Source organism: Saccostrea echinata, unplaced genomic scaffold, assembly GCF_033153115.1.
Source record: "Saccostrea echinata isolate AGI-Se365-2 ecotype Australia unplaced genomic scaffold, CSIRO_AGI_Sech_v1 ptg000054l, whole genome shotgun sequence".
Lineage (NCBI taxonomy): Eukaryota > Metazoa > Mollusca > Bivalvia > Ostreida > Ostreidae > Saccostrea > Saccostrea echinata.
This window is the reverse complement of record NW_026889803.1, coordinates 28,250,888-28,539,245: the sequence shown is the minus strand read 5'-3', so window position 1 is coordinate 28,539,245 and position 288,358 is coordinate 28,250,888. Positions and strand designations below refer to the sequence as shown.

Below are 288,358 nucleotides of genomic sequence, written 5' to 3'. Positions count from 1 at the left end.
TTTAAAAAAAAACGTGAACGTGGGATTCACGAGAGGCTATTAAGAACATGTATTATTAGCAAATTCACGAAGATGGATTATGCATTAAAAATGGATCTTGTAACAGCAGTAAAATTCGGTTATAATTAATCCTCCTGTGATGTCATAGGTTTTTGCAAAAACTGTTATTAATTTAAATTCATACCCCATAGAAACATTATTTTAAGAAGAATGTTCCAATGGGTGTAATAACAAATATTTTTTTTTAGTTAAAGAATTTAAAAATTGAATATTTTCTTTATTTAGTCAATATTATTCAATATTAAAAAAATGTTGCTAAGGGCAATAACTCCTTCTCATGTATCTATATTCAGGCATTTTCCTTATTGTACTAATGTTAAATGGCTTCCCTGGTATTCACAATTCAAACATATTTCAGCATCACAATTATATATTTGAACCAGTTTTTACATTACTTTTATAATACTGTATACTAAAAAAATGTACGATTTTTTAATGCTGACATATGCTTCTGTTTATTTATGTCTTACATCTTAAAAAATATGGCAACTATATATTTTTGCGATTCTTCATTAATTAAACTATATTCAGTGAAAAAATACAGTTTTTCTACTTTGATTCTATAAAATTGCTAGGATGGAAATAACTTAGGTCACTCGGACTTCGCATTTTGCTTCCTTAAATTTGATTGAGATTCTTTATATCAACATGGTACTCATAATAGACATTCTCAGTTAAATAAGATCGATGTTTATATATATATATATATATATATATATATATATATATATATATATATATATATATATATATATATATATATATATATATATATATATATATATATATATATATATATATATATATATATATATATATATATATATATATATATATATATATTTCATAAGATAGTTTCAGAAATGTGGTGTGTGAAAATGTATAATAGGGAATATGCATATCTTATTTTTTTTATGAATTATCCTTTTTTATCAAATTGTTTTCATTATCATTGGTTTCATATACAAATTAAATTAATTATAACTCCCACCTATCCAGATAAAAATTCAAAATTGAAAATATAGTCAACTATTCACCCCCAGAACGCAACCAGTTTAAGGTTAAAAATAAAAATAAAAATTAATATTAAAATAATGCAAAAAAAGATTTAATTTAAACAAAATTTGATTTCTGCGTTTATTCATGCAGGCGTAACGGATATGACCTTGCAGAAAAAATACATAGCCTTCGTAAACCGGATATATATAATATTATTTTCTTTTCTGCAATGTGTCACTGTTTTTGAATGACAATGCTTTTTTCGTTTTTTTAAAGGTTAAATATATTTACTCATAAACTAGCAGATTATGACCGTGCAAAATGTATATTTTGCAGATTCTTAAATATTGTTTATTTTCTACTTGTTTATGATTAAATATATTTAACATGAAAAGAGAAAATTATTGTCACTCAAAAACCTGTTCATTTTCACACGTTGACAAATTTATGTTTGCCTCCTTTATCGATTCCAGTTTTGAAAGACATTTTCACATCCTATTTGCATAAAGTAGGTGAATGTGCGTAAAATGTTGTTTTATTCGTCCATGGAAGGATGGAAGAGCCCATTTTTTATCCCCCCGTATCGAAGATTCGGGGGGTATATAGTTTTTGCCCTGTCCGTCCGTCTGTCTGTCTGTTTCTCTGTTTGTCCGCAAAAACTTTAACATTGCCAATAACTTTTGATTGGTTGGGGCCATGACTTTCATATGTGTATTCCTTGTGAAATACCTTTCTTTGGGTACCAACATATTTGACCTTGACTGGAGTTTGATCCAGTTTTGCAAAATTTTACCGAACTTTAACCTTGGTAATAATAACTACTTTGACCCTTGACCTTGGAGTTTGACCTGCTTTTGACAAACTTTTACCTTGGTCATGACTTTTAAACGGTTTGTGCTACAGCTTTTTTATATTTCATGTGTATTTCTTGTGAGAAGGCCTTTCCTTGGCCACCATTAATTTTGACCATTTGACCCACTTTTGAAAAACGTTAACCTTTTTTATATATATTCAGCGGTTGCTGCTAGGGCTTTCATATTTCACAGGTATATTCCTCGAGACAAGACCTTACCTTGGGACGAACATATTTGATTTGTATTTGAGAACGTTTAATCTTTGCTATAAGTTGCCATAGGGGGCATCAGTGTTTCACAAACACATCTTTTTTTCCGAAGTCTTTCAAACAGATGGCTTTAAAACCGGTTCCAACTAGTTTAATGTTAATGGATTGATAACAGCAATGAATCTTCTTAAGAAATCAAAAGGAAAATATTAAGTGGATGAAAATAATTTATTTTCTTTCTGTGTCACTGATTTAAAATATACAGAAAATTGCAAGTTTAACTTCGGTCACAACCAATTTCAGCCATCGTGAATCCTAGTTCAAACTCCTCCTCAGGGGATTTTGCGGTTTCTTAAATCTGCGTTCAGCATAGAAAAACCCCTGTTTACTTATACATCACGGATTCGGTTGGTTGTACATGTAATCAATTGCATTATTGTGAACGTAAAACGAACAAGTATTTTCCCAATTCTGTTTAATTAAGAACAAAATAAATCTCATATATATATATATATATATATATATATATATATATATATATATATATATATATATATATATATATATATGCACTGGTTACCCAAAACAAAGTCAAAAGAGAAACATAAACCTATAAGGATTCTGTAAACATTGCCTTTATAATGATGCATATTTTGGACATTTCTACACATTTGCTTTAATTTCCCCTCAAAAATCTGACCCCAGGCTAGGAATTCCTTTCCAGTAAAAATGAGGAATTTCTCCAAAGAGCCATTGATCTTTATTTTAATTCAGAAACTCCCTCTTTCCAATTTAATGCATTAAATTTCATTTTATTACCATTACTTGTTTTGTTTACTTTTTGTTAGATTTTATATTTTAATATACACAAATTCGAAGAGCAAGCCTCGTTTAATTTATTAAATATAATGTAAATGCTCTGTGATGATAAATATCATATTAAGATGGTACAATCACCCTATGACTCTTTTTTTTATTTGGATATTATCACAAACATAAAATGTCTTAATATTTAATAGTCATGCTAATATTAATGTATTCATACTCAAGCAAAAAATATTTCCCTGAGTATATGAGATTGTTCGTATGTCTGTAACGTACACGTAGTTGCATTTAATTATCTTATAGCTGAAAAAAAAACTATTTTCAATGTATCTAATAATATAGAGCCCCACGATGTATATTCCTTTACATCCAGGTGATATTTGTGGTGAGAAACATACACCCTTTTTCATGTCCACTCTGTTCAATATTCATAAATTTCCATTTACACTTGATACATGTACATCCGTGCAATATGTCAATTTTTTAAATAGTCTTTCACTTCATATTTAATTTATGCATATAAAATTGAAAAATATTAATTTGAATTTGTTTATCGTTTAAAGTTTTACTACATAGTTTGAATAGGGTATTAAGCATTTAAACACCATACTTACCTTTATCAGCCCCCTGCTGTATACAAGTATATCAATTGGTGTTAAATGGAAACTTTACCGGTATAACGTATTTGACACACTACGTGAATTAATTGTAAACGGATGTCTCCTTTCCGAACCACTTCATGAACTGATGCTGAACTTAATTGTCGTAATTTAAACTACCGACATCATCTAGCATACCCGTGAATTTAAGATGTACACTTCAGATTTCTGGTAAATTTTCATGAAAGCAGCATTCCCTTGCGCGGAACAGAAACAGTTATTTGATTTTAAGATACTGTGTAGCCTTTCTAATTTCAACGTTCGACGAGTATAGCAAATATCAATCACTCAAATCAATAATATTTACATTAATTAATATTTTCTTCAAGTAAAGAAGCACATCTTTGCTAGAAAAAAAGATGCATTTTTTTTTTTACCAACAATGTGTATACCATATGATTTAAATCTGCTCCAACATAGGTTTTTTTCCATAGCATTTCAACTTTTGACCCCGACTCCTGCATTTCATGCAGAGTGCATGTGTTAGCGATAATGTTGTAATGTGTGTAAATCTACAACCTACTATCTACCACCCATCTCCTTCTCTGTCTGTAACTTGCATTTTTACTATCTAGAGCAATTCCCCAAAAAATGGAGTTTTGCATCTGACCTCTGAACCCTAAGCGACCGACATTTTCTACACGATTCACTTGTAAATGTCTAGCTAGCATTATTTTGTTATTCTTTAAAACTCTTTGGTAATTTTCAAGATCTACTCTGCCCTTCAAATCCTATTATGTTTATGTTCATAAAACAAAACTAGAGGTCCAATCTCACAAAATGATACCCCCATCCCCACCCGCTCCCATATGAGTATATTGGCAATGTCCATTTCATGTAAATGAGATTCTTTGAAAATTCCATTGAATTTCATTAAGGAGTACCGTTTAGGAGGAGTTGCGTTAAGAAAAGCCTTCACTTATACCAACTCCTCTTATAATCACTAATATACTAGAAGTGCCACTGTGCACCTCTTATTCTAAGTTTCGCTATATGTGGGGTTTCCCTCAGCAAAAACGTGGGTTTTGCCAGTCATTTATCTTATTAATCTCTATAACATAGTGATATTGTGCACCTCCTACTTTTTGAAATTCCCACAGCATATCATGGACTTTGCCATTTTTTATTTAACATTGGGGTACCATACTCTTGTCCGCAAAACCTCCTATACCACTAAATAATATTGATTGAGATTTTCACAAAATCTTCATTACAAATTATTATTTTTACCTCCTATTTTACGCTTTTAATCAGAGTGATATTTGAAGTTTCCCATAGCAAAACATGGACTTTACCATTATACTTGATAAAGACATTTCAACTAGGCAAATTATAAAGGAATATTATAGACATATATGTTATCAAGAGTTACCTCTCTTATAAGAGTATCAATGAACCTTAACGCAACTCCTCCTGAATGGCAATCTCTACCCAGATTTATCCCGCTTCGCTCCACTAATAGTGTAGCGTAATACGCCCTCTGGTGAGAGACTGCCTGAATGGAACCTTTATATACTGCCAAAAACTGCACTTTGCCATTATACTCAAATGGGGCGAGGGTATCACTTTGTGAGCTCAGTCCCTTTAGTTTCTTTCCTGGTGTGCAAGACATCAATTTCCATCGATATACTGGGAATCATTTCATTCAAGCTACAGAAAACTTTCCCCCAATATTTTTTGCAAATATCTTTAAAAATATCCAGTTGTCCATGTTTTTTTTATTCTTACAATAGTATAAGATTATGATATCATTTTCCATCAAACACAGGTAATAAAGAAAATTTTAATCCATCTGTATTTTCAAAGATAGAAAAATATATTATGTAAAGTTTCTATAAATAAACTATTTAGAAATATCTATGCTGAGGCCTGTTCAACAGAGCGAACGTTCGCGAGCGCTCGCCAGAATTCCTTAAACCTCCAACAGAAATGTTCGCGAGCACTCGCGAACGTTCGCCCTGTTGAACAGGCCTCAGGTGCATATAAAGATATTTTTTTCATCTACGAACTTCTGAAAACATGTCTATTTCAATGGATAACGGCTTACAGGGACTGAATATCATTCACGCTTATTGAGTTGATATTAAGATTTTATCACCGCAAGAAGACTGTACTGAATGTACTTCTCATATGCCTAGTGACATTCCCCTTTAAAATGACCTTCAAGCTGTGTCAAAATTATGACATAACATATGGTCATCAGCAACAACAACCAATCCGGTCAAGGCTTTCGGAGTTGTAGCTTGGGCACAATTTACTTCCTTCGAGCAAAGTATCTTAAATGTTTTCAATTTAGAGTGAAAAAAACGACTTGCTGATGGCATTTAGTAATAAATATGATATTTTTCGGTCGATTAAGGCATCACATGAAGAAATGGATGATTAAACTGCATTTATGGGAGTAGCACATTGATGCAAAAGCTAAATTTCTGAATTATTTTCTGTCGCTGATACTGTGCCTACGAAGTCTGAAAATCAAATACTAGTTAGCAATTTTTTTCAGAATGCATATGTAATGATTATTTTGTGATTTCTGCAAATGTGCTATAAGATGTATGTCTTTCGCAGTAGACAATTGAATTGATTTATTTAAATTAATGTTACTGCTTAATCTTATATGTCACTTTAAGGCACATTAAGATTCTTGACCTACAACGGAATGCTTTGGGCAATGTAACCTAGATATAAAGTACTACACTGTTTGTATACTAGTAGGTCTTAAATGTCACAATGACCCCATTGTGATACTTCATATGTTTCTAAATGTCTATTTCGTTGATTTTATGTATATAAAAAATTAATTAAATATTCGTAAAAGTGTATAGATGCATGGTAAAGATATTTGTATAATTTATGTCTATTGTATAATATACTGGTTTTAAGCTTCCCTCGTATGTTTTGTTATGAAATAAATATAAATGTCTTAATTATACAAGTAATTCATTATTTGAAATAAAACATGGGGAATACTGAATGATATTGGAGGGATACGCAAGGGGGGGGGGGTGTCTGTCTTAATCTACCTATGATGTGATGATGTCAACTATTGAACTATATACTATATATTCAATTAAAGATAACATCTAATAGAAAGTTGTGAAAACCAACATGCATATAAACATCTGATACCGGATGACACTTTTGTGGCAATTGGAAGCCTTAATACCATTTCCTGTATTACAAAATCCTCAACTAATTAGCCTCTATTACAAAATCTTTTGTCCCCCCCCCCTTTAACAGAAAATTGGGGAAAAGCTGTGACCATCTGTCTCTCATTTAATTCTGTCTGTGTAACACTTCCGTTTTCGGACGATATCTGAAGAAGACTTTTAGCTTTTGAAATGAAATTTTATATCACAACTATCTTTAGTCTAAAGAAGACCCCATTCGATTTTAATGTCAAAAGTCAAAGACAGAAATTTGTATATATTGTCTGTGTGTAACACTTTCGTTTCCGGACAATATCTCCAAAGGCAATTGAACTTTTGCAATGAATTTTTTTTTACCACAACTCCCTATGGCGTTAAGAAGAACCCTATTGATTTTGATGTCAAAGGTCAAGGTCAGAAATTTATACATTGCATGAAATTCAACAAGATAATTCTAGCTTTCTTTGAGCTTTTTCAATGAATTTTTATAAAATAATTATCAATGTCTTAGACCCCTAATGATTTTGCGGTCAAAATGTCAACGGTAAGGTAAGAAATTCTTATACTGCAAAAAATAGTTTCGAGATCATAACTTTAGTTCTCTTTCAGCCTTTTCAATGAAATTTCATATCATAACTCCCAGTGACGTTAAAAAGAACCCTATTGATTTTAAGATTAAAAGGTCAAAGGCCCAAGTCAGAAAATCATACATTGAAAAAATGGTTTCCAGATTAAAACTTTAGTTTTCCTTGAGCTTTTTCAATTAAATCTTTTATCATTTTCCCAATGACTTCGAGAAGACGCCTTTTGACTTTAAGACAAAAGGTCAAAGTCAAAAATCATATCTTGCATTCAATGGTTCCCTGGTGACAACTTTATTTCTTTCTTCTTTTTTTTCCTTTTTTTTGCACTGAGATTTTACATCTTTAGTCAACATGATTAAAAATAAGACCCCTATTGATTTTGAGGACAAAAGTCTAAAGATCAAGGTCAAAATCCATATATTGCATACACAATTTTCATATGATAACTTTAGATCTCTCTCTTTGCATTGAAACATAAGGTCATGAATTTCTTTAATAGCGAGCGCAGCGAGCGGCTCGAAGCGCCGCTCGTCACTGCGAGCTCTAACGACAACGCCTGGGCGAAGAGAAAATTCGGACTATTGCACATTCATTCAATAGAATTTTTTCCGCAGTAATTCTGGACCCACAATGCATCGCTTCTTGTTCTCGCTGCTAACTTCGTTCGCGCGGTAACAACAACTAAAAATTCACACAAAATAAACTCATCTTAATTTAATGGATATTGCATACAGATAGTAGATTAAACGTTCTTTGTTAAAATCATTGCACTTTTTAAACTTTGTTTATGGAAATGCAGTTAACATACGACGTCATGTGACGTTACAGTCAAGACGTTCCAAATGTCTCGTGCGGGTTGAAGAGGCGGATCTTAATGAATTAATGAAGTGAACAATGCGCTCGCCCCAACGGTAGCACCGTCAACATATTACGTTTTATTTCCATTAGTGAACTCTTCAAAATTGGAGGCGCGTTTGGTCATCTGACTGGGACAGCATGGCGTTGTGGATAATACAAAACATGCCAATCTCAATCCAATTTTAAATGTTAAATGTATTTGTCATTCCAATTAAGAGTAGAAGAACTAAAAGACATATGTAAGAGAGCGAGGACCCTAAATTTATCATCCATTAATAAAAAATACGACATTTCCGAGGCATGTATATTGTATTTAGATGTACCATACGATAAATAGATACATACGATCAACAATTATAGATATAAATTGATATCGTTGTCATTCCTACTCTTGATGTATATAAAGTCCACAACAATAAAATATTTCATTTGCATTTTCTTAGGTTCATCGACATTCAACATAATGTTTACATGTTTATGTTATGTTTGTCCCTGTAATCCCGCGAGATTTGTACATTTTCCGACTTTTTCACAAAAGAGCGCACTAAGAAGTATAACTCTTCCATAGTGGAAATACAACGTATTTAAAAAAGACCCATATATATTTTAAGGCCAAAAGCTGAAAGGTCAAGATAACATTTTCTTTCTCCGTCTGCATTTTTTCTGGTCTCACACACATTTTTCTTCTCCTTAAGCGGGGAACATAAATTCCCAGAATTAGCTTGTCGGTCATGTTTTGGTTTGGTGTATCAGTAAATAGTATGCATCATAAGAATTGAACTGCGATAGCTATATCTAAATCCCACTGATCTCCATGTAGCATACATGATATATAATTTTAAGTACTCAAATGACAAAAGAATTAAATTACTGTCAGAGAGTAAGACTATAAAACTATATTCTATATATTCTGAATTAAATACAGTTATTGTATATGATAAAGTTAGTCCCACGTGCTGAAAAATATGATAAAACTATGATTTGATATGATAAATATGATAAAACTAAATACTTTTTCTTAGTAAACACGTATGTAAACATATAAAATACATATAAACATCATAATTTCAGTTTTGAAAATTATGATGCATATTGATAATTAAACGAAGTATATATTTGCAACTATGTTCTTCAGCTGCACAAAAGAAAAAAAAAGATCAAAGACATTTTTTATTTAAAGCATTTTAATAAATTTAGAAAAAAATGCGATATCTAAAAATAAACCTAGCAGTATTTCATATTTATTCATTTTTTAGTTTATAATACAAAGCATGGATTCAACAGGCAGCTGAAGAAATATTACTAATATTGTAATTGTTAGAGTTTAATGGATATCCATGCATTTTATTCACATGTATGTACCGTATCTTCCACTTCTGGCTAATTATCCGAGGAACTTGCAACCCTGTGATCTGCCGACCTCAACAAAGGGGAAAACTACAAACTGGTTCTCTTCTCTGTCATTAATTATGGAATCTATAGTATAGGTAACCACCAACCATCTTGATACGTCATATATCTAATTTTAAACCAGTTGTGAAGAGAAGAAATGTTCAATATTAAACATTCCAGCAAGTGCATCATTGAATTAACATATATTTATTTTAATCCGAATGCATTCCAGGGAATTTATACTAGAATTTGAATTTATTTATTTATTTTTTGTGTTTTTGTTATTATTCTAAGAAGTCAAGGTCATTTAGAAGAGTGGTTGTTCTTACGAACATTATCGGAGCGGATGCGGCGAGAATCCTGGGCAGTGAACCAGTCTATGGAAAAGTACTGCAATCCATCAACAATGTGATTGGTTGAGAATCCTGAAACATATATCCGTCAAATTAGAAGAGGTCAAACATGTGCATTATAATTTCTCTTATTTTACCATCAGGAAACTTTGAACGTCTCTTTGTGCATCTCGCATACATGTATAACTGAAAATTAGACATCTTGCATTGAATGAATTGGTGACCAAAATAAAATCTTTGTTACCCTTTTTTATATTAGCTTTAGACGCCATTTTCATATAACTCTTTTTTTCTGATTCGAACAATTAACCTAGAGAAAATTTCATATTAAACTTTTAATTTAAGACTTAATTATGAAAATTATACATACATGTATATTTGAAAATTTTTCGAGTACAATACTTTTTAAATTGTACACTTAGTATATACTTTTTAGTGACTTTTTTGATGGCTTAATTTTCAGAGGATGTGTTAAATACATTTTTGTACATGATTTATTAACCAAAATCAATTAAACAATGGATATGAAGAATGTAGATAAAGGGAGGAATGTATTATTAGAAAATTATTTGAACAAGATGAAGACAAATGTAACATGTACATGTATCTAGAATTAATAATCAATTATCAATCATCAAATTAATAATCATGAATGTCAATCTCTGATAAAAAAATTAAAAAAAAAAGAAAAAAAAGATAATCTTAGTCAGGTTATGATGCCGATGTTTTTCAGCAGATATGTCCGTGATGTCAGGGGAAAAAAAATCACTGTGTCATTTGCAGCTATCTCGTATTCAAAACAAAAGTTACTACTTCTTAATTTTCAATATCTATGCATCATTAATCATCACGATTGGCGTTTAGATCTTAAGGTGTACACTTCTTGTAACAACTTCTTATAAAAATCATTAAATAAATATCTTATGAGATATGAACAAATATTGAAACGATAAAGACTTACATTGTATTTGCCATTTAAAAAAGCTTAATATTCAAAACTTATACATACATACATGTATATATATATATATATATATATATATATATATATATATATATATATATATATATATATATATATATATATATATATATATATATATATATATATATATATAATCATTTAGAAATTCTTCTATCGAGCCAATCCAAAAAAAAATTTTTTTTCAAACAGGACTTAATTAACAATTGCATATTTAAAAATCAAATTAATTACAAAGCCCATCTCTGCTGCTCAGTTTGGAATGTACCTGCTAAACAAACTTATAATTGTCTTTTTTTTTTTTTTTAAAGGAAATCAATTGGAATTCGACCTAAGCGACCAACTTACTAGTATTTATTAACTACAAAATGCTCACTCATTGTACTAGACGTATAGTTCGCAGAGATTCTGAAGCAATCAGAGTTTCGGATAGATATATAATGAGCTCCAAATTGGACTATAAAACAGCATTTCAAATCAGAGTTCAAGGAGGCATTTTTTGTTACGGGAAGCAACTGTTTGAGGCTACAGATATTTATTTTGTATTAGCTGAAACTCGCCTGAAGTTTGTAGATAACATAAATAGAAATTCGAACTTAAACCTTAGAAATCCAATATGCCGAGTGTTATCTCTTGTGTACACAGTAATTCTAATTTTGAAATTGTATGAACATTTAATAAGCTATTGTTTCTGATTAATTATCAGAAAGTGACGTTTTGAAACACTGGCTTTTTATTAAAATGGCAACTGAGCCCCCGTGATCTAAACAGGATTGCTGAAAACTCGTGCATTTTGAATCAAGTTAACTTAATTCAACACGACTGAGATAATAGCTTAGAAATTAAGAATTAATTCTGCTGCTCTTTTTATAATACAAAACGCGATTTTTTTTTGTTTCTCACATTGGTCGCTTAAATAAAAATCAAAATTGTAAATATATTCAATGTTCTTGATTTAATATCTACAACAAGGCAATTTCACAACTATATCAATGACAAGGAATTTGAAAGTCTACACTGGTTGATTCGCTTCAAGAAGTTTTTACTTCAAAGTATTTTTTTTTACATATACCTATACTTGTATATACATGTACACCATACTAACTTACTGCCCTTCAAATTAAAGATATTGTTTTCGTAAAAAAAATTAATTTGCATATTTCACTCATTAAAATTATGTAATTTCAAATTCAATTTGGAGGAAACAAAATTCGGAAAATAGAACAATGAGAATTTTGACGTCACAATAGCAATTATGACGTCACGGTGCTATAGTTTATTGGAAACGAATGTCGGAATAGTGTTGTCATCTAATCTGCAAAACTTTGTGCTTGAATGAATAATGAATATCTACAATCAGGTGAGTAGCAACTTTGAACAAACATTAATTAGGAACATATGTGCATATAATTATATATATATATATATATATATATATATATATATATATATATATATATATATATATATATATATATATATATATATATATATATATATATATACGTAATGCTTTTCTCTCTCTCCCAATTTTGAAAATAAATAATCTGCTTATGTATGGTATATATTAGTAGTGCCTAGTAACAACTTAACATGATAGGCAAATTATTTAATTATTTAACTACTAAACTTTTAGAGAAACAGCTATTTGTTGTTGTCGGATTTAAAGTGTGTTATGAAGTAAAAAAAAATGTTATATGTAAACATCTAACTAGAATCCATGCAGTTAATTATCAAAAGTACATAAAATGTAAGCCATAAAGGATTTTTATATCCGCCAAAGTCATTAGAATTAGTTGCTGCGGTTAAAAGTGGGATTTTTACGATGTTTTACAACTATAAAAGTCTATTTACACAGGAACAAACTTAAACAACGTCTAAGTGATATAAATGTGCTACTTCTTTTGTCAATAATTATGTTTTCAAAAAAGAAAATACTTTTGCAACGTCACAATGACAACTGTGACGTCAATAAGATCGACATTGGGAAGGAATAACTGATTCCGTTAATGGTCAGCGTTTGAAACAATATAAACCCTGTACAACCATGTTTAAGCTTTTTAGTTATTTGTGGAAGATCAGTTTAATTTGACATTTGTATTATATTATGTACGATAAAGATGTACGTATGAAATATATGTGTCAGTAGTAGATATAAGGATCTTGTTTTTTTTTAATTAATGCAACAATTCTTTGGATTATTCTATTCACTATAAACGCGCGATTGATTGATTGATTGATTGATTGTTGTTTAACGTCCCTCTCGAGAATTTTTCTCTCATTTGGAGTCGCCACCACTTGCCGGTGGAGAGCTGCAAATTTTGTCCTATATTCGGCACTTACGGCCATTGAGCAGTGAAGGATCTTTTTCGTGCCAGCACCTACTGCGACAAGGGACCTCTGTTTATACGGTCTCATCCGAAGGACCGGTCTCCACGTCCCACAGTGGGATTCGAACCCGCGACGTAAGGATTAACTCCTTACTTCGCGACTCTATAGCAGACGCTCTAACCACTGCGCCACGCGGGCGACTATAAACGCGCGATTCAAATCTTTAACCCCATATGGATTCTGTACAGTTTATAACACGAAGTTGAAAATCTTGCTTCGTATATTTCAAAAAATGACATCAACCAAAATATCTTCAAGATACTAAAATGTCGGCTAATTTACGTCTGAGTGATTGAAATTTTAAATTTCAAAATTCTTTAACAAATCCTCATTAAACTTACTTTGTTAGAAAAAAATGTTTTCATTTAATGGTTCAAACTGTAACTGATCAGTCTTGATTTTATAGAGTGAGGTCTTGGATTTTGGAGAGGACCCCGTGACCAGTGTGGTAGGTGTACTTTAAGCTTCTTACGAAGGGTGATCAAAAAGTTCGCGAACTAATTGAATTACTTCCATAAAAGAAATTAAATTAGGTTTTAGTGTTCATTATTTTTTAAAGTAGTCCTCTCCGATTTAAATGCACATCTGCCAACGTTCTGCCCATTCGCGAATCACGTGATACAAGCGGTCATGTGACATGCTCCGAAGCGTTCCGTTCACAGAGGGTAAAAGATTTTTCTGAGCCTTATATTTCTTACCATACAAGTTATTTTTTATAACAAGAACAGTCAACTTGTCAAAAATGACCAAATCTCGGCAATAGGATGGGTGGATAAGGATATCCTTTCCCAGAATGAGCATGATGACCATCACAACCCGAGTATTCTGTCTCGGGAGCTTCGTGTATCCAATGCGGATAAAGTACAGGCGCCTTCTTTTTTATCATATTTGATATGTTTAAAGTCTAAAGTAAACGATATTTTAGGGATGTAATAGCTATATTATTGTTAAGATATTCAACTTTTTTTTCTAACCGTAACTTGGCGGTCTTTCATTAACAAATTGCTCAACTAAGGACACATATCTTTCCCAGCTTGCTTTCACTGGGCAACAAAACAAACATCATTTTTAACCATCTCCCTTCTTTCACTAAAAAAATCAATCGAATTAATGATTGAACTCCTGGCAAGTCTTTTGTCTTCATTAACTTTGTACAAATTATTATATGTTACTGCAAAGGAATTTCCAAGATACACATTAAACTTTACAGCCGTTCGTTGCTCGAGTACGACTGAGTCAATCATTTTTGTCACAAGTAACCTATTTATTGACATCATTTTCACATTGTGACGTCACAAACATGGAGCAAAACATTACATAACATCTGCTCTTTATAGAACACATATATGACTATATGTGTGCCAAATTTCATTCTGATCTGAATTGTGGTTTTGTAAATATAGAGATAGTTCTCGAACTTTTTGATCACCCCTCGTATAATTAATGAAATTTCAATTTCTTTTTGATTCCACACAGTATATTATGCATCATAGCCAATATCATATAGATTGTACGGTAAATTTTTAGGAGGCCAAATTGGCAATATTGGCATTCAACTATAACTGGGCGGGTGTGGTGGAACAAGAAGAGAAGATAAAGGTAGACTTGTACATCATTAATAAACATATTTTATTTGATTGAGTAAATATTATTTAAATTCTGCTCAATTAATGAGATATGACATAGATTCCTGGCAAAAAAAATCATGTGCATATTAAAAGCTTTCTTATGCAATATGCAATTAAACTAAATAAAAAATAACAAATAAGATATAAAAATGCAATAATATTGTATGTATATATTCTCTCCCCCCCCCCCCCCCCTCTCATTAAATCATAGATATGTTCGTGAATTTCAGAACAATAAAGACATCTCTGGACCCCATGAGCGTCTACCTCAGACAAAGGTCAAAGATACTGCCGATATAGCAGTAGATTCCTCAACATCGGAACTGGACAATTCTAAGTGTAAACTTTAGAAATAATACTTATTTTGACATTTTAAGTCTTCAATAAACATTCTTATCATAGTATAACCGTTTATGCTAATCGGTTCTTTGTTTCAACTTGTCTTTATATACCCACATTTCCTTTAAAGGAAGAAAGTAAAAGCTTGTATGACCCCAACATATCAAATGAAGCCAACGACTTCAAGGACACAGTAAACACCAACATCTGTCCAAAACAAAGAGATTGTCACTTACTGCAGTTGGCAGAAAAAGAAATTCAAAATGCTGAAACCTACCAAAGCTGTAATGCATCCCCCGAGAAATCGGATGAATCGCCCCAAATGGACAATTCTGTGATAAAGAGCATGCAGAGACTAGTACATATTGTTGAAGCTAAATCTGGAATTGTAATAGGAGAGATCCACGCGCAGTACATGTATCTTCCTCCTGAATCGGACGCAGACGATAGACCACCAACAATAAAATCAACTGAAACAAAAAGTGGTACCACCATATCGCAAGAGTCACAGGTTAGATAATGCTAGAAATTGATTTGAATCTTTGGAACATGTAAAATGATTTAGCAGGATAAAATGTGTTTCTTAATTAACCTCTCTGTGTTTAATTACAGAGCCTAGATGTCTTGGAAAATTCGAAAATATCGGATGGAAAAACTGCTAAATGCAGCAACGGTAATCGAACAATGTAAGGATATGAACTTTACGATGTGGCATGCAGTTTTTATTTCATACATCTCAACTGTTTGTATTGTTGAATTTCAAATGAATACGGTTGATTTATGTTACAGGAAAAAACTTAATAATGGAATGGAGATAATGGATACAGAGATAACCCTTCTGTCAACGGAGGTAAAATTTAAAAAAGCTACGTGTAATTTAGGCAATCTTTCGTTTCTTCGTTGTCCATAGGGGGCAATACTTTCCCATTGGATACTTTAAAATATGAGAGCAGACACATATAATTGGGGCAATTTTTTGGTTGTTTTTGTGCCGTTTTATTTATTTATTTAATTATTTACATGTATTTATTTATTTATTTACACTGTATTTATTTATCTTTGTTTTGTTTTGTTTAATATTTTGTGTGTGTTTTGATAAATTTATTTAAGCCACAACAAAAACATTTCTTTCCAATAAATAACATCAGCATTATTATTGTATTATATATAAGATTTTCTTGACATGTATGTTTTTTTTTTGTATCAGATGATTCAGGGATCAAGGTCTGAAAGTGACGCAGCGAACGATTATTTCACGAGACACCCTCTCATGCGCCTTTTTCTTTGTGGAACATGTTGTTGCTCAGTGAGTACAAGTTTCCAAAAACTTAAAATATCATTTGTTTAAGAATGGCCTATCTATAAATGAATATTACTTTTGAAATGTTTCATTAATGTATTTTTTTTTTTTCAGAAAAAGTCAAAAACGAAGGATACTGAGAAAGTTGGACTGTTGCAGAGAATTCGGAAATTTTTTTGCAGTAATTACATGTAGATGGATTTATACCTGACTGTTTCATGTTTCTGAAAATAAGAAGCTAATCTGTGATTTATTCATTACAGTTCTGTGAATTAAACCTTATTTTTATATCTGCATTTTGTTGTTCATTTAGCTGGTTCAATTGACTGGATGTACGGAAAGTTGAATGATTACACGCGTTTATTGTCATGACTTTTAGTAGAGAATTTAAAAACGTTGTCGATTTAATATATTATAATATGAACTATTTTAATTCTTTTAAAATGAAAAAGAGAACTCAGTGGTACACAGAATAATACCCTCTGCTCCCATATCAGTATAAAATGCATTTCTTAATTAGGAAGTAAGTAAATAAGATTCTCTCAAAGTTCCGTTGGTTTAGGAAGAGATGCGTTAACAAAATGGATACCCCCTTTATCGAGTATAAAGGCAAAGTCCACGTTTTGCTATGAGAAACCATAAAAATCTTTCCAAACGAAGCGTAAAGTAGGAGGTGCAAAATTGTTACCACTTAATAAAGAGTCCGTGAAATTCCTTAAATGGCATTCAGTGAGACAACTACCCTAAAATGTATCAAGAAAGGCAAAGTCCATATTTTGGTATGGGAAACCCCAAATATCTGTCTGATCAAAACGTAAAACAGAAGATGCACAATGCTGCCGTGTAATAAAGATTCTGTGAAAGTTTCACTAAATTTGCTTTCAATGGTGTAAAAGGAGTTGCGGATAATAGATGGCTACCATGAAGAACGGACGTAGTACTGACGGAGATCTCCATCACTATATACATGTACCTACAACTTTTCAAGTGAGTGTATAAATATATCCCTAAATAAAGTGGATATTGTGCAGCAAACAATACAAATATACACTGAACAAAACTTCGAACTAGTCAGTTACAGTGTGTATATCCTTTGCAAAACAAAATATGAGAACAATTTGATTTTTTTAAAATGGTTTACTAAAACGAGCTTTCAAGACCATCTACTTCTAAAGAAGTTCATTGATAATTTTGTAGTAATATTAAGGGTTTGGTTAAATTGTGTTCATCCAAGTGAAACTCGTACGAAATGAAAATCTCAATATCTTAATAAATACTTCTTGCTTACTCTTGAAAACTGACCTATGACACCTTCCATGGGAAAGCTGTCTTGATATGTATGCGGTTTGATTGTCACTTGCAGTGTCATGCAGCAATAATGTGCATATTACACTTGCAGGACTGCACAGCTACAGGTCTAACAAGACAATAACATGACATTTGTTGTATATGTGCAGATAGTTGAACATCATGGGTACAACTATTTGTTTCGTTCCTAGCAATTCTGTACGTACTTTTTTCATAACTGTCTGTTTTTCATCAACTAGACATGTCCGCCATGCGAAATCTGCGGGCTGCCATTCCGGTATTGAAACCAACAGAATATTTTTGTAATCTGATGTCGCCAGTACCCCAGTTACACAAAGCAATTAGAGAGATATCTCGTAAAACATCTCCAGCTATTACAATGTTTCGATCTAAATGTTTAATATTGTTTATTATAAAAGTAACATCGATGTTTACGTCATATCAAGAGAATGCTCCGTCTTTGATTTTACAATGACCAGATAAATTAATACGCGCTCAGTTTTTGCTGTTCCGACTGAAGTTAACTTCTGTTATTTCTTTTGCAGGTAAGGCTATTAATTACCTTTTATCAAATTAGCATATTAATCCTACAAATGTAGGACAATGTCATATAATATTGAAAAATATTGCACGAAAATTAAGAACTATATTCACTCAGCGTAGTTTATTTCTGAGGTCTGTCATGCGATATTCGGCTAAAGTGAAAGTAGGAGCTGGTAAGTCGATATTTTGTGTTTATTGTGAATTATGAGCCTTATCTCAGATATACGATATAACTCCTAGTATCAGTAATACAACGCCTGCGATCTGATGCACATCAATTTTAAAAAGGTTAAACCTTATACAAAGGATCTGAGAATTTCCACGTGTGTGTTGCAGACCACAATTTGGTAGCGGGCAATATTTAAGGTTCCTCTGATAAATGTTACTATGTTTCAAAATACTAAAAGTATTCGTCATTGTATCAAAATATAGTTCAGTCAAAAACAGGGTTTCAAATATTATGAGTAGAGTAAATAACTAAATTTTGTTTTCATTAATGAGCGATTTTTGTGCAAGATCCTTCATTGAGCCTCAGACACACCAAGTTAAATGTCCAATGACGGCTAAGTGAAGTGGCTCTACGTAGTACACATATATGGTAAATCAGTTCAGTAATTTGTAAATCAGAATTTTGATTTTCAAATTTTATTGCTTTTTTGTTTTCCTTTTAGTAAAAGAGATGCAGGTATTATTAATTATTTATATAAATAATATTCACATAAGTTTTTACTATGTATACAAACCATCATTTTGGACTTGGTCCTTCTAATTTGCAGATTATTGCAGTGTATGTAGTTCTCATGGGGAAAAGTAAATTAAACGATAAAAATTTTCAAGGATGTCAACTTAATTAATTTGCTTAATGCTTGATATATGTAAATTGTTCGTCAAATGAAGAGTGCAGCAAAATTGAAAAAAAATCTTTTTTTTTTTGCACGAAGTGTTAATAATTAATATTCTCTAGTTGAAATGGTTACGATTAAAAACTTGAATTTCTGCAACTGCATTGGTTTCATCAAAAAGGGCTGGAGTATAATAAGGGGGTCTTACCTGATCTTAAGTTACCATTGAGCATGCTGAATCAAATGCTACCAAGCATGTTTATTTTTTATTGAATTTTCATTTTATGAAAGTTTTTCATATGCTCAATCAGACTTAGGTTGTTGGTTGCACTTGTAAGGAAGAGATAAGGTGCTGGGGGTGGGGGGTAAATCTTGGTATTGATCCATAAATACCATAATATTCTTGTAAAAACTTCTAACTTAAAGAATTTTCAATAAAATTGAAAAAAAATGAATGTACACGTAGCCACCACTTTATCTCAAAGGTTATTATTTTTTATTTGAGGACCTGCATTTTAATGGTACAGGCAAACCTTGTATTTCTATCCTGATGGGACCAATAAAAAAAATTGAGAAATCTGGTATAGATTGACACATTGAGGTTAAAATGCTTAAGGAAAATATGGAAGAGACTTTCATTGAAATATAAAGATAACAAACAATAATCAAATTCACATTTATTGATGTTTGAGAGATTGAAGCAAAACTCTATTGTTATAATGTCTCAGAGAAAAAAAGTTTTATTGGACACAGTTTCAGGAAATAAATACCATTCAGTTAAAACACTGACACCCTTCAACAGTTCAACAAAGATTAATATTAATATCTAGATTTAAAAGAATTGTTTTTGAACTTTTTCCCTAAAATTTATTATAACTATGTTTACCACGTTTACAGAATGCCTTGTTTCACATAAAAGAACACTGCTCAGATATTTTCTCTTGACTGCCAATTTCTGCATTTCATGTGATACCTGTGTTGGAACCCTCCCAAAAACCTCCCCTTTAAGGTAAGTTTTATTTCACAATGAAATGATTCTGTAAATTTAATAGACATGTGTATAAGGTAGGTGTTATAATCACAGTGAGCTGACTAGTCATTTTCATTTTGTATGATTGGATTCAGATGTTATTCTCTGTGTAGACAGAATGAAAGAATGTACAAGTTTTAGGATGAGAAATATATATGTGGTTGGATGAAAAGAAAGATCTTGTTAGTGAATGTTGTGTATGTCTCAAGCCATGGTTGGAGTCCGCCTATAGCTCTCTCCTACCCGAGGCTGCTTGAGCGAATAAAGTATCGTTATCATGAATAATCAAACCTTATGTGTGATGTCATGGTATAAACCAATAAAAGTAATTGTTTATATTGCAGTTGACTTAAACTATAAAAAAACAAATGTTAGGTAAACAGTGACTGAAAAAAGAAAAGTCACATCAGAGGTTACTTTTTAAAAAATTGAAAACTTCAATCTCTTTTGGAAGGAAATGTTTCTGATCATCTTCTTGTAGCTTACTAACACACATGTCATCATATCAGGTTTTTAAAATTCTTCCATCAAATCCTTACCTTGTCATTTAACCTTCAGATGTTGTACCGATACTTGTTCTTTATTTAATTATCATCTTATGTGCTTGTCTCATCTATTTCCTAAGGCAAGATGACATGACCATCACTTGGGTTTACCTTGATCTTATTTATGGTTGACCTTTTTGTATACAGATTAAACTCATTTATCTCTATATGGATTAAACTACTATATGGATTAAACTACTCTGATCTACACTAATTGTAAATTAAAATAAGATATATTCAATGCAACAATCAGTGTTAACCAACATTTACAATGTGACCATCATTGCTGAGGAATGTGTAGCCTTTGACCCTGAAGTTTACATTACATACTTTTTACTTAGTCATGATGTAAAGATTTAACTTTCAATTCAAGTTCCTCCTTTGAGAGTGATCGACAGTATTGGTTTTCTAGTGGTATGTTATAAATTATTTATATATAATATTTTACAGATTTCAAAGTTAAGGAGATCATTCAAATGACAGAGGTTTTGGTCCATGTTGATTTGTTTCAACAGTTAATCTTTTGGAAAGCAGTGTTGGAGAAAATATCAGCAACATGTGAAGACTGTGATTTAGTTTCATATGATATGACTAGAGAAAGTTAATATTTTTGATTTCATGGTTGTATGAACAAATGCATTGATCTTTCCAAACATCATTGAAAAAGAACATATGATGACGAAACAAAAATACATATTTGAACTTTCCATGAGTTTACAACGAAGAACATTTTGGGATCTAGATACACGATATTATAATAATGTTTTATCTAATTTAATGTTTAGTGCATTAAATGCAAAAAAATGTTTTAAAGTCACTCTTGTGAAACCCATGCTAAGAACACAGGTCTCAAATATTTTAGAGAGTTATATTAGAGTTATATTGTTAGAATTGAAGCTTATTTATAAAATTATACTTAATATCTTTAAAGAAACTTTCACAAAAATCAGTCAAACTTGCATATACTGGTTAACATGTTAAAAGAAATATAATATCCTGGAAGTGATTAAGAATTTAAAAAAAATCATTTATCATCCTTTTCTTTTGTTCTTCTTGGTGACTTTTTTACAATAATCAAAGACATTTTACATTTTAGCTCATCTGAACAGAGGCTCTATTGAACTTTTCTGATCAAAGAGTCTCTAGAGTCTGTCCATCTGTCATCCATAAAAATTAAACCCTAAAATAGAGTTATCAAAGTTTGACATGGGAATAGATAGGTAAAAATCATCCTTTAATGAACAACAAGGTAATGATCTACTCGTCAGGGGTTGAATTTTTCCTGGAAAACCCACTAGCCCAGGGGCTACTGATCAGTAAAATATTACTAGCCCAAACCTCAAACTAACTAGCCCCAAAATTTTTTTATGCAAATGAAAACATAACAAGTTAAATTAAAGTTTCAAATGCTGTGGTGACAGAAGCAAATTAAACTACAATGTAGTTCTTATTCAAAAGAAACCAGTCTACATCGATAAGCAAAAGTAAACTGACGAGAATTTTTTTTCGTTCTGCTAGTCAGACGGACTATCATTACATTTAAATTAGCTAGCCCGGATCTCGTTTTACAAAAGAACTTACGACTAAGACCAGAAACTTTAGTTCATTGTAAAATTTTGCAAAATTAATGATTCTGTTCAAATTTGCTAGCGTAAAATTATCTTTCAACATTCCCTTTAAAAAGATTAAAACCGTTTTAAATTTCTTGTAAATTAGAAAGTTATCAGCAGAATAAAATTTTGGTCTTAGTCGTAAGTTCTTTTGTAAAACGGGCCCCTGAGTCTTAAATTGACTAGCCCCGGGCGTCGGGCTACCGTATATTTCAACCCCTGCTCATAATGTATGCAAGCATCCTCAAGTAGTGAAGATTCAAATTGGTCTAAATCATGGGCCAGACTTGATATTATAATAATATTAAAATATTCCCTATTTGTATTTTTTCAATTTTTTTTAAAATAAATCTGAGATCAGATTTTATATATAAATTGGTAAATGCATGTATACATGTGAAAAAAAAAAACTTTAGAAAACATATACATGTAAGCCATGTTAGCCATATTGATAATGAAATATCCTAATGTTGTGGAATCAGTTTTTGATTAGACATGACCTTATGACCCCAGGGTGGGGCCACAATATTAGCTCAAATTTGTTTTTATGTAAATTAAGGGGGATAAGAATGTCTTAGAAATCTGAAGAACATCGAGGTGACTCAAGTGAATGTTGTGGGCCAGGCCTCTTATTCAATTTGCACACTTTCATTCCCCCTGCAGATTTTTAACATCTTATTTGGCATATTTTTTAAGGAGAAAGTTATGTTTCTGACATTAATTTCCCTGTGTTTTGTACATACCATAGAGTAATACTTAAGATACATCTGGGCTTTCATATAAAATACTATTTTTAGATCAACAGTGAGTCTCTTTAATTCTATTTTTAACACATTGCCATGTGGTTGGGACTACTTTCATGGCTAACATTTTATTGTTGAACTAACAAGTATGCATTTAAAGAAATGTACCTATTGTAGTGAGTTTACATTTAAAACAAAGGTTCTTCACAAATAGTTGTAGCCACTTAATTGGTTTAACTATTTCATATTTTTTTGGATTTTTTGGTGCACTACTAAAACCTGTAGCTGCGCAGTCCTGCAGGTGTATTGTGCACTTCATAGCTGCAAACTGCTGCAAGTTTCAGTTAAGCTGCATATACCCAGAGATTGTTTTCAATATGAAGATGAAATGGACCAGTTTTCAAGTGTTAGCGAGGCTTAATTTTTGAGATATTTAGGTTTTTATTTTTAGTGAGTCTAACTTGGCTGCACACAAAACCAAACCCTTAAGCCAACTGATTTTTCCAAGAAACCTAAATATTGATAAAAATAACAACGTTCAATAGTGACAAAAGGGGATCATCTTGAAAAAAAAAAGTTGGGGTTACTTGACGTTTTTGGCAGGCAGTTGTAAAAATTCTGAATTTTATTCTTTTTTATTAAAATTTCAAGACAAAAAATTACCTATTCTAAGAAATAGAAATCGTTTAATTTTATATAAAATCAGATTATCCCTGAAATAAAATGAAATGTTCTTCCGTCAGATCAAGATGTTTGAAAACGCAGATCCATTTTTTTAAAAAATATATGAAATCCATTGATCAAAACGTAAAACAGAAGATGCTGTTGTTTATTTTTATAAGGATATTTTTTTGTATTTTTTAGCACAAATTACTTCAGAAGTAAATATCAATCATTTTCTTTAATAATAATCGTAGAATTTATCACAAATTTTATAGTGACAACTTGGAAGTTTTATTGAGTATTGTAAAAAAAAAAATTAAAAAAAAATTTTTTTATCCTCATTCGTTTCCTTATAGGAATTTCTAGCATTAGAGTCCTGTTATATTTACTATATATACATGTAGTACCAGTTTGCAAAAAAAAATAATGTATTACACAAGTACATGTATAGCTTTTTCAAAAAGCTTTTCCGTCTTTAGTAATAACCCTAAACAGTAAACTGACATACACCTATCAGGCCGTGTTAGTTTTGAGCAGTTCTTTTTATTTCTCCATCAGCTTCTTACAGACATAAGTCCAGCCATCGATTGCAACTTCTTGGGCCTTTCCGACAAGCGGAAAAACACATTTTTTCCGAGCTTGCTTTAAGGAGGATCTCTACACCTATGAAGTATAAATGATTTTTGTTTCATGCATTTGTTTGTAATAATAGACTCAATATCCAATGAAATAAAGCTCCAAAGTTTTTAACTTTATTTTTTGGAAATATTTAAAATATTTAATTTATTTTGTAGAAAACCCTTGATTCTTAATTTTTAAAAGCCTTATGCTTTAATTTTCTATTCGAAGTTTAATTTTTTAAAATCTTGAAATGAAAACCAGCAAAGTTATAAATGAAATCTACATGATTTTTTTTTTAATTTACAGTAATAGACAAAAGAAAAACTAAAACAGCATTTTCATGAGAAGAACTGGTCGGATTTCCTGCAAAATCGGAAAATAAATATATCAAAGGGCTAAAAGGATGAAAAAAAGAAATTGAATGAAATTGAAAAATTGACGAAAATTTTAACCATCACAAAAATTTAGGTGTCAAAGATCCGTTTAGAGAGTGGGCTCAAATATCTTGGGCTCAAATATATTTAATCTAATTCTTTTAAAACTTGCACAGGTATTGAAAAAAGGAATTAATAGGTACATGCCAAACTAGGACCTCGAAAGAAGTTCGTATTGTATTGTTTTTGAATGAATTTAAGCGAAGACCCACACGTTTCTAGTCAAAACATGTAAAGGGAATTCATAGTATTGAGAAAGGTATATCTACTTACCGTTTTCATCCTGTATTATCCTGTGCTACGGATGACATGACACGTAAATGGTCAAAAGCGGGTTAAAGAAATTTGTATAACGAAATTCCTTTTTTGTTTAAAATCTGCACGTTTTCGATACAAAACAACTGATAATCGATGTTGATCAAACGTTTGAGTTAATATAATATTATCGAAGCGTTTTGGTGATTTCACGAAAAGGTTTCAATTTCACCGGGTATAACCACACATGCGGGGTGTATACTTCTTGGGAACAGGGTGTCTCCTCTAGGCGATGGGAAGGTGATACATATGCTTTATCTGTTTAAATTTTCATTTTTGGATATATTTCGCTGGAAAGCATATGCTTTTAGTGAGAAGCATCAATTTTGGACTTTATGGAAACATATGAGTGGGTTTGACACGCAATTATCAAATATCATGGTGACAAGGCTTTGGTTTATCATATTAACCTTTTTTTTTTTTACTTATAATCATATTTTATTTTAATAAATTATATTGTTTATGAATAAAAAAGTTGAAACTGAATATATTGACAAACAATTCATGTTTAATGAAAGGCTGTATTAGCCACTCTCGTCGCCTCGATGGGATAGTCTTAGATTCCATTCAAAATAAAGCTAGTATACATCTCGCAAGTTGAGTTATACCCGTTGATTTTTCGGTGTTCTGTGAATTTGTTTAGGACAGAATCAGTTCATTTCGGACCAAAATGGCGTTTCAAACGAAAGTACGCCATGTTGTGACGTTGTAGAGATCCCCCTTAGGCTCGAGAAGATGCGATTTACCCAACCATGTGGACCCGGACCACTATTAGTTTACATATAGACTTACGTAGTAAAAAAACACGTGGTTTATTTAGTTTGTAATATTTTATAAAGGAGTATTCAATAAAAAACAAGTCGGCATGTGCTTAAACAATCTGTCCAGTACACATACATAACAAGAAAGGGGGGTGTTCATAGGCATTTTTCTTCTGTATTAATAAATTTGTGATGTCATGCTCTTTAAATAACTATGGGCGATGAAAAGAAGTGTACACAAGCCAAATCACTACCCAATTCAATACTCATCTAAGTGCATAGTTTATGCTTTAAACCATGTTATTGCATATCATTGTAAACTTAAATCAATAAACAACCATTCTATGTTCATTAAATTTCATGTATTTTCCATTTGTCCTTCCTGTAGTCAATGAAAGTAAGACATGTTAATTTCCTACATGCACTATATTTAAAGTGGTTGACCTTCACCCTTTTATTGTGGACCGGGTCCTATGTGGCAACGTAAAAAAAAACAACACAAATTTTAATGTTTGAATGCAAAAAAAAAAAAGCATTCATATTTACCATGAATAGAAAGATAGACTTTTAATTAATTGCTATGAAAATTTCAAAAGTGTCATTTTCATTTACTGCAATTTTCTTTTGTTCGTTTTGTCGATTTTTTCAAGAATGCATTTTCTACCAATCACAAAAGAGAGGAAGTGCACAGTCCGAAGACTATAAAAAAAAACTTCAAATCTGTATACCGTTTTCCAAGAAGACGGCAATGAGTTCCCCGAATTAAAGTTTGGTATTCATTAATTAATCAAATGTTTAACTCTTATTCCTGATTCTTTATTTATCGGTACCTTTCATCAATGTTAACAGTTCCAAACAGCCCTATATGACATTGGACTAACAGTTTAAAGAAATCGCATCCCGACTTGACCTTGATGTTAATAGCATCGAAGGTAACAAGATTTTGTCCCTATATTCAAAATAAGAATTTTGAAATAAAGATTTTTAAAGAAATATATATAGGCCCATAAATCATACAGTTTTTTGAATTATATTATATTGAGAATTCTCCTACGCTCCCTTGTTTAAGTGTAAAATATAAAGAAAAACTTTGATTGACCTTTCCGACAGACTGGAAACAAATGGCTCGTCACAATTTAAAAAAAAAAAAAATTAAACCTCCAAAAAACGTGTTTTTTTTAAAAAATTCATTTTGAATTTTTTTCATCTAGAGTCGGGAAAGGGCAAAGAAACATTTTTAAGGATGGTCTGGAATTATTTATTATATTCATGTATTTCCAACATTCCATTAACATTAAATCGTGCTAGGTTTCTTTCTTACAGAGTTACTCCCCTTTTGAAAATTAAAAATAACTGCACACTTAGAGAATGGGACTTTTAAATAGGATTTATACTATGCGTCGTAAGATTAGTAATGCAGAGATTAACTGCCACCTTTCTTAATGCATTATTTATAATTAAATGATCACTGTTAATATTGGATGAATAGACAAAAAACACCTGTGATTTGTGAAGATGACGACCTCTGAAAGTGGTAAATAACATATTTTCTTTAATTTTCTGGTTTATAAAATATTGTGTATAGTTTAAAGGGAGATTAAGTGTATGCCTGTTTCATGGTAAAGCATTTATATGAATTATTATGAAAATTCTATTTCTTTTAATAGTATATGAAAATGAAAATTATATACGAATTAAATTGCCTGATTATAACTTTTCCATTAAAGATCATTTTTTGAGAAAACCATTCACCTACTGTTAAATAAAACTTTGTTTATTATTGCCGTATATCGTATAAATTGACTAACATGTAACACTAAATCTGTTACACAGACAAAGCAGATTAGGTGCTAAAAACCTTTATAATCTTCAAAACACCACTTTTTTTATTACTTGCCATTTAAACTCGAACGACATCTTAAGTGCATTTACCTTGTTCACACTTACATACATGTACTCTTTTCCTTATGTTCTCCAAAATAGTTTTTTTTTCAACTTTTGCAACTCCTTTGAGGAATTGATGCGAACAGCATTATACTTAACCTTATATTTGCCTAATTTACTAAAACTAGAAAGAACGTAGTATCAAGCTTACGCCAACAAAGAAATACTGCTAAATTTTTTAAAAATTTTCTGTAATTCTATTCATAATTTTAAAAAAAATGCAATTTCGTGACATATGATAGAGTTGAGTATCTTTTCACCGATTTTATTTTTTAGAAAATCTATTAAATGAAAAAGAAAATTTCGTTTTGAGCATACATATTTATCTACATGTACAATCAATTCTAACTACCACCACACAAAAGAAATCGAACCAGAAACCAGTTTGAAATTCCCAAGCTCTGAAAAATTATAAAATTCATTTTAAAATATTTTAAATATTTTCAAAAAGAAATTCCTTTTCAATACCTTTATCACAATAGAAAATTAACAAAATATTAAATAAAACTTACAAGAGAACTTGAACCTAAAAAAAAAAGTTCATGGAAAGTGGTTCAATTAAGTGCCTAGTAAATAACATGTGAACAGTAAATAACATCATTGTATTGCTTTCCTTTTTCAAAGGTTTAGACAAGTACATCTTAGTTGGAATTATTGTTGGATCAACAATGTTGGTGATTTGCACATGGCTGATTACCGATTTCTGTTTATATCATCGGGAAAAAGCGAAGCACAAGGAAAAGAAATCCGCAAAATTCTACACAAAGAAACCGAAACGATTACAAATGCACCATGTCTCAATGCAAGTACCATTACCTGTCCCCAATACTGCTGCCCCTGAAGCATCAACAGACAAAGATTACTCAACAGCGAAATCACCCAGAACAACGTCACCAGTTCAAGCGCCATTATCTCCAACAGGCAATACCCTCTCTCCGATACAAAACAAGTTGAAGAAGAAGCTCAAAAAAGAAAAGGCAATGGGCAGTTCCCCCAGAAACGTGCATAAAAAATCTTCCAATGAAAAGGGTTCATTCAAACTTTCTGAGGATGAAGAGTCAGATTTTTACTCAGTGATTAACGATGAAAAGGCTACAGATGACTGAAGACTTCCAACAGAAATCAAATCAGAGCAGCAAAACTCTTAAAATCCTTAATTCTTTGTTTATCTGTTCCTTTTTTTGATTTCGAAGATAGAGTGTATTCTGCTGATCTGCTATGGCGATTGTTACGTGTTATTGTTGCAAAGGGATGTGTGTTATTGTTGTAAAAGGATACGTGTTATTGTTGCAAAAGGATAATTATGTTATGGTCCAAAACTTAGTTCTCATCCTGTCCTACACACACACACACACACCCTCTCTCTCTCTCTCTCTCACACACACACACCCTCACACGAAAGAGAGAGAGAGGAGGGTGTTCACAGATGTGATAGTAAAGAAATTTATGTGCAAGATTTGTCCAAGATCTGTGCACAAGACAGTTTTAAAACTATTTTCAGAAAACACGTGACAGTAAAAATAACTTAATAAATAATAACAATCAACAATATTGTCTTGGTCCTATGTCTATTGCTATGAACTTTAATAACGTATACTTAATCTCGTATTTTTCAATGATATATCCCAGTAACAGTAAATTCTGTTCATAAAGGTATAATTGATTAAATGTCGTTCAATTATGTCATTATGTTAATCGACTTATAATGTTGTATTGAATATTTTTAGTCTGTGATATAGTTTTCGTTCCCCTGATTTGACAAATGTGTTTCTTGTGTATAATTGTACGCTATCTCTGTTTTGGTCACGATGACTAATAATTATAGTGGGGAGACGACTTATAAGATGCCAGTTAATTTAGGTAAGCATGGCCATCCGTTCATCCTATATTACAAGAGTTTAACTTATAACTACATGGAACTAAAGCTTAACTTAAGGGAAAACTGTATCTTGTAAATATACCTAGTCTAGCATTAATTTAAAAAAGTTCACTGTCAGAATTTGAAATGGTTAAATGCTGTAAAATCAACGCAAAAATATGTCTTAGAACCCATATGAATTAGATGCATTCAGAAAAATGACTTTGGCATGCAAAATGTGCAAACATATGGTAAAAAAGAATGAAAATTCTCAGAAAAATCATGACTGATATGCATAGTGAGAATTAATTTTATTACGTTAATTTTATCAACTAACAAAAAATACTGCATTTTTAAATGGAAAATAGTAAATTTTGAAAGATAGTAGATCGATTGGTTGTACATTTATATTATTTAAAGTTCTTTTTGAGAAATTTTCCCTCATGTAGAGACGTCACCGTATGCTCGTATGCCTGTGAAGGACTTCAAATTTAGACCTTTACTCGGCACACAAGGCCAATGAGCAGTGAGAGTTCTTATTAATAATCGTACCAACGCCTACTGTAACACGGGACCTCGGGATTTACGGTCTCAAACGAAAGACCCGAGGGGTCATTTCTCATGCCGGGCGCTTATCAATGGAACGATCACTACCTATATTTACGTCTTAGGGGTTTGAACGGCAAACGAGAATCGAACCCTGGCCTCCTGATTGATAGTAGATTGATAAATAAAACTTATATTCAAATACTTTTTCTTGTGTATGATTTGCAATATTTTATGTGCTAGACTAGGCTTTTCCAAAAATGTTTGGGGACCTGAACATATACTGAGGACATGAATTTAAAAAAATGTTAAAGGGCTAAGTGTTAATTATAATAATGCATATAGTTTTCTGTAGACAGGACCCTAATTTTTACATGTATAATTTCTGTAAAGGGTTTAGTGCTCATTGTAATCATATAATCATTTTTCTAAAGAGAAGGAGGTGTAATGTGTTTATATAACCAACTTAGTCCCACCTTTGAGTTTCAATACAAAGTCTTGGGGAGGTGGTTAACTGCTCACTGAAACTAAAACTTTTTGCTAGATGTCAAAGGGTAAAAACTAGTATTTCAAATTTTATTATATTACCAACTTAGTCCTACCCTGAAATCAGGACATAGACTGTGAGTATATTAAGTAAAATGAAAATATTCTTGCAATGATTTAACCATAAAAACCAATTAAGAGAATAACTATTTACAATATAAAGCACATTTGCAGGGTCACCATGATAATACTTCTATGAGTATACAACGAGATAGTAACAGTCTAAACGTGAAGTTGTATGAAACTTTTTCAACAAATTTTATATTTACCATTTTTTAAAAAGCAAACTATAGGACTTGTTGATACCTTAGACTAAGAAATGTATTTTTGACAACTTCTTCCAATAAAATCTACAATAACAACCTGTACATACAATATTAGGATTTGGGGGGTAAATGTTAAGTGTTACACGGACCCTTAATGTCTGTTGAAAGGATTGGCAAAATATTGCCATGTTTCAGAGGTTTCAGTTGCCAGGTTATAAATAATACAGTATGTTTTTCTCACTGAAAAGCAGATCGGTTTTTAAAAATAGATAACTCTCCATCACCGTGGCATGGTGTTAAAAATGTTTTTATATCACGTTTACAGACATGAGCTCTAGAACCACTTCCATAGTGTATTTCTTAGTTCCATTTTATAATGATCCATTTCCATACTTAATGACTCGATCTAATGTATTTTTTTTCTATTATTAGTTAATATTTAATACATCTACATTCATAAATCCATAAACAAAGATTATCGTAATATGTAGTAAGTGTTCCGGGGCCCATTCATTTTTCATTTATTGACGGAATGCAATTAACATGGTTTTCTCTATGAAGACATTGCTATGGCCATCAATAATAAATGTTCTTACTTCGTGTGAAATTTTCTTTTGGTAAATCTGGCCTAACTTGAGAATGGACGGCATTAGTTTTCTTCACGTTGGTGTGACTGTAAAAGATAAATGGATTTTATATTCATAATTCAGATGCAAGGTAAAAATCATATTTGAAACTACATGTACATGTGTCTCACAATTGCTAGAGTTTTGTAAGATTTTTTTTTAAGTGTGGTATATTTTAATGCTTATCTAATTCGGTATATATAGTACTCTCTTAAAATTAAATTAATTAATATTTTTAAAGTCTGTATTGTATACACCAGAATTGACAGAATTTAAGTAACGTAATAAAAAAAAAGGTAAAATGTATAATCATTCAGATTTACCCGAATTAAAAAAAATTAAATCTAATTATATCCATTTACTTAAATACTTAATCCATGAAATGTGAAGAAAACGACCAGCAATCATGCTAAAACTTCCAATTAAACAAAACAAATTGAGAGCAGAGCAAATATGGACACCTGAAAACATCGGAGGTGGAATCAGATGCCATGGAGAAGGAAGTAACCCCTGTCGATCGGTCACACCGGCAGTGAGCCCTTTTTTCTTTATCGGGTAAACGTATCAATCCATAAACAATTCATCATGAAAATAATGACCTTACACTTTGTTTTAAAAAGTTCAGCCAACATTCGACCTAACGACAGGTTTTATTTGCAAAGAAGGTCATTCTATCGACCATAGAATTTGCAGAATGTTGACTTTTTGATACCTTTGTATTATCAACTTACTTGTCAGTAGCCTGCCTTGGTTTATTGCATATCGAATGAACTGGGAGACATAAACCCCATATTCAGGTAATAATCGTATATTGTTGTATATAAAATAGGGAAAGTTAACGATAGAAAAGTTGAAGTCATCATAAAGTTTAGTTGTGAGTTTGCCATCAATGTCCTTCTCTAGTAAAAGTCCAAATACGAAACAAATTTATAAGACTCTTTTGTGTCTTTAATTCTTAGTTCAGTGGGATAAATCGAATCAACGTATGAATGAAAATAAATATTGTTCATTGATAAAACGTCGTCTGTATATCTACTCGTAAATGTCGAAATGAAGGTCACGCAAGATACGTCTTTTCCTGTAGCAATTGTAAATAAATTTTGCTTCATAACAAAGGAGTAGAAAAGCATGTCTGCTAATATGGGGGCACAATTAGTACTCATGGAAATTCTAACAGATTATTTGAAGACCTGGTCGCCAAAGACCGTGGATGGATATAAACAATGAGGAACTCACGCATTTTTTTATATCAACTTCTCAGTACTTTTGCACATAATCTTTTAGAAAGTAGGTTTGCAGATGACCAATCACAAGATATCGTAAGTCCCAATCTTTTATAAGAGAAGCAGTTGTTAAAAATGTTAAAAATTCTAGTCTTAAACTAATCACGGAGAAGGGATGTATAAAATGTTGACAAGTATTATGTTTCGATCTGTTGATTTAAGTAAAATTTGGTGATTTCAAATCTTATAAAAGTTCTTTGGAGCTTTTAGTATTCACATTTGATTAAACACCATTATCGAATATATTGTCGCACATCAATTGTCAAAAATTGTGAAAAGAATCAAAGCAAAAATTGTACTTAACAACGATTATGTAAAGATGTATACATTACCTTTTAGGTCTAGAGAAGTATCAGCTTGTTCTTCTGATCGTGGGGTCCACTGTTTGTGTGGTAGCTACATGGCTGATAGTGGACTTCTGTTTATATCACCGTGAAAGAAAAGCAAGAAGAGATAAAAACAAGAAAGACACTTGGCATCAACACCAAACTAAAACACGCCTGCTAATTCCTTTTACTAAGAAATCAACACTGAGCACATCTTCCATTCCTGCAGCTGAACCTCAAACTAATGGTCAAACAAGTTTCCAGAAGTTTCTTAGTTTCTTCAACATTAAAAAGAATGAAGAAAACCAGAATAACGCAAAACAATTAGAGAAAAGATCGCAAAGCTTTAACGACGCTAATCTAAAAGAGAAAAAATTTATTTCGCCGAAGAGTCGACGCTTTACCGAAATGTTTTCCAATAAAGTTTCTAATCTGAACATTGAATCCGATTCCAAAACAACGACAAACAAGGAAGAAAATAGGAAAATACCAAAAGATACAGAATGGAAGCAAGGTTCGCCTGACAGAGAAAATCTTCAAAGTGCTGATAGTGGGCATTTTTCTGAAGGTAGAAGAGGAGGCGAAACAAAATGGAAGACTGAATTTTCTGAAACAGATGAAGCGGTGAAAGATGACATTGGGTTTAGTGATGTTGAAGAAGTGGGCATATCAAGATCAAAGAAGAAATCAAAAAAGAAGAAAGAGGGGAACTCCAAAAAGACATTTTCTCTTTTACATCACAGATACATTTAAAAAAGAAATGATGCTTATTTTGATATTGTTGATGGTAGATTGATTTGACAGCAAAAGTCATCTTTGATGATTTTCAACTACTTCTGAATTAGATTTTTTTTTACTGGTGATATTTGCAGTTAATCACTCATTGAAAATCTAAATGTATGAAATAAGATGTGAATTATTGTCAAAATTTATTTCTAAAACATTTATTTGTAATTCAGATGAAAGTAGTTGATTTTCTGTAAGGTTCTTTTCGCCTGATTGTCAGAAAATTGCACCTAACAATTCTCCATTTTACAGGTACATGTAAGAGGGTGATTGTCGGATTAAGATGCGTCTACATACTATATAATCTTCTGTTTAACTATAATGAACTTTTTTTTACTTATCACTGCATTTTAGTTGGTAGTTTTTTTACTCCAATTAAATGACATCTCTTGCATTTTTTGTTACCAACAATCAAAAAATTAACGTACAATTTCATTGAAGTACTGTTTCAGCGGAATTGTTTACTTCAAACGTTGGAAATTGTCTCTTTTATAACCATAGTCAACTTTAAGTGCCAAAATGGAAATGGCAAAACAAAAGCAGAATTCTTTGTCACATTACAAACTATATCTAATACAGAATATTATGGTATACAACACAAGGAAGAAGCTTAATTTCAAGGCAGCTTATGTTTATTGCATTAAGTTTAATCACAATAATCATATATAATTTTATTATTTCTTGAAAGCCGATGTGTTTTATGATTATTTGCGTTCAGCCATGTTCAAACATGATGATGATGGTGGTGATTGTTATTGGTAATTTAATTTGCATTGTATATCATCTTATTTTAGTTTTATCATATAAACTAGATCATACAAAATGTGAATTTTAGATTTTACGAATTAGAATGAAAATCTATCTTATTTTTTTTATTTATCAGTTTCTTTGATTTGACATATTATCTGAAAATTTTGTAAATGTTGCACCTTGACAAATGGTCAGAAACCACACGTTTGGCAAAATTCTTGTAGCAGAGGTTAATATTTAAGAAATAAATTTCAACTGACACTGTGTCTTAAAGAAGTTTTAACAATTGGTATTGGGTATTTATTATTGTACGATCGTACAGTGCTACTTAAAGCGAAAGATATTGACCTATACACTTTGACATAATTGGTTTCTTTTATTGTTTCTCTTCTTACGTGTGTGGCATGAAAAATGCAGGATATTTATTGATGGCTAGAGTAACAATCATGTTATTGGCCTTGTTTGTACCCATGGGAATGCAATGCACCAATTTTCTCAGTTTTTCAGTATTATCTAATAGTTTAAATGAAGCTTATTCAAAGAAGTATGAAAATTTAATTTGAACAGTGATGTTTTTAGAATAACAGTTACGTACATGTATTTATTGTGTTTATCATGATAAGACACATTTTAAAGCAAGTTTTGCTCTTAAATGTTAACAAAGAAGTATGTTTACACCTTCTCAACATTTTAATAAAAGAAGTAGCGCAGAAAATGTACATTAAAGTCAAAAATCATGAAGAAAGAAAAAAAAACTTTTCACTTAATATTGCTTTTTCCCAAAAATATTCTATTTAACAAATTATTATTTTACAATAAAAATTAATAAAATTATAGATACTTTTGCTCAAGTAGAATAGATTGCACATACTTATAAACTTTTATATTCCATAAACCTTTGGAACAATAATTTGTCTATGGTCTCAAAGTAAATTATTTTAAAGAAATTATCTTAAGTTCATTAAATACTGAACATGACATGAAAATGACAGGAATTTAAATAGAGATCATGCATTTTCGCCACATCATATCCGTGCAAAAATGGTTACATTTGCTAAATGACCCAGTTGAATTTGCAGTCAATCACAATAAATGGATAGAAATGACCAAGAATCTATTTTTTCAGTTTTAATAAGTCACTAATTCAAAGTTATTTATATTAGCTAATTAGCAATTTTTTTTTCTTGAAAAAACGTACGTGGATGTAGTTTCAGTTTCACATATTGTACATGCATGCAATCTAAAAGTTTTGATATTCATAGTAATAAACATATTGTATAAAACCTTTTTGTTTTAACAATAAAATACCTATCAATGTTTAGTCAAAAGAAAAAGGAACGTTTCCCTTTGTTTTTCTTTGCAAAGATGGGTCAATTTAAACAGTTAAATTTTGTCAAACTTTAAAATCTGTAGAAAAAAATGTTATGCATCTTTTCCGTTCTTTGATAACAGAGAGCAACAATTATGTATGATAATTAAAGTTAATTTTGACAAAACCTGATTAAAATTAAAGACATATATAATAATAAATATACCTTGTATGTTTACAGAGATGGTCATTGAAGACATGTGATCTCACAGTCTTTTCTGCTAATAAAAAAGTAGAATTCAAATTCATAAATGGAAGACCCCTGTACATTTCCCGAAACTTAAAACTAAAGAATAAAGTATGTATGAAGATATTGAAGAATGATAAAGTTCAAATTCCAATTAAACAGTGAAAAATGAGAGCAGGGCAAACAATCCCCTGAAAACACAAGAGGTGGGATCAGATGCCATGGAGGTGTAAGTATCCCCTGTTCACCGAAATCGATGGAATAACGATTTGTATTAAAACAGCATTAAACAGGGTCATTAAACACCACTAAATTTGCCAAATGACTTTTAAACGAGATTGTAGATACCCTTGTAAAATTAATTTAGAAATTAATCGTACGGATGAATCGTGCTCTTTATGGAAGACAAGCAACACAGGAAGGTGATAATGGTAATATTTCTACATTAATAAGGAAAGCTGACGACGGAGATGTTTTAAATTAACCCGTTTATCAAAAATGCAAAAGATAAGTTGTTAGTTTGCTATCGATGTCTATCTCTTACAAAATATGTATGTGTCAAACTTTGTAGTGCCTTTTATTTCTAGTCCAGTGGGATATATCAAATCAACTTATGAATAAAAAAGACTATTTATTGTTGACAAATTAGTTGATAAATCTTAATGTCGAATTGAAGGCCACAGCTTCTTTCACATAGAATCATTGTGCTTAAATGATTTGATTTTTTTATTACTTATTACAAAATTTGTATCTTTTCACGCACTAAATCTATTGAATGAAATATGAAGACATCGAACAGTAATCGTGCTTAAAAGTCTAATGAAACGATATAAACAGTGAGATGAGCAAACCCGAACCTCTGAAAACATCAGAACAGATAGGGATCAGGTGCCATGGAGAAGTAAGCATCCTCTGTCGACTAAAAGTCCCGACATGAGCCATTTTTATGCCCCCGTAATCGAAGATTCGGGGGCATATAGTTTTTGCCCTGTCCGTCCGTCTGTCAGTCTGTCTGTCTGTCTGTTTGTCCGCAAAAACTTTAACATTGCCCATAGCTTTTGATTGGTTGAAGCTATGGCTTTCATATTTCTCATGTGAATTTCTTGTGACAAAATCTGTCTTTGGCTACCATCATATTTGACATTTTGACCTTGACCTTGGAGTTTGACCCACTTTTGCAAACTTTTTTGAGACTTTGACCTTGGTCATAACTTTTAAACAGTTGGAGCTTGGGCTTTCAAACTTCACATGTGTATTTCTTATGACTAGACCTTTCTTTGGATACGAACATCTTTGACCCTATGACCTTGACCTTGGAGTTTGACCTACTGTTGAAAAAACTCTAACCTTGGCCATAACTTTTATATACTTTGTGCTAGGTCTTTTATACTTCGCATGTGTATTCCTTGTGACAAGACCTTTCTTTGGATACCAACAACTTTGACCTTTTGACCTAGACCTTGAAGTTTGACCTGCTTCAATTTTGAAAAATTTTAATCTTGGTCATAACTTTTGAACAGTAAGTGATAGAGCTATCATACTTCATATCTGTGATTCTTGTGACAAGACCTTTCTTTGGATACCATGAATTTTGACCCTTTGACCTTGACTTTGGAGTTTGACCTACTTTTGAAAAACTTTAACCCTGGCCATTACTTTTGAACAGTTGGTGTTAGGTCTTTCATACTTCACATATGCCTTCCTTGTGACAAGACCTTTCTTTGGATACCATCAACTTTGACCCTTTGACCTTGACCTTGGAGTTTGACCTACTTTTGAAAAACCTTAATCTTGGCCATAACTTTTGAACTGTTGTTGTTAGGGCTTTCATACTTCATATGTATATTCCTTGTGACAAGACCTTCTTTTGGATAGCAGCAATTTTGGTATTGACCTTGACCTTGGAGTTTGACCTAATTTTAAAAAATTAAACCTTGGCCATTACATTTTCACAAACGTTTGGTACTAGGGCTTTCTTATTTCACGATCATGTGTATCACTTGTGACAAGACCTTCCCTTGGGCCCCATTTGACCTTGATATTGCCGTTTTACCTACTTTGAAAAAAACTTTAACCTTCGCCATAACTTTTCAATGGTTTGTACTATGGCTTCCATATTTCACAGGTGTATTCCTCGAGACAAAACTTTTCTTTGGGTACCAACATTTTTGATTTCTTGACCTGGAGTTTGACTTGCATTTGAGAAACTTTACTCTTCGCTATAAGCTGCCATACGGGGACATCAGTGTTTCACAAACACATCTTGTTTCATGATAGGATTAAAAGTAGAAATCTGTAGTCAATTCAGTATGAAAATAATGACCTGACAATTTGTATGTCAGTCAACATTCGACGTAACAACAGATTGTATTGCGAACAAGGTCATTATATTGACCATAGAATTTGCAAATTCAGACTTAAAGTGAGATTGCAGAAAACCTTGTATCCTATATTTGTTTGTCAGTATCCTGCCTAGCTTTAGAAATTGTTTGCACGAAGAACATACTTTTGCATACCGAATTAATTTGGAGATATAAACCCCATAAACAGGTGATAATGGTATATTGCTACAAACAGAAAGGAAGTTGACGATAGAAGAGTTGAAGTCATCATGTTTATCATAAAGTTAAGTCGCTACTTTGCCATAAACAACTTTCTCTAGTAATATATCTAAATATGAAGCAGGGGTGTCGGACTGTGATGTATCTTATTTCAAGTTCAATGGGATATATCGAATCAATCTATGAATGAAAATTATGATGTAGCGATTCTAAATGAACATAATTGCTTACGATTTGATTTTTATTGAATGAACATTGAAATTAAATGCAGAAACATTCATGTCTTTTTCTCTTTTTGAGGGGAAAGAAGTTTGCTTTTGATCCCAATAGTATTTCGATTTGTAAAAAGAGTATTCATTTGTCATTAATTTTGGGCTAGAAAAGCCTTCTAGATGATATTTGATTGAAGCCATTTTTTCAAATAAAAATAAATTTTCTGAATTATTAACAAAACAGAAATGCAAGTGTGTCCATGCCCCTTTAACACCGCTTTTTCGAAAACTGTAAGTGAATTATTCCGCTGGGTCATAATTTAGCAGATTCACAATATATTACCAGTCCACGCTAAGAAAATTACGCAGAATGGCGGAAGAGAGTATGTTTAAAGTATATTGCAGCACAGTAATACTAAAGTTTCTTCTTAAGTGCAGGATACATGCAAAAGACTTGGTAAAATGTAAAATTTTAATGAAATTTTTGAATCCGTCATAATAATGATAATTCAATTTCCAATTTGCTTGTGGCTATTTATTAAAAAAAAAAAGGTACAACTGAAAAAAGAGTTTTCAAAGAACCTCTTCCATAGAAAGGGAACTGCAAGAATAAAGCTGAGTTCCTTTAAAATACATTTGTAATAACGAGCCTTACAAAGAAAGATGGTGTTGTTGCATGCTTTTAAAACATCTAGATCCAGTACATGCTAACCATTTTATCTATATAATATTTTTTCTCTCTTCTGAATAACTGTAGACAGAAGGATAAATGGTACGTACTTTCACAATCAACAGAAGGTGGTTTCAATATCCGTTTTTTTTTTTTTCGTTTATTCAATTTGAAAAAGTTTCAAGGATTTCATATTTGGTCCACCGTCTAGTATAATCTTCGACAGAATAATATAATACTAGTAGTTATGAAATGTAGAAAATTTTTGAACGGGGTCCCTAGCTTTTGAACCCTTTAAAATGAGTGATTTTTTTCCTCATCATATGATTATTACCTGTACAGGATAGAAATGTAGGAGTTGTCAAGCTTTTATCAGATTGCCTGATAATGTCAAAATTCATTTAAAGGTGCATAGACACAGATTTGAAGTTTATATTTTCTCAAATTTTCTGTATAATATATATCACAACTTATATGTTGCTATAGAATTTCACACGAATATAAAATTAAAAACTTATTTAATCTGGAAATTATTGAAAATACGAATTTCGGGAGGAGTTTGATTAACACATCCTTGCACTTTCACAATTTTTAACTTTATCCTTAATACTTAAGAAAATTAGCAATTTTGTTGTGTATTAATGAATAATATTACATCTATAATCCAGAAAATTCAGAGTAAAAATGTGCGAAAGCAAAACCCACTCACTTAAGTATTGTCAGTCCGTGCTCAGTGTTGTGTAGTTGTGTACAGAGTTTAACAAATTGAATACACCCGTGTAACTTAAACTGTTTTTGTAAACAGGGCACGAGCTCTGTTGTTGTTAATGTTTAGGTTTCACCGGGTGTGTTCAATTGTTAAACTCTGCACACATCACTGAGCACGGACTGACAATACTGGTGAGAGGATTTTGCTTTCTACATTTCTACTCTGAAATCTCTGCATTATAGTTTTAAAATTTTTCATTAATAAACAACAAAATTGCTACTTTTCTAAAGTAATAAGGATAAAGTTAAAATTTGTGAAAGTGCAAAGGTTTGTCTATCAAACGCGTCCAGAAATTCGAAGTTTCAATAACTTCCAGATAAAATAAGATTTCTATCAAATTTTTGTATGAAATGCTATAGCAACATATAAGTCATGAAATTTTACAGAAAATTTGAGTAAATATTAACTTCAAATCTGTGTCTAAGCACCTTTAATATCAAGATAGACATTAAAATATAAGAGTTGTCGAACTTCCTTCATGCCTGATATATACAAGTAAAACATCAATCACTATTGATGAAAAAACAGGAACTGCAGTACAGAGATATATTTTTATATGATTCTAATAGTTCAGTATAATATAATTCAAACTTCAGTTCTTTTAAATATGATGAATAATTACAAAGTGAAGGTTACATCTCAAGCGTAGATGTATCTTTGTGTTGGGAATTTGATTATTTGGGGTTTTGTTTGTTTGTTTTGGATCAAATCTTAAGTTTTGGATCATATCTTAAGCTTAAATGGTTGCAAATATTTTTAAAAATCTCTTGTATGCACGTGATATGGATGAAATCAGAAGCTATTTGAAGGTTAGCTGTAACTAGATTCTACTCATGATGTGATATGTCTTTCCTGGTCAGATGCATCGAAAACTTTGAAATTTAAATGTCCTCCGAGGATGAAAACATCCATAGAATCCTTCTAGTGTTTCGCTGAAAGGTATCAAATTGTTGGTATGTAGACCGTTACATCATAATTACATCAGCTTTTAATTATTCACGACTTTTGATTATTTCATAGTCACATTGTGTATTTTGTGTAATTTCCATTGCAGAAACCATGCAGGGGACGTGATATATTTCAGAATGCTGAGACAGAACAGCTTCAGGGGATATTGCGCTGTAATGATTTATATATCATCAGTAAGCAATTGAAGAAATAAGCAGCTGATGAAATTTTGAAAAAAAAAAAATTATGAAGACAATGCACATACATGTACATGTAGACATAAACCAAAAAAGAAAAAGGCCTCAGCTCCTTCAGTGTTTCTCCAGTTAAAATTTTAAAGCAGATTTTTCACTTTTCTTTTCGGTAGTTCGGTCGGTAGAGCACTTGCTCCATGATCGGAAGGTCGTGAGTTCGAATCTCGGCCTCGACTGACCAAAGTTAATAGAAAATAGGTAACAACTGTTCCTTCACCAAGCGCTCGGCACGTTGAAGTAAGTTGAGGGTCCTTTGGAAGAGACCTTAAACCGAGGCCCCGTGTCACGGCATGCGTTGGCACGATAAAGATCCCTCAATACTCAATGGCCCTGAGTGTCAAGTAAAGGTCTAAATTTGAAACCCTTCGCCGGTATATGGTGACGTCTCTATATGAGTGAAAAATTCTCAAATGGGACGGTAAAACAATATACAATCAATCAATTTTTTCTTCATTCTTTTGAAATTAGAAACAGACTTTCATAAAAAAAAAAATGCCGTCATGAATTTGCAAATCGTTCAGTGTTTATTTACATATGTAAGTTTACATATATTGTACTTAGAATATATAATAGATCTCTACTTCTCACCAAGATTTTGGTTCCTGGAAAAAGAAGTAATTCTTTTTAATTTAAATATTATTTGAAATATTTCATGAGATCTGTTTTTGAACCTTTAGTTCATAATTGGTTTACAAGAAACACAAATTGAATAAATTGTAATTGATTGGATATGTATAAATATACTTTACAGGGCTGAGTTGCACATTTTCATTAAATAAAAATTATAATTGGAAGAAAATTTGTCGAAGCACCGAAGAAACACAATAAAGACTGTGCGTAGAGCAGTGGAAAAAATGACAATGATTTGATATCTAAATTGTGGTTGAAGATTATTGGTGCATTCAGAAAACTCTAAATAAAGATATCTTCCTATTTCTTATACATCATTATTTAACTGTCACAGTATTTCTTGAAAATAATATATCATAGAAAGAAAACCAAAGGAGGGCCCGGATTTTGACCGAAAAAAAAACTATTAAAATTTATTGCAGAGCTAGAATACATTTAACACTAATTGTAAACATTAGCAAACAATAAATCACTTTTGTCTCAAATGTTACGAAAAAAGTGAGCAAAATAACGCAAAGTTTGATGAACACAAATGTAAAGCAGCGAAACGTGACAGACAGCGACAAGGGCGATAGATTGTTGATTAATCAATAAAGTTTTATGACTTCATTTGCTCATTTATAGTCTCTTAGTAGAACCCTCTGTTAGAAAGAATATTGAGAATTTTTCACCCAATGAAGAGCCCTTATTGAAGAAAGAAAGAAACATAGCAACATTGGTGTCAGAGAGAGAGAGGAAAAATACTGCCATTATACATGATCGTACTCTCTAAAAAAAGCAATTGCAATTTGATGAATAAAAGTATGTTAATGGATTACCATAACTCTTAATTAGGATTTAGTGGAGCATTATATATGCATCTAGGAAGACTTGAAGTTTTTTTTTTGGTTAAGTTCCGTTTCTTGAATATCAGCCATAAAACCTAAGCATGCATTCCAGAATATAAAATAACACATCTATCGTTACTTAATTATGGGGTTGCATGTAATTTGCCACCATAAATCAATTATGCATTAGTATGCCCTGGTCCATTGCAGAAGCCACAATCAAAGATTGACCGCACTAGCTTTTGCCTCTGTCAATTATTAGCGATAAATTTCATTAGCTTGGTATCAGGTAGAATTCCAGTTCACGGGAATTTCCTATAGCTCGTGATTGTTTCCCGATCCTCAAGTTACTTTCATAGGAAACTTTTGCTTGATTAAGTGAATAAATGGATTACACCAGTGGAACTAAATATGTTCAAGGCAGTAAAGTGGAATAAAGACCCTTTTACATCGCGTAGGCTCGATCAGAATCTATAAATTTGCAAGAGTCTAATCGTATTCTTTCAAAAGGAGGAAATACAACAGTTACATAAATGGTGAGTAAAATTTTAACTTTGAAGTATTCATTTTTAGAACAAGAATTTGGATTTTAAACGTGATTATTTTGTTTTGTCTCCTTTAACTCACTTTTATTGAGATTGGATTGTAATTTGATTTGTTTCAAATATTCTAGTGTATAAATAACAAACTATGAGGCTATTTATACATTATCCATGTACAGGAGAAGTAAATGCTCGATTTATGAATTTATGATTTCTTATAATTGGAGTATTAATAAAATTAAGATGTGTTGTGAAACACTAATGTCCCCGTATAGCAGGTCTTCGCCAAGGTTATTCAAGGTTAAAGTCTCACAAAAGTAGGCCAAAGTCCAAGGTCAATGTTATGAGGTAAAAAATGTTGGTACCCAAATAACGGAATAACGGACTTGTCACGAGAAATACAGATGTGAAATTTTAAAAAAGTATAGCACAAACAGTTCAAAAGTGATGACCATGGTTAACGCGTTTCAAAAGAAAGTCAAACTCCAATGTCAAGGTCATGGGGTAAACAATGTTGGTACCCAAATAACGGACTTGTAACAAGAAAAAAGCATGTAAAATATGAAAACTCTAGTTCCAAGAGTTCAGAAGTGATTATTATGGTTATAGTCTTTCAAAAGAAGGTCAAACTTCCGAGTTCATGAGTCATAAATGTTGGTACCCAAAGAAAGGTCTTGTCACAAAAAATACATTTGCGAAATATGAAATCATAGCACCAAACGTTTGAAGTTATAGCCAAGGTAAATGTTTTTCAAAGGTAGGTCAAACTCAAAGGTCAAGGTCATAATGTCAAAAATGTTGCCCCCCCCCCCCCTTCGGTTCTTGACACAATAATAAATATTTAAAATACATACATAAAAGCCCTTGCACCAAACCTTCAAAAGGTGACAGGTGACAGTTTTTGCGGACAAACAGATAGACCAAAAATTACATGTATATACCCTCGAATATCCGATTATGAGGGCATAAAAATGCATGTTAAGAAGAGGAATAAGAAATGAAGTTTCCAAATGACCTCTTTATTAAAATTGTTTCCCTTGGAAGGCGACTTTGATACCTTCATGAACCTTACTGTATGACTGTACACAGTACTCGTATCATTGCATTTCCCTTTCAATATATTTCCGACTAAGGTCGTGGAACGAGACTAGAAATCTGTTGAGACTTACCCTACGAAGCGCTTAGCATCTTAATTATTGTATTCTGAAAGACGCGGTCTTCTGTCTTTCGTAGATTTCATGGTAATATACACTCTTTACGCAGACGAAGCTTTAATTGAGAAACGTAATCACTTGTTTTTGTTAAGATGATTGACATCTGAAATCAGTAAATTTTTTTAACCTGTAGTAAAGAGACAATTTTCATAACATCTGTGAAACAATTTATTCGAGAAATTCGAATATGATAAAATAAGGATAATTTAAAAACTCCAAAAGCTCTTTTAGAAATCACAAATTTTTTTTACTAAATTCAATAGCATAAAAAACCTGTGTGACTTTTAACACTTTACACAACCATTCCTCAAAATAAATTTAAGACCAGCAGGCTTTTGAGATCATAGATAATTTGATTTTTTTTAATTAAGGAGAGAACTTGTAAATTTTCCTGTTTTGTTAATGTCATCAACAAAATTACAATTTACTTTGTTAAAAATCATTCTAATTCTACACACAGATACTCTGGAGTTGATATTAAAAAGATGTTTGAGTTCCTCATTGACAATATTTATGAAGACTTTGGAGACCACGTCTTCCAACAATTTGTTGTAATTCCCATGGGTAATAATTATGTCCAGTTATTAGAAGACATGTGTTTGTATTCCTATGAAGCAGAATTTATTCAAAAACTTCTACATGAATAGAAAAATTGTCTTGCGATGGCCTTCAATTCGACATTGAGATACATTGATGGACGTTTTATTAATTAACAGTATTTATTTTCTTTTTTTCATTCATACGTTGATTCGAAATATCTCATTGAACTCGAAATAAAATACACTACGGAGACTGACCATTTTGTTTCAAATTTGGATATTTTACAAGAGAAAGATAATACTAGTAATGGAAAACTAACAACTTAAAGAAAAACGAAATAGCTTTCATTATTTAACTTTATATCGTCACCTCCCTTATTTATGGAGCAATACACTATTATTACCTTCCTATTGGGATTATGTCTCCGAGTTTATTCGATATGTTCTTCGTACATACAATTTCTCAAGCGAGGCAGACTACTGACAAACAAGTTGATGAAGCAAGGGCATCTACAATCTCTTTTAAAGTCAACATTTTGCAAATTCTATGTTCAAAACAATGATCTTGTTTGCAAATATGCCGTCAGGTTAAATGTTGACAGAAGTCTTTCCTACAAATTATTAGCCATTATTCCACTTTCGAAGGATGAAAGTCTACAAAATCTCATTTCTGTCTTTAAAACTGTAAAAATTCGAGTCAACGACCGTGAGGTCGATCTACTCTAACTATACTGGATTCCTAAACTTACAAACAAAGATACATTGCCGATTCCAGCAAATGCTCTACCGATCCCCTTTCTTTACTCCCCACAAAAATACAGTCAATTGCAGTATAGGAGAATTTCAGACTTACTGTGCTACAGCATATATTAGAAGTGGTGTGAATCAAATGTGAATTCTCAAGAACTTTTGAAAATTTAGAATCATATTTTTTTCAAAAGTTAGTAACATCAAAACGTAAAACTTTTCTACATTGAATACAGCCATTACTCGCGATAAATTGAAAACTTGTTATATATATATATATATATATATATATATATATATATATATATATATATATACATGTATATATATATATATATATATATATATATATATATATATATATATATATATATATATATATATATATATATATATATATATGTATGTCTCCGTTTATTTTCAGTCATGAGAAAGAGCACGCGGCGGATATAACCTCCCTGTCCCTGCTCACAATTAGTATCGTTTCATTGGACTTTTGAGCATGATTTATTTAATGTTCGGTATCTGCATATTTCATTTAAGTAATTTTCTTCTAATGGACAAAAATTTGAAATGTAGGTGGTGTGTGGTATTATTGAGAATTGCTTTAAATTTTGGAATAACGAAGTTTATAAATCAAAATGATCAACCTTAATAAAAGATCTTTTCGCCTTCAACTGATTTTTAAAAAAAAAAATCAAAACGTATAGTCGTAAAAAAATGTATTTTCCGTCTATAAAAATCGATATTTTAACTATGTTTTAGACAGCAGTTGTGTGAGGTGTATTAAATCATGCTGATGTGTTTTGCAAACTGTCAACATGCACGCAAGATTGTTGGCATGTGCTAGAGTACTATTTTTCTTCTCTTCTTTCATTCCGTTTCGTTAATGTTCCAGGTCAATTGCACTCCATAGTACAATATTATGAATAATTAATGCAAAGGTTTTTTTGCGCTAGATGTCTGGAGTGTTGTCCATCAAATAAACTCTGTTCAGTTTGCTGGATAAAGAATACTGTCTCCACCTATTAAAATAAGTTGCAGCCAAGTAGTAATAATTAATTGCTTAACATTATTATTGTACATTCAGAGAAATTATCTCTCTCGAAAACAAAATAACTCTCTGTTAAATAAAGTAACATAAAAATTGAATAATCACTATTTATCATATATACACTGATTGTACATTTAAATATGATGGTATGATGATGATATAAAAATGATTTAAATATCGTTCACTACATCATTAATTGTTAAACTTAAAAAAAAAGGAATCTCACCTTAACTCAGCCAGTTCAAAGATCACTTCCTTGTGTGGCGCTTTTCGGTCATTTTTTTTTTTTAAATTTGTCTGAAACTGCTGAAATAATTGGATCTTAATTTCAGATACAGAGCATCATGAGGGTGGGGTAATTTTGAAGTCCACAGTGAACAGGATACAAAATGAGGAAAATTGGGAAAACCTTCAAAATTCATGATCTCATCAAATGTCTTCCTTTCTTACTTCTGGAAATCTAGCAGACAACCCATCTGCACAATTAACATAAGTCATAGGCCCACTTTGCAAAATTTGAATACCACATTTCCTCTGTTCAGTTTTCAGATTCCGGGAAGAGAGCGAGGTTAATCATGCATTGAAAATGCATTGCATATATGTTTGTAGGCAGCCAAACAAGTTGACGTATGGTGATGCGAAGGTCGTTCAACAAGTAAAGCAAAAGATCATCAAAAGATACGAAAAGCACAAAAAACAGTTTCTTTATATATTTAATCCTTCAAAGTATTCCCTGTTAATCTTTATTAACGTCTTAAGTGTCTTTAATCACACCATAACACCTCAGCATATTCCTTTTCTGTAACCCAAAAGAGACACTGATGGAAAGCACTCCCATGACAGATCTAAAATACATGTATTAGCATTTTCCTTTGATGGTTTTCTTATGCATTTGGAATTTTAAAAAAAAAAGGCAAAATAAATGAGATTTACCAAGTTCGGTGGATTACTAAGCTCTGTAAACGTTCCTTTCTTCAAAACTTCCTTTTCATCTCTACATGTATGTCTGGTTGTATAGCAGCGTTGTCAGCTACAAGAAAATCACCCTGGGTTGTAGAGTAGGATTTTCCCCATAGCCAGTTTCCCCCCCGGAATCTGTTCTTTAGAATAGGATTTTTCCCGGAGGGGAAATCTCACACTAGAGCCAATTTCCCCCTCTTTCTTTCTCAGGGTAGGATTTTCCCCCTTTAATCAATGCTTAAATTATTGACAGTTTATATGGCAAAAAGTTTCTATGAAAGTCAACTGATTTTTTAATGAAAATATGGATGTTTTCGACTCAAGAATTTTTTAATTTAGTATGAAATCTTAAAATAAAGAGTTCAAATCACTGGGTCTCAACCCAATATTTTAACTCGTAGGAAATTATAAATAAGTCACTTAAAAATCTAAGACTCAGTGTTTCAATACCCTCTCTCGGTGCAGTGGTACGTATATAATTTGCTCTCAAATTTCAATATTATATCAGGACACTTTTAGTTATTTGACAATTTTTTGCCCTCTAAAGGCTCAGTATTTCATCTATAGATCCATCTATTTTACAAAGAATGTGCAAGAAAATTCTAAAATTTATGTTATTGTTGGGTTTTATGCACATGCCATTTTGTGAGTATTTAAATCTTGTAGTTCTTCAAAGAAAAAAAATCCAAAAACATTACAATACAAGAAACTCTGCTTTTGCAAACAGAAGGATAAGTATGTCCCCTCGACCCTAGCGATGTAATATTGGATTTGAAAGCATATAGCAAATACTCTCTAAAAGTTTTGCAAAATTTTTAATTTTTAGAATTAAATGACCCATTTTTAGTTCCATGGCAATAGTTAAACACCAGAGTTTTGGAGACACACATGTAGTTTGAAATACGATTGATTGATTGATTGATTGATTGTTGTTTAACGTCCCTCTCGAGAATTTTTCACTCATGTGGAGACGCCACCACTTGCCGGTGGAAGGCTTCAAATTTTGACCTATACTCGACACTAAGGACCATTGAGCAGCGAGGAATCTTTTTCGTGCCAGCACCCACTGCGACACGGGATCTCGATTTACATGTATATGGTCTGTTCCGAAGGATCGGTCTCCACGTCCCGCCGTGGGATTCGAACCCGCGACGCGACGTAAGGATCAACTCCTTATTCCGCGACACTAGAGCAGACGCTCTAACCACTGCGCCACGCGGAAATACGATTGAAAAAAAAATCAATTAAAAAAAAAATTCCTTTTTGTTTTTATGGAAAAAAAGTAAAATTTTGTCCATCGATTACATTGTACTAACTTTTTTTCAGAAGCCAGTTTGACCAGATGAACAGAATAAAATTTTAATTCTAAAAAAAAAAATAATTTTTGGGACGGTTACTGAGAAAAATATTTAAATTTTCATTTTTCATACTTCGTATGTTTCAATAAAACTGGTCGCTATTTCGAAGAAGGGACATTTGTAACAATATGTCGCTCCTCATACATAATGCTCTGGGGGAAATCGCTCTCTATAACTATTACACAGAATAGGAAAATTGAAACTGGTGAGGAATTTTCGTAGGGGAAATCCTACTCTAGATTCATTTTTCCGGGGGGGGGGTCCTCCTCCAGAGTCTATTTTCGGGGGGAAATCCTACTCTAGAACCAGTTTTCCGGGGGAAAGATTTTAGAGGGGAAAGCCTAATCTATAAGACCGGCATTTGAACTTCCCATATAGAAAACCTGCTTTTCTTCTCTCAATACAATTTTAAGTTTTAAACATAAAAGCTACCATTGATGTCTCTTCCTTTGGGTATAGGTACATTTATCACTTGGCCTTTCTAGTAAATAGAAAAACCCAAATTAGATCTGATTGGAGCTATGGCAGTTGGACGACAGCTTCATGTCTGATTCCACATTTTATTATTGACCTTCCATTTGGGATATAAACAGTGCACCCATGTTTTGGCACCCATTTCGCTGGTTTACCATATATTCTTTTGTTAAAATGTTTATATTTTAATACATCCTTGGCACATTAAATGGGTGTTTTCTTGCAAGCATTTGTAAGGAAATAAAGCATTCCGTTGTCAAAAATATTTTTTAGATCATTTCCTTCGTCAGATTGAATCAACTATTGTGATGATCAAATGTTTGATATCTTAGCAACGTCTCTCACTGTAAAATTTTCAGATATCATATTGGTGTCACTACAGATTTTGATCGACCAGTTTCCTCAATTCCCCCTTTCCTTTTTTGAATTTTTTTTTTGAATTCCCCCTTTCCTTTTTGAATTTTTCAATTCCTCAAGTCCCCCTTTCCATTTTTGAATTTAATTTTCAAATCCACCTGAACACCAAACTGCTTGAAAGACTAGTTTTTTCCAAATATCAAAACCCTATCTTTTATTAGATTCTTCAGCGATATATGTAATGAACTGCAGTTTTCACACAAGTCCTCATTTTTATCTTTTTCACAGAGACCTTTTTTGAACAGTTTTCAGCCCAGTGAAGGGACCATGCTTACTTTAAAAAATGAATTTCTTTGAGAAAACAGTAGGAAAACTCAGCGGTTTTCGGTGATTAGTTCTCAAATAGAATTTTTCTAGTGTGAAAAAATGAAATTAACTGCTTCAACATTTATTATGATATACATATTTCATTAGTTATTGGTAGCTCAGTCGGTAACGCATTTTCTGGCCAAAAACCATCTCAAATGAAGAGCTGTTTAAAAGGACGAACACCACTCCTCTATCCCAAGTTATATAGAAAAGAAAATGGCTGTGGATAAGACACATATGTCGAATGCACCCAACTTCCATCCCAAGGGTTGCATTGAGATGGAAAACCGGTAAGAGAAAGAGAGGAGGACTAAAAGAGACCTGGAGAAGATCAGTGGAGAAAAAAATAAAAGAAAACAACTGGACATGGGGGCAGGTCCAGAGATGGACACAAGATAGACCAACATAGAAGTCTCTGGTGACGGCCTTATGTGCTGACCAGTACGAAGAGGACTAAGTAAGTTCAGTTGGTAAAGTGCTCGCTCCGTGATCGGAAGGTCGTGTATTCGAATCACGGCCGCGACTGACCTAAGTCGATAAAAAAAAAACAGGTAGCAAGTAGCAACTGTTCCTTCGCCAAGCGCTCGGCACTTTGAAGTGAAAGTTGCAGGTTCTTCGGTAGAGACCTTGAAAACCGAGGTCCCATGTCGCAGTAGGCGTTGGCACGATAAAGAACCGTTACTGCTCGATAGCCCTGAGTGCCGAGCAAAGGTCAAAATTTGAAGCCCTTCACCGGTATATGGTTAACTCTCTATATGAGTGAAAAATTCTTAAACGGGGCCTAAAACAAAATACAAATCAATCAATAAATCATAACTTATTGAACGACCCTCGTATAGAGCAAATATGAGTTCTTAAGTTTCAGTGTTTAGCATAGACATATGGTTTCTAAAAAAAAAAAAATTAAAGAATATAGGTAAACAGTTGAATAGGCTTTATTGTTGACTTGCTAAAATATAAACTTCCTTAAAGCCATCAATATCTATATTGAAATTTAATGCAAAAACATGGGAAAAATTGTGAAATCCAGTGTATTCACGGAAAAAGCCCAAGTTTATCTAATTCCTCGAGTAATCTTAAACATAGAAGTTATGTTTGTTTGTTTTAGCAACGAAAAAGCTTTTTAAAACTATTTTACAAAATCTAAAACATTTTCTTCTCAGTATCGTATGTCCTTAACACTGCATGACGTTTTGCGTTCTCTTTTGTCTTTGTAAAACATAATATAGTAACATAAAGAGCTCATGAATCTCTTCGCCCACTTCTAAAGATTAATATTTAATGAAAGGATTTGTAATTTCCTGGTCGTGTAATGATTGTTCGTTATTTGGCCTTACGTCTTTATTAATAATGTATATGAAACATCCAAAATACTGATGCTGTTGTAGAACTCCATGGTTTCTTTTGTTTTTCTCTACAGAAAAAAACAAAAGGAACATGGACCATCTGTACTTTAAAAGAGACACCGTGTTTTCTCATGTATCGAATTTCTTAATTAAAGTTTTTGTTAACCATCATGTCTGGCTGATGACAATGAATCTTCTCATTCTCTTTGTTATCATGCATACGTTTATCATTCCTTTTTAATTTTAATTATTTCATAACTTAAAAAAACTATTCATGCTATTCATACAAGGTCCATGTAAATTAATGCATGCGTGGAAATATAATGGACACGCGCTTCATACGTCTATATTTCTATCCCTCACATAGGCGTCGGAACCGGGGAGGGGGGCTAGGGAGGAGGCTTAGCCCCCCCCCCACTTTTTTGCAAAAATAGACACAATATAATTTAAATTGGGGCTTACCTTTTTTACTGGTTTAGCCCCCCCACTTGCAATTACCCCCCCCCCCCCACTTTCATTCAGTTTGCTTCCGAGGCCTATCCCTCAAACAATCGTTGGACTTTTCTCAGTATGTCAAGCTCCGAATTCCCGCCATGGTTCTGAAGATTTATATATCTAATAAGACAGAAAAAATACAATACATTTATCGAAAGTTGACAAAGCTAGCAGGTAGTAAGGAACGGCCATCACCACGACTGCTTTGTTATCTTTCTCATTAGAAGATGAACTTTTAGCTGTTTCTCTTAAATCCATTAATGAGGGCAATTTATCAGTATGTCTGAGCTAGCAGTTTCGGAAGTTACCCCAAATATAGTTCAAAAAATACTACATTAAAACAGTAAATGTCAATGCGTGGATTGGTCCAAGTTACCACAGAATAAGCCCACGATTCTTCCTGTTTCAGTTTTGAGCTTCAATGAAGAAGATACAGGGATATGCATTTTAATCAAGACATTTTTTTATGTATCTCAATATCCTCCCTAAATTTCAAGAGTTTAACCTTAGTTTTGTACTATAATTGATAGATATTTCATAAGAGTCAAGTTCCGAGATTTACGTTTCTCTTTTAACGTAAAAATTCCTTCTCTATTATCACTTCATTATGATACACGACTAAAGCACAGGAAATATATCAATTACCTCTCATCATTAGCAGGCGATAGATATTGTAAACATCGGTCTTATACAAACAATATGGAATCGTCACAAATTACTGACCAGTCTGCTTCTTGTGCCGTTGGAATGTTTTTCATGATACTCGACGGAAATCCATGTTTTCTCAAACAGTTTGGTACGTTTCTTTTTGTTTTTGTTTATTCTGGAAATTGAAAGAAATATGTTGGTCGTGTAAACAGTTGTTTTTGTCAGATGAGCGAGCGAATCTTTAATTATGATAGAGTCAGTAGCAGATATTGGAAAATTTTTCAGTAAAATGATTCAATACTTTTTAAGGTCTTCCGCTCCAGGCGGAAGACCTTCTACTGATTCTGATGGTTAAGATTATTAAGGTCTTCCGTTTCCAACGGAAGACCTTCTACTGATTGTGACGATTAAGATTATTCTTATTATTCTTTTTTTTTTTTTTTCCTAGACGCCAACTTTGACGCTTCATATCTTCCTCATTTTTAAACAGATTTTGTTCAAATTTTCAGAGCTTTTAGACTTTACAAAACACTGTCAGAATACCGTAATACAATTCGGAAATTACCTTCTGTTCACGAGTTATTCCCCTTTGATTGAATTTTGCATGCCTCCGATTTCCAGACAAAGACTCAGAAATGGTTATAATTGGAGCACAAAACCCTTTGAAATTGAAAAGAGGAAGCATTGAAGTTGTGCACATCGGTTTTTGTTTTTTGATTTTTGCATTAAAAATGGCGCTAGAGAGGGGTCAAAAGTTAGAACGCGGAAAACAGCAAAAAATTTGACATATTTTCCTTTATATCTTGAAAACTAGAAATATTTTGTTAAGACATGTAGAACAAAAGTTGTGCATAATTGCAAGGGCTTTCATATTATACTATTTAAAAGGGGCTGGCCCCTATGATTAGGGATCTTGGGCCCTTAAAAGTTTTTGCTTTATAACTCAAAAACGGTAAATATTTCGATCTGGATCTTGGGAACAAAATTGTTCTTTTACACCTTTTTGATCTAATGAAAATGTTGTTTTGTTCGAGTATACCATGGGTATTGCGTAATACGTATTTGAAAGCAGGCCAGGTAAACAGGTAACTTTTTTCATTCGGCAAGGAAATCAGACCTCTTCATGTTTATAACTTAAACAGACTTGCTATCAATAATATACCTTGCGGTATTTAATGTTAATTTTCTTTTTAATTTTCTTTTTAATAAGGTTTAAAACGTGGTTTATGGTTCACTATTAAATTATTTATTACAACTCGTCTTTCTTTTCTTCTTTTTTAAATTAGATTAATAGTGTTCAAAAGCGGAGAATATTTAATCTATCTTTCTACGTATACGTTTATTATTACAACAAACTTTGTAAGTGATTTTAAACTGTGTGCATTGAATAATTCACGATCATTAGCTGTATGCATATTACGGTCTCCATGTTCAGCTCGATGTTTAGTTATGTAACCCAACGCGCGAATCCCACGCCTTTGATCGAGGTCACCAGTGTACTAGCCATTTGTGGCCATAAACAAAGCTAGTATTTGTGATCGCGTATAATGTCAATTTTGTACAAAGAGCTATTAATTAATGGAAAGTTATGTTTTTGATTATATCGAATCAGTAAGATTACTTTACCGATCTTTTATAATCTTAATTCCAAACACTGGTGCATAAAAATCATTTTGAATTTTAATCGCTGTTTTTGTCTGTTCACGCAACAATACATTTAAAAAAAGTATTGCTCTATCCCGTGTTGTTGTATTTTAATTCATCTGCAATTGTAATTGAATGGGGGCTTCGGTAAATAATTGTAATTACTACGCATGCTACGCACATATTATTTTTACCATCACTCTTGTGAATGTCCATTTATTATTTATAGAATTAAATAAACATTAACATAAATAAAAAATCCTTCATATATACATGTAGTATAATTCAAGTCTTTGTAATATAGCAAACAGTTTCATCCATCTCTGCTGCTTTGTGTCGTAAATGTTGTAGTCCAGTCCTCGTTTACATACACGTGGCCACAGAGAGCCGCGGGCACCTCGATGTTGAACAAATTATTTTTTCTACTTAACTTGTTACTGTATGCGAACAAAATGATAAACGTGTAATTATTTATAGGTTCCCGTTATTTTTTCTGAAAATCAGAACACATTTATCAGCTCTCTTAAGGTTTTACGGACACATACACGCATGCAAGTACAGAACATGCACGTTTTATAAATGCATATGCAAGAGCGCCCCATATATATGCATATCGAGAGTTTGAAATACAGAAAAATTCTAAATCCCGTATTTTTTTTTCATTATTTTTGCAATAAAATATCGACTACACTGAAATGATTTTATTGATTTACAGCATATATTAAAGTGAATTATAGGTCCGCTGAGTTGATCATGAGTTGTTTTTATAACGGGTAGTCCTCCTGGCCAGTCATCGTCACGGTTTGTAACATCGAAATTACACAGGTAAATGCTAAGATGTCAATCCATATATTTTCCATAAGAAATGAATTACCGGGAGATGTCTCGTTTTCTCTGATCATATATTAATTGACAGCGTTTATGAACAGCTGTTAAAACACAGACCTTTGTAAACCGGCAAATCACAAAAAAGAAAAATCCGAGACATAAAAAAACAGAAAATATAAATGTCTCTGGAAATAACATTGCCTTTAGATAACTAAAATAAATTATTGTCCGCCGATTTTTGAATTAATCCGAACATTCATTGATGTGTACCGGTATAGTGTACCTGTACAGGCAGTGTGTATATTTTTATGAAGCCTTCGTCCAAACGAACAATATAATAAATCTTGAATGAATTAACTAACCCCTTCAGTACACACACATTCGCCTTTACCTGAGATCTAATCAAAATCAGATCTTTTTTACGGCCCGGAATTCTGATAGTCGCTGTATTTCTAATCTGATTGACTATACACGTACCTTTAACAAATATTCTTTAATTTTCTTCGGGACCCCTGCATCATTAGTCAGGTGCTGTACCGACTGAGCTACCCAGGCCGATATCCACGACCCAAACCATTACAGTTTAAATAATAAATAATTAATAAAACTTTTATTAACTAATATCTTCATTTTTTTTAAAAATAAATTTTTAACTTAATTATAAGAAATCAATGCAGGTGCTCCACATGTCAATTATTGTGATAGAGGTACTTACCACGTGACCTGATCATAATGCATTCATATTGGTCAACTCTGTGATGCATGTGTGTATTTATCAAACCTTTCAAACTCTTTCCTCTTGACACCATCTTTAAGTGTATTAAAAAGTCAAGCGACTTCCTGTCAATTTTGAATATCGCCACCGCACGTGTATTTTGAACTTTGATTACCAATTTCATTATTTTCATCAATAATAAATATCCTTTTAGCCTGTCATTTTCGGAATTTTAAAAACTAAACTTCACACAAAAAATCACGGACTTCTTGTTAAGTTATAATGCAAACAAACGACTGAAACATCTTGAACACAAGAAGGGTTGGTGAGGTGCATAACTACATGTATAAAATAAAAAAAAGCAAAGGCGGATCCAGGGCCGGCGCGCCGGGCGCACGCCCCCCCTCCCCCCTTCCGTTTTCGATTTTTTTGTATGTAGAACTTATATGTCCATTATCCTTAAATCAAGGAAAAAACATCTCTTATTTGTAAGAATTTGTCAATTTCTGGGGGCTTCGCCCCTGGATCCCCACCAGGGCTTTGTTATAGACCCTCTGGGGGCTTCATTGCAGCCCCCCAGACCCCTCCCCTGCCTTCTACTTTGCCTCCCCCCCCGTTATGAAATTCCTGGATCTGCCACTGCAAGGGGCGTAATAAACAAGAATAATATAACTTTGAAGGGATGTGATCATCGGTATTGGTACTTTTACCTATTATATATACACAAAGACCTCTAGATCTACACGACAGAAATAAAGCTTGAGCGGCAGCTCTGCTTTAAAACATGTATCTACTTTTCGGTACAATCATAGAAAATTATAAGTATTTAGCAAATCCTTGCTACAAAGCACAAACACCATAATATTAAACTTGACATGTAACTAAGATTATTCCATCAATAATCCACGAACATACATTGAAAGGATTATAAATATCTGTAGAAATTAAAAAGCAATTTGGAATTTAAAAAAAAAAAACTGTCGGCGAGTTTCTTATTGCTGCTATTGCGTTGAACATGTCATTTGATTGACAATCTCTCTATATATGTAATATAGAATTCTTTGTATTATTTTCAATTTTTATCTTAATAATTAAATATTACTGATTATTTCTATTTTTATCATTATTTTGTACTTCACGTATGTGTTTGTGGTTTAAGTGCAAAGTTAGGCTGTAGATTATAAAACTATAACATATGCCAGGACAGACATTTCTACATGTTACTTTTCAAGGACATAGCATCGTTTTTGAAAAAGGGGGGGGGGGCAGCCAGAGAAAAAAATTAACTTACCTGAAAAGACTTCACAAGCAAAACCAAATTAGGAAAATAGCCCAGAATCCTATTTCCTGGCGGAAAGGGGTGGGGACAACGGGACTATACTGCAACAAAAAGTGGGGGCCAACGGGACTTTCAATGAACATTACTAAAGTAAAAAATTAGGTCTGAAAAAAGGGGGAGGCTGATGCTACGTGCCGGCTCTTATAGCTCATGCTTTATTTGATCTGCAATATCATAAGTTTACTTGATTGAATATCTCGGAGTCTCTCTTATCCTTTCTACAGCCTTTTAGTTTGACCAACTATGCAAAATTTAGCCTTTTGAACAGTTGGCGTTAGGGCTTTCATACTTCACATCCGAAATTCTTTGTGACAAGACCTTTTCTTTGGAATAAATATTTTTGACCTTGTGACGTTCACCTTGGAGTTTGACCCACTTTTTAGCTCACCTGAGCTGAAAGCTCAAGTGAGCTTTTCTGATCACATTTTGTCTGTAGTCCGTCTGTCTGTAAACTTTTCACATTTTCGACTTCTTCTCCAGAACCACTGGGCCAATTTCAACCAAACTTGCCACAAAGCATCCTTGGGTGAAGGGGATTCAAGTTTGTTCAAATGAAGGGCCACGCCCTCTTTCAAGGGGAGATAATTAAGAATTAGTGAAAAATGAATAGCATCTTTAAAAAATCTTCTTCTCAAGAACCACAGGGCCAGGAAAGATGAAACTCATATGGAAGCATCCCCAGGTAGTGTAGATTCAAGTTTGTTCAAATCATGACCCCCAGGGGTAGGGCGGGGCCACAATGGAGGATCAAATTTTTACATAGAAATATATAGGAAAAATCTTTAAAAATCTTCTTCTCAAGAACAGTAAAGCCATGATGAGTCATATTTATATGGAAGCATCCCCAGGTAGTGTAGATTCAATTTTGTTCAAATCATGACCCCCGGGGGTAGGGCGGGGCCACAATGGAGGATCAAAGTTTTACATAGAAATATATAGGAAAAATCTTTAAAAATCTTCTTCTCAAGAACAATAAAGCCATGAAGAGTCATATTTATATGGAAGCATCCTCAGGTAGTGTAGATTCACGTTTGTTCATATCATGACCCCCAGGGGTAGGGCGGGGCCACAATGGAGGATCAAAGTTTTACATAGAAATATATAGGAAAAATCTTTAAAAATCTTCTTCTCAAGAACAGTAAAGCCATGATGAGTCATATTTATATGGAAGCATCCCCAGGTAGTGTAGATTCAAGTTTGTTCAAATCATGACCCCCGGGGGTAGGGCGGGGCCACAATGGAGGATCAAAGTTTTACATAGAAATATATAGGAAAAATCTTTAAAAATCTTCTTCTCAAGAACAATAAAGCCATGAAGAGTCATATTTATATGGAAGCATCCCCAGGTAGTGTAGATTCAAGTTTGTTCAAATCATGACCCCCGAGGGTAGGACGGGGCCACAATGGAGGATCAAAGTTTTACATAGAAATATATAGGAAAAATCTTTAAAAATCTTCTTCTCAAGAACAGTAAAGCCATGAAGAGTCATATTTATATGGAAGCATCCTCAGGAAGTGTAGATTCAATTTTGTTCAAATCATGACCCCCGGGGGTAGGGCGGGGCCACAATGGAGGATCAAAATTTTACATAAAAATAAAGAGGAAAAATCTTTAAAAATCTTCTACTCAAGAACAGTAAAGCCATGAAGAGTCATATTAACAGGAAGCATCCTCAGGTAGTTTAGATTCAAGTTTGTTCAAATCATGACCCCCGGGGTAAGGGCGGGGCCACAATGGAGGATCAAAGTTTTACGTAGAAATATACAGGAAAAATCTTTAAAAATCTTCTTTTCAAGAACAGTAAAGCCATGAAGAGTCATATTTATACGGAAGCATCCTCAGGTAGTGTAGATTCAAATTTGTTCAAATCATGACCCCCGGGGGTAGGGCGGGGCCACAATGGAGGATCCAAATTTTACTTAGAAATATATAGGAAAAATCTTTAAAAAGCTTCTTTTCAAGAACAGTTAAGCAATGAAGAGTTATATTTATATGGAAGCATCCTCAGGAAGTGTAGATTCAATTTTGTTCAAATCATGGCTCCCGGGGGTAGGGCGGGGCTACAATGGAGGATCAAATTTTTACATAGAAATATACAGGAAAAATCTTCTTCTCAAGAACAGCAAAGCCATGAAGAGTCAAATTTATATGGAAGCATCCTCAGGTCGTGTAGATTCAATTTTGTTCAAATGATGACCCCCGGGGGTGGGATGGGGCCCAATGGGGGATCGAAATTTTTACATAAGAACATATAGAAAAAAAATTCTTCTCAAGAACAGAAAAGCTATGTTAGTCTTATTGATATGGAAGCATCCTCGGGTAATGTAGATTCAAGTTTGTTCAAATGATGACCCCTGAGATAGGGAGGAGCTACAATGGGGGATCAAATTTTTACAAAGGTATAAATGGGAAAATTCTTTTAAAATCGTCTCAAGTACAACAAATTCATTTGTTATATTGACATGAAAGCATCATCAGCTAGGTAGTTTAAAATTCAAGCCCCCCCCCCCCCCGTTCATTACTGAACTGATTTGTGCCTTAGTCTAGCCAGTGTGCTCAGGTGAGCGATGTGGCCCATGGGCCTCTTGTTAAAAAATCTAACTTTGGCAATACCTTTTGAACGGTTGGGACTAGTGTTTTCACATTCACAGGTGTATTCCTTGTGAAAACGCTGTTCATTGGATATCAACAATTTTTACTATTTGACCTTGACCTTGGAGTTTGACGTACTTTAAAAAAAAAAATAAAAGTTTTGACTTTTCACCTTTGAAACATTTTAATCTCATTCATAACTTTTCAACGGTTGATGTTAGGGTTTTCGTGTTTTTACATGTGTGTTTCTTGTGACTAGACCCTCCCTTGAGTACCGATAGTTTTGACTTTTGTCCTTGATCTTGGGGTTTGACCTACTTTTGAAAAAAAAACGTTGACCTTTGTCATAACTTTTGAATAATTAATGCTAGGGCTAGGGCTTTCATATTTCAATGTCTATTTCTTATGACAAGGCATTCCTTTGGACACCGTTAATCTATCCTTGACCTTAACATTTGACTGTGAGTATAAAAAAAAAATTAACCTTTGCCATGCTTTTCAATAGTTAGTCTTATAGCGGTTTCATATTTCAGTTATATTCACTGAGACGAGATCTTTCTTTGGGTAACATAATTTCTTATCTCTTGACTTTGACCTTGGAGTTGGATACGGATTTGAGAAACTTAAACCTTTGCCATAAGCTGCAATACCGGGGCATCAGTGTTTCACAAACACGTCTTGTTCAATATCCAAACTAGACAAAAACATTCACAATGAATCCTTAAATCATTGTGTGGAACCTGATAAATTATTTGACTCGACCTATGGTCTGAAAGAACATGGCTAACCTTATCCAGTCAATAACTCACAGATTGGGATTTTTCTTAACCAGTGTGTGTTATGATCTTGATGAAAGGTCATTTGGATGAGTTTGGATGAGAAGCTTTAAATTCGTTACCGTCTTTTTCTAGTGAAACATTGTTGCTATCATGCAGAGTGTGACATGGCCTAAACTCAAGTTCAAGGTCACTAAGGATAAGATATTTTGACTGGATGTATGGACTGTATGAACATGAGTGAATTTGAGAAGTTAGTAATACACAGATGGGGTTTGCTCATAACCAGAGTGTGTCATGGCTTTCGCAAGGTCATTTGGACAAGTTCAAGGTCACATAAATTCCTTTATCGTCTTTATACTACAGAGTGAAACATTGTTAGTTGATACCTCTTACAAGATTGCTTATAACCTTATGATATGGCATGACCTTGTTTCAAGGTCACTTCTTCCTGGCTGCAGCTCCAACGGAAGACCTACTCGTTGCTTTGCAACGAGCTCGGCTCTAGTTCTTATTATTCTTTTTTTTTTTTCCTAGACGCCAACTTTGAGACCTCATATCTCGCTCATTTTTCAACGTATTTTGCTCAAATTTGCAGGGTTTATAGACGTTACAAAACTCTATCAGAATGTTGTCAAACATTTCAAAAATCCACTTCCGCTTTTGGGTTATTTCCCTTTAAATGAAAATTTAGGGGGCTTCATTTCCAAACAAAGGCTCAGAGACTACAAGAGCTGAAGTAGAAATTTTACCGAATTTAAATAATAGAAGCATTGAAGTTGTGCACATCGGTTTTTGTTTTTCAATTTCTGTATTCAAAATGGCGCTAGAGAGGGGTCAAAAATTAGAACGCCTAAAAGACCGAAAATTTACACATATTTTCTTTTTTATCTTATAAACTAAAAATATTTTGATAAGACATGTAGAATAAAAGTTGTGCACAATTTTAAGGCCTTTCATTTGACACCACTAAAAAGGGTCTGGCCCCTAAAATTAGGGATCTGGGGTCCTTTAAAGTTTTTGCTTTATAACTCAAAAACGGTAAATATTTCGAAATAGCTGCCGCAAATAAAGTTGTTCTTTAACATCTTATTAATCTCATGAAAACAATTACAAGAAAGTTGCATATTTATTCTTATAAACATTGCATTGTTGAGATAATTGCGCTTTGTGGAAAATTACTTTAAAATAATTTCGAATCTTTCATATGATTTCGTCTTACTGTTTAATTATCACTCGCTCGTTTTAATCAGCTAGTCTTAACTGCCTTTCACTTATTCACTTCAAATTCAATGCATTTTGAATGCCGAGAAGACCACTTTGTTTGCGTATTAAAGAAACAGTTTATTTATCTCTCTTTGTTATTATTTAACGAGTTGCTATTTCTTTCATGAACATTAAACAGGATATATATAATTATCACAATAATTGTATGTTGAGGTCACATTTTTAATTGTCAGGAAAATCGAAAATAAAATTAAGTACTTTTGAGTTTGTATTATTTTCTTCCTAACTTACAATATTATTGCATACAAAATACTAGGTCGGACGCAAGTAACCTAAATCTTTCACTTGTATTTGAAAATTCTATCGAGCGTCGAATGAATTTTACCCGTTCAAAAGCCCTTCCTATGCAGTTTTCTTTGGGAATCAATTGGCTTAGATAGTCTACTCCGACATGTGTTGACAAAACTCACGCAATGAGAAGCCATACATTTCAAACTTGTGACCTCTTGGTCAGTGCATGTGAAGATTACGCATGACAATTAGTGTCTGGAAAACGAAGTATGTTTTATAAGTGATTTGACAGGTTAAGATTTGTTCTCATTCCAAAATAAATACAAACACAAACCCGTTATTTTCTTTGTTATTTTATACCGTCAGTTATATCAGATAGATTGTGTTTTAAAAACGTGCTGTTTAGGAAGATTAATCTTATGCATTTGTTTTATTTCATCTAATAAAATGAATTTACCCATGACACGAATTACTTGTACATGCATGTAAGTACGCGTAAATGCGGTTTAATTTGTTTATGTGGAAGAGCGCCCAGAATAAATACACTTTGAACTCTGGAATTTCCCTATTTTACTGTTTAAATCATAGGTCTGCTCAGCTGACGAGTTGTTTTAATAACGGTAATAAATTATATTCAAGTCCTGGCCAGCGATCGTTACGGTTGGTGACATTGCAATTAAACAGGTCGGTACTAAGGTACTAAGATACTAACAGGTATATATATTTTCACCTAATATGTTTTCATTAAGTGTTTTCATAAGAAGTAAATTTCTGGAGGATATCATGTTCTCCCCGATCACATCGATAGCGTGTAGAAACAGCGGTATATGAACACACGCTTTTGTGTACAAAGCAAACCTGTAAACCAAGAGGATGAGAGAAAAACGACGAAATAAAAACATTTCTCTATTTACTGAAATTATTGTCTTTAGACAGATAAAAATAAATGATTATCCGCCTGAGAACATGTGAAAATTATACCCAAATACAATGTAACGAAGGATTTTGGGTTTAATCCCGAGTACGCAATTATAGCAATGAAGTGTACATGGACATGCAGAATACCGCTTTTTTTTATCCTTCGTCAGTGTGTTCCTCCTTAATGGAAAAAATTATCAGTAAATTATATTATACCGAACGAGGTTGAAAAATGCAGAACTTTATTTCTTAAAATTAACAGCAATTATCCGACTTTTCTCATATCACTGTAAAAATGCCCTAAAAACTAAAACCGTCTGGTTTGACTTTGTCAACGCGTTTTAGATCGGGTTTGAGATTTTTATTAAATGTCTGGAGTATTTCGCTTATTCTACAAGTCCTTATAATGAAAGAAAACACTGGCAGATTTAGAGGAGGTTCAGGGGGCCTGCCCCTACTGGCAGATTTAAGGGGGGCGTGGGGGCGCACGCCCCCCCCTAAAATTTTCAAAATATGACATGACTAATATTAATAATGCCATACTTTGGTTTTATAATTAATGGTCAATTAAAAAATGGTAATTTTATTTTACGACCAAGTATCGGTTTTCTTAAAAATCAAGTCTGAAAACCTTGCATTCCCTAGGCTATGAATATTATCTCATAATTATTCAAACCGGAAAACGTCTCCCGATTTCGTTTGAAGGGTAAACAGCACTTGTCAATTTCCTATCATGATGCAAGGAAAAATTCTGCGATATTTAAGATATCCGACCCATAATAGCCTCAGATTCAGTGAATTTGAATGTATAACAGATATATATTGGCTGAATACTCAGTATAAGTAGACATTATCTTCATGTTTTAGTATCAATATGTAAGAGCGGAATGTGTCCTAATTTTTGACCTTGTCCTGTCCTAGAAGAGTTATCCCCCTTTGCTTTTAATTAATAAAAATCAATTCGAAAGAAATCTATCTCGTAAAACTTTAGTTTTCAATCGCTTTTCTATTCCTTGTAATTGAATACATCTTTCCACTACAGCATTTTTGGATATGCTTAGTATTTAAATTTTTATTTTCAAAAATTTGCGTGTCCCCATAAACATCAATGCAATCTTCATTAATTAATTACTGCTTAGGTAATTATATTTTTGAAAATTTCTCTGGGTAAATCCTTTACTACTCTAAAATGCTTTGAATTAATAAAGTATTTAATACAGGATGGATATTTAAGGTTAGAAAATTAGGTCCTAATAAGGGTCGGATACCTTAAAGGCTGGTCGAAGGTAAATAACATTCGGCAAACCTCGGCTGATTCCGTCACCTTCATCCAGATAAGGTACGAATCGGCCGAGGTGTGCCGAGTGAGGTAAATAAATGAATTTAAAATCAGACGGTCTACGTTACAAACCTATCCACTGATTGATGTATTTATTTATCAAATGGTGTAACTATGCAGTAATTTACTTACATAGATACAAGACTTTTTTTTAACGTCAGGATATAGGTTAGGATGGTCACAGTGTAACTTCGACCACCTGGTTAATTTCGACCGTTCATAAATACCTTAAAATAATTTGTTTGTAACCCTTTATGGTGTACACACATCTATTTTATGCAGAAAGAAAATGCATTTTTCATATACAAATCAATGTCGATAATAATAGGCGAAATTTATTTCTTCACTGGAAAATTATATCCAAGAAGAAACTTTATCGCCCGAAAATTACGGACGAGTCTTTTTAAACCATTGCGGGGAATTATCAGTTTATCACCTCTGAAAATATCTTGTATATACAGAAAGACACAGTGGATATTCCTGGCATGAAATTTATCAACTATGTTTAAATTTGCACTTAAATTCATACCTTTTAAATTTATAGTATTTAGTTTTTACAAATAAAATGCAAATCAGCTGAACAGAAATCGGCCGAAGTTACCCTTTGCATGAATACGGCGTCAGCAGGTAACTCAGTTCGACCAATGAAAATGACGCAATGCTATTTGTTACCAGAAAAAAATCATGACCACCGTCCGTATAAAAAAGTATTAGGATAAGTATTATGTACAAGAATACTCCGTAGAAACTAGTTCTATAACTGTGAAAAAATCATCTGTTTTGTTTACATGCGGTTTAGATGCCTGCGCATATATATACATGTACATTTGTAGCATGCCTTGACAAATCGGTAAATCAGTCTCTAGGCAGCTGGTGGACTTAATGTCTTCAAATTAGGTACATTTTGAAAATTACTTTTTTCTTTTTGTCAGCATTTTTTCACAAACTTTTATGTTTTACAACAGAATAATTTAAATTAATATATATATATATTTAAATTAGAGACGACGCGAATAATTTCATTTATATTTGCACATCGATCGAAAATACCCCGTGTGCGGTCGAAGTTACCCAACAGACATATCTTGTAAATCGAACACATTTATTTTATATCATGACGAATAATACATATAATACAATTTAATCTGAACAGTAAAAGGTATTCCGAGGGAAAAAGGATCCAGTAAAAGTTGAGCGTAATACATGTAATAGGCAGTGACATACTTGAACAAATCTAAATATAAAAAAAATAATCGGTCGAAATCACACCACCCTACCCTACAGTGTATCTGTCATATATGTATAATACTTATAAAAACAAACGTTGCAATATTTAATTTTTCAATATTCAGATATTCTTTGTGTATCATTGTGCTTCGTTTATTTCATACTGCTATAAAGGGAACTGCACGTTACAGCGAGTTTGTTTATTTTGTTTCGTTGGCTGCGGTGGAGATACATGTGACGTAGGTCAGTGAATGGAATATAAAAAAAAACCCACTTTTTGGAATAACATTAGAGTTACATACAAATATCAGGTTGACTAGCATCCTTGCTGAAATAACAATGAATCAGAACGACTTCTAAGATACACGAAGTTCGGAGATTCACGAAGTTTGGAGATACACAGAGTTTCTGCTTTCTCAAGAGTAAATTTGAAATAAAAATTATCGAATGATTAATAAATTTGTACATTATTCTTAAGCAGACGTGAAATTCCTACAAAGACTTAAGAGTGTTGTAAGTTACAAACTAAATTCATATCTTATAGGCTTTTGTGTAAAGGAAGTAATCAGTACCACTATTTTTGTGTCTGGTTTTACTGACTCTTAAAATTCACGTAAACCCAGGAGCTTCCGGGGGCTTCGCGCCCTAGGTCACCACCAGGGCTTCGCCCTGGACCCACTGGGGGCCTTAAGGCGGTCCCCAGACTCCCTGCCTGAACGAAGTTATCCACGCCCCCCCCCCCCCCAATCATAAATCCTGTATCCGCCCATGGCGCCCTTTTGTATCCAAAATATACACAAGATTTAATAAATCAATTTATTATGTGGCTTTGGGCCCCTACCCCGACACAAAACTGGTCGGGCTCCCTTTTCAAGATTCCTGTATCCGCCACTGAAAAAGAATGTGTTGTTCTCTTGGATGTCGATATCTGAATTATATTTTATTTAAACACCTAGTCTAATATATCATGGGCGCCCATAATAGGACGATTATTTGTTTTTAGCTCACCTGAGCCAAAGGCTCAAGTGAGCTTTTCTGATCAAAATTTGTCCGTTGTCTGTCGTCGTTGGCGTTGTCGTCGTCATTGGCGTAAACTTTTCACAATTTCAACTTCTTCTCCATAACATAGAAATATATAGGAAAAACCTTCAAAAATCTTCTTTTCAACAACAGCAGAGCCATGATAAGTCATATTTATATGGAAGCATCCTCAGGTAGTGTAGATTCAAGTTTGTTCAAATCATGACCCCCGGGGGTAGGGCGGGGCCACAATGGAGGATCAAAGTTTTACATAGAAATATAAAGGAAAAACCTTTAAATATCTTCTTCTCAAGAACAGGAAAGCCCTAATTGGTCATATTTATATGAAAGCATCCTCAGGTAGTGGAGATTCAAATTTGTCCAAATCATGACCCTAGGGGGGTAGGGATGGGCCACAATGGAGGATCAAACTTTTACATAGAAATATATAGGAAAAACCTTCAAAAATCTTCTTTTCAACAACAGCAGAGCCATGATAAGTCATATTTATATGGAAGCATCCTCAGGTAGTGTAGATTCAAGTTTGTTCAAATCATGACCCCCGGGGGTAGGGCGGGGCCACAATGGAGGATCAAACTTTTGCATAGAAATATACAGGAAAAACTTTTAAAAATCTTCTTCTCAGGAACAGCAAAGCCCCAATTGGTCATATTTATATGGAAGCATCCTCAGGTAGTGTAGATTCAAGTTTGTTCAAATCATGACCCCCGGGGGTAGGGCGGGGCCACAATGGAGGATCAAACTTTTGCATAGAAATATACAGGAAAAACTTTTAAAAATCTTCTTCTCAGGAACAGCAAAGCCCCAATTGGTCATATTTATATGAAAGCATCCTCAGGTAGTGTAGATCCAAGTTTGTTCAAATCATGACCCTCGGGGGTAGGGCGGGGCCACAATGGAGGATCTAAGTTTAACATAGAAATATATAGGAAAAACCTTTAAAAATCTTCTTCTCAAGAACAGCAAAGCCATGATGAGTCATATTTATGTGGAAGTATCCTCGGGTAGTGTAGATTCAAGTTTGTTCAAATGATGACCTCTGGGATAGGGAGGAGCCACAATGGGGGATCAAAATTTTACAAAGGAATATATGGGAAAATTTTTTTTAAAATCTTCTCAAGTACAACAAAGCCATTTGTTATATTGACATGGAAGCATCATCAGGTAGTTTAAAATGCACCCCCCCCCCCCCAACCCCCAGTAATCTTTTCAATACTGAACTGATTTGTGTCTAGCTAATGTGCTCAGGTGAGCGATGTGGCCCATGGGCCTCTTGTTTAAAATAAAGTGGTTCTTACGGATGTTATAAAAAACCTTATAAACGGCTAAATAATTACATGTATTTAATTCATCTACTACTGTAACAAATGTTAGTTTAGTTCTTTGCTTTCATAATCTAACTTTTATAAATTAACACGAAAGTCGTGCGATCGTATACAAATACTCAGAAGCAATCTTTCACATTTAATGAACGTATAGGTGAATATATTTCCTCTCATCACTATACATAAACCCCCATCCTCGAAATAAATAGAATGTTTTCCTTCGCAGTCGGTTGGTTTAAACAGGTACATGTAAGTACAGGTGAGGATGGAGCTTTACAGAAGCAGGTGATGAATTCCGAGAGAAAGGCACTGCCTATTTTATATACATGTACATTCCTAGGGACCTGGTTTTCTGAACCGATCTCACTGTTATTCAAAGACCTAGTTAGAAACTCTCTCTCTCTCTCTCTCTCTCTCTCTCTCTCTCTCTCTCTCTCTCTCTGAAATGCAGGCCCGTCGATTGTAAAAAAAAAAAAAATAACAAAATAATTTCAATTTTTAATAAGTATCTCATCTCCCAAGCCAAAGACACAAGTAAGCTTTTGCTGTTCATAATTGTTCATCTTTGTTTGCTATCTTGGTGTATATAAACATTATCGTCATTGTTGTTCTAAAGCTACTCGTAAATTTTTCTCATTTTTATCTTATCAAGAACCACTGGACCATAACAACGAAAATTAACACAGAATATTTTTGGTAAAGTTTTGTTCAAATGAAGGGTCACATCCTCTTTTAACGGATACATGTAGTAAAAATTAGATGGGGTCCAGGCGCAGATCAAGGAATTTTTTTCCACGGAGGGGGGGGGGTATGCCAATAAAAAAAATATTTCAACCCAGAAATTCCTTGACGAGCCAAAAAAAAAAAAAAAAGAAACTCTTTTCCAAAACGTGAAAAACCTATTTCGTGTGTGTGTTTGTGTGTGTGTAGGGGGGGGGGGGGGGGTCGTTGACTTTTAAATCTTCATACCTAAGACTTTTCATACCATTTTAACACAGATCCGCGTTTTCGAGGAAGGGTCCGCGTTTTCTGGGGGGGGGGGGGCATGGTCACTTTTACTTGTTTAGTATATACATTTAACTGCCCCCCCAGCCCCCTCTAGATCCGCACATTGAAAATAGTATTCTCAAGAATCCCTGGACTAGAAAGAAAATTTCCAACATAGCATACATTCATTTTTTTTTCTTCAAATATTGATTCCAGGGAGAAAGTTTGGGCCGGAAAGAATGTCCATAATTTTACACAGGAATTTATATATCCCCCCAAACGAAGTGTGTGGGTTTGGGGTGGGGTGTTTTGAGTCTTTTGGAATCACACTGTCCGTCTGCCTAGCTGTCCGTCTGTACGTGATTGTTTGCCAAGGATATTATAACTTTGTTAATAAGAAACTGGAAGGTCATACTTGGTACAAAGATTACTAATGATCCGAAGGTGTGTCATAGTTTTGATCCAACATTATTCCGGCAAGTTCAAGGTCACTGGAAAAAAATAACAAGTATCATACTTGATACAGAAATTACTTATGACAAAATTAAAGAGTTTGACACGACCTTCATCCAAGGTCATTCCTGTAAGTTCAAGGTCACTGACAGAAAAGTGTAAGATTACTGTATGTGCTATAATTTTGGAAGCTCATACTTGGAACAAAGATTGCTTATGATCCACCGGTTTGAGATAACATAGTACTAGACTGGCAGAAGAAGTGGCAAAATTCGTGCCTGGATTATAAATTTATAAGGGTCAAGGTCACTGGCAGATAAATATTAATTTTTTCCATGCTATAACTTTGTAATATAAAATCACTGGAAGCTTTTACTTGATACAGAGATTGCTTATGATCCAAAAATGTGTTTTGACCTTGATCCAAGGTCTTTCTGGCAAGTTCAAGGTCACTGACAGAAAAGTGCAATATTCTTTTTCAGGTATATCTTTGTCATTGAGTATCACTGGAAGCTTATAATTTGTTCAAAGGTTGTTTTTGACCTTAACATAGGTCATTTAGGCAAGTTCAAGGTCACTGATATAATAAGTGTAAAATTCAAAAAGGTCTAGTCGCCCAAGTGGCGCAGGGGTAAGAGTGTCTGCTCTAGAGTCGTGGATTAAGGAGTTGATCCTTACATCACAGGTTCGAATCCCACTGTGGGACGCAGAGACTGGTCCTTTGGATGAGACCGTACAAACTGAGGTCCCGTCAGGCAGTAGGTGCTGGCACGAAAAATGGCCATGTGTGCCAAGTATAGGTCAAAATTTGCAGATCTCCATCGGCAAATGGTGGCGTCTCCATATGATTGAAAAATTCTCGAAAGGGACGTTAAACAACATACGAACAAATAAACAAAAAGGTCTATAATTTTGTAATAGAAAAAATTGCATGCATTTGCATTTCACTGAAAAGATGATAAATATATCATCCAGAGTGTGTAATGGCCTTGGCTTAAATTCGAGGTCACTTAGAATATGATGTTTTGGATGAATAGTCTGAAAGAATACGTGACTGTGAATTTTTTTTTATGTCGGTGACATAAAGATGGTGTTTGCTCTTAACAAGCTGCAGAATGTGTTATGGCTTGACGCAAGGTTATTTGGACAAGTTCAAGTTCACTGACAGGGGAATTTTACATTCCTTTACTGTCTTTCTACTGTTGAAACATTGAAAGTTGATGCCCCTTACAGGATTGTTTATAACCTTAAAATGTTGCATGACCTTGACTCAAGGTCACTCTGTCCTGTCTGGAGCTCCGACGGAAGACCTATTCGTTGCATTGCAACGAGCTCGGCTCTAGTTATTTATATATTTACGCGTCACATCCACAGGTGGAAATTTGATATACTACAGCTATACTATACCTCCAGTAAAAAATTTTTAATTTTTTTTCCCTGAATGTCAGTCGCATCAAACAAGGAAAAGGATACAACACAATGACAATGCGTGATCTAAAAAATCGGGAAATAGTAAAACCTTCAAGTATCTAATCCCGTAAATAAGATCCAGCCTTAAATTGGTAGCTTGGATCTCTAAGGAAATCGAGCCGTGTCCAAAAGGGTATTATTGCCCTGCTTTTCCAATAAGTTACGTGCTGTTTGAGTGTATACTTTTGTTTCATCAATAGAGTCCTGGTGGTAGTTTCTTATAGAACCCCGTCCATATTTGCTCGCATGGGTGTTCATGGACAACATAAAAACCTATTGATTTGCTTTATATTTATTAGCACGCGCAGGTGATAATATTTTTAACTCGCCATCTGCTTAAAAATCTCAATCAATTTGCAGTCTTGTCATAATGCTTACTTTTCTATTAATTAAAACCTGCGTGGATTTTTAAAATATCTCGATAAACGTTAAGCTATATTTTATATGCACACTGAGTGTGTCGTTTAAAACGCTGATTGTAGGACATTTTAAATGGAGAAAACGATCAAAGTTCAAAATGTGTACATTTTCTGAGTTGCTCGCTGACGTAACAGGTGAGGAAAGACTACACTTAGATTAGTACATGTATATACAGCAGGATTCTGCTTTACACCGAACTCGGGGTAAGCATTGATTATTTAAGAAAGATGTAAGGAGACTAATCGGTCTTTTGCATTTTCAGGAACTGGGCACGTAAGGTCACCAATGTCTATACACGTGATTCCATCTTGAGGAATTAATGTCAACTCTTTTTGTAGAGTAAGTTAAACATATTTCCTTTCTATAAACATGTAATAATATAAGCAATCCTTTAAAAAAGGATAATTCTTTTTTTAAAGACAATATTTGTGAGCATCTCGTTAATTATTTAATACATGAAAGTAAAGCTAATTTGTTTAAATAATTTTAATTTTAAAATCCTCCTCATTTGATCATGTTGATCTGGACAGTTCATTAGAGATTTTGCATGACTTTGAAAAATAATCCCTAAATGAAACTTATTTGTAGAACTTGTGATGCCATGCAGATTCTACATGTCATTTTCCAAATAATAGCTTTTTGTTATTTTATTTATCAAACTAAGTGAACTTTTATTAGAACATTTCGTAGCATCGATGCAACATTTTTCCATGGGTATGGTTTTAAATATATTTTAATGGCAGCTAAAAATTAACAACATTTTTTTTATTTTTAAATGAACATTTTAAATGTCAAACGCATTTTCATGTTACATATATCTGGCATTGATAGGGTTGTCATAGCAGCGCTATTTCTATGTTACTTGTATTTCAAAGGTTGGTATTTTGATAAACAAGTCAGTATCATATTCTTATAATAGATCACAGCAAGACAGAGCCAATACTACATCGGCGACCAGTCATTCCACGCTCTGTGATCTCTGATGTTACGTATTAGGTCTATCGGGTTAGAGTAATCAGTCCCGTTAACTCGACATCCGTTTTGTAATTAGTCTCGAGATTTAGCCTGAAAAGGAGATAACAATTTTGCAATAATCCTGAATAATTCCACTTTTGCCGTCCATATACAATCACTGCGCTTAACATCATGATTTACCAAATATAGGCCTTAAGTATATGTATTAATTGCAAAGTAAATACAAAGGAAGGCACACTCTATGTAATAACTGCAATCATATAAGCCGAAAGGTAAGTTTCTACAAATTATTTTTTTTTATAATCACAATTCTCTTCGATTTGTTAAATGACATGGACATAATGTGAGTAATGTTTCGTGTTTTTACAAAAATCGGATGTGAAGCGTAAAATTTCGCAAAGATCATGTACGTTATATATATATATTTCTTTTTTGGTAAATAGTTTACATTTCGATCAAATTTCCATATTAACGCTTGTCCATATATATATATATATATATATATATATATATATATATATATATATATATATATATATATATATATATATATATATATATATATATATATAGTATATATAATACAAATATTGCATGTAGTTGAGTGTAACATTAAATAATTTTCACCCCAAGAAAACCATTGTCAAACGTGGCGCAGCCGAGGTTGACAATGGTTTTCGATGGGGGAAATTTTTCAATGTTACACTCAACTACATGCAATATTTATTATATTATACTGAATGTTTTATACGAAAACATATAACAGTGAACCTTGTGCGCATTAATTCTACGCTGTCACTATTTTTCGGAATATCACCCGTCGTCAAGCAATGTTGACTGTTGCTATGCTGGAGGGCGTGGCTTCATTATTCAGCGTGTAATAGTGTTTTTTAACAAATGTTTCTCAACGAATCAGATTCAACTAATTTACATGAAAGTAATATATATATATATATATATATATATATATATATATATATATATATATATATATATATATATATATATATATATATATATATTTGAGCATTTTTAATGCCTCATGGGAACGGTTTCTATTGGCTAAAGTAAAATTTTCATCGCCCAAAATTCTCATTGTTGTCGATTTACCAGAAGTTTGTAAATATAGTTTACAGCCAATAATGTCAATCATAGTGTCCTCTTCTGTAGATGAAGGTTTTGTTTTTCAGGGGAAAAATATCAGAGAGGAAGTTTGACCAAAACGTCTCACTCTCCTACTCAATTGAAATAGCTTTCCATGAGAATGAAAATTTAGTTCTTTTTACTCGAGAATTATTTTACGAACAAATGCTTCATTTTTCTATCGACCTTGATACCGGTATTTAAACCAGATTCAATTCTTTTAAAGAATGAAATTCCTTAAAAGGCCAGGTCGGTATGTAGATATAACTTTAGTCACTAAAAAGCAGCGGTATAAGTAAATGAGCTAATGGTACATTATTCCTGTATTAATTATAGAGATTATACATAGAATAAGACCAGCGTATTGATTTAACACAACCCCATAGCAAAAGGTTAGCATTTATTTTAGTTCCTAAACTCTTCGCTTTACAACTTCAGTATCACAATAAGGTCTAACAATGAGGGCAATGAAAAAAAGAGTTTTGGTCGATATTATCAGAACACAAGTTGACAAAAGCATGAAACACATAGGGTAGATGGTTCATTCATCGGAGCAAAAACTAGTTAAATGCAGACTTCATTCATTGAAAATCCATGATAATTACACCATTTAAAAGATTGTGACAAGAAATATGAGGAATAACTTAATCCAAACCCGTTTGTCAAGTGCAAAGTGTCGTCAGGCGAACAGAGTCAAATAAGATTTCATTGTCCGACTATCTGACGCGCCACGCAGTTGTACAGAATTCTGATTAGCCTATCTAATGCAGACGAATATTCCGAGTACCTTCAATCCAATGTCTTAATTGCGCCAAAAAGCATAGCCATGGGTTTTGGTTTTTGTATCCATGGTTTTAGCGATTGTATTGACGTGTTACTTATTTTTTACCTTCGGGCTTGACTGGGACGCGACACGTTTATCAAATGAAGGCAATATTCATTTCGAGGATTAATTAGAGGTTGTATGATGAGTTGTTAGATAAGTATTTATTGACTTGAAGCGTAATTAAAGAGAAAATACAACATGCAATCGCATCCACAAAAAGAAGAAAGAAAACATGATTAAAATGAAGGTGAAGGATGCAATATCACTATATAACATTGAATATGTTTATAACATTCGTGGTTTGAAACAGAACAAAATGAATACTTTTTACCGAAACTCTATTACGTTCCTTGACAATTTTTTTTTTGACAAAAATTGAAGTGAAAGCCAAGATTTTATTAATTAACTTGAAGTTTGCTTGGGATTTTTTTTTTTTAAATATTTTCCTTGGACCTTCACATACTATATTGACAGTTAAAGAACAGAAAGTAGCTTTATTTTTGAAAACCAATACAATTTCTTTTGAGATTTCTAATAAATATATATCTGTTTTATTAGATATACAAATCAATGACAGTTTCCTAGCATGTATTTCTGATTTGAGTGAGATAAAAGCACTGCCTCAAAGCAATGCAGAATATAAAAACGAATGTGATAAAGAACATTAACGATGTTTAGGTTATTACAGAAATAAATCCAAAACATAATTAAGATATTGACATCAATACAATGTTTTATTATGAACATAATTTCTTGGTTAGTGAATCTTAAGATGTGAGTACAATAGAAATATTCATCACGTAATCATTCAATTTAATTCCGTGTAGAATTTTGTTTCAGAGTGATATGATGCTGCTTGTTTGGGGCATCGTATGGATGACATTCAAGTCTGTTGTTGTTGCGGGGACTTGCTTCTTTCCGGACCACCTTAAAAACAGCGACTGGCACTACCAAATATCATCTGGAAATGGTGAAAAGCAAACTCTGCAGTTTAGTGGTGAAGTTTTATCAGTGAAAGATGTGCTCGTACCTAGTGATTCCTACCAGCTCTACTGTGTTGAAAGGCGTGGGGAGCATGCTTTCTTGTTTGAGTCCCCTTCTGCACAGTCGAAAAAGTACAAATGTATTGAATTTTTAGAAAGAGGCCGGTCCATTTTGCAGATGAGAACGTCTTCCTTTTCAGAGAGTCCTAATGTATGTAATGATGGTAACTTAGTATTGGATGAATGGTTATTGGTCTCGAATGAAGAGATGGCCAAAGAGACTGGAAGATGCCCATTCAGTGGTGGCTTCAATTTAAAGGTGAGGGATTCAAATGGAAATGCCCATGGTTGTAATCATATGGAACTTCCAATGAGACTGGAAAGCGAATGTATTGCAGGAGAAGGGATGACATTTGACTTCAGAAGAAGCGAATGCACCTATTTTGTTCCCATGAATATCTATCAGAAAACGTATTGTGTAACAAATTGGAACACGAGAAATTTCATATTCGTGATCCTCAAGGCGGTCAATGGAGACGGAATATGGGTTATGAGGGTACCAAAACGTGATTTAGGTTATTATAATAGTCGGATTGTTGTGGAATTATTTACAGATTTGATTGCAAGTGAATCAAATACAAACAGTGTCATAGAAAAATCTTATTCTCTTACATTAGAGAAGGAAGTGCAACGAAGTTTTTGTGCGGATGAGTACGAGTCCTGTTCGAAAAGACTATGTTCCCCCGTAGATATTCGCCAGTGTCCCAAATCATGTGGAACTTGTGACCCTAACACTGTTCTTCCGATATGCTCGTTTCCTCGCAGATTTTTGGGAGAATGGTATTCACAAGACATTGTTGGCACAAGGAGAATCAACATCAGCGATTCCACTCTTTCAATAGGCAATGTTGGACAGTTTTCATGCGTACAATTCGACGACTCTCCGTCTCGCTCTACCCGAATGTTTACAACGGAATCTGTATACTACAATGGTTGCAGACCTCGATATACCTGTGTAGCATTTAAGCGACTGGGTAAGTCTGTTCTGGGGTACAGTATAAGTCAGAGTTTTGTATGGCCAATCACTTTAGATAGTCCTGGAAGGACTATTTGTGATGAATCTCGTTTTCGGCCTGACGAGGAGCCAGTAAGTGATCTGTACCACTCATACGATAATTCATACAAACCAATATTGCCAATTTCAAGAACATTCATACCAACATCGTGCGATTTGCCTTCCTTATTTTCATTTACTGCCCATTTTGATAGAAATAGAAGTTGTGTAGGTGAATTTTATGAAGATTGTGCGAACCCTAGGGTATTCCGACTGGATTATCACAACTGCAGATATACATCAGTGACGTCATATACGTATTATTGCGCAGCAACATTTAGAGAGAATTACTGGGAGAAACTTGTGATTTTACAAAGTGCTACTGTAGCTAAAGAGTCCAAGTGCTTATCTTTTTCTACAGTTTACCCAGATCGTGCTTTTCTTCTTCCCACTAGTCATTGTGACGTGTACGCATGGCAATACGTTGATGCCAATATTCGCCAGTCACTTGTTGAGTTCACGATACGTTCTACCGGTGAAAAATGTAAGTTTATACCCACAACAACGACGGTCACTGTGCCGACAACAACGTCCACTAGTCAGGGACTTTCGACTTCCAGACTTCCGGATAGCCCTCGAACAGGAAAACGGAAACTAGACGTCGCTGTGAATTCAGCTATTCAGAGTGATTCTTATGAAGCAAAAGACAAATATCAAGAAATGATAAAAACGACATTGTCAGCAATTCAGACTGAAAAATCCCAAGATAATAATCATCGCCTCAAAACTGTGGATGAGAGAATGCGTGAAACAAGTCATTCTGAAATATGTCGATCCTCTTTTATGAATATCATTTTTATTGGAGTAGTATTCTTTAAAGGTGTGTTAGAGCTTTTATAATTATCGGATTGCATTGTCAAATAACAAATCTGTTATTTTCCGGTTCGTGAATCTGATTTTTGATTTTTTTTAAAAAGGAAATTTGTCAGATATATGTGCCAAGGATTATGTTTATAGATAATGTATTTTAGTTTCGAAAGTTTATGAAGGTATGACCAAACTGATTCTTTTCACCCTGGCATCAATTTGTACCTTCTTATAAAGCACGTGAACGCTTTATGAAAAGTATACCCATGTGAAAGGTATCAGGTCATATCCTCAGTGAACTTTTAAAACTGAAATAAATTTCTTGTATTTACATTCCAATTACAAGCTAAGTATTCATTGATGTTATTCAGACACACAGAAATTGACGAACTGTCTTGTTTACTATTTTCTTATTTTAGCTGTGAACTTTTTTTCAAAGAAATCTTGTGACATCTTATGACATTGTAAATATATAACAGTTAAATTTAAATAACACTGTATAACAATGTTCCATTAATCACTTGCAGGAAGAGGGAAGGTTTTATTTTCTTTTTAAGTTATATCATCATTTTGAATATCACTATTGTCGACAATCTGGAATTTTTTTTTTAATTCTCATACATTTTCGTTACATTCTCCAGAAGGTTAAATTTCTAATTTACGCCAACTGTAGAAAAACAAAACTTTCACTTTTTGTATAAAGTTTTTTAAAAAAAAATGATACTGATAGTAAAATTTCTCTACCACAAACTAAATGTCAGAGAAAAAGCAATTTATACGTATTATTAATGAGCATTGATTTTTTTTGTCTCGATGGCTGTGGAAATTAAATTTTTCAAAGTCCTGTGCTGGTAATTAGCTAGATCATGTTTCATGTCGTAATATCAATCAGGCCTACACAAAAAGGATACTCAGAAAGTGAGATAAATTCAACTTGGTACACATCTGCAGTAACTTGTTCATAATCTTTACTAATCATTCTACAAACTAAATTAAATCAACGTATAAAGCATAATATGGTTTTACAAAGAAAGTACAATTTGTCTCACTGAGTGTTGTTTTATGTGATAATACCCAAAGAACGAAATTATTATAGCTCCAACGTCAAAGTTACTGCCGCTAATCATACAAAAGACAGACGAGTTGGACAACGACATATACATAGACTCGTAAATTACGTATAAAGCATAATGGTTTTACAAAGAAAGTACAATTTGTCTCATTGAGTGTTGTTTTATATGTGAAAATACGTAAAGAACGAAATTATTATAATAGCTCCAACGTTATAGATACATCTGCTTGTCATACAAAAGACAGACGAGTTGGACAACAACATATGCACAGACTCATAAATTATTTATCAGGATTTTGTTCCTCTTTGTGCTTCAAAATAAAAACGACAGGAAAAGTGCAATTATTTTAAATTCTGCTAAATCAGTCCGTGAATATCTAAAGAATAGGAAGAGCATAATTATGATGCGTCTCTCTCTTTCTCTCTGTGAGGGTGTGTGAGTGTGTGATGTTCCATGTTGTGCAAATAAATAAACTAAAAAAAATAAGGACCAACCAGAGAAATTACTTTTTCCCAATAAATTTTCTAAATGCTTAGAAATATCCTTTTATATGTAACTTTGACAAGTGTAAAAAGCAACGAGTCAGTTAAATTTTCTAATAGTAAAAAAATGAACAATATTCAGTTGGAAAAAACAATGAGGAAATCAATCAGCACTGGATTTGAAAGGGAAAAACAACGAGGATTTGGAAGGTTTTAATGAACATGAACAGTCCAAAACCCTTTATTTTTGTCATGATCAGTATCTGGTATCATTTCTATCCCTTTTCACTTCCCTGCATCAATTAGGGAAACCGTTAATTCCGGAAGTTATCCTCGGGAATCCTGAACCATCTCTCAACAAGAGCAATTTAAGGTTCAAGGAGTGTGTTGGGTTGGTTTTACCTTTGTGAAATTTGTTTCTGAAGCATGTCCCATGAATGTTATATTGGATTGAGGTCAGGTGAGTTTGCTGACCAATCCACTCTGACGATTGTTTCCTCTTCGAAATACCGATTGACCACTCTCGCACGGTGTGGCCTGGCATTAGCATCCATCAAATTGAAATTGCCACCAATGGCGCCAGCATAAGGCCTAACAATAGCTAGATGTAAGGATTCATCACTGTATCAAACACCGGTAAGAGATGCGTTCCTTATGATGAAGAGGTTTGTGGAACCGTCGTAACTGATGCTTGCCCAACCATGACTGCCCCACTACCGAACCAGTGATGTTTAGCAACGCAATAGTCCTTGAATCGCTTGTTTTTCTTCCTCCATACACACCTACGATGGTCATTGAAATCCAGACAAAATCTGGATATATCAGTTCACAACACTCCCTGGATATGATGTTCATCCCAGTTGATATGCATAGTCTTGAGCAAACTGGAAGCGACGGTTGCAATACATGTTAAACGATCAAAAGTGGGCGCACTGCATGTCGTCTTGCATGAAGTCCCGCATCATATAAAGTCTGCTTCACAAGATCTGCATGGAGATCCGTATGTCTGCTGCTACTATTAGTTCTCTGCTGAAGGCAACTGTTGGTGACATTCGATGTTTCTTGAAAAGCAGTGTCATTTGTCAACGGTTGTCCAACAGTTGTGCTTTTCGACGGACCACTTTCAGGTTTCTGTTTGACGCTTTTAATCTGTTCAAATTGTCCAAACAAACGTCCGATAACAATGGCTGACGCCAAATTTTGCACCAATTTGAACATCCAGACTCAAGCATTCCAATGGCCTTTGCGGCTTCTTCTACTGTCAGATGTCTTCTGCGAGACATATTAACTTGTTAAAAGGCAAAAAGCGACTAATTTTACACAAATTATCGAGTTTTGTTCTTTTTTAAGCTTGTCAGAGGGTAGGAGTATTAAAGATAACCAATACCAATTTAATACAGATAATTCAAAACTTTCAATAATCAATACTTAGAGGAAATGAGCATGTATGGAAACCGTGAAATGGAAATTAAAAAAATAAAATATACATGTAGTTATATTCAAGTTTGAAAAAAAAAAAGGAAGTGGCCCTTAACTTTTTTTATTGGTTGAGTATATATATTATATATAATATATATATATATATATATATATATATATATATATATATATATATATATATATATACACCAGTTATTTCACTAGGTTAGACAGATTGATTGATTGAATGTTGTTTTACGTCCCGTTGGAGAATTTTTACTCATATAGAGACGTCATCATTTACCGGTGAAGGGCCTTTACTCGGCACTCAGGGCCCTTGAGCAGGAAGGGTTCTTTATCCTGCCAACGCCTACCGTGACACGGGACCTCGGTTTTTAAGGTCTCATCCGAAGGACCTGCAACTTTCATTTCAAAGTGCCGAGAGCTTGGCGAAGGAACAGTTGCTACCTATTTTTTATCGGCTTAGGTCAGTCGCGGTCGTGATTTGAACACACGACCTTCCGATTACGAAGCGAGCGCTTTACCGACTGAGCTACCGTCACGGTAGGTTAGAGAGATGTCTCTGAAGCATATAAGAGGGTTTTTTATGAATGAATTGTAAAACGGCTTGCCATATAATTACAACCACAGCCTCCTGGAAATTGAGTACATACATACAATGTAATTTATTTCTAAGCATGTACTATCAGTATTTATATTTCGAGCATATTTTATACAGTTTGTCAAAGATGAAAAGAAGCATGTGTTTGTCACAAAAATTTGATCATAATTGGCTGTCAGAATTTTCTTTTCACCTTTGATATGAATTTAACAAAAATCGATTCGAATACTCTTTTTAATATAAGCTTCAACGTTTTGTAAAAGAGGAGGGGGGGGGGGGGCTTGCATCGGTCTCATTAATAAGTAATAAACGATTCTCTCTGTAGATTTTTGTTCTAGAAAAGTGTGAACACAGACTAAATATCAGATCCGTTTACAAATGAACCAAAATCTTCGACTGTAGGAATACATTGCGTCGCAAGTACAATGAGAAAGATGATTATTTGATTAGACACAAATGATTGGGAAATCTTTTCTCTGACATCTCTTATTTGATAATGTCACTGTTAAACAGGAAATTTATTTCGGAAGTTATCAATCTTTTAGTGCCATTGTCGGGTGATGCAGAATTTTTATGATTATGCACATTAGATTAAAGTCATTAGGAGAGTAAATAAAAGTGTTAATTGCTCTCCAGATCACAGGTACTTGTGAACAGGACCCCCCCCCCCCCTCTAATATGCCCCACAGGTCAAAAAATATTTTTATGTATTTTTTTCATAAATTATTCTTCTAGTACACATTTACAATGTATTCCATAAGAAAAATCCAAAAAATAACGCAGAATTAACGTTTTACTAAAAAATCATACCCGAGGTATCTATTTTATAATACCGCGGGTATGATTTTTTAGTAAAACGTTAATTCTGCGTTATTTTTTGGATTTTTCTTATGGAATACATTGTAAATGTGCACTAGAAGAATAATTTATGAAAAAAATACATAAAAATATTTTTTGACCTGTGGGGCATATTGGAAGGGGGGGGGGGGGGGTCCTGTCCACAAGTACCTGTGCTCCAGATGTGACAAATGATGACATTTTTTTTTCAATCAATTTAGATACAGTGTATTAGTCAATTTAGATATTCGGCTTGTATATCAGAAACATACACTGTCATTGCATGTATTTTCTTCCTTGATCAGTCTCCAAAAATTCTAATTTTGCAAATATAAATGGTACACTTGGGTCAGTTCCTTCCTGTTCAATAATTTATTCATCATCTTCAGTGCATAAAAAATGTACATCTGGAATAATATTCAGTCTAATGTACATGGATATATTTCAAAAATGAACACTATCATATTCTGCTTATTTGCTTTAACTGGTAAGTTTATGAGTACATACAAAAATTGAAATAATAATAATACTCTATTGTAAATGATTGGATTTTTTTCCCCTACAACCTATCAATAACCATTCTTATATTAGATATTTTATAACGATATTTTAACGATATCTAAAAAATTACATCATAGACCCCACTTTTGATTTTCTTTAAAAAAAACTTTTATATTAGAAAACTTTTACCATTCTGCTTAAATTCAGTAAAAGCTTAAAACTTTAACACAACTGGTAAAATGAATTTTTAATTAGAGAAAAATGACATTTTGTGAGTGCATAAAGGTCAAATAAATGATAATGTGAAGTAATTTGAAACTTTTTCTTTTTTACAATTTTTGATGTGTCTATTCAAGAAAGAATAAGACCCTGTTTGGTCCGAAAATATTTATTTGGATGAAAGATATTGGAGGAAAAAACTTCTAGATCTAAAAAGTGATGTATGTGCAAATCGCAATTACAGTACAAAAAGGTCATAGTAAAATGCACCATAACGCAAAAAGATGCGTATCCACCCCCCTTTTTTTTGTTTTGATTTTTAATTAAGCTATGTGTATAGATACTAAAAATATACTTGACATATAATTCTAAAGACTTTTCATAGCAAGATCCAAACTCTTTTTATAAAATCATTCAGATATCATCTTACGTATAAATATTTGGTAAATTACTTTGAAAAAAAAGTCTTATTTTATATCAGTTGTTTCTAATTCCTTATATGACAATATTCTACACTCTACACTAATAATGAGGTTGTATCAAAATAAAATATGGTTTATGCTAACGTTAAATCGGTTAGGGTGTTCCAAAAACAAAAACTACAAATTTAAAACGGGGATATCTTTTTCATGAGAAAAAAATTTTGCATTAAGAAAAAAAATCATTGCAAATAGCAAGTCTTCTTTTAACGAGTAATATTTTATAGTGTTTAAAATTTTATAGTGTTTTAGTATTATTAGTGGAAAGTTTATAAATCAAATGACCAGCATTTCTGTCAAAATATATTTAGCTATAATAATATCTTTATATGCATGAGCGGAAACTTGTACTTAATATGTGTGACAATAGACCTATGTGAAAGTACATACATGTAGTGGGAATTTTGTACTTAAACTTGGCTCGGATGTGTATACTTTGGAGTTCATCCAGAATTGCGATATGTATCTACTAAAGTCAGGATCTGAATGCATCCATTGGTGCTTGGGAAAAATCACCCCTATACAAGTTTAATCATAATCATTTTCTTTCATAGTAAAACTTTTTTACAGATTTAAGTTATATTATCATACTAAAATATAAATCTTTTTATCTGAGATTTTTGTACATCAAGTATAATTGCAAGCAGTGTAATTAAACTACATTAAACTAGTAGATGTGTATCAAAACTGTTACCCTCTGTGGGGAAAAAAACCTAAGTAAGAAAAAGAAATCGTCTTTGAAAATTAAATCATTATATTTCATAATTAAAAGAAGTTTCAAATTGAATTATTCACAAATACATGCATTTGCGAAAACAAACGATTAAACAAAAACAAAAATATTAAATAAAAATCCAAGTTTTAATCAAATAATTCAAAGCCTACTTGTTTGCTATTATAAGTACGATATATATATATGCCCGGTATAATATCTCAAATAATTTACAAAATACAACGGTATACTTTTCTTTGAATTAGGATTTCAGAATAACGGCATCCTCTCATACACTCAGCATTTCATCTCAGATAATATAATGTCATGGTATGCTGCAGACAAGGCCTGTCCTAGTTTGTTTAATCCTGGTAACGGCACCATTCACATGGCGGTGAATTTATCGGCAAATCCTCAACAAATACAGGTGTTGAGAACCCTCAACAATCACGAAAGTGTCTGGTTGGACGGGTTCCGATTTCATCTTGGTTGCAATGGTATAATTTTGTATTTCTAAAGAAGGCAACAAGTTATAATCTTATAATTTAATTCTGATTGTAACGCTGTATTTGATTGGATAAAAAATTTACTTTATATTGTATAAAATACGTTGCCTACGTCACAATGACTTGCGTCAAAAACGTATCGATCCGCCTGACGTTACATTCAAATTTTGTACAAATTGAAGTCATCTTTTAAGGACAATCATTTTTTCTTACACCAAATGAATGAAAATTAAATTATAAGGAATGAATTTGACAGCTACCCATTTTATACGGTATAAACTGGGTTGGGGCAGTTTACGCTTTATAAACCGCGTAACTGTATACGAATTCTTTTGAAATCCAACGATGGTGTAAATACAATTTTAGGTGCATATATTACCTATTAGTCATAGGATGACAAATCCACATCGAGTATAAGCTAGCACTATATTAAACAGGTCCGGACGGAAAATTGGTTTGTTTTATTTGAAGATTCTTACAACAATACCTGTAAGTAACGTGATCAAATTAAAGGATGTGACGCTGAACACCTGTCTACATAAAATTAAATTCTTCTTAACTTAAATATGGCATCTTGTATTTTTAGAATGTTTTTAGCACTTAATATATATATACGTTTCCTCCTTTAACATAAAAGAGTTCTTTAAAGGACTTTTCCATGCATATGACTATAATATGAGCATAAGTAAATAAATGTCAGCGAAGTGATATTCTTATATGATCGTGCCAAATTTATAGCAAAGTTAGTGGTTTCGGAAAGGTTGTACTTTCTCGTCTATCATTTGTCGAAGGGGCAAACATTTAAAGAGCTTAAGCGTTATGAACTCATAATTGTTCAAATATCCCGAGTATTAAGGTCAAGATCTATTAAATGAAAGGTGCCTTCAGATTTCTGAAATCTGAGAAACAAGTTCTTTCAATGATCCTTTACAAATATAGCTTGGCGAAAGTAGGTGTATCGGGGCATAATTTTTAGGTAAACTCAACGAAAAATGATACTTTAAACTGTTATTTTCAATGAAAAATGAAGGAAATCAGGTATAAATATGGGAGTTTTTTCCTCCTCAGAAAAAGAAAATGTATCAATATTGCCTAGAGTCTCTCAGAAAACAGTTTTTCATATCTTCTTGACCTCTTCTTTAAAATATTAATTTGAATATAGGTATCGGGGTTAATTTTGACATGATTTCAAACTGAATTCCATGAAAATGTTTTATTTTCTACGTAATACTATAATAGCCGTAAAGTACGGGAAAAATTAAGTTTAAATCAATTATGACGTCATAATGGATCTAGCACCAAAAAGACAGTCTAAACTCATTTACTAGATCTTGACCTTAAGGTCAAGATCTAGTAAATGACTTTAGACTTACTTTTTGGTGCTAGATCCATTATGACGTCATAATCAATTACAACTTTCTTTCTCCCGTAGTTTACAGCTGTAGTAGAATTTTGTAGAAAATAAAGTACTTTCACGGAACTCAATTTGAAATCATGTGAAAAGTAATCCCGATACCTATATTCAATTTGATATTATTTTAAAGAAGAGGCCAAGAACATACAAATTATCGTTTTCTGAGAGACTGTAGGCAATCTGGATGCATTTCTTTGTCTGATATGGAAAAAAAACTCCCATATTCATGACTGATTTTCTTAATTTTTCACTGAAAATGACAATTTGAAATATGATTTTTCGTCTTGTTCATCTACAAATTATGCCCCGAAACACCTTATTTGACCAAGCTAAAGTTATAAAGCACCATTAGAGGAATTTATTTCTCAAATTTGAGAAATCTGTAGGCACCTTTCGTTTACTAGATCTTGACCTTAAAGCCATTTTTTTAAAATTTCAAATGCGTAAATTAAGCGACGGTCCTAAAAAAAGCACTCCGCAATTAAGTCTATATTTGCAGTAAAATACGATACCCTCTCCCCTTTCCTCTCGAATAAACAAAGTGATGAAATAAAGCTTTGTTCAGCGTACAGTGTGTTCATTTTATAGAAATAAAGCGATAATATTAATGTGAGTTACTGCAATTTAGTTATAACTTGTAATGTAGGTCAAGTCTACGACTTATTTGCAATTCAGTGACTTTCTTTGAAAGATTTATATGTGAGGGTTTTGATCTATATTTAAGCCAATTCTTGTGAATACTTGACTATACAACATCTCGTCACATCTGAAAAGTTGAAATCTATATGCATCAAAGGTAAGTTGAATAAAATAATTTACTTGCTAATTAATTGTTACTTGACAATGACTACCCCTCTACGGTTCTTTTAAACATTAATTCATAGTAGCTCTAGATAGAATGGGACACGCAGGAAAACGGAGTTAAATAAACTCTGCTACTGTATACAGGGGTATTTTCGCCCCGTGTTATTTTACCCTTTAATACTTACAAACAATTTTGCCCCATTTTAGATTCGCATAAACACAGTTGTGTTAAGAGTTAAAGCTGACTTCCTCGAATTCACCCTGTTTACAATTTGCCCACTTGCAACAAGGGTGAAAGGGGCGAAAATAAAGCGGAGGAGGGGGTCCCTTTATACAGTATTATACGGTTTGTCCTCTTATGCCTCTTGTGAAACCTCGAATGATATGAAAATTTCTGAATTTCATATTCTAGTTTATGCATTTTTTTCAGATGGTAATCGAACAGCACAGTTTGACTGCAGCAAAGGGGATACCTACAATTTTACCAGTGTCCATGACCAATCAATGCTCCACCGTTTAACAGAATATGTCAGCGGCGAACCGCTGAAAATAAATCGGGCAGACATAGATGGTATTAGTTTCTTTGGTCTGTCAATACGTTTTCTTACAGGGGCGTAGATAAGAAATACAAAAAACAAATTTCTATCATTTATCTCGAAATGAAATGAAAACAGGAGATTTTTTCATGAAATGAAATGAAAACAGGGATTTTAATGTTTCATGCATGTTAACACAGAATTACACATACTACAGTATATTTTATTACTGTTAATTTTAAATTGCTCTTTGTATACCCATTCAAAAACAAATTTAAGAGGGGATAGAGGTTTACAGAAAGAATTATGATAATTTTGTCTGACTTACGGCACATTTGCATATTCAGCTGTGGTGTCGCAACTATATTTTGTCAAGGTAAATGTGTCTGAGATTTTATTCCATAAGATAAACCAAAAGTATACAGTAGATCTCATTCTTTCATTATGATTATGTTTTAGAGAATATACATCAATGAGAATTCACATAATACGCGATTTTCCAAAACACATCTACTATTATATTTTAGTTTGAATCATTCATTCATACTTGTACATGTTGTAGGCATACTGAAGCAGTGTCGACTGGCCACAAGAACCTCGACTGGATTCATAATAAATTATCAGAATTGCGCTGATAAACACAAAGTTCTGTGTCAGAGACGTAAGTCTACCTCTACGTCAGTATGCTCATACCTAAAATACCAAATTAAGATTATCAAAGTATTTTTGTTGGAAACGCTCCTACGTGTATGTACTATGTTTTTCCTGGACGTTTACATGTTATTATATGCTGTTGTCTGTTGGATTACACTGAGTTGACGGGAAAGAACTTCGATTTTTAATGCATAAACCTCCTTGCTTATAGAGTAGACAAAGGGTATTAAGTGGCTTTTGACTATCTATTTGTGCAAGCTACCTCAAAAGTTGTATTTAAATAATACACAAATTATTAATATTTAACAAAAGATTATCAATAACATATGTTCAAGGAAAAGACTGCATGATTTAAAACCTTATATTTTTATTTATTTATTTTTTTTTGTATTTTAATTTGAGCATTTTGTGTGTGTGTGTGTGCTGTGTGTGTTGGGGGGGGGGGGGGGGAGAAGGGAAGGAAGGACATGCCACATTACAGAACAAAGGAAGATAATTCAAGTATAATAATTGATTAAGCTTGCCCTTAGATCAAAAATAAAATTAAATAAATTGAAATCTTCAGTTGTATTATAAATTGATTGTACACATTAATTATTTGCATATGTTTCCCCAAAATTACATCATGACAACTTTTGCATTTACTGCCAAATGTAAATTCTCAATTTACAACATGACACTTTGATGATTTTTTTCTTTTTGTATTTCCAAAGTTTAGCTTGTAAACATGTAGTTTAAATCTATTTTAGATTCCAATTCCACCCCAATTGTTACAACCCTCGTCTACAAGCGGTCTGGTGTGGGCGATGACGCGGAAGCCATCTTCATCTCTCCAAGCAATTCAAAGGAGGCTGGGTTGACAAGTTCCAGTACGTACAACATTCTTCTAAAAGCGGTTTCTTAGGTGAAATTTTCATACTCCGTTGTAGGGTGGATTTTAGAGGTATACCGTGTAAGTGGAATTTTTAGCGAGACACATATTTAGGGATTTTGCCTAAAAGGTCTGTGTTTAATTTTAGCAAGAAGTAAATTTAGCGATTTTGTAATGCCTTGGAAGGTTACAGTTACCTAAGATGTGGGAACAAATTGTAAGCGAATTTAATTTTAGCGATCTCAAATGCCAAAATTGAATCCTCGCAAAAATTTCTGCTTTATTCATTATATTTTCGGAATTTTATATAAAATAGTCTTGATATATTTAGTAAAGCGACTATTAGATTTTTGATTTTGGTCAGATCTAGACCACATGATTAATGTTAAATAATGTTAACTCCCTAGTGTAAGACTTTATTTGTCTCTATATTTAATTACTTCATCAAAAATTTAGAAATGTCTATAGAATTCTTGTCCTGGGGATTATGAAACCGAGTTCCAATCCTTGCATAAAAATCTTATTTTTCCCTGTCCTTAGATGTTCCCATTCTGCATACATGTATGTTACTGGGCGTTGATACTTAGATCTATGTTTTTTTATTCTTTGAAAATTAAAATACAAGATGTGTTTGTGAAACACTGATGCCCCCGTATGCAGCTTATCGCCATGATTAAGTCTTTCAAAAGTAGGTAAAATTCCAAGGCCAAGTCAAGAGGTCAAAAATGTTGGTACACAAAGAAAGGTCTTGTTACAAGGTGTACACAGCATAATATGAAATCCTGAATTTGAAAGCCCTAACATTAACCATTAAAAATTATGGCCAAGGTTAAAGTTTGGTTACAGTTTTTCAAATGTAGGTTAAACTCCAAGGTCATGAGGTTCTTGTTTATCTCGACTTCTAAATATACAGAGGAAGAGAAGAAGATTCTTAAAGAATTTATGCATTTTCACTATATCATCATTAGAGCCCCGCCTTAACACTAGAACCCCTGACCCTTGAGCCACAAATTTCACAATTCTGGAAGGTGCACCCTTGCTCATCATAACCATGCATCTAGTTTAACTGCTTTATATACAGAGGGAGAGAAGATTTTTAAAGAATTTATTCATTTTCACTATATGATCGTTAGAGGCCCGCCCTTACTCCAGAACCCCTAATCCTAGGGCCATGAATTTCACAAGTTTGGTAGAGGGCTCAGTGCTTATTACAATCATGCCAACAGTTTGACTGCTTGATGTCCAGGAGTAATGTAGAAGATATTTTAAAAAAGTGCTATTTTTAATGGTTTTAGCCCCACCCTTGGGAAGAGGAGGACAGGGACCCTAAAATTCACAATTTTGTACCCCTTTACCAACTGATACTATATGCCTTTTTTTTTGAAATTGGTTCAGCGGTTCAAGACATAAAGCTGAAAATGTTCCAAAGTTTACGACTGACGGACGATGACGGACAAAAACAGATAGCAATAGGTCACCTTAGTGACTCAGGTGACCTAAAAAGCCTTAATTAGCACCAACCGTTCATAGGTTATGGCAAAGGTTAATTTGTTTAAAATTAAACATACGGCCAGACAGAGACGGACAGACCCAAACCAAAAACTTCATGCCCGAAATACATGTATCTATTATTCATCAATACAATGCATATATCAACATTTGTTTAATATTAAAGTTTTCACGACAAATTATAATAGATTTCCTGGACGCTAAATGGCTCATTACCACCGGTCTGTCAGCAATGGCATGTTTTTTCAGCGTCTTCATCTGTATATACCTGTGTTCCAGGTAAAAATCAATTGCAAAGTCATCTTTATTGGTAATGAATTTACTTTTTTTCAATTAATTTCATTTGAATGAATGATTAATTGATTGTATGTTGTTAAACGTCCCATTCGAGAATTTTTCACTCTTATAGAAACGTCAACGTTTGCCCTTCAATTTTAAACCTATACTCGGCACTCAGGGCATTGAGCAGAGAGGGTTCTTTATCGTGCCACCGCCTACCATGATAGGGACCTCGTTTTTTAAGGTTTCATTCGATAGACCCGTGACTTTCACTTCTTATGCCAGGCTTTTGGCGAAGGAATAGCCACTAGCTATGCTTACGTCCTAGGTTTGACACGGCGCGGCGAACGAGAATCGAGCCCGGGCCTCCCGACTACGAAGCGCTAGGCTATAGTGACAGTGAATAGCTTAAATATGGAACTTAAACAAACTTGGATATTTTGCAAAAAAAAAAGAGGGAAGACAAAAAAAGAAAAAAAAAGGACAATTAAAGAAATCAAAGCAAAGCAAAAACTAAGAAAAGATAGCATACAAGCAATATGTCAAGGAAAAAAAACTATTAATTCTGTTCTATTTTAGAATAGAATATCTTCACTCCACAGAAATAACTAGCTTAGATACACACTTCCTGTGTATTCATGGATCTTGCAAATAGGGAATTCTGTTTGACAGAACAACAAACATATCAATCCCGTTAGTTAAGAATTAAAACAAAACACACACAAGAGAAACAAGGAAGTAGGAAAAAAGAAAAAAAAAGGTGTTATTGTAATCAAAATGGAAAATATAAAACTATGTAGTTTGTCGAGAAAAAACATAAGCTCTTAAATGTGTTCTTACTATTATATTATTCAACAATTTTCCAACATTATGCTTGGTTATTTTATTTCTAAGTGAAAATTTAGTTAATTGTGAGTAGCAATAGCCAGTATTATAATATTGTAACTAAATTCAAACATCTTTACTCCACAGGAAACACCTACCTTTAAATTCCAGCATCAATTCAAGTCGGCGACGGCGTAATTTCCAAGAAAGCTTCATCCTGCCAAATTCTGAAGACTGAAGTCAAGAGTCAACAGACATATAGATCTATTGAATGTGTAGAACATAATATATTTTAAAACTAGTATAAGCTTCTACTTATATAAACATTTGTCAATAATTGGTTTTCTACAATGTATAGCTTATGTTTTTTTAAAAAATATAATATGAGTGTACATAAATTTTCAGATGGTTTTGTAATTCTCTTTCGCACCTGTATGCTAGATTTTTTTAAAATAACATGTAAATGCACTTCTTTTACCAAAAGAGATAATTCCATACCACAGCATCAAAAATGAAGGTTGAAACTTCACTCTAGCAATATTGTATCTGACTTGCAAAGAGTTATGCACTTCCTGGAGGAAATTAACAGATGAAGCCAACATAGTATAAATTAATTACAAAGTCTTTCTTTAACTCCAATGCCGCGTGCTTGTCCGCGGTTTCCCACTAGGCTACGGGGCTCCTCCTAAATTATTCATCCGGTCCATTGGTAATCGATATTGAATTTCTAAATGAACCTAAACAGCCATGATGGAAGGACCTAGGGTCCCGCACTCATTTCTTTTAATCATCCGTGCAAAAAAGAAATTAACTTGAATAACAATTTCCACATGTTCATCTTTGGAAAGACTATGTATGAAAATTAAATGCATGTGCTTTCTCTCCCATCTTAAAAAAGTTTCCTTCTGTTTTGCATGCCTCCATATATCTTTCGTCGCTTTCATTGATGCCTATTAGATGAATGTGGGAAATATAGGGTTGTCTTGAGTCAGTTAATACTCCAAGAGAGAGAGAGAGACGAAACGATGGTTATACATGTACATTTTGGAGTCATCAGTATTAATTATAGAAAAAAAATAACTTAAGTATGCATGTTCTCCAATTCATTTTATTGGCTACAGTGTCGCGTTTGAAAAAAAAAAAAACATAGAAAGTTTATCCGTCTTTTCCAACTATGAATCTTTAAACCCTTAATCTTACTACATGTAGTCCTGCGGCAAAGCGTTATGATTTGGATAAGTTGATTCTACATGTACACGACGAATTTAACATACTTAAATTCATCCCTCTGTACACTCGTATATAAAATATCGCTCCAATTATTTTAATTCCTAAAGAAATCTACTTTTTAATCAAAAAGAATATTATAAATATACATTAGCACCGCGGGGCAAAATTTGACAGAAATGAGCTTTAAACATCATAATTTTATAAAATTATCCCAGGGAGAGTTATCTCTCTTATCAGAGGGTCGATAAACCTTATCTTTGAGTTAAGAACTCTTCCTTTCAGGGTGTTATTTTCTTGATATGCTTAAAATGAAACTTATTCTGTTGAACAACACTTTTAATTTTATAACCATAAAACAATATGATACGTATGTGACTTGTGATATTTTTTCAACTGTTAAAAGCATATTGGTAAATATATGACACAGGCACTTGTTTCTGTAATAAATTTTTGACCCATAGTATAATAATAACTTATTATACTAGGGTCAAAAATTTATTACAGAAACAAGTGCCTGTGATATATGATATTACAACCGTGTAAAAAAAAATCACGTTTTAAAATAAACCAGATTTTCTTCCAAAGCTTCTTATGGACTGTCACCAGGTTTCTGGAAAGAAAGGTGATGGGAAAGTCTGGAAGGATAGTTCCTCTTGACTTCTAAACGAGTTCTTTGGGGGGGGGGGGGGGGGGCGAGGGGGTTACTATTTTTGTGCGTTAGGTTCAATAAGTTGTTACGTATACGTAAAAGCTCATCAAATCTTAAAACTGGAACTAATAGCACCAAAAGAGAAATTAAAGTTAAATATTCAGAGGTGGAGTTGCAATGCCATGGCGCTAACACACTCAGATGATGCACCCCTTGAAATCCAAGATGGCAACTGTCGTACCTTCACTCTTTTTATATACAGTAATATACTTTTAAAACGTACTAATTTCAACGATTTTTTTTAAATTTTAATGCGTGTTTTCAGACACACCTAGAAAAACACATAATACCAGTGGCGTATATTCCGATGTGTAGGCTAGTGTGAAGTCACAGATTTAATCTGAGGCGCAGCGTGGGTAGGCAATATCATGATATGAAGACCACTTAACAAAACTGAGAACTTTTAACTATTTTTACTCTGCTTAAAAAATATGGAAACTTCCCTCTGAAAAATCGAAATACGTTCAATACGTTTAACTTCCTACTAACCAAAAATATTTCCAGTTATCAATTTCACTTCCTGCACTGATCCTGTTGCTGTCAATGGTTTTGAAATTGTCTGATAAGACTTAATATAACACTTGAATTTCGGCTTAAAAAAGCAAAACTGAAAACATTTACATGGGATAGGTATAAAAGTGCGGATTGCTAAGAATTTTTTTTAGGGAGGGGGGGGGGGGATTTGCAACAAAATAATATTAATAGGCAAGATTTATTATCAACTCCCCTTTCCCATTTCTTCAACTAAATTTTTATCCCTGACAAAATGATGTGTAGGCTACAGCCTTTTTGCCTATATGGAATATACGCCACTGAATACACAGAATACATTTATTATCAACTCCCCTTCCCATTTCTTCAACTAAATTTTTATCCCTGACAAAATGATGTGTAGGCTACAGCCTTTTTGCCTATATGGAATATACGCCACTGAATACACAAAATACATCATCCCAAAACCAAGCACCCATGACTATATCCCCTCCGCTACTACATTGCGAGGGGATAGTAAGTAAACTGTATTTACTGCCACCTAGTCCCAATGACAACACACAACATCAACCAAAAAAAAAAACACTTTAATGGCTATCTTCCCAGGAAAATGGTCATTGCAATAGGAAGTTTGAATTTATTCACGTGCATGACCAGAATTTTTCATCTTAAATGTGCATGCACTAAGCAAGCTTAGTCTTGTCTCATGTCATTGTCATATTATAATAATTTAAAGTAAACTTAGTAACGAAATACATGTTCATATACAGTAGACAAATCAACAAAACAGTCATATATTTCCTTTTTATTTCTTTTTTACATTGCTTCCTTTTTCTGAGGTGCTGGCAGTAGATGCAGTAGGTTTGACAAGTTTGAACTGTTTGGGTTCTACAGACTGTGCTTTCATTGCTGCTTCATGTTCTATACTGGTTTTAATAGATCTCTCCAACCCCTGCAATTCAAAGGAATTCACATTCATTTAAAACACCAGAAGCAACATTATTCCATACTTGGTGACAATCCATATTGCATACCACCAACTCATTAAGAGATATTATATCAGAGGACTCTGTACATTTTAAGTACTTAAGAAGTTACATTGATACAATGAATTTTCACCAGTCTGAAGTGATCATTCATAAACTCTAGACAAGATGGGGCCAGTATTACATTTCCACAAATTTTGAGATATAGGATTTCCTTGCTCACTTGATTTTCTATTTTTATCATGAATTTGTATATTCTGCACACACACTATCATGTGGTAGCACATTATCAATGACATAATTACATGCATGTATGTATATTGAATTATTCTGCCAATAACTAACATTTATTCACAGATAATACCTACATTATTTACTTAAGTAATTCACACACTGTTATCCCTGCCAGGTGTAAACAAGAACAAGAGGCCCATGGGCCACATCGCTCACCTGAGCTCATTGGCTGGGAAAAAAAGCAAAAATCAATTCAGTATTGAAAAGTTTAGGGGGACTTGAATTTTAAACTACCTGATGATGCTTCCATATCAATATAACAAATGGCTTTGCTGTTCTTGTGTAGAAGATTTTTTTTCTAAATATTTGTTTGTAAAAATTTGATCCTCCATTGTGGCCCCACCCTACCCCTGGGGGTCATCATTTGAACAAACTTGAATCTACATTACTTGAGTATGCTTCCATATCAAAATAACTAATCATGGCTTTGCTGTTCTTGAGAAGAAGATTTTTAAAGTTTTTTCCTATATATTCCTATGAAAAACTTTGATCGCCCATTGTGGCCCCACCCTACCCAAGGGGGGTCATGATTTGAACAAACTTGAATCTACACTACCTCAGAATGTATATAATATACATATGTGTGTTACAAAACAAAATTAAAGCTGGAGACCAACACCTTGAGGTTGAAATTACGGAAGATTCTAATCAAGTAGACTAAACATGGCTTTCCTTTTCTTGAGAGAAAGATTTTTTTCCTATATATTCCTATGTAAAACTTTGATCCTCCATTGTGGTCCTACCCTACCCCTGGGGGTCATGAGTTGAACAAACTTGAATTTACACTACCTGAGGATGCTTCCATTAAAATATGACCAATCATGGCTTTGCTGTTCTTGAAAAGAAGAGTTTTAAAGAATTTTCCTATGTATTCCTACGTTAAACTTTAATCATCCATTGTAGCCCCACCCTACCCACGGGGGGTCATGATTTGAACAAACTTGAATCTACACTACCTTAGAATGTATATATACATAGTGTGTTACAAAACAAAATTAAAGCTGGAGACCAACACCTTGAGGTTGAAATTACTGAAGATTCTAACGAGTGGATACCACGCGGTATTCAATAAGGTCTGGATCAAAAGTAGTAAACTTAAGTTTACATATGTGTGTTGATCACTCGTGTTTAATTACCTCAACATCAAGAATAAATTTGAATCTGTTGCACTAAATTAAGCTCAAATCTTATGGAGATCTAATCTTGAAATGTTTGCCAAGTTATTTATTCTGCAACAGGGATATTAAATCAGCAGTAAACATGAACAAGAGGTCCATGGGCCACAATGCTCATCTGAGTAACTTTGGCTCTGCTGTTCTGTGTAAAAAAATTTCCCAAGCATACATTTATTCCTCAGGAAGCTTCCATATAAGTTTCAGCTTTACTGGTCCAATGGTTCTTGAGAAGAAGATTTTTAAACATTTTTCCTTTATATTCTAATGTAAAACTTTGATTCCCTTTTGTGGCCCCACCCTATCCCCGGGGGCCATGATTTGATTACTTTAATAACTACACTACCTCAGGAAGTTTTCGCATAAGTTTCAGCTTTCCTTGTCTAGTGGTTTTTAAGAAGAAGATTTTAAAACATTTTTCCTATATATTTCAATGTAAAACTTTGATTCTTTATATGGCCCCACCCTACCCCAGGGGCCATGATTTGAACAATATAGAATCTACACTATCTCAGGAAGTTTCCACATAAGTTTCTGCTTTTCTGGCACAGTGGTTTTTGAGAGGATGATTTTTAAAGAATTTTCCTGTATATATATTTCAATGAAAAAGTTTGATTCACTGTTGTGGCTCCATCTAACCTTCGGGGGCCATGATTTGAACAATTTAGAATATACACTACATCAGGAAGTTTCCACATATATTTCAGCTTTTCTGGTCCAGTGGCTCTTGAGAACAAGATTTTTTGAGGACCCCAACCCATTTTTGCCTTTTCTTGATTATCTCCCCTTGGAAGAGGGATTGGCCCTTCATTTTAAAAAATTAGAATTGCCTCCACCCAGGGATGCTTTGTACCAATTCTGGTTAACACTGGCCCATTGGTTCTCAAGAAGAAGTTGAAAATGTGAAGTTTATAGATGGACAGATAGACAGACGGACGGCCACCGGACACCAGGTGATCAGAGAAGCTCAATTAGCTTTCAGCTCAGGTGAGCTAAAAATATGATACATGAATTACTCTAACTCATAACAGACAGCAACTCAAGTAAATTAATAGTTACCTTAATTAACATCCAGAATAAATTTTAATCCCTTGCAGAAAATAAACTTCAAATCTATTGCGCCCCATTTCTGGTGTTTGCTTAAGTGAAGCCTATAAAAAATTATTTTTACTTCCTGTAACCCAACCTATCCATTCAAATTATAGCTGGGTGGAATTTTTTTTGTTTTTTGGTTCAAATCTGTTTGATTAACCAGAAAAAGCAATTTTAATAAAAAACGTTTTAAAAAAATAATTGTATAGCTTTACTTGACATATGAAATATGTCAACTAATTCAACATTCACCTTTTATGAAGACTATAAAAATGGACACCAGGTGATCAGAGAAGCTCTGCATTTTTATAATGAGTGATTATTAATAATATAGGGTTTATTCACAGAAGTCGGCAGTTTTATAATTATCCCTAAAACAATGTAAACACTAACCAGTGAGCTTCGCAAGCCCAGTGCTCGCTACTCTCGCGAAGCTCACTGGTTAGTGTTCACATTGTTTTAGGGATAAAACTGCCGACTCCTGTGATTTAATTAACTTATATTTAGTGAACATTGGCACGAGTTCTGTTGGCTGTACAAATGCACAACATACATAGTGATTCCTATGCGTCTGTCATGCTACATGGGTGATAAATACATGTATTGTTATTCTCTTGAAAGAAGTGAACGGGCAAAGTCTTTATCCATATGGATGTAGGCTATGACCAGGTCCAGTACAATCAATACATTTAGCTACATAGCTAAAATTACCTACGGTAGCTTTATTTACCTACCTCAGGTAGCTTTATTTAGCTATTTCAAGGCAACTTTTCACAATTTTGCTTTTTATCTTAAAAAGAAAAAAAAGTCGCAAGTAAATCACTGTCTACTAATATTTATTCTAGGTACTATTTAAAAAGCAATCTAAAGCAGAGATAGTTTTAGCATTGCTGCGTTTGAACACTTTTAAGGAAAATATGTATTTCCATTGTTTGAGTAACTGAACATCACCATGTGTGCGATGAGGCGTGGATAAGTATGACTACTTCAACATGTTCACATTGTGCTCATGTTAACCAAAACTGGTTTTCTTTGTTATTTCACTCAAGAAGTAACTGTTAGGTCACAAATTAACTGTTGTATATAGCCCCAAAACTTTTAGAACTTTGATTGCAATTGCGCAGAAAAAGACATCTCCAGGAGTGATTTTTTCATGAATTGTTTTCAGATGAGTTATCACTGCATCAAAGTGCAATTTTCTGCACTTTCTGAGAAAAATGCTAATTTAAGAAATAAGTTTGATTTAGTAGCTAAATAAAGCTACTTCAAGTAGGTAAATAAAGTTATGTAAGTAATTCAAGCCACGTAGCTAAATCTAGTGATTGTACCAGACCTGATGACTGCATGTCCACTTCGAATGTCAGACACCTCGGCCCAACGACACCTCGGCCCATTGACATTTCGGCCCAATGACATCTCGGCTCAGATGGGTCGGCCCAAGATTTAAGACAGGTCGGCCCATGCATAAGACACCTCGGCCCAAGCAAAATTAAACTATGAAATACATGTATATATTTCCAATTTTGGGACTTGAATTAAAATGTTGATTGAAAAAAGTACATGAATAAACTATCAAGATTTATAAAAAAAAAAAATAAGATCTTCCACGTGCACATTGACGATATTCAAGGAATGAGAAGACAATTTAATGCTATTAAGTAAGTGCTAATTGATAAACAAACAAAATACCGCAGCGCATCCTTTGGGGGGTCAAGTGCTTGTTATATTGGTGACAACAGGGGGTTACGGTAATTACGAGCAGACCTAATTGGGAGACAGTAATTGAATAATTTCCTAAGAAAAACATTTCCCTTCATAAATATATTATCTTCGCTTATAACTCGTTCGAGTCCATTTTTTCCCAGGCTACTTGTATCAAAGCATTTTTTTTACTTGCTAATACAAGATTAACGCACGCAACCGTGATACTGCAGGAAAAATTTACATTTTCCACAAGAAATAGATGTAAATGAAAGCCTGATCTAATTAAGTTGGAAAAATAAAACGATTATATCTATCAAAGACCCCCATTTTTTATTTTTAAAAAATCATTTAATTGTCAGAAAGAATAATAACACCAATGATAATATCATTTCAAATGCTGTGTTAATCTGTTAATTTTTTTTCCATCGTAAAATTTTGCTTGGGCCGAGGTGTCTTTTATATGGGCCGACGTGTCAACAATCTTGGGCCGACCTGTCAGGGCCGAGATGTCAAGCGTGACGGGCCGAGGTGTCGTTGGGCCGAGATCTCTGTCTACCTCCACTTCTCTCACGAAAACATTGCCACCATCTGAATAACTAGTGCATTTGGAACATATTTCAATGAATGAAACTCACCTTTTTAATTTTATTCGCCTCTATTTGCTTTGTCTTTTTTGGAGCAATAACTCGAGCTGTCAAAAAAAGTTAAAACATAAACATGGCACATGGCAAAACAAAACAAAAAAAGGGTCGGGTTAGGAATGCTCAAGATAGGCAACACCATTATTAAATTATTTTATATTGAGGGTTTATCAAGTTTTACTAAATGATGTTTGCCCAATTCTTAAAGCTTAACCTCCTCTTTTCGGTCCTGAGCTTTTCTGTCTATGACTTTGTCTCCCTTTAACTCCTTTCGGAAGACTTCCTTTCGACTTAAACTTTCCCTGCGCCATATTCATCGGGTGATTCTAAATATTGAAGGGGTGCAATTCATTAATAAATCTTTCCAATCCTTTTTGATACCACTTTGAATAAAAAATTTGGAGATTATTTTTAAAAGTATACATATCTGAATTTATTTCATATAAACTTAACTCAACAGTCTTTGTTTATAATTAAATAGATATTTTATGGATCCTAAACCCCCCTTCATGAAAAATGAATCGATCCAAAATTAGTGAATAAAAAAATTGGAATCAAGTACAGCTGACTTATGACAGATGCTGATGTAAGTATTTTCCAGATTCATCTTTTTCTGACAAGCTTTATATGTTTATTCTCCTTGCATTCGTTTTAATTTATTTTAAGGTAAATGAAGTTTTTAAATATTTTCCCTCCCGTTATCCCAGTTATCCAGGAATGTAAAATCCAAGGACTCGACACTCCCCTTAAAATGTTGGTAAATAAACATGATAAAATGAAGAATGATTCCATTCCAAATTTATATTTTTACTGTTTCAAATTTAGATCTATGGGGTAAGCATGAGAACCATTTTATTATATGCAGGCAAACATTCAATAAAGCTGCGAATTTATGATGTTGCAGTTATTTTTATCAATATTGACGTTTTTATCATTTATCAATTTTATGGTTCTTGCATTCGAGAACAATACCATGCTATTTCATAATTTATTTGTCAGCTTGAATAGATGATCAGGAGAGTACCACTCAAAACAACTGTCATAATTTCAATGTAAACTATCCTAATGACTCTGAAGTTGAACCCCCTAGCAAATGAGGACCATATAATGATAATTTAAAAAAATAATCAGATAAGGAGAATTAATAAAAATAATAATAATTTTTTTTATGCCTGCTGTATGAAGATTTTTTTTTATTAGACTTGGCACTTGAATTCAATGAATAATTAAAGTCATGGGTATGTGCTGTTAAGTTGGATCAAAATCTTGATTGATATTTTATAATCCTTGCCTTAGTGATTCATCTTTTCAAATTTCTTTCAGGCTGGCAAAATGTTTCTATAACTGCTAGCATAACACAAAGTAAGAAATGGCTGAGACGAAAGAAACACTGCTTGTTAACGGATCAGCAGAGCAGAAGTCTCCAGTCAGACGCATGCATTCAGCAACAGCTTTCACTGTGAGCGTGTCTAAGTCTGACGCTCCACATTTTGATCCTTACAAAACATTGGAAAGATCCCAGTCTGAAGCTGCTCTTCTGAAAAATCCACACAGTGCTGTTAAAACTGAAGATGGAGTTGCAGAAACATTTTCAGAGCAAGAAATGGGAACTGATGGAATGGACTTTGGGGCCCATAATGTATCTGAATGTTCAAAAGTGTACCTAGATTTGTCCACTGCTGAGGCATATGAAAATATTAATGAGCAAATTCCCTATCCAACTTCTTTGTTTCGAACTGGATCAGGTAGATTATTGGAAACAATCCCACAGGATGAAGAATTGCAAACAGATGATGTTCGATTTAGCCTCATGGGAGAAAGATCCATTTCCACTGAAAGTAATTCCAGTGCGAGTAGCCTTGATGAAAGGGCATCCAAGACCCACATGAAATCCCTAACTATAAAAGAGGAGTCTTCGAGGTACACAGTCTCCAGTTCATACTCTAAGGTTGGCAAGAGGTCTCCAGACTACACAACTAAAGCAAAAACCAACATGAAATCCACCTTCCAGACTTTCTCCTTAAACATTAAGCAGAAAATTAAACAACTTCAGATGGGATCCGTTCAAGAGCAGATCCAAGCCATGAGGGAGATCAGTGTTATCATAGATCAAGCATGGGCCATACCAAGTTTTGGCAGAGACTTAGCATATGGATTGTGTGATATTTTGAGGAATGAAAAAGCACTTGATATTATTGTTAAGAACTGTGCATCACCCTCTAATGATCTGATGAAGGCTTCAGCAAAGTTGCTTGATAAAATCCTGACCACTGGAAACAGGAAGAGGGTATCGGAAATAGGCCTGGACATTGTGGTCAAAATGGCTGTTTCCTCTAAAGGGGAAACAGAAATGGCCCGAGTTGTCACTGGTATATTAGAGAGTCTCTTTAAGATATCAGAAGATGTATGTGCAAAGCTGATATCCTTGGGAGGATTAGATGTTATTGTGTTTTGGTGTAGAAGTAATGACCGTTCCACCCTCAGGCATTGCTCCATGGCCGTAGCCAACATGGCCTTGTATGGAGGAAGGGAGAACCAGGAAGAAATGACCAAACACAAAGTTCCAGAGTGGTTGTTCCCCTTGGCTTTCAATGATGATGATGGCGTCCGATATTACGCATGTCTGGCTATAGCCATCTTAGTGGCCAACAAGGAGATTGAGACAGTGGTGCAGAACTCAGGGACTTTGGAAGTGGTTCTACCATTCTTAACAAGCCACACCCCAAGTCAGTTTGCTCGCATGGAATTATCTCACCAGCAGGGTCGCTCCAAGGACTGGCTGAAACGTCTTGTGGGTCTTCTATCCAGTAAGAGGGAAGAAGCCCAGGCTTTGGCTGCATTCCACTTTGCTATGGAGGCTGGAATTAAAATGGAGCAGGGTAAAAAAGATGTAAGTCTACTTGTAATTTGTAAATTCAATTACAGCATGCATTAATTTCTTTTATCAACTTAAAATGTTAGTCTACTGAAATTTGTAACTTCCATTTAATATGTGTTAACTTTTTAGATAAATAAACTTATTATATATATGATATTAGTCAACTGAAATTTATAAATTCCATTGTATATTAATTTCTTTTAATTTGAACCTTTTTTCCATATTGACCTTAATTAACTGCAATTGGATGTACACTGTACATGCACTTTATGAATTTGATCCTTGTATAAATTCATTGAATTTTTAAACTGTCTGGTACATATGTGAAAAATTGTTTTTTGAAAATTTTCATGCTTTTGTAGGTATTCTATGAAATTGGAGCCATTGAACCATTGAAATGTTTGGCAAGTAGTCCCAACCCCACTACCTCAAAACTGGCATCAGAGGCCCTGAGGACCATTGGTGAGGAGCTTCCTCATAAGTTATCACAGCAGGTGCCCATTTGGAATGTCGAGGATGTAGTCTTCTGGGTCAATAGAGTAAGTTAATGGAGGATGTGTTTGTTACATGTGTAGATAGAAACTTTTTTTTTATAAAATGATGTTATACGTACAGTAGTATATAAATACTAATTTTGCTGTGTGTTTTTGTATATATGTACTTGTGACAAGAACAGAAGCATGATGATTTATTAGGTCACTTGGGACGAATGCTTAAGTGAGCTTTTCTGATCAAAATTTGCATGCTGTCTGTTGTTGTTATCTGATGTGTTTGTCAAGGCAAGTGACATTGTACATTTTTATATTTTTCTTGTAGACTGGCTATGATGAGTATACAGACCGTTTTGCCAGATGTAAGGTAGATGGAGACCTACTGCTGACATTGACTGAAGCAGATCTTGCCTGTAGCTTAGGGATGGATTGCAGAATCACTCAGAAGAGGTTTGGATATGATTTTGATACTGATCAGAAGGGAATGCCTTTCATGTAAATTCAAAGCATTTATCAGATTCCATCATAGGCTGATGCTGGAATGAAATTTTCCTCAAACAGCTTTTGTTTATTGAATATTTTTCCAACAGGTTTCTGAGGGATGTCAAAGATTTGAAAATTAAAGCAGACTACACATCATGTGACCCAACAGGGCTCAGTGATTGGCTGCAAGAACTTGGTTCTGAGTATAGGCAGTATACTTACACCCTTGTAAATAATGACATTGATAAGAACTACCTGATGCAAATGACTGATGAGGACCTCAAGGACTGTGGCATTACTAACAGCATCCACAGAAAAAAGATTTCTCAAAAAATTGCAGGTACTCATTTATGTATCTTAATTTTATTTGTTTCAGCTTGTAAATCACCACATATTTCAAAACAACAAAATAGTACTGCATGTCAAAGCTTAACTATTTTCCCATTTATATATATTGATTTTAAAATGATTATGTAATGCGACATGAGAGATATGAGATTTATTAATTTTTATTGTTGATTAAATTACAGGTACATTTTACATGTGACTTTTTTGATATCTTATGTGTATCTAATTGCTGCATGTATTTAATTTTTTTAATTTAGTTTTCCTCACATGGTGAATTTGAGTTTTGTTTCATTTGCTTAAATTAATTTTATCTAGGGCCTAACTGCAAACATCTCTTTGAAGCTGAGGTATTAAAAGTGTCTTTAAAAATCTGGTGCTAGTGGGTGAAGGATTTGTTATAAGTAAAGGAAAGGCAATCAAATCTAGAGGATAGACAAAGAATATCTGTTTTGTGATTCTCAAACTTTTCATAGAGCCAGGTTTTCTGATAGAGGCTTTGGTAAATGATGACAAATTCCTGAAAATTCATCCTGAAGCAAAACTGATATAAAGTTTTAAAATAAAAATCATGATTTATTTAGTCTTCAAAGAGCAATGTACCAGTAGATATTTGTCGTGGATTTGGTTGCCTTTTGTTGAACTTGATAACACTGTAACGGACGGTGTAGTTTTTTTTTCTCTTTTTTTCCTATGCTTTCTCACAGAAGATTCCTTGTACAATATCCAACCTAAAACACAAGGTAACTCGGTGAATGCTGAATGTTTTCCCTCAAATCACCTCACCAGGAATAGAGCAATGATTTATAGATTAAATGAATTCGTTTTTGTTTTATCTCCCTTAATGTCCAGGGAATGCTTTATTGGGCTTGACCTACTTTAGGATACTTTTCAGATTTACATTAATAGGCTTTTTGAATTTTATGAATGACTTTTTTTATTTTTGGTTGTCAGACAATTATTTTCATTTATCTGATAATTTCAGAATATTTAATTATCTGTGTTGTGTGAACATGCAGATTGAATATGCTCTTTTTTTTTAAATTTGTCTAAACAATTTTATTTTTAGAATGTACTAAAGATTTACTTTCTGTCAACAATCTATTAATGAATATCCTTGATGAATGCATTTCTGGAAGAAAAAATGTTGATATTCAATTAGATTATTGTAGCATGCACAATGAACTTAATATTGATATGAGGTCAAAAAAGGGGGAAAGGGGGGGGGTGATGAGCATTTTCTCCCTTTCCTGTACATACCCAATGCTCTGAATACCCAAAGTGCACTTGATACCTGGTGATTTAGATTGTACATTGTGTCAGGATTTTGTTGTGTTTGTTTTTGTCTTCTTCTGCACTGTAATCCCAACTTATTATCCTAGAAAAATACTTCAGGTTATTTAAATTAGTTACATGTATTAAAGTCTATATAATATGTTTATATATATAATCCAGTACTGTAGATTCCTTATTTTTTGCAAGTACTTATTTTCTTGAAATAGTTCTTTAACGTCAAATCGCGAGAACAATAATTCGCGAGTGGACGGTTGATCAAGAGATTTTACATTGATTTCAGTATCATAAAAATAAAAGCGAGTAATTTTATTTTGCAAGTGGTGCTTTTGTCATAATTATGCAATAATTAATTTCTTGCATATATTTAGGAATCTACAGTATATGAATATACATGTATGCACTCTCTGAGTGCAGATATGACCAACATTACTCATACATACACATATTCCTCTTACAGATATTGTATTTAATGAATACATGTAGTTCATTCAAAAATTAAATCAAATTTTGTATAATTTATTATTATTTTTAAATCAACTAAAAGTATTACTCCATACTATACATATTACATTTAGTGATTTTTTTGTACCACTAGAGGTATATACGTACATTTATAATACACAATTATTGCAGTTTTTGAGGTCAATATTTAGCTACCTAAGGAGTATAGAATTCAGAATATTGTACTTCAAGGGTTGCTCAGTCATTGTTTTGACTGAAAAATCAGCAATAATTGTTTTATTATATTATGATTCAAATGTTAAATGATGCAAAGTTTTTTTACCAAATCTATCTTGCCTTCTTTCTTGAAAGTCCTAGCTAGTCAACTCTGAAAGAGGAGTGGGATTAAAATATTAAACATAACCAGTTGTATTGATTTGGAATTTCCTGATCTATTTTTGGTCTGATGTAGAAAAAAAATAAATGTTTATATATTTACCTGGATGTTGGGCACAGTTCTTAATCTATTATTTTTGTTCTAGTTTACTAGAAAAAAAATTCCATGTTATAAGCTCAATTGGAAGGTTTTGTGCAGGTGAACATAGCTTAGTATGACTTCTTCAACTTTCAGAGGGCTAGGAATTATTCAGTCATATAATAAATAATTCTTATTTAGAATGTATTCATATGCATATATGTATTTTTAATAGGATATTCTATATTAAGATAATACAAATGAATAAAAAAATAATTGAGGTACATTGTACTGTTATGTGACAGTTCAGAATGTACCTGTGGGTAAAAAATTGTAAAATGTTGGGGAGGAGCAAACACTTCTGCATGTAATTGATTTATTGCTCACAGAACCTTTGATACTAAATTCAATAATGTTAATACATGTGCATTTTTTTTCTAATGTTTATTTTATCTTTAACATAAATTATTTGTGATACAAATTGAAGTAACATTTACAAATATATTTTTTTGCTTAGTTATTATGTTTGCTTTACTGTTTTTTGAATTTTAGTCACGAGAAGTACAGAAAGCAGTATGGAGAGTGTGGACGCTATGGATGGATCAACAAACACAATCTCCAGACCCATCGATGTCTTCATCAGTTACCGAAGGGTCAACGGGTCACAGCTCGCCAGGTAATGTGGGACATTTGTCATCACAAAGTATGAAAGTGGGCTGTCTGATAAATAGTTCTGTGGCAGCCTAGGGCAAAAAAGTAAAAATTATGAATTTTTCAATTAGTCCAGTACAATATTTATTCAGTAACTTTTTGTAAGTGAGATGTGCCAAAAAAAAAAAAATATGGGAGGTGAATTTATATACATCAGTAATATGGAGTTGAGCAATTTAATTTACTAAAGCTATATTTATTAATATTCAAGTAAATGTACTTTCTTTCATTAGAAAAATACATTGGTAAGTGATGTACCTCAGGGATATAGAGGATATGAGGCACCCATAGTCTTTTCAGATTTAAGAAAGTGACAAGCCAGGGTGACTACTTTGTAACCATGTGATGAATGATGGGATGCATAACCATAATTTTTTTTTACATAGTCTTGAGTTTGCTCTTTTCCAGTTTACTAAAGGTTCACCTCCAGCTGAGAGGATTCTCTGTATTTCTGGACATTGAGAAGCTGAAGGCAGGAAAGTTTGATGAAAATCTCCTTAACAGTGTTAGGCTGGCCAAAAACTTCATTCTAGTTCTGACCCCTAATGCGTTAGATAGATGTATGGAGGATGATGAACAAAATGACTGGGTACACAAGGTAAATTTAGCTGAAGATGTTTATCATTGTAGTCAAAATACAGAAAATTTAGTACATAAATAAGTATTCAACTTCAACTTTTTTTGTTTTCACGAAGTTTATATTTTGCAATTTTTTTAACCTCTTTTTTTGTCACACAGAACTATTTATTCACTCACCAATGATCTTTACCTGTATACAATTTTAAGGAAATTAAATCATACTGGTATTTATCAAATATCATAATTGCAAATTAGAAACTTTTTAAAAATTCATCTCTATATTACCGGTATAAGCACACATGTACTTTTGGGCAATAGTGGAAAAAAATCCTTTAAGCCAGTTAATTGTATTTGTTTAGGAGATTGTAGCAGCCATGGAAAATGGCTGCAACATTATTCCCCTGTTGGATAATTTTCACTGGCCTCCATCTGAGAAGCTCCCACAGGACATGAGACAGATAACATTCTTCAATGGAATAAGGCAAGTTTCTTTCCTGAACTTTGTAATTTTTCATTTGTATGATGCAACACAATGTTGAATTTTTTGCAACATTTTTTATCTCTTCTGCGCCAAAGGCTCAAAGAGCTAATGCTATGGCCATTTGTGTGGTGTGCGTAAACTTTTTAGAATATGGACCATAACTCAAGAACCCCTTGGCCAATTATTGTCAAATTTGTCACAGGGTATCCTTGGCCCAAGGGCTCCCTTTTATACTAAAACTGGGGTTGTGACCCTTTAACAAGGGGAGATAATTAGGAAAATAGAAACAAAAGTACTGGTTGCTTAAAAATCTTCTTCTCAAGAACCACTGGGCAGATTATCACCAAACTTACACAAAAGGATGAGGATATGTTGTAGATTAAAATTTGCACGGGGATTTACCCTGGGGCAAAGGGCGTGGTCTCAAGGTCACTTCAAAGTTGACCAAAAATTACATTTTATTAAAATGTTGATATTTTGCTTACTATAAGGACTAGGATCATCAAATCTTGTCAGTTGGTGCATCTAAGGACCTCATATCATGTTGACTCAAAAGTAGGTCACAGTGACCTACTTTTTAAATTTTGCGGCCATTCTTTTTCAAAATGATTTAGAGGCATATTTTGAACAATTTAAGGCCTATGATCATCAAACTTTGTCAGTTGATGCATCTTGGGTCCTCAAAGTACGTCAACTAAAAAGTAGGTCACCTTGACCTACTTTTTGAATTTTATGGCTAATCTTTTTTAAAACAATTAAGGTCAATAATTCGAATACGGGGAGGCTTAGAATCATTAAATCTTGTAAGATGATGCATCTTGGGGCCATAAAACATAGTTATTAAAAAGTAGGTCACAGTGACCTACTTTTTGAACTTTGCAGGCATTCGATTTCAAAGCGTTTTAGAGGCATAATTTGGACATTTTAAGTCCTATAATCATAAAACTTTGTAAGTTGATGCATCTTGGGTCCTCAAAAAAGGTCAACTGGAAAGTAGGTCACCGTGACCTACTTTTCAATCTATATGACTATAATTAAATATTTCAGGTACTAATTGGCTTAGAATCATCAAACTTTGTCAGTTGATGCATCATGGGTCTTCGGAGTAGGTCGACTAAAAAGTAGGTCACAGTGACCTACTTTTGAAAATTTATGGCGTTAATTAAATATTTCGGGTACTAATTGGCTTAGAATCATCAAACTTTGTCAGTTGATGCATCTTGGGTCTTCGGAGTAGGTCGACTAAAAAGTAGGTCACAGTGACCTACTTTTGAAAATTTATGGCGATAATTGATTATTTCGGGTGCTAATTGACTTAGAATCATCAAACTTTGTCAGTTGATGCGTCATGGGTCTTCGGAGTAGGTCAACTAAAAAGTAGGTCACCGTGACCTACTTTCGGAAAATTTATGGCTTTAATAAAATATTTCGGGTACTAATTGGCTTAGAATCATAAAACTTTGTCAGTTTAGGCGTCATGGGTCCTCGGAGTACAACAACTGAAAAGTAGGTCACGGTGACCTACTTTTGAAAATTTATGGCTTTAATCAAATATTTCAGGTACTAATTGGCTTAGAATCATTAAACTTTGTCAGTTGATGCATCTTGGGTCCTTGGAGTAAAACAATTGAAAAGTAGGTCACTTTGACCTACTTATAAAATTTTATGATTATAATTTTAAAAAATATTTTAGGTATTAATTGGCTTAGAATCATCAAACTTAGTTGATGGGTCCTTAGAGAATGACAAGTGATAAGTAGGTCACCATGACCAACACTCAGGTACTAATTGGCTTAGAATCATCTTGGGTTCTCAGAGTGTGAATTGGAATTTCAAGGGTTTATGTAAATATACAGGATACTTCGAGGCTTCAAATAGAAGTGATAGGTTGTACAGTTTATCAGAAGAGCGATTCAAGGCCCATGGGCCTCTTGTTTAGTCTTGGTATGGAAAAAATTTGTTTGCCTTGCATATCTTATTTAAATGATGCAACTAGCAACAAATGAATTTTTGCAACATTTTTCTAGCCTTGGTGTGGAGAAATTTTGTTTACTGTGCATATCTTAAGATAATTATGTATTGAAATTCCAGATTTTGATGTTGAAAGCTGGTTATACAACCGTTTTTGACAATTTTTTGTAAATTAATATACTGGATTACAGAAAGGTGACAGTGATAAAACTTTTTTCGTAGATGGATCCATGACTACCAGGATGCGTGTGTAGACAAACTGGAGAAATTTCTTCGTGGGGAAATAAATATGACACACAAACGGGCTGCACTCTTCCAGATGGGCTCCTCCTCTGAGGGTGTGGTAGATGGAGGAAAATACAGCTCCAGTGAAGAAAGTAGTCCCAGCATTGATGTGTCACCCAATCGGGATGTCTCTTACAGCAGTTGATGGGTCGCAATTAAACAATTATACACCTCTCGATGCATGATTTTTTTGTCTACAAGAACTTCTGCAAATGAGCATAAATTGAATTGTTAAAGTACAATTTATGTAAATGGCAATTGGAAGTTCTACTTTTCATTTTTTTTTTTCACAGTTTAAATACAAAATAACATGTAAATGCCAAAAGTTTACTTTATCAACAAGTAGAGGAAATTTTTAGGGTGCTTTCTTTAAATCATGTATGCCTCTAGAGTATGATGATTTCAACTGATTAAAATTCATTCAAAATTAGATGTCTTTACATTTACAGTGGAGCCTTGTTAATCAGGATGCCAATAATCCAGATGATTCACCTTCTGGACGAAATTTGTGAGAAACAATTTATGTTTAGATATACCAAGGATGTTTCATTACTTTGGTCTTTAATCCGGATGATTTATTCTGGAACACAAGCGTCCAGATTAACTAGGCTTGACTGTATTGATTTAAAAAAAAACAGTTTTTTTATATTTACAGTGTATAATACATATGAATAGACAATCCATTCAATTTTTATGTCCCATCATAAAATGGCCGAGGGCATATGGTAATACCCTGTTCCGACATTCAGTCATTCTGTCATCATTGACTTTCCATTCATTATCTCGGCAACAGTTGTACGCATTCAACTCAAATTTGACAAGAATATGACATAGGAATAGGCAGGTCAAGTTCGAATTTCATTGGTCCGATGATTTTTGACAGTTAATCCTTCTTGAACTTTGAAAAAAATAAATTTTCAGTTTCGGCTCTCTTACTTTTGTAGGGATGTATGTATAAGGTTGAAATTACATATGCAGGTATTTTACCAGAAAATGTACAGGTCAAGTTCGAATTTGGTAATGGTCCGATGACTTTTGACAGAGTTATCCCTCTTGACTTAGAAAAATTAAGAAATTTTCAGTTTCCACTCTCTTACTCTTGTAGGGATCTATGATAAGGTTTGAATTGCATATGCAGATACTTTAACAAATTTAAAACTAAATATGGTATTTGAAATTTTGGCTGCCTGTGGGGGCATTCGTGGATTTACGACACATCTAGTTCTTTTCTTAAATCTCTTTATATATGTACACCTTGAGACATGGTATGGCACTGTATGTCTGTCATTCCATCTGTCTGTTCAGCAATCTATGAACTTCAGTTTTCCTAAGTTAGTCATGCTTTGAGGTAGGCTCATGCTCTCTCTCTCTCTCTCTTTCGATTAATCAGAATATTTGATACTTGATGTCATATTGATTTGTAGAGTAGGTTTAAGATTTATAAATTCTGCCCAATTCTTACCTAGTCATAGCCTTGGAATCAAATTTACTATATATTTATGAGTATTGCAAAGGGAGGTAAATCCGAGATAATGCTTACAGGTTATGGAAAAAACTTGGTGTTCATTGTTTGGGGGAAAATCAGTTCAACAAGTTGATCTGCATGGATAATTTAAATTAAGTCATTTTTAATAAATTTTGAAGTCTTTTAGATCATTGAAGACATACTTTTTTGATTTTAATTTAAAGTTATGGCCCTAGAAAACTAGAAATATCTTTGGAAAGGATGTAGGTATGTTAAATGGATGTATATTGAACGCTTGGTGGTATTTTGTTCAGTATATGTATTTCATGAATTTTTGCCCACCTTTTTACCCCATTTTACACTTTGTTTGTTTCATATGCTTATTGATTGTGATATTAATGGCTTAAGGGTTATATACATGTAACAAAATTGAGGTTTGCCGACGATGCATTTGTCATGGATAAGTACCATCTTAAAACTAAGAATTTGAATCTTGTTATCTTTTACACAATATGATATATGTATATGTATAGTTATCCATTTATCTTTTTATTAATCATCCTCATCAGATGTTTTTCCAGGTTTTGAAATCCTTGCTGCACTCTTAAAAAGTATTATGTGAATATTTTCTTTAAAGTCCGTAAATGTATAAAATTTTGAATGTGTTTGGTAAGACACTTATCATTACAATCCATACACAATAAACATATGATTAACAAACATAGATACTTTTTGGTCTAATAACAAAATACGAAACAGGTTTGATGACTTTGAATACTTAAAACTCATTTAGTTTTTCATATCTGAGTGACCCACATAAATTAAAATTTGAAGCTCATGGAAAGAAATGTCTAACACTTAAATTCATGGAATTTTATAACAACATGTGTGATCATATGTGTCATTTTTTGGGGTTTTGTTTTGCACATTCTGTACCCTAGAGGTATGAATGGTAATATTCCAGTCATGACTGTAAAAATAATAATGAATGTTTCATAGTTCTTTGGTATAGAAATGTTGCTTGACCTTGACATCATATAATTTTAATAAATGTAACAAGAAGTGACTTGCACATGATCACTATTTTCATGATTTTGCTGAGCACGATGTCCATTTTGAGCAAGATCAAATGTACATATATTTGTTGATATGCATCTTTAGTGTAAATATTTGTGAATATTAAGGGGGACAAACTTCTACTCACTAAGTGGAATTTTCCTGTAAGATGATTTTCTAACAGAAATTGGAGATTAAAGGGAATTTCAAGCAAATTTACTTTACCATTGCATGGGGCTAAATTGTGGGAGATACATGATATGGGCTAAATTTTGGGAGATATACCATTTTGGGCCAAATTTTGGAAGTTACACAATTTGGGGCAAAATTTTGGAAGATATATTATTGAGGACAAAATTTTGAAAGATATACCATTTTTGGTAAAATTTGAAGATGAAAATGGGAGATATAAATGTGAAGGTGGAAGTACAAGTCCTCTGAAATTTTTGAGTACAAAATCCCAATTTGATTTTTGCATGGTCTTTGTCATGTCATGTAAATCTGTAAGTATGACCCATTCACAATGTGTTTATATGTATGGTTTGTTTCACAATGTGTTCATCTTTATTGTCATTTTGTGTGACATCTGCCAACAGATCCTGTTAAGATCTGGAAATCGGACCAAAATTTTTCCCTCAAACAAGGTAGTCAGATTTGTCAACTGCATAATGATGAATTTTTGAGCAACTTCATAATACAATTGTACATGTAGCTTGAAATCCTACACCCTTAATGTTGTTACATTATTACATTGAATGTAATCACCTGTGTTCTGTTGTTGTTGGTTGAAGCATTATGGGTTGCTGTGATACTGAGAGTCTTAACATGATGTGATATTTATTTATAGCTTTGTAATCATAGTGATTATAAACATTTTTATGAGGCTATGTCATTTTTTGGTTTCTTTCCAAATATATTGAATTTCACTGTAGACCCAGTACATTAATGATAGATGCATATGATTTAGTCACATGACTAACCATTATAAACTGTTTGGAAAAATGCTTTGATTAGTAGATTTTTTATTGCACAAATCAGATTTTTTTTATTTTGGGGGGGGGGGGGGGGGACTAATCTTTTATGTCAGTTGGTGCATGTGTCTTGATTTGTTTGATGGTTATGGTAACTGTCTAACTACAAAATTATGAGAAAAAGATTTCTATTCTTAAATAAAAGACAAGATCACAATTTCATGTTAAGGTAAGATTTAAAGGTGTTTATACTGCTGGAACACTTAACTGTGTTTCCCTAATTTTTTGTTAGAGAGGAGGGTTTGTTCAAAAACAAATGGTTTATCTTTACATGTACAATAGAGGATTAACATATATAAGACATCACAGCTATAGTCACATTTATAGGATTATCTGCTTTTTATTTGTTTTTACAATGTACTTGGTAATTTATCTCATACTTGCATACCAGTCTATTTATTAAAAACTGCATTATCTCAGGAACTAAACTGATTAAGAATAAACAATACAAACAAAAAAAAATAATACATAGATTGCTATTAATATATGTTTTGACTGATTTAGAATAGAAATGACACAATAAATTCCCAAAACACAAAGAAATTGTAAGTATTCTTTGGTGTTCAAATTTAAGACTGGGTGCCATTTTCTGTATAAACCTATACAAATTTTATGACATTATTACAAAATCTTACAAAATTTTTACATTTACTTGGTCAAACATGCATTATTCAAGTTATCTATAAGAACATTGCTGATTTCTGAAAAAAAATGTTTATTTTACATTGTATTTATCCTCAAGTTAAACAAATTATATATTGATGAAAAAAAAGTGTACGAGTACATGTTTCCTAGTTTTGCTCATTATCTTTTGTTGACTTTATTTATGCAAATGTTTAGCATTTGTTGCATGAAGATTATTGATTGCAGATCTAGAAATCCCTATGAAAATGTTAATTCCACTTCAGTATGTTTATGTATTGTTTTATTGATTTGCTTTTTAGCTTGATTTTTATTTATTTATTCATTTGACTTTTTTTCTTTTGTTGGTGGATATCTTTCTCATAAAAATATAATAATATATTGAACAGTTGTCCAGGTATTTATAGTAAAATGTTACAGGTAACTTACAAGATAGATGCTTTTGATAAATTAAAAAAAAAAGTGATTACACAATTAATCAAAGTACTGAATCAAGGTAATGGCTTCCTGTAAAATGTGATTTCTATCCCCAGTAGGCAAAAGTAAAAGCTTAAATTGATGAGAAAACAATGAAAATCTTTGAAAACAAAAAAGGTGAGTTACATAACAAAATTTAAATATAGGTAATTAAAGATTACGAAGCTCACCTCAACAATGTTATCTATAAGTAAGGCAAATTTCACAATAAATTTTTTTGGTTGAAAATTTTGGTAAGTTCCAACATCCAAAGAAATAAGTCTGGAAGTTTTCATCCTTAGATGCACCATCTATGCAAGTTTAATCATAACAGGCCATAAAATTATATAGCTACTCCAAAAAATTGCCCTGGTCTCTCATCTGGAAAATGTAGGTCAGATTCAGAATCCAAAGCAGGTCTGGAAGTGTCCATCCCTAGATATAACATCCATGCTAATTTGGTTAAAATATGGCTAAAATTCACTCAAGTGGAAAATCTAGGTCGGATCCAGCATCCAAAGCAGGTTGGTTAGTGTACATCCCTAGATGCATCACACATGAAAGATTGGTCCAGGTAGGGCTTATAGTTACTTGGGAATGGACCTGCTCCAAACATTGCCAAAACCTTAACCTGGTTGCTCATGTGAAAAATCTAGCTCAGATCCAGCATCCGAAGCGTGTGCATCCCTGGATGCATCATCCATGCAAATTTGGTCAAGGTAGGGCTCATGGTTACCTGGGAACAGATCTGCTCAAAAAAATTTAACCTGGTCATTCATCTGGAAAATCTAGGTCAGATTCAGCATCCGAAGCAAGTGTGGTAGTGTCCATCCCTAGATGCATCATCCATGCAAGTTTGGTCCAGGTATGGCTTATAGTTATTTGGGTATGGACCTGCTCCAAAAACTTTAACCTGGTTGCTCATCTGGATAATCTAGGTCAGATCCAGCATTCGAACCTAGTGTCCATCCCTGGATGCATCATCCATGCAAGTTAAATTTGGTCCAGGTAGGGCTTATAGTTACTTGGAAGTGGACCTGCTCCAAAAACTTTAACCGGGACGCCGACGCCGGGAGTATAGCATAAGCTCATCTCGACTTCGTCGAAGTGAGCTAAAAATACATTTTGAAACTTATATGATAGGTAAACTGACTAGTTACTTTTGTACAAACACGAATTAAGGAATCTTGGCATTAAAGTAAACGTATGTGTAAAGAAACCTCAAATATCTTAATATATCTTTGAAATTCTAGGAGACATTTATCACTGAAGGAGCTAGCACTTAATATATACCACTCTCTCCTTGTATGTTATAAATATGCCAAAAGCATGCGCATTTAGACATTTTTAAAACTAAATTGATCATATGAAGCATTACTGAAACAAAATACATGTACATGAACCCTCAGGTCTGTAGCGCATTTCGGAAAAAGGATGGACGACCAGAAAGAGTAATATCCAACTGTAGATGATCCCTGAGCACCTTAAGCGAATTCTTCTTTAGATACTGATCTGGGCTTTTCCCTACTCCTACAAGTAACTAACGTCCCTACGCTCCTACCTCTCTAGCATGCTGGAGTAGGCTTTTCCTCCAAAAAAGTCTACTCGTGTGAAGAAATGAAAATTTAGCTGTATTTTAAGTGAGATCCATTCAGGTCCAGGAATCATGCATTATATAAATATTTGATCACAACGATCTTAAGTACATTTAGCACTTGTGTATTTAACATTTAGTTTAGTGAGGCACACCTGTTTCATAATTAAACACCATTATTATGAATCTAAGAAAAATTGATTTCCTGCATCCGGCAAGTATTAAAGTACCAGGAATGACATATGATTTATGTTTTAATAAAACAAGTGATTTCAAAATCGCTTTCTTGTAGATCTAAGCTATATCAATACTCGCGTTTAAATACATATTTTCACTTGTACTTCAATTTAAACATCCACAAATCAAAATAAATCATTAAAATACAGAACTAAAAATCAGTTTTTAGTACTTTTTTCTATTTTCTGCTTAATTATTGAAATATTTTGCGCTTGCAAAAATTACATTAACAGACTGATTTCAAATCACCTCAAATCCATGTACATCATCCCTCGTTCAAACATTATATTGAAGGGGCCTGGACACAGATTTGAAGTTCATATTTTCTCAAATGTTCTGTATAATATCATGACTTTATGTTGCTATAGCGTTTCACACGGAAATAAATTTTTTTTAAAACTTATCTTAGCCTATCTGGAAATTATTGAAACTACGAATCTCGGGACGCGTTTGATTGGCACATCCTTGCACTTTCACAAAGTAAACTTTATCCTTTAAATACTTAAGAAAAGTAGAAATTTTGTTGTGTAATGAAAAATATTAAAATCATAATCCAGAAAATTCAGAGTAGAAATGTGAGAAAGCAACTGTTAGGTCATTTTTCACAATGATCCATTTTTTCCGCTCAGTTTTCTATTACATATAATAAAATCGCGGATTTTATTACAGGCCTATGGTTATGTCTGGGAGAAAATCCTATCCGTTCTGCTTTTTTATTAGCTCACCTGAGCTGAAAGTTCAATCACGTTTTGTGTCCGTCCGTCTATAAACTTTTCACATTTTTGACTTCTGCAGAACCACTGGGCAAATTTCAACCAAACTTGCTACAAAGCACCCTTGGGTGAAGGGGATTCAAATTTGTTCAAATAAAGTCCACGCTCTCATTCAACGGGATATAATGCAAAAATAGTGAACATTTGGTGGCATGATTTAAAAATCTTCTTAAGAACCAAAGGGCTAAAATAATTGAAACTGATAGGAAACTTTCTTTACATATAGTGTTTGTTTGTTTGTGTATTGTTTAACGTCCCTCTCGAAAATTTTTCACTCATATGGAGAGGCCACCACTTGCCGGTGGATAGCTGCAAATTTTGACCTATACTCGGCACTCAGGGCCATTAGGCAGTGAGGGATCTTTTTCGTGCCAGCATCTACTGTGATACGGGACTTCGGTTCATACGGTCTCATCCGAAGGACCGGTCTCCACGTCCCACAGTGGGATTCGAACCCGCGACGTCAGAATCAATTCCTTACTCTGCGACTCTAGAGCAGCCATGATTAGTCATACTGATAAGGAAGCATCCTCAGGTAGTTTAGATTCAAATTTGTTCAAATCATGACCCCCGGGGGTAAGGTGGGGTCACAATAGGGGATCAAAGTTTTACTTAGGAAAATGTAGAAAAAAAACTAAAAACCTTCTTTTCAAGAACAGCAAAGCCTTGTTTAGTCATATTGATATGGGAGCATTCTCAGGTAGTGTAGATTCAAGTTTGTTCGAATGATGACCCCCGTGGGTAGGGTGGGGCCACAATGGAGGATCAAAATTTTACATAGAAATATAAAGGAGAAAATCTTTAAAAATCTTCTTCTCAAGAACAGCAAAGCCTTGTTTAATCATATTGATATGGAAGCATTCTCAGGTAGTGTAGATTTCTGTTTGTTCAAATGATGACCTCTTGGATAAGGGTGGGGCCACAATGGGAGATCAACGTTTTACAGGAATAAATAGGAAAAAAATCTTCTTCTCAAGAACAGAAAAGTCATGTTTAGTCATGTTGATATGGAAGCATCCCCAGGTAGTGTTGATTTAAGTTTGTTCAAATGAAGACCCCCGGGGGTAGGGTGTGGTCTCAATGGGAGATCAAATTTTTACAAAGGAATATATAAAGGAGAAAATCTTTAAAAATCTTCTGCTCAAGAACAGCAAAGCAATTTGTTATATTGATATGGAAACATCCTCAGGTAGTTTAAATTTGAAGCCCCCCCCCCCCCCATGTAAACTTTTCAATACTGAACTGATTTGTGCTTTTTCCTAGCCAAAGTGCTCAGGTGAACGATGTGGCCCTTGGGCCTCTTGTTACTTATTTAACACAATCATGAATTTATTATTTGTGTAATTTAAGCCCCTGTGGATTATATGTATTAAAGATACATGTATTTTACCTTTCATAATAATAAGAGATATCTTGTGACACAAGATTGTAAGGCTTATTGCCTTGGATTGGTTGAAACAATTATTAATGGTAAGAAATTAAATATTTCTTGGGTAAGGTGATGTTTTAGAACGTGTTCATCATTCAGGGAAGTTGCAATGGTTTCATTTACTCGGCTTCTTTAGAGCATACAGAATTAAACCGTAGAGGATTTCTAACCGTTTGTTTCTCAAGATAATCTTTAAAAACTTTACCTTCTGACAAAAATACAATTTTCTATATATATATATATATATATATATATAATCATTATGTTGTATTGTTAAAGAAGTAAAAAACTTGACTTTGCTTAGCTGCAGAATTGTATCTCTATATAAAGAGATATAATAATTCGGACAGACGTACATGTACCATATATATTCATCATCCTCTCCTGAGTTTATACGCATTTATAGGCGCTTGGTTTTAGGATGGTGTATTTTGTGTATAATGTGTTTTTCTATGTGTATCTGAATATACTCAATAAAATAAATTTTAAAAATCGTTGAAATTGGCACGTTTTAAAAAAAATTATATTACTGTATATAAAAAGCCTTAAAATATCATATTACTGTATATAAAAGACAAGTCCTTTTGGTTTATGCGTGGTCGTGGGAATCAGCGTGGGGACTCAAGACTCCTGATGTTGTGAGGATGACCATTCAGAAGAATATCTGTCCAAATTATCTTTCCTAGATCTACAGTACATATGTATAGAGAGGTAAGTACCTCATTCCTTGAAGTCCCCTAGGCCTCTATCGAATCAAAATGATGTGATCTCCTAATAGTCAAATTGCATATGTGAATCCGTTCAAGCTGCCATTGGTTACGTTTATAATGTGTTCAGATTTTTTTAAATAGAAATAGAAGGAAGAGCAAAGTTGACATTCCTCTGGGGAGCCCTCACTAGCGGACTCAATAAAATGGGTATCCAATAACATAGGAGGCTTTTCATGCACAGGGACTCGCGGTTTAAGAATGGTGTATTCAATGTATTGTGTTCTTTTATGTCTTAATCTGAAAAATACAGAAAACTGCTGGTATTAGCAGTTTTTGAAAGTAAGTCTATATACATTAAAAAAAATTAATGTACATAGATTTATAAAATATGCGTACGTGGTTTAATTAAAGTAAACATGTCAGACAGAAAAAAAATACCCGGATGCCCCTTCCCCCCTTCCCCGTACATGCTTTCATGCACAACGGATGACCTGCTTCAATCCACCCAACCAGACTACAATGTGATTTAAAACTAGGAAGTATCGCTCTTCCTGTGGCTCTAAAAAGACAGAATTACCCACCATGCAGTATCTTAATTGGGGAAACATTTTTTTTATATATAAACACACTTCTTAATTGACGTTTAGCAAACGATAACTTGAACAGGAAGTAATACGATATCGTTAGTGCCGGGATAATCATTTCATTACGGAAAGTACATGAATAAAAGACAACAGAATTCTAGTGAAGAATTGATTTTATCTTTTTTTATGGTAACTTAGCTTTCACAGACATTCAATATAATATAAGAGTCTCTAAGCAGTGCAGGTAAGTTTATTCCTTTTTCTTATGAAATATCTCGGGTGAAATTAAAGGGAATACAATGTTGGAACGAACTTCAGAGGTAGAGAAAATTGAAAATATGAGGAAATAAAGAGTGTGCATACATGTTCATGTTCCTTAAAATGGTTTATTTCAATAAGATGTAGAAGGAAAAAATCCAGGAAATCCATTTTCTATAGCCAGTTAATGCATAAAAATGTTTTGCTTTAAGAACCCACTATACACTGCATGCTAGAGAGTTCTGATTCTGTGGTATTTTTCTGTAGTTAGAGTGATCTGCCCTTAGATCTAAATTACAGCATATTACTCAATTTGTAATCAATTCAAGCATTCTAAGCATTTTAAAAGCCAAAATAAATTAATTGAACACTTTATTTATAAAAAATAATTTTCTCTGACAGTGTCCAAAAAACATTTTGCACTGGTGGGTCCTTAAGCTTTGCGTGAAGTTTCCTTAACGTTTTTTTTGGGAGGATCGATAAGTCTGTCCGTTGTGCCGATAAGAAAAATTAGGTTCAGTTTATAAGACAAGGAACAAAGCTAAAAAGTAAAATAAAAAAAAACAGGATAAAAAATTGTTTAGAAGTATTTACTTGTATCTGTAACACTCTCTTGCCATTGATTTTCATTATTCACTTGTATTTGCTCTAAGAATTTTTGCTATATCATCGCTTTCATTGCCGGACATACACGTAATATGTAAAATATTGAACACATATTAGTAACCCCCATATAATATTGTTGGTTATATGCAGATACCAGATGGGGTGTGGTCATAATGACACGAGAGAGCGTAGCTCCACGAGTTGTCATTTTGACCGCGTCCATGCATTGTGTATCTTCACATTATCAACAATATTATATGGGGTGAGTGACTTGTACCAAGGTTTACTAAAATTGATAAAATCTTATTTTTGTAATATAAACGACTGACTTATGTCATTGAAATATTTTGATTTAACAGTATTTTTGAAGCTTATTTAAAAACTGTCAAACTTAATAATCAAACTTTTTTTCAACATAATTTCAATTTTTTTTACAATAAATAATGTACAGAAATTGTGCACTTAGAATAGATGCAATACAAAACTATCTTTTTTATTTTCCAGTTTTCTTTGCTTTGTTATAAATACATGTATAGCGATATTGGAATCATTTCAGAGATACCAACGACGTCATTACCCGACATTATTCTCAATAAATAAGTTGTGTCTTCAACGATGAACAAGCTATGAGGAGAGCTTAATTTAAAAGAATGAAAATAAAACCAAATTGTTTTTTCTGCAGACTAATATTCCATAAATAACACCAAATATTGTATATTGGAAATTTAAGCGTTTTCCAATAGAGTAACCTGTATATAGGAAAATCATCCTCTGGTATCTTACACAAATGCCTGGTAATATATACCCTTATTTTTGTGACGACGCTTTGTAAAGTAGCAATATTTCAATCAAAATTCGTGTCATATATATATATATACGTATTACGGATTAACGTACTTGTCGTCTGTCCTCAATATGTAAACACATCCATGTGTATCTGTAAGACTCCAAAGCCCGATGGTCGCACCAAAGTCCGATGGTTCTTCGCCAATCCCCGCGAGGGTTTGGTGTCGGTATGGACGCTAAAAGTCTGATGGTCTCGCCGAAGTCCGATGGCTCGTCTGCTATGAGACGCGATGCACTATTTAAAGTGCAATGGTCTGAAACGCCAAAGTCCGATGGTGCAGAGAAAACAATCAACGTTTATGACGTCAAAATGATCCGACATCAATCCTACACTTGTCTGTAATCTAAACGCCAATATTTTAGGATTAGTCCTCGCATACAAATTTGACTGATTTTGCTTATTGCTTGCACCCACCTGACATATTTAAGGGTTAGTCCTCGCGCACCACTCGACTGATATATAGTTAAGAAACCATCCTAACAGACCTTTTTCAATTTATTCTTTTCAGATATGAAGTTATACCAGGAAATTTTGTATTCCTTATTCGTAGTCCCATTCACAGCTGGAAATGGAATGAGAACAAATGAAGGCCTTCGCATCCACGACGGAAGTATCTCCACCCTCGCCATTGCTGTGTACCTCATCGGTATAGCGTTTGTGACAATCTTCGTTTCTTCCACGCCTTTGCACGTAGATCCCGATAACTTTATTCGTTTCGTCCTGATAACAGTAGTTCTCATTGGTGTTGGTGCCCTGGTATTTCTCTGGGTGAAGTTTAGAAGACAGATGCGTGAAAATGAGATAATAGTTAACTATACAACCAATACCAAACCAACAGGACTGAGGCTTAAATTTCTGTGGCTGTTCTGCTTGGGATTGATAGTTCGAGCAGCGCTCAGTATGGCTAGGAGATTTCACAATATAAGCACGTCCTACCATTTGGCGAGGTCCTACGTCAGTATTATATGGAATATTTTGCTTTTCGTCTTTGCTTGTCTACAGACGGCGTTCATAAGTTACTTCCGAAATACAGAAATCGTAGGGTCCCTTCTTGTCCACTATGGGATGATCTTTATCGTTGTCGCAAATTTGTCCGTCTGGTTTGACTCAATTTTGGCACAGGAAAGACATTTTTTCCACCTTAACTTTAATGAAACAAAAATCAATAACTTTGGAGTGGAATCTTTCAACTGCACTAATGAATCTTCTATCGTCTGCTTCGCAGAGAATGCATTTCCGTACGTCTTGCCTATAGTGGCCGAATTCTGCTTAGTTTCCATCGGATTTCTCTTTCAAATTTGGTCCTCAGCAAAAAGAACAATGATTAAAAATTTCCTCATGACCTCTTCTGATATACAGGGGGAAAGCACTTCTCTGCTGAATAGTGAATACGTCGAAATAGACCAACAATCATCCTACAATTATGGAGCGCGCAGAAAGTCAGCACTTTTGTACCTTAGTGCTGCTGTTGGGGCCGTTTTTGTCGTTGTCCTTCTTATTATCGTCCTGGCCATCCTGACTGAGAAAAAAGAGGAAGAGTTACGCAGTTTGTACATATCTCTTGAAATATACCGTCTTATGTACGCCATTATCATGATTGGCCTTGTGTTCCTCGGTTTTGGCCTTTTATATGGTCAGTGCGTACCCACTAGTAACCCACGTCACATTTCTGGAAGTGAGTACATTCTGCTGTTTAGTTCCTTGGGAATGGTGATGTATCTTGTCTTTGGAGTAGTGGCAGGTTTCAATTTCAAATCGCAAGGGTCGTGGAACATTGCTGAAAACATTTTAAGTCTGATTCTTGTATATTTCCAGACTGTTCTAATGCTGCAGTCCTACCGATATCGAAGATACCGAAAACTAGAATGTTTGTCAATCAAGAATGTTTTTATGCTCCTAGCAGTGATGAATCTTGGACTTTGGTTCAATGACAGCTTTCTGCAAAATCGAGTACCTTACATTAATGAGGTTAATTATAAGATGTATAAACAAGAAATATGGGATTTTGTGAACGGAACACTCTTTCCAATCACCGTTTTCTTCCGGTTCCAATGTTCAATGATATTATATGAACTTCATCATCTTTTCCGTACCCATAACTAATTAAATTTGTACATTGACTCAAGAACACATGAAAATACCGTGAGAAGTGGAAAACACAACCAATTTTGCAATTTGCATTAGAAATTCAAAGACACTGTTGAGATATGATCTAGTTGAACTTCGGTATCTCGAACACGGATATCTCAAATACTATGGATATGTCGAAGTGTTTTGAAGTCCCAAATGGTTTTTCTTGAAGTATTTTACCCTTAATATCTCGAACCCTTGGATATCTCGAAGTTTTTTCTCTGTCCCATCGAGTTCGAAATAACGAGTGTTGGCTGTAATTGATATACATGTATAGAAAGTCAGTTTTCAGATAGAAAAAATGTTATGAAATTCAACACTTACATTTATTTTTAAGTAACGCTAAATCTACATTGTAAATACAGAAGCATCAAAATATAAATCATAATGAATTTTCTTTTATTTAGAAAACCCACGAAAAACTCGATCTAGATTGTTGGATTTTTGCCAAACTGCCCAAAGTTTCTCGAATTCCTCTGATTGTCCCATGAACTATGAGTATATTCAAAGCGACCAAGTTCAAATAATACCTACATTGTACCCTGACCCTTGCATATCTAATACTGGAACAGTCTACGCTTACATGTGTATTTCATGACTACGAGGAAAATAGTCAAACTTGTACCAAGACAGCTGGAAAAACATGGGAAACTGTTGCTTTCCAGGCATTCCTCACTATCGAGGGGCAACAATATGATTGTTCCCTGAGTATAGTTATGAAATAAGTGTTTTTTATTTATTAGTCATTACCTAACCTCGTAAATGATTTCTCCAAGTAATAATATAGGCCTAACAATCAATGGATACATTTTTGCCTTGAGATACATCAAAAGCGTTTATCAATTAACAATAGTTATTACTTCATTCATATATCTCAGTGAACTCGAAATAAAAGACAATACAGAGCCTGCAACATACTTTATATTTGGATGTTTTGCTGACTATAGACATATAACGGCCAACGTATAGCTAAACTATGTGATTAAGAGGATGACTTCAGCTTTTCTATCGTCAATTATTGCCCTTAATTATGTAGCAATATTCCCACATCACCTGCATATGGTGTTTATGTCTCCCAACTGAATCAATACGCAAGCACATGATCTGAATACGATTAATTTTTGAATCGAGGCTAGCTACTCTCAAATAAGTTGTCTTTACAAGGATTTCAACAACCCCGGGTAAAGTCAAATTTTCCTACAATCTACGGTCGCTATAAAAGAAAAACTTGTTTGTAAATTCAACCTATTGTTGGGTCGTATTTTGTCTGAAATGTTTCATACCATTTGTTAGGTCACTACTTTTTAGCTAACCTGAGCCAAAGGCTCAAGTGAGCTTTTCTGATCAAAATTTGTCCGTTGTCTGTCGTCGTCGTCGTTGTTGTAAACTTTTCACATTTTCATCTTCTTCTCCAGAACTATTGGGCCAATTTCAACCAAACTTGCCACAAAGTATCCTTGGGTAAAGGGGATTCAAGTTTGTTCAAATGAAGGGCCACGCCTTCTTCCAAGGGGAGATAATTAAGAATTCGTGAAAAATTAATGGCATCATTAAAAAATCTTCTTCTCAAGAACCACTGTGCTTGAAAATATGAAACTTATGTGGAAGCATCCTCAGGTAGTGTAGATTCAAGTTTGTTCAAATCATGACCCCCGGGGGTCGGGTGGGGCCACAATGGGCGATCAAAGTTTTACATAGGAATATATAGGAAAAATCTTTAAAAAATCTTCTTCTCAAGAACAGCAAAGCCATGATTAGTCATATTTATATGGTAGCATCCTCAGATAGTATAGATTCAAGTTTATTCAAATCATGACCCCCGGGGGTCGGGTGGGGCCACAATGGACGATCAAAGTTTTACATCGGAATATATAGGAAAAATCTTTTAAAATCTTCTTTTCAAGAACAGCAAAGCCATGATTGGTCATATTTACTTGGAAGCATCCTCAGATAGTGTAGATTCAAGTTTGTTCAAATCATGACCCCCGGGGGTCGGGTGGGGCCACAATGGGCGATCAAAGTTTTACATAGGAATACATAGGTTAAATCTTTAAAAATCTTCTACTCAAGAACAGCAAAGCCATGATTGGTCATATTTAAATGGAAGCATCCTTAGATAATGTAGATTCAAATTTGTTCAATTTATGACCCCCCCTCCCCCCGAACCACTTTTTTATTCAAACTTTTCAACCTTTCAAGACTGAACTGATTTCTGCTTTTTCCTAGCCATAGTGCTCAGGTGAGCGATGTGGCCCCTGGGCCTCTTGTTATACTTAATTTGACTACGGAATACTCCTTCTACCTAATATATAGCACTCACAGCGGGTCGACAGGGGATGCTTACGCATCCTGGGCACCTGATCCCACTTCTGGTGTTTCCATAGGTCCGTGTTTTTGTCCTGTTTACGATTCGTTTTGTTTGCTGTATTTATAAGATTGATCACTGCGTGTTTATCATCTTTACCTTTTACATTTACAAGTATCTTCTGTTAGAACATCAACAACAACATTTCTTGTAAACTTCATCCGGTCACGGAATCCTAGTGGTAGGGTGTTCAATTCATGATCGGGAGGCCCGGGTTCGATTGTCATCAAACCTAAGACGTAAATTTAAGCAGTGATTGTTCCTTAGCCAAGAAGTGAAAGTCGTGTGCCTTTTGGATGAGACCTTAAAAATCGAGACCCCTTGTCTTGGTAGGCGTTGATACGAAAAATTAAGACATCTCCACTGCATAATGTCCCCGAGTGTCGATTATAGTTTTAAATTTTAGAAACCCTTCACTGGTATATGGTGACATCTCTATAGGAGTGAAAAATTCTCGAATGCGACGTACAACATACAGTCAATCTTGTAAAATTCAAACAAAGTTTACTTAGGCTCTAAATTGAATTTAATTCTCACAACTCATGGTCTTAAATCAGAAAAATTAAATGATGTGATTTTTATTAAGCAACGTCATGATGATTTGAACACTTTAATATCACGCTGACGTCTAAACCATGCAAAAGTTCACTCTATGATACATGTACAAGTTTGACTGTGTTAGAGTATACAAAAAAATTTTAAAAACATGAAACCGTTCAAATTACAATTTATATAGTAGTTTAGGTAATGAATTCCTTATTCTCATTAAAAGCATGCAAAACTACCTAAATGAGATCTAAAATTGCTAAACGATTAATGTTTCCTCCTAATTTTTAGGGGGCGAAAAAAGTTTCCTTTAGAATTGATTAACTGAGAGGAGATTAACCTTCGGAGTGACAGCATGTCATAATGACTCTTCTGTTCCTTCTATTAGGATCTGCTTCTTCGGTATTAAGATCGTGGACACTACTCAGCCATTTATGATAATTATACATTTGTTGCAGCTCTAAGCGTTTACAGTGTTGGCTAAAAGAATTATGGTAGGTTTTAGTAGCACTGTTCTTGGAGCATCGTCGGAAACCCACAGTCGGCCTCGCTTCTCAGAAAGGCGAGACTGGCCGTGGGTTTCCGACTGTGTTCTTGAAGGTATATTATCATAAATGTTTTTATCATTTTCATCAAATATGGCGGAATTTAGTTTAATAATGACATTTGCAAAGTGTTATTGGTTATCTTAGCCTGGATATATATACCAAGGAGCAAAAATCGACTGCTTAAATTTATTGCAGAGATCCACGAGGAAGTAGGAACGTATTTATTACCTGTTTGAATTTCAAAGTTACCAAGGTTTAGTGTAGAAAGAGGTGTATTGCACTGCGTTGTTTGATTGTTGTGAGAAGCTGAAAGAACTTGTCGTGGGCTTAACCAAATAAAGTCTTTATCAGATTACCCTAGACCCCTTGCCACAGTTTGTGCGGCATATATCATTGAGGCACAAACGTCTAATTTACTGAAAATAATAAAACAGTTAAAGGATGACTGCACTTAAAGCATGGGTTTGGGTCTTTTTCGGTTCTCTCTGTTGCTTTTATATCTTAACCTTATTTCACTTTTGTATACTTAGTATTTATGAAAGAATCCTGTCAATATTTAACGATCAGCATCATCATAATAACAGAAATACTACATATATTGATGAATATACTTTATATAATGTGAGAGGTACATAATATATTGTTGTGTTCACTGCATATAATGTTAGATCTGCCGCATATAATGTTAAAAGCACTTCATATAATGATAAAAACACCTCATATAATGATAGATTTACATAATATAACGACATATCTACATCATATAATGAAAGAAGTACTGTATATACTGGAAGTTGCACACGATATACTGTAAAAACTACTTCATATAATTAAAATAGTACCACATATAATGAAGAAAACACTGCATATAATGTTTAATCCTCATATAAGACAGTCCCGGCTTTCCATATGAACATTAGGTATGCATGAGAGATGGAGCTAATATTGTAAGAATGGATCTAAAATTAGACTTGATAAATACTAGTAACAATGACATGTTTGAAAAAAGTGATCACTCTTTCCCATCTTCCTCTGTATTATGTTTGGCACTAATACAGACAGGTTTCAAAACGAAATTAACAATATGGACACGTCCATATAATTGAAGGAGAATTTATATCAATGCCAGATGACTTAACGTGTTCGAACACAAAAACAATGTCCTAGTTAGCACAAAACATGCTGCCTTACAAGTCACGTGACGGAATTTAGTATTCACAAAGTTACATGAGGTAAGAAATCACGTGGTTGATTATAATATTCAATATGTCATAACCCTTGGTTACAACAGAGAGAGAGAGCGAATGTAAGAAGAAGCAGCTGAGCGCATGTTAGCAAACATGACGATGTATGAAGTTATAAAAGTGGGTGTCCTCATTATCGAAACGAGATTCAATAAATTGTGATGACCCTTGCTTTTGAAAACAGATACGAACTTCGTAAATACAAACTTTTATTAAATGTAATTACATAAAGTTGTAGATTGGATGTTGACCATTCTTGCAATTAAAAGGAAAATGCTTGTTTTGATAGTTTATTTTGTCGAAAATTTCGAATGTCTTTAAGTGCAGTCATCCTTTTTATTGAAAACTATATGGTATAAATAAAACATTTATCTTGAAGCATTCTACTTGAATCACTATATCTTAGATTACCAGATTTTCTCAGCAACTTATTTTCACAAGTAATTGTTTGGTTTTATCTATATTAATTTCATAACCGAGAAAAATACTTTTTTGGATATCGTTGTACATGTATATGTATACAATTTCTTAAAGTACAAATATAGGCCAGCATTAATTTTGGCGAGCATATACACTCTCGTATAATTTAAATATAAAATATTGGAAATAATATTCTCGAGTTAAAAGGTTATTCACAGTATTGTCTTGCACAAAAATATTAACAATTTTCAACCCATAACTATAATTATCAATTAGTATTTCGTGAAGAGTATCAGAATTTGAGGTTTAACAAATGTTCAGAATTAGCGGAAAGATTGTACCTTTTGATTGGCCATAAGGAAATCACTTAGAAATATTCTCTATGATAAGCACTCTACTTTCTGTACTAATTTTACAAGGAAATATTTAATTACTTTCACACACGATCGTTGAAATACTAAGGTTGATAGGAGATATTCAGGATTGAAATAACAGGGAGATTTAATTTTTTTATTATAATAAGGGCACTTTAAAAAAAAAACCTATGTTATGAAGTTCGACAAGGACTTGATGTAGCACTGTGAAAAACTGAAAAAGGTCTATCATTAGATAATCGCTCTAGACTATCCATATGAGGACATTGATAAGAAAGGTGAGTAAATACTTATTAAAACGAATTTCAATTGGTAAAATATTTATTCTCATATTAAAAAAATTAATTTTTTTAACAAACTGCAAATCTGTCCAGGAAATTTGAAATTTATCAAGGAAACTTGAAAATAGTGACCGGTTTTTAAATGATTTTGTACCTGAAAACAGGCAACTCAAGCAGGTGCAGGTACACTTGTGTTTATGTTGCCTCAGATTTTACTCTTTTATAAGTCAGCAATATTTTTTCACAGATTGAGAAACTACTAGACATTGCCAAATCATTAATCATATTCCCTTTTGTGGCGGGAAATCACCCCCTGGTTAACTACCAGACAGTCCCAGGATGGACTTCACCGGATGGAAGCATCTCTACCACCGTCCTCGCAGCATTTCTGATCGGGGTCGTTTTTGTGTCTATTTCCATTACTACATCACAATACAGCATACACGAGGACCCCGATAATGCAATCCGATATGTCCTCATTACTTTCGTTTTGGGAGGAATCATAGGACTCACAGTTCTTACGTTTGCAATCAGGAAACAGGGATATGAAAATATGTTGCCGGCAGAACATAATAAAATCTGCGCAAAAGGACTGAAATTAAAATTCTTGATATTATTTTATTTGGGTGTTTTTACAATGGCTATATTTAGTATCATTTTACGGGTCGAGCGAATTTTCTCAGGATTTCACATCGAACGCTCCATAGTAAGCATAATTTGGAATGTTTTATTAATAGTATTTGCCAGTGGTCAGATATTCTTCATCTCCCTCTTCTACAAACTGCCTAGCATTGTTGGCAACATGCGCATTTATTACGGTATAAACTTTGTTGTTTTGTCAAATGTCTGTATCTGGTTTGATTCCATTGTTGCCGAAGAAGTACACTTATTTCACATTAGAAATGACAGTGCAAGCAACGAAAACAATGAAATGGAAACTTTCAATTGCACAGGTGCTACACGGGTCAGGTGTGTGTTTGAGAATGTCTTTCCGTATCTGTTACCAATCACAGCTCAGTACGCTCTCGTATCAATTAGCTTTGTACTAAATATATTTTCGAAAACAAAACAGGGAAAATCCGTTACCATCGAACCCTGTCTTACAGTAAATGAATCTAGTCCTCTTTTAGCATGTAATGATGAATTGGTTAAACCGGAAGCAACTTCACAAATGAAATCGCACATGTGGTACATTTGTGTTGTGTTTGGTGTAACTTTAGTCTTTGTGCTCATGGTTCTAGTAGCAGTGCTCATGGCGCAACCTTTCAACGAAGAAAAAGTCTTTCGAGCGCTAGAGAAATATCGCCTGTGTTATGACATTTTGCTTCTGCTGTTTGCATTTCTTTGCTTTCGTATGTTATGGAGCCAATGTGTACCATTATCTACAAGCACGAGTTTTTCAACCGAAGAAGTTATTCTGGTTTTCAGTTCTACAGCAATGACAATGTATTTGCTCTTTCAGATTCATGCTGTAATGAATCAAAGAAAAGTCGTCGATGTCACCATGGTTGAAAACATAATAAGCCTGCTAATTGTGTATTATCAAACAGTCTTGGTTCTACAAAGTCGTCGTTATCGAAATTTCAAAAAGGAAAGACATTTCAGAATCAGTCATGTCATTTTGCTGATGTTCATCATGAATCTGGGATTATGGTTCAATGACGGTTTTCTCCAGAAACATGTGCCCTATATCATGAAGGAAAAATATCGGATCTTTGATAGGAGGGCTCTAGATTTTATGAACGGGACATTGTTTCCTATATCCGAATTTTATATGTTCCATTTGTCCTTAGCTTTGTTTGATGTTTATTGTCGATTTCGAACTCAATAACCCCCCCCCCCCCAATTTTCTTTTCACCTTTGATATACATGTATATGCACATACATGTGTATACTTTTCTGATTTAAAATGATTATGTCACTTTCTGTTGATATACATTATTAGATGTGCGCAACAATTCAAAATATTAAATACGTACATGTAGTTTATTGTTGTGTTTGTGGCTTAGTTCCTATGCTCCAAGAGACGATGTTTGAAACTTGAATCATTTCACCACCATTTACTATATTTTTGTTGTTTTTTAATAAATAGAGTGGAATTAGAATTTTTATAAAATGTTTGTTTTGGCATTTTTTTTTTCCGAATTAATAGTATGGATTATAATTAGATCACAAATATGTCCAAATTCTATTTAAAAAGTAGAAAAAGGTCTGGGTATATATTGGAGGGAGGGGGTTCCTGTCTCCAAGCATCTATGCAAAAATAAGCGTATTAGGTCTCCTCCACCTGATCCGAGTATATACAGTGACTAGAGATGAGGAGTTCCATGGATTATGAAGAATAAGCTTATTATTCGTTAAAAAATGTATTTGAACAATAGAAAGATCATGCAAGACAAGTACTATATACAAAGATACACAAAGTGTACAATATAACGAAGATAAATTAATCTAAATTAATTAATTTCTAAGAACCCAGCATTCCCTCGTCAATAAACTTGATATATACAAAGTAGACTTCATTCTAAAGGAGCAAAGCATATAAATAAAAGCCAACAAACGTTGGTAGTTTTCATTGTAGATTATGACTACTCCTTCACAATATAAAATCAAAGTGTTTTCAGTAATTTTTTTTTTCATGCTGTTTTGAGCAAACAAGCAATCAATCTAAATATTTTTTTTCAAGAAATTTAACTTATGCATGGAAGAAATGGCCGGTGATCAAAAAATAATTTGTAAAATTCAAGTTGTTTTTATTGTCAATATCATCATCAAAAAGGATATTGTGTCCAGCCAAAGGTTAGCAAATTAAAACTTACCAGCTAAAACCCCCTCCCCACTCCACCCCCAATAGAAATGGAGGTAGCAATTTTTTTTTGTATATGTCCATATGTACAGGACTTCACGCACATACATGTAGCGCTATATACGGAAAGAAGTATCAACACAATAGCTAAGCAATCAGTGCATGACCCTGCGATGGTTATAAAAATGTTGCCAAAAAAAGATTAATTTTTGTCACCCAAATGTGTCGTTTCTTTCCATTGTGATTACATGTATAAAACGGCAACACGAGTCCAGCTACAAAGTATCTGAATATAAAGGCGTGCAAAAATGGAAAAAGCAAGATTAAGGTTTGAATTACCAACTTTAAAGATGGAATTACATTTACCAACTTTAAAGTTGGAAAAGCCGAGACTAAAGTTGAAATTTCCAACTTTTATGGAATTGCCAATTAAAAAAAAAATATTACGTGGCACTATATATATATCGGCAAAATTATTGGGGAGAAGGAACACGGCCCCCGCCCCCGGTTCCCATGGCCATAGACAGTAAGCAGCTGACAGTGGTAGTATATGGTTGATACATATTATCTATAAACGTAAGCAGTTGAACCGGGTGCTATACAAGAGGCAGCTGGCATGGTTGTCAGTAAGCAGTTGACCTGACTGTCGTTTACGGAATTCCATAATAATTATCAGGCTCGTAGCAAGGGATTCAAAAGTGTGAGGGGGGGGGGGGGGGGTAACTTCCAAAAAAAACCTGACAAGCAAAAAGAACATAAACAAAACAAAACAAAAAACAAACAAAAAAGGAAAGAAAACAAAACGAAAAAAAAAATCCGAAAACAACAAAAGCCTCAACTGACTAAAGGGGGGGGGGGCTTTCCAAAATTATCTGACAAGCAAAAACAAACAAAAACAAAACAAAACAAAAAAGCTAATTTGCTGTACAGATCCTAGATTACTATAGCAAAATACTATACTCAGAAAAACCCCACGTTCTATGGGCCTGATTATTATATAATACTTAGAAGTAAACATTAAAAAAAAAAAAAACAAAAGTAATAATTTTTAACAACTCGGGTAGATTACTAAAGGAAGCATTCCATCTTGGTAATGATATTATAGAATGTGTAAAACAATATAAATATCTGGGGATAACCCTTGAAAACAACGGAAACTTTATTGAAGCAAAAAAAAAAAAAAAAAAATAATAATAATAAAAAAAAATAAATAAAAATACAAAAAACAATTGTTTCAAAAAAGCTTGTTAAAGGCATGCTTTAAATTTTATAGAGATATAAAAAATGCTAATCCCTCTATAAAAACATTTTTACATATATTTGATCACTGTATTAAACCTATAGCTTTGTATGGCTGTGAGAACTGGAGCATTATTAATGTTACATGTACTCCAAAAAGGAAAATTGTCCCTCTTTTTGATATATTAAAAGATTGCCCAGGAAGTTGAAAAACTCAATGTGAAATTCTGCAAATATATTATGGGGGTATCTAAAACTTGTACAAACGTAGGAATCTATTCTGAACTGGGAAGGTATCCATTATATATACATGTAGATATGTTTTAGCAAATTTTTCATGTACTGGTATAGACTAGAACATACATCATCTAATTTACTGGAGGCAGCTTTCCATGAGTGCATGTCAAACACCATCAATAGTGATTGGTACTCCAGTATATTATTCTACAGTGAAAAACTACATATTGATTTGTCCCTTTGCAAAAAATTAAGTGAAAACAAATTTAAACCGTACATTAAAAAGCAATTACATAATATTTTTTTAGACTCCTGGAAAGATATCAGTACCAAATACTTAGAAGGATTTGGTAAATTAAGTAGAGTGTACATATTTTGAAGGACATTCAATTTTGAAAAATACTTCTTTCCATATATAGCACTACATGTATGTGCGTGAAGTCCTGTACATATGAACATATACAAAAATTTATTAGAAAATATGTTGATTTACACCTTATTTACAATACCATAATGTAAAACAAAAATGGACTTCTTTTATTGATTGACATTGCATTGCAGTGCAGTGCAATAAAATGCAGTTAAATTCTTATTATGGTAAACAGTATAAATTCTTTAGCAAACAAAAAAATCCACTCATCAGTCAAAAAGGAGTGTTCATTTCTTTTGGATCTTTTGTGCATATCCAAACAAATCATTCGATAAAAAAAAAAAAAAAAAAAAAAAAAAAAAAAACAGCAACACGTAACTTTGCGAAGGTCCTTCGACTTAATTACTGATTGTTAATTTTGATTCATATCAAAGAAAACAAATATTTAAGAATATGAGAATAAAAGAAATGTTCTCTAGTCTATTTTTGAAACCGTTTTTTTTTTCAAAGCATAAGATGAAAAAAAGTGTGTGTATTCAATCAGTTTTTAAATTCAATTAAGAAAAAAAATTGACTAAGTTAATTTTAATTGCACAATTTGGCAGGCATCACAATGTATTGCTTTGTATTGCAGCAGAGTGCAGTGCGATGCAATTCTACTTGAATTTAAACAAGCACAATTATTCTACTTGTCAATGAGAAATATTCCCCACCATTCACCCTCCAAAGAGAGGTTTTATATACAATTTGTCCTTGTGATTGAATGTTTCTTTGGAAATTTGCATAATGTAAGTTTTGTTTCAAAGTTCGATAACTCAAATTATGTCCCTTTGAACAACGTAGACAAAACGATCATTAATTTCTGCTTTATCTTATGTAAATGTTTAAGCAATGCTAACGAGTAACAGGCTTGTATACTATATATAAGACGTTAGGCAGACGTTCACTCTATGACCATGTGTTAAAGTCTGAGTAAATAACGGTAATCAGTTGGTAATGTCGCGTGTAAAGAACTTAGTGTGAGCTTATCTCACTAAACAAGTACTGCTAAGCAGTATTGAAAAGCGTCTTTGATTGTTCTACAAAGTCATCGGCGCTTTGTTTGAGTCTCAAAATATTCACTCATCAGTCAAACAGGAAAGTTTATATTTTTTCACTGTTTTGCCTAATAATAAAAATTGACCAAGTATGTTTTAATTAGACAGTACATCAAGCATTACAATGCAATGTATTGTAGGACAGTTATATTTTTATTTAAAAGCAAAATGAATTAGCTTGCAATTAAAGAACTTCACTCGACACTCCAATTTTCCTCGGGATGTTTCGCATATATCCATATCAGTCTTTCAATAAAAAAAAAACAATCAGCAAAAGTAACTGTTCTTTGATGAGAACTTAGTTCTAAGTACTGTTATCAGAATATATTCTGTTTATCCTTCCTGGTGCTTATCTGCAATACTCTCAAAATTTACACTCATCAGTCAAACATGAGATTTCTCTCATTTTCAATCTTTCATATACCCAAACTAGGCGTTGCATAAAATAATAAACAGCAATGAAAAAATTTGTCCAACAATCCTTCGACATTATTACTGCATTGTTCATTTAGATTCATATGAAAGAGAAGAATCATATAAGAAAATGGGAATGAAAATATTCCATCCAATCCTTTTTTCAAAACTTTTTTTAAAAATAAAAATTTATTAGAAAATATGTTGATTTACACCTTATTTACAATACCATAATGTAAAACAAAAATGGACTTCATTTAATTGATTGACATTGCATTGCAGTGCAGTGCAATAAAATGCAGTTAAATTCTTATTATGGTAAACAGTATAAATTCTCTTGCAAACAAAAAATCCACTCATCAGTCAAAAAGGAGTGTTCATTTCTTTTGGATCTTTTGTGCATATCCAAACTAATCATTCGATAAAAAAAAGAAACAGCAACACGTAACTTTGCGAAAGTCCTTCGACTTAGTTACTGACTGTTAATTTTGATTCATATCAAAGAAAACAAAATATTTAAGAATATGAGAATATAAGAAATGCACTCTAGTCTAGCTCTTTTTTTTGAAACTTTTTTTTTTCAAAGCATGAAATGAAAAAAAAAATTTGTGTATTTAATCAGTTTTCAATTCAATTAAAAAAAAAATTGACAAAGTTAATTTTGATTTCGCAATTTCGCAGGCATCGCAATGTATCACAATGTATTGCAGCAGTGTGCAGTATGGTGCAGTTCTACTTGCGCATACCCAAACTAGTCATTCGATAAAAAAAAAAACAGGAACACGTAACTTTGCGAAAGTCCTTCGACTTAATTACTGATTGTTAATTTTGATTCATATCAAAGAAAACAAATATTTAAGAATGTGAGAATAAAAGAAATGCTCTCTAGTCTAGCTCTTTTTTTGAAACTTTTTTTTTTCAAAGCATGAAATGAAAATAAGTGTGTGCATTCAATCAGTTTTTAAATTCAATTAAGAAAAAAAATGACTAAGTTAATTTTGATTGGACAATTTGGCAGGCATAACAATGTATAGTATCGCATTGCATCGCAGCAGAGTGCAGTATGGTGCAATTCTACTTGCGCATACCCAAACTAGTCATTCGATAAAAAAAACAGCAACACGTAACTTTGCGAAAGTCCTTCGACTTAATTACTGATTGTTAATTTTGATTCATATCAAAGAAAACAAATATTTAAGAATATGAGAATAAAAGAAATGTTCTCTAGTCTATTTTTGAAACCGTTTTTTTTTTTCAAAGCATAAGATGAAAAAAAGTGTGTGTATTCAATCAGTTTTTAAATTCAATTAAGAAAAAAAATTGACTAAGTTAATTTTGATTGCACAATTTGGCAGGCATCACAATGTATTGCTTTGTATTGCAGCAGAGTGCAGTGCGATGCAATTCTACTTGAATTTAAACAAGCACAATTATTCTACTTGTCAATGAGAAATATTCCCCACCATCCACCCTCCAAAGAGAGGTTTTATATACAATTTGTCCTTGTGATTGAATGTTTCTTTGGAAATTTGCATAATGTAAGTTTTGTTTCAAAGTTCGATAACTCAAATTATGTCCCTTTGAACAACGTAGACAAAACGATCATTAATTTCTGCTTTATCTTATGTAAATGTTTAAGCAATGCTAACGAGTAACAGGCTTGTATACTATATATAAGACGTTAGGCAGACGTTCACTCTATGACCATGTGTTAAAGTCTGAGTAAATAACGGTAATGTCGCGTGTAAAGAACTTAGTGTGAGCTTATCTCACTAAACAAGTACTGATAAGCAGTATTGAAAAGCGTCTTTGATTGTTCTACAAAGTCATCGGCGCTTTGTTTGAGTCTCAAAATATTCACTCATCAGTCAAACAGGAAAGTTTATATTTTTTCACTGTTTTGCCTAATAATAAAAATTGACCAAGTATGTTTTAATTAGACAGTACATCAAGCATTACAATGCAATGTATTGTAGGACAGTTATATTTTTATTTAAAAGCAAAATGAATTAGCTTGCAATTAAAGAACTTCACTCGACACTCCAATTTTCCTCGGGATGTTTCGCATATATCCATATCAGTCTTTCAAATAAAAACAATCAGCAAAAGTAACTGTTCTTTGATGAGAACTTAGCTCTAAGTACTGATATCAGAATATATTCTGTTTATCCTTCCTGGTGCTTATCTGCAATACTCTCAAAATTTACACTCATCAGTCAAACATGAGATTTCTCTCATTTTCAATCTTTCATATACCCAAACTAGGCGTTGCATAAAATAATAAACAGCAATGAAAAAATTTGTCCAACAATCCTTCGACATTATTACTGCATTGTTCATTTAGATTCATATGAAAGAGAAGAATCATATAAGAAAATGGGAATGAAAATATTCCATCCAGTCCTTTTTTCAAAACTTTTTTTTAAAAATAAAAATTTATTAGAAAATATGTTGATTTACACCTTATTTTCAATACCATAATGTAAAACAAAAATGGACTTCATTTAATTGATTGACATTGCATTGCAGTGCAGTGCAATAAAATGCAGTTAAATTCTTCTATGGTAAACAGTATAAATTCTCTTGCAAACAAAAAAATCCTCTCATCAGTCAAAAAGGAGTGTACATTTCTTTTGGATCTTTTGCGCATACCCAAACTAGTCTTTCGATAAAAAAAAAAAAAAAAAAAAAAAAAAAAAAAAAAAAAAAAAAAAAAAACAGCAACACGTAACTTTGCGAAAGTCCTTCGACTTAGTTACTGATTGTTAATTTTGATTCATATCAAAGAAAACAAATATTTAAGAATGTGAGAATAAAAGAAATGTTCTCTAGTCTATTTTTGAAACCTTTTTTTTTTTTTTTTTTCAAAGCAAAAAATGAAAAAAGTGTGTGTATTCAATCAGTTTTTAAATTTAATTAAAAAAAATTGACTAAGTTAATTTTGATTGCACAATTTGGCAGGCATCACAATGTATCGCATTGTATTGCAGCAGAGTGCAGTATGGTACAATTATACTTGTATTTAAACAAGCATAGTTATTTTACTTGTCAATGTATTAGAAATATTCCCCACCATCCACCCTCCAAAGACAGTTTTTATATACAATTTGTCCTTGATTGAATGTTTCTTTGGAAATTTGCATAATGGAAGTTTTGTTTCAGAGACGGGTAGATAAGTAAAGATACTTAATAAATGTGGTAAAAATGAAATTCTTCCCAAGAGTGAAAGCTTCTGTCGTTACTGTACTTCAAGTCCAACTGAGGATGAAATACATTTTTTGCTAGAATGTCCACTGTATAATGATTCTAGAGGAGAATTTTAAAACAAAATCTTTTAAACTTTTCGAAATTTAATACTGCTTAATAATGTGGACCTGTTTACATGGATTATGTCAAATGAAGATTCTGAGTTTGTTGTTTTATTATGCCAACATTTAAATGAAAATTTTAATATGAGAAAACAACATAGTATAATATAGGTATATTACAGTCATTATACATATACCATTTTATACATTTTATGCATCCTAAAAGTTGACAGCTAACTCTCTGTTCAATGTACAGTTGTTTGTTTTGTTTTGTTTATTGCTATTTATGACTATGATTTCGGACATTGTTCATCTTTATGCTCCACTGTCGGCCCAAATAATAAATTGGTTGAATAAATATTCCATTCTATTCAATACTTTTTATCAAAATATGCATCAGTATCATTTTAATTTTTTTTAATATTTTAGAAAGTAGGCTAAAGTATGAACCAAGTCCACATATAGGATATAATTCAATATCATATTGAAGCAATTGATACATTTTCATCACTCTGCTCTCTTAGTCTCTAATGAAACCGTTACGAGATCGGGTTTGGTATTCCATAAATATCTTGTGAATCGCAGTTGGTTGTTGTTTTCCCCGATTTTGACAGGGTGGTCACCGTGGAGTATTTAAACAAATTTAACAGCAATGATTGGTTTACTATATAATGGCTGAGAGCGGAGGTAAATTGAGGACGGTGAAAATTACACATTGTTTTTAATGAGCATTTGTTGAGAATCTATTTCATTTTTATGACCTTTTCAGTTGTTGTGTTCTTCATCTCTATAAACCACTGCTGAAGAAAATGTGCAATAATATGGTCAAGAGTGATATTATGAAAAGTGCTAGGATAATGATGTTTTGAAAAAAACAAACTGTGATTGAACCATGTTTTCATGATTATGTTCAAATATTCAGAAAGTCATTATGAGGTCCAGTACAATCAGTACATTCAGCTACGTAGCTAAAATTACCTACCGTAGCGTTATTTACCTACCTCATGTAGCTTTATTTAGCTATTTCAAGGCAACTTTTCACAAATTTGCTTCTTATTTCAAAAAGACAAAAAGTCGCAAGTAAATGTCTACAAATATTTATTCTAGGTATTATTTAAAAAGCAATCTAAAGCAGAGATAGTTTTAACATTGCTGCGTTTGTACACTTTTAAGGAAAATATCATTAGATATATATTTCCGTTGTTTGAGTAACTGTACACCACCTTGTGTGTGATAAGGCATGAATAAATAGAGGATATTCAATGTTTTGTAGATGAATATGGAATTTATTTCACGAGTGGGACAGGATTTTTTTATATTTTCACGAGTGCGAAGCACGAGTGAAAATATAAAAAAATCCTGTCTCACGAGAGAAATAAATACCATATTCATCTACAAATCATTGAATTTTCTGTTTATTACATTTTCTTTGATGTTCCCTTTGCTTCTGTCTTTTCTTAACACAGTGTCATAGGCTTGACGTCATAGTTGAGCGGTTGAGACGTCATAGCTTAGCAGTTGTGAGATTGAAAACACTACATAGCATGGATTTTAGCAACATATTTGGGAAGGAATTTGCAGTTTTAGCACTATCAAGATGGTGAATTACTATATCTTATGACAGGCCAGAAATTATTTTTTACGTAACAATGGTGTCATTATGATTTCTCTGTACTTTTCAGCATTAATATTATCATTGACAATTGTTAGAATACCTACTCCATTCCAGCAGATTCACCCCCAAACCATTAGACTAACCCTTGCGCCACGGCCGGGACTAATGCATTGCGGCATCCACTCCTCTCTGGGTCTCTGCCACACATATACGGGGTTGTTTTTTCCAATAATCACTTTTCATTCATCAGAAAAAATATAACACGATTCCAGTCACCATCAACTTTCCAATGCCTTTTCCCCCTGGACCATTCTACTCATTTTTTAAAATTCACATCTCGGATTCATGTTTTTTCTAACAACTCATCTGTGGTATTTATTTCGAAACAAGCATCTTTTCACAGTTACTTCTGAAACAGTATTTCTCCGAAAATGGTTGAATCTAGCAGTAATTTCCTTCAGAGGTTCAACACGATGTGTTTTTACTAACCTCAAAATTGATCGTTTGTCTTGCACACTTAGTTTTTTTCTATACTTAGTAACATTGTTAAAAAATATTTTTTGTAGATCAAAATCAGGATGTCTTTCAGGAGGAAAGACTGCTGCTGAAACTGGAGACATGTATGCAGATTTACAGCTGGGACTGTGGACTTGCCTGCTGCTGTATGGTGCTAAGGTCCATATATTTTTTTCTTCTTTCTTTTTTAAATCAAGAATGTGGTATGCATAGAGAAAATTAAAGTAAACTAACTATTTTTAGCTCTACTGGTCAGAGACCAGAAGAGCTTATGCGATAGTGAGGTGTCCGTCGTCCATCCGTCTGTCTGTCTGTCTGTCCGTCTGTCTGTAAACAATTTTTCAAAACGCTACTCCTCCTACAGTTTTGGTCCGATTTCAATATAACTTGGCACACAAGTAGACTACACTAAGATACATAATTTAGTGCATCGGTTTTTGATTTCGATGGACGGTGTTGCCATGGTTACTAAAAATAGAAATTTCTGTGAAATTCCTTTAAAACGCTACTCCTCCTACAGTTTTGGTCCGATTTCAATATAACTTGGCACACAAGTAGACTACACTAAGATACATAATTTAGTGCATCGGTTTTTGATTTCAATGGACGGTGTTGCCATGGTTACTAAAAATAGAAATTTCTGTGAAATTCCTTTAAAACGCTACTCCTCCTACAGTTTTGGTCCGATTTCAATATAACTTGGCACACAAGTAGACTACACTAAGATACATAATTTAGTGCATCGGTTTTTGATTTCGATGGACGGTGTTGCCATGGTTACTAAAAATAGAAATTTCTGTTAAATTTCTTTAAAACGCTACTCCTCCTACAGTTTTGGTCCGATTTCAATATATCTTGGCACACAAGTAGACTACACTAAGATACATAATTTAGTGCATCGGTTTTTGATTTCGATGGACGGTGTTGCCATGGTTACTAAAAATAGAAATTTCTGTGAAATTCCCTTTAAACACTACTCCTGCTACAGGTTTAGTCTGCTTCTAATATAATTAGGCATACAAGAAGACTATACTAAGATACATAATTTATTGCATTGGTTTTTGAATTCGATGAACAGTGTTGCCATGGTTACTTAAAATAGAAATTTCTGTGAAATTCCTTTAAAACGTTACTCCTCCTACAATTTTGGTCTGATTTCAATCTAGTTAAACAGTTAGAATACACTACGATACATAATATGTATTTCTGTTTTTTTTTTATTTGGGTGAGTGGTGTTGTCATGGTTACCGGTACTAAAAATAGAAATTTCCGTGAAATACTTTCAAAACGCTACTACTCCTAGTTTTCATTTGATTTCAATATAACTTGTCACAAAAGTAGACTACATTAAGATACATAATTCTATTTATTGTGGCATGTTGCAATGTTTCAAATCCAAGTGCTACTTTTCTTTTGTTATACAAACAGACCAGTAGAGCTACAGTCTCATCAGAGACTTCTGGTTTGATGGTAGTATTCAGGCGCGGATCCAGAAATTGAAGTTAGAGGGGGCGCCGAAAGTAGGCAGGGGGTCTGGGGGCCGCCCTGAGGCCCCCAAGTGGGTCATGGGTGAAGCCCTGTTGGGGGCCAAGGGGGCGAAGCCCCCGGAAGCTCCTGAATTCTAGAAATTTTGCAGGGTAAAAATGAGGTCTACCGAGTAGACATTTTTACATTTTCTCGACAAAGCTATGATTTTCGCTAACTTTGACAATTTTAGGGGGGTGCACCAGGTGCGTTCCCCCCCCTTAAATCCACCACTGGTATTATCAATCAGGGGTGAGACTGAAATACGTCATTCTGAAAAATGATGGCTAGTCGTCATGTTTATTAACTGCAGTAATTACATTTTTTTATCATTTTTGTCAATCTGACTTACTTGTCATATTTTTATTTTTTACTTTTTTCTTTGTATACCCCAATTATGTACATAGAATGACTAATATTTAAATAAATATGTTGATGAATTCATGCATGAGCTAAACAAATTTAGTATGAACTTTTCACATGTTTTATAATATAGAGAGATAATTTTGTATTACAAACAGTAATAAAAGATATAAGTTAGAATAATGTATTTCTTTAATAATTTCAATTTTTATAAATATTGATTGCTTTTGTCTGTTTATCAAAATAGTTTAGGATTCAAGGAACAGAAAATTGCCAACTTTGACAGACAAAATCCCAATTTGTTCAATAAAGTAATATTTTTTTAAAATACAAAGTCTTCAAACACTTTTAATCTATCATTTAAGAGTGATTTTACATCTTCAAAATGATCCATTACTTTGCACATGCATTTTTTGTAAACCTCTACTTTTTGTGTGAAATAAGTACATTTTAAAGCATCGTCACATGCTCATACATGTACTCCCGTTTGGGGGTATAATTTTCTTATTTCCATTTACTCCATTTTGGGGGTTCAACCAGACGGGTACCTCTATCTTAAATTTTCTTTCATTGTCACAACTTTGAATAGTATGTGAGGTACTGCATGTTATACCATATTTTATTGCATTTGCACAAATGATAATATGTACATTTAACTTTTTATCAATGTAGATATTTGGGAAAAGATGATTCCTGTGTTTACACTAGTGATCTTGATGAACTTCAATGTGGTCAAAGGTATGGTCAGATAAATGCTTTTTACGTCATGTTCTCCTTGCAGTTTTTGGATCACCTGAGCCTTAGGCTTAAAAGAGCTTTTCTGATCGAAATTTGTCCATTGTCATTGTTGTAAACTTTTCACATTTTCATCTTCTCCATAACCACTGGGCCATTTTCAACCAAATTTAGCGCAGAGTATCCTTGTGTAAAGGGGATTCAAGTTTTTCAAATGAAGTGTCACACCCTTTTCCAAGGGGAGATAATTAAGAAATAGTGAAAATTGGGTGGGGCAATTTAAAAATCTTCTTAACAAGAACCAGTGGGAAATAAAAGATGAAACTTATGTGAAAGCTTTTTTGGGGTAGGTTAGATTCAAATTTGTTCAAATCTCAATCATTTAGGGTAGGGTGGGGCCACTATGGGCAATTAAAGTTTTACATAGGAATGCATAGGGAAATACTGGTACTTTAAAATTCATTTCTGAAGAACAGCAAGGTCTGTATTAGTCATATTTAGAAGGAAGCATCCTCAACTAGTTTAGATTCAGTTTTATTCAAATCATGATCCCCGGATGCTAGTATGGGGCCAACCGAAGTTTTGCATAGGAATACATAGGGAAAATCTCTAAAATACATCTCAAGAACAGAATAGTCATGATTAGTCATACTGTTTACAGGATTATTTTCGCCCTTTCACAATTGAAAACAATTTTGCTCCATTTTAAATTTGCCTAGTCATAGTTCTGTTTAAGAAATTTTACTGTTTTCTTTGAATTCACAGTCTTAAATTTTCCCACTTGTGCCAAGGTCGAAAGGGGCAAAAATAAATTGGTGGCAAAAATCCCCTGTATACAGTATTTATATAGAAGCATTCTCAAGTAGTGTAGATTCAAGTTTGTTCAAATCATGACTCAGGGAGGTAGGATGGGACCACTATGGGTAATTAAAGTTTTACATAGGAATGCATATGGAAAATCTAGTAAATTCTTCTGAAGAACAGAAGGTTATTATTAGTCAATATTTAGAAAAAAGCAATCTTGTAGATTCAAATTTTTTCAAAATCATAACCCCCTGGGGTAGGGTGTGGCCTATATGGGTGATCAGAATTTTACATAGGAATGCATAGGAAAAATCTTTAAAATTCTTCTTTTTAAAATCAACAATGTCATGATTAATCTTTTATATGAAAGCATCTTCAGGTAATGTAGCTTCAGTTATGTGAACTTTAGAAACTATTATTTGATTGCATTTGATTATGCAAGAATTAGCCCAATACCAAAGACAGATTAACTTGTGATTTATTAAATAATTTAACTTTTTTGTGCGCATTAATTATACACTTTTTTCAATGGATGGCACTGTAGCTCTCCGGTCCCAGTTTTTTTCAGACCAGCAAGCTACATATTTGCAGCAAATTTTACATAGATATATATAAGGGATAAATCTGCTGATAAAGGGCCATAGTTTATTAGTTACTCAGGTGAGCATTGTGGCCCATGGGTCTCTTGTTAATATTGTTTTTATCAATACATGTATATCATATAACACCTATATAATCTTAAAAGCTTATTATTTATAATTGATTTCCCTTTCAAACTTAATATTGTACAATTCAGTGTGATTGTTTGACACACTTCACTGAAGACCTAATATATGTCAGAAATGTATTGTAATGCTAACATGCAGCAGCATAAAATAAATATTGGCAGACAATGCTTTTTCTTGGACAGTAGTGATAGGTGAAAGGTTGATTCTCACACCTGAGTAAGAACACCTGTAAAACATATATCAACTTGTGGCTTACACACCTGTACATATACTACATACATGTATAGAAGATTAACAAAAAACCTGATACAGAAATGATATTCAAATTTTATTTAAGGAATAACTGTCTAGTTTTTTTGTTTTATGATGTGATCAATCAATTTGCTCGCGTGATAATTTGCATAAATGCCGAAGGTGTTTATGCGTAAAAGTATCACACAAGCAAATTGATTGATCATCATCATAAAGCCAAAAAACCAGACAGTTATTCCTTATATTTTTATTTTTACCTGATCCTTGATTCAATAAAAAAAATCAATAAGAAATCTCAGCATCCCTGCCGGGTGTATTTCTAAGCAACACGCAGCAAAAAAGCATGCAGTTCTGTCACATGCTGAGCAAATCGCTTTATGGGGTTATAAAGCCATTACTTATTTGTAGTTTTATCTCGGAGAAAGACATTGGAAAATGTAAATATTAAAGTTGGATTGTTTTAACTAAAGTATGATTTTGTTGTTATTGTTTCAGTATATGGACAATTGATTTGGGATACCTTTTACTTAAGTACAAAGTCAGGGTAGAGTTCTCCACAGTTACCTTGGGTGTGGATGACCAGTATGCCAGAAAGGTGATGATGCATGCATACAATAATGATCATTACTAAGTTGTTATTTAACATCTCACTAAAACTTTCATGAGCAACCTTTATCATTGATAGAATTTGTTTTTGCAAAATGATGGATTTACTAGGTAAATAAGAACATCTTATTTAGATGTACCTTAAATTGTTATGAATTATTATAGTAGAAGTGTTGTTCTTGATATCGTAATAAATAGATAATTGGTAATGTGATTTTACTAGTACCAGTAAAAATTCTGGTTAAAATTACTTGCCTCAGATTCTCCAGAAAACAAAATGTTTTGTGTATGAAATAAATATTTATGTTCTCAATATTTTTCAAGAGGCTTAAAAATCCAGGGGTAGATTTTATTTACAAAATTTTACCTCATGTGAGATTAAGCAAAATATTTATAAAAAAAATGGCATAGTGATATAAATAACTTATCAAAAGGTCAAACTTAAAAACTTTGAATAGTGATTTTGGATGTGAACTTATCAAGTAAACTTTGAAAAATACTGATAAAATTTAGAACTTAAAATCACCACCTTCTAATTGAGACTTGTGATGGTCAAATATTCCAATCCAATGGATGAAAGACTGTGCGCATTTAGTAAATCAGGTCAAATAGCAGACAAATTCCATAATTTCATTTTAGAAAATAAATCACTGAGTAGTATAAGGAAGAACCTTTTACATCTCAGATTGTAAAATGCCAAATACACTTAAATTTACTGAAATTTTGTCAACCACAAATTTTAAATCCTTAAAAAATCACTGTATATTCATATCTAAAATAAAAAATGCAGTGTGACCTCCATAATTTATATATCTTCATTTCTTTTCTTTCTGTTTTCTTTGTGTTTGTTCCTGTATTTTGTACACGTACTGTATACAGGGTTATTTTCGTCCCATGTATTTTTTTTGCCCTTTCACACTTGCAAACAATTTTGCCCCATTTTAATTTTGCCTAGTTACAATTTTGTTAAAGAAATTATACTGTGTTTTTTGAATTTGTCCCATTTTAAATTCGCCCACCTGTGAGTAGGGAGAAAGGGGCAAAAAATTAAATGGGGGCTAAAATTTCCCTGTATACAGTGTATGTGTCATTTATGTATTGTATCATACATTTAGTTTTTCTTTCACAATTGAACGAGGACGACATAATACACTGTATCTCATGTACCACTGATTGTTTGTTTAAGTGTAATAAATGAACTTGAACTTGTTTTTTAGCCATTCTATATGCGCAATTTTGACAAAGATGCTGAAAGGGTTAGCAAAAAGTTTGCAGAGGCTTCCCAATCAGGACTTGATGTTTCCAAAAGGTCATGATTATTTTATTCTTAAGCAACATAAATGAATTTTTTAAAACAAATCTAGATAATTATGTCTCTCTCCAGTAATAAAAGTCCAGTTTTGGCATCATAGGATATAAATGTAAGATAGTAAACATTACTACATGTATGTAAAATTTTGTCGCATAAGTGAAAAAGAACACACATTTAGAACAATGATTTTGGATTTTGTAATAACCATTTTGTAATGCATGGTGTGTATGAAAAAATTTAACATTTGTGTCTGTCATCAGGTCTTTAAGCATAAAAGACATTGTGAATCATCTATCAGGGGGGAACCTGCTCATCTGCCTGGTTGATTGGAGCTCACTGGAGTGTATCTGGTGTGACAGGGTGGTGTGTATATTCATCACAATGGCTTTTTTCATTCTGTATAATAAACTTCTATGGATTTTTCATACTTGTACCTTTCAATGAATGAAATAGCTACTATTGGTAGTAAAGTGTTAAACATCAAGATGTTTCTTTGATTGTAAAGAACCAGTAGTATTTATCTCTTAAATTCCTTCTTACATGTGTGTACTTGAGGAACTCTGTACAGACTAACAGCTTATTTCAGAGCAAATTATATAGATTAGAATAGGTTATATTATATTATTATTGATAAATATTATCAGTTTTTTAGCTCACCTCAACGAAGTTGGGGGAGCTTACGTAATACCCTCGGCGTCGGCGTCCCAGGTTAAGGTTTTTGGAGCAGTTTTCTTTTCAAGTACTTCTATGGTCTATATTAGTCAGAGATGCATGGAGGATGCTTCTAGTGTGTTTTATTGTACCAGTCAAGGTTTCAGATGCTGCAATTTCAGCTAAAGAATGACCAGGTTAATGTTTTTGGAGCAGGTTAAAGTTTTTGGAGCAGGTCTCATTTCCAAGTAACAATAAGCCCAATATTGACCAAACTTGCATGGATGATACATCTGAGGATGCACACTACTGAACTTGCTTCGGATGCTGGATCTGACCTAGATTTTCCGGATGAGTGACTAGGTTAAAGTTTTTGGAGTAGATCTCATTTCCAAGTAACTATAAACCCTATATTGACCAAACTTGCATGGATGATACATCTAAGGATGCACACTACTGGACTTGCTTCGGATGCTGGATCTGACCTATATTTTTCGGATGAGTGACCAGGTTAAGGATTTTGGAGCAGATCTCATTTCCAAGTAACTATAGGCCCTATATTGACCAAACTTGCATGGATGATACATCTAAGGATGCACACTACTGGACTTGCTTTGGATGCTGAATCTGACCTATATTTTTCGGATGAGTGACCAGGTTTAAGTTTTTGGAGCAGATGTCATCTCCAAGTACTTTAAACCCTATATTGACCAAACTTACATGGATGATCCATCAAGGGACAAACAATCTCAAAACTTGCTTCGGATGCTGGATTTGACTTACATTTTCTGGATGAGTGACTAGTTTTCAGTTTTCAGGTAAGTCTATTCCCAAGTAACTGCAAGCCCTATCAGACCAAAATTGCATAAATGTTGTATCTAGGGATGCACACTCCTAGATTATTAGTGTAGTGTGGGACTTTGCCTTACTTAAAGACAACATTCGTTGAGGTGAGCTCTGTAATCTGTGATTACCTATGTTTTATATATGTATTTACAGAAGCAACACTGTTTAAACTGGTGTGGACATTGTTGCAGAACATATCAGGGTAAAAGCAATAAAAAATACTCTCTTGAATAAATAGCTTAAAAATTAAAGCTCATTTAAAATAGACCTGACGTATTAAAAATATTAAAAACATAAAAAAAGTATTAAAAACATTAGACTATCTCACTGTAAAAGAAAGTTATTAATTTTTTGTAGGTCACTATGTTGTGGTGTGTGGATTTGACTTGAAAAAGAAATATATATTTTACAAAAATCCTTCCTATGATGAAGGTAGGTTTTTCTCAACAATAAACAGTTTATAAGAAAAGCAGATATACTGTAAACCAACTATTATTCATGTCATCTTTTATTCTGGGGTAGTCCGTTTAAAATCAATCCGCAACGATTAATTTTCGCAACTGAGGAAACATTCACTGCATTGAAATACAAAGCAAAATAAATGGTTCGCGGCGATTAATATTCGTGAGTTAAATAGGTTGCGAAACTCGCTGATATTTCTCACAAGCGAATAAAGTTGGTTTACAGTAGCTTAAGGAAAGCCAACATTGCTCATTATTACATGTTTTGCAAATGCAATTTCTTTATCATTGTAATGAGACTGTGAAATTATTTTGTATTCTTTGGAGAAATGTCTATGTCATTTCGGCTTGTTGTAAGTCTGGTACATCAAATTTTCATGACTTCTTATTTTCCTGATAAGTTATTTTGATATTCATGAGCGAGACAAAATTTGTATGTCTTTTAGTTATTGCTGTATTTTCAGATAATCTTTAATAACATAAATACGGTATATCTGAGAATGAAATTTTTGTGAGTAGATGGTCTCGTGTTTTTACATGAAAATAAAGTTCTCTTGAATTAAAACAGATTTTACAGTATACATATCACAAACATGTAGTTACTTCCTGTTTTATGTACAGTAAAGGGATTTATAAAGTCGTTAGCAATCCATCCAGCCACATGAATGTGAATGCATGTATTACTCAATACAGGGAAATCTTTGTGCCACATTAATTTTAATCCTTTGTGCTGTTGTAATTGAACAAATTTAAATCGGGGCAAATTCAAAGAAGACAAGAATTATGGCATCTCTTTTGCACAACTTTAAATTAGGGCAAAATCACAAGTATGATAGGGTGAAAAAATATGGGACAAAGAGAACCCTAAATATAGTATTTACAGATACATGTATATACTTGTATGTATATGTATTTATCAATGCAACAACAAATATTTTGTGTTGATGCAACATTTACTTGAAAATGTTTATTTCTTGAGTCATCATTTATTTCTCAACCATTTTTAAGCTGTCTGTAAAATGAACAAGAAAAATTACAGCAAAGTTAAACAAAATAAACCTTTCTATAATGGCATCAAATAACATTTTGTTTACTGGGTGATGTGAGGAAGCGCACATTTGCCAGTATATTATTTGTCATGAGATTTATCTAATACTGTAAAGTGTTATCTTTTAGAGGTGTAAGTAACGTAAAGAGAGAAAAAAATGCTTTTAAATGTATATACAGAACTATTTTAAAGCTGTCTGACATTTACATTGGTAGATGTGTGCTGTTCCCGGATGGACAAGTTTGACAAAGCTCGCAAGAGCCATGGTACAGATGAAGACATTCTGCTCATATATAAACAACAAAGTAAGGGGGATCACACCTTCAGATCCTAGGTCTCTGAATGGACTTCAGTGTTGTTTTTTCCCAGCTAGTATGGACATTCTTTTCCCCTTATTTATGTAGTTAAATATGTGTCTAATTCATTTTTTTTTTCAAAACCATTAAAATTAGGAGGAAGTTTTTAGCTCACTTGAGCCGAAGGCTTAAGTGAGCTTTTTTGATCAAAATTTGTCCGTTGTCTTTGGTGTCGTTGTTGTTGTAAACTTTTTACAATTTCATCTTCTTCTGCAGAACCACTAGGCTAATTTCAATCCTACTTTGCAGAGTATCCTTGGGTAAAGGGGATTCAAGTTTGTTCAAATGAAGGGCCCACACCTTCTTCCAAGGGGAGATACCTGTAATTAAGAAAAAGTGAAAAATTGGGTGGGGTCATTTTAAAATCTTCTTTTCAAGAAACACTTGGCCAAAAAAGATGAAACTTATGTGAATGCTTTCTGACATTGTGTAGATTCAAGTTTGTGCAAATCATGACCCCCTGGACTAGGGAGGGGTCACAATGGGCAAACAAAGTTTTACAAAGGAATATATAGGAAAAGTTTCTAAAATTCTTCTTCTCAAGAGCAGCAGATGGTTAGTCATATTAATATGGAAGCATCCTCAGATAGTGTATATTCAGGTTTGTTCAAATCATGACCCCAGGGAATAAGGTTGGGCCACAGTGGGCAATAAAAGTTTTACATACATGTAGGTATACATAGGAAAAAATCTTTATAAATCTTTTTCTGAAGAACAGCAAAGCCATGACTAATCATATTTATATGAAAGCATCCTCAGGTAGCATAAATTCAAGTTCTTCAAATCATGATCCCTGGGGGTAGGGTTGGGCCCCAATGGGCAATAAAAGTTTTACCTAGGTATACATAGGAAATATCTTTAAAAATCCTCTTCCTAAGAACAGCAAATCCATGACTAGTCATATTAATTCAGAAACATTCTTTGGTAGTGTAGATTCATGTTTGTTCAAATTATGTTCCCCGGGGTTAGGGGAGAGCCACAATAGAAGATCAAACATATAGAATAAAATCTTCTAAAGCCTTGATTATTCAAAGAAATATTGAAGCATCCTCAGTTAATGTAGATTCAAAAGTGAACAAATCATACCCCTCCCCTTTCCACAGGGAGTGGGATGGGGTGGGGGGATATTTGTAATCACTTATATATTTAATCTTTTCAATACTGCTGCTTTTTCCTAGCCAATGTGCTCGGGTGAGTGATGTGGCCTATGGGCCTCTTCTTTTTTTTTCTTTTAATTGTGGTATATGGTATTATTATGGAAATGTGCTCAAAATGTATTTGAAACAAGAAAAATAATTGAAAATATTTAACTTTACATCTTTGACTTGAAGTTGTAGAGGTCTTCTTTTTTCAACAACTTCAGGTACATGTACTTACCTGAAAATAAATTAAACTAGTAGATTTATTTGAAATTTTTTTTAATTTGTAAAATATGGTATTATTTTGTAAATGTGCTCAAAATGTATTTGAAACATGAGAAATAATTTAAAATATATAATTTTACTCCTTGAACTTGAAATGATATTGTAGAGGTCTTGTTTGTCTACAACTTCATGTTCTGTCATGAAAATTAAACCTGCAGATTTAGATGAAGTGTAGCAGTATTTGTTGATGGGTTACATATTTATTATTTATCATCAAAATTGCTTGTATGTCAGATTGATATTTTCATGATTATTTTACTATGCATTATTATAAAAGCATAATTATGCTAGTCTTCAAGTGTCTTATTTAACAGAATTTTAACAATTGTGTTCACAAACAGTTGTATGTAGAAATGATTTTGTGATTTCAATGATATATAGTATATTGTCTGTACTTAAAGTCAACATGCAACCAATTGATACCTCAATTGCTTTATGCGAATTGTACCAACTTACAATAGACAAAAATTGATTCAGTTTACACTTGAGAAGGAATAAATGGAATATGTACATGTACACGTATTTCACTTGAGTTGCTGATTGAAAGAAAAAGTGTTTTTGTTCCCAGTGACTTAACTTTTCATATATTTTCACCTCCTTTTACTTTTACAGTAATTTTGCAAAGTAAGAAATGATAAAAAAGGGCATATGTTAAAAGTAATTTTTGTGAGATACTTCATCTGCGTTCATCAAAGCTGATTTGAAAAATCAAGTTCAAAAATGCTTAGAACTTTCCAATTATTATAATAGTTATACATGCAAGTCTTGATGGCGAGTTATTAATAAGATCCCACAACTGTTTTCCCTAAGTTTACTACACAGACACTTGATGTTTTAAACCTTTCTCTTTATTGATAAAAATATTATTATAGTATGGGAATATTTTTATCAATAAAGAAAAAGGTTTAAAGTGTCAAGTTCCTGTGGTTTAGTATTAGGTAAATGATTCTCATAGTTTGTACAGTGTAGTATCATCACCGTAATTATTTTATATATTCTTTTTACATAATTTAAACAAAAACGTATGCAAAATACATGTACATGTAGTACTTGTTGAATTCAGTAAATTGTTTTGCCAAACTTGAAAAGGAGGAAAAGAGCTGGAGAAGTCGGGTTGTGATGATTTCAAAATTATATTTTTGTATAAAGCAGATGTCTATATTTGTTGCTTCTGTATGATATGTACTTTTATTGCTAATAAATATATGGCCGAGTTCAACATAACTTTTTGATTGATTATTTTATTATTTGGCATATCAAATCTTTAAGATCAACCTTTAGATTGTTTCTTGACAATACCGTATAAATAATATTACCCGCTTATATGGGCTAGGTATTTTTTCTGCAACAGCTGCAACATTAATTCCCGTACTACGAACCAAAGAGAGCATTTTTATGCCCCCATATCAAAGATTCGGGGGTATATAGTTTTTGCCCTGTCCATCCGTCTATCTGTCTGTTTGTCTGCAAAAACTTTAACATTGCTCATAACTTTTGATTGGTTGAAGCTATGGCTTTCATATTTCACATGTGTATTCCTTGTGACAAGACCTTTCTTTGGGTACCATCATTTTTGACCTTGACCTTGGAGTTTGACCCAGTTATACAAAATTTTTCCCAACTTTATCCTTGGCCATAACTTTTCAATGGTTGGTGCTAGGGCTTTAATACTTCACATGTGTAATCCTTGTGACAAGACCTTCCTTTGGATACTAACAACTTTGACCCTTTGACCTTGACCTTGGAGTTCGACCTATTTTGAAAAACTTTAACATTGGCTATAACTTTTGAACGGTTGATGCTAGGGCTCTCATATTTCATATGTGTAATCCTTGTGACAAGACCCTCCTTTGGATACCAACAATTTTGACCTTTGACTTTGGAGTTTGACCTTCTTTTGAAGAACTTTAACATTGGCCATATCTTTTGAACGGTTGACACCAGGGCTCTCATATTTCACATGTGTAATCCTTGTGACAAGACCTTCCTCTGGATACCAACAACTTTGACCCTTTGACCTTGACCTTGGGGTTTGACCTACTTTTGAAAAACTTTAACATTGGCCAAATCTTTTGAACGGTTGGTGCTAGGGCTTTCATTCTTCACATATGTTATCCTTGTGACAAGACCTTCCTTTGGATACCTACAATTATAGCCCATTGACCTTGACCTTGGAGTTTTACCTACTTTTGAAAAACTTTAACCTTGGCCATATCTTTTAAATGGTTGGTGTTAGGGCTTTCACATTTCACGTGTATTTCTTGTGAAAAGGACTTTCCTTGGGCACCATTAATTTTTACTTGACCTTGATGTTTGACTTACTTTTGAAAAATTTTAACCTTTTCCATATCTTTTCAATGGTTGCTGCTAGGGCTTTCATATTTTACAAGTAGTCAAGTATATTCCTCGGTACAAGACCTTACTTTGGGTACCAACATATTTGATTTGCATTTGAGAAAGTTTAATCTTCGCTATAAGTTGCCATACGGGGGCATCAGTGCTTCACAAACACATCTTGTATTTTTTAAGTAATACAAATGCAATATAGGCTCATTTTGAGAAGGTAAATAAATAAAAATATTTTACTCGTTATAACGAGTTAATATCTCATGAAACAAAATCTCATTACAAGTTACCTCGTTGTAATGAATAAAAATCTCTTTATAACGAATAAATATCTTGTTATAACGAGTAAACATCCCGTTATAACGAGTAAACATCTTGTGATAACCATATAACTAACTCGGTATAACAATATAGCTCACTTGTAATAAGGAGTTAATAATCTCCCTATAACGAAATAATGTTTACTTCATTTTACTATTTTAACAAGCTAATTCAGAGAATTTGTGTCCTCGCTTAGGGAAAAAAGAAGATCATGCGTAGTTCGGGGGAGGGGGGTGTCGGACCCCCCCCCCCGGATTTGTAAAATTATTAAATGTATACATGTATATTTAAGCATATAAAAATGCCAATATGGATATAAAGATTTGATTGCTTATTCTTTAACATGTGTATTGAAGATTCTTTTTATATAGAATATTTACCACACTGTAATAATGATTTACATATGAGAAGTTTGTACACACCAGACCGTCCAGACGTCATAACTTTTTTCATTTCATATGTTGAATGCTATCATTTAGTAAATTAGGGGGGTGGGGGGTCGTGCGGGATTTGAACCCGGGACCTCTCATTTGCCAAGCAAGAATCATACCTCTAGACCAAAGAGGAGGAATAACAAAATCTTCTTTACACATATTAAAGAATAAACAATCAAATCTATATATCCATATTGGCATTTTTAATTTGCTTTAGTATACATGTATACATTTAATAATTCTGCAAATCTGAGTGATCTTAATTAAGCAACCAATACAGATTTTAAACCTCGATATTTGATTAAATGCTAGATTTATTACCTAGACAGCTGGTAGCGCACTATTCCTAAGTAGAAAGTACATTGTAGCATCCACGTTATAAATAATTCTCGAATTTCTTGAAACCATTCTATTAGATTGTACTTAGGAGAGATCCCATATTGTAATATTGTTAACTTGCCTGGGATACAAAACGGTTTTATGCCTTATGATTGATCTGTCTGTTAACCTCAATCAAAAGGTCATACTAGTTCATGTCCTTACTGCAAGCATAGATACTTTCACGAAAATATATGCATCTTTTAAATTACTGAAATACTTGAAATACAAATCTTTTTAAACTTGGTTCTCAAAATATTTGCCAAGCTCCTTGCAAAAGAATTTAATATCTGATTGGTGCTAGATCAAATCATTTTACATCGGGTCTCCCTGTCAATATGTGTCCGGTTTTTAGCTCACCTGAGCTGAAAGCTCAAGTGAGCTTTTCTCATCACATTTTGTCTGTAGTCCGTCCGTCTGTCTGTCCGTCTGTCCGTCCGTCTGTCTGTAAACTTTTCACATTTTCGACTTCTTCTCCAGAACAACTGGGGGGGGGGGGGGGGGGATCTGTGCATCCTTAAGCGGGGTACACAAATTCTCTGAATTTGAATCGTATCATTTCTAAAAGTTAAAATTCAAATATTCCAAGAAATTAGAAAGTTGACAATAGTCATAACCAACGTACAAAAGGATACTACTAGTATATACAATGCACTTTTTACTAAAATAGGAATATGCCGCTACTGGGTAAAGCCAAATTGAATTTAATCAAAGATGGAGAAGTTCCAGATCTGTAACAGTTGCTTAAGACACTGAGTAGATATACATGTGCTTTCCGGTATGAAAATTTCATGAAAAGAATTTTTTTTATCAAAAGCATGAAAAGTTACGGTAACAATACGAAAGATTTATAAGCATGATCATAATTGATACTACATGTATAGCAAATCTGGCTCATCAGGAGGACATATTTTCGAGATATGTAAAGTTAGCTACTAGTAACCGGCTACTAGTAACTGACTTAAAATGAGAATAAAGCTAGCTACTAGTAACTAGCTACGACAAGTGGGTAAAGCTAGCTACTAGAAACTGGCTAAAACATGTCAATAAAGCTAGCTTCTAGTAGCTGGCTACTAGAAACTGAATTTAAACGTAGTTCTAGTATCTGGTTACATTACAAATATTAATTTAAAGAAAAAAAATAATGTATTGAATGCCTTTAAAAAAAATAAATAACAATCGTGTATTTTTGTTTCGCTAGTCAAAATATCTTATATTAAAATATGCTACTTTTGATCTATACTTGCAGTTTAATACTATATTGTTGCGTACGCATTTTCAGTTAGTCATATCTTTGAAAAATCGTAAGTGTTCAATTTCTTTTATATATTACGAAGACCTAACTTCCGTCAGAACAGCCTTCTACTTCTTTTTTTGATTTCACAAACGTTAATTATTTTGTCTCAAGTTGTTTAAAAAGTTTATTGATCAAAATAAAATTATATTCTGATCAAAACATATAAAATTTGGTATAACATAGTCAATAAATACAATGGATTTAAAAACGTGAATTTCTTTAGTACAGTTTCATAATATACATAAATGTGCTTTGCAGAGTAAATTTGTACATAAAGTTAACATCCCCCAAGCAGGTAGATATTTAGACAGCAGATATATACTGATACAGCTGATAAAAGAATTCTTCAAGGTTCTCAACATGACATATTACTAACGATTTATATTTATCTTTTAATATAACTTCAGCTACTAGAGAATTTTTGTGAGACATACGTAAAGTTTGCGATACAAATATTAACATCATTGAAGTAACTGGTTCTTAATTGATTCACATTTCACAAAACGCGCTAGTAGCTGAAGATATCACTACAGATATCTTGGCAACTTCAGTGCAAGATCATGTGGAGAACCAAACAGGAAGTTTATATCAGCAATATAAGATATTAGATATTAGCTAAATAAGAATCCTGTTACTTCAATGATATCAACATTTGTATCCCAAACTTGCATTATATTACATAAAAAGTACGAGTAGCTGAGTATATCACTACAAATATCTTGGTAACTTCAGTTCCAGATCATCGGACAGAATAGATGTCTTCGAAATTTATAAAAGAAACGGCACACTAACAGTTTTTCTAAGATATGACTAATGCAAAATGCATACGCAATGATAGTATTAATCTGCAAGTAGAGATTAAAAGTAGCATATTTTAATATAAGATTATTTGACTAGCGAAACAAAAATACGAGATTGTATTTATTTTTTTTTAAATGCATTCAATACATTACTTTCATTTTCTTCAAATTAATATTTGTAATTTTAAGCCAGTTACTAGAAGCTGCGTACCTTTAGTTACTCACATTGCAAGCCAGTTACTAGTAGCTAGCTTTACTCACATGTCGTAGCCAGTTACTAATAGCTAGCTTCATTCACATTTTAAGTCAGATACATGTACTAGTAGCTAACTTTACCCACTTATCGTAGCCAATTACTAGTAGCCAACTTTACCAACTTGTCGTAACTAGCTACTAGTAGCCAGTTACTAGTAGCCAACTTTACCCACTTGTCGTAGCCAGTTACTAGTAGCTAACTTTACATATCTATATTTTCGTAGCGCTTGGAGTTTTGTTTACGATAGGTATCCTCTTCTTCGTCTTCCTCGCTGCGTTTGGCAAAAATAAAACAAAATCGACAGCAGCAGCCTAGGAATCCAATTATAACCAGAGCGACGAGAGCAAGAACGGAGATTTCTAGGTATTCTATCCAATGTATAAGGTTCTTTAGGTAAACAGCTGGCGCCTTCTGTTCGAGATACCAAAAGTTCAACTGTATCTACTCTTTAATTCTATTTCTTATTACGTTTCACTATCTCTGTAGTTATATTTACAATGAACTAATATGAACCTTAAAAATTCAATTTTATACATTTGTAAATTTATAACATCAGAAAGTAAAGAATCCTATCTCTCACGTAAATCAGGTACATTTATCATGATTTGTAATATGCTCAGGTAATATGCTCATCTATTTTTGAAAGGTCCCTAACAACTGCTCCAAAAGTGACCATTTTGTATTTGTTTAATAATTTTCATAAAGGTTCTCTGTATTTTAAATTGTTATTTATTATTTTCTTATCATGCGCCAGGTCGTTCTATCAAATCTACATAAATATATAAGTAAACAAAGCCAATTTGAAGAGATTTGTTTCACAGCATAAGGCTACTGTTTTAAGAATTAGACAAACGTTGAATAAAAGCAGGAATCATAAAAGATCTAGACATGAAGCTGAAAATTATTTTCTTGTAAATTACTCAATAAACATGCATTTTTAGGAGTTTTTAAGTATTTTCTTCATTGTTATCCTTCCATTTATTTCCTCTTTCAAAGGTAAGGATAACCTAGGGACAATTAGTAGATTAACCAGAGAAAAAAAAAGATGCAGATACTTACCTTTACAAGTCATTTTCAAAATTTCAAATTCTAGTGTATTCAATGCTTTAAAGTTAGAAACTTTGAAGAACTTTTTGGGGTCAGAAGCAATAAGCTTAAGTTCAGCTTGATTAATTCCACTGCCAATACCAATAACAAATGTTGTTATATTCATTTGACGGAGTTTTTGGGCCTGCAAGGTCGTAGCTCTTGCGTTATTGGGCATACCATCGGTCATTACAACAAGAATATCAACCACATGATCTTTGACCCCGGAACTCGGTTTAAAATCATGCTCCATAACATTTGCCAAAGCTAAATCAGTATGGGTGTTGCCCACTTGGTATGGTACTTGGCCAATGGCTTGAAGCAATGTTTTTTTAGTGGAATGTTTATTCATGAAAAATTGATGATGAAAAGTAGTCGAAAACGTCTCAACTCCAATCTGGACATTGCTAGGTCCTATGACAAACAAGTTGGCTAGTTTTGTCACAAAGTCTAGCTGCTTTAGAAAGTTTGTTGATCCAACAGATTCTAAAGAGTCAAGTAAAAATACAATATCTGCTGGTCTTGTAGAACATGCTACAACATCTAAGAGAGAAAAGATTAGCAGAAAAATCTATCAAGAAGCTTTGCTATTTTTTACGTTGCAAAAGTAATTTAAATAAATTACCTACATTTATTATCAAAACACAATTTTTTTTCTAATTCAGGATTTAAATGCTTATTAATTTTTACCCCCTTCCATGCCCCATATTATTTTTTGAAAATTTATCTGTACTAGAAAATATTAGATGAAAATATCCTTTGGAACTCAAGAATTATATACATTTATTATTTGAAGGAAATCATATATCATTATACATCGTACTCGCGGTGGATTGAATCTTAATAAGAGATTAGAATTCAGAGAAATAAGTTGTTAAAACAAATTGAAATCAAAACTAAATTTGAAAAACTTGATAAATTATCGAACATATATCATTACAAAAACCATATTCACCATTCACTTTAGACGTTGGAGTGACAGCGGCGAACCCCGAGCTCACAACAGCCAGGGAAATAAAGAAGACAAGAGGCCCATGGGCCACATCGCTCACCTGAGCACATTGGCTAGGAAAAAGCACAAATCAGTTCAGTATTGAAAAGTTTACATGGGGGGGGGGGGGGGGGGCTTGAATTTTAAACTACCTGAGGATGCTTCCATATCAATGTAACAAATGGCTTTGCTGTTCTTGAGCAGAAGATTTTTAAAATTTTTCCCTATATATTACTTTGTAAAAATTTGATACCCCATTGTGGCCCCTCCCTACCCACGTATCTCCTGGGGTCATGAATTGAAAAAACCTGAATCTACACTACCCGAGGATGTTTACATATCAATATGACTAATCATGACCTTGCTGTTCTTGAGAAGAAGATTTTTAAAGTTTTTTCCTATATATTCCTATGTAAAACTTTGATCCGCCATTGTGGCCCCACTCTACCCCCAGGGGTCATGGTTTGAACAAACTTGAATCTACACTATGTAATGATAATTTCCTATAAGTTTCAAATTTTTTGGCCAGTGGTTCTTGAGAAGAAGATTTTTAAAATATGCCAACAAATTTTCACTATTTCTGAATTATCTCCCCTTGAATGAGGGCGTGGCCCTTCATTTGAATAAACTTGAATCCCCTTCAGCCAAGGATGCTTTGTGGCAAGTTTGGTTGAAATTGGCCCAGTTGTTCTGGAGAAGAAGTCGAAAATGTGAAAAGTTTACAGACAGACCGACGGACTACAGACAAAATGTGATGAGAAAAGCTCACTTGAGCTTTCAGCTCAGGTGAGCTAAAAACCGGACACATATTGACAGGGAGACCCGATGTAAAATGATTTGATCTAGCACCATTCAAATATTAAATTCTTTTGCGAGGAGCTTGGGAAATATTTTGAGAACCAAGTTTAAAAAGATTTGTATTTCAAATATTTCAGTAATTTAAAAGATGCATATATTTTCGTGAAAGTATCTATGCTTGCAGTAAGGACATGTACATGTACTAGTATGACCTTTTGATTGAGGTTAACAAACGGATCAATCATAAGGCATAAAACCGTTTTGTATCCCAGGCAAGTTAACAATATTATAATATGGGATCTCTCCTAAGTACAATCTAATAGAATGGTTTCAAGAAATTCGAAAAATTTTTATAATGTGGATGCTACAATGTACTTTCTACTTAGGAATAGTGCGCCACCAGCTGTCTAGGTAATAAATCTAATAGAATTTAATCAAATATAGAGGTTTCAAATCTGTATTGGTTGCTTAATTAAGATCACTCAGAGATACACTTGGCTTTCAGGCGTTAGTTATATTCTAGTACATATTGGAGTACATATGTATTTGAAAACTCAAAACACTTTGTTCAGACTTAATTTCTATCAAAGTCACTCTATTTACAACAAAGCAAAGAGTTAATTGTAAACATGATCAAAGTAAATCTCGCTCAGAAGGAGGACAGTTTTCCGGAGAGCTTGGAGTTTTGTTTACGATAGGTATCCTCTTCTTCGTCTTCCTCGCTGCGTTTTGCGAAAAGAAAACAAAATCGACAGCAGCAGCCTAGGAATCCAATAATAACCAGAGCGACGAGAGCAAGAACGGAGATTTCTAGGTATTCTATCCAATGTATAAGGTTCTTAAGATAAACAGCTGGCGCCTTCTTATTGTCCAACACTGCAAAATAAAAAAAAAATGTTTTAAAATATTTTTTAACATTTAACATTATAATATGTAAAATCACTTTTTTTGCATTTAGAAAAAAACCCGGTGATTTTGAAATTGAAGAAGACAGGTGTGATAATTTGAAATTTAAGATTTTCTTTGGAGGAAAGGAATTCCTACCATAAAATCAACAAAAATTAAATTTCCAAGAAAATAATTAAACGAAATAAAATTCATGCACCATGGAAACGTGTGATTGTATATAGGGCCACTGAGGTACAAGTGAAACACACATAAACCATTTGTGTTTGTGTGCTGGTATTATGTTATAGTTATTGATTAGTGTCTCGATTTTATGGAGGTTGATATTTATTGTCCCCCGCTTTTGCGAAAGTCAGTCTGTCCGTCATTCTGTCACAAAATATTAACCTTGGTCATAACTTGAATGAGAAGAGATAGGACTTTCATATTTCACATGTACATAACCTGTGTCAAGATCTTTCCAATTATAGTATGGTTTTTTACTGCCTGACCTTGAAGTATAACCTACTTTTCAAAGTTTTTTTTTACATTACTTAAAATTGGTCATAATTTTTAAATGAGAAAAGATAACGCTTTCATATTACTGTGACAAGACCTTTGTTAGCATCCTATGACTCTGATCCCTTGACCTTGAAATTTGACCTACTTTTCAAAAATTTATCTTTATTTATAACTTTTGATTAAGAAAAGATAAGGCTTTTATATTTGACATGTACATTACCTGTGGCAATACTTTCTAAATATACTATGATTTTTTGATCCCTTGACCTTGAAGTTTAACCTATTTTCAAAAATTTTATCTTTGCTTATAACTTTTGATTGAAAAAAAGATAGAGCTTTCATATTTGACATGTGAATAACCTCTGACAAAACCTTTCCGAGCATGCTATGCTTTTTGACCACTTGACCGTGACCTTCATAGATTGACCTAATTTTCAAAAAAAAATTAACTTTGGTGATTACTTTTGATTGATTGTATGTTGTTTTACGTCCCATTCGAGAATTTTTCACTCATACCGAGGTACAGAGACCATATACCGGTGAAGGGCTTCAAATTTTGACCTTTACTCGGCACTTAGGGCCATTGAGCAGTGAAGGATCTTTATCGTGCCAACGCCTGCCGTAACAAGGGGCCTCGGTTTGTAAGGTCTCATCCGAAGGACCCGCAACTTTCACTTCAAAGTGCCGAGCGCATGGCGAAAGAACAGTTGCTACCCATTTTTTATCGACTTAGGTCGTGCATTACCTGTGATAAGCGGTTCCAAATGTACTATGATTTTAACCTCATGACCTTGATCTTGAAGCTTGACCTAATTTTCTAAAATTTTAACATTGCTGATAACTTTTGATTGAGAGAAGATATGGCATTTAACATTTTACATTTGCATTACCTCTTTTAAGACCTATCCGATTGTATACTCTGGTTTTGATATTTTTGTTCACATGTGCATTACTATTTGACCTAATGACCCCGATCTTGAAGTTTGATATAGTTTTGAGAAGCTGTAATATTTGCCATTACTGTTATTAATTCAATAATTCATGTCTTTTTGTGTGATGTACAGACAAAACAGGACACACAAACAAGACAGTTACAATATGCCATAAATAATGGATTCCCATGCACTAAGACACCGAAAGCGGGGGACCACAATTCTGTGAAATTCTGGACTTATTAACACTGTCTCTACAGTTACATTTACACTGGCCAAATATGAACTCCTTAGCAAATTCAATTTTATAGATTTTATAATTCATAGAGACACAAATTAAAGAATTAGCTCTCACATAAATCACATAAGTTTGTCATGATTTTTAACATACTCGTTTATTTTAATAAGCTTCCAAGATAACAATTGACTCCTGTGACCATTTCGTATTTACTTAATTTCATAAATTGTCCTTCAGTATTTTAATTTTTTTTTAATCATTTCATATTTATACGTTCGGCTGTTTAGTAAAGCCACTTAAATATAAAAGTAAACAAAGACACTGAAACAAGATTTGTATCACGGCAATAGCTACTGTTATTGAAAAGGTTGAGCCGAAGGTTGAATAAAATCTAGAGCAGTTTTCAAAAATCTAGGCGTATCGTTTAAAATCTAAATTTGAAACTATTTTATTAAATTATCCTTGATATGTTCCTATATATATATTATGGTTCAATACGTGCAGTTTCTAAGTTTTTTCTTCGTTTTTTATTTTATTTTTTTTTTTTTATTATTGAAAGTTATTGACATGAGAAAAAGAAACCTCTTGCTATGGCCTTCAACTCGACATTTAGATATATCGACGACGTATTATCAATTAACAATAGTTATTTCCATTCATATGTCGACACGATATATCCCAGTGAGCTTGAAATAAAAGATACCACAGAGTCTGACACATCTGTTTCATATTTGGATATTTTACTAGAAAATGACGTTAATGGTAATCTAACAACAAAGTTTTATGATAAATGTGATGACTTCAACTTTTCAATCGTCAACTTTCCTTACATATGCAGCAATAAACCCTTATTACCTGCATATGGGGTGTATATCTCTTATTTGATTCGATACGCAAGAGCCTGCTCTACGTATGAACATTTTCTAAAACGAGGTAAGTTATTGACAAACAAGTTGATGAAACAAGACTATCAACAGTCTAGTTTAAAGTCATCATTTCGTGTAAGTCCTATGGTCGATACAATGACCTTGTCAGGAAATACAATCTTTCATTTAGTCATATGCTGACTGACAGTTTTTTTTTTCATAATAATTGTAAGACCATTATTTACGCACTGAATTGTCGACGGATTTTTCCGTTATTTCCCGATCATGACAAGGAGCACACGGCGGGTGTGACCGCTCTTCAGAAGATTCTCACTCCTCCATGGCACCTGATCCCATCTCTGATGTTTTGATGCTCTGATCCCGATTTGTATTCTTTTAATGGACATTGAGCTTGGATATTGTTCGCTATTTCCATATTCCATATTTCAACCAATTTCTTTTTTTCAACCAAGATAAGATGGAGATTGATCAGAAAAAGCAAAGTCGTAGATACTTACCTTCACAAGTTGTTTTCAAAATTTCAAATTCAAGTGTATTCAAAGCATCAAAGTTAGAAACTTTGAAGACCTTTTCGGGGTCAGAAGCAATGAGCTTTAGTTCAGCTTGATTAATTCCACTGCCAATACCAATGGCAAATGTTGTAATATTCATTTGATGAAGTTTTTGGGCCTGCAATTTAGTAGCCTTTGCGTTATTGGACATACCATCAGTCATTACAATAAGAATGTTAATCACGTGGTCCCTGTCCCCGGAAGTCGGTTTAAAATCATGGTCCATGACGTTTGCCAAAGCTAAATCAGTACGCGTGCTTCCCGCTTGGTATGGTACTTGGCCAATGGCGTGAAGCAATGTTATTTTAGTGGAATATTTATTCATAAAAAAATGATGATGATAAGTCGTGGAAAACGTCTCAACTCCGATCTGGACATTCCTGGGTCCTATGACAAACATGTTGGAAAGTTTTTTCACAAAGTCCAGCTGCTTTAAAAAGTTTGTGGAACCCACAGATCCCGAAGCGTCAAGTAAAAACACAATGTCTGCGGGTTTTGTAGAACATACTGAAATATTGGGGGGAAAAATAACAGCAAATAAACAAATGAAACTAAACAGAAACCGTCTAATTTAATACTAATTTTTAAACCCCCCTTCAATATTTCCTGTATTTTTAAAAAACTTTTTTAGATACTTTACTTTCAAGGATTAAATAAAATATGCTTTGCTTTTCTAATATATGTTTTTTTATGGCAATCATATATATATTTGGAAAAAGAAAATAATGTCGTAATGAATTGATTAATAGTTTTTCATTGAATAAAAAGATAAGAATTCAGAAAAGTTGTTGATACAAGTTTGAATCAAATTTAAATGTCATTTTGACAAATTATTGAATATATATGATAACAAAAACCATATTCACCATTCACTGTAAACGTTGGAGTGATAGCAGAGAGCCCCGACCTCACAAGAGTCCAGAAAATGAAAAAGAACACCGGAGTCATATTGACAGATCCAGAGACCCGTGTAAAATGATTTGTTTTAGCGCCGATAAGTTCTTTTAATTTCCTCTGTGGGTAACATTGGAAATTTTTAGATAACCAAGTATAAGACGATTTATTTTCTGTCATTATTATTTAGGAAATTTAAAAAATACCTATATGATCATAAAAGTATCTATGAGGTACGTACATGTATTAGAGATAATATTTTGTTTGATTTCAACTATCAGATCAATCGTAGCGAATATAACCGTTTCCTTATAATCAAGGATTTATCTTAAGTACTGTAGACCACTAAATTTTCGCGGCACCTTATTTTCGCGAGATATTCATTAACTCGATCTTTATAAGCGAGGCAAAATTTTCACGAATTGTGATTATTGTTCTATATACTAGTAATCTTAAGGAATACTTGTATATGCTAGAATGAAATTTTTGCGAGCACATCGTCTCGCCTAATTACGCGAAAATAAAGTTCTCGTGAATAAAAAGTGAATTACAATATACAAATTGAATTTTTTTTTTCCTCCTCTTTGTATAAACAATTTCTTGCTATCTTGAATAAAATTTAATTAAGCTTAATTATCTAAAATATGTGTCATTTTCTGCCTCCAATAATAAAAGTACAATAAACTGATCATGCATCACTACATGTGAAGATTTTCAAAGTGTAAAAGAAGGTCTATATTTAAACATTGAAATGTTTAAAGGAGAATCTTCCTTTTGATAAAAAAAAACTTTTAAAATGTATCTTCAAACAAGTCATAAATCATTCTTCGTAAAATATTTCAAAAAAGAAGTTGTATAGAAGAAACTTCATCAAAACAGTTTCAAAAATAATTTTGTCTTCCCAATATTCGATTTAAACCTGAGGCTATCTGAAACACCGATCTGTTCTCTAGATTCATACCGAAATATCAACGTGATTTTTTTTATACAAGCTTAAGTTAAACTGTATAGTATTCAGGGATAGAAAAAAACGTCCTACAAATCTAAAAATGAAGATCAAATTGAAGATTCAACTTTTGGCCCAAGTTGAGTATTGCAGAATTGAGCAAGAAGGTGAACAACGAAAGATATATTTTTCTATATGTTGCTAATTCTACACGTATAAAGGATTGCTGTGGGGGTCAATATTCGTTCTTATATCGTCATTGATAGTAATTCAGTGTCATTTTCTAGGCGGATTGGTTATTGCATTTCATTTTAACTTCGCAGCATTGTATTTCTCAAACAAGATATTCTCAAAAGTCAATATTGATAATTCAGTATGATTCGTGTCAACAATCAAGTTGTTATTCGGGTACTCTTCTCTACTCTTCATATTAGACATTTTAAATAAAAGATTTTTTTTCATGAGACCGTCGTTGTCTAACTTGGCAACTCAGAGAAGGGTCAAATTGATGCAGAGATTCTTATAAGTTATACATTTAACCTGAGTGAAAAGGTTCTTAAAAGTTATACATATTAACCTGAGTGAAAGGGTTTCTATAAGTTTCTATATACATTTAACCTGAATGAAAGGCTCAAATGAGCTTTCTTGAGCAAAATTTGATTGTCGTCAAACGTTTAACTTTTTACAGAATTTTCAGCATCTTCGTCGTTATTTGTAGGCCAGTTTGAATTTGAACAAAACTGAGGTGATAATTTATATATGATAAATAGGATATGTGTATTGATGAGTAAGTTTCCTATTATACATATTTGACTGACGTCTGACTGACGTTTTCATACTAATTGTGAGGCCATAATTTACACACTGAATTGTAGACGGATTTTTCCGTTATTTCTCGATTATGACAAGGAGCACACGGCGGGTGTGACCGGTCAGCAGGGGATGCTCACTCCTCCATGGCACCTGATCCCACCTCTGATGTTTTGGTGGTCCGTGTTTGCTCTGCTCCTATTTTTTATTGTTTAATGGACTTTTGAGCTTGAATACTGTTCGTTATCTCCATATATTTCATTTAAATGTATAATTTATCGACTCTTGTTCAAATCATGTCTTCTGCTGCTAAGACTGGGCAACAACATACAATCAACATACATGTATGTACATACATTTGAATTACCATATTTATATTGGATTCCGAAACTTCATAAAAATCCTTACAAACAAAGATACATAGCGGGTTCCAGTAAATGTTCAACCAAGCCTCTATCTTTACTCCTCACTAAGATATTAACAGTGGTGAAGGAGAAACTTCAAGAGTACTGTGCAACAATATATTCGAGAAGTGGTGTAAATCAGATGTGGATACTTAAAAATTCCAAGGAACTTTTGGAAAATTTGAAATCACAAGATTTTACCAAAATCAACAGCTTAAAAACTTACGACTTTTCAACTTTGTACACAACCATTCCCCACGATAAATTAAAGTCCAGGCTTTTTGATATCATTGACAGCTGCTTTTTCAATAAAAATGGAACTCGTAAATATACTTACCTTGTCATTGGTCATTTGCAAAATTATTTTGTCAAAAAACATTCTGATTGTTCACACAAGTATTCTGAAGTTGACATTAAAAAGATGCTTGAGTTTCTGATTGACAATATCTATGTGGTTTTTGGAGACCAGGTCTTCCAACAATCTATTGGAATTCCCATATGTACCAATTGCGCCCCGTTATTAGCAGACCTTTTTTTGTATTCATATGAAGCAGAATTTGTCCAAAATCTTGTACATGAAAAGATGAAAACACTCGCTGTGGCCTTCAACTCGACATTTAGATATATCGACGACGTATTGTCAATTAACAATGGCTATTTCCATTCTCATGTCGATACGATATATCCTTGTGAACTTGAGATAAAACATACCACAGAGTCTGACACATCTGTTTCATATTTGGATATTTTACTTGAAAAAGACGTTAATGGTAATCTAACAACCAAGCTTTATGATAAACGTGATGACTTTAACTTTTCAATCGTCAACTTTCCTTACTTATGCAGCAATATACCTTCATCACCTGCATACGGGGTATATATCTCTCAGTTGATTCGATACGCAAGAGCATGCTCTACGTATGTACAATTTCTAAAACGAGGTAAATTATTGACAAATAAGTTGATGAAACAAGAATATCAGCTGTCTCGTTTAAAGTCATCATTTCGTAAGTTCTATGGTCGATACAGTCCCTGAAACGTTCTACTTTCCCATTTTTCCGTTCGCTCACCGTTCGTTCACCGTTCGTTCAGCGTGCGTTCACCGTTCGTTCACCGTGCGTTCACCGTTCGCTCTCCGTTCACAGTTTTGCGTTCACCGTGCGCTCGCGTTCACCGTTCACAAAGCGTTCAGCATTCGCTCTTCGTTCCGTTCACTTTGCGTTCACCTTGCGTTCAGCGTTCACATATCGTTCAGTTGTCATTGCCATTCGGAACTCCCAAGTGAAAGGACTTATCTTTTTGTAGGTAAGGAGTTACAGATTTTTTAATTTTATACTAACATATCGTGTTTGAAGAATCATTATTTCATGGGGGGAAAATCTAAGATATATATTTTTATTATTCTAACTTAGCTATTAGGTTATTTATTAAATTACTCTGGAAAAAAAATGTTATAAGCACATCCTGTACCTATGTAGAACGATGCTGAAATATTAAATTTAACTAAGGCCAATGTGCAAATACTTCAAGCACTGCAACATTTTGTTGTTTTGTTAAAGACGACAAATCTTTAATGGAGATATAATTATCCAAGTCAAATAATTACGCAGCAAAATTACGAAAATATTTATTTCTAACGCGTTTTTTTTTATTCAATTACTACAGAAAATATGATACAACTAGTTCTGAGAGTTATACATAGTACTGCGGATATCCTGTTAATTTATTATCTTTGGAGCGAATTAAATTGATAGTGTGTTTAAAGGAAATATTTATTTAAAATGTAATGCACTACAGAATATTCGCTACTATAATACATGTATGTAAAGTCTATAGTTATAGAGAAAAGATCTTTCTTCACCGTAACTTTATATGTTTGCTATTCGATATAATTAATACCCCCCCTTTTCCCCTAAATCGGTTACTTAGTCAGTACTGTATTTCCAGAAAATTTTAATTAACCTGTTAAAAAAAAGTTAAGGTCTTTTTTAGAACAAAAATTTCAGTCTCAAAACAAACATGCATCTAAAAAAGTCACAAAACAATAGTAGTTCAAAATGTACACGTGTCGGCGGTGGTATTTGAAATTGGCAGAGAGCATGTTTCAAATTCAAGTGTTAATGCCCAATATATTTTATTCACTAATTATTCAAATGTTGGTATCAAATCTAGAAATGATAAAAATAAATGTTATAACTTGTTGGAAATACTCGCACTTCGTCTTCGATGTGACGAAACTTTCACACTGGACTTCGTGTGAACTTGAAGCAGGAAAATAAAAACGAGTAACACTGTCAAACAGATGGATATGATTTGTTGATAAAAAAAAGTTACTTTCACTGTCTAATATATTTAGAAAAAAATATATGAGAGTTATTGTTTGATATAGGTGCAAACATTTAGTGAAGCCTGAAAGGAAGGGGGGGGGCTGAAACGGAATCTCCTCTCTCTCTCTCTCTCTCTCTCTCTCTCTCTCTCTCTCATTTGTCTGTTTGATAAAAATTATAACAGCATATTACTTAAATATCAAGTTCTGAAAATTGAATTTATAACAAATGATATGAATATGTATCTTTGTATTATCTTGTCTGAGTATAATCACGGCCATCTACAGATACATGTAGAAGTCTGCTCAATGAATCATCATGAAAAATAGAAATGACACATAATATATTATTGTATTAAACATTTAAAATACGAGCGTATAAATGCAAAACGTCCACTGACCTTTGTAATTAATTTTTTTTTATTACTTTACATGAAATCGCCTTGACACGGAGATACATATATGAATGGATGTTACAATCGCTTTAATTCATTCTATAAGTCAGAAGTTTTCTCTGATTTGTTATCAAATAAGAATAAACATTTTTATTTTCCAACTAAAAAAATATCTTTTATACTTCAGCGTTCGGCAACAATTGCAATGTTTTACTGCGTTAAAAATCGTGTGATTAAAAACTTAATGTGCATGAATCGTCTTTCTTAGGACAATTTTGGAGAATTTATTTTATTTACTTATTTATTCATTCATTTATTGGTTTACTTATTTATTTATTTATTTATTTTTTTGGCACCTGACATTATAATACAATAAAATAGTTTCAATGCAAGGAAAAGATCAGAGGCATTCCGAATATATCGTTCATCTTGCGTTCACCGTTCGTTCACCGTTCACTTTGCGTTCGCGTTTGCGCTCCGTTCGCGTTCTGCGTTCGCTCACCGTTCAGCGTTCACACATCGTTCACCAAGTTGCGTTCAGCGTTCACACATCGTTCACTCACCGTTCGCTCTGCGTTCGTTCAGCGTTCGTTCAGCGTTCGCTCACCGTTCAAGTGGGAAAGTAGAACGTTTCAGGGACTGTACAATGACCTTGTCAGCAAATACAATTTATCATTGAATCAAATGCTGACTGACGTTTTTCACACTAATTGTTAGGCCATTATTTACACACTGAATTGTCGACGGATTTTTCCGTTATTTCCCGATCATGACAAGGAGCACACGGCGGGTGTGACCGGTCGGCAGGGGATGCTCACTCCTCCATGGCACCTGATCCCACCTCTGATGTTTTGGTGGTCCGTGTTTGCTCTGCTCCTATTTTGTATTGATTAATGGACTTTTGAGCTTGAATACTGTTCATTATCTCCATATATTTCATGTACGAATGAATATTGTTTCCCCCTTCAAAATCTCCTCAAGAAGTAGGGCCATGCGTACTCAATATGGGATCCTGGAGTAGGGTTGAAGCACATTAGGATGCAGACGTACATCCTGAATCTATCCTAGATTTATGAAATTAAAAAAAGATATATAATTATAAGTTCAATATATATATATATATATATATATATATATATATATATATATATATATATATATATATATATATATATATATATATATATATATATATATATATATATATATATATATATATATATATATATATATATATATATTATATATATATATATATATATATATATATATATATATATATATATATATATATATATATATATATATATATATATATATATATATATATATATATATATATATATATATATATATATATATATATATATATATATATATATATATATATATATATATATATATATATATATATATATATATATATATATATATATATATATATATATATATATATATATATATATATATATATATATATATATATATATATATATATATATATATATATATATATATATATATATATATATATATATATATATATATATATATATATATATATATATATATATATATATATATATATATATATATATATATATTTTATTACATAAGTTATTTAATTTGAATTGACAATTCAATAACGCATGTGGATACGTACTTTGGAAACTAAGTGTATGAGGTATAGATCTATAAATACGTGTGAACTTTTGCGTATGTACACCCAGAGTTTCATACTCTAATCCCAGAGGCTGCCCATATTTTAACTTTTAGATCGCTATAGCTCTTTATTGTTAACTCAGTTTTGTGATTGTTGTTTTTGATTGTTCTTATTAAAAAACAGATCTGTATAAATATTTGATATAAAATAACATGTCCTTATTTAAAAGGACATGAAATTGACTTTTTTTAAATAGAAAAAATCTATAATTCTTTTCAATTCACTGTGCTATCCTGAAATTATATTGGAACTGATCTGTGACGTCTTGCCATGGTATCAAATGATATTTTTTTTTTTTTTTAAAAATCATAAGTATCAAATAAGTATCAAAAATATGCAATGTTTTTCATAGCCAGGACAACCTAAATTTTATTTGTAGATATTTTCAATTAAAAAAAAAATATTTTTTTCATTGAATATTTTAATTTTGACAGCTAGGGTCGTCGCAAGGAGTGTCCCCTCCCAGAAGCCAGATAAAAAAAAAATGGATACCATTTTGGGTGGTTCCTGTGCATTCAGTTGTCATTTTTCAAGCATTAATTAAAAAAAAATTGATATACAGATGTGGTTTTAAGTCCTTTGCTATTATGTCACCTTATTTTTTTGAAATGCTTTTACTCGACACTCGCGGGGTCTCTTTTTCCGAAAAAGGTGGTGAGATAGCATCCCCTCCCTCCCCCCTCTTAGCGATTATCTTGTATATTCTCCACATATATAATTAACACTGTGATAATGAAGTTTGAAGGAAATTCTATGGAAATTCAGAACCTTAGGACGGGTTACCATTGATTTGAGAGTTACTTCCCGTCCACTAAGTAACAATGACAAAGAGAGTCGGCATTTTAACGGAGTTCAATTATGAAGACCTTGAAGTAAGTATCTAATAAATTTCAATATTCTGTTATTCCTTGTAACTATATAATTATTGTGAGAATTAACACGCAACAATACAACGTCTCGCTGCAAATGTTGATTTTAGATCACCTATTTGTACTTTCATTTCAACAAGTATGGTGTGCAGTTTTCTACGATAGCTTGAAGAGGACATACCTAATAAAAATTTGTCATTCATTTGTTAATATTATGATTATTTTAATTATTTTTTTCATTGTAAATTTCACTCATAGTTTTGGAGAGCATTGTTAGAAATTCTGCCAATAAATCACAACATTTATGAGAGTTTCAATAACTTTAAACATTACTTTTGAATAATTATGAATACTCTGAGTTATCTCTCTTTGTTCATGCCGGTATGTACCAGGTATGATTCCATTTAAAACACGTAGAATGCAATGTAAATTAAAAGCCTTTTTAAAAATATGTAACCTTAATTGACTGAACAGGTTGTTATTTGACGAGTTTGTTAATTTAATTTTTAAATTGTGTAAGTTGAAACTCTTTCATATTGTATAGGCACATGTATGAACAAATATCATTGTTATACCTTTAAAAATTTGTAATTCAGTAGTGAAAAAAGTCTAACATTTCAAATGTTTTACTGAGCAGGCATAAAAAAATCGATTTTTGACCGCAGAGTGAGATATTGGACGTGTTGATGAGATGTTGGACCGCTTACGTCACATAATGGACAGGGTCAGCTAACTCTCATTTGCATTCGTTGGTGTTCGACATACATGTATGTCAAAAAAAACAATAACGTTAAAATAAAAAATAAAAGGTATAACTAAACATTTATTGACTGCGTTCTCTGGCAAAATGCGTTTTGTCGCCTCCTCAAACCAAACTGTTTGCCTTCGACCTAACGGCCTCAGGCAAACAGTTTGATTCTTGGGTCCGACAAATCGCATGTTGCCCTCAAACCCAGTCAATAAATGTATATTCTACCTTGCGAAATTTAGGTGTCATTTCTGATGTGTTTGGTTATAAACTGGATACTGGAATTAAAAACTCCTTATAATTTATTAACATCCTTATAAGTGAAGAAAGCGCAGGAAAATGAGTTATTACATGGCGACTTGCAAGTCGATTACATGAAAATAGGTAGAATTTACATGAAATGTACATTCATGCCAAAATCAAAGGATTTTAAATATTGCAAAAAGTCAAGAAAGATCTTTTTGTTGTTTTGAAAAAATTAAAACAGCTCAACTCACGATTAAAAAAGCAACTTAATGATTTAGAAAAAAAAATTACATGTGTATTATCTTGACAATTATTACATACTAATACACCAAGATTAGTTATGATTTGCAGTGCTTCTCTTTATTCTATAAAAATATACGTGCATGTTATACCTTTAAAGATTGGTTCCTATATATGTCTATACACTGTACACTGTACTAAAAAGTCGAATATTTCCAATGTTTTACTTCATCTTCAGCGGTCATAAAAATCGATGTTTGACCGCAGAATGAGATATTGGACCTGTCAATTAGATATTGGACCGCTTACGTAACATGGTGGGCGGGACCAGCTAAATATTATTTGCATTCGTTAGTGTTCGAAAATAAAGAATTGACCGAGTTTTATCGCAATGCGTGTAAAGGAAATTTTCATCATAAAAGGCAGCTCAAGATACATGTATGTCAAAAAATAAAAGGTATAACAAAACATTGAATGATCATGAGTTCTCGGGGAAATTGCGTTTTGTCGACCCTTCGAATCAAACCGTTTGCTTTCGGCCTAATGGCCTCAGGCAAACAGTTTGGCTCTTGGGTCCGACAAAACGCATGCTTCCCTGGAACCCAGTCAATAAATGTATAATAATATGTACTAAGGGAAGTAAATAAGGATGAACAATGGTGTTTATTTCTCTTTCAAGAAGATAGTGCATCGTGTTTTTAGATACTTATGTTAACACAAACTTAGTATACAATATTTATTTATAACATGACATACAGGTAAATTTATAATTAAACATATACATCTGTATGTTTCAGATACAGTAATTTCATTTATCACACAATCAGATCAATCTCGGAATCGGTGTGTTGGTTAGTAGAAAAGCTTGTTAGTGTCAATTAAAAACAAGAGGCCCATGGGCAGCAACGCTCACCTGAATCACTGTAACCCTGCTGTTATTTGTCCCTTTGTATTTCTACGTAAAACTTTGATCCCTTATTGTGGGCACTGCCTACAGTACCTCCGGGGGTCATGATTTGAACAAACTTTAATCTACACTACCTTAGAATGCTTCCATATCAATATGACTAATCATGTCTTTGCTTTTCTCGAAAATATTTTTAAAGATTCGTTTCAAATATATTCCTATGCTAAACTTTGATCGCACATTTTGGTCAAACCCTACCCCCGTGGACCATGATTTGAACAAATTTTAATCAACAATACCTTCATAATGCTTCCATTTCAATATAACTAATCATGCCTTAAGTTTGCTATTCTTAAGAAGATTTTTTTCCTATCCTATATAATGAAACTTTAAATTAAGTTTCAACTTTTCCGGTTCATGCAGTGGTTCTTGAGAAGAAGATTTTCTAAAGATACCATCAAATTTTCACTAGTTAAGAATTATCTCTCCTTTAGGAGAGAGTGGTTCTTCATTAGCACAAAACTGAATTCCCTTCACCCAAAAATACTTTGTGGCAAGTTTGATTGAAATTGAACCAGTTATTCCTAAGAAGACAAAAATTTGAAAACTTTTTCAGATGGACGCCGTACAAAATGTGATCAAATACGCTTACTTGAACTTTCAGCTTAGGTGAGCTAAAAATCTCGTTCTTACGAGAAAAAAATTCATAATAACGATACAATTTTCTCGTAATTACGAAATCTCTACTCGTAATATAAATTACCAGATTTTTTCTCGTTATTTAAAGATATTGTGAACGTGAATTTAATTTTTACTTGATAGAAGAAGCCTTTCTTAGGTTTTGGGTCTCCAGCCCCTAACAAAAAAATACTATAGTAAACTATAGTTAACTATAGTTTACTATAGTTAACTATAGTACCAAAGTAAAAACTTTGGAACTTTGATTTACTATAGTTAAAACTTTGGAACTTTGATTTACTATAGTGAAAACTTTGGAACTTTGATTTACTATAGTAAAAACTTTGGAACTTTGATTTACTATAGTGAAAACTTTGGAACTTTGATCTACTGTAGTGAAAACTTTGGAACTTTGATTTACTTCAGTGAAAACTTTGGAACTTTGATTTACTATAGTAAAAACTTTGAAACTTTGATTTACTATAGTAAAAACTTTGAAACTTTGATTAAGTACGATAAATCCTGTGGAATTATGTTTTTGATTCCCATTCTTTACATTTTATGATATTTCAAATTTAAGATTCATAAAAGCTTTAGAGAACATTTTTAAAACCCGACCCCTCCCCTAAAAGAATAATGTACAAGATATGAATTTTAATGTAATGGTTGTCGCTTGCGCCGATAAATAAGCAATATTTATTTCAATTCATTTAATTTTAATGTTATGCAGATGTAACGTAAGTCGTATGTATGGAGAAAAAATAATATATTATTGTGTCATTTAGAATCAAAATATCTGCTTCATCAACTTCAGTCAACATGTATTTTTTTAAATTTATAAATGTATATATTGCATTTGAATTAACTACTTTGTATATTTAAATAAAGATGTACAACAAAAACCAGCCCCAACCAACCCCATATCCACCCCTCCCCTAAAACGGCTAAATGATAAAAAAAAAAATAAAAATACATAAGTTGTTAAACTAATGAAAAAACTTTGAAACTTTGATTAAGTATAAGAAAAACTTTGGAACTTTGATTTACTATAGTGAAAACTTTGGAACTTTGATTTACTATAGTAAAAACTTTAGAACTTTGATTTACTATGGTAAAAACTTTGGAACTTTGATTTACTATAGTTAACTATAGTAAACTATAGTTAACTATAGTTTACTATAGTATTTTTTTGTTAGGGGCGTGGCGCAGTGGTTAGAGCATCTGCTCTAGAGTCGCGGAGTAAAGAGTTGATCTATACGTTGCGCGTTCGAATCCCACTGCGGGACGTGGAGACCGGTCCTTCGGATGAGACCGTATAAACCGAGGTCCCGTGTCGGAGTAGGTGCTGGCACGAAAAAAAGATCAATCACTGTTCAATGGCCCTGAGTGTCGAGTATAGGTCAAAATTTGTAGCCCTCCACCGGCAAGTTGTGGCGTCTCCATATAAGTGAAAAATTCTCGAGAGGGACGTTAAACAGCAAACAATCAATCAATCCTAGGTTTTGGAGCGGCCAGTTTATTGTAGTAAAATACGAACACAAAACACGATATGTCGAGTCCTTGTCAAATGTTCAATTTTACATGTATTGAAAATGACATACACTTGTACGACATGGTGTCGATTTTAATATGCTCTATTTAGATCTATAGTCACTGTATAAACTATGCAAATGTAGACAGTTTTTAAACTGATATTTAATTTATAATAACCAGTTTGGAAGGCGATTATAACCGGAAGGACAATGCATTGTATATTTGTGACTGTGACACTCGACACGCCAAAAAAAAAAAAAAATGAAAAAAAAAACAAACGAAAAAACATTGTAAACAATGGCTTCGACGGCAGGATCCAGCTGTGCAACTGAACAGGAAAAACGTTTAACAAGCCTATCTATGAGCATAAATTACAGATATAAAACACACTAGGAAAATAAAACACGGCTGTTTGTTGTAAATAGGATATTTATTGTCGATTTAAATTCTGTTCCTATGCAGCCTTCGCTGTCATCATTTATTCAACCCTGTATACCACCTATAAAGAAATATGAACTTTTTAGGTGGATTATTTGGTTTGAGTTTTTCTGTGCAGTATTTATCCATATATTCATTACCTTCGTAGAGGTTACCTTCAGATGATGGCATTTAGTGGTAATTATATCAACCTCGCCGAGTTGTTTGTTGCTATGTAATTTACAAGATGAAGGGCATAGTGTAGACACAAAACTTAACTTATTTTGCCCTAGCCTGTTCATATCTTTGAAACAATTGAAAAACGGGGGGGGGGGGGGGGGGCGAATGTCACAACTAAGTCGAACACAAAGTTGATTTTTTTTTTCATAAAGTGTATCATGACCTTGATTTAAGATCATAGGTGAAGATCAGTTTTGACGATGGGCTAAAATTGCGCTCGGTTCAAAACATAAACTTCACAGAATAAATATAATGCTTGATCCGCTGTTGAATTTCGAAAATGATTTGTTTGTTTGTTGTTTAACGTCCCTCTGGAGAATTTTTCACTCATATGGAAACGCCACTACTTGCCGGTGGAAGGCTGCAAATTTTAGACCTATACTCGGCACCCAGGGCCATTTTGTGCCAGCACCTACTGCGACATGGGACCGCGGTTTATACAGTCTCATCCGAAGGACCGGTCTCCACGTCCCGCAGTAGGATTCGAACCCGCGACGTAAGGATCAAGTCCTTACATCGCGACTCTAGAGTAAACTCTCTTACCACTCTGCCAGGCGGGCGATATTTCGAAAATGAAGAATATTTGGAATTTAGGTTATGATATAAGTTCGGTATTTAACTTATATTTTTGAAGCCAGTATGAAAGTGACAATGTTTTACTTGTCCGTGGCTTTGCAAAGAGTCATGACCTTGATCCATGTTTTATCGTAAAAGATCATTGCTGTCTATGATTTTTAAAAATTTTTAGGCAGATAATGTCTTTCAAATCGCAAAAGAGAATGACCTAGGTGTTCTTATGCTAGTGAATAATGAGTCAGGACCTTGATTTAAGGTTTTATATTGAAGGAATTTGGAATCAACAACATTGAGTATCTTGATTTATGTCCGTTTTTCGTGCTTTGTTCTCTCTCTTGGTCGTTTACTTACTCCTAATAACTATTTATCAAAGGTTTTAACAATTAGATGTATCTGCAGTAACCCTTCACGATAACCATGCTTAGCTGCATGTATATTTAGCTTGATCTAAATACAAATGTTTCCTGTAGACCAAGCTTGTTTGATTTTATTCATACTGTTTTAAAAGATTTATGTAATGTAAATTCTAATTACATGTAGATGTTATCTTCTGATCTTGACGTCACATTTATTATTTAGTCAAGCCACAGATTTTAAAGTGATTCTTAGATTACGAATGATATTAATAAACCAAACTTATGTAAAGAAATGTATTATAATTTTGTTCATATACTTCCATGCACCATTTGTCGAATTCTTAATTAGGAAAGAAAATAATTGTCCTTTCTGAAATGTTTTATTTTCTCAAATAAACTCTGCAATATGATCACTTTTAAGTACCACAGTCATAAAGAGTTCATTTGATAAAACCAATTTTTTTCAGAAAAGACTTGATTACAGTTGGAACAATTGCAAGTAATCTGCAAACTTCGTTTCGCATTGCAGGTTGTGGTTAAGTTAAAATGACATTCACATAGTTATAAGTATCGATTCAGATATCCATTAAAAATAACATATGTAGATGGCCGATCTTTTTTAATATTAATGCCCTGGTAGTTCCTTGTCCATTGATTTGTAACATGGTGCAAAATATTCCAGTCAGTACTAAGTATTGTTTGAACTCGTGTAAGTTCAGCGTATGTCTTTCATATTTTGCAGTAACTTATCAAATCTAATCTGAATAGCTTGTGACCCTACTTCGGTTTCAGAGACTGCTAAGGGAAAATATTCTTCAATATTTATAACATGTACTGTTACATGTTTTGAAACTTTGAAAATAAATTCTACGTTAAGTTTGATAATAGATGTATTAATTAATTTTCTTTTGTCTTACAGCTATGGTACCCATATTATCGGCTGAGGGAGGAGGGATACGAAACATTTACTATCGGTCCAGAAAAAGGAAAGACATACAATTCCAAACACGGATATCCATGCAAAGCGGAAGAGGGTATTGATGAAGTCAAAGCCGAGGTATTTCAATGACATTGGTAAAATCCAATTTGTTTGTTTGTCGATTAATTTATCGACAAATCACGAGAGAGTATATGTTGTTATCAGAGCTTTGTTTATAAAAATAACGTTTAATTTTAGCTACTTGTGTATCTTTTCCCAGTATCGATGGAAATTGTCTATTTTTAGATAGATACTGTCATCTTTTTAAAATAAGATTCTAAATTCGCAGCTTTAGTAGAAAATAATTTAAAAAAAAATCATATTTCCCCCAAAATATCATTTTCTATTAAAACTATAATGTTTTGTAAATATTTCCTGAATGTGTAAAATCGACATATGATTACTTTATTTTATCTATGTGTAATATAATATCTGTCTTATTCACATGATTTTCAATATTTTGCAAATGTAGAAATTTAAACAACAATGTTTCCCTTTAAGCCTCTTTTAATCATACAGTGGACAATATAATCAATTCTTTTACAAAAAGTAAAAAAAAAATATAATAAAATAAAATAAAATTATGGAGCGATTCTGTTTGCTGTGTTTCAGGATCTCGCTGGGCTTATCATTCCAGGAGGATTTGCACCAGATTACTGGAGACGAGACAAAAGATTCTTGGACTTGGTGAAAAACATGTATGAGTCAGGTAGGCTGGGTGTATTTATTTCAGATCTAACCAATTAAAAATGTCAACATAAAGCTAACCAAGGAGATATAAAATTGTGATTTTTTAGCACGTTTCTTTTTTCGTCCAACATATCACAATGAAAAAAATACACTTCGATGTATGTAATCGCTATGCGTACTTTTAATTGCTATACCAAAGCTTATTTGCTCTACCGCTCCTGTATCTGTCATTCTACAATTAACGGACCAGTCCAGGAAATAGAACATGAAAAAAATTGCTATAAATAGCCTATCGGACAATCTGATTATCTATTGGACATATTAGTCACTTGAAACAAAAGGAACACCCACAAATCTGGTATCCTTACATATTATATGTACAACTTCGATATACCCGTGATCCCAATTTGAGTTACGGAAGTAAATTTGTCGAGCAAGATTGAAGTAAACCTAAGTTGCCCTCTTATTTTGATGTTAAATATAGAAAGGTAGTACATACATGTATATATTTTTTAATCTGGCACGAATCCGATATTAAATGAAATTTTGGGGAAAAATCGTTACGGAAGTTAATTTTTAGCAAAAAAAGTTAAAATTCTCGGCAAGAAATATTATCAAATTTTATAAGATGTTACATCAAAAATAATTCGCTTACAGACAGAAAACATTTTGCACCTAAATTGGGAAACCATGGCTTGATTACCTTTATGGAAGAAAGACAACAGTTGTCTATCAAATTCATTTTGTTATGTCGAAAAAGTAATGATATTAATTATTTGATTCGCAACTAGAAATGATTTTATTACGTACTGTTGTCACCTTTGGTCAGTTCATTGTCAGATCTACATAGTTGGTATGCAATTGAAATGTTACGGAAGTTCATATGTATGCGACATGATGTAATTTCGCATGAAGTATGAACCATGATTTCTTTGCTAGAAGAGGCTTGTTTTCCTTTATTTAGAAAAAAATGAAAACCACTTGTGTATTATGAGATTAAGCATTAAAATCGATGTTTTAACTCAGTAGAAAGATGAAGTAACGACTGTAAATTTATTTGCGACAAAAGAAATCGTTATTTGATCACGTTTCTGTAGAACGACTGGTACACATGTATATGGAAACATGTAGCCTTTCCTTAGTAACTGTTCCATCAAAATAATAATAATAATAATAATAATTCGTGGGTTTATTTGGCTGCATTTATATTTATATAATTTTTTTTCTTTTTTTTTTTATATAAATCTAAAAACATTCAGAGCGTAAAATGACACTGATAATGTGCTTGGTCGCCAAAAAAAAAATCGAAGGAATTTTATTTATAAAAATCGTGCTTGCTTGCACAGCAGTTGCTGTTAGGATACAAATGTATACAGGTAAAATGGCAACGTATGTTCAACATATGTTAAACATACGTTGCAATTTTACCTGTTTAGTGCTAGTAAGTATTTGCGGATGTTTTGAGTAAAATATATTGGAGTTTTCAAAGCACAATAAGTAAATGATTGAAATTTTGAGAAAAAAAGGCAACGGACACTCATTATTGCTGATACATGTACATATGCATGAACACAACTTTTCTGGGCATTTTCGTCAGACAGAATTAGGTTTAAAAAAATTGAATCCATAATGAATACCCAATCCATCTTCCTTTTGGTTGAACAGACGCACTAAATTGGTTTCAATGTTCCAATATACTTATATATATTTCTGTAGTCAGTCAATAACAATTCTGATAAGTGATTTATTTTATTAATTATAAGGAGTTCATCGATCTCATGAACGACTCAACTTCGCCTTGTTGTTGTGAGATTGATGAACCCTATTTATTTCCTTAAAAAAATAATCATATTGAAATCTTACAATCATGACAGCGTATAATTAGAAAAATTATAAAGTCATTTAATTACAAGATATACAGACATACATTACAATGAAAATGCAAAGTACAATGTATCTTATAACAAATCGAATTTTAATTTACCTTGAACAAGGATAATAGATAAGGATGAAATTTTCAGTGACATAAGAATATTTATAATCTCGAGCAGCCCCTCTGATATCATCATAAAAAATGAATCTGGGACAAGTACTCTATCAACAAACAAAGAAAAAGAAAAATACAAAAAAGTCTCAAATTTATCTTATCAGGTCTACAATTACATGTCATAAGGAGATTTTAAAACGTAGATCACTGATTATATATATTGGAGGTCAGTGGAACAAGGAGCCCATGACGAATACCTATTTTAATGTGGTTTCAGTTTCGTATCAACAAGGTTTCTACTTGAGTGTATACGTGCAACTGAATGTCTTTTTTTTTTAATTAAAGCCAAGGCATACTCTGACAAAACTGATTTTTTTACTGCTCAGTTTTTTTGGGACTATCAGTAGTACTGTTTGATGCAGTAGCAGAGAAAAGAGAATATAAAAGTGGTTTAAATAACATTAATTAACAGATACCCTTATCTATTTTTAGATTTCTCAAATATTTTTATTATGTCACGGAGTCACCCATTTTCTCAAAAACGGCTGAACGAATTTCAACTATATTGTGATATAGTAGCTATGGGTGAAGGGGAATATTTTTTGTGAAATTCATGATTCTTTCCTCCTTGGGTGTCTAAGGGGTGGTATAAAACTGTTGGCATGATTATAATAATAAGCCATGATCCTTTACCAAAATTGTGAAATTAATGACCCCTGGATTCAGGGTACATGTATATTGAAATACCTATGAAACATTCTTTTCTCCTCAAACACATTTAGATGGCAAACTGCTTGAATAAATGGAATAGGTTCCTTAAGTTTCATTTAAATTGTGAAATTTTCGACCCCTGAATCCATGGTTCAGGACCAAGGATATTGCTTAGTTGAAATCTTTTTCTCTTTTAAAGGACATACAGTGGTCAAAGTAAATATGATTGTACTTACAATAAGCACATAACCAATTACCAAAATTGATAAATTCATATATTATGAGCCCAGCAGTCAGGCTCAAGACTGGGGCTAAGTTGCAAATGTATGTGCATGAAAATTTTGAATATCTTCATCTGTACTCATGTACAAATACAGCGAAACTGTATACATAATACTGTAGTTAGCACTTTGACTATTGTCATATTTGTGAAAGTGTAAAATTAATATTATATTGAAAATATATTAAATTCAAAGACATCTAGTCGGCAAGTCGTTTGAATAATAATCAGCAGCCAAACTTTCTACATGTACAAAAGTAATAAAATTTAAGTCCCCTGGTTCCAGAGATCAGGTCCCAAGTAGGAGATAAATAATTACTTAATTAGTATACATTATCTTCTTTATTTCCGAATCTCGAGAAGACATTATGAATATGATTACGATTGTTCTCACCACACTGTACAAATTTGTTCACATGAAGCCAAAGTTCCAGTTCCAGGTGGGTTCAAAATGATTATAGCCCCAGAAACTCATGATACTTAGGGCGACCTTCAAGGCCCATGGATCTCATGTATAAAATTCCCAAATCCCCCTCCCAAAAATGTATTACAGTTGCTGCTTGAAGAACCAAACTTGTTCGAAGCATTTGCAGTGAACTAAGTTGTGATTTTCTTTAAATTTAAATTTTAATTATATTCAACAGAATTGTGCCAATTATATAATTATTGAATATTTAATATACAAGTTATCACAATTATTTTTCTGCACACAATTTTATTTAAAATGAACAGTATTAACATTTTACGTATTTTTGTAGTTCGATCTACAACAATAAGTTTTCAATTCCACATAAAGCAATCCAAGTACAACATTTAGATGAAACCTTCCTCTCTTTTACACTTTAATTACAACCACGATGGTTTTGTACAGCAATAACATAATGTTACTTTGCATACACTGTAAGTAACATGGTTTTTCCATATACTGATACGATGATAAAAATATCATCCTATCCACCCCCAATTTGAAGGACCCATCTTTATCGAAGAATATTTTGATAAGAAACAACGTCATAAATAATGCATGATTAGGTGTCTGCAAGACGGCTAGTCATAGTCACGTGGGTGACTCTAGTCTTACCTGTGTGCAGGGTTCACGATGATCAATGAAAATTGCTCGTAATCAAAGGTGGAGTGAATTTAGGGGACAAATCTTGGCCGTGAACACCTGTCACCAGGTGAATTTAAATTGTGGGTAACAGAAACAAGAATATGTCCTTGAAAAGGCATAAACAACATGCTGTATTTTTCAGTATATGTATGCATAGACAAGTACACCTGACTTTAAAATGAACATTAAATATAATAATGATCTGTTGTAGCTTCTGCTGTTCTTCCTTTCTGACCGTCATTTCTCTAAGCAATATTATTATATGATATACTCGTACTTGAACATGTTAAAAAACACTTATTTATATAAATAAAATTTAAAGTAAAAATAATTTGAAAATTCTTTTAAAGTCGATTTCCTCCTAATCTATAGTTTATCGCGCAGATTGAATTCTCTACAACACTAGGTTTTATGTTGTCCATAAAACAGGGCAATTAATTCGAAATTGAACCCTGCTAGAATCTGAATTTATGACGTACTTCCGATAAAAAATATTCCTCGGCAAACATGGAAGAACTTTGTATAAAGGTTCAGTGATTTAAGTACAATAATGCTCGTATTTATTTGATCTGTCCTTTATTCAAGGCCACATCAAAATGTTTAATGTCTCTTAAATAGTGGCTGCACAAATATCAGCAAGACCTATACACTTGTTGTTTGAAGTTTATTTTTGAGTCAGATGAAACACAAAACATGTTTTTAGTCATTATCTTATAATTAGTATAGGATAATGACGCACAACCTCCCCTTGATTGTACATTATCAATTAATTTTCCTTCAAATGTTTCATTTGCCATATACGAGAGTTGATCAAAAAGTAATGTCACAGCTACTATAAAATCTTTAATAATCAAATGTTATCAACAAAATTTGACATACTAGTACCCCTATCTATTTTGATGTTTGTCCTGAAATTTCATTTGATTGTATGAAATACTTTTTAAAATATTAAGATTAACATAATGGCTTTGTGTATCGCCGCACGGCAAAAATGTTACTGACGTCGATCGTTATGACGTTACTTTTCGGCAGTCATTTTCATTTCATTTACATATCTTTTAAACCTCTCAAGTGCGTCTTTATGATAGTAACCTTTATTGCCATTTTGCTATAAACCGTCTTGTTTTGATTTGTATTAAAATTCATTGAATTTTTTCCAATTGATACTTCTTAGCTCATTCCATTTTGCGTAAATCTTATGTATTCATCAGATTCAAAATTAGTGTCTAAGGGAAACGTCATGATATCAACGTCTGTAGTTCTTGCCGTGCGGCGAAAGACGAGACCCAACTATTTTTAGGTCACCTGAGTGACGCGACATCACAGGTGACCTAGTGCAATCTGTTTTCTTCTGTCGTCGTTCGTCGGCCGTAAACTTTTTCAGCTTCTTCTCTGGACCACTGAACCAATTTGAACAAATTTTGGTATAGAGCATTTTTTGGGCAAGGGGGGGGGGCAAAAATTGTGAATTTCATCCCCCCCGGGGGCCTGAGAGGTGGGGCTAAAACCAATAAAATTAATGCAATTTTCAATCTTTTTCAATCTTCTTTTCAAATCTTCTCCCCTGCTCCTTGACATCAAGCTGTCAAACTGTTGTCATGATTATAACATACAATGAATCCTTTACCTAAATTGTAGAATTCATGGCCTCAGGTCAGGGATTCTGGAGTTAGGGTGGGGCTCTATTGATCATATAGTAAAATTGCATAAGATCTTTAAAAAGCTTCTTCCCACTTCACCTGTATATTGAACAAAAAATCTAAGTGCATGGTCATTATGAGCAAAGAACCTCTTCTAAAATTGTGAATATCACATCCCTTGGGAAGGGGCTCTGGTGTAAGGCTCTATTTGTTATATAGTGAAATGTATTATTTCTTTGAAAATCTTCTTTGCTCCCTGGTATTTGGTACATATACATGTATTACGTGCATGGTTATGATCGGCAGGGCTGCGTTTATTCAAAATTGTGAATATCAAGGCCCCTGGGTCAGGGGTTCCGGTGTTAGGGTGGGACTCTTTTGATTATATAGTGAAATTGAATTATTTCTTTAAAAATCTTTTTTTACTCCTGTGTATTTGTAAGACATATTAATTATTAAATGCATGGTTATAATGAGCAGGGATGCATCTTCCAACATTTTGAATTTCATGGACCCTAGGTCAATGGTTCGGGTGAGTGGGAGGAGGGAGGCTCTATTGATTTTATAGTGAAAAATACAATTCATGCGCATTATATTTTGTAAAAATCTTCTTTTCTACTTCTGGGTATTTGGTAGATATATCACATGCAAGGCTATGATGAGCAGGACTGCCTTTTCCAAAATTGTCGATGTCAAGGCCCCTGGGTCAGGGGTTCCAGTGTTAAGTTGGGCTCTATTGGTTACATTATTTGGTGAAATTGAATAATTTCTCTGAAAATCGTCTTTTTTGCTCTTGTGTATTTGGAAGACATATTAAGTGCATGATTATGATGAGCAGGGGTGTCCGGGGGGGGGGGGGGGGGGGGCTCTTGATTATATAGTGAAAATGCATTATTTTTCTTAAAATCTGGGTTTTTTTTTTCTTTTTTGGTTTTTTTTTTTTGCCCTTGGGTACTAAGAAAACAAATTAAATGAATAGTTATAATGAGCAAGGGTGCCTCTTTCAAAATTATAAATTCTATGACCCTTGGGTAAGTGGTTCTGTTGTTAGAGGAGGGGGATGCTTTTGACTATATAGTGAAAATGCTTAATTTCACTGAAAATATTATCTGTTCCTAGGCATTATGCATACAAACTAAATGCATAGTTCTGATGAGCAAGGGTTTTTTTTAAATTTTGAATTTTATGGCCCTTGATTCCATATCTGGATTTTCCAGGGTCTGTGTTCATGCCTTGTTCACTTATTTGTATTGTTTGAAGTTTTTACAAGATCGATCTTTATTCTTTATCGTCACCCTTTTTCACTTTAATGCAGAAGCATCCTCAAATTTGTTCAAATCATGACACCGGGGGTGGGGTGGGGGGTTGGATGGGGCTACAACAAGGGATCAAATTTATACACAGAAATATAAAGGAAATATCTTTGGAAGTCTTCTTCACATGACCAGCAAAGCCGGGATAAGTCATATTAATATAGAAGCATTCTCAGTTATTGTAGATTAAAGTTTGCTCGAAGCATGACCCATTGGGGTAGAATTTGGCCACAACAGATCAAAGTTATACAAAGGAAGATGTAGACAAATTTCTCCTCAAGAACATTAAAGCCATGATTAGTCATATTTATAAATTGAAAGCATCCTCATGGAGTGTATATTCAAGTTTTGAAATCATGACTCCTGGGGGAACAATGGATTATCAAAGTTTAACATAGGAATATATACATTCTGGAAACCAAATATGTCGTAAAATTCTTTTGATAATCTTCCTTAAAACATAGAATCCTTAAATATGAATTGGAATCACCTGGGTAGATACCAGAATTCCGAAACGTATTGCACATCTACATGATATTGCCAATCATACATGTTTTTCAAAAAAAAAAATCCTTTTTCAATGTAGCAGAAAATCCAGCGACAATTTATCTTACTTTTTTACACAACCTTTGAAGCCCCTGGAAAAGCCTGAGGCCAAATTAAATTTCAAAACCTTATTGTATGTGCCGAAGCACTTATCAAAAAATGTTTTTGCTCGATCTTTATAAATGTTGAAGGAGGGACAATAACAAGAAAGTGTGATTGGCGGATAGAGGGGGGATCAACAATAAACCCTAACTTTCTTTAGAAAGAGCAGGTATACTCTTGCACGTTGGCTTATGTAAACCAGTCCTATGTGGGTCAGTCTTATGACTTGCGCCCTTGAAAATGAAAATAAGGTTTTGACATTTGAAGTTCTACTTTGAAAATGAAGGAATCGTTTTTTCCACCCTGGATTTATTATTTTTCTTTTCTGCATTTGATAATTCATAGTGGCATGGCTTCCTTTTTGTTGGAATGATGCGATAATTGTCCTAAATTCTTAGTCAAGCGATAAGTGTCCTAAATTCTTAGTCAAGCGAAGATTTGTTAAATGATACTCGATTCAAAAAGAGGAAGAGGTCACCAATTGCTGTGTTTATTTGGAAACCATTCTTAACTACATCATGTTTGTGTTTTGGTGCTTTTTTTCTGGATTTGTTGGAAACTTTTTTATATGTAAGCAAAAAGGGCAGTCCTGTGAACGCAGTAAGAAATGCTTAAGTGAAACTAAAACGTACGTACATATCGTTGCATTTTAATACAAACAGGTTATTATCATTTTGAGTTCTTTTAACTGCATGCCTAATGAATATTTTGTAGAATTATCTATATGAAAATCTGCATATAATATACTGGATTGCTAAGTTAAACTGATTGATTGTATATATTTTTCCAAAACGTTCGAAAATTTATCACTCTTATGGAGACATAAACTAAAATTACTTCATCACATTAGGTGACAGACAAATTAAGGTATCTTCTTTTCAAGTGAAAGTTTTTAAGACACGTGATACACAATATTGTACAGTCTGTGTTATTGCTAAAACACATATTTATATGTATTCCAAAGATTTTTCATTAAAAACACTCAATGACATGAGTTTCTTAAGGAATATCACTCATGAAATTAGTTATAAAAAGGTTTTTTTGAAAGGTATATTTTTGAGAAGTACTCATATAGCATGACTCAAAATCGTCAAGAAAATTGGGGATCAGTGTGCATCTAAGTAAGCAAGTACAATTAACTTGACCTTTTTTTTACTTACGGTAAATTGTAGCTCTTACGTTAATCACTTTAATCTTTATCAAATTTTATCAGATGTAATCATGGCAATAAATATAATCTTATTTTATGTAAAATAGTTTGAATACTATTTAACATTGAACAAATCATGCAAATTACTGTGGAATCATTATTGTTCGTGGAGGATCAATGTTCAAGGATTTCGTGGGTAACCCTTACCCACGAATTTACATCCCCACGAACAATTATTTTGTCAACGTACTGATTAATTAAATCTACCAAATAAACGAGCTGCCCACGAAATAACATCCCCACGAACCAATAAAATTTTGCTTGCCCACGAACATTGACCCCCACGAATTTAAATGATTCCACAGTAATGTGCAAAAATTATGTGACCTTTTTGCACTAAAATAGTATCATATTTTGGGTATTAAAAATCTAAATAAGCAATAAAATATTTTCTTGTATCAAACTTTTTATGACTTAAGTGCTGATCGGTTGGAAGTATCGTGTATTTTAAAATAACAAAACAAAAAGTTGGGGTCAGTGATGAAAATTTTAAGAGATATTGATCAAAATATGCGATTTTTCAGGCAAAAAACTGTGTAAATTTTATCTTGACTCCTTCAATATATCTTCATTTCTTGGCAAAGTCTGTTGAGTGAATGTTTATTATTTGTTCTAAAAATATAAATTTGAACCTATATTTAATATTCATAGCATATAATAACGGAAAATATTTTCTTAGTAAAAAATATGGGGGGGGGGGGGCTAAAGTTCCAAGACATTTTATTTAACAAATTTAAAGATTTTTTTCTAAATATCCTTCCACTGCAAGAAATAGTCCCTCATAAATCTTGTTTCTTTATGACTTTGTGAGCAGTTCTAAATTTGAATGTTGTATGATTTGCATTGTTTAATTCAAATATGTTATAAAATTGAATTGAAATAAATAGTTTTGAAGTTAGAGGTTTTGACTGAACTTTTCTTAAAAGCTGACGAGTGACATACCTAAGAACAATTCATATTCTTGCAGTCTCCCCAAATTTATAATTTGACGTAATACATTGAAATTGAATAAAATACCATGAAAATGAGAATATTTTACTAAAATTGTCCGTTGAGATTTTTTGGTTATATGTAATTGTTTCTCAAATTTCCATAATGTAAAAGATGAAGACAACGAAGTGATCAATGACATAAAAACGTTTGTGAACAGGGCAAAAATACTGGCCCCTGGAAACACCAGAGGTGGGATCAGGTGCATAGAAGGAGTAGGCATCCCCTGTACCAAAACATATCTTTTTAGTACCTTTTGTTCTTAAAGTGTCTTCTTACATTTGAAATGAAGATATATAAAATTTGTGTCCAAACGTTTTTGTAATTTGTCCTTTTACATAATTTACATTTAGCAGGTTTGTGAAACAGAGCTTGCAAGATGTATAAATACATATTAGATAAATAAAATTTTGTATTTTTTTAAAATCAGAAAAATTAAAACGAATCATATTGTAGGTTATTTTTTACTCAAACATGTTTTTGTTCCTGCTTGCAGAATGTTGATATCTTAACTTCTTGACAACGTTCACCATTGTTATAATAATATTGTAATTGCATGATATTCATCGCATATTGTCAGGAATATTTTGCTAAAAGTGTGCATATTAAAAGATTGATTGATAGTATGTTGTTTAACGTCCCATTAGATATATAACATGTAAGAAAACAAACAAATGATTGAAGTTAGACATATTTATACTTGTAAAAAAAACAAACAAATGATTAACGAATTCATTGTAATATATTAGAAGTCAATGTCTTCAATAAGAACAAAAGGGTGATATTGTTTACATTGACTGAATTAAACACCCATTATCGATATCATCTAGATCCCCACGTGTCCAGGTACAAGTGAACTTAAACCAAATTCAACTGATATACTTATATGTTTGCCCTCCAATATGAATGCTACAAGCATAATTTTAAACTTATTTAGAAGTTTGGAATAGAAATAAAGTATAATAAGAATTAAAACAATATAAGAGAAGGGGAAAGGTTATTTAGAAAAAACTTATTGAATTCAATAGATCGCATGAAAATAAGTGATACATTTTCATTGTTTCGGGTATATTTACTGTAGAAACAAATTGTTTTATAAATAAAATTATGGTGTTGAATACGTATATTTAATAAGCAGTTAATTTTTGGAAATGTAGCAGAACATTATGAAATTGTTTTCTTAAAACTTAATTTAGCATTTTAAACAACACGCATAGCATATGTTGTGATTTCAAAAATATATTACCTGATAAACTGAAGGGGTATTATGATAGAAAAATTGTTTTAGGGACATGAAAAGTTGAGCAAAAATCCACAGATTTTTGTGGTATTCTAAACGTTATGAACGTTCAATCAATTTCAATCAAATACAGGATTTTGAGACAAACATGCTTTCATCCCTAAGCATTACACATCATTGAGAACCAAAATGTATATTTTTATCTAATAATCTGCAACTTTTTTAAATTGATTTAAAAACAAATATGGTTCAGTCTCATACAATGTATTTCATATAGAATGGATATATAATAAATTATTTGTAAAAAAAAAAAAAAAAAAAAAAAAAAAAAAATGCATATAATTTTACCCAGAAAGTAGGGGCATGTATTAGGCTAAACACTTCACTGATTAACTGCAAAACTGTTTCGTTCAGTTTGGTTTGGTGACAGTAGATTATAAACTCAGAGGTATGTAAATTGTGATTTTCCACCACAGTGAACAAAAAAGATCAGGGGTCCGAGTTTTTTGGCCACCTCAAATAAGAGGTTTCATGTGGACCATTGAATATAGAACAGTCTCGTGACGTCCGTCCTTGAAACGTTTTGAAAATGGTGGCCAGTAAGATTTCGATATTATATGGATTTTACTGGAAAAGGATAATTAATTTTGCTTTTAAGCTACATGTATGTTTGCCTTCGCAATTTGTTTGTTTTACTCTTTGCTGGAATAAGTATTTTATCAGTGATTTGATCGAGTCAATTTCATGAAAGAAAAGTGTCTTCAAGAATGTTGACCAGATGACACAGGGTTTCAAAGTAGAAGTATGTTTTATATTTATAAGTTTTTTTTACTAAACATTGAGTTGAAGTGATGTTTTGTTGTTTTGTTTGAAAAGACTTCAAATTGCCACCGAATGAGACACGTTTTATTTGTGCACGTGACGAAGAAAGACTTCTTGAGAGAAACTGAAAAAAATGTAAACATTGTAAGAATGTTTTCACTGCTAGATTTGCATAGTTGTTTGTAAAAAGAAATTTTTGCAATTCGATTGACAATTGTTACTCTTCTATTGCCTAAAAACAACCAAATAAATAAGCGCCTTCTTTATTTAGAAGGTCATAACGACGAAGTCGAGGAAACTATTGTTAAACCATCGCCTTGGTGTAGGTAATCCAGATTAAAGATTTTTGGAGCATATTTATTTTAATGTAACTTAATGTCTATATTGATTGTAGTTGCATGGATGATACATCTAGTATACTTCATAAATCACTCAGATTTCAGATGATGCATTTTTAGTCAATATTTTCCAGACGAATGACCATGTTAATGTTTTGGAGCAGATCTCACTCCCAAGTAGCTATAAATCCTATGTTGACTTGCATGGATGATGCATCTAGGGATGCGTACTATCATTCTTGTTTCCTGTAGCTAATACTTTTGTACATTTTATTGATGAAGTAATAGTTTTAAGTTTTTGGAGTAGTTCCATTCCCAAATAACTATAGACCTACCTAAACCATACTTGCATGTGTGATCCTTTAGGAGATAAACTGTACTAGACTTGTTTTAGTTGCTGGATATGACCTACGAATTTTCGGATGAGGGACCACGTTGAATTTTTTGAGCAGTTTCATTCCCAAATTACTATAAGTATACTTAAAGCAATATGAGCTGCGTTTTTGAACATTTTATTTTTCAGTTAAAGTGAGCTTTTATGAAAAATCTGTATGTAACTTAAACCTTTATGATCAATTATATGAAAACAAGCATTCTGAGAGTATTGCATTAGCAATACTAGTCCCCTACCGGCAATTGTAATCTGGTTCCCCTTAAGAATTGAAAATGCCATAATTCCGTCAAAAATCAATGAAGCGGGACGAAATGCAAACTTGATCTGTAACTAATCAAAGTTAAGTCACATACCAAAAATCAGCTCAATATCCGAAAGCGTTAAGAAGAAAATTGCGGAAAACCCCTAAAAATTGAAAAGGCCGTAATTCCGTCAAAATTCAATGAAGCGGAACGAAATGCAAACTTGATATGTAACTCATCAAGATACACTCACATACCAAAAATCAGCTCAATATCTGCAAGCGTTTAGGAAAAAAGTGCGGAAAACCAAGTGGGACAGACTGACAGAAGGACAGACAGACAGACAGACGGACAGACGGACGGACAGACTCAGAGGAAACCCATAGTCCCCTCCGGTTTCACCGGTAGGGGACTAATAAAGTATTTGTTTGTTTCAAAAGAAAGATTTCAGTACAATGGAATGTAAAGTATATAAGAAAATCAATATTGAACAGGACGACAATAATATAACTTTGCTTCAAAGCTTATAAATAGTTCTCCCATCACAAATTTGAACAACAGAAATTTATAAACATTCTTTTTTTCTGTCATTGCAATAGTTAATTACAATTTTGCAACAAAAGTATCCGACATCAAATTTGCAGCTCATATTGCTTTAAGCCAGATGGTGACCAAATCTCTTGAATGATGCATCTCGGATGCACAGTACTAGATTTGTTTCCGATGCTGATCTCACTTAAATTTTACGAATGAATGACTGATTTGTTCAAGTTTTTGGAGCAGATCTTTAAGCTCTATGGTAACTAAACCAAGATTAATTTATCTTTGGTTGTCACTACCATACATGCTTTGGCTGCTACATCTGACTTCCATTTTCCGTGTAATTGGGCAACGTAAGTTTTTTGAGTACACCTATTCCCTAGTAGATGTATCCTACCCAGAATAAACATGCATATGTGTTGCATTTAGGGATGTTCACATCCAGAACATTTGTATGGTGTAAGACTTCGCCTTACTTATAGATAACATTCGTCTTGGTGAGCTTTGTAATCTTTGATTTGTAAATATGTTTCTCAGAAATCTCATTCGTATACTGTCCACATCAGTGGATTTATTTAAAGGAAGTTTTGCACTACTATGTAATGTTGTAATGCACTACATGTACTATGTAATGTTGTAATGCACTACTATGTAATGTTGTATCTGAAATGTTACAGTAAGAATCAGTCACTGGCATTGTAATGATCCCAAATGCGTTTTACTGCTCAGTGTATCTTATCGACCCTATAGTTCTAAAAAGTAGCCTGGGTTGACGATTTGTCAAGGCCATCTTTCACATACAACAAAGGGATGTGGCTGTTTACATTGATCTAATCAAGGGCATCCTAACGTGTAAAGGTCAAGAGGTCACCATCGGGACTATTGCCATTGTTTAAATATTAAGGTAGAATAGCACCGATATCAAAATATTTTTGGTTCTGCAAACTTCATTATATATTTCTTAAACGGGAAAGGGTAGAAAAACAAATGGAAACATCTTTTATTCTACGGGATGGAATCGTATCTTTTTTGCTGAAGCATTTAAAAAGGAACTAAAGTTATCTAGAATCTTTTTAAAAATACTAGTCTATTTTCAAAAAAAATTGTAATGATTCTAAATGATCTTTTTTTGAAAATTTCTGCATATTATTCATATAAAGGCATATCTGCGGATTATAATCTTTGACGGAAGAAAACAGTGTTATTCACCGCGGCCACAACAACCTCTATTTAGATATGCCCCTCGATCGATCAACTTGCTAGTGATTCACATGTAAAGTGGGGTCGATGGACGTGTTCATTTTATTTTTGAAACGTGACAGTGATTGACCCATTTTTACTGGCGCTATATCTGGTCAGTAGTTGACCCCTTGTATTTTATCGATTTTTTTCTTTACACGAATCGTTACATTGATCTTTTTCAAGAAATAATTTTATTTCATGGTTGATAACTTCATTCAGTGACTGTAATGATATTTAAGTTATTTCGCCTACATTTTAAAGTACATGTATAGTACTAAAACGTGTACTGAAACGTGGTGACCACATAATGTTCACATACTGTAATCCTATAGTTGAATTAATAAAACTTCCCTTTGCCTGATGTGAATCTTTGTGTGTACAGATATTTCTTCAATGAATTTTGAGGGGGAGACCAAAATGAATGATATTTTTCAAAAGATGCCTTTTACAAAAAATATTTTTAAGGCTTTCAGACTCCAAGCGTTATTTTTTGCAGGCTCATTTTTTTCTATATTCTGAAACTCAAACTTCTATGAATGAATGGATATAAGATATGAAGTAATTTTTAAAGCAATATGAGCTGCAAATTTGATGTCTGAGATTTTTGTTGCAAAATTTTAATTAACTATTTCAATGACAGGGAAAAAAGAACGTTTATACAGTTTTGTTGTTCATATTTGCGATGAAAGAACTATTTTTAAGCTTTGGTTGAAGCAGAAAGAATTACATTATTGTCATCCTGTACAATATTGATTCCTTATATAGTACTATATATTCGATTGTAAAGAAATCTTTCTTCTGAAACAATTTAATACTTTACATGTATTTAATTAAAATTGATCAAAAAGATTCAAATTACATCGAAATTTATCAAAGTAGCACATTTTAACAGCAAAATAAAATTCTCAAAAAATGCAGCTCATATTGCTTTAAGTTTTCATTACGTATATGAAGAGTATTATCTGATTACAGATACATGATCAGGAGCATTCAAATTTATAGCGTTTACACTGTATGCAATAAGATATAAAATAAGCTACATACTTGTATTTAATTTCTTTTTTCAGGAAACAAATGATACCATATGGATAAGAATTATTATTGCTAGGTTTCAGCACATTATCTGTAGTTAACTTGTGCAATTGCCATTACATAAATTTAAGGACCAAATGAAAGTTGTCATCCACCTTCTTCAGGGCGAGATTGTCCAATATCGCTGGATTGATATGAATCGTTAAATAATTCATTATCTAACAATTGATGCATAACTATGTTTCTTGTTCAGTTTATCATCTATAATTATGTAATAACGATTTGTGTATGCAGATAGTCCTTTATTTATATATATTATTCTGTAATTATGATGTTTCAAAGGAATGTTGGTCCCAGACGCAAAGCATAAAACAGTTATTGAGAAGCGATACAAGAACCAGTTTGCCAACTCTTGTCATACAAGAAGTATTTTAAAGACAGAAGTCTTATCCGCTCTCGTATTTGTTAATGCCGTTTTGTGGCAACATATAACTATGTCAAAACTTAATCTAGGATTTTTTCTGTATCTTTTCTCATTTAATAAATACAACATTTAAGCTAAATATTTCAAAAAAGAAATTACGTCTAAATTTATTTCCTAACTTATGCATATGGACTTTTTAGCTACATAAAAAAAAATTATGCAATCATATGTATAGAGTAAGGATGGCTTTGAAGGAAAACTTCATGTTTGTCTGAACAACTTTAAAGCCTGTGCACACTTTAACGTGTAACACGTAATATTTTGAGTATCCTATGTCCTTAAATTAAAATGACCATAGGCTCAAATGCAAGCAGATAATACTAAATTTATTAATAAATTATACGCCATGATTGAAAATGTAATTTTAAGAATATTTTATTTAAAAATTCCTATGAATTAAATGAATAATGTTACGGAAAAAAAATCTGTGCATGTTTTTACACCGTCGCTAAAGAACGATATAAATGAATGAATGATCCGAGTTCTTTGTAGCTGCAAAAAAAAATAATACAGCAAAAAAAAAATAATACAGCCATTTTTATTTTTTGGTTGGGGGACAGCATTGCTGTGAGCACTGAGCTCACAAAATGAGACCCCCCGTTCGCGTATGAGTATAAAAGCAAACTCCATATATTGATAGTATAGGAGGTGCAAAATGGCACTTTGTAATAAAGAATTATCGAAAGTCTCTTTAAATTTTATTCAGTGGTATAGAAGGAGTTTTGTATAAGATCTAGAAAGGATAACGCCGATAACATAGAAAGAATGGCAGTGTCCATGTTCTGCTATGGGAAACCCAAAATGCATGTATCTGTCCGATCAGAACATAAAATGGGGGGTGCACAATGGTATGTTTTAATGATTCTGTGAACTTTTCATTAAAATCAAATTCAGTGGTATAAGAAGAGCTGCAGATAAGAAATGGGTATCCAAATGATGCTATGGGAAACCCCAAATATCTTTCCGATCAAAACGCAAAATAGGAACTGCACGATGGCACTTTGTAATAAAGATTCTGTGAACATTTTGATCGATTTTTTTAGTAGTGTAGGAGGAGTTGTGGATAGAAGATGGGTAGCCCAAAGTGTTATGGACGTACAGACTAACGGATGGACACCTCTTTCACTATATATATATATCGGCTTTTCCGGCAGGGCTAAAAATATGAAATGGGTACATTACTCTCGTATTGCTGCTTAATAGTTCTTTATTGATCACCCAAGTACAGTTAAATGTAGCGTTTCTCCATTACTTTTTATGCATCAGCGTCTGGGACCAACATTATTCCGAAACAATATCTGGAGTGATATATGTATAAATAAAAAATCTCTCAGCATACATAAGTCGTTATTTAAAATATTTCAAGAGGATGATTATTTTCTGAACTTATAAAGTTTTTCGTCATTATTGATGGTATATAACTGATCAAGCAATGTTGAAGGAACCGCGAACTTTGACTCATAGTTATGCATCAATTGTTTCGTAATAAATTATTTAATGGATTAAGATATCTCTCGCATTATTGGTCAGTTTCGTCCCGAAGAACATCGATGACCCCTTGGACTGGTCACTTATGATTATGTCATGGGAATTACACAAGTTATCTTTAGAAATGATGCTGTATCCTAGCAATTATGAAGAAAAATTAAAGTCTGTGCTTCAAAAAAGCATTAATCAGTTAGAATGAGTTTTATTTATTTATTTAATATTTATTTATTTATTTTTGGAAAAATGACGCAAATCTATTTTTTACATGTAAGTTTCATTACAATAACTGCATACCTTATACGGGGGAAATTATTTCCTGGATAGACAAAACTATCGATTTCAAAGGATAAATACCTCCCGATCACATGCCTTTCAAATATCAAACATTCCTGATTTGTTGAAATCGTTCAGCTGATTTTTTTTTAAATCTGTGCGACCTCTGTCTGACACACCTATCAAATTACGTAATTTAAGATGGTTATAATGCAGTTGCTAGGAAAAGAGAAACCCTTGTTTTAAACTAAACTAATTATGCTAGAATTGTGCACTTTGCATCAAAGTGTCTTTATCTTGTAGGATGAACGGACTTATGTTGATAAAGACTGACTCACAGCATTATTATCTGCAAGAGGGCAATAATCTCCATTGTCAAGTTAATCTTACACTTACCCATTTTTGTCACGTTTTCCATGTCGTGTTTCTTTCCTTTTCCTCTTTTTTATATTCAGTCGTCATAACTTGCTGAAAACATTTTGTTATGTTTTCTTATATCGTTTCTTTCAAAGGGGAAAAAGACAATCTGAATTTATCCATCACCAAAGCACACAATTAGTTATGTTAATTTTGTTAAAAAGACACGCCTAGTTTTCAATATCACCCTGTTTAAAATCTGATCAAATATAGAAGTTGGTGTCAGCTGATCGCACAGAATGATGTAGAATATTAAAAGGCTCGAAACAATATTTGTAGGTACTGGCGGATTTAGAGGGGGACCAGTGGCCCTTTTTTAGTCGTGGGATATTGCATTAATTATACATAATGTATAGATAAAATAAGTCAAAAAAAAACTTCATAAAACTCCTAGATCCAGACACCCAAGTGGTTCCTCCCTTTCAAGAATCCTGGATTCGCCACTGGTATATACCTCTTTTGAACACAAGCCAGAACTCTGTTAAAATGCACATTTTTTGTTTAGAGGAGCCTATAGACCCCCCCCCCCCCCACACTTACATCATTTTATGTTAAAGCTTCAATATTCCTGTAGTGTAACAAATACAATATGCAGAACAATTTTGGGGGAATGGGTCTTGAGCTCCTCTCGAAATGTTCGGAATGAATTTGGACGTTTGAAATTATTTATCCCAGTAAAGAAGAGTGAGATTCGATATTTGTTTTCATATTTGTGTTGAAATGACCCGTGGGTTTAAATGACCAACAGTTGCATTGTAGTTTGAGGATCTCAGGGATTTTAAAATGTTCGGGTATGAAAATATTTACCTGTGTAATTGTTTACCATGACCTTGGGAAGTGCCTTTTAAAACTTCTAGAATGTGAGATTTAAAAGTAGACTGCACATATTTCAAAAAAAATATTCAGATCTTAAGTAAATAAGTTAATTTTATTGCACTTAAAACGCTTTCTTTTTACAATATTGCATCAGTCTTTTTGCGTATGAAAGAAGGCGATGAAAATGAGATTGTATTATGAAAATGAGATTCCGGCATAAATTAAAGGCATGAAATGTCTTATTTGTTTGGCACATTATGAACAGTAATGTCTAGTTATTTCCAGCTAGCAACAGCTACAACCGAATCTCGACTCAGTCTTTACCACTAACTTTGACAGGTTTGTTGTAGTGAAGGTAGACATCGTGGCTACAGGCTCTCGTGACTGGATTCTCTGAACGACATTTTTTGCCAAATTGTCGAAAACGTCGTTGATTTCACTTTGGTTATCAACGTTCACTTCGACGTACGGAAGATTCAAATAGTCTGAAAATTTCTGTGCACGGTCTGTAGACACTATCCTCTCACGACCCTCTCTTTGAATCCCAACAAGTACCACTGAAACGTCACTGCTATTACAGTAATTTAGCATGTCATTGTACCTAAAGCAAATAAAAGAAAAAAATGTTCCGTTATTATGCACATTTTACTCCTAAATAGATAAGGAACATAAATCTATATTTTATATCATCTTTGTATCATCTGAGAAGAAAATTGCACGAAATTTTATACGTACCAGTTTTCGAGATTGACAAACGATGTTTCTTGAGAGAGATCGAAGGCAATGATACACCCGTTTGCTCCTCTGTAGTAGGAGGAGGTCACGCTTCTGTATCGCTCTTGTCCTGTAACAGATCGATCTAGTAGTTTAAAATTTACGTCTTATGTATGGCTTTCTAGTAAATTTCTTCAAATGCGTCTCTTTCTTCATGAAAGTATAAAAATGATATAGATAACATATGTCATAATGCTCTTCATTGTATTTTTGATACGTGATACTTGACGTTTAGAAATGATAGCCTTACCTGCAGTGTCGAATATTTTGAGATTACAGCTCCAGTCTTTGTCAGTAACCGTGTGATGAAAATAAAGATGATTATTGTTATTTTTGTTATTTCCTGTCTCGTGGCAACCACAATACTTCTCCACCAACGTTGTCTTTCCCACTCTGGAATCACCAATCACAATGAATTTCAAATTGAAGTCCTTCTTCTTTTTGGTAGATATCCTCTCTTTGTTATTAACAGACGTTGGTTTTGTTGAATACATTCTATATGATTTAAAGTCTCCAATCGTTTACTTATCGTTTTTTTTTCACAAAGGTGGACGATTTACACAGGTAAAACCGGCCAGAATGTCATATGTCGATAATGACAAGCGTGTAATGTGATCAGATAGGCATTAACGCTTCTGATATAGAATTTGCTGCACTGCTTTCAGTTTGGTTCTATTTATACTGTGCATAAGGGGTGTATCGATACCGGGTAGCAAAGTGGGAGGAGCTTCATGTCAATAATACGTGTGTCAATCTTTATTTAAATCCCATTTTACCTTTTTGCACTCTCTGAATAACACAAACAAAGTTTAGTTTCTGATCTACTTTAACTGACCGTAACTGATTCATGTAAGGAAACGTGAAAATAACTTAGAAAATGAAGATGTGAACAGATCTCGGATCATTGTAGAAAACAAAACTATTTGAAGTGTACCACTAAACAAGAAATAAAATAGCATAAATAAAAGTACATAGAATGGTCTATAAATGAAGTTAGATTTTAGCCCCGATACATTTATGAAAAGATACTAGTTTCTCCTCTAGTTTTTCACCTAAAGAGATGAAATAATTAATTCTAATTAAGAATAATTGAAGATAAGTAGAAGGCAGTTTTGCATTAGTAAAGAAAATCGAATTCCATTACCGAATTTTTTTCTAATCAATATCAAAACCCTTTATATATCATTGCGAAAATATTATTACATGTAGCTAGTTTTCCAAACCAATGTAGAGCTTCTTCCCTCAGACAGGCTGTACTTTGGTGTCCTGCTCATGATCCCCACCGTAAGGTGAAAGAGGGAGTTAATCAGGATAATTTTAATGAATTTAATTTATAATCAGAACTATTAAAAAGATACATGTTCATTTTTTTTAATTAGACTTAAAACTGGATATAAAATATTATTTCTTCGACAAGAAAATTCATGAAAAGTAATATACGATTATGATTCTTACTTGTTATGATTGCAACACACTCAGGATTCGTAACATTTGTTTTCACTTTCGCACAATTCAATATTGTACTATATATATATGCGATCTCATCTTTTTTTTTTGCGTTACACATATGGTTTTGTTTTATTTCCCATATTTGTTTTTGGTTGTTATCTTCATGATTTTTAAACAAATTTGTGATGGAAAGGTCGAGGGTTTAAACACTGGCCGCGAATGACCTAAGAAATAAAATAAAAAAAAACAAAAAAAATAGAAAGTTCGGCACTTTGAAGTGAAAGTTGCGGGTCTTGCGGATGAGACCTTAAAAACCGAGGCCCTGTATCACGGCAGACGTTGGCACAATAAAGAACCCTCACTGCTCAGTGGTCCTGAGTGCCGAGTAAAGCACTAATTTGAAGAATTTCACCGGTATATGGTGACGTCTCTATATGAGTGAAAATTTCTCGAACGGGACGTAAAAGAACATTCAATCAAAAACAAATTTGATTTGGGGTGAGTGAACAAAAAAGTGAGCATACATTAGATAACATACAATGTACAGGCAACATAGAATGCTAAAAAAAATGTCAAAGATCTAAAAACAGTTTGTACAGGCTTTATCATTTCTTTTGCATTCTCCCCAGATTCGAAAACTTCTTGGAGATCAATCTCACAAAGTGTAGGGTGATAGAGAAACTTGCTTGTCAAATATTTTTGGAACAACGTATATTTATGCGGATTTAAAAAAAAACAAATATAATTTATCAATATTACTTACATGTATGTACAGCAAATTTATGATGCGTTTCGGATGTTTATCGTACGAATAGGCTTTTATATCCCATTTGAGCAACTGATTGCTATCAACTTAAGCAATGATTAAGCATATACAAATAACTGTAATTTATATATAATTGTAACATGTTTTCGTATCGGTTTTTTTTTCTTTTTGATAATGAAAGCTTACCACTTTTTAAAATTTCACATAATACAATTTTTGTTTATAGAGATGCAGCTTTTTATACCGTTATATAAGAAAGAGTTCTTAAGCATTAGACGCTGTGCTTTGTTTTGTATTGTTTTGTTTCGTGTGTGTGTGTGTGTGTGTGTGTGGTACGGACACTAATGATTGATATTTTTAACTATACATGAATACATTCGGAGCACTTTTCGGATGGCTGTTATATAAAGTACTAGTGTGATTCTTCTTTCCTTTACACGAACAGGCAGTCCATAACCAAAGAACTGGTACTTTTATCCTAATAACTAACACTTTAAGGAAGAAATTGTGCTTTTGATCTTCTGCATATTAGGTTTATGCGTTTGATCCGAGGTTCCTCGTTTGGATTATATACATGTACGGGGGTTTTGTACATTTGAGCCAAAATTGAACAACGATTAAAATCCATTCCTCGTACATTGGATTCTGTTTACTTTTTAAATGGCTTTTTCGTAATAATTTGACAAATTTCACAATTTTACCAATAATGAATGAAGTATTCAATTTTTCAAAATTTTATTTCAATTAAATCAACAAAATATTTCAGTTGGTTGGTTGAGCAGGAAGCTGAAGTGTTGATTATTGATAAAAATTGACATAGATAATTTTAGATATATAATTGCTAATTTATCACTTGTCCGTTATGACGTTCAAGTTCCTCATGCTATAAATGAATACCTCTAATTGATGATAAGCACTGTTCGAGGAAGTAAAATTTAACTATATTAAATATCTTATCTTTTTGAGGATCATTTTACATCGATAAGATTGTGTGCTTTTTTAATAATTTTTTTTCCACACTTGAAAAGAAGATTGAAATGAGCTTTTCTGTTTAAAGTTTGTCAGACGTCTGCCCGTCTGTTAACTTTTTACCCTCTAGAACCACTTGGTCAACTTCAACCAAGATTGGCGGATTATCCTTTGGTGAAGGTAATTCAAGTTTTAAATAATTAAAAGACAATGTTTCTTTTCTATTTAAGATTATCAAGAAAGGCAAAAATAGTGTTGGTTATTTGAAATTCTTCTCAAGAACCAATGAACTAGAAAAAAAATAAAGCCTGATGATATAGTCTAGATTTAAGTTTATTCAGTTCATTGCCCCTGGGGTTTGAATTAGTGCATTATGGGGGCTCAAAGTTTTGCCTTAGGGTAAAAAAAATTTGAAAACTAATTTCTGTACCTGATAATCAAATGTGTGCAAAATGGGAACCCACCGTACGACCACTATAAAAGATTGAACTTTTACATAGAGGCGTACAGGAAAAAAATCTTTGAAAAAAAAATCTGAAGAAAATATGGACATGATGCAAGAATCCTAAGATAGATTTAAGTTTGTTCAAAGATGACCACGGGGGTAGTGAGGGAACATAATACGGGACAAAGGTTAAATGGAAATATACATGTGTAGCAAAAATCTTCGAAAAATATTTTAAATTTCTTAAAAACCACTTGACCGTGATATTGATATGCAAGCTCTTTTCTTTGTTGTAGTTCAAGTCAGCTCATATTCATAGAAATACCCTTCGGTCAGGATCAGATGACAGAGTTCACGTTGCCCATAAGCTCAATTCGGTCGACTGAAATACAGACTGCTATACTAGGGATTTCTTGCCAAAACCGAACACGTAATTGCTCTCATGTTTGATTACTTTAAAAGAGTGAATCCGCATAAAGCTTCAAGTTTATACATCTAAAATGTAACGGATAATTAAAACAAAAGAAGTATTTATTCAATTTAATGTTAACATAGAAAATAAGCAGCACTGAACATATGCGTATAAATGTCTTTATAAAGAGACAACAACAAGGCATAAAATATTAGGTAAGCTTCAGATGGGTTTTTAGAAATAAAAATGAAGATGAATCTCTTTAAGAACAATAAAATGAGTCATCAAGTAGTGCGATAAACGTTGACTTCTTAATATGTTGAATTATATAATAAACAATTATTACAACAACAACAACAACAAAAAACAGTGTACATTGTACATGCATATATCTTTCTTAAGACAACTAAAATATTGGGCAAGTTTGACAAGCTAATGGCAGTTGGCACTTCTACGTTAAAACAGACAATCGATCAATCTTAGCATTCACAAATCTTATTTGAAATTTTCTCTTTTAAGCTTGATTTGTGTAGAGATACAGTATGCTTTTCACATGTTTGATTACAGGACGAATTTTCTTTCATTTTTTTCAACAAATTGGCACACAATTTTTCGATGATGTCCGAAACATTAACATTAAATTCTAAATCCACCTCTATATAGTCTACATCTCGACAACTGGCAAAATTGTTCAAAGTTTGATGATCGACTACACGTTCGGAGGAACAACAGCTTGTGCCGATGATTGTATTCACAGACTTTTGGTAGTCTGTGTAAAAGTTGAACTCCTCTATCCTATTAAATACAAGGAAATTTTAAAAATACATTATACATTTAAAGATTAGTTTTAAATTTATTCAATCTTAATCTATAATACTAGATGAAATCCCGCGCAAGCGCGGGTAATTGAATTTATACCACTACCGACAGAAAATATATTGTAGTTTCTACTGACAGCCTACAGGCTTATAGCAGGAAGAAATACTTTGTTCAAAATCCCGCATGTGCGTCTCCAACCACCCCCACCCCCTTTTGTAAAAACTTGAAAAAATAAAAATTTCATTAATTGATATTTATTGTGAAACCTGTTATACTATGTTATGGATATTGTACTTCATATGCTCTTATTTCATTTCCGTCAAGGATCAAAGCAGCGAATATGCACATTTTACTGATAGTTTTTTTTTTGGGGGGGGGGAGGGGGGGGGGGGTAAAAATTCACAGGTATTCGGGTCTTGGTTTATAAATATGTATGTACCTTTTTGATATGTAAAAAATGTACTTTATCTTTTTTACATATCAATACGGTACATACATATCTATAAACCAAGCAAGACGCAAGTACCTGTGTAAAAATTAGCTTTTAACGCCCTATGAATAGGCCGAGTATTTGATACAAAAGACTGTATACAGAAAAAAAACTGAAATGTATCGATTAAAGCACAAAATTTTACAGCTTTAATTGTATTTGAGCAATATCTTATTCATAAATTTCTCTTTTCATGTAAGCAATTTTATTACGAAGTAGAAATTGTACTTCGGGTTCGTTGCCACGATGCTCTCACAGTGAGGAATATATTACACATTTTACCAATAAAGAACAAGGTACGGTTTCAATACAAATCTTGCCCTGTGTTTTTCTTAAAAATGAAAGTGATATAAAAAATTAAAACTTATGCTTTTTGAATCATTGAAATTCCATGCAAAAAAATCATACAAACCATTTTTCTCACATGACCTTCTAAATGCTAATTGTGACATCATAGACCTGTGCATTTTCCCGTATTTTCTTAAAGAGTTGCAGAAGACACCAATTTTCAATGGAACTTTCTTTCAGAAAATATTGTCCACAGGCATCGCCCACAAAGATTTTGAGATATATGATTTTTCAAAGAATTTTACACAACATATCCGAAAATTAAAGTGGGCGACGGCTGTGGACACTATTTTCTTAAGGAAAATAACCCTAGAAATGGGCCATTTTGAGGCTTTTTCTGTTTAAAATAGAGAAATGCATCAAATTAATGACGTCATATTTCCAGAATGGTACTCCTTCATGCCATATTCCTTTCTGATTTATTACAGTCATATACTCAACTAATATTTAAGCCAGTTTCAAAACTTTTTGAAAACATTGATTTTTTAGGGCACAATAAAGCTAAAAACCGTACCTTCTTCTTTATTAGGAAAACCTACTACATATATGGAATAATCTTTCGATATATAAATATATTCACAACTTATAGTGTTATCAATGATTTACCATTATTTCAATGACCATTCACACAATGACATCAGCTTTTTTATGTTCCTGCAGCTATAATCGTCTCGTTTTTCTTTTTAACATCGGGCTCGATGCTATATGATGTTCTAGAAGCTTCCGTCATTATTTAGATCGGTGAATGACAAAAATAATTTGTACATTTCCCTTTTTAATCGGTTATCACAACTTACTCTTTTATGTCATATAAATCAAGTTTTGATTGAATAATTCAGTGATGACGTTTTGTGAAATAAGTAAACGACTGATTGTTGTCAGTTTCATTGAAAATTGCCAGAAACTTAGATCCGCCAACCGGAAACGCCACCGTACTCATGTTTTTGCTATTCCATGACTTTTTATAGAAAATAAAAGTAGACTTTTAATTTAATGTACGAAACTTACAATGCCAGTGAAATATAAATATAGTTTACGGACATCATATTGTATCTAGTGTATTCTTAGAGGAGTAAGTAAAAACTCTGGTGCATCGGTTTCGGAGTTTATTTGCAAAATTTATTAATTTATAAGTATAGATAACATAGTTACATGTACTTTATACCATTGTTACTATAAGGTTACAAGAAAAATAAATAAACATTCACGAAAACTTCTTAAATTTGCATGCAAATAAAAAAATGAGAAGGCGTCTTCATTTACTGTATGCAGGAAAATTTTCGCCTCCGTTTTATTTTTGCCCCTTTCACCCTAGACACTAATGGGCGAATTCAAAGAAAACAGTATAATTTCTTAAACAGAATCTTGACTGGGCGAATTTAAAACGGGACAAATTTTTTTGCAAGTGTAAAAGAGCGAAAATAACTCTGTATACAGTATTTGAATTTCAACGAATATATTTTATGCATATGGTTTTGCATAAAACATTTTTTGCATTTTAAAGGGTAAAAAAGTTTTCTGTGGATAGCTCGAAGATTATTGTGTATGTTTCCCTCATAGGATAAAAATTGTTTGGCTTGGCATGATTGTCTCGTACTAGCTTCTAGCCGTCCGTCCGTTTGTATTTAACTGGAAATTGTAACTGTGTCATTGTTTTGAATCCATTATTTAAACTTAAGCAAAACTCTGCTATGATGTTACCCATGGTCTGAAGGTCGAGGGCATACCTTAAATGTCAAGTTATCTTTATAAATTGTGTGATCATGTTTACCATGAATTAATGCTCTCGAAAGACTTTGATTTTCTGGTGTCAAACACAAAGAAACATGCGTGTGTCCCTCTGTAATATGACTGGGTTAAACTTCTGTATCTTTCCTGTCCTGCAAGAAATCGACAGTGTTTTACCAAAAAATACATTAAATTTATAATTCAGTTACTGTAACTATCTTCCGCGTGTAATTAAAATAAAAAAGACTATTTTTTGCAAAATTCACTAATTGCATCTTTAATTCATCTTTAAAGCAGATAGAAGAAACCAATTTGAAATGTTTAACTGAGGTTTTTGTTAGCAACGGACTTGCACAGTTTAAAATGATATTTTTGCAATTTCATTGTTTAACACACTGATCCTCTTATTAGGTATGGTTTTTCATTTGTTGTCTGTCTTACATGTAGGTGTTAGGAAAATTTAACACGAACCATACTTTCTTTTGACCACCATATTGTACATTTTATTAAAAGTTCCCGAAACTCTAATTGTAATTTGATATTAATAGTTTTTAATGCCCAAAATTCGTACCTGCAGTATCATGTATTTGTAGTTTCACGACTGCGTCCCCGATTGAAACAGTCTTTGTATATTTCAGTCGTCGATGGTTATAGTTCACCGTGTTTGGATAATCATTCAACAGTCGGGCTACCAAAGACGATTTTCCAACTCCTGAGTCACCAATAACAATCAATTTGAAATAATATTCCTTAATATGGTTTCTGTTTGCATCCATAGTTCTTCATTAGTGTGTTGAAAAACATTTTTATGAAGGAAAACAAACATTCATTGCAGAAGTAGAGTAGTCTCAGTGACCAGTGGTCATTTAAAGCCCAGGCCAGCGATGGGTCAAGGTTGCTAAATACTTTGATCAATTCTTTTGTGTAATCGGATCTGATCTAGCCATGGAAATTAAATACCATTGGGTATGAAAACATTGCTCTGCATAATATTTTTTTTTATAATTTCTTAAAATAATACAGACAATAATAAGAGTTTGTCAAATCTACCCATCCAAACAATCGTATTTTGTTTTACATGTTTGGAGCATAACCACCTCATATAACTCTACATATGAATACCGGGATGTAGTTAATTAGCAATGACACTGACGTGCCATATGTACAGTCTTAACATTTTCTCTTAAACTAACCATGCAATCAGAATGTTTGCAAGGAATTATATCCCGTAAACACAGCCCCAATGTGCATCGATTTATACTTGAAAATTCTTTTTTAAAAAAAAGTTTGATGCCACTTGTTAGTGAGAATGAAGAAGCGTTTTTCCTACTGGTAATTAAGAAAAAAAATATTTGACTAATACGTCTTTTATTTAATCCAAATGCAATAAAACCCATTTCTCATCCATGTAATACGCTCAAAGTGATGAAATTTTGTGTAAGAACTACTGTAGAGCCATCTAAGAATAACAAAGTTATTAGGTCTAACCTTTCACGTTCCATTACAAGATATAAATTAAATGACACCTGATCTCATATTGATGTTTTTTAGAGGCCCCTGTTTGCTCTATTTCCGATTTGTATTGTTTCAGTGGACCTTTGAGCTTGGTTACTGTTCGTTATCTCCATATTTCATTTTTCATAAATTGAATTTGAAAGAACTACTGCTTGTTCTTTATTCAATGTGTACTCGATAAATGAATATTAAACTAAAGCTAGTGTGAGAGGGTTGGGAAGGTATATGAAATTGTATTTTCTAGTTCCTCTGATTTTTATTTTTTTTATTTTTTTTTATTTTTATTTATTTATTTTTTTTTTTTTTGATTTTTTTTAAAGGTATACGTTTAAATCCTACAAAGTTGATCATAATAATCTTTTGTTTACAAAATTTTCGTAAAGTAATAGTGATGCTAACAATTTTAAGAGCGTTTTCTGTACAAAAAGATCATTTGCATCAGATAATGTTTATTATACCGTCTCCATGATAAGAGATATACGACCTTGATATTTCTCTTAAAGCATATTTTAGCTCACTGAATTACAAGTTTGAGATTGTATTTATTTTAGTATCGGGGCATACTTTTTTCCAGAGAGGAGTAATGAGGGGTACATGAACTTGTGAACCTGTCGTCTGTGATACAGAGATTAAAGTTTAGTGCAAAAAGGTTAACAAATACTTGAAAACATGAACATGCCCAAACTATTTATTAAAGAGGTTTTTAGTGCAAAGAGGTTGACAAATATTTTTATGACAATATAAAAATATTCAATATTGAAATTTCCACTTAATTTAGCATGCTTAAATAATGAAACAAAATCATGCAAATGAAGAATGCTTTTTAATTTGATAGGTGAAGGTCGGAAAGCTCCTCTTATTGTTGATGCTCATATTTTTAATTTCCCTCTATATATTATTGTTGACTGTATTCATAGATTAGGATGGATAAATACATCTATCTGTTAAGCACCATAACTTACCATTATCACATAAATGACCATTTTTGCTTTTGTTGACTTCTTTTAGTATATTAAAATTACCCTAACTTAACATTTGAAATCGAAAGTAGGTAGCGTTTTTCGGTAGGAATTAAAATATGCTACGAATGTATTGATCAAACAAGTAAGTCTCTTGTTTAAAACACGCTTATAGCGAACACGCTTATAATGAATTGACGCTTATAGCGAATTGATTTTCATTCCCCTTGACTTCAAAATATATTGAACACTTAACGGATATATCTTATTACGCTTATAACGAAGCAAAATTGTCCGTCCCTTGCACTTCGCTATAAGAGTGTTTTACTGTATTCTTTGGAATAGCAAAATTTCTAACACAATATTCAATTTTGTCATCTGTATATAGTACATTATCTCACCAGTACAAGCAAATCTAATTAGCCATTTTGCAAAACGCAACCGAAAATGCGGATGTCTAGGAGTTAAAGTAAGACGTGCTTGTCCGCAAATTTCTTGAAAATGTGGTTGCGCACCATTTGTGTACTGATATGAAGTCCGTGTATGGTTACCGTTGGTGGCCAGTGAGGTTGTTATAGCGATAGAGTCCCTGTCTCTGAAATGCTTCAGAGCGATATGTTTATTTATAGTAGTCACCCAGTGCTTTTGCGTCCATATCCAGTCTAATACACTTCCGGTTACCACAAATTTGGATTCAATCTTGCAACAGTCGTAAGTTGTCTTTGTTATGTCGTGGCCACCTATTAAAGGCTTTTGATATTTGTCAATCTAATTGCAACTTTTCTTATTTAGCAGAAACGATTTTTAAAATATGTTTTACAAACCTCTCCATATGAACACCTTGCAGACGCTAAACTGACTGTCCTACCATGCTCTTCTACGTCCAAATGCCACATGCGCCGGTTGGTACCTAATAAGTCATATATAGAATATGCATTGTATCTTTTACTCTACCCACTTGTTTTAAAAGAAAATGGGTGAAGAATACAATTGCAGCTGCAGGTTTAACTTATTTTGTCATATATATTTATGAATTAAATTAATATTTACTAGTATGTCATCAGAAAGAACATATAAATAAAGCAATTATACATTCAGATTGAATGCTATCTACATGACTGTATCTTCTAAATTCTAGCTGATGTTTCATTTTTCCTTTTAAATGAGAGTTCAACGTACTTCATTTTACAAATTTGTTTGGGTTTAAACCCACCAAGGTCACTTAAAATTTTTTTTTTAATTTCTACCTCTTTTAAATGCCCTTTTTGCACTAGAAATGCCCTCTGGTCGTAGATAACATGAATGGAAAGTAGTTCAATTTAGCAAGAAAGTGAGGGATTTTAAAGTTTATTAATATGAGAGTGTTTTGAATCTTTTGAAAATTATCTTTGCTTCTAAACAAACTATTATTGTTGATCTGATAAGGTACAACAAATATACAAACATCAGAAGTATGACCTGTTGTCTTTTATGGACTTATTTTAGTATTAAGGAAATTGAAGGCGGAGTTGTTTTTGGTTGATACAGTAAAAATAAAGTTGAAAACATGGGTCAAACAAGTTTGTTTGTTTGTTGTTTAACGTCTCTCTTTAGAATTTTTCACTCATATGGAGACGCCACCACTTGCCGGTGGAGAGCTGCAAATTGGCACTCAGGGCCATTGAGCAGTGAGGGATCTTTTTCGTGTCAGCACCTGTGTGACACGGGACCTCGGTTTATACGGTCTCATCCGAAGGACCGGTCTCCACGTCCCACAGTGGTATTCGAACCCGCGACATAAGGGTCAACTCCTTAGATCGCGACCCTAGAGCAGACGCTCTTAACACTGCACCACGCGGGCGACGGGTCAAACAAGTTACGTATAAGTTGTTGATATATATAATTTTCTTTCCTGTACTATGTGCTGATGGGTTCAGCTTCAAGGTGTGTTTAAATAAATAATAATATTTAGAAAGTTTCTTACATTTCTGCAATCCATTTAGTGTGATTATGGGAATATAAGAAGGTAAACTATGATTATTTCAAAAGTTAGCTAAAGAATTTGTTTAAACAAGGGTAGGATCCTTAAATCCAGGACTTAGGCCTCAAAGTGGGATGGGTAAATCACAGAGCGATATGTTTGCTTGCATTTGTAAATGGCTATAATAAGTGATGATTTTCAAAATATGTCCGTTGTCTGTCATCGTAATCTTTTTGAAATTCATTTTTTCCAGAACCACTTGACCAATTTCAACCAAACGTGTCACAAAATGCCCTAGGTTGAAGTGGACTCCAGTTTGTTCGAATGAAGGGCATACACTTTTTTTCAAGGGAAGATGATTAAGAATTAAGATTTTTTTTGGCATCTTTTAAAGATCTCACCATTGATTCGGGAAATTAATATGAACACCATCAAAGTTTTACAGAGGGATGTATATTTAAAATAATACTTTAAAGTTTTCATCTAAAGAACAACAAATCCGTGAGTAGTCATATCCTCAAGTTGTGTGTATTCGAGTTTTTTTTTAAATCATAGTCCTGGAGGATAGGGCTACACATACAGTATAGATCAAAGTTTTACATAGGAAAATATAGAGAAAAAAATTGTTTATAAAAAAATATCAGGGGCATGGTGACTAAGATGAGCGTTGTGGCTCTTGGGCCTTTTATATTTTACGGATTCGTTTGGTGCTAAGCTCACAAGGTCGTTTTCACATATATTTTTTCAATGTTTTTTGTTTTGGTGCCCTTTTTGTACTTGATACGGCTCTCTGACCGGAGGTAACACGAGGTAACACGAGTAAAAACCTTTGCAATTAAGCTTAGCAATTTAAGATTTAAATGTTGGGGTGGTAAAATTTGCTTGAACCCTGCATCCTTGTTCGAATGTCTGGGACCACGACCTTTTAACTTAATTCATTATTTAAAAAGATAATCTCCACACCTAGACTAAGCAAACATTTTATATCCTTGAAGGAACATTATATTTTTTTTATATCAGCCGTTTTCTTGATTTTCAACTGGACTGGGCCTTGTTAAGACAAGAACTTTAAGAAGACAGAAATTTATCGTAAGTTAAGGTTATGATAAAATCTTAACTTAAGAAGTTTTTTAAAACCATAAAATCAAATACAATATAAGTTTATTTCAGTCAAATGAATATTTTCAGCTTCACAAAGTTTTCTTTTCATAATGTGTTTAATAAAGTGATAAAGAAAACAAAATATATTTATAAGGGGAACGGGAAAAAGTTTAGAATTTTGAACATCATAGATATTTTACAATTTTTTAAAATAATTTAGAAATTTGATATTGTATCATTTACATTTAAAATAAGTCTAAAAACTATATACTAGTACACGCATAGATCTGGATATTGTTTTGATATAGAAATCGTCCTTTAACTACAAAGCGATTTTTTTTTTACCATTTGTTACAAACATTCTCCGATGAAGGTCAGTCTTAAAAATTCTAAATGCTTTGCTAAGCTGAAAAATAAAACATGCATTACATTTAATAACAGCTTAAGTTCTTCTTTAATGCTCTCTTTGGCTTCAGAACAGATCAAGACCAGCAGATTTATTAGCCTGTTTACACTAACAGAGAAAAAAAGGACTAAAATGAGATTTCATTGGAACTGGATAGTCTAGAAAATGTAGGTTATTCCAGGACAATACTGGGTACAGATAGTTCAAATATTCGTCAACTTCTTAAAATTCTGTTTTCAAGGCCGAGGTTCGTATGAGACTGTAAAAACTGAGGTCCTACCTGTCGAAGTAGGTGCTGGCACGGTCTCGACCTACGGAATCTGTCTCTTAGCAGTACAAGAACAGCACGCTAGACCGCTCGGCTATCTAGGCAAGTCTAAAAACTTGCTTTCGATGCCGGTGGAATTCTCCCGGCGCTGCTTTAAACTACACGGTCATTGAGGATGGAAGTGAGATAGTTATTTAGACATTAGTTTTATTAGAGGATCGTTACCAATACACGTTATAATGAAATTAATTTTTATTTATAAAGCACATTGTACAACAACTTTTAAACTAACATAACTGCCCTAAGTGAAGAAATATTAATATAGAGAATTTCGAAGGATCTTTTTTGTAACAATGGCAACATTGTTTGTCGGATTTAATTATAAAAACTGATACATTTAATCCTTTACCTGTTATTTTTTAGAATATTCTCTGCCCCCTATATACAAGTGTACAAGGAATGTTGTGATATAAAAGCCACCAATTTATATAACTCGAGATAAGATTATAAGAGTTTCAGTTCAAATAATTTTAAAAAACAGTAAATGGACGTAAATCATTATCAGACTCTGAGAATACCAGAAAATCCCTTTTAAAGTACGCATACAAATTATAGAATTTTACTGAAGTTCAATTTATTAATGACATTATCAATTATAAATGCGTGTAGTTCTAAGAAATAACGAATAAATATTTTCACAGATTAAAAAAAAAGGTAAAAACAAGATATAATTTAAACTATTGCGATAAACTATCTAAGATAACTACGATTGTATTCTCTTTATATTTAAGGCTGATGTTTAATACAGTTTAGCAACAATATTTACACCTATAACACGGAGAGTCAAGAGTTCATTCTAAAAAAAATTGCATGGATTGAGTGATATAACCTGGAGTAGTGAGTGAAATGACCTGGGTGAAAGAGTGAAATGACCTAGGTAAAAGAGGGAATTGATCTAGGAAAGACAGAGAAATGACTCATAAATTCATTCAATATAAATATTTTGTTCATATCTGGAGTGAACTGAGCTAGCGTAGATAGTGAAATGACCTAAGTAAAAGAGAGATTTGACCTAAATATAGGTAAGAGAGGAAAATGACTTAGAAGAGATAAAACATGGACAGGAATGACGTAAAGGAATAGGTACATATTGTAGGGAACTGCCCTTCTTAGTCAAATCCCTTTATAAAGAAAACGTAGGATTTAACGTCACATCTGAATGGAATAATACAAGATAGATGAATAATTTTAGGATATCCTAGTCGTATCAATTTGCCTCAATAGAGCCGTATAAAATAATTTTTCTTGGTTTTAATGTATTTAGAAGTTCATTTTGGGTCACGGTGACTATATTACTCATTATCCTAAACTTACTATCGCTTCAATCATGTATAATCAATGCAAAAAAAAAAAAAAAAAAAAAAAAAAAAAAAAAAAAAAACAATGTTCGGAAGGATCATAAATAATGATTAACCACTCCCCGCAGATTTTTTGGTCTATTTTCACATTGAAAAAAAAAAGCAATAAGTTCAGTTTTAGGTCACCTGAGTCACTCAGTTGACCTATTGATTTTTAAAACATTTTCAAGAAGTCAAACAACATGTACTATCATGATTGTAATAGGCATTGAACAAAAATTTTGGAATTTATGGACCCAGAGTCAGGAGCCCTGGTGCAAGGGCGGGGCTCTGTAGATCATATAGTGAAAGTGCTTAAAACATTCTCTGCTCCTGGGTATTAAGCAAACAAACTAAGTGCATAGTTATGATGAGCAAGGGTGCCTCTTCCAAATTTTGAATTTCATGGTCCCTGCTTCAGGAGTTCTGATTTTAGGGTCGGGCTCTTTTGATTAAATAATGAAAATGCATTTATTCTTTGAAAATTCTTCTTTGACCTTGGGTAATAAGGAAATAAACTACACTTAACAAAACTTCTAAGTGTTCACTGTAATAAATGTATTTAAGTAGAAATTACATGATAGAATGGTATGATATTTTAAAATTATTTTACGCAATGATTTTCCTTAAATTAACAATTGTGGAAAGAAAATAGAATATCGCCGATGAAAATCAATGTCCCGTGAAGAAGCTTCGAAACAATAAATCGGACTCTGTGGCACGTGTTTTGTGTAATAAGCTTCTTTTTGTGACCATTATTGATCTTTAACAACTTGTTTAATTACAAAAGAAAAACATGGGCGAAATGACCATTGAGGAAGGAGGGAGAGTTGATGGAATGTTGGTATCTGGATGGTTCTTACGACAAGTAATACTCACTTTCATTTTATTGCTTATTTGTCCTTGATATTACCTTTAAAAATCAACAACAAGTATAAAAAGCCGTTTAAACACATTTTTCTGTAGGCTGCGCGTCATTTTCAACGACAACTTACAATAATTTGAAAGCTTTGGACAAAATTTAACCAAACCGGAAGTGATATGGATCTTCGTCTGAGGCCAAGGTTTCGCGTCAAAATCAGGTTAAAATATTGCTACATGGTCCTGAACCACTTTAGAAACAGATTTAGATTAACATCTTCAATGACAAGGAAACGGCAACAAAATGGTGCTCAAGGCATTCCAATATCATCTCAAACTGTGTGAATCCTCCTTAAAGAGGTACACTTATGTGCGAGTCGCCCAAGAAGACATCTTTGTGATGCCCTGGCCTGCCAAATCAACGGATCTGAATACCATCGAACACATTTGGGACTTTCAAAAGGAATGTCAAACCCCTCCCCCCTCCACGCAATTTTAACGATTTAGAAAGATCCATAAAGCAGATGTGGCAACAGATATGTCAGCCTTCTATTCAGAGGTACATTGTATCCATGAGGAAACGGCGTCTTGCAGTAATTGGAGCGAAAGATAGTCTTACTCAATATTGATTATTTTATGTGAATTTTCATTTTGAGGGTACATCATGTCCTAGACACTTTTCTTTAAAGTCTGACGAGATACATACATACATACATGAAATTTACGCAACATCAAAACGAAATATGCCTCATTAACTATAAATCAAAGAAATTACTTATTGTATGCATTTGTTCTTTATAACTTAAAAAATGTTAGGTGAACACATGAAGTTTGGTTCAGTGTATGTGTGTGGTAATGATTACCACGGGTGTCTCTACCAAAACTGTGAAAATTGTAGATCCAGGATTAGGGATTCGTGGTGGAGAGGGGTGGGGGGTGGGGGGGGGGGTGGGGTGGATTATACAGTGAAATTGTATTAATGCTTTGGAAGTCTTTTTTCTCTGCTCCTGGGTAACAAACTAAATGCTTAGTTATGTTGATCAAGGATGCCTCTTCCAAAATCCAGAAGCTGGCTTCGTGATCGGGAGGCCTGGGTTCGATTCTCGTTCACCGGCCAGATTAAACCTAAGACGTAAACATTCTTTGCACAAACTTTAAAGTGACTGTTCCTTCGCGCCCGGCACTAGAAGTCACGGGTCTCACGGATGAGACATCAAAAACTGGGAGAACACTCGCTGCTCAATGGCCCTGAGTACCGAGTATAGGTCTAAATTTGAAGCCCTTCACCGGTATATGGTGACGTTTCTTTATGAGTGAAAAATTCGCTAATGGTGCGTTAAACAACATACAATCAATCAATTTTGTTTTATTTTATACTTCTATGGATCCTTTATAGTGTTATATAATATTACTCAGGTGACCGTTGAGGCCCTTGGGCATCTTGTTACAAATGTTTGTCAATGTCCTCCGTTTTCGTGCCCTTTTTGTACTAGATATGCCTCTCTGACCATGGAGATAACATGAATGAAAATCTAGCAATAAATGGAGGAATTTTAGATTTAAAGTTCAACTGTTTGAGAGGTTCCTTTTATCTTTAGAAACCATGAGCTTCTTTGCTTAAGCTATTGAACTAATTTTAATAATATTGTTACAAAGCATCTTCTTATGTAAATGGCCGGTGAAGGTTTAATTTGTATAAACCCTGCGTCCTTGGTTGAAGCTTTTGGGCTACAACTTTTTCAACTAATTCATTACTCAAAAAAACATTCTTTACTCCTCCATATGCCAACTTTATCATACATTTATATCCTTGAAATATTGCATGCATAGTTGATATGGCTTTCACAAAGTCACAGCATTCATTGGTAGGAATTGATATTTGTATGTAGAAATTATGAGGATGAATCTGTCAAAAAAAAAAAAAATCAAGAAAAAATGCATAACACATAAACGGAATATAAATGAAAAAGGTGGAGATAACAAAATGTGATCAATCTTTTAAGCTTGTAAACAAAACGAATCGTGAACTTGGCAAAATCAAGGACCCCTAAAACATCTGGTGAGATCAGGTGCTTGGAGGAATGAGCATACTCTGTCGAGTGTCGGTAGAGTTAGTTTTGTATTTTACTGTGTTTGGGGTTTTAATCTGGTGTATACATACATCTTCTTAACAATTGTAGTCTAAAGAGTGTCATGGACGAAAACGTACTTTAGAATGTAATTACTGCTTAACAGAAATATTATTCTAGTAAAAACTTGTTTCGCTATAGTGAATATTAAGGAATTTTTAGTTACTATACTGTAGAAACTTTTTTATTTACTAAGCATATTTTTGCAGGCCTAAGAAAAATTAATGCTACCAAACAATTAAGCACTTATGGTAGATATAACGATTTTACTGATTTTTTAAACTGTATTTATTCAGAATACTGAATAGATTGGGCAACATGCAATGCCTATAAATACCCTCTCTATACAAGAAGTATAGTGATTGGAGTAAGTTCAATATTTGTAACGGGCAATTCAATTTTTTTCTGGAGTTTATATATTTTTCTTTTAAGAAATGTTACGTATATATGTAGGAAAATATCTGGGAAAACTCAGGGTAAATTCAAATATATCAATAGGGAAAGAAAATCTAAAGCTAAGGGTCGCAATAGTTTTCATTCAAGTATGCGGTAAAGCATGTAGCCCTGTTTTTATTGATAAAAATATCTTTTGAAATTTAAATTTTATACGTTATGATTAGCTTCCTTAAAATACTACATAAAAATATATTCAATGAGTGAAAGTCCATCTCTCCGTTTATCTGCATAAGGGGTTTAGAAGTTTAGATTTTCCTTTAGGTTAACATGCTCTTAAAGTTGAATATGTCAGTAGATTAGGAACATTGACTTTCTAACATATCTATCTGATATATGGTCGTACTATGAACAGGTCCATAGTACAGATATGACCTTTGATTATTTTATTGACCAGATGTAATTTTAGAAACTTTCAGTGTTTACAGGTGAAAAGGGAAGTAGGTAAATTGTGTTATATTGAAAGATTTTTTTTTAAAGATTGAATATTTCTGAAGATTTCTAAAATATTTTTCTGGTACAATAAAGGAACTATTAAGAAAATAACATTATAAATATTACCAATTGCCTTTTAATTAATCAGTTGTGATCTAAGAAACCTTAAATCTTAACAAGCGAAAGTAGGAAAACTGAGATTGTTGCAGAAAGACTTGAAGCTCCTTTTCTGACGTTTATTTTGTTAATGTCAATTTTTCTTCCCTGATCTACGCTTTTTCTTCCCTGACGTATGCTTAATCTATAAAGACTACCGTAAATAAGCTTCAAATTTTTGATTACTCTGAATTCATAGTTGTTTGAATGTTCGATTTTAAAACTACATGTACTTAATGAAATTTTATGTCAGCCGTGGATTGCTTGGTAGGTTTTATTTAGTCCGTAGGCCCTTTAGCTTGACCATCTTAAACCAGTACGGTTAATTTTCTTTCCCATAACAAATTAGCACAACTGAAGCAAAGGCTTAAGTGATCTTTTCTGATCTAAGAGTATTCTTCTGTTTGTTGTCCATCCTCTATAATTTTTTTTTTGTTCTTTACTTTTTCTCCAAAACCACTTGGCCAATTTCAACCAAGTTCAAGCTAGTCCCAAAACATTCATAGGTGAAGGAGATTCAAATTTGTTCAAAGGAAGAGTCATCCTTCTCTCAAGGGGAGATAATTAAGATATACAGTAGACGAAACATGGTTGAGTAATCAAAAAATCGATCTCACAAGAAACACTGGACCAGAAAAGACAAAAAAATGTGGAAGCTTTTTTATTGAGGGTAGATTCATATTAAATCACATCATGGTTCCTAGAGTTAGAGTGAGTCTACATAAGGGGGATCCAAATTTATATAACGATATAGAGAAAACTCCTTATAAGGAAAAATGTAAAAGGTAAAGATAACGAACAGTGATCGATCTCAAAAACAAAAATGTGAAGATGGCATAAACACGGACCCCTGGAAATTCCAGAGGTGGGATCAGGTGCCTAGAAGGAGTAAGCATCCCCTGTTGACCTGTCACACCTGCCGTGAGTCTTTTGTATTGATCAGGTAGACGGAACTACTTAGTATTCCCAACAATTCAGCACAAAAACAAAGGCCTAACAATTGGTATGAAACAAGTCAGCCAAAATACGACCCAATGATAGGTTATATTTGCTAACAAGATCATTATAACGACCATAAAATTTACGAAATGTCGATTTTAAACGAGACTGTTGAAATCCCTGTAACATCAACTTATCATTGAGTAGCCTGCCTCGCTTTGAAAATTGATCGTACTCAGAGCAAGCTCTTGAGTAGCGAATAAGTTGGGATACATAAACACCGTGAGCAGGTCTATAGTCAGTAAAATATCTTAATATGATACAGATGTGGCAGACTTTGTGGTGACTTTTATTTCAAGTTCACTGGGATATATTGAGTAGACATACAAATGAAAATAACTGTTGAGAATTGAAGGCGACAGCTAGTGTTTTCCTCTTCTTGTGTTGAAGTTTTGAATAAACAGGACTATGATTAGTAATATTTTATGCAAGCATCCTCAGGTTGTGCAGATATTATTTGTTCAAACCTTGGCTCGGGCGCAAGATGAGATCACAAAGTGTGGCCACAATAGATGATCAACATTTACAATGGAAGATAGAGGGAGAATATCTTTAAAATCTTCTTTTAAAAAGGAACAGATCAAGATGACTTACATAAGTGTTGTTACATGGGCCTATTGTAAAGTACGACTTTGAAAGTAAATTCAATTCAATTCCAAAAATGAGAAAGGGAAGCAATGAAAACTAAATTTAATGCAGAAGAACTTTTACGGCACGGTTTTTATTACATGTCTTTTTGTTGTGTTTGATATGCTTTATTTCAGTAAAATGAATGTTTTGCTGCATAAAGTTTTTTTTTAATTTCCTCAGTCCTCAATAATGTACTATATAATGTTTAAAAAAAAAATGTAGAGATCTATATGCTGAACGACCAAAAATGAAAATCTACAATGTCTTACTATTTCAGAGATTTTATAGTTGCCATAGTGATTAAAATAATTTTTACACTGAAATTCAAATTGCTATATTTCAGAAATTTCAATTTTGATATGAATGGATATTTTTCCTTTATTGTCAAATAAAAATGTCATCAATGAAATACAGAGACTCTAATTCTCTAAATCTCCACAAAAGCTCAAGATTTAAGTTTTATGATAATTAACAGATGCATTTACAGGAAATTAGGATAGCGAGAAGTATGAGAAAGAACTCTTCATTGCTTGAAGGTCATGTATATTTTTTCAAGAATATGTAATTGAAGTATTGCTAAATTAAGAAGTTCCTCACAAAAATAGGTACATTGCCAGGTATTTGTGCAAGAGTCCAGAGGATGGTATTTCCTATATGATCTTGCTTGAAAACAGTTAAAAGGCTGATGTCACCTTTGGGTTAATATCTTCTTCTTTTAGACATTTAGAGATTCTGTTCTTCCGTAAATTTTATGGTCTTTTTAATAACCTTGTTAGCAAGTATAACCTATCATTGGGTTTTATTTTGGCTGTCGCATTTCATACCAATTGTTGGGCCTTTTTTAGTACTAAATGTGACAAAGGAATATGTTCTGTCTGCTTCATCAATGCATATCGTTCACGGTGGGTGTTATCGGTTAACAGGGGATGCTTATTCCTCCTAGGAACCTGATACCACCGCTGGAGTTTCTAGAGGTCCGTGAATTGTGCTCATGAATTGTGCCCTATTCATAGATTTGTAATGTTTCTAGATTTTTTTTTTGATCAATCATTGTTCATCATTTTCACCTTTTTCATTTAGAATATCAATTGATAATAATAAAAATAAGTACTTTTGGTCTATTACAAAAAGAGACAATAACAGATATTCGAGGTAATCCATGAAATATGGAGAAAACAAACAGTGATCAAGTAATCAATCATATGTCTAGGAAAACAGAATTGCTCTTAAGAACCTATTCAATGCAAGACAATTAGTAATACAATTGATACCAAATAAACATCCGTAGACAGCATATCTATTTTCCAAAATATTTTACAAATATATATAATACACATTCAACAACTTATTCTATATTCTTATTTATATAGTGAGAGGCAAAAGGGAGTACTGACCTATCTAAGGGAGCGAGAATAATGACTTAGAATTCAGTCTTTATGTTTTTATTAAAAATATGGATTGAAATGACCAATCGTGGAAGTGAAATGACCTAGGTAATAAAGATAATTGACCTACATGTAGGTTAGAAAGATAAATGTAACCTGTACGGAAATGACGATGGTGATAAATGTACATATTGGAGTGAACTGTCATACTTAGATCAATCCGCTTATGAAGAAAACGGAGGCTTAATCGTCACACGTGAATGGAGTAATAAAAGATAAATAATTACTTTTAAAAAATTTGATCTTATCTTTGTACCTGGTTTTGTTATTTTTTTATTGTCTGTTTTTGGCTCACTCGGAGTCTTTAATTCATTGCCCTAAATATTGCTTAAAACTCATCTCGCTTTTCACATGAATGATGAGTACCAACAATAAAATAACCCAATGTTCAGTATAGCATAAAATGGAATGATTGAAAAAAAATATTCAGTTTGTCAAATTTATTATCATCAAAGTGATGACCTGAAACTCAAATAATGATGAAAACTGCTTTGAAAAGAGTACTTCGTAATAAAATCAACATTTTACCTTGAATTTGCATATATGTGCTAAACTTGAAACTCAAATAATTATGAAAACTGCTATGAAAAAAGTACTTGGTAGTAAATTCAACATTTTACCGTTTTGCATGCTACACCGTATATTTCATATAAGATATAAGTTTAACTAATCACACACACACACACACACAGATATATATATATATATATATATATATATATATATATATATATATATATATATATATATATATATATATATATTTATTTATTTATATATATATATATATATATATCCAATGAAATAATCAAGAATCACAAGACTCGAATAATCATTTTAACTGTAAGCGCTTTCTGCCTTTTAATGGCTCTTCAGACATTACATTTTGTAACTGTGTGAAGAGCCATTAAATATATATATATATATATATATATATATATATATATATATATATATATATATATATATATATATATATATATATATATATAAAATATATATATATATATATATATATATATATATATATTTATATATATATATATATATATAATTGTAATGTAAGCAATGCTACAATAATTCAAGCTCTATGTTAAGTGTTTTGCCCCTTCTCAATTAGTTCAGGAAATAGTTATTTTTCTAAAGATTACCCATTCCATCGGAGAACCTCCCCAAAAGATGGATTTATAGAAATTACTTTAATTTTTTAAGGTGGCAATTTTTTAACTTTGCATATCGCTTACGGCTATAGCAGTGAGGTTATTTTTAAACCCATGTCTACACCTGCAAGGGAACATGGTTTATAAAATCTCTTCCGTAAGACCTGAAATTAGCCTTATTATGTTCCCCAAACGAAGTTTGGGAACATATTGTTTTTACTCTGTTTCTTATTATTATTATTAGGTCTTCCGTTCACAACGGAAGACCTATAGTGATTGTATTGTTTCTTTTTATTATTATTATTATTATTCCTCCCAAATTTTGTGAGCGCGATTACTCAGAGATGTTTCGATAGATTTTCACAATTTTTTACAGGATAATAGGTTAATATGTGAAGTTTATATAAAATTCCGTTTTTTGAAAAATTCACTTCCGGTCCGAAGTTATGACCGAATTTCAAATTTTAAAATGTACTTTTGTCCGGTGTTTTTCTCAAAAGCAGTTTGAGGTAAATATGTGAAACTTACAGGAATAATAGATCATGACATTCTCTTTGTTTCTACGTGATTTTCGTTTGTGTCTGGAACTTCCTGTCTGAACCGGAAGTCAATGTGTTTCAGTCATTTTTCGACTTTTTTGTTTTTAAATATATTTTGAAGATATCTTTAGGCATAATAGAGATAGGTCCATAAGTGCCAAATATATGATTTGTTTTGAAATCAGATAACACGTTTTGTAGATTTCAGCTTCTTTCGTTTTGGTTTAAAAAAATCAAAGTACTGAAAGTACTGAAAGGGCATTTCTTACTTTAACTTACATGAAGGTTATGTTTACATGTTTCTCTGCTTACAAAAATCAATACATACAGTATCATATATAAGAATGAAGACTACATTTAATTGCAGTAAATATCAAAGTACCTGAAGTACTGAGAGGACTGTTTTAGATACCCAATTTTTTCTAACTACACTGTAGTATAAACAGGCATGTTTTTCTATACATAAAAATCAATGCATACAATAAGTTACCTATGGAAGCTACTTTCATTAGCCAATAAAAATCAAAGTACCGTAAGGACTGAAAAGATATTAAGTATTGTTTTTTTTACTTTGACTTACATATAGATGCTTCTCTAAATGCAAAATTCAATTCCACACTACATGTTTTATAATTTATTATGTTTATATATAAGGATGGTGGATAGTTTCATTTTAGTAGTGAAAATCAAAGTACTGTAAGAACTGACAGGTTGTTTTCTAGATCCCTCCCCCCCCCCCCCCAATTTAACTTTTAAATTTAAAAATAGTTTAAATACGCTTCTACTAATGAATAAAAACATGCATACAATTTCATATAAAAGGACAACAAATACATTCATTTTTGCAGTAAAAATCAATGAACTGCAAGTACCGAAAGGACAAATTTTAGATTCTTTACAACTTAATTATTACATACTGTACACGTTTTTCTACATAAAAAAACAATGCAAACGGTATCATATAGGAACGGAAGACCTTTTTGTTGCCATGGCAACAAGAGTCTAGTTAAGGTCTTCCGACTTCCTTCGGAAGACCTTATTGTTTTCCGTCTGTTTTCTATTATTATTATTATTATTATTCTTTTTTTCATAGTTATGGCGATATCTCAGCTGTGAGTGAGCAGATTTCAGAGATTTTTTCGCGGAAGATGCATCATGTAAATATCTCCAGACGTGTTTTTCATTTTTTCAAAATTCACTTCTGTTCGCGATTTTTGGGGAAATTTGTATTTTTCAAATGGCATTTTGTCCAGAATTTTTCTCGACAACGGCTAAAGATATGAAATTGAAACTCAATGAATAAATAGAACATCAAATTCCAATATGGGAAACGACCTTTATTTTTCGTCGTCGGCACTTCCGGTCGCAAACGGAAGTGAATTCAAAAACTTCAATTTTTCAACTTTTTTGTTTTTCAATATTTTTCTTTAGGATTTACAAGGTTTATAGAGTGTTTTACAAGAATTCTAAATATGTATTCAATATTTTGATGCGTGCATTTATTGCAAAGATATGACCGATCCAAACTTTGTCCCACTGTCTGGGGTTCGAATCCTGCTGGAGGTAGTTAATTTTTTTTTCTTTGTTTTTCTCTTTTTTTCAGTTGCTAATGACTTCTCTCTCTTTAAAAACATGTATGGTAGTTTTTGCTGATTTTTAAAAGCTTTTTTTTGTCAGAGATTCTGTAGAAAACCTTTCGACATATACTGAATATCTTTGCATCTATAATATGTCCTTCTAAAACTATTTTAAGGATTTCATTCTTGTCCCCAAAGCTTGACCCATTCAAAAGTTGTCACCCCTTTTGCAATAAAACCTTGTTATCGCTACTCCTCCGAAACCGTAAAACGTAGAGATTCCAAGCCTTCAGCAGCAGTGTCTTCGACTCATTTAATACTCTCTTCATTCTATCATTGCAAAAGCATTCTTTGGTCCCTTGTATGAGTTACTACCCCTGAAAGTTTATGCTGCTTACATTTAATGAACTTTTTTTTTAAAACGGTGTATCCTAGAGACATGGGACCAACTGCATCGGCATGTTTGACTTTGACCTTGAAATATACGTCAAGGTCAAAGTCATTTAAAAACATAAGAAATTCCTTATATATGTGTAAAATATAGCAATTCACCAAATGACCTTGAACTTTGACCTTGACCTTTGGCCTTGACATTGGGTCAAATGAAAATTAAGGACATGCATCCAGCTCCAGTATCAGGTAAAAACATAGAAAGTAAAGATTTCCTTGTTTTGTTTTGTTTTGTTTTTTGTTTTGTTTTTTTTTTTAATGACCTTGACCTTTGATCTTGACCCAAAGGTCACAATCAGGCTTAAAGATGTGAAAGTAGTTACAATTCTTAGTTTAAAAGAGGCATAAAATAAATAATTCATTCCCCCCCCCCCCTTCTTAAAAAAAAATCACATCAACAACAACGTAGAATATTTCTGTAAAATTCAAACCAGACCTCGGATCGACAACATATTTGGTACATATGTAGTATAGACCTCAGAGAAACTTTCTTGAGAGTTTTACGGTGAGTCTTATAAGTTTATAGAAGTCATGAAGTTTCACGGCAAGAACTACAAGTTCTGTTGTGTTTGAAATTAAAGTGCAGGTGAACGAAGAAATGATCTAAACCTTTTATCGGCTATTTCCTCAGATGTCGTTAGTAGCATTCGATTTTCCTGATATGATACGACATTTTAATACCAAGCATTCTCTCTTTCTTTTACATTTGGAATTTATTTGATTTTTATTTAGAATTAATCAGTTTCCAGAAATAGCGATTTTCGGTATATTAAAAACAGTTCTCGCTTTCATTGTCGTGTTTCCCTTCTAAAAATGCATGTTGGGAGTTTAATTTGTGCTACACATATTTAATTTAACCCAAAGAAATGCTTATTTAAATGTTTCATATTTATTTCAGGATATTCAGTTAGAAATGTTAAAATCCGAACCCGATCTTTTAAGCTTACAACTAAGCTATTTTCAAAAAATTCAGCATGCTCACAATATCGATGAATCGGGCTACAGTCCATTAATACATTTTCATTAGGGAACAGTGTTAACGTTTTCTCACGCACACCCGTCCCTTGTTATTTTATATACTGCTTGCAAGTACAGGAACTATTTCCTTTTACGGAACTTCTTTCTTCCCCTACCGATTCTAAAAATACGCTTGTATTTATTCTATAGTCTTAAACAATTAACTTACTCAATTTTATCGGAATGTGTAGCGCAGTGGTTAGAGCACCTGCCTTTCAAACCAAAGGTTTTGAGTTCGATCCCAGCTGGAGGAGGATTTTTTTTTTTTTTTTTTTTTTTTTTTGCTTTTTTGGCATTTTTCTTTTTTTTCGGCCTAAACGACACAAAAACACTTAAAAAGGTGGAAAGGTCTCTAATTGTTCTCTGAACAATTAGTTTACTTGTTATTATTAAGGTCTTTCGATATATATGATAAGATATGAATATGAAACTTGCTGAGGTGATAGAGCATCAAATGTAGATATGTTGATCGACCATTATTTTCCGTCGTTCGTACTTCCGGTCGCAAGCGGAAGTGAATTAAAAAATGTTAAATTTGTAACTTTTTTGTTTTTCAATATTTTTCTCTGGGATTTACAGGGTTAATAGAGAGTCTTCTAAGAGTTCTAAGTACATGTATGTTTTTATCATTTTGATTGATGCATTTGTTGCAAAGATATGTAATACAAAGATAGATTACATGATCAGTACGTACTGGTCCCTGCTGACAAAGCAGGTAACAACATTGTCTTTGTTTGTAAGACTCATTATATTAAATGTATTTTAGAGGAACTTGGATTTAATTCTACAAGTGGTAATCCAACTTATACTCATAGTTCCCTTTCTAAGGAAGAACTTCTTCAAAATCATATGTCAGTTTTGAATATTTTTAATATTCCAAACAACCAAAATGAATTCGAATTACCATATTTATATTGGATTCCGAAACTTCATAAAAATCCTTACAAACAAAGATACATAGCGGGTTCCAGTATATGTTCAACCAAGCCTCTATCTTTACTCCTAACTAAGATATTAACAGTGGTGAAGGAGAAACTTCAAGAGTACTGTGCAACAATATATTCGAGAAGTGGTGTAAATCAGATGTGGATACTTAAAAATTCCAAGGAACTTTTGGAAAATTTGAAATCACAAGATTTTACCAAAATCAGCTTTAAAACTTACTTAACGACTTTTCAACTTTATACACAACCATTCCCCACGATAAATTAAAGTCCAGGCTTTTTGATATCATTGACAGCTGCTTTTTCAATAAAAATGGAACTCGTAAATATACTTACCATGTCATTGGTCATTTGCAAAATTATTTTGTTAAAAAACATTCTGATTGTACACACAAGTACTCTGAAGTTGACATTAAAAAGATGCTTGAGTTTCTGATTGACAATATCTATGTGGTTTTTGGAGACCAGGTCTTCCAAAAATCTATTGGAATTCCCATGGGTACCAATTGCGCCCCGTTATTAGCAGACCTTTTTTTGTATTCATATGAAGTAGAATTTGTCCAAAATCTTGTACATGAAAAGAAGAAAACACTTGCTGTGGTCTTCAACTCGACATTTAGATATATCGACGACGCATTGTCAATTAACAATGACTATTTCCATTCTTATGTCGATACGATATATCCTGGTGAACTTGAGATAAAAGATACCACAGAGTCTGACATCTCTGTTTCATATTTGGATATTTTACTTGAAAAAGATGTTAATGGTAATCTAACAACCAAGCTTTATGATAAACGTGATGACTTTAACTTTTCAATCGTCAACTTCCCTTACTTATGCAGCAATATACCTTCATCACCTGCATACGGGTTATTTATCTCTCAGTTGATTCGATACGCAAGAGCATGCTCTACGTATGTACAATTTCTAAAACAAGGTAAATTATTGACAAATAAGTTGATGAAACAAGAATATCAGCTGTCTCGTTTTAAAGTCATCATTTCGTAAGTTCTATGGTCGATACAATGACCTTGTCAGCAAATACAATTTATCATTGAGTCAAATGCTGACTGATGTTTTTCATACTAATTGTTAGGCCATTATTTACACACTGAATTGTCGACGGATTTTTCCGTGATTTCCCGATCATGACAAGGAGCACACGGCGGATGCTCACTCCTCCATGGCACCTGATCCCACCTCTGATGTTTGGAGGTCCGTGTTTGCTCTGCTCCTATTTTGTATTGTTTAATGGACTTTTGAGCTTGAATACTGTTCGTTATCTCCATATCTTTCATATGACCGCATTTATTGCTAAGATATGACCGATCCAAACTTTCTCGTATTGTTGCGGGTTCGAATCCTGCTGGGGCGGGAGATTGTTTCTCTCTTTTTTCAGTTGTAAATGATATTTTTCTCTGTGAAGACATGTAAGATAGTTTTTGCTTATTTTTTAAAGCTTTTTTAACAGAGATTCTACAGAAATCCTTTAATAATCATGATCTATGTTGAAAGACTGTGTTACATAAACGCAAACAAAAAATACCTTCAATAAAGTATTAAATGAAGTGAGGTAGCACAGCGATCTGGAGAAAAGTTCGGTCGGAAGACCACTTGTTGCCCTAGCAACAAGAAACGCATCTAGTTATTATTATTTTTCTTCCTGGGTACTTTTTTGTCCGTGAGTGATCTCCGAAACTATACATCCGATTGAGTTGAAACCTTTTTAGGGTTAATAGGAATGTTATGTAGATTTGCGGAACGAAGGTCATTTTGCGCGCACGTGCATGCGCGTGCGTGCGCGTGCAATGAGTAAAATGACAAATATACTTGATATAGCCATAACTTTCATATCTTTTGATGAAATGCTTTGATACTCAGGATATCAGGCTATATTAATAGTGTAGACAAGATGATATGGTCAGAATGGATATGCATGCAAGTGTGCGCATGCGCAATGATTGAAATAACCCATACAAATGATATAGACTTAACTTGTATATTTTTTGATGAATTGCTTTGAAACTCAGAATATAAATATATATTAGAAGTGTAGACAAGATGATATGATCAGAGCGCACATGCATGCATTTGCATGCACGTGCGTGCGCTTGCAATGAGTAAAATGACCAATATACTTGATATAGCCATAACTTTTACATTTTTTGATGTAATACTTTGATACTCAGAATATATAGACATATTATAAATGTAGACAAGACGACATTGTCAACATGCATATGCATGCACGTGCGCGCGCATGCAATGCTAACTATACTTGATATAGCTGTAACTTTTAAACTTTTTGATGAAATGACTTGATACCAAAAATATGTAGATATATTAATAGTGTTGACAAGATGACACGGTCATCATGGACATGCATGCACGTGCGCGCGCGTGCAATGCGTAAAATGACAGATATACTTAATATAGCCGATTTTTTTTTTTTATCTTTTAATGAAATTTGAATATAAAGATGTATTAAAAGTGTAGACAAATTGACATGGTCATTTTGTACATGCATGCCCGTGCGCGCGCGTGTAATGCGTAAAATACCCAGTATACTTGATTGCCTTATTTAATGAAGCTTACAGGGAATAAGACACCAAAAGGAAGTTGGGGAGCGTTTGGGGAACATCTGTAACGGTCCCCGTTACAATTAATACTAGTTTTAAATGATAATAGCAATAAAAATCAAATTTATTTCTGAAATTCATTCATGGATGGACATATAGGAGTTAAACTGTTTGCATGATTATTTGAGCAGTCAGCTGATCAAAGAATTTGTAAAACTTATGATCCTTAGATCAAGGGACCAGGCTCCAAAGTGATGATAAGTTAATCATAAAGCACATGGCTTTGTCGGGTAATTGTCTAGAATTGATAAAAGAATATCTTTAATGCATGATGAAGATAAGCCCTTTACCAAAAGTTGACTATGTGTCCTAAAACTCAAATTCCAGGTTGGAGCCAAAATTGTCAAATATTGAAATTGCAATATACTACATTTTAATATACCAATTTGTATAGTGAATGGGTCCTGAGTTCCAAATCAAGGTTTAATTGGGGATGCTTTGGTCATAGATATGAATTAAATTAATATTATACATGCTTATGTACATGTAATTGGAAAGAACTTGTTTCTAAACAAAACAGTGACTTAATCAGATAATAAGCTGTTTACTTCCATGTTCTTCCATCTGATATATTATCTTTCCTTTTAATTGCGATGTGTATTAACACATTCGGTTTTTTTTTTTTTTTTTTTTTTTTTTTTTTGCTTAAACCTTATGAGGTCCTTTCACAAATATTTTTCAATGCCCCCCATTTTTGTTCTATGTCTTTTTTGCACTAGACATGCTTCTCTGACCGGAGATAACAGGAATAAAAACTAGTGCAGTTTAATTTAGCAATAGCTGAAATTAAGAATTTTAAATTTAAAGTTCACATGTGTAAGAGGTTGCTTCTTATCTTTAGACAATTTTAAGCTTCTTTGCTTGAACTATTAAATTACATTTGCTAGATTATATTTTTCTGTTAAGATAGCTGAAGGAGGTTTTTTTTGTATAAACCCTAGATCCTTGGTCGAAGGTCTGGGTCCAAAACTTTTTAAAATTAATCCGTTGTTTATAAAACTTTCACATCTGGATTAAGCAAACTTTATCATATATCTTTGAAGAATATTGTATTTTCAAATACCGTAAGCCTAGCCTTGCATGCAGGATCTTTGGTTCGGTTATATTTCATCTCACATTGGAAAATATTTACATTTTTTTTAAATTATATTTTTCATTCTCTATTTTTAATGTATGTAGAAGACAAACTAGTTCCATGGCTATGCTTAATGATATCCCTTTTAAAAAATTAAAACAACCTGTTGGTAAGGAATTGATGTCCATATGTCCAAATATAAGTGGATACATCTGTCAATTCTAGAATATTGGGAAGACTGTTCTACCCATCGACTTCAAATAGATGAAAAAGGTGAAAATTACGAATTTTGTAAACAATTCGAATCATGAACAGGGTGTGTTGATGTATATATATCAATATGTCTTGACGTCAAATTTTTTTTGAATTTTATTTTGTCAGTGTTAAATTTTCTTCCGTTATATTTGTGTCTTTTTTCTGATGAATGGTATTTATTGTCTGTATGCCTGCCACAGCATCTTATAAAGAGTATTTTTATTTTCAAAGCAAAACAGCATTTTAAAGACTTAGTTGTTTTGACTGAAAGGGGAAGGGGGGGGGGGTATTTAATTGATGAGAACATGCATCATATATAAAGGTATTCAGATTGTAAACTTTTATTTGTCTGCGTTCTTCCATCTTAATGTTTCATACTTCTTTTTTAGTGAGATGAACAACTGATATTTTAGTAACGCTTGGTAAAAAGCCCGTGCGGTCATTTTTATCATTTTAAATTTGTTTTTGTGCCCTTTTTGTACTAGATATGTATCTCTGACTGGAGAATGGGGAAAAGGATAGAATTTTAAACATCATACACATTTTGCAATTTTTCAGATAATTTAAAAATTTGATATTGTATCATTACATTCAAAATAAATCCAAAAAGTGCATTTATATACCGTTCTATACTTCCATTTTTCATTGTTATTGTTGTAAAAAGCGCATTTATGTACCGTTCTATACTTCCATTATTTCATTGTTATTGTAAAAAGCGCCCGTAAACTACAAAACGAATTTTTATACCATTTGATACAAAATTCTCTCATAAAGGTCATCCTAAAAAATTAAAATGTTTTGCTAAGCTGATAATTCATTACATTTGTTAATGTTATATTATTCTTTACTTTTGGGCATCTAGAAGATAACATGTTGCATGGTTATGCTTCGTGATATCCCTTAACAAAGTGCAAGCTATCAACAAGATATTTACGTTTTCAAAAGTTTGTTTAATACAAAGTGATTGTGTAGGTTTAAATCAACAGTTTCAAGAATCATTAGACAAAATTCTTTATATTGCTTCAAGGTATTGCCAAAATCTAGTCAGCTTAATTTTTTTTTAATACTCTCTATGGCCTCAGACGAGCAGATTTATTAGCCTGTTTATACTAACAAAAAAAAAGAGCAAAAATAAGCCTTGACTGGAACTGGATGGTCTAGAAAGTAGGTTATTCCAGGACAAAATTGGGTACAGATAGTTCAAATATTCGTCAACTTCTTTAAAAAAACATTCAAGGCCGAGGTTTTTGACACCCCTCAGGTAAGTATAGGCCGATGTTTAAATGAAACATGTGAAAACTGTGAAGTCGCAATTGCAGGAAAAAGACATAATTTTTTACATTCCTAAATATATAATAACCGTATTCCTGTGTGATTGCAAAAAACTTTAAATTCGATATAGCTTTTTTTCTTCTAGCTCAATCAAAATATTGATCATTGATCATTTTCTTTCAAAAATTAAAAGAATTTAATAGTAAATCTATGTTTTCATAAATAAAATGAAAAATTGTAGCCACACCCCCAATCCCCGTCCTCATCCCCACCCCTAGAAGACATCTCAATAATACTCCATAAAGTGTATAAAAAATATGTAGTCTAGTGGAACGGCAATAATGAAGAATGTTAAACATCACAGATAATTTTAATTTCCATATATTTTACAAATTTGAGATTTACATTAATTACAATCAAAATAATTCTAAAGAATATATACCAATCCGTGCATTCAAATTCTTCTTTGTAGCAAGTGTCTCAGTTAAATGCTAGAAAATTAAAAGTTTAGAGTCTCATACCTGCCCAGAGCCTCTCAAAATGCCCCACCTCATGCTGATGATGATTCGGTAGTAGTAATTTAAGTAGTAGTTGGTTTTCAATAATAATTACGTTTTTTATGTGTTGAAATTCTTTCTCAAGTTTGTTTTTATCGACCAGAAAATATTGATGTTACAGAAATAAAGGTGCATGAAAAAATCAGCTTTTGCTGTCGTTGCGTTTAGTTATCATTTAATTTTTATCTGATGGTTATATATAAAGTAAACAAATAGTTCCTCTTTGATGGTTGTTTTCGTTTTCAGGTGAGAATACCCATAAAACGGAGAAATCATCTCACTTTGTCTGATAATTAAATTTATAGAGAAACATAAACAAATATCAGGGAGATGCTATGTAATTGGCCTCCATTTTTCTTGATTACCTTTTATGTCTTTCTTCCAGTAAAATTTATGATTACCATTTTTGGTGTTGAACTTTATTTATACCTTTCCGCTTGCAATGAAATATGTAAACAATGTAAAAGGTACGTGTTTCTAGACTTATATCTTAATTCCTTAATCTCATATAACTACGAACTAGGGTTCTTTATCACATGCACCAACACCTGCCGTGACATGGGGCCCTGTTTCGATTCTAATACCTGGTGTTTGGCGAAGAACAGTCATTTCCTATGGTTAGGATCTTAAGTTTGACGGGGCGGGGCGAAGAAAATCGAATCCGGGCCTCCCGATCATGAAGTGAACAACCTACATCTACCATTAGGCTACTGTGATCGGTCAATTTCAATTATGAATATAAATCTCTGAGGAGAAAAAATAAGACCACTAAAGAGTGAGATAAAATATTGTGACCAGAAGAGCTTATGCGATAGTAAGGTGTCCGGCGTCCGTCCGTCTGTCCGTCCGTCTGTAAGCATTTTTTTTTTCAGAACGCTACTCCTCCTACAGTTTTGGTCTGATTTCAATATAACTTGGCACACAAGTAGACTATACTAAGACACATGATTCTGTATATCGGTTTTTGATTTCAATGAACTGTGTTGCCATAGTTACTAAAAATAGAAATTTCTTTGAAGTACTTTCAAAACGCTACTCCTCCTACAATTTTGATTTGATTTCATTATAACTTGGCACACAAGAAGACTATACTAAGATACATGATTCTGTTTATCGGTTTTTGATTTCAATGAACTGTGTTGCCATGGTTACTAAAAATAGAAATTCCTGTGAAGTACTTTTAAAACGCTACTCCTCCTACAGTTTTGATTTGATTTCATTATAACTTGGCACACAAGTAGACTATACTAAGATACATGATTCTGTTTATCGGTTTTTGATTTCATTTAACGGTGTTGCCATGGTTACTAAAAATAGAAATTTCTGTTTAATACATTCAAAACGCTACTCCTCCTACAGGTTTGATCTCTTTTTAATATAACTTGGCACACAAGTAGACTACACTAAGATACATAATTCTGTATATCGGTTTTTGATTTCAATGAACGATGTTCCAATGGTAACTAAAAATAGAAATTTCATTGAAATACATTCAAAATGCTACTCCTGCTTCAGTTTTGATCTCATTTCAATATAACTTGGCACACAAGTAGACTACACTGAGATACATAATTGTCATTATTGCTTTTTGATTTTGTTGAATGATGTTGCCATGGTTACTTAAATCGAAATTTCTGTAAAATTATTTTAAAAGGCTACTCCCCCTACAGTTTTATTCGATTGCAATAAATCTTGCCACAAAAACAGACTAAACCAAGGAACATAATTCCATTTATTGCTCTTGCAAAGTTTCAAGTCCTAGTGCTACTTTTATCTTCCTTCATAAGTACAACCAGTAGAGCTACAGTCTCATCAGAGACTTCTGGGGGGTTTTTTGTTTTGTTTTTTTTAATCCTGTTTTTTACGAATTGTTGAATTTTAGCAGCATTTTTACTAAACTTTTTTTGTTTAATAAATATAACTTTTATGATTTTATTCTTCAAATGATAAAGCATATTGATATAGATGTTTTTAATACCATTATTACATAGTGTTGACCTTATATTTACCTTTCACTTCAGTCTTCAAATACTCTAACAATGCGACGCGATGCAGATCAAGGCAAAGAACAAATGCCTTTGTATGCGACGAAATCCAAGTACAGAAAGGTTATATGTAGCTGGATACAGTAAACTTTACACATGAACAGGAGCCAAGGTCTCTAATGTTGTACAGAGTAAATAAAGAGGTCGTTTGTTGGTCACGAATCAGACTGATATTAAATGTCCATAATTTTGTATCTGACGTAATCAATAAATGGACGGATAATTATCCTGAAAATATTGGATGTCATAGCCTTCATATGGACTTATCTTTCAGCTTGAAATAAAAAATACTATTACACATTATCTTTTATTCATTTATATATATTTACAGATTCACATTAGATGATAGAATAGGGTGAATGTTACAGCAAAACAAATAAATCATGCTCATCATAAATTTGATTTAATACATTAAAGCTCTAAAATGTTTCATACATTATAATTCTTCTTAATAAATTAACAAACTACCATTTTAAAGCAGTTTAAAGTTTATTTTTGATAAGTTGATTATTGAAGATACATTTGATATTGAGACGTATCTTGTTATGATTCATAAACCTCTTTTTCAACTTCTCTCTCTCTCTCTCTCTCTCTCTCTCTCTCTCTCTCTCACAAAAAGATGTTTAAACAATCAAATCATTTAAGGTATGCCACACGTCATCAAATCTAAATTATACATATACACATTTACTCATCTTAAACATCAAGTAGATTTTTCCATTGATTTCGTACAAATTCAAATTGCTTTTCAATCTTATGTTAATCAGATCCTCGATGCGCTTCCCTCATTGTCGCTACAAGAGACAATAAAAAAGAAGGAGCGGATCGAAGATTTTTAATCAGATTGAACTGCCTATCAAAATTACGACGGTAGTATGGACTTCAATATTGTGTATGATCTGTAACATGTAACTAAAACAAATGTCAATGGCATAAGACTGTAGTTATTGCAGTGGTTTTGAATGGCATTGTGTCCAAAATAAAAGATTCTCCCACTACTTTTTGAAAGTTGTGTAACACTAGCTAAGCAGGGCATATATATTCCTTGGAATTTCTCTTCCCGAAATATGCTGAATCAAAAAATCAAAACAAAAACTATTTTACATATTACCCTTACAATTACTCGGCAATAATTTCCTCTTCAACTGAACCTTGAGAATTGTTTTTATGCCCCCGTATCGAAGATTCGGGGGTATATAGTTTTTGTCCTGTCCGTCCGTCTGTCTGTCTGTCTGTCTGTCTGTCTGTCTGTTTATCTGTTTGTCCGCAAAAACTTTAACATTGCCCATAACTTTTGATTGCTTGGAGCTATGGCTTTCATATTTCACATGTGTATTCCTTGTGACAAGACCTTTCTTTTGGTATCACCATATTTGACCTTTTGACCTTGACCTTGGAGTTTGTCCCAGTTTTGCAAAATTTTTCCCAACTTTAACCTTGGCCATAACTTTTGAACAATTGGTGCCAGGGCTTTGATTTTTTACATAAGTAATCCTTGTGACAAGACCTTCCTTTGGATGCCAACGACTTTGACCCTTTGACCTTGACCTTGGCGTTTGACCTACTTTTGGAAAACTTTAACATTGGCCATAACTTTTGAACGGCTGGTGCTAGGGCTTTCTTACCTCACATATGTAATCCTTTTGACAAGACCTTCCTCTGGATACCAACAATTGTAATCCATTGACCTTGACCTTGGAGTTTGACCTACTTTTGGAAAACTTTAACCTTGGCCATAACTTTTGAACCGTTGGTGCTAGGGGTTTCATACTTCACATATGTAGTCCAAGTGACAAGACCTTCATCTGGATACCAACAACTTTGACCCTTTGACCTTGGAGTTTGACCTACTTTTGAAAAACTTTAACCTTGGTCATATCATTTGAACATTTGGTTCTTCAGCTTTTATATTTCACCTGTATATTTCTTGTGAGAAGGCCTTTCCTTAGGCTCCATTAATTTTGACCTTGACCTTGATTTTTGACTTACTTTTGAAAAACCTCAACCTTTTCCTTATCTATTTAATGGTTGCTGCTAGGGCTTTCATATTTCACATGTATATTCCTCGAGACATGCATATTTGATTTGCATTTGAGAAAGTTTAACCTTTGCTATAAGTTGCCATACGGGGGCATCAGTGTTTCACAAACACATCTTGTTTTCCATTGTATTTCGTGACTTTTGAGTAAAAAAAAAGACGAAGATAAAGAACAGTGATCGATATTTTAAAAAATCAATAAACAGTACAAATCTGTGTACAGTGCATTTAAGAAAAAAAATTATATCTGTTTCATGTACGTCATTAAACATAAACAAAATATTCATCTTTAGAGAAACTGACAATATCCCAAGTACTCAACCTTTTTTTTTTAACTATCTGCAGTATTAAACGTTTAAATAAATTTAATACTGCAGCGTAAATTAAGGACGGGTGATACAAACTTTTCTCAAAATTTAAGTCATCTTTATGTAAGTAGGAAATGGTGAAGTTTAACCGTATAGATTTTAGTTTTTTCATTCAAAGTCTTACAATTTTTCCTTTAAAGTGATAAAAAGTTGTATAGATTTCTATGTGTAGTGACAGAAAGTTGAATTTTGAACTTCATAGAAAGCTCACAAATTCTTGATATTTTAGAAATTTAGTATTTATATCCTAAAAGATATACCAATCAAGTCATCCCTTTTTGTATCATTTATCCTTAACTTATTTACTTTGAAGAAAGGCGTACAAATCCTTTTTTCCTGAAAAAATTAAGCATTATAATAAACAAGTACCCGTATGCTAGTAATCTCGGATAAAGAGAATAGTACTTTATAAAGTTTTCATGCATATCCTTTATGACTTATCCGAAACCCAAGTGCTATAATTGTAGCAAATATATTTGGACGGTTATGTGTAAGCAGATCAAAATGCAAGGAAATAATAGTTCTTCTTTTCATGCACAATTCAGTGCTATCAACAGGAGCAAAAAGAGGCCTTTTGATGCTTTTTGGGGAGCAATACCACTGGTACGTTTGGATAGATTTTATTTTCTCTGTACACCACCAGTGTTAAATCTGCTAACGTTTCAAACAGGTCCTTGATATTGTTTTGACTCTCAAAGTTGATTTCCTGGTATGACAGACCTAAATGATCGGCAAGTCTCTCCGCCTTTTCTAAGCTTACTGCCCTGTTATTCTGCTTTCGTATTGTTCCGACAAGCATTTTGATTATTTCGTTAGGATTTTCTGCATACTCTTCAATGTTGTCATACCTTTAAAAAAAATGGTTTAAAAGTAAATATTTACAAATGTTTGTTTGTCCAATTAAACAATTTCATGGATAAATGTATAATTTTGTTTTGAAATTAAGCAATATCAATAGAGTACTAGTGTACGAATGAACAATTTATAATCAGTTTAAAATTGTCAATAGCAAATACCCATTGTCACTGAAATGCATTAAAATGAAGATTCAGAAAGCTTGTGTTCCATGAACCGTAAAAGTTAAAATGATGCATTATTTTATTTTTGGCCCTGGTTTATAAAGTCATAAAAGTGAAGCAAACATTTCGATTTCTAGTTCATTTTTATTCATTACATATTTGACTTGTTGTAGTGCCATCATACAATAGCAAAGTATTCAAAATTTTCCGTATGAGAAGTGCAGATATATTGTGTATGCAGTTTTATGGAAAATGGCTCTCTATCTTATTGAAAGTTGACTTACCATTCTCGTACATTCTGGAACGAATCTAAAGAATTTACATCAAACACGATCATGCAGCAGTGAGCTCCCCTGTAATATGACCCGGTCAGACTTCTATACCTTTCTTGACCTAATGCAAACAAAAGTGTTGATTGAAAAATGGAATGAAAAATGCTTTAAAAAACTAAATTTCTATTGGTTAAACACTGTTAAATAAATATCCATTCGCCTGATGATGACTAAAGAATATATATATTTTTTTTTTTAAATACTAATTTTCCCGCTAGCTTACGTATTTTGACATCATGATTCTTTAAGTCATTCCCAATTCATGATCCCCCCTCCCCCCCCTAAAAAAAATTGCTTACATAATTCAATCTCAATTGTAGGTATTTTCCAATATTTTGAAGAGAGGCAAACCGACGATTAAAAATTGAAAGTAAAAGTGAATATTCATAGAACAATAACAGAAAGGTTTTGTACATTTTTATTAGGCCCCCGTATTGAAGATTCGGGGGTATACACAATGTAGTATTTGTCCTGTCCGTCCGTCTGTCTCTCTGTCTGTTTGTCCACTAAAACTTTAACATTGCCCATAACTTTTGATTGGTTGAAGCTATGGCTTTCATATTTCACATGTGTATTCCTTGTGACAAGACCTTTATTGGGTACTATCAGATTTGACCTTTTGACCTTGACCTTGGAGTTTGACCCAGTTTTGCAAAATTTTACCGAACTTTGACCTTGGCCATAACTTTTGAACGGTTGGTGCTAGGGCTTTCATACTTGTAATCCTAGTGACAAAACTTTCCTTAGGATACCAACAACTTTGACCCTTTGACCTTGACCTTGGAGTTTGACCCAGTTTTGCAAAAACTTTAACATTTGCCATAACTTTTGAACGGTTGGTGCTAGGGCTTTCATAGTTTACTTATGTAATCCTTGTGTCAAGATCTTTCTTCGGATACCAACAACTTTGACCCTTTGACCTTGGAGTTTGACCTACTTTTGAAAAAACTTTCACCTTGGCCATAACTTTTGAATATTGGTGCTAGGGCTTTCATTCTTCATATATGTAATCCTTGTGACAAGACCTTCATAAATGGATACCAACAACTTTGATCCTTTGATCTTGGAGTTTGACCTACTTTTGGAAAACTTTATCCTTGTCCATAACTTTTGAATGGTTGATGCTACAGCTTTCATACTTCATATATGTGATCCTTGTGACAAGACCTTCCTTTGGATACTAACAACTTTGACCCTTTGCCCTTGACCTTGGAGTTTGACTTACTTTTGAAAAACTTTAACCTTGGCCTTAACTTTTGAATGGTTGGTGCTAGGGCTTTCATTCTTCATATATGTAATTCTTGTGACAAGACTTTTCTTTGGATACCAACACCTTTGACCTTGATCTTAGAGTTTGACCTACTTTTGGAAAAATTTAACCATGACAATAAGTTTTGAACGGTTGGTGTTACAGCTTTCATACTTCAAAAATGTAATCCTTGCTACAAGGCCTTTCTTTGGAGACCAACAACTTTGACCCTTTGCCCTTGACCTTTGACCTTGACTTACTTTTGAAAAACCTTAACCTTGGCCATAACTTTTGAACGGTTGGTGCTACAGCTTTCATACTTCACGTATGTAATCCTTGTGACAAGAACCTTCCTTTGGATACCAACACCTTTGACCCTTTGACCTTGACCTTAGAGTTTGACCTACTTTTGGAAAAATTTAACCTTGACAATAAGTTTTGAACGGTTGATGTTACAGCTTTCATACTTCAAGTATGTAATCCTTGCTACAAAGCCTTTCTTTGGATACCAACAACTTTGACCCTTTGACCTTGGAGTTTGACCTTCTTTTGGAAAACTTTAACCTTGGGCATAACCTTTGAACAGTTGGTGCTAGGGTTTTCATATGTATTATTTAATACATGTATGTCCATTCCTTGTGACAAGACCTTTATCAATAATTGTACTCCATTGACCTTGTCCCTGGAGTTTGACCTACTTTTGAAAAACTTTAACCTTGGCCATAACTTTTGAACGATTTGTGCTAAGGTTTTCATATTTCACATGTGTATTTCTTGTGAGAAGGCCTTTCCTTGGGCACCATTAATTTTGACAATTTGACCTTGACCTTGATGTTTGACTTACTTTTGAAAAACTTTAACTAACCTTTTCCATATTTCAATGGTTGCTGCTAGGGGATTCATATTTCACAGGTATATTTCTCGAGACGAGACCTTACTTTGGGTAGCAGCATATTTGATTTGCATTTGAAACATTGTAACCTTTGCTATAAATTGCCATACGGGGGCATCAATGTTTCACAAACACATCTTGTTTTTATTATTATTTTTCAATTTTTATTTATTTATTTTGATACGATAGCTGCGCTCATATTACAAGCCTTTGTTCACGTTGGATATGATCAGATGCTCATATCTTTTGCCCTATTGTTCGCCATACGTTGGCTTTTATAAGCTTTTAAACATTTTTTCGAAGATTGTGATTGAACTAATCAGTATTATTGTTATTTTTGAAAATATTGGTGTTTTTTTTTTGAGGGAGAGGGAATCAGCATAAATGTGATGAACTTTATGTATGTAACTAGATGAGAAAATGTTTGTTGTTTGCTGATTCCCCCCTTTGATTTAAGATTCCCCCCTTTGATCTAAGATTTCGTCATTGTTATATTTAATAAATGACACATTTCATTCTCAGGACAATTGTCCTGCTGTGTATGTCATTTTAAGCAAAAATAAATTTCGCTGAGCTGTTTGTAAGGAAAACAGTATGAGACTTATTTTTTGTTGAAAAATTTATCAAGTAAGACATTTCATGACAATGTTTTATATTAATACTATATAAGTTATATCTTGACTATAACATTAAGCTTTTGAAAAAAAATCATTATTTTTCATTGAAATAATACAAGTAAAAATTAAAATTACAACTCAACGTACTAAAAGGTGTGGTTTTTTAAAATCCTATTATTTTAAGTAAATAAATTTGTAGAAGTTTCGTCTGGTATTTTATACCACTTAAGTTGCATTTACCCAATAAAATATATTAGTACTGTTTATGTATAGTACATGTTTATGTCAAAGGTGGGTGAAAAGAGAGAAAATCTCTCAATTTTTTTTTAAACGAAAGACTTAGATTCAAAAATGCTTATCATTTGTACTTCAGAAAATAAAACCCAATGCTTTGTGCGTAATTACCAAACTGATACATTATATATATGTATTGATAAGAGAAGGAAATTGGAATCAGATATTAAATCTAAAGTAGAAATAAGACAACCTTGACATTGTAGATACATTATCATTATGGGTCATGTTGACACACTGCATATTTTTATACATACGGTAAATGATTATATTTTATGATTGTATACATTAAATAGAAACAGTCTCAGTAAACTTTGCTAGTTGTCTCTCAAGCTATCTTATTCCTCAAACTCCTATTGTATTTTAAACAGTAGCCAAACTGGTTAATTTTTTCTATTTGGAATATAATTGGTTTCGTCTTGCAGATGTTTTGAATTGAAGAATCAAATTTGGGTTAAAAAAAACAACCATATTCTACAAAAAAATATGATCCAGAGAACTCTTACTGCTAACACCTAGCATATTATCAATGTTCTCTTTTGGAATATGATTGGCTATATCCCAAAGATTGAAGATTTCATTTTCATCCAGGAAGCCAATAATGGGCTGAAATTTTAAAAAGCCAGTCCTTGATCTCAAAAAAAAAAAAATTTCCAAAATCCTTTTAAAACACAATTATCCTTTTAAAACACAATAATGCTTCGTTTATTTTTTAATTTCAGACAGACTTCAGACAACTTATGATATTCTTGAAATACCTAAGAACAAGCACTAGCAGTGTGTCTTGGTATTTTGTGTACATGATTTGATAGATACATAAAAAAATGGACCAATCTGTGATATTCTGGAAACATATATAATACATATAAGTCACTAGCAATTCTACATGTACTTCTGACATAATGAGCACATGATATGAGAAATCAATACCTGCAGTGTCCCAGATAGAAAGATACACAACACAAGAGTCCATGCTTATCTCCTTTTTCCACATGCCTCTGGGAGGAGTTTTCCCTCCCGTGATCTGACCCTCTTCTGCAAAAGATCTAACCAGGGTAGTTTTTCCTACTCCTAAATCCCCAACAACGACACATTTCAATTTGTACATTGGCTTCACTTTGCTTTTTCGCTGAATACCAGCCATTTTATGGTTAATAGTTCCTTTGCATCACTAACAGTACTTGTTATTATTATAGCTGTTTTGGATGATAATTTATTTGAATATAATACAGTAGAACTACTACGTCTGAGGTCAAATATTAGGGTCGGGGTGATCTTATCGCATCACACAATCGATATGTTATCACTGAAACACCAATCAAGCTTAATATTGTAGGTAATTGCGAAGTTACCTACATACAGGGCTGTAAGCCTTTAGGGCGGTGCAAAGTACTTTTCAAAACCTCAGAGTAAAAACCCGTACGATTATATTTTTCTCTATGTAGCCCATAAAGCAAAGGACTATGTTCACCGTGCGACTATAGTATTAGGCATTAGAAATATTTTCCGTAAAAAGTTAAAATTTTAACTCTGTCTGGAAAATTCGTAAAATATCGAGTGAACGTAGTTACTAAATTTCTTTTCTTAAAGCAGTGGTGTGATTTAAACTTTCTTGTTAATTTCTTCACCAAAGCATCATAAAATGTAAATAATGAACAGCAACCACGTTTAAGTGTCCATTGCAACAATACAAGTTAACAGAAAAAAAAATTGAATAGAGCGTTACTCTGGATCTAAAGTTCTGTATAAAATCAAGTAATATTTATTGCTGGAAACATATGGTTTGTTTTATTTTGTTTCTATCTTTTAAGATCAAGGGTTGTCTTAATGTTGAAAGTTTTAGATGAATCAATTATTTAAGACATTTATATATCAGACATGACTTAAGCCGACTAATAGGCACAAATGTTATTCAATGTATAAACTGACATTGACATTTTATGCATACTATGACTATCTCTGATCTCTTATTTGACCTCAACAGGGAAAGGGATAAAATGCTTTCTTGTTATTTTTTAAATGTAGGCTCCAATTATTCTAAATAGTAGCTGAAAATGAAATTGGCTTTTTCATGAAAATAATGTAGCTTTCCACATTTTTTTTCTTGGAGAGGCATTTTAACGTTGACCGTGCTAACAACAAGGGTACATAATTTCACATGCAAATTTAAGTACACAACCTAAATGCCTCCGCCTTTAACATATGTGTATATTTTTTAACATCCAATCATCTCGATTTCTTTATCCCTTCCAGTATTTCAAAGAATTCAAAATTGAAAATGTTACAACAACAATGATTACTTTGAAAAAAATTATATAAATGTTCATGCAGTGGCTCGATATGACACTTCAAGGTGGAATTGTTTTGTTTTGTTTTTTTTATTTTTTGTTGAGGGGTGTTTTTTTTTTTATTTTATAGTTGTGACAAGCCTAGAAAAACAACCTTTTAATGCCTACGAAAATATACTTACATACAAAATATTTCAAGGTCTGATATGCATAGTCTGCATGTTTAAATTTGAATTAAACTCTGAATGACCCAGGTTTTGGTGCATTTTTATACGTATAAATATCCTCTGGACAGTATTAGAGACACCTTGTCCGTTTCAATGTTATATCTTCATACCATCTAATAATTTTGACCCAAATAAATAAATACAATGTTGTTTTTTGGAATGCTTTTGTATCTTTTTTTTTAAAGTTTCAATTAGGAACTTTGTCCTTAAAGCCTAGAATCTAGAGAATAAACTTCTTGTTCACTTGTAACTTAAGATCTATGTATGGTCAGGACGAGCATATATGGCTAATTTTTTTTTTGGAATTTTCATGTACATGTACATTACTATACACGCCTATTTCCAGATCACTTCCATCTGTTTTAATTTCTTTTCCTTTTTTTATTGGTTAAACAACTAGTGTAATTGAAAAAAAAGGTCCGATATTGCGTTGTAATTTCATCGATCATATCATCAAAACATCATTTAAAAATGCAATAATCATTTTCTTTCACACCTGTTCAAAATTTCATATAATGGTTATTGCCATAATATCGATAATGATGTGAATTACAGGCAAGCCGACAGCTGCTATATGTCATGGTGCTTGGATGTTCTGCTCGGCAAAGATTTTGAAAGGGAAAAAGCTTACTTGTTTTGTCGCCATCAAAGACGACGTAGAAAATGCTGGGTGAGTAGCATTCTCTATGCAGGGTTGTTGTCGCTTTGCACCTCTCTAAACGCTTGTAATACAAAATTCTTCGCAAATTTTTAAATCCTGAAAAATGATATTTAAAATCGTTTTTATTTATTATTTATCGGTAAAAAATGATTTATTTTAATTTCATAAACTCTTCAAAGGATTTTCTTCCAAAGTTTTTTTTTTTAAATTTTAATTCAAATATTTTCTTCTAAACTTGGAAAAAAAAATTCGTTTTAAGGGATGACAAATTTAAAATAAATGTTCAATTATCATCTTCATCCATAAACATTATAACTAATAACTATTTTAATTATAAATTAAAATAACAGTTAAAACTTGTACAAGAATCTTGTACCACGAGGGTTGAAAGAGGTGTTGTAAGCGTAGCGGTACGACACCTCTGGATAGAGAATGGGTGAGCAGACAAATCTGTCTCAAAGTTGGAAAAACGAAACAAAGATTTTAAATGCACTGTTGACTTTTATTCTATGTTAATTGTTTATCCTAAGAGATACTATGTTACTATTTCAAGAATCTTATTTCATTGATCATCATGTCTGTAAATGTATCATACTTTTATAAGAAATGCAGGAGTGAGAATGTTTTGTCTTGGTTTTTTTTTTTTTTTACCTATCATTAACTTTTTCTATTATGTCTTGTAGGGGGTTATACGAGGATTCACCAGTGGTTGTTGATGGCAATATGGTAACGTCACGTCTGCCAAAAGATTTACCAGATTTCTGCAAAGCCATTATCGCTCAGCTTAAGAAGTAATCATTGAAAGTGTGTAACTTCTTATAAAAAGAAAGAAATATTTAACTTTTTCAGTTTGTGTGGCGTTATAAATAACACCATATAAATTTGGAATGAGATGATTTTATTAGTGATTGCAGATAGCACGTGAAGAACAACTGCAAATGCAGAAGAAAGCAAAGATATATTTGAATGAAAAATGAATCATTATCTTGAATAAAATTCTATTACTTTCAATTGATTATTTCTCTCTTTGTTCTCATATTAAATATTTTCTCCAATTATATTGAGAATTTACAAGTTTTTAAAAATGTTCTTCTTTTCTAAAGGACACATAGTGGAAAAACTGATATTATAAATACATTGAATGCATTACCCTTTTTAAAATTTTAAAATTCATGTCCCCTTTTTCTAGCATTTATGCCCCAGGATGAGGCTATGTTGGTCCTATATTGAATTTGCATAACGCTTTTGAATTAAATCTCCAGATTTACTCATAGAGGTCTAGAGGACAAAGTGTTAACAAGAATACAGTGAAGACACAACCCTCTGCCAAAATTGTACAGTCCACACCCTCTCCCCTTATCCATGTGTCATCCCTACTGGGGCTATGTTTGTCAAATATTGAAAATTCATTACATCTTTCCAAATTTTTTTTTCTAAAGGACATTATCTACATGAAGCAGAGAAACCTTGATTATAATAACACTACGTCCTCTACCAGGTCATAGTCATATTGAAAGTAAATTTCGTCTTTGAAAATCTTCTTTATTATTCATGGACTTCAAGCAGGCAAATTATTTGCATGATCAAAATAAGCAGCTTGCCTTTTTTTTTTTTTTTTTTTTTTTTACAATTCCTGTCCCCTGGACCAGAGATTGGGCCCTTGCATGGGATCGGATGTCTAGGAGTAAGCATTCCCAGTCGAACGGTCATCCCCTTTAAACCGGTATAGGAAGTAATCCTTAGTCAAAATCAGTAGAAAAACAATGGCCTTACAACAGGTATGAAACATTCCAGTCAAAGTACGACCAACCAAGGAGATGTATTTGCGAGCAAGGTTATTGAATTGACCATAGAATTTGCGAAACATTGACTTTTTTATAAAGATTGTTGAGATGAGGCGGTTGAAGTACGATATTGGAACAGTAGTGCGTAAATAGGATAAGATGACGATGGAAAGATTTATCACGTGTATCGTGAAGTTTAATTATTAGTTTGTCATTAACATCTAGAGTTCCTAAAACATCCATACATATAACCGATATGTCAGACTTTTTAGTGTCTATTATTTCGAGATCGGTGGGATATATCGTCGACATTAGAAAGGAAATTACCATTGTTAATTGATAAAACGTCGCCGATATATATCAGTATCGAATTGAGAGCCACAGCAAGTGTTTCCTTCTAATATTTGAAAAATGAAAGGATCAAGACTAGTGCTTACCAATAATTTGATAACATTTCTGAGTATTTCCGGTAATCAATTTATCAATACCAGATGAAACCTCGAATTTGATATTTGAATCAAATTGTATTAAAAAAACTTCAACAAAGGTATTTTTTAAATGACCCATTAACGTGAAAAAATGTAGGTTAATTTTACATACACATGTTTGAGTTTTTAATATTTTAGAAATTTCGGACAAAAGATTTTTTTTCTCCTGCCAGAAGTGAACTAATCTTCTAAAAATATTTGCTGACAGTATGCTATTGTTCAATGAAAATATATAAACTCGAAAAGAGACTGAGCGAGCTGTTATGACAAAAATGTGCAACATTTGATATTTTTATTATGAAATTAATAAAAATAAAAAGTCCTCATCCAAATCTGCGCGTTTTTCATACATGTAATTTTTATTTTTCCTTTTTTCTTCCTTCCTTTCTTCTTTTTTTTAAATGTCATCATTCATTTCTTTGCCGAATTTTATCATAATCTTTTGACAGATGAGAATGAAAGATCAACAGTTCCATCTTACATGTATCAATATGATTAAAAACTAGATGTTCTGTAAGCATTGAGTTCGCAAAATGATACCCCCGCTCCCATGCATATGAATATAATGACCAAAGTCCTATTATTTTTGCTATAAGAAACAACAAATATTTGACAAAATGTAACATAGGAAGGCACAGTGGTGCTATGTAATAATAATTCTGTAAAAGTCTCATTAATTTTTATTCAGGAGGAGTTGTGGATTAGAGATGGGTGCCACTATTGTGATAGGAAGAATTGCAGTGATGAATATATTCAATATTAAATAAAGAATTGCAGTGTCCAGGTTTTGCTATGATAGACCTCAAAATATACGTCCGATTGAACTGAAAACTAGGAGGTGCACAATGGCACTATGTAAAAAAAGATTCTATGAAAATCATTTAATTTTAATCAGCGGTTTAGGATGAGTTGCTGATTAGAGATGGATACGCCATTGTGATAGGAAGAATTGCAGTGTCCATGTTTTGCTTTGGGAAACCCAATATATCTGTCCAATAGAAATGTAAAATGAGAGGTGTGCAATGGCACTGTGTCATAAAGATTTGTGAAAGTACCTTTTTTGTATTGGCATGGGAGTATAAAAATAACAATCTAGATTTACATATTTTTTCAACCATTATGTGCAATTAAACATAAAAATGTGGATGCTTTTTTTTTCATTTTGGAAAGCAATGAATTATATATTTTCATGGAGAAAACGTTGAAAATATCAAACCTATAGCTATGTAGCATATAATTGATATTTTCAAACTAAAACAAAACTATATCAAGGTATGATATCTATACATATAATATTTTATCCCATGTTTACCCCTTTATCCCGTGGATATGACTCATTGGATAATTTTTTCATAATCCACAGTTGTGACGTCACAATGGTTTTTGCGTTAGCGCGATGAAGTAAAATAAAGTGGAGTCCTATATAAAACAGTGTAAAACATTGGTTGTGAAGTATTAAACATGGGATAAAAAGAATCTCCCATGATTTGTAGTTGGATATGACTTTTATCCAACTCGTCGTGTGTTTTTATCCCCTCGCCAAGGCTCGGGGATAAAAAACACACAACTCGTTGGATAAAAATCATATCCAACTACAAATCATGGGAGATCCTATATATATTAGTTAAAGTTATAACCAGTAGAAATCGTCGCCCGCGTGGCGCAGTGGTTAGAGCGTCTGCTCTAGAGTCGCGAAGTAAGGAGTTGATCCTTACGTCGCAGGTTCTAATCCCACTGTGGTACGTGGAGACCGGTCCTTCGGATGAGACCGTATAAACCGAGGTCCCGTGTCGCAGTAGGTGCTGGCACGAAAAAGATCCCTCACTGCTCAATGGCCGTAAGTGCCGAGTATAGGACAAAATTTGCAGCTCTCCACCGGCAAGTGGTGGCGTCTCCATATGGGTGAAAAATTCTCGAGAGGGACCTTAAAGAACATACAAACAAACAAAACCAGTAGATATCTGTCTATAACGAATTGTGTTGTGCAAAGTGCGGTAACTCGATCTTTTTTGAAGTAATTACTTGAGCCAGAGAATTTGTAAACCTATGTTTATTATATTCCTTGGTGAAAATTATCAGTTTATTAACTTAAAAAAAGAATAAAACTAAAAAAAAACATTCATTTACTTTTATACATGTATCACTCAAACGCACAAATATTGACTTTCTGTTCTACAATTTATTTTATTGCCGCATGACTGCAATATTACGACTCGGCGAAGTTGAGGATAGCATCTAACGTTAATAACCATAAAATGAGGTACTAGCGGTTTAATATTTTAACATTTAATGTATTTTTTTTTTATATAATAATGAATGAAAAATGTGAAGAACAGTGACCAATCTCATATATCTTATAAACATAACAAATCCTGAACAGGGAAAACACAGATCCCTGGAAACGTTGGAGGTGGTATCAGGTGCCTTGCTAGACAGAATTATAGTCCACTGTAGACCCGTCACAAACGCTATGAGCCTTATGTATTTATCAGGCAAAAGGAATAATCCGTAGACAAAATTAGCTTACAAACAATGCCCAAATATTTGGATCGAAACATGCCAGTCCAAAGAACGACCAAAAGAACGGTTGTTTTTGCAAATAAAGTCATAATAACGAACATAGAATTCGCGAAATACTGACTTGAAACAAGATGTTTGAAAGCACTTTAACATCAATTTATATTTCAACAGTCTGTATCGGTTTAAAAATTTAACGCATTTACGGTGTAGTACACATAAACACCACATATAGGTGATAATGGATTAAAAGAACATAAATGGCGGAGGTTGAAAAACTGAGGTCATCCAATTTGTCATATAGTCAAAATTAGAATGAAAATATTGGACAAACAGTTGGTATGAAACGTATTAGTAGAAATTCGACGCAATAATTGACTGTATTTTCAAACAATGTCTCTAATTATGACGAGCATATAAATCGCGAAATGCTGACCATAAACGATACTAATTAAAGCACTGTAACATCAACTTATTTATTATAAGCCCGTCTTGCTTTAAAATACACCGTATTAAAAGCATTCTCTTGCGTACCGAATCGATTTGGAGATATAAACACCATGTACAGGTGACGATGGAATATGACACTAAAATAAGGAAAGATGAGGATGGATGATCTGATTCATCCTGTGTGTGTGTGTTTTTGTGGGTTTTTTCAAAAATGCGTGTATTCAGTAAAATGTCAAAATATGAAAGAGATGTGGCAGATCCTCTGGTGCCTATTATATAACAAGTCAATATATGACTAGAAGTGAATATTTATTGCTATCGTCAATGAAATATAAAGACAATGAACAGTATTGAAACTCAAAGTCCATTGTAACAATACAATCGGGAACAGAGCAAACACGGACCTCCACAAACATCAGAGGTGGGATCAGGTGCCATGAAGGAGTGAGCATCCCCTGCCGACCGGTCACACCCGTCGTGTGCTCTTTGTCATGATCGGGAAATAACGGGAAAATCCGTCGACAATTCAGTGTGAAAATAATAGCCTTACAATTAGTATGAAAAACGTCAGTCGGCATATGACTTAATGATAGATTGTATATGATAATAAGGTCATTGTATCGACCATAGAACTTACAAAATGGTGACTGTTGAAATTCTTGTTTCATTATCTTGATTGTCAATAACTTACCTCGTTTTAGAAATTGTTCATACGTAGAGCATGCTCTTGCGTATCGAATCAACTGAGAGATATACACCCCGCAGGTGATAAGGGTATATTGCTGCATAAGTAAGGGACGTTGACGATTGAAAAGTTAAAGTCATCACGTTTATCATAAGTTTTGTTGTTAGGTTACCATTAACGTCTTTTTCTAGTAAAATATCCAAATATGAAACAGATGTATCAGACTCTGTGGTATCTTTTATTTCAAGCTCACTGGGATATATCGTGTCGACATATGAATGGAAATAACTATTGTTAATTGATAATATGTCGGCGATATATCTAAATGTCGAGTTGAAGGCCACAGCAAGAGATTTCTTTTTTTCATGTATAAGATTTTGAATAAATTCTGCTTCATATGAATACAAAAATGGGTCTGCTAACAACGGGGTGCAATGTTCTACCCATGGGAATTCCAACTGTTACAGATTGCTGGAAGACCTGGTCTCCAGAAACCTCATAGATATTGTCATTCAGAAACTCAAGCATCTTTTTAATGTCAACTTCAGATTACTTGTGAGTACAATCAGAATGTTTTTAAACAAAATTTTGCAGATGGCCGATGACAAAGTAAGTAATTTTTTTTTATTAAAAAAGCAGCTTTTAATGATACAAAAAGCCTGCACTTTAATTCATTGTGGGGAATGGTTGTTTACAGAGTTGACAAGTCGTAAGTTTTTATGTTATTGATTTAGATAAAATTTTGTGATTTCAAATGTTCCAAAAGTTCCTAGGAATTTTTTAGTATCCACATCTGATTTACACAACTTACCATCCACGGTATGTTTCACTGATTTTTGGAAGTCCTGGTCTCCATAGACAACTCACATTTTGTCAAAGAACATCTTTTTTAAACCAGAGTACTTGTCTTCAGAATCAGATTGATTGTTAACAAAGTAATTTTGTTGATGTCCTTTTAAAAAATACGAAAAAAAATCATTTTTAAAAAAGAAGTTGTCTATTAAGTCAAAAAGCTTGGTCTTTAATTTTTGGTAGGAACGATTTATTAAATGTCGAGAAAAATCCAGTTTTGATACTATAGATTTTTTCGGTGTGGGCGGATTTCAAATTTTCTAAATTTTTTTTGGAGTTTTTGAGAATCTGCATTTGATTTATACCTCTTATTTTTTTGAAATATACCTTGGTATTACATCTGAAATTTCTCGATGTAGTATTTATGTAGTAAAGGACAAAGGTAAGGGCTCCATAAAACATTAACTGGACCTTGTTTGTAAAGATTTCCATAAGTTTTGGAATCCAGTATAGTTCGTTAACGAAAATTCACTTCTGTATAATGGGATGTTAGAAGTATTTAAACTAAAACGTCAATTTGAAGAATTTTATCATTTGAAAAGTAAATACATATATAAGGATAATTTGTATTTCTAGATCTGTAAGCATTTGAAATGTCGGGTCTTCCTAAATTGTGGTTTTGAAATGACTGCTTTCAGGTAGTAGTTACCAGTTACTATATGTGTCCATCGGGACTATAGTTGAACATGCACTTTAGATGAATTTGTCTTAAATAGTTAATAGCTAGGCACTGTAAAGTTTGTCCATGAAAAGTTGTATTTGGATGCAACAGTTGAGGAATATCTTTTGAAAGTATAGGATGCAGGCTTCAACCTAAATATCGTGAAATACAAGATTGAACTTTTTAATGATAAACAAAAACAGAGAAAAATCAGCTGAACATGTGCCCTCGGTGTACGTTATGATTTACCGAAAGACACTTTAATAACTGTGGCTGTGTATGAATTCGTGTAATGAAGGGGTTGGCATTGAAATAAAAATAACAAACATAATCCTCGTTACCACCGCCCACCATCCCCCCGATTTCTTCTGACTTTCAAACAATATGAAAAACATAATTGATAAAAAAAAAAATTAGGTAACATCATCTAGAACTCTAGAAAGACTCTTGGTTAGTGAGGATTCTTCTACCTTAATGAATTATTTACTACTTTAACACTCACAATGAAACATTTTTTTCAATCACTGATGCTTTAACATGTGTTTTTTATACACACAAAAAATGGATAACAAAGATAATAATGACATCTAATGTGTAATGCGTATTCTTTCATAGTTAAAACAATTTTCTTCAACAACTAATTGCCGCGTAAGTTAGACTCGACATAAACCTTAATCAAATATTCGAAGCTTTCTAACAGAAATCGTTTACTTAAAAAGCTTTTAATGACTAAAATGTTAGATACATATTTATGTGAACTTTAATCTTATTCCTGTAATAAAATTAACTATTGGGAACCACTTTATGTTGCATAAGTTTCGATTGCGGAAGTGTTTGATGATAAACTCTGGCATGCCGCTTTAAAGGTCCTAATATGCAATGCAGTGCAACTCAGACGTCTGTTAATCACTTTCTCTGAATAATGTATCGATCGGGATAGTCCTAAGAGTAATTAGTCTGCTTATAAGGTCGAAGTCTGCATTCCCTCGCTCTATATGCATGCTTATCTTTAAAGTCCTTATGCAATTTATTCATTTAGAAAGCACTTAATTTATTATTAACATTGTTGCACTGAATTAAGACTAATGTCTTCGCATCTACATGCATGCTTATACTTTCAAATACTTAATTATTAATTCAAAAGTATTTATTATCAACAAAATGGCACTAAATTAAGATAAATAAATTCCTTTGGGGGTACATGGTGATAATAATCGCATTGTAGTGACTGGCGAAAATGTGTTTAGAAAGTCGATGGTAAATGGGGAGGGGGGGGGGATATCATCATGAATGTATTCCCATTCTCTATCAGACAAGCTTTTAATGCCATAGCATTTGATGAATTTTATTTATTCAACAATAATTGCAGAGATACGAGATTTGTTAATCCATTATGCTCAGCTCCTTTTATTCATTTCTGTTAACAGAAAAACCCATTCTCATAGAGTCTGCTGGTAGTCAACGCTGCTTGAATTTGAAGTTGAATGAATCCAGCCACCCGAAATGGATCGATACATAGATTTTCCTGGCATTCTTGATTATGCTGCCAGGTTTATTAATTTTTTGTTCGCAAGATCACAATAGAAGCATAACAAACACATCCACGGTACGAGCTAACGTGTGACTGAGCAATCCAAGTTAATGAATCACATATCTGCATGCGGAAGTAATGCATCTTGAAATAGAAGCATTTTATACAAAAAAATTCACAATGGACAGAGTTCTTGAAATGTTAACAACTGACCTCTACCGACCTTAGAATTTTTATTGGGTAAGTTCATAAGTCATAATTCGAATGGAGAAATTGTATTGTTAACATGGAATGACCTAGATTGATGCTGTATATGATACATTGATAGGTTGGCAACGCTTGCTTGTATTATTTATAGATATGAATAATTATATAATGTGCATTTTTTTTTATATATATGCAGCGGTATTTATGAATATACATGTACATTGTTGTAATAATGGCGAATGGATTAACACTAGTTATAAGGAAATATACAAGGTATCTGCTAATGTTGCCAGTTTGATGGGATATTGATTCAAACTCGCAGGTAAATGTACAGAACTGAAGCTTGCTTGGTGAGTGTAAAAAATAAGAAAATAAAAATCATTCTTGTTGCTTTACTTAATATTATTAACCTTTAATGCCTATTACAACTGGCGAAAGCAAACCTTCAAGCATACTAGTACGGAAAATATTATCTATTTTTAAAATATAAGCAAATTAATTGTATCAAGATTCCTAGATGTATTTTTTTTTTTTTTTGGAAAAAAGACATTTGTAACAATGCGAAAGGTTTCTCCAGAAACATGCTATCTTTTAATTATCTTTTAAAAATTAACAATTGTATTCAATTGGATCATTGATTATTGCCGTTGTATCAACTGAAGGTTTCTTGAAGTGTTTTAAAGGTAAATTTGTGTATGTATAAATGGTTCTCAGAAATTATACCTGAAATATCAAAAGCCCCCCCCCCCCCGTGTTAAAACTACTCCGTCTCCTAGACTGTAAATAGCATCTTTTAAATCATTTTATAATTTAAGCTTAGCTATAGCAAACAACAAAATTATTATATTAAGGCTTTGAAAAGTATTTTTAAATTAAAAAAATTACGTCAGTAATAAAAAGAAGCACCACAGTATTGAAAATATTCCGAATCTAATACAAAGAGTTCATATCATTAACATTGTATTCACTTCTAATTCTTTTTACATCCTTTTTTACATCATATTTTACTGGGAAATCAATACTTTAAACCCTTTGGGACTAAAAAGTCCAAGAATACTCCTAACGTTTTGTTTAACGTCATTAAGCATGTTACCTTTACTCCTGGTTCAGTCTGTATTTTGATGTTTAAGTCCTTTGTTGGTCTCTTAACTTCTCTACAGCAAGTTTAAAACTGAAATTGCTATTAGAACTCTTTTTCTGGATAAAGAATTTCCTTTGAATGCTTCATTTTGTTTTAAATCAATGAATAGGTTATTTTTTTTTATCGGGTCTTTATATTGTTTACATGCAGGAGGTTGGAACGGTAGAGCACACTTCCATAGTGATGAAGATTTACATAATTATTTAGTTGTTAATTTTACTAAATGAATAAACTTTTCAAATAAAGTTAATAAATTTGTGTGTTTTATATCAGTGTATATAATGATAAAGAAAAAATTAAGGAAAAAGTACTTTGTAGTTTTCAAGGAAATTAAGATATTTTCACAAGATATTCTAGTATACAAACTGCTTTAATAAGTACAAATACCATATAAAAGTATAATGCAGCTTTGTTATGGATGCTTCTATAGTTTTGTTGATGTTTTGTTGTAACAGAGGCAGTTTTTGGTACAAGATGAAAATTACTTGGACCCGACGTAATAGTTAATATTCAATCAAGAAAGGTTTTCCATCATATCCCGACACGAATGGATAGCAAAATTGTATCCAAAAAGTAGTTATGGCACTTTCAATATACATATATACATACACTGCGTTCGCTACATGTATCAATTATTTCGTTATATTTCCATTTAACGCTCTCCTCGTGCAATCAGTATCTCTTGTCAGATACTATTTGATTGAAACATTTTGGTATGAATATTCATATTTTTTAAGCATTTGGTTATCGTTTTTATGTCAGAAAATCATGAACCAAAAGCACAGATCTTAGGAGTGACAGGTTTCATCTGCTACCTTTAGAATCTGTGTCAAAGTTCATTATCCTGCTAGAGAGCCCAAACTAAGTTCAGTCAAGTTGTACCAATCAACAATGACAGCGCATATTCCCCCAAAGGAATCCGATTCATTAACGTTTTGCATTGAATCAATAAATCATTCTTTCTTGTTGTACTCTTTCGATTTTCAGTCCATAAAATAAAATGAGGAATCCTCACTTTTGGGATATTTTCGTAGGAGATAGCCTTCAGGAGGAAAAAATGCAGCACAATTTGAGATCATGAAAATTTGATTAAGGCCTGTTTTAGCCCCCAGTGTGTAGGCTTTTTATGGCTGCGTAATTTAGTATATTTCCTTCTTATTCTTGTTATCACAGTTTGGTATCTGTACCTTTCTCTTAGTGAATTCTTTTTTCCAAAATGCTATAGATAATTAAATTGAAATGCTACATATAATTTAATTGATAGAACATATACATGGCCGTAGGAACCGGGGAACACGAGAGAAAACATAGCTATTATATGCTTGTGCCCCCTCAATTAAAACGTCTGATGACCTTTTTTTCTTGCTTGTCAAGGAATTTTTGGTAGTTGATAGTGCCGCCTCAACTGAAAATGTATAGCTGTGCCCCCCTCCCCCCCCCCCCCAAACTAAAATTGCTTCCTACGGGCCTGATATGACAGTAACAAAGTTAGAAATATCAAAGTTTATTCTACAGTGATCATATATGACATAAATTGCTGATTTGCAACAGAAACTATTTCAAAACTTTTAATGCTAACCATTTCAAATAATGGTTAGAAACGCTACAGAATATGCAATAATGTTCGGTCGATAGGATTTTCATTGTTAAAAATGGCTGCCATACATCTATCAGTTTCAAAAGCATAAAGTTGCGGCGCGTTATTGATTTCTACTTCAGACACAGAAAATTTTCCTGTATTGATAGACCAAAAATATGCCAGCAGACGTGTCAGATGTAATCTTACTATGTTTCTGATTCATAATTATTGTTGCAGTGATGGATGTGATTTCCAATATGGATGGAACACCATTTAAAATTCAATTTCTATTGTAGAATTGAATATCATTAGTTAAAGATGATGTCGAGGGAAAGTGAGGATGACGACCAAATCACGGACTTGGAAGTTTCTCATGCCGAAATGAGAGCCATGTTATGGGGCAGGCAACGAGAAAAGAGTGTTAGTGATAATTCAGTGTCGTCCAAAGCAGACGATCAGGTGACGTCACATCGAGCTGAGAGAGCGGCAAGTCTCAGCGAAGAATGGAAGGAATTAAAGCGACTTCGTAGTACAGAGGGACAATCAGAAAATTTAAACATGAGGCAACACAAAACACAAAGTAAGCTTTCGGTTTGGAAAAACTTTATCGCCTTATGTACTGGATTGATGTTTGCTTTTATGTCCTTCTTACCGCTTCGAAATATTCAAACAAGCATATTTCCAGAATATTATCTAGGCACAATATCACTTGGTCTAATTTATGGTAGTTTTGTGATTGGTTGTGTTGTTTCCCCTTGGCTTGTCCAAAATGCGCGTCCAAAGGGATTGATATTATTTTCTTTGATCTCACACGTATTTTATGTGACATCAAACTTGTTTCCATCTGTATGGACACTTCTTCCCATGTCTGTTGTATTTGGATTTCTTCAGGCCCCTTTATGGTCTGTACAAGAACTCTTAATTGGAAGTTACGGTACAAGTTATTCTTCCATCACTGGGATTAGAATAGAACGTTCCATTCATCAATTTCAGAGCGTTTTCGTCGTATTTTGTCATTCTGCTCAGATTTTTGGTAATTTAATACAGAGTGTTACGTTGAGATTTGATGAAAATTACACCCATGCCAAAGTTTCTGCTTACGAAACACATATATCCACCTGTAACTCTTCCCTGTGTGGGGATAGTATCCATACGTCATACGATGAAACATTTGGAGAAAAAATTCTGCGTTACTTTGTGGAAGATTTCGACAGACCGGACTACTTACAAATTTTGAAGCTACTTTATTTGTGGCTGGCTTGTTGTTCAGTGATTCTTATAGGATGTTGTTTAAGAAAGCCAGATATTATCATCAATAAGAGAAAAACACCATTTTGGGATAAAATCTGCGATGTTCTGAGCTTTTTCAGAACCAAGACCTTTCTTATGCTTGGATTGTTGATGGTATTTACCGGTATGCAGCAAGCCATCGTTATCAGTGACGTCACAAAGGTAAGAAATACATGTACATCCTTCTGACATGGCTGCAACATCATACACACATATCTTTAATTAAAAAAGTTGACGACTGAAGTTCGTGCTTTTAATTAGACCTAAAGAGCTTACCAATGATTAATTAAAAACATAATATTCATTACAAAAAAAAGTTTTGACCATTCCCTATGAATGGAATCCTTTTCAAAAATAAAACATTTTAAATGAAAATATGATTTATCATATTCTTACACGAAAAATCAGTTACAAGATAGGTCATGATGATCGTATTTATTTAGACCGAACAATAATATATCAATTTATCAATTTAGTTTAATATTTGACAAACTTTGTACTTGGAGGAAAAAAATGTAAAAATATCCCGAAATTAGTCTTATATGTCAATTAAAGCGAAGATCATAGGTATAATCAAGAATGTATTATTTATCAAAAACATAAAAGGCTGGCTTTATCTCGGTAACTTCTTTATTTAATTATAGTAAACGGTGTTACATGAAGGAGGTAAATTGCGGAAGTCTCCTACTCATATTTCACGGAAATATCAATTGCGATGGTACAAAATAATTGGTGACAATGTTTGCCAAGTCAACACAAAAGGACCAATTACGTTGTTTTGATTACTAAGGATTCTCTCTCTCTCCCTCTCTCTCTGATTAGAAGGTGTAGAATTTTTTTCAAGTTCAGCTTACTATGCATATGTAGTTTCGAAGGCTCTTTACTGAATTTTGAATAAACTTTCACATCAGAGCAATTCTTCAGTATCTTTTCTTCATGTATTGAAATAAATGTTTCTATGACAATTTGTACCCAAGAATTTTCTCAACAACTTAAAAAATATTTTGATAAAAGACATTTTTATGGAAAGTCACATGTATAATACTTGTAAAGTAATAGCAATTAAAAGAATGAAGAGTATGTTGGTTGCATCTTTTACCAACATAAATGCTTTTACAGCAGTCATGCGTGATAACTTAGCGATATATTGCATTCTTAGCTAAGCATACTAATATTACATGTACATTAGCAGAAAAACAAAATCTAAAAAACCTTTATAGAGAATTAAAAGAAAAGTCGTTGTTCGTTAAATCATTCAATTGCATGAGCACTTAATGCAATTGAACGGAGATAGATCTCCAGTGTTGGACAAAAAAAGGAAATAAAGATTAAATTTAAACCTTTTGATATATCAGTTAACATTAAAATATAGTTACTGTAAAATATGTATAACATGCCATAATCTTAAAAGTATTGAAGAAATGAATTAGTTTGAAAAACGGCATTTACAAACTTAAGTAGACACAATCGACCAATTTCTAGGTACTTAAACACACCTTTTTTGAGCAAGTCCCCGATATAAATATCCCATTTATTGACAGTATGTCTACCAAAAATGAGTAAAGATGTAGATCTTTCCGTTAACTTAAACCCACTAATACATAAAAAAGTTTTGATAACACAGTCATATATATTTCATGAAAATATTTGAATTTCGGGTATTCGAGATCTAGAATCAGTATCACAGAATTCCAAAGCTTGTTTTAAATTGCATGGCCCATCGTTAAAATATCGATCTGACTGATAAAAATAACCATCTCTCTCTCTCTCTTTCTTTCTCTGGTTCAATTCTAATTCCATTTATTCCCCAAAGTATGATTTTTGTTAACCAAATTTTTCATAAAAATATTTCATTTCAAAACATCAGAATATTGCATTAAAAACTTAATTAACACAGTAGTTGATTTGGCTTTTATACAATCGAAGCTATGGGCTATGGACATACATGTGTATTTAAGTTCAAATTCTACTTTTAGTTTTCAAAACCAGGTTATAATATTTGACATTCCAGTGGTATTATTGCTTTTTATCCAAATCACCTAGGTGTAGAAAATAATTTTCTTAAAAATTATGAAATACTGTATAATGATTTTAGTAGGTAATCCTTGGCATACATTCTATGACCTCAATTTACAAAGGTGCTAGTGTATGATTGATTGTCAGAAGGTACCATCATTTATTTTTTTAATTTTGTATTTAAATCATGTTCTAATTGACTGGCCACATCGATTATTTGCCAGTAAACATGATGCTCATGGGTTTTGACGATCACCTGGCTCCGGAGCCATAAAACTTAGACGAGCTCACTTTTGATCTCGCTTTAACAAAAGGAATATACTGTATACAGGGAAATTTTCGCCCCAGTTTTATTTTCGCCCCGTTTGCCCGACTCAAAGGAGGGCGAATTTAAAACGGGATGAATTCGAAGAGCACCGTATATTTTCTTAAACAGAACTGATTGGACGAATTTAAAACGGGGCAAAATTGTTTGAATATGTGAAAGGGCGAAAATAACGCGGGGCGAAAATAACCCTGTATACAGTATAGTGAAAAAGTGAGGCTGAGATCAAGTGAGCTCATCTACGTTTTATGACCCCAGGGCCTGAGTGTCATGAGTTTTTCAGGCAGTGACTAATTTCGTCCCAACCTATAGTACATCAAAGATGTACATGTATACTTTCAATGTTTGACCGACTTAGCGTCCAGTGGGGTTTGAACTATGTTCTCTGAGGCCATGATTTATATAATTTTGGTAGAGGATTATGTGTAAATAATAATTATCCAAACAATTTGTCTGCTAGATGTCCGTGAGGGGAAAATGTGTTCAAAGGTTTAAAATACTCGTATTTTCGATATACATGTATAACTTAACAACCCCGTCCTCTTGCCTGACTGCTTGGGGCCAGAGGGCATCAATTTAAAATGTAGATCATAGTAATCATGAAATAAGTTTGATTATTATATGTCCTTTAGCGAAGAAAATTTTGAAAGATGTACTGTATTTAAAATATACAACTGCTATAACTCTATCTAAAGCTTTAGTCTGGACCCAATTGAGAGCCATTAATTTTGCAATTTTACTAAAAAGGCTAGTAACTCATTGCAATAGTGCAAGCAGTTTGAACTGCATACTAGAGAAGATTTTGGAAAATCTAATGGACGTATTTTAATATATATTAACTACTGATAGAAAGCTAAAATATTTATTATAATCATGCAAACAGTTTGCCTGCTAAATATCAATGGAAATATAAGCTAAATTAATTATAAAATTCATCGAGAAAAGAGCAAGAACCACTTAGAGCCTCTTTTGGCCCTGAGAATTTCGGAAAAATCGAAACTGCTCAGTTTTGGTTGAAAATGCAGTATTTATCACTTGGACCCTTGGTGACCATGTATCTATTGAACATGTTGTAATTTTCTCTCTAGTCAATGTATTATGACGTCATAAAATGCGTCATTTTCCTCATATCCTGTAAATTCCTTTAAAAATGGCCAAAAGTTAAAGTATTTTTTCAATATTTCATATAGAGCACAACCTCTGATCCAAAATATGCAATTACATAAAGAATGATCTGTTTCTTAAGATCATAAAACATGTTTTAATTTTTGGATCGTGGGTTGTGCTCATATTTTAATTCTTTGCTGAAGATAGTCAAATACGCATGTTTTCTGCAAAATTCAAGAACATTGCATTTTCTAATAGATTGATATCCAATACCTGGATTCTCAAAAAGAAATTTTGTTACAGGAAATGAAAGAACAAAGGTTGTTTTATATTTTAGATGTACGGCACGGACACATTGGGTATGGGGATGATAGGGTACCTTATGATGTGTTACGGCACTTCACAGTTGGCTATGTTACTGGTAATCGAAAAGCTACAGAAAAGACTCAAGTCTGTGTTTTTTGTTCTTCAAGGTAAGGAGACACAATAAGAATTGTTATGAATAGTTTTCATACTGGTTCAAACAAGCTGAGAATGGGTGTTAATAATTTTATCAAGCATAAGAAGAAAAAAGCTCATAAATTGTCTTATTTATATACTTGTAATATAATATTGGGTAATGTAAATTTAAAAAAAAATTAATTTTCTGAAAAGAAAGAAAATAGAAATAATCCGATCCTGGAGAAAAAATTATGTTATTAATTTAGCAGCAGCTGTAAAGATAATTCACTACTGAATTGATTTCAAATAGGAAAAAATATTATTTGCAGATTTTTGAATTAATATTTCAGTATTTTACATGTATCTACTTTATGAATTGATGAAAAGTGTTTCATTACTTAAGCAACTATGATGTGCTATTCGATGAGCCTTCGACGACTTGTACAAGTAGCAAATAGAGTGAAATGGAACAATGATACCGGGATATTTTCTATATTTTTTTTTTTTATGAAATGAAAATTTAAGGGAACTTCTCGTGTTTGACACAACTTTCGCCAGAGAACGAAGTGTGTTTCTGGCTAATGTTTCATTCTAAAATAATACGTCCCTTGCACTATATGGTAGTGAGATTTTCCCCAACATCAATCTTTCCACAAAGAAATTGAGGTCACTGTTGAGGATGCAAATAAGACCCGCAGGAAACAGAAAAAAGTATTTCGTGATAAAAGAGCCGTATATCGATTAACCTAATGAATTTAGTATCGATTGAAGGGTTATGTGTTAGATAGTTTGCCACCTATAATAAAATTATAAAACATTTATCCATTGACTTTATTGGGTTTTTACGTCAACCTTATACTTGTGATGGTCATTAGCCTCTTCCGGATCTTTTAATTTTACAAATTTCTTTCAGGTATGATTTTTGTAATTTTGGAGTACTAGTCTATGTGAATTTTTGAGAAAAGGACGTGAGACAAAATGTTAGACGTTCATCAGTTATAAGGCTTGATACTAAAGTAACGTCAGAACCGCTATAAAATCTTGAAGAATCGGAAGTCATCAAAAAAAATTTACATCCTTTTTCTTATACCCTTTTCTATTTTGAATGTTACCTAAAATCTTATTCCCGATCATGACAAGGAGCACATGGCAGGTGTGCCGGTCGGCAGGGAATGCTCACTCCTCCATGGCACCTGATCCCACCTCTGATATTTTTATTATTCCCAACAACCAACATGAATTAGAATTACATGTACCATATCTATATTGGATTCCGAAACATAATAAAAATCCTTACAAACAAAGGTACATAGAGGGTTCCAGTAAATGTTTTACCAAGCCTCTTCTTTACTCCTCACTAAAATATTAACAGTAGTAAAGGAGAAACTTCAGGAGTACTTTGCAGCAATATATTCGAGAGGTGGTGTAAATCAGATGTGGATATTCAAAAATTCCAAGGGACTTTTGGAAAATTTGAAATCACAAATTTTACCAAAATCAACAACATAAAAACTTATGACTTTTCGACTTTATATACAACCATTCCCTAAGATAAATTAAAATCCAGGCTTTTTGATATCATTGACAGCTGTTTTTTCAATATAAATTGAACTCGTAAATTTACTTACCTTGTCATTGGTCATTTGCAAAATTATTTTGTTAACAAAATTCTGATTGTACGCACAAGTACTCTTAAGTTGATATTAAAAAGATGCTTGAGTTTCTGATTGACAATATCTATGTGGTTTTTGGAGACCAGGTCTTCCAACAATCTATTGGAATTCCCATGGGTACCAATTGCGCCCCGTTGTTAGCAGACCTATTTTGTATTCATATGAAGCAGAATTTGTTTAAAATCTTATACGTGAAAAGACAAAAACACTTGCTGTGGCCTTCAACTGGACATTGCTTTTAAATTTTCATATTTTTTAAAATTATTTTTAATGCTCTTTTGTTATTGAGCGCTTTATTTTTATTTATTTATTTGGTAAATTATTGTTAATTTAAACCAACTTTTAATTGCGTGCGAGAAATATCCGCGAGTTCGTTACATTGCTCTTTTTTGGCGAATATTTCTTGCGGTGAATATTACTTATTTCATTCTATATTTATGTAGAGTATTTCCTCTGTCGCGAAAATTAGTCCTTGTGGATAGATAGAAACTGTCAAATCGCGGATACATCTTCTATATTGTCGAACTCGAGTAATTGACATTAAAGGTTGGTTAATCGACGCTACACGAGAAGAAATTCGAACAATGGAATGAATATGGAACAGTTTCAATGATTTTGAGAATAAAATACATGTAATTCAAGGCACAAATTGCAAGTGCAGATAACATAAAACGTGTGTCACGGATATTTAATAGCTTTGTACATATGAATGAACAGAAAATAAGTGACGAAAAGTAACGTCAAAAATGCTTAGATGATGTTGGGATAAATGTAAGCAAAAGTTATGTTTTTTAAGGAGGCTTGGGGGTCCACAAATTAACCATCAGATATAACTTATTTTTTTTAGATATGATATCTTAAGCTGTCAACTATCATTTGGCAAACAAAAAATTCATACATTTTAGTTTTAAACTTTGATCATATATGGAGCTACAACCACCCAGCACTCTTAATATTTCAAAAAGTATGCCATATATCTGATGGAAATTTTTATGCAACATTGAAAATACAGGTAGAAGAATCAATATGTTCCATTTTGTGGATAATTTCCAATAATTTAAGATTAATATATAGCAGTTGTAGCATTCCTTTTGGATCAGCACTTATATAAACTAATAGGATGTATAATCAAAATAAGAAGCATTAATACGTTAGATGTGAAAATATGAATTGAGGTATAAGATTAATTCACATACCGGTATTGAAAGAAAATTTCAGTGTGTCAATTTGGCATCAAAAAGTATTGCAAGAAATTTATTTATGTTTTGCTAGAGGTGAGCATTTAAGTCTTGTCAATTTAGCAACAACAAAAATGAAATTAATCACAAAAAGAAATTAATTCGTATATTTGAAATTTGTGTATTAAACAACCTAGACAAATCTAGTGAGGGGAAAGCATTACATTTTGGCATTATTTTAATACCATAGAAAATGGGCAATAACTCTGTAAAGCCATTCAAATTTTTCCGGAAATAATTAGGAGAAAATTGCTTATTTTTTAAAATAGCATGATCTGGTTTAAAATGTTTTGAGACTATCTTATAGTGAAATATGGAGATAACGAACATTATTCAAGCTAAAAATCCATTTAAACAGTACAAATCGGAAGCAGAGCAAACACGAACCTCCAAAAACATCAGAGGTGGCACCAGGTGCCATGGAGGAGGGAGCATCCCCTGCCGACCTTGTCATGATTGGGAAATAAGGGTGACTTTAAACGAGAATGTTGATATTCTTGTTTCATCAACTTTTATGTCAATAACCTACCTCATTTTAGAAATTGTTCATACGTAGAACATGCCCTTGAGTATCGAATGAACTGAGAGATATGTACCCCATATGCAGGTTATAAGGGTATATTGCTGCATAAGTAGGGGAAGTTGACGATTGAAAATTTAAATTATCATAAAGCTTTATCGTTAGATTACCTTTAACGTTTTTTTTCTAGTAAAATATCAAGATATGAAACAGATGTGTCTGATTCTGTGGTATCTTTTATTTCAAGTTCACTGGGATATATAGTGTCGACATATGAATGGAAATGACCATTGTTAATCTATAATACGTCGTCGATATATCTAAATGTCGAGTTGAAGGCCACAGCAAGAGATTTCTATTCCTCATATATAAGATTTTGAATAAATTCTACTTCATATGAATACAAAAATAGGTCTGCTAACAACGGGGCGCAATTGGTAACCATAGAAATTCCAATAGATTGTTGGAAGACCTGGTCTCCAAAAACCGCTAGATATTGTCAATCGGTAATTCAAGCATCTTATTAATATCTACTTGTGTACTTGTGTGTACAATCGGAATGTTTTTAACAAAAGGATTTTGCAAATGACAAGGAAAGTAAATTTACGAGTTCCATTTTTATTGGAAAAAAACCCAGCTGTCAATGAAGTCAAAAAGCCTTGACTTAGTTTATCGTGGGGAATGGATGTATATAGAGTTGAAAAGTCGTAGGTTTTTATGTTACATGTATTGATTTTGGTAAAATTTGTGATTTCAAATTTTCCAAAAGTTCCTTGGAATTTTTAAGTAACCACACCTGATTTACACCACTTCTCGAATATAATGTTGCACAGTACTCCTGAAGATTCTTCTTCACTGCTGTTAATATTTTAGTGAGTAGTAAAGAAAGAGGCTTGGTAGAACATTTACTGGGACCCGCTGTGTATCTTTGTTTGTAAGGACTTTTATGAAGTTTCGGAATCCAAGATCATTTATTCACATAGAAAATATAAATGAATGGTTTGCATTTTATTTTAATTTTTTTTCATCATTTTTGGAAGGGTGTAAATTAAAAAAAATTAGCAGTTAATATAGAGTTTAAGGAAGGAGAAAAAATTACTTCAGATTATGTTTTATTCTGAAAAAATAATTTCATATATTATCTCAATACTAAGTGCAGTGAAAAATAAATACATGAAGAGGTTATAGACAACACTTATCCAATATTTTGATAATTAACCACAACCAGCATTATATTATGAAGAAAAAAGCAACGAACACCCCGCCTAAGTGCATGTATCTGTAATAAATTTTTGCGGTGTATAAAAATTTTCAATTACATCTAAAAATGCCATCCCATGTAGTTTATTTTTACATGTACTTTATATGTTCGAGATGGAAAAGTGTACTAAGAATTGAATTCAAATTCATCGTAATAACAAATATGTGCCCCCTTTTCTATTGTAATTTATGTAGAAAGTTGATGACCCCAAAATAATGCTCTCTACTCTTCAAATATTGTTAGATTTTTTTCAGCATTTATATTTTATGAGTACTACAATTTATTTTTTACTAAACATTTTCTGTCGCAATAAGTTTTTATGTTAAACAATAAATTGACTAGACTACTCTTTTAATTCACCATATGGGAATTTAAACAACAGCGTTTTAGGCAATGCCATTTCTGTGTTATCAAATAGAATTACTAAATTCTTTCCAAGAAAAATGAATAAATTTTCCATTTGAAATCCTATAAAAATCAACATTAAAAAATGATGTTTGAAATCACTTATTTTGACCTTTTCGCAATCTGTATGATGAACTCAAAGATATGGATATTTATAATTAGACCTTAAACAGCTTACATTTTGACATTTATACAATGAAATTAGATGATCATAAATTGCATTAATTCAATGCACAGTGATAGATAATTTAGTCTCTCTTTTTTTTTATTAAGGATTCCTGGTCACACAGGGTCTTCTCCTAGTGCTGTATATATGGGAGCCACACTCTGACTCCGTTTACAGTATCCTGGGATTCATGAGCCTTTGGGGAGCTCTCGACGCCGTTTGGCAGTCTCAAGTACAAGGTGAGATCATAAACAATTGTTCCCAAAGTGACTTTCATTCATGTTATTACAAAACTAATCACTTGTATGGGCATCTATCCTCCACTTACATTAGCAATTAACTATATGCCATGACTCAAACGTCTGAATGCGTAAATAATTTGTATTTCTGAGGTTGTTGTCTCTATTCCGGGGCTAATTTAGGGAAAAAGACCTGGCGGCCTAGATGTCGAGAGCAGTTCAGTAATTCTAGTTTATGTTTAAATAAAATGACTGGATTATCTGCATAAATATACATCGAAATTTAACATTGATATGTTAGCCACAGTAACGAACTGTTACTTGATTAATTGAACTTTCCGTAATAGTATCAGTAACTTGTCGGTTCACTCAGTAATTTTGTAGTCGATATTAGAGATATTGGGAGATTTTCTTGAAAATGATTGCATTGTTGCATGATGCTAGAATTATGGCAGCTATCCAAGAAAACAGAAACATTGTCCAACAAAAATTTTCCCTTTCCAGCAATTGATCGTGTCATTCTAAGTGAGTTGTGGGAAAATAAATGAGTTCCATTTAGAATAAAGTTTCCATCAAATCGGATTTTACAGGATAACGAGATCGCTGGAAATCAATAAATGAATTACGGAAACAGAAATTTATTGTGAAACATCATTTTATGGGATGTAAGTTCTTTTGATGTCAAACACAAAAGAAAATAATACTGTCCCGAAAATCTAAGAAATGTCTTTAACATGAAATTAGAACAAGAATGGTTTTTAATTTTTTTTTTTTTTGAGATGATCATCAATGTACTTATGTTTTAAAATCTCTGTTTTACATCCTGCAGTTGTTTATAGTGTCATGACAATCTAAGAAATGGCTTTAACATGAAATTAGAATAAGAATGGTTTTTAATATTTTTTTTTATTGAGATGATCATCAATGTACTTACGTTTTAAAATCTCTGTTTTACACCCTGCAGTTGTTTATAGTGTCATGACAAAGTATTTAGCGTTTTCAAGAGTTATCAATCTTGTACCTTTATATCTTTTCTACAGAACCGAATGCTTGCATTAGACACGTTGTAGGCTTTAAGACAAACTACAGAATGTTATGTTTTATGAAAGTTTGTTTTATAAATCTTCGTATTTGAACATTGAAGAATATGTATTATTTTTACTTTTCCTAACCCTCTGCTCCCACTCATCGAGATAACAGATTATAAAACTCTTCACTTATTTGAGAAGCAGGAGCAATGTCCAAACACGGTGTTTCTTCATTTTATTGACATTAGGAAAATGTGTACACAGACACATAGTGCAAATATGATATTGAATTTCTAAAATGATATATCTTAAGATATATCTAATACATGTACATCAATCGAGCCTTGTTCATTTATTCTTTCTTTCGAATGTATCTTATTTCTGTTAAAGCAAAAACAAGTAAATAATTTTAAAATACATGCGTTTGTCGACCCCTCGAATTAAATACATTTACATGTATATTAAATGGTAAAGATGATGAAATCCGGGACAGGTTTAAACCCTATTGTCCGTATTGTATGTATGATTTTTTATTACATAATAGTTTAAGGTAGCTAGGTATTTTCAACCATAGTATTCATAATCTTAATACATTGTAATCTAAACATTAGACAATCCAGATTCTTTGCAAATTAAGACAGAGATGAAATAGACTTGATATACTTTGTCAGTGTTTCAACTTTTAATATTTTACATTTATTGACTGGGTTCGAGGACAACATGCGTTTTGTCGGACCCAAGAACCAAAGGTCCGAGACGGTTAGGCCGAAGGCAAACAGTTTGGTTCGAGGGGTCGACAAAACGCATTTTGCCCGAGAACACAGTCAATAAGTGTTTTGCTATACATTTTATTTATTTATTTATTTATTGACATGCATTTTGTACTGGCTTCCATGATGTAAATTTTCGGTCAATTCTTTCACTGTCGAACATCAACGAATGAAAATAAGATTTAGTAGATCCCGCCCACAGTGTGACGTAAGCGGTCCAATTATCTCATCGACTGGTCAAATATCTCAGCCTGCGTTCAAACATCGATTTGTTTTATTATCGCTCAGTGAAAAATTAGATGTTACTTTATAAACTTTTTAATATAGATTTCTAAGGGAACCAATTTTTAAAGATATAACAATTTCTTTTATTATTTATTCAACTGAAAATGATTGCGTCGCATCGGAAAGACGTTTGTATTTATATATGCCTTGAGTTTCGTACATTTTATCCATAACAGAAAACATCTTAATTTTTTTCAAAACTATCTGCCATTTCTCTCCTCAAATTTCAGGTATATTGGTGTCGTCTGCTGTCCGCAAAGAGCCTGCCGTAATTTGTTACAGAGTGTGTCAGGGTTTGGGACTATGTGCTGTCTTCTTCTCTTCAATGGTTCTCACGCTCCTGTACAAAGTGTGTCTAATTGGATCCACCCTTGTGTTAGGTGTCATTGGGTATCTCATCATGGAGGTATCTAATAATCCAGTAACACCTATAGAAAATAGAGCATTTAATGTTTAGTTAACGATGTCTTTTAAATGTGCATACATTTTCGTATTCTTGAAGTATTTGTTCATTTGTTATGGATTCAAAACACGCTAATACAAAAAGATACCATTGGCAATATACTACATATATCTAGAAGTTTAGCACTAAACGACAAAAAGATTTTCACCTGGGGAATTGTTTTCAATTAATACATGACCATTGTTCTATCAAAGTCAGCATTTTCTGTAAAAAAAAAAAAAAATCAATGAAATGCGTTGCACAAAAATTGTGTATTAAGTTTCTAAAAATACGTAGCTTACTAGTATTAAGTTTTATACAAATAAATGTATGTTATTACTTGTAGATTTTTAAGAGATCAATTCCCTAGTAGATCTTTATTTCATGCCTTTATTTTCCGCTTATTAGCTCAATATTTATGAGGAATTTTCTACTTTATTAATTTTTAAGCAAGCAATTTATTAATTTTTTTTCTGTACTTTTCTATAGGCTGTAAATATTTTATTTTGCTGAAAATCGTACATCTTTCAAAGCAAAATTGAAAAGTTTGTATAAACGTTAAAAAGAGCCGCTTGTGTGTCATTAATTGTATTTTCGTGGGTTAGATGACAGTTTAACTGAATAATTTTGTGGAAATAAAAGCTGCAACTGCTAAGAATATTTGGAATAGTGATATGCATTGTTAACCCATTGGAGATGTATTGTTGTGTAATCCTGTGGTATTTTTTTATGTTCTGGGTGAGACATGTGCAAAATTCACAACCGATAGTTATATGTTGTAAAATTGCATTTACCTCCAGTCAGTTCAAAATTACATGATTATATATCTGTGTATTGATTTTGAAAAGAAGATTTTTGGGATCCTTTTTTAATGATTTGAACTGGCGCATTTTTTTAACATTAACAAATATTTTGTCATTCAAGATTGGTTAATTTTAAGGAATTTTGTGACGTACAGGTGTAATTTAGACTGGATAAAACAGCCAAATTTTGTAGCCCGACGTTTTTTGGTCACATTTAAACACAACGTTCAGAAATGTGCAATGCTTTGTGTCATCTTTGAATATCAGTATCTTTTCAGTCATTATACAGACATTTAGATTTGTATAGCTTTAATTAATTTATAAAATATAATTTCTAACTTGCAACGAATTCATTATACTTTTAGCTTATTTTATGCAACTTTATTTAATCAATAAAAATATTATGTGTCATTTGAATTGAGCTGTTTTGAAAAGAACAAAAAATCACAGTAACAGGTATTTTCTTTTACTAAAAACCTAAGATAATCATAGTTTCCCCCGCTATTTTAACGAATTTTAAATTACAGGAAAAAAATAATCAACTTTACCATTCTCTTCCTATACTTAAAAGCATGTTTGTCCTGTTCATTGTCGTCTTCCTATGAGTTGATTAGAGAAACGTTCAGTACAATTTTACTCCTGTTAAAAAATGTCAGTTTTATGGTATATGTATAATTAAATCAATAATATAAAAGCATATCTGAAAAATGATCTAATTGCGCTGTAAATCAAACAAAGCGCTTGATTTGGTGAATCATTGCTTTCAGGAAAGATTTTATCTTGTGATTGAGCTCGATAACTTGTAGCTGAAGAGCTGGCAGATGATTTGTTTACCATCTCTACAATTATGTGCGTGATATTAATTCAGAAAATGTCGCCTGAATTATTATTCTCATTTAACACTTCTAATGGTATTCAAAATTCTCATTTACTCTGACTAAGAGGAACCCTTTTGACTGAATTTACTTTTAGAATTCATGTGACAATGAAATGCTTTATTCAATTTTTACTGCTTAATGTCCCTTCTTTACTCATAACCAATTGACTTTTTTAAATAGTGAAATTTAGCAGCTTTTACTTTCAGATGTAAGATTGTACGTTTATCTCAAATCATATCCATATTTCCTAGAGTATTTCATTTGCACTCTTGGGGATTCAACCTTTTACATGCAAGTTCAGCGAAGACACTTAGTGTGTACTATCAACGGATGCTTACTCCTCCTAGGCACCTGATCCCACCTGTAGAATCTCCGGTGGGTACGTCCGTGTTTTATGCCTTGTTCAAAGATTTGTATTGTTCGTAGATTTTTTCGAGATCGATCACTCTTCGTTTACTTCACCTTTTTCATTTTTTTTTTGTTTATACTGTTGAATTTGAGAGATAATTCTCGGCATCCATTTTAGTTTGATATCTGAAGTATAGTAGGTGAACGACATGCGTCTTTGTGTCTGTATATATTATTTTTTTACGATGAAAGTCAAGGGAAGATACAAACTGGAGAAAGTTTATTTGACTCAATATGTGCTAATTTGATTCAATTCAATGTTTTTTTTTACTTGACTATATCTCTACTATATAAATATAAAACGTATTTAAAAACAAGTAGACTGCTATTTTATTGATTTATTTAAACCCAAAGTGAAACTTTTATCAAAATAAAGACAAACCCTATGCATGACTTGCAGGCATTTACAGGAGTGGATCTCTGTAATTGACAGATTTGCAATAATATTTCAAATAGGTACAACAAATGGAAAGATAGCTGGTGAAAGATTGATCGAAAAAATTTGTTGACACAAGTCATCTTTATCCATAGGTTAAGAATGATTTTTATCATATATTTTGATCTGTAATAAACACTATAAAGACATTATAAGGGAGTGTAAGAATATTTACTGTGGAATCATCTTAATTAATGGGTTCAATGTTCGTGGGCAAGCAAAATTTAACTTGTTCTTCGGGACCTAATTTCGTGAGTTACTCGTTTATACGGTAGATTCAATGAATCAATATGTATACAAAATAAACGTTTGTGGGGATGTAAATTCGTTATAAAGGGTTGGTCCCTGGTAAACATTGGTCCGCCACGAACAATGATGATTCCACAGTATATGCCATTTGCCATATGAAAACGTTGTTTTAAGACATGTTTGGTAGGAAAGCCGCAACAAAAGAGAAAAATAACTGCAAGGGTTTCTTTAATTTTATCTCTGGAAAACGAAAGTTAGGCAATGTTTTAAAGTATTTCTTTTGTTTAAATGTATATGGTAATGCTCTTCTCTTTAGAACAAAAAAGTCACATTGGCATAGAACTATTCTTCTTTGAAATATTTCATATTGTAATTCTTCTCGGCACTTTCTATTGTTCACTTTTCTCTCGGGAAGAAACTTAACTTATTTACTGACATCTTTTTTCTCAAATTTCATTTCTGATTACTGTTTAACGAAGTTACTGAGTGTACAAATGTTTTCTAAATATCTTGAACTTTCCTCAGAACTGTTTCTGATTGTGTAACTATCTGCTCAAAATATCTGTGGACTAGTTTACTTTGATTGATAATCGATTTAGCCATGGATTATTACAAAGATGTTAGATAAAACAATAAATTAATTGGTTTCGATTTATTGGTTTATAATCAATTTTTGTTCCTCATAATGGATATTATAAAGATAGTATAAAACCAAAAACTCTTTATTTCTCTACTCTCACGAAAGAACAAAGTATATTTCATAAATCTTAAGCTGTATCTGGAGGGAAAAGGTCATTAAATTTAGGCTAACACTTCGAATCACAAGGAGACAGATCTAATGACCACATAATAAACTAATGATTTGAAAAGATATTTCCTAAATATCAAAAAATGGATAAATAAAATATCAGATACTGAACACGGAGATTATCAGATATTTTTTTTTCCACTTTATGAATAGTACATTGAAAACATAAACCATTATCTTTAAATATACACGAACAATATAAAAGTTATTAAGGGTTATAATTTTGTTGATCTTGTGGTGAAATTATAAGGATGAAACAGAACCTGGTTTTTTAAAAATAAAATATCTATCTATAGAAAACGTCAAATTGTCAGATAATCAAAAGCCATTGGACCTCGTATCTGTTCATATTACCCCCTAAAATTGATCAATAAAGATTTAAAAGATTACTGATGTACGTCATAAAAATATTAGGTACTTCTGAACTAAATTATATAAAAATTCTAGTTCCATATACATGTATTACGTTAAAGTAAAGGGACAGAGCAAAAGTGATAGGTGTATTCGATGAGTAAAGTCTAATACACTCGACTTCCACTAACTTCAACATCATCTACGTTACTGTCCTTCTTGAGAATTGGATAAATGTCGATTTTCTAAATTTTTTTTTTTTTTTTTTTTTTTTGAGTAAATAGAACCTTTTATTTTAGGATTATTACCACTTTGATCCAAAATACTAATAAAAGAGAGAGGTTATATAATTCATTCACAGTAAGGACTTTGTCTATATCTAATCATTTATTATTGTATTCATGTTTAAAAACACTCTAAAGATGAAAAAAGTGAAAATAACGAACAATGATCAATCTAATTTATCCTATGAACAATACAAACTGAGAAAATTGCCAAAACGCAGACCCCGGACACACAAGAGAGTCAGGTGAATCCCCTGTCAACCAGATACACCCGCTATGAACCCTCTGTATTAATCAGGTAAAGGGAATTTTGATTCTGTCAAGTTTTCTAATTGTGAAACAATGAAAAGGGTTACATATCTTTTGAAAAGGCATACTGAATGATATACATGTACTAGTATCCTATGGATTCTTACCACAATTAGTCCTGGGCAGTGATGTAAAGAAGGTTTACAATTCAGTTGGAACATTTGCTGACTTATTTGTTAAAAACCCAAAAATCTTTTGATTTTTTCTTTAAGTTGTCTACAGATTGAAAAGTAATATATTTTTTTTCTAAAAATATAGAATTTATAGGAGAGATATTATGAAATAATAAAAGAAACAATAGTCTTGCTTGCTATCAAAGATTTATAAATCAGGCTTTTCTTATACATTATTGCAATAAAAATCAATATTTGGAATAATTACTAGACCAGTGCTTTGATAGATGAAATATGGAGATAACGAAAAATATTCAAACTCAAAGTCCATTAAAACAATACAAATCGGGAGCAGAGCAAACACGGACCTTCTAAACATCAGATGTGGGATCAGGTGCCATGGAGGAGTGAGCATCCCCTGCCGACCGGTCACACTCGTCGTGTGCTCCTTGTCATGATTGGGAAATAACGGAAAAATCCGTCCACAATTCAGTGTGTAAACAATGGCCTAACAATTACTATGAAAAACGTCAGTCAGCATATGACTTAATGATAGATTGTATTTGCTGACACGGTCATTGTATCGACCATAGAATTTACGAAATGATGACTTTAAACGAGACTGTTAATATTCTTGTTTCATCAACTTGTTTGTCAATAACTTACCTCGTTTAAGAAATTGTTTATACTTGGAGCATGCTCTTGCGTATCGAATCAACTGAGAGATATACACCCTATATGCAGGTGATAAGGGTATATTTCTGCATAGGTAAGAGAAGTTGACGATTGGAAAGCTAAAGTCACCACGTTTATCATAAAACTTTGTTGTTAGATTACCATTAACGTCTTTTTTTTAGAAAAATATCTAAATATGAAACAGATGTGTCAGACTCTCTGGTATCTTGTATTTCAAGCTTACTGGGATATATCGTGTCAATGAATGGAAATAACTAAGAGATTTCTTTTTGTCATATATAAGATCTTGAATAAATCTTTGCTTCATATGAATACAAAAATAGGTCTGCTAACAACGGGGCGCAATTGGTACCCATGGTAATTCCAACAGATTGTTGGAAGACATGGTCTCCAAAAAACACCTAGATATTGTCAATCAGAAACTAGATAGCAATTTGTAAGTTGACAAATAATTCATTTGAGGCATACGTAAAGAGATGATGTAATTTATATTAATAATGTTTTAGAAAAAGATATTTCAAGTTCATGTGATTTATTTCAAATAGCAATTATATAAATCTTAATAGTTAGTTTTTGAAACGAATTTCCGAGTACGCCAGTGCAAAACGTTTAAACTTTAGAAATTGGCAACTTATATGTTTAAGAGTCAACAGACGAACATCATTATCATCTTCCAGGTTTTTCTGAAGTGTTCTGTAAAACTAAAAAGTACTTAATGTAATTGTAAAATGGTAGGAGTGCGTCTTATAAACGCTTGATATGAGAAGACGCACCCCTATCCGACTCTGTTGAAAAGTATATATAAATTTTATTAATAGGTGCGTGAAGAAACTTTTTATTCTATAAGTTCTTTATAGGTCCTTTCACTTTTAATTTTTCTGTGATTTTGATGAATTTATTCTTAAATGACTGGAAAGGCAAACTTAATATTTTGCATCAGATCGACGGTAGGCTACTGATATCAAATAAAAACTTTCATTTTGATTTTAAAGATCAACAGAGTGGACTAAATGCTTAACGAAATAAAAATGATCACATTTATTTCACAGAGTCAATCATCTAAAGCTACACAAAACATGTGATAAAACTTGAGTCAATATGACTTTAGACAAAGGATTTAAGGTTGGTTAGTGCACGTGGGTTATAAATGGATAGAAATATTGAAATTTCACCAAAATCATCAATGTCAATGTCATCAAGATAAAAAAAAACGTGAGACATAAATATTACTGTACATAGCAGATTCTTCATCCTAGTATGAGTGACACCAAGTTTATTTGAATATAAATGAATACAAGTTTGTTTACTAAAATTTGGTAAATATTTGTAAAAGATGCACTTCATGGAAATGAATTGCTATGGTTCTCTGCATTTTTTTATACGATAACATTTTTAAAGCTTTTTGAATTGAAAGGTTCTTTTAAGTATCGATCGAGAGTTTGTCACCTTGCTTTCTAATCGTATATGCATTTAAATAATGAACAAAAAAATACATGTCGCCTATAACAATGTTTATTTTATGAATGATATTTCATATGGAACTGAAAAGAATAGGTCAAAGATTGTTTGAAACTTTATTTATCTTGGAATAGGAAATATTATAGGCTTTTAATTTTTTTTTCTTGTCAAGGAATTTTCGAAACTCGGTAGTGCCCCCCCCCCCCCAAAAAAAAAGTGAAATTGCTTCCTACGAGCCTGTAATCTAATAAAGCCAAAGGTTAAAGCTGTCAATGTGACTGCAACCGGGTTATCCTTTGTCCAAATAGTTCTGAACAAAACAATACCGTATCATTGTACCCTGTGTGCATTTTTATTTTATAAAATATGAGTAAGTTCAAAAACTGGTGTTTTTCTTAGGAATTATCAAAACTTCGTATCATGCAAATCTTTGATATATGTATAATTGATCTACAGCATAAAAAAGTTACCATCTTAAAAACTTTAGAAGGGGTTATCTGGACAAACGGTTGCCAAATAAGCAATATAAACAATAAGCAACATTTTGCATAAAATGACTAAGTTCAACAAAAAGTTCAACAATTAGGGGGTTTTTTGTCCTAAAGTAAGAAAAATTACAAGCAAAGTTACTTACTTGACTTATTCCTGTTCGCTCCTTGAGGAGCACAGGGCCGCAACCACACCGCTCCAGCGGACTCTGTTTTGGGCTATGTTTTTCAGTTGGGCCCAGGTAATACCTCTGCCTCTTTTGTCTTCATTTTCACGGTTGCCTGGGTCTCCTAACCCTCCTCTTTCCTTGTGGGTTCCATTCCAGATCCTGCTTTGTGATGTTGTTTGAAGATTTACGTAGAGTGTAGCCTATCCATCCCCATTTTCTCTTCTTTATGTCGATGTAGATGGGATTTTGGTTGGCTGTTGTTTGATATCATGTCGGGCTATCTGATGTTAAGGATATGGCAGAAACATTTATTGACAAAAGACTAGTTTATTATTTATAGTTTTAGTTACCTTCCAAGTAATATGCACATCACTAATACATGTATCATTGATCAGCAAAAGAAAAAAGTTCCTATCTGGAAAACTGTAGGAGTTATCCGGACAAATGATGTATCCTATAAACAATATTTTGCATTAAAAATTAATTAACTTTAACAACTATTATTTTTCTCATAAATAATTAAAAAAAAAGAAAAGAAATATGCACATCTCTATATATGTACCACGGATCTGCAAAAAAGGAGTTGCTATCTTGAAAACTGTAGGAGGGGTTATCCGGACAATTGATGTATCCTTTTGGCAGCCACCCGTCCGCAATTTTTATGATAGGATTTTTCTTCTGAAAGCCGATGAAAATATTTTTTTTAAAATAAAGTCAAAAGATATTTTCTTAAATAAAGTCAATATTATAGGTCTTTAACTTTTAAGACCCTGTCAGCATGCTAAACATCAAAGCCCTTCATTTTAGGGAACAAAATATGCAGAACTTTTTTTAACTTTTAGAAGCATGTCAAAGTTAAGATTAGAAAGTCAGTTAATCTTGTGAAAAGTAATGATAATTATAAAACAATAAACATAGCAATTCCTAAATATATCGAAGCTGTAATATTTTATCTTTCAACATGAGTCTAATTTTGAATAAAAGGAGGTCAAGTGAAAGTCAACAATATTATTTTTTAATGTCTTTTACCATGTATTGCACATATTAAATGTTATAAACCTACTCTCAAGCGGCAGTTAAAAGACACTGAGTATCTTGATATTATAAATTAATTTGGAAAAGAAGGTTAAAGTTCACGTTTAATGAAACAATGTCACGATAGTACATTTAAAAAAAAAGCAATTATGTCAAGCAATACATGATTGTTCAAAATATTAGATCCCTGAGATTCACTATTCAAAAGATTGGGCTGTGACAACTAGACAGAGAGCTAGACAGACACCGGGCAAAATGATTCCTCTGAGTCTTCATATGCTTTATAAGTGTCACAAAAAATCGGTACATACCTTTAAATAACAAGACAGCAACTTCAAACTAATGTAGTAAAAATATCCGAATTATCTACGAGCAAAAAAGGAATGTAATATTAAATATGTTAGGGGGGGGGGGGGCATTACATGTTTAGAGATGCACCATAATGCCAGGAAACTTTTTTGTTTTCTTAATTGTCTTTTTCTGCACATCGAATGTAGCAATCATTTATGATGAAAAATCCACTAATAATAAAATATTTCATTAGTGAACGGTTGCTACAATGGGTCAATGAAAATTTTGCTCGGTAGAAATGTATATTTTTGTTTCACCAAGATAAAATGTTTATTAATAAATTGATGACCTATTAACCATAAGAAGAAAAAAAACTTTGTTTTATTTTCTTCAGAATAAAAATTCTTGTTTAGTAAAATTTCAACAAAAAAAATCAATCTAATATGATGAAACTATTTTATATTAACTATGTTCTTTTTATTTGAACTTCAACCACTTGTACTTTGCAAAACCTAATTACATTGCTGTGGTGACAAGGTATAAGACGGCTAATCGAATGACATTTCACGAGCATATTACATAACCTTCTCACAAAAATACTTTTTTTTATTACTAAAAGATTAGGCCTACCTTTTTTTCTTCAACCCATGGGGTCAATCTGCTTCAAATAATTCTTTTTCTGGATGAATCTCTTAAACCAATATAATCTATAAAACCTTGAAGAAGAGATAAAATGTTTTAATAATAAAGACAATATTACAATACACAGGAAATAAATCTTGAGATGGGAACTAATTTCTCATTTATTTATCCCCAAAGAGATTTCACAACTTTTCAATGTTCAATTACGATATGTATACCAGAGACTGGGAAATTGTAATCAGCTGTAATAAATTACAGTTTACTGAGTTATCATTCATCGCGGATTGTTATGATTACAAGTACTTATAATCGTAATTTAAGTTACTCTAAAAAGTATCATGATCATTTTCTGATTACTTTTTAATCACAGTGGTAAAATAAAAGTGATTAAATATAGTTATAATGATATTCAGTGAAGAATTTTCCAGTCTGCTAAAGTGCTTATACATTAGCTATATCTTCTTCAATTGTCTTCAGGAAGTTTGAGTTCCACATCATGCCCATTGACCATGCAGTGAGTGAATCCATTTTCAGTAGACATTTTCATAATGATTTCAGCTTACCTTGTGTGCTTAGATATTAATATATATCAAGGAGATTACTAAAGGGTCACTTTCAAGTTGGGCTTTGCTTAGTTCAACATGTAGATATTTTTCTCATTCAGGGATGTCTGAACCATTTCAAATTTTTTTAACACATATCATAAGAAGTTTATCTTTTTGAAATAACGATAAAGTGTTGAATATTTGTATTTATCATTCATGTGCCAAATAATTAAAGATGAAAACATATTGTATATGTACCGGGTCAATTTAAGTTTAAATATTTTAAAATTATCATGTGTTTGTGTGAAATATATGGAGATAACAGTATTCAAGCTCAAAAGTCCATTAAACACTACAAAATAGGAGCAGAGCACACACGGACCGCCAAAACATCAGAGGTGGGATCAGGTGCCATGGAGGAGTGAGCATCACTTGCCGACCGGTCACACCCGCCGTGTGCTCCTTGTCATGATCGGGAAATAACGGAAAAATCCGTCCACAATTCAGTGTGTAAATAATAGCCTAACAATTAGTATGAAAAAGGTCAGTCAGCATTTGACTCAATGATAAATTGTATTTGCTGACAAGGTCATTGTATCGACCATAGAACTTACGAAATGATGACTTTAAACGAGACTGCTGATATTCTTGTTTCATCCACTTGTTTGTCAATAATTTACCTCGTTTTAGAAATTGTACATACGAAGAGCATGCTCTTGCGTATCGAATCAACTGAGAGATATACATCCCATATGCAGGTGATGAAGGTATATTGCTGCATAAGTATTGAAAAGTTATAGTCAGCACGTTTATCATAAAGCTTGGTTGTTAGATTACCATTAAAGTCTTTTTCAAGTAAAATATCCAAATATGAAACAGATGTGCCAGACTCTGTGGTATCTTTTATCTCAAGCTCACCGGGATATATCGTGTAAAAAAATAATTTTGTTAATCAGAAGTTATGATTAAATGAAAAGCAATCTTATGCAGTCGATTACTTTTGATAATTGGTGTAATCAACTTCTATTCGATGACTTTTAAAATCCGAATCAATTGTAATGTCATCGAATACTTCTGTAGTAATCAACCCCATCCATGAAAGTGTTAATCCGTTATTGTACGTTTGATGTATTTGAACATAAAAACCTTTTAGATAAGCTCGACTTTTGTTTTTAAAAATATTTCAATTAAGATTTGCTTAAAAATTAGGATATGGATGGCTTGAGTAAAAAAAATATCTTCAGGACTAGGACTAGGTCTTGGATATTCGTCTGCAGTAAATATTTACTATTAACAAAGATAAAGAAAGTTGACATTTATATTTATATATAGATGACGTTTTATCAATTAACAAAATCCATTTTTATTCCTACATTGGGTTGATTTATCCCTTTGAATTCGAATAAAAGATACCAAAAAATACATTTATGGCAAAGTAACAAGAAAACTTTATGATAAACGTGATGACTTCAACTTCCTTTATTTTTGTGACAATATACCATTATCACCTGCATATGGAGTTTTTGTCTCCCTGCAGATGCGATACGCAAGAGCATGCTCATATACGAAAAATTTCTTTAACGAGGCAGGCTATTGACCAAAAAAAGTTGATGATGATACAAGAATATCAACAGTCTCGTTTGAAATCAATATTTTGCATATAATATGATCGATACACTGACCTTATTAGCAAAAACAATCTATTGTTAGGTTGAATGTTGACTGACTTTTTTCATACAAATTGTTAAGCCATTATTTTCATATTGTATTGCAAACGGATTTTTCCGTCTGTCCTATCATGACAAGAAGCATACACTGCGGGTGTGACCGGTTGGCAGGACATGCTTTTTCCTCCATGGCACCTGATCCCACCTCTGATGTGTTAGAGGCTGTGCTTGCTCTGCTCCAATCTGTATTGTTCCAAATGGACTTCTAAGCTTGATTACTATTCCCTTATAATCTTCATATTTTATTGAGAAAAATTGCTCCTATTCACCATATTGATTGATAAATCAATTAATGTCAAATTATTTGAACTTTGCTGGTAAGGAATTTTTACCTTTGCTGCAGAGAATTTTTACTTCTTGCGCTATTGTCCTCCTTTACTAGCACCATAACTAAGTTTCCTTAATTGTTTTTTCAAGAGTAAATACATGTTACACGATTTTTAAATGTTTGATTTTTTTCTCTACAAAATTGAATCAATTATGAAGAGCTTGGAAAATGTTTTGTAGTCTATGATGAGACTTTTCTGACTGGAATGTACAGTAAATTTGTCCTGTGGAAGGGGTGGAGAATTCCAAACATGCCCAGCCCAGACCTAGGAATTTATAAAATACGTGGTGACAATCCCATTCACAAAGGTTCGACATTAGATATTTCAAAGGCTTAGTCAAAATTTGACACTTACCTTGCGACGACTTTATGAGTGAAAAATTCTCATTGGAAGATTAAACTTCAATCAATCAATGGTAATTTAACACTGATACGTTAAATTTTGTTCTGATTTGTACCAGATATATATTCCAAAAAATGTTCAAGGCTCTAATTGAGAATGTTAGAATAATAATGTACATGTCGAAATTTTGTCGATGATTTTCCTACAGAAAAGAATTTCAAAAATATAATATATATAAGTATTTGAACCTTGACTTTTCATTTCAATCGATACTACCATTTTTTTTATTGAATCAGATAGCGCCATGCATTAACTTTAAAGTCATTAAAAACTTAGATTTGACTAGGCATTATTTCACTTTGCATTCCAAGGGATTCTTTGCAAAAAAAACTTTATGTCACAAATTGGTGGTAAATTTAATAATTAAAAAAGAGCAGTCAACATGTTTCATTTATATACATGATGTATATATTATATAATCAAAATTATATTGAATTAATTACATTTCCTTTTATTTGCTTCTATAGATAATTAAATCCCTAAGGATTCCAACTGAAGTGAACAAATTCACTGAGGGCTTTAATGATTCTCTTGGTGTCATATATAAGTAATGATTTACTCATCTTATAATTTGCTTTTGTGTTCCTTCATGAAACTTCTGAATCATGAAATGGCAACTGGTAAAGCATACAAATGAAGAACAAGCATTTTATCTGTCAGACTTGGCTGTAAAGGAAAAAAATGTCAGGAGACGTACGCAAAGAAGAGTCTTGATCAAAAATCATTTTATATCAAATGTACATTATATTTCATTTCAGAAAAATTACTTAACGGAGATTATATGTTACAAATGATGATTTTAACACAATAAACAGCAAAAAGAATATAATGTTCAGATGAAAAAACTGTTTACATGGACGATTTTTTTAAATTTGATGTAAGCTGCAAGAGTGTTCTATAAGTAGTTCTACTTAAAAGAGTAAACTTAAGTGTCTATATACTTCTAGAATATTATATTGTATTTCTTTGGAATAAATATTCGTATCTTTCGTTTGATATAAAGCATATGTCTATTTTATCTATGATGTTAAATGGATAAGTTGACATCAAATATACCAGATTTTTCATTTTGTCTTTATGGATCTCAATAGTTTATCGAGATCATAAGGAAACAGATATTTATTTCACAAAATGAAATCAAACATAATACACGGGAACCTGTGTAAATATTGAGTAAATATAACTCTAGGTCACAGGTAGGGTTCAGTTAGGGCACAAAGGTGATAAATAGTTGTTAAATAATTGACATTTCTAAAGATATATAGAATATTTCTTAGGTAAACAAGTATCGAATATTATCATCCAAAGCTGTTACAGTACATTGTCGTTTCCTTTATTGACATTGAAAATCTTTGTGTGAAACGTGAAGATAACGCAAAAGTCCAAATAAACAAAACCATTTGTGATCAGGGAAAAATCATACATGTACCTCTAGAAGTATCAGAGGTGGGATCTGGTACCATGAATGAGTAAGCATCCCCTGTCGACGGTCACATCCACCGCGGACCCCTTGTCCTGATCTGATAATCGGAGTAATCCGTAGTATGAAAACCATGACCTAACGATTTCTATTTAAAAAAAAAACAACAGTCAGTATTCGATCTATCATTCTTATTTCCATTAATTTAGGGCCTACAATTCAGAATTAAGTAGAAAAAAAAGATATAACTAATGACAAACAAACAGAATTATTACTAAGAAAACAAATAATTCGATGTAGCACTCTAGACGATAGGGGAAATGTTCAAAATGTTACATTGTTTGTTGTTTTGTAAACAGGATGTTTGCTCATAATGAATCTATGGCTCATATTCATTAACCTACATTTTTTGTTGTCTTAATTTCAGATTAATACAGATATTTGAAAAAAGGATGAATAGGTAATATTGTTGAAGAGTCTTTTTAAAAGCTCTAAATAAGACTTTGTTTTAAATATAATCCGAGGAATATTTAATTATTGGCATACTTTGCCGTTTATTTTAAATCAACAAGCATTACAGAAAATCTGTCTGTTTTATTTTTTATCAATATAAACATGTTAAAGCTAAGTGAAATTCAAAAATATTACCTCCATTGTTTAATTATGTCTCCCTCAACTAATGCAATATTACACATTCTCTGAACTATATGTAAATATGCTGAGAGAGAGAGAGAGAGAGAGAGAGAGAGAGAGAGAGAGAGACTTTTCTAGTGTTTATTTTTATTCTTATGTTTTAAATACATTATTTTTTCTTTTGAATAACTTTCATGATACTCAACCATATTCATTTTGATTTAGTCATTAATTACATTATAATCGCCATCAGGTTGCTAAAATTATATAGTAGGTGATAACGGATATGATAGCATGCATTTTGTTGGGTACAGGGTAAATAATAATAGTAAATAAATAAATCGAACCCGCGACGTAAGGATCAACTCCTTACTCCGCGACTCTAGAGCAGACGCTGTAAAATATTAGTAAAATGTTCTTTCAATCCTTTCCAAATAATACATTTTAACTTCTTTTAATTCTAAATTCTTTTAATTTTATTTACTTTTAAATTTTACATTCTTAATCAAATCTTAGTTGCAATGTGAAATTTCGAAATAATTTAACCAACTGAACTATTTTATCTGGAGGTTTTACCAAAAAAAGCACCAGGTCATCAGACATACATAATAGATAAAATTATTTATTTCCTTCTAATTAAATTTGGAAAGTACACTTCGATGGCTTGCGTGCCAATTATTACGTTAGTAATAGTTCCAAATCTTCATATAACTATCACTTTCTACCTTTCCTAATTCTTCGGTACATGGCCTTATTCTTTCATATGTAATGATACCCCAAAACATTCTGTCTAATCTATAAATCTTTAAGGTTACGTAGAATCATACAAATAATATACGAATGGATTTCAATAAGAGGGCTATAAATCTAATACAGTATAGATACTAGACTTTTTTGGTTCAATCCAAAAAGATTCTGAACTCGACAAAATTAAACGCCTTTATGTCCCAGGAACATATTTTTGAAACGGAAGTAATATAGACATGGGTTTCAATAACAGGGTAATAAATCTGATACAGTGTAGATACTGACTGTTTTAGTTCAATCCAAAATTAAAAGCTTTTATGTCCCATGAACTCACTTTTGAAACAGAATATTTGTGATTTTCAACTATCATCTGCGTAATTAAGACCAAGCCAAAGTTTTACACACATGTGTGTACATATGGGGATACTCATACCGGTTTATCTATAAACATTATTGTAGATTGAGAAATACATGATTTTTTTTACTACCAGTTTCCTTTTCATTAACTATTTTTAGTTTTGGAGAAGGGGTATTCATTGAATTTTTACTTCCCTAAGCAAAATCTGCATAACATAAATTTTATTTTTCGTTTATTCTTCATAAGGTTATTATAGGAATGTCATTAGCATGGTAAGCATTAATGAAAAGATGATGATACAACATAATCTATCAACAGACAATTTATTGATCTCTCTGATGAATTGTATGACAAACAAGATGACTTCAATTTTTCCATCGTAAACTTTCCTTATTTATGTAGTTATATCCCTTTATATGGTGTTTACATCTCCCATTCTATTCGATACTCAAGAGCATGCTCCGAGTACGATCAATTTTTAAATTGAGTCAGGCTACTGTCAGATAAGTGATGTTAAAGGGATTTCAAAAACCTCGTTTAAAGTCAGCATTTCGTAAATTTATGGTCGTATAATGACCTTGTTAGCAAATATTACCTATCATTGTGTCGTATTTTGGCTGACT

At 32.8% G+C, this 288,358-nt stretch overlaps 11 protein-coding genes across 13 annotated transcripts; 8 read left to right on the top strand and 3 right to left on the bottom strand.

The window, feature by feature from the left end:
* Positions 1-27,512: 27,512 nt before the first annotated feature.
* LOC133204760 (uncharacterized) lies at positions 27,513-29,047 on the top strand. Its single transcript, XM_061340503.1, has 2 exons — positions 27,513-27,531; positions 28,566-29,047. Exons 1-2 carry the CDS (start codon positions 27,513-27,515, stop codon positions 29,045-29,047), a joined length of 501 nt encoding a protein of 166 aa, XP_061196487.1.
* A 43,282-nt stretch (positions 29,048-72,329) lies between these two features.
* On the top strand, positions 72,330-77,932 carry LOC133205967 (uncharacterized). The gene is made up of 2 exons (XM_061341874.1): positions 72,330-72,390; positions 75,836-77,932. Exon 2 carries the CDS (start codon positions 75,842-75,844, stop codon positions 77,930-77,932), a length of 2,091 nt encoding a protein of 696 aa, XP_061197858.1. The 5' UTR covers positions 72,330-72,390; positions 75,836-75,841.
* Positions 77,933-82,750: 4,818 nt separating this feature from the next.
* LOC133204759 (uncharacterized) lies at positions 82,751-91,879 on the top strand. The gene is made up of 8 exons (XM_061340502.1): positions 82,751-82,819; positions 84,510-84,740; positions 86,888-86,959; positions 87,398-87,538; positions 88,066-88,164; positions 88,907-89,026; positions 90,726-90,816; positions 91,789-91,879. Exons 1-8 carry the CDS (start codon positions 82,783-82,785, stop codon positions 91,877-91,879), a joined length of 882 nt encoding a protein of 293 aa, XP_061196486.1. The 5' UTR covers positions 82,751-82,782.
* A 2,766-nt stretch (positions 91,880-94,645) lies between these two features.
* On the bottom strand, positions 94,646-100,273 carry LOC133206187 (leydig cell tumor 10 kDa protein homolog). The gene is made up of 3 exons (XM_061342122.1): positions 100,176-100,273; positions 99,956-100,011; positions 94,646-95,024 (listed from the first exon to the last, which is right to left on the bottom strand). The coding sequence occupies exons 1-3, from the start codon at positions 100,270-100,272 to the stop codon at positions 94,878-94,880; spliced, it is 300 nt and encodes a 99-aa protein (XP_061198106.1). The 5' UTR covers position 100,273; the 3' UTR covers positions 94,646-94,877.
* A 1,017-nt stretch (positions 100,274-101,290) lies between these two features.
* On the top strand, positions 101,291-112,924 carry LOC133172546 (NAD(+) hydrolase sarm1-like). 3 transcript variants are annotated; one of them, XM_061307458.1, is made up of 9 exons: positions 101,291-102,851; positions 103,202-103,378; positions 103,656-103,780; positions 103,921-104,153; positions 104,866-104,901; positions 106,923-107,046; positions 107,490-107,679; positions 108,020-108,141; positions 110,335-112,924. In XM_061307458.1, exons 1-9 carry the CDS (start codon positions 101,331-101,333, stop codon positions 110,540-110,542), a joined length of 2,736 nt encoding a protein of 911 aa, XP_061163442.1. In that variant the 5' UTR covers positions 101,291-101,330; the 3' UTR covers positions 110,543-112,924. The 3 variants fall into 3 exon arrangements, with proteins under 3 accessions (XP_061163442.1, XP_061163443.1, XP_061163444.1); XM_061307459.1 differs by lacking the exon at positions 104,866-104,901; XM_061307460.1 differs by lacking the exons at positions 104,866-104,901; positions 108,020-108,141; positions 110,335-112,924 and adding an exon at positions 104,477-104,508 and having other exon boundaries at positions 107,490-107,630.
* Positions 112,925-122,589: 9,665 nt separating this feature from the next.
* On the top strand, positions 122,590-179,831 carry LOC133172466 (uncharacterized). Its single transcript, XM_061307352.1, has 2 exons — positions 122,590-124,196; positions 179,821-179,831. Exon 1 carries the CDS (start codon positions 122,596-122,598, stop codon positions 124,186-124,188), a length of 1,593 nt encoding a protein of 530 aa, XP_061163336.1. The 5' UTR covers positions 122,590-122,595; the 3' UTR covers positions 124,189-124,196; positions 179,821-179,831.
* LOC133172467 (protein GUCD1-like) lies at positions 140,061-152,725 on the top strand. Its single transcript, XM_061307353.1, has 9 exons — positions 140,061-140,151; positions 141,646-141,754; positions 144,155-144,220; positions 146,497-146,596; positions 147,825-147,916; positions 148,180-148,282; positions 149,570-149,618; positions 149,774-149,848; positions 151,141-152,725. The coding sequence occupies exons 1-9, from the start codon at positions 140,136-140,138 to the stop codon at positions 151,257-151,259; spliced, it is 729 nt and encodes a 242-aa protein (XP_061163337.1). The 5' UTR covers positions 140,061-140,135; the 3' UTR covers positions 151,260-152,725.
* LOC133172469 (putative cysteine protease YraA) lies at positions 173,718-248,065 on the top strand. Its single transcript, XM_061307356.1, has 5 exons — positions 173,718-173,797; positions 180,655-180,792; positions 181,327-181,423; positions 246,949-247,063; positions 247,738-248,065. Exons 1-5 carry the CDS (start codon positions 173,747-173,749, stop codon positions 247,847-247,849), a joined length of 513 nt encoding a protein of 170 aa, XP_061163340.1. The 5' UTR covers positions 173,718-173,746; the 3' UTR covers positions 247,850-248,065.
* On the bottom strand, positions 200,716-202,005 carry LOC133205728 (uncharacterized). Its single transcript, XM_061341589.1, has 3 exons — positions 201,647-202,005; positions 201,358-201,466; positions 200,716-201,223 (listed from the first exon to the last, which is right to left on the bottom strand). Exons 1-3 carry the CDS (start codon positions 201,888-201,890, stop codon positions 200,908-200,910), a joined length of 669 nt encoding a protein of 222 aa, XP_061197573.1. The 5' UTR covers positions 201,891-202,005; the 3' UTR covers positions 200,716-200,907.
* LOC133172468 (uncharacterized) lies at positions 240,026-245,028 on the bottom strand. The gene is made up of 3 exons (XM_061307354.1): positions 244,809-245,028; positions 240,779-240,887; positions 240,026-240,323 (listed from the first exon to the last, which is right to left on the bottom strand). The coding sequence occupies exons 1-3, from the start codon at positions 245,020-245,022 to the stop codon at positions 240,026-240,028; spliced, it is 621 nt and encodes a 206-aa protein (XP_061163338.1). The 5' UTR covers positions 245,023-245,028.
* Positions 248,066-256,194: 8,129 nt separating the features above from the next.
* On the top strand, positions 256,195-273,357 carry LOC133205970 (protein unc-93 homolog A-like). The gene is made up of 5 exons (XM_061341876.1): positions 256,195-256,262; positions 259,246-260,401; positions 264,025-264,160; positions 269,499-269,630; positions 271,944-273,357. The coding sequence occupies exons 2-5, from the start codon at positions 259,268-259,270 to the stop codon at positions 272,168-272,170; spliced, it is 1,629 nt and encodes a 542-aa protein (XP_061197860.1). The 5' UTR covers positions 256,195-256,262; positions 259,246-259,267; the 3' UTR covers positions 272,171-273,357.
* Positions 273,358-288,358: the final 15,001 nt, after the last annotated feature.

Coding starts and splice junctions, on each gene's coding strand:
- LOC133205967 (XM_061341874.1), top strand. CDS start 75,842: ATGATGCTGCTTGTTTGGGGCATCGTATGGATGACATTCAAGTCTGTT.
- LOC133204759 (XM_061340502.1), top strand. CDS start 82,783: ATGAACACTATCATATTCTGCTTATTTGCTTTAACTG. Junction 82,820..84,509: donor CTGCTTATTTGCTTTAACTG/GTAAGTTTATGA, acceptor TCTTTGAATTAG/GATTTCAGAATAACGGCATC. Junction 84,741..86,887: donor ATTTCATCTTGGTTGCAATG/GTATAATTTTGT, acceptor TCTATATTTAAG/CCAATTCTTGTGAATACTTG.
- LOC133206187 (XM_061342122.1), bottom strand. CDS start 100,272: ATGGCGCAGGGAAAGTTTAAGTCGAAAGGAAGTCTTCCGAAAGGAGTT. Junction 100,012..100,175: donor CTCAGGACCGAAAAGAGGAG/GTTAAGCTTTAA, acceptor TTTTTTTGACAG/CTCGAGTTATTGCTCCAAAA. Junction 95,025..99,955: donor AGGCGAATAAAATTAAAAAG/GTGAGTTTCATT, acceptor TTTGAATTGCAG/GGGTTGGAGAGATCTATTAA.
- LOC133172546 (XM_061307458.1), top strand. CDS start 101,331: ATGGCTGAGACGAAAGAAACACTGCTTGTTAACGGATCAGCAGAGCAG. Junction 107,047..107,489: donor AACGGGTCACAGCTCGCCAG/GTAATGTGGGAC, acceptor GCTCTTTTCCAG/TTTACTAAAGGTTCACCTCC. Junction 107,680..108,019: donor AAAATGACTGGGTACACAAG/GTAAATTTAGCT, acceptor GTATTTGTTTAG/GAGATTGTAGCAGCCATGGA.
- LOC133172466 (XM_061307352.1), top strand. CDS start 122,596: ATGAAGTTATACCAGGAAATTTTGTATTCCTTATTCGTAGTCCCATTC.
- LOC133172467 (XM_061307353.1), top strand. Junction 141,755..144,154: donor TGCTGCTGTATGGTGCTAAG/GTCCATATATTT, acceptor TTATCAATGTAG/ATATTTGGGAAAAGATGATT. Junction 144,221..146,496: donor GAACTTCAATGTGGTCAAAG/GTATGGTCAGAT, acceptor TTATTGTTTCAG/TATATGGACAATTGATTTGG.
- LOC133172469 (XM_061307356.1), top strand. CDS start 173,747: ATGACAAAGAGAGTCGGCATTTTAACGGAGTTCAATTATGAAGACCTT. Junction 181,424..246,948: donor GAAAAACATGTATGAGTCAG/GTAGGCTGGGTG, acceptor TGTGAATTACAG/GCAAGCCGACAGCTGCTATA. Junction 247,064..247,737: donor GACGACGTAGAAAATGCTGG/GTGAGTAGCATT, acceptor TATGTCTTGTAG/GGGGTTATACGAGGATTCAC.
- LOC133205728 (XM_061341589.1), bottom strand. CDS start 201,890: ATGTATTCAACAAAACCAACGTCTGTTAATAACAAAGAGAGGATATCT. Junction 201,467..201,646: donor CAAAATATTCGACACTGCAG/GTAAGGCTATCA, acceptor GATCTGTTACAG/GACAAGAGCGATACAGAAGC. Junction 201,224..201,357: donor TTTGTCAATCTCGAAAACTG/GTACGTATAAAA, acceptor TATTTGCTTTAG/GTACAATGACATGCTAAATT.
- LOC133172468 (XM_061307354.1), bottom strand. CDS start 245,022: ATGGCTGGTATTCAGCGAAAAAGCAAAGTGAAGCCAATGTACAAATTG. Junction 240,888..244,808: donor TTCTATCTGGGACACTGCAG/GTATTGATTTCT, acceptor TGTTTGCATTAG/GTCAAGAAAGGTATAGAAGT. Junction 240,324..240,778: donor TTCCAGAATGTACGAGAATG/GTAAGTCAACTT, acceptor TTTTTTTTAAAG/GTATGACAACATTGAAGAGT.
- LOC133205970 (XM_061341876.1), top strand. CDS start 259,268: ATGATGTCGAGGGAAAGTGAGGATGACGACCAAATCACGGACTTGGAA. Junction 264,161..269,498: donor TGTGTTTTTTGTTCTTCAAG/GTAAGGAGACAC, acceptor TTTTTTATTAAG/GATTCCTGGTCACACAGGGT. Junction 269,631..271,943: donor TTGGCAGTCTCAAGTACAAG/GTGAGATCATAA, acceptor CTCAAATTTCAG/GTATATTGGTGTCGTCTGCT.